At 40.9% G+C, this 288,358-nt stretch overlaps 11 protein-coding genes across 17 annotated transcripts; 6 read left to right on the plus strand and 5 right to left on the minus strand.

Annotated features, from left to right (window-relative positions):
* Window positions 1–5,076: 5,076 nt before the first annotated feature.
* On the minus strand, window positions 5,077–8,901 carry LOC117538060. The gene is made up of 4 exons (XM_034203575.1): window positions 8,812–8,901; window positions 6,823–7,297; window positions 6,161–6,273; window positions 5,077–5,887 (listed from the first exon to the last, which is right to left on the minus strand). The coding sequence occupies exons 2-4, from the start codon at window positions 7,287–7,289 to the stop codon at window positions 5,697–5,699; spliced, it is 771 nt and encodes a 256-aa protein (XP_034059466.1). The 5' UTR covers window positions 7,290–7,297; window positions 8,812–8,901; the 3' UTR covers window positions 5,077–5,696.
* Window positions 8,902–9,901: 1,000 nt separating this feature from the next.
* Window positions 9,902–70,611, minus strand: rab11fip4b (RAB11 family interacting protein 4 (class II) b). Of its 3 annotated transcripts, XM_034203458.1 has the most exons (16): window positions 70,377–70,611; window positions 66,264–66,351; window positions 62,239–62,318; window positions 26,810–27,054; window positions 24,638–24,823; window positions 23,510–23,644; window positions 21,035–21,070; window positions 19,439–19,538; window positions 18,962–19,065; window positions 18,609–18,749; window positions 17,993–18,074; window positions 17,273–17,410; window positions 16,955–17,113; window positions 13,574–13,654; window positions 12,990–13,133; window positions 9,902–12,381 (listed from the first exon to the last, which is right to left on the minus strand). In XM_034203458.1, the coding sequence occupies exons 1-16, from the start codon at window positions 70,527–70,529 to the stop codon at window positions 12,262–12,264; spliced, it is 1,992 nt and encodes a 663-aa protein (XP_034059349.1). In that variant the 5' UTR covers window positions 70,530–70,611; the 3' UTR covers window positions 9,902–12,261. The 3 variants fall into 3 exon arrangements, with proteins under 3 accessions (XP_034059349.1, XP_034059350.1, XP_034059351.1); XM_034203459.1 differs by lacking the exon at window positions 13,574–13,654 and having other exon boundaries at window positions 70,377–70,609; XM_034203460.1 differs by lacking the exons at window positions 62,239–62,318; window positions 66,264–66,351; window positions 70,377–70,611 and adding an exon at window positions 40,919–41,358.
* A 1,634-nt stretch (window positions 70,612–72,245) lies between these two features.
* Window positions 72,246–79,590, plus strand: LOC117537892. 2 transcript variants are annotated; one of them, XM_034203283.1, is made up of 11 exons: window positions 72,246–72,404; window positions 72,790–72,938; window positions 73,031–73,178; window positions 74,103–74,477; window positions 76,447–76,728; window positions 76,838–76,861; window positions 76,994–77,095; window positions 77,200–77,230; window positions 77,615–77,664; window positions 77,831–77,862; window positions 79,244–79,590. In XM_034203283.1, the coding sequence occupies exons 1-11, from the start codon at window positions 72,293–72,295 to the stop codon at window positions 79,340–79,342; spliced, it is 1,404 nt and encodes a 467-aa protein (XP_034059174.1). In that variant the 5' UTR covers window positions 72,246–72,292; the 3' UTR covers window positions 79,343–79,590. The 2 variants fall into 2 exon arrangements, with proteins under 2 accessions (XP_034059174.1, XP_034059175.1); XM_034203284.1 differs by having other exon boundaries at window positions 72,251–72,404; window positions 72,794–72,938.
* A 3,330-nt stretch (window positions 79,591–82,920) lies between these two features.
* On the minus strand, window positions 82,921–100,410 carry LOC117538062. 2 transcript variants are annotated; one of them, XM_034203580.1, is made up of 4 exons: window positions 100,378–100,410; window positions 86,736–89,203; window positions 85,319–85,392; window positions 82,921–84,038 (listed from the first exon to the last, which is right to left on the minus strand). In XM_034203580.1, the coding sequence occupies exons 2-4, from the start codon at window positions 89,137–89,139 to the stop codon at window positions 83,943–83,945; spliced, it is 2,574 nt and encodes an 857-aa protein (XP_034059471.1). In that variant the 5' UTR covers window positions 89,140–89,203; window positions 100,378–100,410; the 3' UTR covers window positions 82,921–83,942. The 2 variants fall into 2 exon arrangements, with proteins under 2 accessions (XP_034059471.1, XP_034059470.1); XM_034203579.1 differs by lacking the exon at window positions 100,378–100,410 and adding an exon at window positions 91,528–91,976.
* A 10,676-nt stretch (window positions 100,411–111,086) lies between these two features.
* On the minus strand, window positions 111,087–146,973 carry palm3 (paralemmin 3). Its single transcript, XM_034203351.1, has 8 exons — window positions 146,694–146,973; window positions 128,321–128,373; window positions 124,044–124,124; window positions 116,736–116,863; window positions 116,119–116,191; window positions 114,656–114,686; window positions 114,026–114,079; window positions 111,087–112,875 (listed from the first exon to the last, which is right to left on the minus strand). Exons 2-8 carry the CDS (start codon window positions 128,363–128,365, stop codon window positions 111,986–111,988), a joined length of 1,302 nt encoding a protein of 433 aa, XP_034059242.1. The 5' UTR covers window positions 128,366–128,373; window positions 146,694–146,973; the 3' UTR covers window positions 111,087–111,985.
* A 23-nt stretch (window positions 146,974–146,996) lies between these two features.
* Window positions 146,997–203,498, plus strand: LOC117537935 (phospholipid phosphatase-related protein type 5-like). Of its 2 annotated transcripts, XM_034203352.1 has the most exons (11): window positions 146,997–147,230; window positions 147,554–147,618; window positions 148,721–148,839; window positions 153,928–154,125; window positions 158,347–158,454; window positions 174,992–175,180; window positions 196,692–196,812; window positions 197,274–197,524; window positions 198,236–198,412; window positions 200,056–200,186; window positions 201,091–203,498. In XM_034203352.1, exons 5-11 carry the CDS (start codon window positions 158,347–158,349, stop codon window positions 201,197–201,199), a joined length of 1,086 nt encoding a protein of 361 aa, XP_034059243.1. In that variant the 5' UTR covers window positions 146,997–147,230; window positions 147,554–147,618; window positions 148,721–148,839; window positions 153,928–154,125; the 3' UTR covers window positions 201,200–203,498. The 2 variants fall into 2 exon arrangements, with proteins under 2 accessions (XP_034059243.1, XP_034059244.1); XM_034203353.1 differs by lacking the exons at window positions 146,997–147,230; window positions 147,554–147,618; window positions 148,721–148,839 and having other exon boundaries at window positions 153,659–154,125; window positions 200,056–200,202.
* Window positions 203,499–237,739: 34,241 nt separating this feature from the next.
* elof1 (ELF1 homolog, elongation factor 1) lies at window positions 237,740–240,252 on the minus strand. Its single transcript, XM_034203451.1, has 4 exons — window positions 240,051–240,252; window positions 239,594–239,727; window positions 239,413–239,483; window positions 237,740–238,816 (listed from the first exon to the last, which is right to left on the minus strand). The coding sequence occupies exons 2-4, from the start codon at window positions 239,704–239,706 to the stop codon at window positions 238,752–238,754; spliced, it is 249 nt and encodes an 82-aa protein (XP_034059342.1). The 5' UTR covers window positions 239,707–239,727; window positions 240,051–240,252; the 3' UTR covers window positions 237,740–238,751.
* pld6 (phospholipase D family, member 6) lies at window positions 239,723–247,070 on the plus strand. 2 transcript variants are annotated; one of them, XM_034203448.1, is made up of 4 exons: window positions 239,723–240,263; window positions 240,728–240,908; window positions 241,329–241,558; window positions 246,235–247,070. In XM_034203448.1, the coding sequence occupies exons 2-4, from the start codon at window positions 240,730–240,732 to the stop codon at window positions 246,510–246,512; spliced, it is 687 nt and encodes a 228-aa protein (XP_034059339.1). In that variant the 5' UTR covers window positions 239,723–240,263; window positions 240,728–240,729; the 3' UTR covers window positions 246,513–247,070. The 2 variants fall into 2 exon arrangements, with proteins under 2 accessions (XP_034059339.1, XP_034059340.1); XM_034203449.1 differs by having other exon boundaries at window positions 239,723–240,908.
* A 948-nt stretch (window positions 247,071–248,018) lies between these two features.
* Window positions 248,019–262,244, plus strand: LOC117537976 (ras-related protein Rab-3D-like). The gene is made up of 5 exons (XM_034203450.1): window positions 248,019–248,188; window positions 251,785–252,018; window positions 260,491–260,609; window positions 261,167–261,291; window positions 261,398–262,244. Exons 1-5 carry the CDS (start codon window positions 248,186–248,188, stop codon window positions 261,583–261,585), a joined length of 669 nt encoding a protein of 222 aa, XP_034059341.1. The 5' UTR covers window positions 248,019–248,185; the 3' UTR covers window positions 261,586–262,244.
* A 438-nt stretch (window positions 262,245–262,682) lies between these two features.
* On the plus strand, window positions 262,683–267,588 carry LOC117538026 (tetraspanin-1-like). Its single transcript, XM_034203522.1, has 8 exons — window positions 262,683–262,775; window positions 264,288–264,371; window positions 264,900–265,115; window positions 265,703–265,777; window positions 265,903–266,010; window positions 266,090–266,230; window positions 266,337–266,429; window positions 267,131–267,588. Exons 2-8 carry the CDS (start codon window positions 264,315–264,317, stop codon window positions 267,185–267,187), a joined length of 747 nt encoding a protein of 248 aa, XP_034059413.1. The 5' UTR covers window positions 262,683–262,775; window positions 264,288–264,314; the 3' UTR covers window positions 267,188–267,588.
* A 7,182-nt stretch (window positions 267,589–274,770) lies between these two features.
* Window positions 274,771–276,522, plus strand: dand5 (DAN domain family, member 5). Its single transcript, XM_034203507.1, has 2 exons — window positions 274,771–275,385; window positions 275,828–276,522. The coding sequence occupies exons 1-2, from the start codon at window positions 274,909–274,911 to the stop codon at window positions 276,125–276,127; spliced, it is 777 nt and encodes a 258-aa protein (XP_034059398.1). The 5' UTR covers window positions 274,771–274,908; the 3' UTR covers window positions 276,128–276,522.
* Window positions 276,523–288,358: the final 11,836 nt, after the last annotated feature.

Below are 288,358 nucleotides of genomic sequence, written 5' to 3' on the forward strand. Positions count from 1 at the left end.
GAGTGGTGAGTCTGCGGGGTCCTTGTTTTCCAGCACCTATCCAGACATCCCTCAACTGGGAAGCCAGACAGCATGACAAAAAGACGACCAGAGAGGAGGAAAGACCGACAGCTCGACAGCTATTGCAGCAAGACTGACAGGCAGAAGGAAAGAAAAATTCAACTGAGTCGTCCGGAAAGGCAGCACTGAGAAACCCAGGTGTGTAGTTTGAGAAGAAGACAGAGAGGCTGTTAGTAAGAGGATACCAAACAGGTAGACAGGCGGATGAAGGCAGGCGAGTAGGAGGCAGAGCAGCCAGACAAGCAGGTCGACACAGGCCGGCAACTAGCAGCCAGCCGAGCTACGAGCTGAGCATCCCAACAGGCCGGAGGGTCAGGAGCTGCACGGCTGATAAACAATGCCTCTGTCTGGGCCTGGCACGCTACTGCAAGCGCTAAATGATGCCTGCACAGAGACAAATAACCCTTAAAGTACAGCATATTCATGAATGTGTGATTTCATTGTAGCTCAACAACTGCGTTATAGTAGGAGTGTAATGTATAGGCAATTGATCAAGTTAGTTCATCCACAGAAATCTATTCTGCAACAATTTTGAAAATAAAGGAATCATTTAGGTTTTGCCTTCCTACTATTTAAATGTGAGTATATGTTTTGTTCTAGCAAAAGTAGTACCTTGTGTTTTTTTGTATCAGCCCTATAAAGATAAAGTGTAAGGTGAGTGAATATATATACACACTGACAATTTCTTAACTAACTGTAACCCATAAACCTGAAAAAGAAAAATCTTCCTAATTTGAGGTTAAAAAGTATTTGATAACAGGATGTTAAACCTTCAAAGATGGCACAATCTTTCCTTCTTACTTTGTATTAGTGGAGACTGTTTGGAGCATTTACAAACTTGACTTGATTGAGCATAACTGAATTGGTTGCTATGATTCAAGTCAGGTGGAATATGTTTAAAAATATATGTATTTCCTCAACTGCACCCTAATAAAAACCATCATGTTACAACAAGAATGTCCGAATAGTATTGCAGTGACACTCAGGAAGTGCTTTTACCAGAGCCAGGCTCTTAGCACTTGCTCAGTGTTTCACCATATGGTGAAGATTTAATCCCGGCAAACGCCCTTTGATTCCAATCACTCTGACTCAGCTAAATCTGTTGCCATTCCTCTGTTCAGCAGATGTGGCAATGGTTTCTTCTAGAACTTTCATAAATATCCTAAATCTTAATTACAGTGCCCCATGTTTTGAAATATAAATACCAATAATCTGGGCCAGGGTTGGACTCGCACATGATTTAGTGCAAAAAGCTAACCTACTTGGAAGAACCGTCAGGAGCATTGCAGCACCCTTATTTATTTCATTACAAAGTTAAGAAATAGTGTTCTTGGTCAACAGGCTGCTGATACAGTTACAGCTGCCAGATATTTCTTCAGTCTAAGAGCATTTCTTACTCTATGGTCTGTCACCCAGATCCCTGCACACTGGCTGTCGTCCGACTGGGTCGAGTCACAATGACAGGAAACCACGAAGCTTCTTCTTTGGGAGCAATACAAATGGAAGAACCCTGGGCAAATAAATGTGTTCACATCCTCACAGCCTAAAAACAAACATTTAAATACTATCCACCATTTCCAGAAAGTTCAGAGAAGTGCCAAGGACTCATTAAAAATATCCCGCCAAATGTCTGAAGAAAGAAATTCCAAATTAAATAACACTGGCATGTATCAAGCACGGTTGCGGCACATTTTCCAAAAGGGCATTGTTGATTTCAATGTTTTTCACCAGTGGACATAATGATTCCAATTTACCAGAATTCCTTACCCCCAAATCAGACAATTTATGTTTTTGTACAAGTGAGCTTTGGCTGTGGTTAGCTAACCACACGCTTCTTCCTGGACTTTTCAACATTCTGGTATAAGATCAATCCAAAAATAATGCACAGGAAACAAATAGACACACTAAAAGAGAGGAAAAAAGCCATGACTGGAGGTGAGTCAGAGGAGAAACAGAGCCGGTCTGAACTGGATGTACAATTTATCACGCACTGCAGGAGGTCATTTAAAGGGGGACAGTGGGGAGTCCTATTGATGAAACATCTTGTACTTGCTTTTGTATGAAGGAATGTAAAGTAACAGAGGACTTTTTTTAATGGATTTCCCCCAATCGAGACCTTATTGCATCCTTCCTCAATTAGGCTCTTTTTGTCCAAAAGACTGATGCAAATTATTATCAAATAGGCTTCCATACGTTCAGTATTTGGTTACATTCCCCCATAGACCCCATGCAGGCTAATGTTAACAAGAATACCCAGGCTCATATATGATAACTTTTGAATTCCTACTTGTAAAGTTAGAGCAATAATTGCACTAAACCCCAGCATGCACTGACACAATATATATATATATCTTTTACATAAAACATATTTATTTTACTTAAACCGATATATTCCTGCACTTTAACTCTTCCTGAATATTGAACTATGAATGCATGTTGTTTGTATGTTGTCTCCTCCTGAATGTTGTACGTCTCGTTGTTTTTTTATGGCACCTTAGAAAAAGGAGTATCTCTAGTCATCTCCTTTATAATAACAATAAAGGATTATATTCTATTTTACATTTATATATTTGTGACACTTGTGTTATGTATTTAAGATTATATTAGATGAAAAAGGGGTTAGTGATTTTCTTAAACAGCTGGGTACTTTAGCTAACATTACTCTCACAAGAGATACTATTACGTTTGTTGAGGACTTTTTCAAGCTGCGGATAAATATAGATCTAGTGTGAATAATGGCCTCGACAGATTGACTTAATAATATACGGTGGTTATGTTCATTGTTCTGAATCAATAATTACATAGTGCACAGTTGTGGCGACTTGTTGGTAAGATCCATTAATTCTCGTTTATTATCTTGCATTGTTTAACAATAACAAGATACACAGTACATTTGAACAATTTAAGTTGAATACCAACATCTAGGATGGGAATGTTGCTGCTGCTTCCACATATAATCACAGGAAGGATTAGCGATTTAAGACCGCTCTTTTAGAATATGATGATTGATGATGAAAAATGTCTATCCACTACCACAATGTATTTGCTTTGGTCAGCTGTAGGAAGTTAAACTGACCACAGTCCTCCCTCCTGTCTGCTGCGAGGTCTCGTCCTGTACCAGCCTAACAAACCATTATGTTGCCAGATCAAGCAAGATAGACGTTGAATGCTAAATGACCACAGTAGAACCAGATGAAATAACTGGAGGTGATTCACATCGGAGAAATGTGGCACTAAAAAGGCCTGGTGCTGGTTTTCCAAAGTAATCGCAGCACTGGGAAATGCCCCTACTATAAAAGACTACCTGGCTATCGATAAAACTAGATAAAATGGTTGGTCAGTGGACGACAATAACTTATAGTGTACTACATTTCAGTGAAAACATGAGCGATAAGCAATGAGCTGAACTTGACCCATACAATAACTGCAGTTGGGACGTAGGAGGGCCAGCAGTCTGCTTATTTCTCCAAACGCAGGCAAGAAGTGGAAAAAGGGTCCATTGAGACATGAAGAGGCATTTATCACTTAGCAGATTAAAACATGTATGAGACAAGGTATTCCTTAATTGAACTCTGATACCACCCCCACAAATGTATAATGAAAGATTATTACAGCTACTGCAGCAGTAAAGGGGAAATCCACCCTAAAGAAAAAACTCAGAAAAGAAAACGATGCAGTTTTAGTCAAGGTTTGACAATGTGAAGCAGCATCTCGCAACGCTTAGAGTTTTTTGAGGGCGCAAATAACAATGAAAAACAGACGGGTTGTATAAACCGATTCTGTGTATCGAGGGCGACTTTAAATGAGGAAACGGGGATTAAGTTTAGTGAAAAGCATTTACACTTGATAAACAGGACACATGGATGTGAAAACAGTAATGTTACAATTCCTGCCAAAGAAGCATCAACTTAATCTCACGATGACATGGCAGAATAGATTCCTGGGTTTATGGTTTCTGGGCTTAGGAGAGACTTCTTCTCGTTCACAAATATTCATCAAACATTCCAAGATCAAACAAATAGCTATATGTGAATTGTGCTTTGGAGGGGATTTTCACTTATCCAGCCAAGTTTGCAACGAATGATCATTGGTCGGGTAAACAATGACATCCAATGTGGGGTTGTCTTCCTGGAAACTCACGCTTTAAAACAGTCAACGACGAACAGATTAAAATTCACATTGTAAAATCATCCTTTCAAGCATTTAGGAAACTGTTAACCTCGGACACCCTTCATTTTGGGATGCGTCTAACACAATGTCTGAAACTCCTACAGTATGACGAGTATTTAAACAGGAACCATTCACTCTATCTTAAGTGTCTGCAAACACCAGAACGGAACGACATCTCCCTCTATCATCACCCTCACCACACTTCCACTCATATTTTCCCCTTTGATCAACAATGAAATGTACTCAGCTGGCTGGTGAATAACAAAAGCTACTTCATCTCCTTGATAGAGAATAATCTAATAGTGTATACACCAAGAACTCTGCTTAGAATTCAACTACAAAGTCTCATCAGATTGCATGACACTGGATTTCATCAGATATTATGACCTCAATCTATTATTACAAAGTGTTTGCAGTTATGAATGATTTAGAGTTATAAGATTACATTTACCAGCTTAGTAGCATTTAACATCTTGAGTTGCATTCTGAATTAAACGCCAGGGGTATGTGGGGTTTGAACAGTGTGCAAGTAAGTGCTTGTGCCTAGCAAGTCCTTGGGAATGAACCCACTGAACTCCCAAAGGTGTGTGGAATAACTTAAAGAAATCACAATTGTGTTACCAACTCTACCATCTAGTGGCGAAAAGCCGTCGTCACTTCTGAAAGCTCCATGAAATGATACCGGTATGATTTAAAAAAGTCAACATGACATACTGTAGACATGAGCTTTATGTGTTAAAATAGTGAGAGATCTGAGCAGAGGCCCAACTGTTCCTGGAAAGCCCAGGCTACAAAATAAACCTCATTTTGACAACAGAGCAGAGATAAACACGCAGGGATACGGTACCAGAAGGTAGAAGAACATTTTATTTATTGTTATTGTGCAAATGAAAGTCTTAAAGAACAATGTTGTGTTTCTTGTAACATAAGCTACTGTCATTTCTTGCTTAGGTTTAGTACTTAAATTAAAATTGTACCTTTATGTACTTGAACTTGCAATTCATAAAACTATAGAATTGATATCCCAGAGAGCAACTTCACATCAACTCAGTGTTCTCAGTTTGGACTAGTTTCTGTAACAACGATCACAGAAGCGGTACAAACAGGATAGTATGTTGGTTTATCTCAAATGAATCCCTAAACTCAAAGAAGCCTAACTAATTTAAAAAAAATAACTATGACCTGACTGCGTACCTTAGGTCCAAACTTCAATCTTTGAAATCAGATAGCATTAATCTGTTTGATTTTGTAGCATAACATAACATTGTATTTCTTCCACTATTGTTTAAGATTGGGAAAATAAAACTGATGCTCACTAAAATAAATATCCCACCCATGGGTACTCTCAAAGACCCTCAAATCTGTACAATGACAACAAGTGCTAACTCACGGCAGAACGCCTCAGTTACTTTTGGTACATGAACATAGAATTACAAATTAATCTAACATTACAGCAAACATCTGGCTTACTCAGCATCAGCATCTGCATTAGCATCTGCAAACTGGCCGGCCTCAGTGGGAACCTTCAAGCTCCACCATTTGACGGGCTGTCGGTGGAGCTCGGCCGGGCTGTACTTGGCTGTCACCGGCAGGTCCACTGGGTCCGTTTGCTTAATTGTCAACTTCCGTAAATCATAATGGATCACATCTTGTGGACCTGAAGGAGGCACAGAATACCAGTTAGACATTTGTACTTCACCTGACCTGGGTCATAACAGCTTTAGACTTGAGATTAGCCTCATTGGAAATAGCTTGTTGTTAGATGAACCTTGAAAATAATCGAAAATTGGTTATATTCATGTTCAGTTTCAACACTATGGTAACGATACTACTGTAATTATCCTAATAAGAATGTATTCAGATATTTCGGGAGACATCAGCATATACTATGACTACAGTGCTGTATGTGGATATTTAACCATTTCTTTACCGTAGGGCATGAAGCCAAAACACATGTTGTCCCAGCCAGTCAGTGTGACCTCTTTGATCTGACTTTCCCAGTCTTCCTCCTCTTGTGGGGGCAACGCTTGTGGATGGATGTTTCTATAAAAGTCGGCAGATTGATAGGTCTCATATTACCTTTGTATTCAACAATCAGGCACATTTATTCTTTTGAAAAAACAAGGGAAATTGGCCATTGAATTTTGGTATTATCTGACTGTTGTGGGTGAGTCTCATTAATGGAAGCAAATGCAATAGTAGTTTAGAATTATGGTAATATCATTATCATTCTTGCCATGAGTTTGATAAAAAAAGATTAGCGCCTTTTCCATTGACAAGAAAAAGTTACTATGTGGCCAACATATGTACAGTTTTTACATTCTTTTTAAAATGGTACCTACAATACATGTTGTACTATATGAAGGAGTGAGGTTCTATTGAGTTGCATTGTGTGTGAGAACTAAAAACCTTTCAAATGGAACAAATATTTACTAAATGTATTATTTGTCACTGTCAATGGAAGCTGTGTTAAGTTGTAGTTTTAACTTTTTGTCCACCAGAAATGTACCCATGACACCAAATTAATAAAATAAAGATTCACGGTTTTATCCCAGTGATTCTTTCAAAGATGTTACAAGGTAGTTGACCTACCTCTTCTTTTGTCTGAATTTCCTCCATCTTCGTTTCTTTGCTGACAGGTTGGGTTGTGGTGCCATTTGTTGAGAATTACAGAGAGGAGCAACAGAGTCTAGACTGGGGGTCCCATTCACTGACGGACCACCTGGAGGCCTTGCTCTGCGGACCCTTACAGCTGCTGAAGCATCAGGGGCAGCTGAAATTGTGCTTTCATGTTTTCCCAGGGTCCCTCGGGGCGTGCCTTTTGTGCGCTGGCCCTTGTCCCCATGGTCAATATAACCATTGACCATGCATTGTGGTTTGATATCGTCCCGTGTGCAGACTGGTGTACTCTTACTTTCTCTAGTGGAAGCAGCTGGGCAGCCATTGAGAGTGACAGCTCCATTTACCAAACCTGTGACGGGAACCTGATCTCCGACTTTACAGGGGTAGTGACGCGTCTCTCCTCTTCTTCTTTCATATTTTGTACCATTCTGAGGCATCACGTCACCTGTGAATTAGTCGGAGGGTTTGGTGTTAGTGCAAAGAATGAAAGAAAACAACTACAAGAAATATGTTTTTTTAACATCTATAGGAAAATGATGTTCTCCAGAAGATGAATCCTCCTATTGGTAAAACAAGTGGAAAGATTTAAGTTGGGCTTTTAGGAAGGACATTTTTTAAAATTATTTTCTGCATGGACATTAATAACATGAATAATTTATATCTTTCAGCTGGCAAGTTCTCCCAGGGCATTGATAGGCATAAAACACTATGAAGGGAAACTTCACTTAGTTTGTTAATTTACAAAAAGTAGGGAGGAATTAATCAAACACTTTAAATAATTTGGATTCTGAGTTGATGTTAAATATATTAGCAAGCAACCATGCTTGATTTCTTCTCCTGGCAGGAAAAAAACATCTCAGAAAATACATTTAAACTAATAACTGCAAATTGTTAACTTATCTTTAATACTTTTTTCACTTGTGGATATTGTTTATGATGCTATTAAAAAAAAACATGCATATATATAAAATGTATGATTAGTGTTTGAATAATTTACAAATAGCAAGATATCAAAGACACATACATTAAAGACAAGAAACATAAATAACACATCCAAAAAGAGCCAGGGGGATCAAACAAAAAGAAACAAACCCATTAAAGAGTTATTAAGGAGCTTAAATATCACCATGAATTTTTTTTAGCATTTTTGTTTGGTAGCCTACACACTAGTTTCCCTATATGCTAGCAGCACCTGTATACACACAGGATTCAGTGTCAGGCTACTTTCCTGGCATGTGTGGCGTGGGGAAACTATTGAGGAAGCCAATAAACTCTGTCTTTTTTTAGGAGGAGACTGTTCTCCACGCTGACTCACATAAAAAAGTGATATGCCGGGCACCGCGTTAGCCCTTCGCTCTGCATCAGCCAAACGGCTCGCTGCACCCTCGCTGCGAGGGGGACCCAAGTTCCCATCAGCAAAAACACGTGGCGTGGGTTTGCTATCCTGGCTCCAAAATGGTGGAATGAGCTCCCCATTTAAATCAGGACAGCAGATAGCTTGCACATCTTCCGGCGCAGACTGAAAACTCATCTCTTTCGACTCCACTTCGAGCGAAAGAATTACTAACAAAGAACTGTTAACAGAGCACTTATATACTAATAAAGGACTGGCTTATCTATAGCCAGTTGAGTAGCACTTGAAATGTGTGGCTCTATGAAACCTGATGTAGGCCTACTTATATGATTCTGTTTTCTTCAAGGTTGTATCTTCCTGGTCGAATGTACTTATTGTAAGTCGCTTTGGATAAAAGCGTCAGCTAAATGCAATGTAATGTAATGTTAGCTAAACTAGCCTTGTGATTAACCGGTATTGTGGTATCGACTGTTGACGGTACGTGAGCTCATTATTTGGGAAAGCAACAACAGTTAACAAAATACAGGAAACAATCCCCCCAAAACTTGCAATCGAAAATAAATCCCTTTAATTTACTTTGAATCCTAAATGAAGTTACATTTTACCTGTACTGTAGCCTGAGGCACAACTCCCCGGGTAGCACCATGGAAGGGTAGCACGCGCTGTAGGAACAACAAGATGGAGCAAACGCCTGGCCAATAGGAGGTGCCAGAAAACAATGTCATATTTGTGGGTATATTTCTATAGAGTTACGTTTTTTGTTTTTTTTTAAATCTAGTTGAATAGGTTTGGGGTATACCAACAGTTTGCTATGAGTATCACACATTAAGCCCCCTGGCCTATAGGCTTAAAATGTTAGTATGTTAATCTGGTTGTTTGTTTCTTGGAGTTTGTGAGCAGAGTACGACAGCAATAGTAGGCCTAATGTGTTTGCTTAAACAGTGACCCCTTGCGTCAAAAGAGCCACTTCTCAAAAAAATGTATGGAAACTAACCCACTTCTTCGCAGACAAAAGGCTCTCGGAGTCGTTGTTAAGACTCATATTTGCGCCAAATAATAATAATAATTAATCATCTGTTTTACTGCATTCTATTATCTGTGAGGGAGTAGGCCTAGGCCTATACAACACAACCTGCAAACGTTTTGGAGCCATAAATCAGACCAAGGAATAAACAGCTTCGCACAGTAATAATAATAGGCTACATTAACTGTAGACTTATAATTGGCTGGTATAATAAATACAAATTGCCCTGTTAATTTCCACATGGAACAAATTCATTTTCAGAAAGAATATTTGAATTGACAGTTTAAATAAATACTGAAAAATGCTGTTAATAGAATTTATTATCGTGTTTTAATTATTATTTTGACAATACAATACCCTTTTGAATATAGAAACAGAGTGTAAGAAGGTAACACTTACATATAGGCCTACAGTGTAGGCTATTTAATAGTGTAATAAGTTGAAAATGCACCCATGGTGTATTGTCAGGGTTAATATTCTGTTCTGCTGTTCACATATTTTTGGCTAAATACTGGGTCAATTTATCCCTCCCCTAACACAGCTCCAGTCTTAAGGGCGAAGTGCTTTTTCCAATATTAAAAATAAAGTCTATCGAGTTATTCCACCTGATTCAACCCGGTTTCATTAACATTGAGTGTAAATTCTGAAATCAGTCAGGCAACTTGAAAGAATTGGATATTTAGGCTCAAATGTTTTTATTTACAGAACAGAATACCACATCATGGAAACGTAGACATCAGCAGTGTACACTGTGGGCAAAGAATAAGTGTGTTATTATTTGAGAAATTATATAAATGGAAATAAACTAATTCAACATAAGACATTTAATGAGACAGCATTACTGCCAAAGCAATTGTTATTGCTGTTTATAGTTACTATAGTTGCTTATAGTTATATTGCATCATTGGATAGCACTAATGATGACAGCTTAATGTATCGTTTATTCATTTTCTTAAATCTAGAATGGCACGAGCAGCTATAGAATGAAGACATTTGTGAAGCAAAACAAGACACAAATCTGCAGGTGTCGGTAAATAAGTTAATATTGCTCATAATGTTCACCATTTAGTTTGAGTTAGGAAGACAGCTTTCAACCATAAAAAGCCAGTTCAAAGCAGGTTGAAAAGCAAAGGACTTACCGTAACAAAACAGATTTAGAAATGAAACAAAACATCCCCAACTGCATTGAAAAAGTCATTACACTGACTGTTGACAAAATGTTCCCAAAATGCTAACCTTCGTACCATACAAAGCATTGTGCTATAACGCTTTTCTAAAAGGACACCTAAGTAATCACAAGTTATTTTTTGATAAAACAGTATAAAATAGTTTTTATAGTATCAATCTGAAAAAGAGTGGTGAGTCAGAGTGGCACATGAATACAAATCACTATATAATTACAACATTTACAAGTCAAAAAAATATGTCAGACGTAGACATAGAATGCACCTTCAGAAAACTATGTAAATCTATAGCACATCGTCTTGAAAAATGTCCTCAAAGGCACAGACAGAAGAAAAGGTGAACCATGCATAAGGAAACAAACAAGTTTTTTCTTGTGCAAGGAAGCAAAACTTAGGTTTTGGAATAATTACATGATACAGCAGATTCAAATTGTCTCCCCTCCCCCAAACAATGCCCTCTTCATTACAGTACCTAATACTGTACATGTGTGTTTCAACACATCTTGGACCAATTTACAAGCGATTTCAAGTCAAGAAAGCCTTTTTAGCCTCACAGAAAGTGAAATATCCAGTTGTACATTCATATTTACAGTATTAGAGAGTTTCAGACGGCTCAAAAAACTATTTGCAACATGTAGGCTTTAATGAGATTGCTAATCCAGTTTTTGTACCAAAAAGTGAGTCTCCTGTGCATGCTCACGTACAATATCTAGGTTGATTTCACAGAGCAAAGAGAGGATTCAGTAAACCATGTTACAATGGCTTCCAGTCACTTCAACATAAATCCACCCTGTACATTCATAGCTCACAATTCTGTTCAACATCATTGGGGTCTATTGCTAGCAACAATGAACCTATTCGCCAATGTGTTGCTAGCAAATAGCAGCCTCAGAAGTTCCAGTTTAAAGACACTCCTTGGTTGCAGCTTCTGCTCCTTAAAGTGACACTCGACTACTCATCTGAACAAACTAAGGGCCACTATTGGACTGATTGACTCTGCAAGTGCTGTTGCAAGGTTACTGGAAGACATGTTCTCAAAAATAAACAAATTCACCTGCCATCACCAACTTTACTAAAACCCTCCTTTGCTTGCATATTACGTGGTCCATCATCTGTCGCGCACAACTTCTGTTTACCCTTGTAGCTAAAGGCGCTCTTATTCTTTTCTTTCTCTTTACACTTTTCTAAATCCTCTCTTTAAAAACATGCCTATCCATGATTCATCGTCGACAAACACCTACATGTCAGAGGAGAAAAGATGGGCAGTTTACAGATCAGGCAACACTCTGGTCGGCCTTCATGCCTCTGAGAGTCAGGTTTAGTCTGCTTCAATGTTTCAAAAAACATCATACCAAACTTTCTATCTGCGGATAATACAGCCCATATTACACCAGGATACAATACAACCCATATCAGGTTTTTTACATTGTTCCAGTTTTTATGTCAAGGTAACACAGTATGTCGAGTGTACTTCTTTCAGCGACTCTGTTAATCCTCAAAGCATGTTGAGCGCAGGATATTCCTGTTTTGTCGTATGAGATAAAAGTTGTGACAGTATCTACAGTTCACAGCATAGACAGTGAATAAAAAAGAGCAGGACAGATCGATTTGAAGAGTCACAGTAGTATGACCTGTGGTCAGTTCAGCGCTTAATCCCACTGTAGAATGTCCTTCCCTGCCATAAACAGCAGGGGGCGATGTGTGTCTATTTATGTTCCAGTTTCTACATGGCTCTGGTTGTCTCTGTTGTCCTGTACAGATTCCTGCCTCAGGTTAAAGTTTCTGATCAAACAACTGGACTGATCTTCATTCGCCCAAGACCGATTCTCACTCCAGTTGAGTCACTGCTAGTCGCCCTTGATCTCCAGGATGGAGGGGTTGTGGTCCAGGATGGACAGAATGATTTTGTCCATGTACTGTCGCAGTCGAATGTTGATTTCTTCCTGCTCTTTCAGGGCTTCCATTAACTGAGGAAAGAGACGTACGTCATACACCTTTTCATTTCAGTTTGCCAAAAAGGTCAACCCTAATCGGACCTATTTATAGGCCTGATGACTCAAGAGCTTTTGTTTGTTTTTTTGGAACTATTGTGAGAGCTAGAATATGCTTAACTCACTTATATGGTACATATACAATTATGTTTCTATTGCTACACAAGTTGTTATTAATGCTGCTATTTGTTATAAATGCTGCATTTTGCTTAAATAATTCCTTCAAAGGTGAATCCATTATCAATATAGTTGCTAATCCACTGTCTAGTTAACTATTCATTGATCAATCCACAATTTGTTGTAGCTCTAAAGCTGCTTTAATTACAGATTTCATTTGGCTCAGTGTCTTACAGTCTATGTGAGAAAGGACCTCCATATTATGCACATAAATGCTAATCTACCATAATGTAATATCTATATCCCTGTCATGCTGTGATATGACCTACAAATACACTCCAACTAATGTATGGACGGCACCTGTAACATATTTCAGATGAATTAAATGAATAAACTTGGTAGTTTGCACAAGAGTAATGTTCATAATAAAATATGCATAGCTGGTCTGTATCTTGTTGTGATGTTACCTGGTCTCTGGAGGCGTTTTCTATCTCAGCAGCTAGAGACTGGGCCTTGGTCTGTGTGGCGAACAGGGTCTTAGCTTCATACAGGCTGAGGCTGAGGATCTGACCGTTGAGCTCGTCGTTCTGCTCCCTCAGCTTCTGATTCTCCTAAAAACACAGTCGGGGAGGGAAGAAGAGGAGAAAGAGATATATAAGGAATTAGATAACAATCTCGACAACACAAGTGCATCGGTGGTCATAATACTTTTGAGGGATTGTCTCTACTCAAGCTTCACACCCATACGACAAAACAGTGCACTTATAGCTCATACAGCAGCAAACACAGCAATCTATTATGGCAACACCTACGGGACATAACATGGGTTACGCGTGTTACAGAACAAACTGCTCCCCTGCTTCGTCTGACGTGTTATGAAAGCTCCATGATTAAGTTGCCTGTGAATACTGACAAGAGGTCAGTTTGCTTTTCCCCTCTCTCTATCCTCCACCGTTAGTGAGGGGAATTGCAGCAACTGACCCCAATTCAGTTTGGGCAAGCTCGGTAGTGCTATTAGTGGTTAATCAGGAGGTCACAGACGCAGTTTTACCATGAGACCAGGACGGAGCCGAGCCCCAGACAACAGCAGGTGCTGGAATTCAGGGAGAAGAAAATCCTGGGACACAAATGGCTGGACACACACATACAGACATTTACAGAAGTGCACAGGCAAGCATATAGTGAGCTTCTCCCCGTGGACGTCACTGGGCTGTGACTCTCAAATTGGATAATTTATCCAACCACAGGCAATCTAATTGAATTGTTCTTAATCAAATACTTCAGGAAGTAGCTCAGGATACAAGATGATATGTTGAGAGAGAAAAAAGAAGAATCTGCTGATAGAAGCTGGAAATAAAACCATTATCATCATTCCCCTTCATGCTTGCCTGCACCTAGTGTGACCAGTGTGGACTGAGGCCACAGGGGGACATGTATTTTACCATCTTAGTCCCTGATAAGATATAAACACTGCAAATCAGCCCTTCTAACTCACTTCCAGAACTGCTTCAAGGCTTGGAGGGTTTAGTAACTTTCAGTTGGCCCTATGGAGCACCATTGCTAATGCATATCAATACATTTCATAAAAAATGAGTCAGACTCAGGCTTCTCTACAACTTCAAATAGCATTATAACTTCTTCTGTTACTAGCCTCATCGGTGAGATCTGAAAAACACTCTCGTCATCTCCCTGGTCTCTAAACTAATGTTCACTTTGCATCAGGTCTGTACACTTCGCAGGACTGGAAACAGTTACATGACATTTAAGTCTGGCAGGCAGATAATAGAGGCAAATGTCACTGTGCCTGGGAATACAGAAAAGAGCAGAAGAAAATGATACAGATCACATGCAGCGGATATCAAACTGTGCTGAGGATGGGGTAAGCTCCATGACCAAACGATCAGTATGTCAAGGGTTGCGCTGCTGTTAAAGGGGCTTTTACAGGAATACATGGAGCCAATGTTATTAACTGGTATGATAATATATTCTGCCTACACCCACTCTGTTTCAAAGTGGTCCATTAAGCGTATGCAGGTAAAAAACAAAAGTGTGGCTTGATTCGTCAGTGCACTTTACCTTTCCTCTGGCTGTCACTTAACCACATTTTCGTGCTAAATGGAAAATATTAAACGTCATGTAAGAAGAAGGGCAAGCGCACTACGTTCTGCAGGGTTAATACTAAGCTGTCTTTGGCTCTTTTTCTTGCTGTAACAAATGCATATTTCCCCTCTGTGGGACGAATAAAAGTATTCTGACCTTGATTCTGACAAATATAACTCCAGTAGCCAATCTGAATCACTGTGCAGGTATATTGGACAAAATGACAAGGCTCTAATTTAGTCATTGTGTGTGAATATGTTTTCTCTGAGATATTGCAGGGACAAGATAAACTTGTATTGATCGTGTTTAAATTCCATACTCCTGACTTTGAGTCATTTGTAGCATAGTGTCAAGTTATAATAATAGTATTAAGAAAGAGAAATAAAATGAACCTTTAGCCCATGTCAAAGTGAGACACAGAAAAGACAAGAAAACAAGTATTTGGTTGAAATATTTAAATAAAAAACAACTGTGTGGTTTCACAGTAGTATGTTGAGCATTCAATCTGTGACGGTTTCATTATGTAGCCTGCTTTTTAAATTAGCATCTCCGCGCATGTATTTAAAGGAGACATGTCATGCTTTTCCGGTTATCACCCGTCCCCTTGTGTGTTTTTATGCATGTAAACTGTGTGCAGAGTCACAAACCCTCAAAGTACAGCGAGTAAAACTCTAACACAGAAAATACCCAAAGCGCCTCGTTGGAGATACGTCATTGTCCATTCTTGATTCTTGAAATGGACCAATCCGTGGAGCCGTTACGTTACGTCCGCGGAGCCGTTACGTTAAGCCCCCGCTGATTAGTCCAAATTGACCAATCCACGGACTTCCTCACACACACACACAGTGCAGGCTAGAGATGGCAAATCCGGATCCTTTTACGGACTCAGGTTCTTCTGAGTCAGTCATTGAAGAGATCCGGATCATACGAGTCATTTGAGTCATATGAGTCAGCATCACCAAGAGCGTAGAAATCCTACCGGTGAAACCGAAAACTTGTTGCATTTCACGAGCATATTAAACTGACGTTACATTAACCTCCGCTACACAGTGTCTTTTGCTTTAATAAAAAATGTTGATCACAAAAAAAAGGGTGATTTTGCGAATCTGAGTCTGCTGTTGACTCGTGCGTGACGACGAGTCTGCTGGATCTCTGGATCTGCTGCTATACGGTTACGGCTCTGAGTCCGCACGAGTCTGCTATGTTTTGCACAGTGAGTCAGGATTTGCGAATCTCAGTCTGCTGTTGACTCCTGCATAATATAGCCGCGGGAGCCAGGAGCTGGAGGAGGGGTTGCAACATGTTACTGTTAATCTCTCCCCACTTTTGGCCACACCCCCTAAGTAAAATGTCTTCCCGGCCGCAGCTATGCTCGTGCACATAACGAGTATGGATCTCTGGGTCTGCTATGCTATTACGGTTAGGAGCCGTAACTTAACTTAACTGGAAGCTATCCTACTTGCTAAAGGGTAGGCAGATGGACTGGGGTACGTTGTAATGTTATTTTACATGTTATAAAGAGAGTAGCGAGTGACGCAATTTATAGTTTTAATGTGTACGTCACACAAGGTGTAGGACTCAAAGGACTCGGGTTAATGGAGAGGGGAGACTCGTCACGACCAGCTCATTTCTAGGATCCGGGTTAATGATCCGGATGAATCAGGACTCGCCCATCTCTAGTGCAGGCAGCTCTGCTGATTTCTCCTCCTTGGCTGCAGGCTGATAACAGACAGAAATTCTCTCAGCAGACCCATTCTCACAGCGTTTATCAACCTTTTTCTTACTCAATATCAAGCCACACTTATTGTTTTAACTTCGGCTGTGAGTTTGTGTGTGCTCAGGATGAGTTTGGCTGTGTTTCGATGTGTATCGCTAAACAAGGGAACAACACCTCCACGGAGCTCAGCGCGATTCACAACGTCCCGACCAATCAGAGCACACTGTGCTCACAGGGAGGGTGGGGACTGGAGCTATTGGAGCTACAACGAGCCGTTAAAGGCAGAGAGTGAAATTCAGTAAATACACGTAGTTTACAGAGATGCTGTATGAGAAACCAATGTGAGTTTGGAAAATTGCACAATATAAATCTATTCTAGTAGACCTCAACAATGGAATTATGATCAGTGGAAATGGCCATGACATGTCTCCTTTAAAAAAATAAAGAATACTCTTAAGTGCATCAAACCGCAGCTGTACACCAGGCGCCATTTTGCTTCCCATCTTTAAAATCAATGTGAAAGTGCTTCATAATAATCTCTGCACACTCAGCGGATACAGTCTTCCCTGAGCTCGCAATGCAAAACAAAGACGTTGGGCAGTCTTCCATCAGTACCTGCTTCAGCCTCTTGACCTCGTGCTCCAGCTCCATCTCCCTGGTCCGGCTGTTGAAGTCTGCCAGCCCGGAGGAGGAGCTGCGGCTGCGGCCGGGCCTCTCTGCCTCCAGCTTGAAGAGCTGCAGGTTCTCCAGATCCCGACGCAGGTCCTCTATGAGCTGCAGAGAGGACGGATGGAACATGTTATATAATGCCAGTGCAGTGTTTTGTAGGTGTAGGTGTAAGAGGCAGCATAATTGCATTGGGACATACTGTAGAAGAGTGAAAGCAGAACAAACAATCCACTGTGTCTGATTGGATAAAATAGTCCTTCCCACCTCCTGCATGGCTTCCTTTTCTTTCTGGAACTGCTGTCTGTTCTGTCTCAGTTTGTCCATCATTTTCCTGTAGAGGTCCATCTCGTCCTTCAGGCGCAGACTGGTGTCCTCCAGCTTGTCCGTCATCCTCTGCTTCTCCTGATGAAGGACAGATATGCACACACTTACTGTATGAAGTTTATTTTGTGTAAATGAGGTGTTATTCCAAATAAGACGAATATACTCACTTCTCAGACAGACATTCCTATTTGCAGTATGCAGTCATTCAAAATTTGAAATCACATAAAGATAATTGCATACATCCACAATGATAGACCTTTGTATATACTATTAAGAAACAAAGGGTCAAAGGGTTTTAGTGTGCATTCATTTAAAAAGAAGAATCCACAAACATTTATTTGAATATAGAGTTATTTTTTATGACAACCACAGTATCTGCTTCTGTATCAATAACACAGATATTGTCTCAATTAGAGGTATGGCTCAGCAGCATCCAGTGGCACACCTAATCCTATTCATTAAAATGGCAGTTTCTTATTATTTGTTCACCATTGACTAACTTATTGACAGTACCATGACATCTTTGGGTGCAATATGTTGTTTAAACGTTTTCAGACTCATGTTGATGCCACTTGAATACTCTCTTAATATTCAGTACACCTTGGAATGTAAAATCAAAAACAGAACAGAACAAAGAAAATAAAAGTAAATATGGCTCACCTCATCCAGTTTTTCTGAATGTGATTTAAGCCGGGACATGTTAAGGGTCATCTCACTGTTCTCCTCCTCCACCTGCTTGACTCTGAGAAAACACAATGTCCTGCACATGAGTTTCCTGTTTATATAAGCAGAGTGTGTCTCTCAGTAGCTCCGGAGGCATCAAACTCAACCCAGGAGGAATCTGTGAGTTCTCTTCAGCTTACAGTTTCACATTCAGCATTTCCTCGTCAATGTCCATAACCAGGGATTTAAGAGCCCCTGGATAATGGAAAGTTCTTTACATCTAAAAACCCTAATCCAAACGATACTTCTGCATCAGATGACACATTCTTATAATTCATACACATTGGAATATACAAATAATACATATTGGTATGTGTGGTATGGGGGGCGTGTGGTGCAGTGGGTCGTGCGTTGGTGTTTGGATCAGGGGGTCACAGGTTCAAACCCCACTGCAGTCAGCATGTCGTTGTGTCCCTGGGCAAAACACTTCACCCCAAATTGCTCCTGTGGGGATTGCCCACAGTATTGAGTATGTAAGTCGCTTTGGATAAAAGCGTCTAACAAGTGACATGTCATGTCATGGTATGGGTGTGTGAGTATCTGTGCTTCGCACCGGTTGGTCAGCAGCTCTATCTGTGTGTCCTTGTCTCTCTCCATCTTGCTGTAGGACTCTCGGTGTCGTCTCCGCTCCTCCCGCAGATTTTGTTCTCCTCGTGTTTCCTGATCTTTCAGCTGCTCCTCCAGCTCATTAACCCTGAGATGATGAGCACAACATTCAAACTACTAAATACAGCCACTACTAAAATACTTCTACATTGTTGAATTATGCAGACATGATTAGATGTTTGGGGATGAAAAGCAATTCTATAATAAGCAGTAACAGAGAATGATTTTTGTGATATGGTGCTGATCATTTATTTGTTCAAAAATGAATCAGGTGTGTTTGTGAATGACAGTTTTCTCTACCTGTGTACTAGCTGTGTGTTGTCCTGCTTCAGCTTGGACTTGATATCACCGTTCATCAGAATCTCATTTTCCAGCTCTGCCACCTTCTTTTCCAGAAAGCTGACCTAAAAGAAACAGAGGGGATTCACTTTAAAATTAGAAAACATCCCGTAACCAAAGAAGAAATATCATATTGGAACTAAACAATAACGCTGTCCAGATTTCTTAAAGGTTATTGTACAACTCCCAAGATTTAAGCTTAAAGATAATAACCTTATTCCTTTCATTTTACAGACAAAATCCTGACAGGGCTCATCTTTGTGCATTCTCTACTCGAGCTGTGCATCTACCAGGAACAACTCGTCACATAAGTCACACAGAAGAGTTCTTCTAACTTCCTACAAACATTTGTGGGTAATTAAGAGAGTTTTTACTAGAAAGACCAAGGATCAATATATATACTATGGACAAACAAAAGCACACACACACACATCGCACCTTCTCATTGATGTCGATGTCGCAGGAGTCGATGCTGTCTCTGAAAAGGTCTTCAGTGCTGCCATTACTGCTGCTCAAGTTGCTGTTGTGAAGCAGCTGCCTGCCAAACACACAGAGACACAAACATTAAGAATCTGCCCATTAGAGACCCAGGTGAGGACCAGCTGTGTGTGTGTGTGTGTGTGTGTGTGTGTGTGTGTGTGTGTGTGTGTGTGTGTGTGGTGAGAGTGTGTGTGTGTGTGTGTGTGTGTGTGTGTGTGTAATGAGCTCAGCTCTGCAGTGATTCTTCTGCAAGGTTGCATAGATGGTATAGGACTATGAGGACAGTGCCAAGCAGACAAACGTATGCACACACACACACACACACACACACACACACACACACACACACACACACACACACACACACACACACACACACACACACACACACACACACACACACACACACACACACACACACACACACACACACACACACACACACACACAACACACACACTCACACACACACACACACACACACACACACACACACACACACACACACACACACACACACACACACACACACACACACACACACACACACACACACGCCCTCTTTTGCTTCTGATGGAAATTACTTGAGAATAGCAAGCTTCTAATACATTACGGAGATTAGAAATATAGAGAGGAGACATGAATTATTGTTTACTCCAAAATATGGGGACCATTTTGTGGACTGACCAACCAACTGAGTGAGCTATAGAGCTCGTAGCTAAAAAGAGGAAACAGGTAGTAGAGAGATCAGAATAACAGATAAAGGGAGCAATAAAGTAGAAGAAGTCATCAGAACAGAGAGAGAGGACAGTAGAAGCAAGAGAGGGAGGGAGCTGAACCTCATATTGGAAACATAGATCAGGTCTGACAGGCCACTTTCACTCTGTCGCTGTAACTCAGTTACTGTGGGGGGAAACAGGACAAAACCCTGGATACAAAAAATGTCACTCAGTACAGACTAGCAGGCCATGGAGAGGGATACATCGCTAAAGTATTTTTTTTTTCAAACTACAAAAACTAAATATTTTTGCAGCACGTATGATTTCAGATCAGCATTTTCTCTAAATAACCAGTAACTAATTAACTGGCTGTGAGAGGACAATGGTCTAGCAGCTGAGTGATAACTAATCTTGCTGTGTGTGTGTGTGTGTGTGTGTGTGTGTGTGTGTGTGTGTGTGTGTGTGTGTGTGTGTGTGTGTGTGTGTGTCAATAAATAGAGCAAACACGTGCAGCAAAGGCAATATAATGCATAAACACACAAGTACAAGTGAGTGACCTTCCCAACACACACACACACACACACACACACACACACACACACACACACACACACACACACACACACACACACACACACACACACACACACACACACACACACACACACACACACACACACACACACACACACACACACACACACACACACACACACACACACACACACACACACACACACACACACACACACACACACACACACACACACACACACACACACACACACACACACACACACACACACACACACACACACACACGTGAGTGAATTACCTTCCAAAAGCAGTGCTGGAGATCTTCCTGTTGGGGCTGTGAGGGGAAAAACAAAAGAGCAATTAAGATGTGGGCTATTGTGTGTGACAGACATGCAGGAAAGAGAGAGAAAGAAACTCCGAAGGACATGTCAATGATAACACAATTGAACTGGCGGTTCAGTGAGAGAGGGTTTCTGCCTGCTCAGCAAATGTCTCAGGGCGACAAAAGCCCAAAGACTGTGTCTGTGTGAGCTGGGTTTCACATCGGATTAACACAAGTGAGCAAACATACTGTAGGGCCAGAATGTCTGCTGAAAACTGACATGATCACCAACTCCTGGGCAAGGTTTATTTAAAACAGTAGAATCTACATTAAGGTAGCAGTAGTACAGTACAATAAATAGCTAGTTCTATAAAAACAATTGTGTTCAAATTCAGAAATGATCACTGTGGCATCCATGTGAAACAGCTTGGTACAATATCAAGAGTCTTCACCAGTAAATAACTGACCAGGTGTCCAAAAGGCAGATCCTCTTGGCAAAGTTTTACAGGTTCTATAATTCTTAGTTAGGAACTATTTCTTTGCTGCTAATGTTTTACTTAACCTCTTTGAAAAGGTCTAAATGGCAGAGCAGAGTTACTGCTCCAAAAATCTATCTTTGAACTTTCATCTGCATTAAACACACTTGTGAATTATTAAACATTTGTGTTAATGTGCTCTAGCTTCAGTCTTTGATGCACTGGTGCTCTTATGTACAAAATATACACATTAAAAACATTTAACATTTGAAGTTCTTTCATTTTGTTCATAAACGATGAGCATTTTTCCGTTGATGCTAGAGTACTGTAACCATGGCCTTTTGCTTCAACCCACAGGATCATTGCACAGATGTTGTTGTTTTGATCATAGAAAGATATACCGCATTTCATAAAGAATATTTGATGAAGACGTTACCAGAATGGCCTTTAGTTTTCAATGAAAGCTAAACTTTTAATTGACTTCAGTTTCTACGATGTATACTGTATATACATCTATGTTCCTTTTTCAAATGAACCAAACCGCACCTACCAACTTCCGAAGTTTATTACCCATGCTACACTGAGGCCAATTGAGTTTAATTAATTGTATGTAAAGGAGCCAGACATGCCCAAATGATGCTTTAAATACCCTAACTGCTTACTGGCAATAGCTCCTTTCTCTATCCATTCAGAATCTATTAAGTCTAAAAATCAATCATTCTTGGAACGGATCTATACAGAGACTTTTTTATACTTTAGTCCGTTCATATTCATCTTTCTTCATTAAAATCACCACCACCCTCCTCTTTCAGCCTGTGTCTGCCTCATGTGAGCTCACTCCATTCAAAGTCATTTCTTCAATCAATGTACTCTCTCTTAGTCTTGCTCTTCCCACTCTAACTCTTTCTCTCTGCACATCTCTCCTTCATAATTCATCCTTAGGAGAGACATGTTGGATTATAGAGCCGTTTCTCTCTGGGGAGACACTTTGCACATTCAGCAGTGAGTAACAAGGAAAAAGGTGACTTCATAGTTACACTATTTCCTTAAAACATGATTTGACAACATTCACTGCTCTTAAATAATAATAGCAATATTACATTTGATTTAAAAGCACCTCTCAAGTCATTGGATAGTATACAGATAAAGCAGTTAATACACATTCAAACAGTGCGTTTGCTTTTGAGTCATCAGGGAGCCAGTAAGCTATTAATTGTCACAATGGATTATGTTTCTAATAATAGATTCCCTATTACAATGTTTGATGAGGTTAGCAGAGTACCGACCTGTCTTATATAATCACCAATTAGTGTTTATGACAGCTTGAAGCAGGAAGGGACTCTTACTCAACTACTCTTATTATATTATACCAAGTAAAAGCCCACAGAGCAAACAGTGACCCCTCAGTCAACTTCACCAGTCCACTGTGATTGGACACTATTTACTTCTAATCCCTGTACCTCTACAACATACATTATAGCACTATGTTTAGCCAAATCCCAGCCGTTGCATGAAATGCCACCATGGTGATGTCTCACAATGATGTTGCCTAAAATGTCGTTTTATTTGAAATAATTTGAAAGTCTAAAGCTCAGTTTTAGTGACCCAAAGAGTCTTTTCGGTGTGGAAAAAAAAGCCAAAATGGATAATAAAAGCCACGTTTCATAAAAAAGACTGTTTGTGTGGACTAGTCAATTTTTTTGAACAAAGGTAGAAGGAAAAAACTGCACTCAGCGTATACATGCTGGGATTTGATTTGACTTAACTGACTCGCTGTCAGAATAAAAGTGTGGTTGTCAGCAGAAAATGTTCACAACTGTGTAGAAAAAGCTCACAGAGACATATCATGGAAGCTCTACTAACAACCTTAGTGTGTAGATCTTGTGTAATACTGTGTGTGTTGTGTGTGTGTGTGTGTGTGTGTGTGTGTGTGTGTGTGTGTGTGTGTGTGTGTGTATGTGTGTGTGTCTCCTACCTGTTAGACTTGAGGTTTTTGAGGCGAACCTCCAGGTCATTCAGCAGGTTGACCTTTTTGCTGCACTGAGAACAGTAGACATCCATGATTTCACCGGTGTAATGCTGACGCACCTTACGAGGAGTCTGGCCGGCACTGAAACACGCACAGAGAGACGTTTTATTTGCTGATACAGTCTTTTTCCAAATGTAACCAGCTTTACTTGCATATGCATGTCTGAATATACAACAAGTGAAAAGTAAGGCCTATGCAAAAACATGTGGCCGACGCCAAGGCACTAAGACAATTGATCTGGCTGTCCACTATATACTGTGTATCCACTGTATAAGAGAAATAACAATTACAACTAAATCAGACCATCTATGAGATGACAAACTATTTTCTGAATATTTGAATCCAGAAATATTACTTACATTCTCTTCTTAGATGATTGTGTTACAGTATGGAGGGAAGGTGCCGATTAAATCATGACAAAAAAAACCTGAATTTACACACGCTGATTTTGTTATTGTTTCCGATATCTACCTCAAATCCAATCATTTTATCACAGCGCATTGTATGTGCTTTGAAAGTCCACAAAGTAGAGGAATCCACATTTTAACCAAAAACATTCAAAATATTTGGTATAGGGCACTTTACCAACATTTGCGAGAGAACTTTGAACTCACATTGTACTGTAGTTATCCAAAATTATTTCCAATGCTGAGTTGTCTAATACTTCTTGTAAATCCAGGCCTCATTTTTTATTTAAATCTCCATGCCATGTGAGTGCTGTATGCTTGGTATGCGTGGAAGGAGCATGGAGCAGTATTGCCAGTCTATCAGCCGAGAGACTTAATCCCATTAAACTCGAGCTGTTGATGAATATTAATGTGGCTTTAAGGGTAAGAACTCCTAAGCTACACTTCTACAGTCAAAACGCAGAATAATATGAGTCAGTTAATGGTTCTGCAGAGTCCATAATGTTTAACAGAGTTGTATCTACAGAAATGAATCAATGTCAAATAACCTATAACATTTCATTCTAAGAAGATATCATTTTTTTTATGATGTAAACAGAGGTGGTCATACCTTGGCACATCTCCACATCATGAAGAAAAATGTCTCCCTCTAAAGTACCTCTCTTACCTGGAGGGAACAGATGAGCCGAGGTCTGAGTAGCCGTTGGTTCGAGTCTCGTCGTCTGGGCAGGGGCTGCTGGGAGTGTAGTCTGGTTCGTCCCCTTCCCCGTAGTCTTCAAACTGCTCTTCGTTCAGAGAAGCAGAGGATCGTGTTGATAAGTCGGAGGTCACTGAGGCGCTGGTTTGACCACCCCTAAAAAGTACAGAATTAGTCATAGTTAGCACTTAGTCATAGAGAAAGAAAATAAAATGCTACTGTGAATATAACAATCAGGCCTTTATTGGAAAATAATCATATTACATTTGAGTCGCACACAGAATTTTAGAAAGCTGAATAACAACCGACTTTTTCCACATGAATATAGGTCTCTTTCAAGATTCAAGGCTTTATTGCAGGGGTGGGAACCTTTTTCCTCTCAAGGGCCATTTACATTTTTTCAATATCCTCTGAGGGCCGTACAAATGATTGAGATCTGCTTAAACATACTAAAATCACAGCCCATTCATTTGGCCTTTCTTTCATGCTGTGCAAAGAAAAAGCAACCTCTTAATCCAGATATCTTACCATGACTCACGCATGCATGCACGTGCACGGTTGTGGCATGACCACCAAAACAGAAAGATATGGACACAAGATGTGTGCAAATGTCAGTGTTTCCCATACATTGATTTATTTGTGGCGGGCCGCCACAATTAAATATCGTCCACCACAAATGGATCTCATAAAAAAAACAAATATTATTACCATTTTTTTTTTAAATTCTTTTTTTCAGCCCTCAATTACTCCAGCGAGAATGTCCCTGTAATTGGTCATTGTAAGTCGCTTTGGAATAAGGCGTCTGCTAAATGCCTCAATTGTAAATTATATTTTGAGTGTAAATCATATTTTTGGGAGAATAAACCCCACAGATCCTCAACTCCGGTGTGTTTCACTCATCAACAACGCTACACAGAGCAACAAGAACGTTGTCTAGCCATGAACTTGCATGTATTATCTTATTTGGGGGGGGGTGTGGATGCGTGGACCACCCGAATAGGTTAAGGGGCCTTTGGCTTTTCTTGCCGGGGGGGTGCGGTGCCCCCACAAATAGAATCAAATTCTGTGGGAAACACTGAATGTATTTAGTTTCCTATCCATGTGGACATGATTTAAGTGGGGGGGGGGGGGGACCTAACCTCCTCCCGGGAAGATTTTTTTTTTTTAAATGTTGAAGTTAAATTCATCAATCTGGTGCACTTTGAGAGCAACATGAAGAGATCTATGGATACATCTCTCAACACCCATATGAAACAGAACTGTAAGCAGATTTTAATTTTAATTTATGGATATTATAATAATATTATTTATGGATATAATAATATTAATAACAATTTTTTACAGTCATATAGTATTTTATACCTGTTTACTTTATTCTCTTGTTTTTTTATAACTATAATGATCATATAAAGATGTGCCTTTACCTCACTGGATGGAGAAAAAGCTTATTATATTCGTTAGCATAGCTAGCTAACCAGATGCTAATAACAACAAAGTTATTGACTGTATGACAGATGAACAGATCGCCACTGGGCTTACAACTAAAGACACCGCCACGCAAAAACTGCGGCATGTGTACGGCTCCTTATGGGTACTGCAATTTCTGAAGTGCTGGAGTGGTGTTCTGGTGCTCTCCGTCAGAACTGCACCGCTGTCAGACGAGACATACCACGTGATGACACCGGATGACACGTTAGACTCGTGTTGTGTTCAAGGACCCTCACCTTGACCAGCAAAAACAGGTACTCGCTTGTTTAATTTTTTTGCGGTCTAGATGTCTTACATTTTTTTCTTTTTTGCGTGTGTTTATAAATTACCTCGAGGGCCGTACCAAATGGTCTCGCGGGCCGTATACGGCCCGGGGGCCGGAGGTTCCCCACCCCTGCTTTATTGTCATGTGCACAGTAGCTACAGTGATGGCAATGAACAACTTAAGTCAAAGGCTCCTCCAACAATGCAACATGAAGATATATAGGACAATGGACATAGAACAAATACAACAGAGTATGTTGTGTAAAATGTCTCTTATGTTTGCATCACCAGTAAAAGTATCATCATCCATTGGGGTCTGACGTAAGATATAGAGACAGTGAGACAGTGAGACACTAGAGTAGTAGTAAAGAAATGTGGAACAAAGCTTACTTCACCCCAGACAAAAAGAGTTCTCCCAGAATGTCTCCCTTGTCTCCAGGTCTAATGGGCCCGTCGGAGGTGTCAGACCCCAGGGTGCTCTCCACTGCACTGTCTCTGTCTGATTCCCTCTCCCTGCCCTCCTCTGCCTCCTCAGGCTCCTCCACCTCTCCAGGGAATAACTGGCACTCTGGGACGGGGTCAGGAAAGGCCCGAGTGCACATGATGACCGGACAAAGCCGCTCCTCTGCACCTCCCTGAAGAAAAGATGGGGAAAAAGGCAAAAAGAGTAAGTTTACACACAGATTTACAAACACCCGCAGAAATAGGGAGAGTTGGAGTATTGCTGTTATTGTGGTCACGTGATGTTGACAAAATCCTTATTAGTGTAAACCTTGCGAACACAATTGACTTTTTCAACTAATAGCATGTTGTCAATACCATCATTTTCTATCAAAACAGACAAACACAAATCCTGATAATAAAAAAAAAGGTGCTTCTTTTCGTTATGGTCTGTATTTCCTTAGTTCTAAGTGTGAACATGAACTGCTAGCAGCGAATGTAGCATGACGTCTTATGGTTCAACAAAATGTCAAAGAAATACAGAGTAGAAAAACATAACGGCAAAACTATTTAATATTAGTTAACTCAGTGGCACTAACTCGCCTGTAGGAATACAAACTTATATTTAAAATGAAAAGTGTTACTTTTTTAATATCAAAACTGTCCCTGAACTTGTAATATGCTGTTCCATATTCATGGTGGTTGGGAGTATAGTGAGTAGCACTTGTGGATTCTGAGTTAAATTGGATTTCCCATTTAGTAAATTCCTTCACTGTGGGAATGGTCTTAAGTTCACACAGGAGGTCTTGAGGGCTAGAAAAGGTCAAAGGGCAACAGCTCAAAGATCACAGCTCAAGCTCCAATCAGTTTCACTCTTCAACAGCTGAAATCTGGACTAATGCAACAGAGAACAAGGACTTATCCCAGCATGACTGAACAGCTGAAGGACGAGGGCAGGCAAAGAGAGAGCACGGGGGTGAGGTGCATGCTGGGTAGTGAGTAACAGAAAGGTGTAGAGGGAGGGAAACAGGCATGGATGGAGGTGTTGAGGAAGAATAAATATAGCAGAGAAGCACACAAGTGAGGATAAGAAAAAGAGAGCATAAGGAACAAAGCTGAGAAGGAATGCAAAGGAATTAGCAACACAGTTTGAAAGTGAAATTAGACGAGAGCTGTGAAGGCCGCGAGATAACAGAGTATCTTGAGGACAGTCAGGTGGGTAATATACAACATCACAGACCAATAAAAGATTTCAGTAACAAAGATTAAGACTGCTCTCTGTCGCTCTCTCTCTCTCTCTCTCTCTCTCTCACACACACACACACACATCAACACAACCCTGACTTTGTATCCTTTAAGCTCCACTGATCATGGATGAATTCATTTCCAGTCGCACACTAGGAGAGTAATGCAAAGCTAGTATCTTTGTCTATGAAAAAAAAATATATATAGCTCGATTTGTACCAGAATGAGCAGGGCACACACCAAAATGTTACTAAAACATCCGGATTTTATGTAAGTAAGTAGGTACAGTAAGTATGTAATTACATCAAATAAGGCAGTCCAGAGAAATGCAAAGTTGATCAGAAATGTCTCCTAAAAGCTTATAAAAAAAGAAAATGTGACTTTGAGTACCCTGAAATGTGCTATATAAATTAAATGTATTGTTATTATTAAAACACATGAATATTCAAACTAATGGGACATGATATCTTGTTGGGCCTTATTGCGAATCCAGATTAAATGTGGTTATAATTGCCTCTGGAAAATGTTGCATACACCTTTGAGATGGTTTGTAAATTAAGAATATTATAGCAAAACTTTTTTTTCATTATTATTCACGTTTGTTTACATCCCTATCCCATACCCCTCCCAACACACAGGCAAACCTTTGCAGAACCAAATGAAAAAAGTAGCCATTAAAATCATAAACTGAGGGTCTGTACTGTTACAAAGAGCCAACATGGGGTCTGCAGCTGAGTCACCGAGAAATAAAACCAAGGATAAAGGTCTCTTTAGGATTCCTTAGACCACTCTCCTTATTTCCCTGCAGCAGAAAAAAGAAACAGTGAGAGGCAAGGAATCAGGCAGCAGCCCCTCTGTGCTCCACCATAACAATTCATAGAACTGAACAAGCAAACCCAGCGGGGAAGAGTGACCTGTTGAGCTGGCTCAGGGGAAGAGAGAAGAGGAGGTTTTTTATGTTTCGCTCGTCTAGATAATGTAGGAAAATAAAATACATAAATAAACCCCACTTAACAGGGGAGGAAAAAGTCAGGAAAACTGCAAATGCAATGCATACAAATAAAGAAAATAAAAGTTGAAAATGTATAATTCAGCAACATTTACTAGTTTAAGTGATAATATTCATGAAATATCTATATAGGTATTAATGCTTGATTCTCTTGAACTACATTGTGTCTTTGATAAACTAAGAATATACCAATTTGGGATGTCTTGCACGGTTTAAAGTTTTTAAAGAGCTTTATTTTTTCTCTATTCAGAGGAACACTCCAAACAACTTTAAAAACAGTAAAGTAACAATCAGCCTGGGGCAGTAACTGCCAAAACATGAGTCAGTTGGGAGTAGCTTGAGGCACACATACAGAGGCACACATACAGATGGCCTGCTAAACAGCAGAACACTTGCTGATGGCTTTGAACCAGCGACGCTAAGATCTGCTGTGCTTTTAACTTTAGCGTCCCTGCCCTGAAGCCTGACTCGCCTTCACATCACCCGTTGGTCCAAGTATGACTTTAATCAACCTTAAATGTTTGTTTTGGGCCAAATCAGCCCCGTTATCAGCAGGTTTAATCTGGTGAATGAATCGATGAGACAAGGAAGCCTTTCAGAAGTACAACGTACACATGTGTTATACAACATCCATTTTAAACTACAGTGAATTTGTTTTGCAGGATAGTATTTCACACACCAATAGCATTTTAGAAATACAATGAAATCAGGATTCATTCAGTTGTTAAAATGTTTACCAAATATCAACGTGATGATATCTAACAGGTCCAAATCATAGACTATAAAAAAATAAGTCCAAATGCATGACAGAAGATTAATCACTGAAAGATAAGTGGCACTCTATTGAGCTTTGATCGACATTAATGGCAATGGATTAGAAAGACAAAGGAGCGTTATAATATTACTCTCCTCATCGTGCATGCTGGGGTAAATCAAATACATAGGATCTGTGTGAGTCTGTTGCTGCGGGGTCTGACCTGCTTTTGTTTCCACTATCCCAGGTGAGGCTAAGTCAGGGAAGAAAAACATGTAGAGTTGCAGAAAACTAAAGAAAATGGGTGTCTCCCTTTTCCCAGAGATTCAAAATGCAGCTTATTTTGCGTGAGTTTTTGGTACATTTTAGTCTATGAGTGTTTTTAGGTAAAACTGTATGAATCTGTAAACAGTGAGTGCACGTTAACAACGACTATAGCTATAAATGTGTGTGTGAATTAGGGCTGCACGATATTGGACTGATATTGCGATATTTTTTTCCCCCTGCGATATATATTGCGATATGAAAAAAATACAGGAATTGAAGAAAAGACAGTTTTTTTTGGCCGCAAACCATCCTTTCTTGAACTTTAACGCTATACAATCGGTATTTTTTAACAATATTTAACCGAATGAAGGATTTTAGTCACCGACTTCTGGATCTTAAGTTATCAGAGCAACAAGCTGAGCTAGCTCGGTTATCCTGCTGTGATCTGATCAAGAATAAATGTGATTGGTGGTTTGCTGTGCATGCAGAGCCTGCACGTCACTCACTGAAGTACCCCTGACATGAGAGCCGCACAAGTTTTCTTTTTCTAGCAAGCAGCAAAATAATTGTAACATGACGTGTTTGAGTTCATTTGCCTACTTAATATCGCACGTCCTAAAAAATAAAAATAAAAAATCGCATATATCATCACTGAATTACTCACACATGACAGATGCATTACAGGTCATGAGGGACTTAAATAGTGTACACTTTCCTTGGAAGAATATAGGTCAGACTCCTTCAGTGTAGACATAAAGAATGTTAGCCCAGATGTCCCAGGTACAGTTGTTATGCAACAGTTGTAAAGCATGGATAGTTATGTATGAGACGGAGTAAGGAAGAGTCTGGCACACAGCCAGGCTCTCAGGGAAACATTTATTATTTACATCCACTGCTGCTGCATTAGAAATGGAGGAAACATAGATGGAGGGACAGAAAAAGAGAGAGCAAGGACACTTCTCTACAGGAAACCAAACAGGGAGAGATGTTGTCACTGGTCAAGTGGAGGGAAATAAAAGAGAGACAGATGGTAGAGCGGAGAAAATTGCAATTACTCGGTTGCTTGAGACATACAGTCATAGACGTCTGTTTGTCTGTTAGTGTAGAAAAGGTTGGGAACAAAACAGGTGAGTGGGAGGCAACAAACGTTTATCTCAAAGTCCTGCTCGCATTCACTGGTACCGGTAATCTTATTTCCTCTGACGTGAGCTGCAGGCAAATACATGATGCAAATTCCCTTGGACATACACAGAGGAACACAAAGTAAAGGTAATACTTAGGAAGTCAGGTGAAATGTGTTGTTGTACGTACGAAACTGACTTTATACGGGAGTTTCATCTTGCAATTTACTTATTACTTATTTATCTAAATAGTTATCACCGTAATGAACCGTATTTAATTTCATCTTACTGTAGAATTTGTAATTTTACATTCTGTTCTTGTATATATCATAGTCTATTAATGTGCATATAGACTTCTTGCATTATGTTTTATTTGTATTTTTGTATTTTATTATATGATAGTTGGAGGGGCTCGGGTCATAATATTTGTATTGCCATTTCTACACTGTAGCTTATGTGCATATGACATTAAAACCTTTGAATCTTGAATCTTGAATGCATGGGCAAAATGTGTCAAATGAGTCCTATTCAGTGGCTTGATATTTTTGCCACATACTTGACGTTCTCTACATGCACACAGTGCTAGTAAACTGTTGTATACAGTACACTAAAAGTTTACATGCAGACCCCTAGAGAGTGACAGGCAGAGTGACATGAACTAATTACTCACTAAAAGGCCAATTAAATGGAGGTTAGTGTTGAATGTGTAGGTCATCAAAGGCCCAAACTCTTTATCAGGCTGGACAACAACAGTGTTGTCATTAAGAAGATAGACTCTCGATCCACCTCTCCTCACACCCCTTTACTCTACGCTGAGTGCTGAGCGTCGATACTGCTTTAGTGCTGAACAAATCATGAATCTGCCCTTCTGGCACAGTGGAGAATTATGTGGATGACGATGCATTTCAGGGCTCCATCGATCTGAATGTAAGGAGAGGGAGAAGATGGCTTTGAACTTGCCAGGCCATCAGCAGAGGGGGTTTCCTACGGGTGTCTAATTTAGTTTCATTCATAAATCAAAACTTACATTTTTGTTATCTAGAAAAAACACTGCAAAGAATACAGCCATAAACCAATAAAACCATAACTATAAACGAAGTTAATATAATTCTTGATGCAAGTTATATGCTAAATATGTCCTGCATTTGACAAGTTAAAGCTCCTTCCATGTGGCAGAATTAAAGGCTTTAAGGGAACTATGAACGTTTTTCCGGACCACCCTCTTGAAATATTTAAGCAGCATATTTGTGGTTTGTCATTTGAGCAAAACTAGATTAAAGGAATTATACGGATTATAAAGTTGTTGTTGTTCCTGCCGTGTGTTTATTGTATAACTAGTTGGACAGTAACCATGTTGTTGTTTTACAATCACACAAAACAAGTGTTGTGCATAAGACAAGGGCGGACCAAACAGAGATGGAGTGCTACAGCAGCGTGGGAGGGATTCGATGACATCGACAAGATCGATCCCCACTGGTGAAGCTTTGATTCAGTGTGAGTCAGCAGTAAAGGGGCTGGAGGGTGAGCAGGAACATGGGGGGCACGCTGAAAAAGGGGGTTTGGAGAGGATGGATCAGAGAGAGAGAGAAAGAAAAAGGGAGAGCAAGGAGAGAGATACAAGCCGTCTCTCTGCTGGTGTTTGTCGGAGCGAGCTCCAGAGATAAGAGGTGTTTCTCTGCAGAGACTTTACATCTCTATCTCTCTCTTTGTTCATTTCATCCTTGCATACCCCCCAAAACCGTGAGCTGCTTGAGTGCTGCCACCACAGAAATGTTCACCTTTATAGTCATCATTTAATGCTTTTGCTTTGATATTCAGCATTGACTCTGTTACCAGTGGGTGCTTCTATCATTCTGAGCCTCAGATCCCACCATCAGAACAAGAGGCTCTGGGACAGGAGGGCCTACGAGGCTTCCAATACCTTCAAAGGAATTCAATGTCAACACAAGAGCTCAAACCAATACTCAAGCATTTCAATAATGTTTAAAGCCTAAACACAAAAATGTGCTGCTTTATTCTTTCATATTTATATTAATTTAAAGGGGACCTATCATGCAAAATGCACTTTGTGATGTCTTTTATACATAAATATGTGTCCCCGGTGCGTCTGGGAACTCATGCAGCGTCAGAAAATAAAACCCTCTCTCTTTTCCTCCGTACACAAATCTTTTAAAAACGGGTGTACAACGAGTGGATACAGATTTCCATCCGCTGTGACATCGGCGGACCCACAGAGAGTTGCTATCAGAAACAATGCCTGACGTGTTTTGGACGTAATCTCGTCTTTGTTTACATTAGCAAGCCTCGCTAACACTCAGAGCTAACTTGTACTGTAGAGCACATGTGTTTAAAAAGCAAGAAATACAAAAAGGAACTCACCTTGTGATAAATCCGCAAGAGAAAAAGCATTTGAGCTCCATACTATTTCAGAAATAATCCTTGATGTGGTTTAAACAGGATGGCGTTTTATCACAACCGAATTTAACTTTATCTCTGGTAGAATTATGATCAGGCATTAGGCCTGCTCTTTTTTTATTTCAAGCTAAGGACCCAAAATCCGCCTTTCTCTAACATGGCTTCAAAAGAGGGGTTTGAGCAGTATGAGGCATGGCTACAATGGGTGATCTGTTTGGTATTTTGAAAAAAAAACTTCACAGACATGTTTTGTATACGTATGGCCCTACAAAATATTTTTCAAATATAGCATGATAGGTCCACTTTAAATAATTTTGTTGTTGAAATGTTGTTTGAAGATTTGATTTCCACTCTGGGAAATTGTGATTGGCAATTATACTATTTTCTGACATTTGGTCAACAGTAAACAGTTAATCCAGGACAATATCGAAAAGGACAAATCTCTAATAAAAAAATAATGATTAGTTGTAAAGCCTACATATGTCAACATATTAACTTCAATTAGTTGTTCAGTGATGATAACCACACCTACTTTAATTGCTTCGATACATGACAGGCAGTGTAAACACTCTGTTAGTGTGTGTGCATGTTTCTGCCTGCGTGTCTGTATCAGCTCCCATGGTAAGCAATACTCTTCCTATGCACACACACACACACACACTCACACAATACTCAAAGGGGAAGCAATGACTCATATTTCACGACCATTTTGTTCAGTCAACACTGTGAGAAACTTTAGGCAAATGAGACGAATACTCAACCAGCTGAAATACTGTACCAAAAAGAAAACACCAGTCTGCCTATCATGAAAAAGTCTCTATTCCTCCCAGTCTTTAAATCAAAACTGTATGTCAACAACAGCCCTTTTAAAGCAGCTGGACAAAATCAACTACACATATATATAAAAACATTACACACACAGATGTGTCTCCACCTGAGTCTAAGCAGGTAGCTGCTTGAATTACCAGGAATGCTGAGTTGGACAAAGGACAATATAGGGAGGGACTGGAGCTGCACACTGGAGACATTGTGGAGGTTTTTTCTCAATGAAACCCAGTTAGAGACACGAGAGAAACCCAACAGGTGAAACAGTGGGACTGCCTGTGTTTTCTTTCCTATGTCTGAATCTCCTAAATGAAAAGAGCAGGTCCTGGAAAAGTAAAAAGATGAGTTTAACTTCCTCAAGGGGCATTTTAAGGTGACATTTGGATTTAGAGCGACTTTTAGATTAGGGTTAGGACATAGTTTAGGTAATAGCGGCAGTTAAGGTTAGTGGTTAAAAACAGAGGGCCATTAGTTAAGATCATTACAGGTGTTTCAATCCCAATGTGTGTGTGGGTATATAAAAGGCCCGTTAAAGGAAGGCTCCAGTCATTAGATAGTTAATAAAAACTTCAGTATTTAGTGAAACATTATGTTTAAACCATACCCTGAAGAAATCAGCGATATTCCCCGGTAAATAATGATTTTATAGCTCTTTTTTATCAAAATCTGTATATTCCGTCAGGCAGCTGCCATTTTTTTTGGCCATTTTCAGTAGTCACATGATCCGAAAAACTAGGTTGTGACGTCATCTATGCGTTCACTTTGTAAACACACGAACAGCTCATTCGACGAAAACATGGCGGAGTATTTGAGTTCGGACGGTTCGGACTCGTCAGCCGAGGAAGAAGTTTAGAAAAATAAAATAAAGTCCAGGCGGACTCACCTCTGGGTAATTTTGGAACCATCAGTTCCATTTGACCTTTTTCAATGTAAAAATCATTTTATTACTTTAAATTATCACTATAGGTATTCATTCCATCCAAATACAACTGTAAAAAAAACAAAAAAACATAGGCCTACTCTGTTATCCTCTTAGGCCCCACGGACCCGGTTCCGGGGCCGAAATCGCGTCATTTGCAGGAAACAACGTCTAAGGAACCTTAATATTTAATAAACTATGAATATTTTATATCCATATAACGGGAAAAAACTAATTTAACTGATCTTTTTCATTTTTTTCTTAAAAAAAAACACACAATGCTAACAGTGAGCCTCTGAATTAGCCCCGAGCGAAATGCTAACCTATTACTGCACCGAAAATCACTCCTAGCTCCCTTATTACTTATCCTAGCTGCACATCCAACACATCGTTTATGATCGTAAAGACACACAACGGTGCTCACCTCAACACTGAAAGATACAAACTCGTGACGTTATCAACAAAAACGTACATCAAAACAAGTGGCGCTAGGTACTAACATGCGCTAGGCTAACATGGCTTACCTTCGTCTTTGCCTGGTCTAAACTGGTCTTCAATGGCATTACAACGATAAAAACGATGATGTAGTTAATCCATAGGTTAATATCCAATGTGGCTGTGTCCCCTTTGAAATGTTCTGATAATCTATAAGCAATAAAACTGCAATTCCGTTATCTGCTGTCCGCTCTGTGCTCCGTGCGCTCTGGATCCTGCAATTCCTGCTTCCTTACGTAGTAAACAATAAGTAAAGTCTGCTGCGTAATGTGCTGACGCTGGCTGGCATTGGCAGTGCACTGCATCCCCATTAAGTAATGGTTGATTAATAAATCCCATTTTATGTTTAATCATACTCTCAGAGTAGTAGTCCGGAAACTTGAAATGTTCGCTGCATACATGCGCCTGTGGATCTTTCGGTTCGGGCCGAGCACATTTCGCTAGCCACTGCCTCCGAACGTACTTCCTACGCTTACCCGTTGGCAATAGATGGAACCGAGCATTCCGTCGATTGTTCCTATCCGAATTGTGGCAATGTTTCGCGATACAATGAGGCATATTTCAATAGAATTGTGAGAGTAACTAGAGTAAACAACATGAACAAAGCACATACGTCAATTTGTCCTCGACACCAAACGCATAGTTCACGTCACTTCTGGTAAAATAAGTCATGTGACTCGTCAACTTCTGTTAGACAGCTATATGCCATACATTTTTGCACACATTCACAGTAAATATGTATTCAGCAGCGACGTGCAGTCAGGGGAGGCAGGGGAGGCAGAGCCTCACCTGTCATACTCCAATGTAACGGAAAAACAACTAAAGAAAAACTAAATAATAATAAAATGTCTCCACTGATCTGTGTTGTAAATGTGATTTATGTATGATTCCAATCGCTTTTTATAGTCAAAATCAGCAAATTTGCCGAGCTCCGCTACAACTACGGGTAGCGATGAGAAGTGAGGCAGGGACGAGCTCTGCCTCACGTAAACCCACAGTAACTGGCTGGAGCGCGGGCATTAATTTAGCGCGGGCACTTATTTTGTGAGCGCGCTCAAGCCAGTTACTGTGGGGTGAGGTGAGGCACAGATGAGCTCTGCCTCACCTCAGAATGCGTCACCCCACAGAAACTGTCTGGAAAGTGGGCCCTAAGCGCATGCCTGCACCATCTCACTGTATGTCACCAATGTAATGTTTGTAGATCCCTTTATTACATTTATCCTCGCCATCCATAGTCTCTAAATAACTTATTTCACGTATATGATAATTAGGCTTGCTGGTCTCATCATACAACGGCAATGAAAAAAGCACCAGGGGAGGCAGCCATAACCTCTGCCGCACTGAAGGGGGCGCAAGTGAGCCCACAGGTTCTTGTTGCTACTGTTATTCTACCCAGAGACGGTAGACGCGAACAACAAACTAGACTTTTGAAACTACAGGAAGATAAGGAGGACTTTTACAAAAAAGTAATAGAGATTGTTGTCCAGAAGGAGAGCATGGACTTCATCTTCAAGTCAAGGTAAGACCACAATTGTAATGCAAATGGGATCTTACTAAGAAAGAACAATCCAATATTTAAATTGTGGGTAGGCTTATCCTTTTGTTGAACGGTCTGTTTAAAATGAATTGAAGCATCAGACTAAAAAAGCTTTTGAAAATAACCGAATATTTTGATTAAGGTCAAAATATAATATTTGTAAATCTGACTCTGAAAGAGTCAGTGCCTCACCAGCCATGAACCTCACTGGTCACTGGTATTCAGTATGATAGCTGTCTAACAGAAGTTAAATCCATTTCTCACTTATTCTGACAATGTACTTAACCCCAAATAAAAGAACCCAATAAAAAGAGTTGTTAAATAATAGTGAAGTCACGTTAATAACAATAACTCATCTCTCTCTCGTTTTTTTTTTTTAGGTTTGCCAAAAGCCACTGTGTTAATGTTGTCCTACTTGGGTTGCCGTCCGGAGTTGTCCAATATGGCGGACCATCTCGCACATGCGCACTGCAGATCGGGCAGAGCTGCAGATCGGGTAGTGACAATGGCGCCGCCCACAGGGTTGATGTTATTTTGGTAATTAATCAGTTTAAAATCACTGATAAATTCAAAAGACTGGCTGATCGGATGATAATTATTTAAAAATGCGTGTCATGAGGATTGCCTCCCTTTAAACAAGGATAACTTGAAATACATCTCGAGATTATCGGAGAATTAACTGTTCTTTGGCTTTGTTGTTATGTATTTTGTGTGTGAATCAATTTAATAATGCTTTAATTATTTAATAATAATGTAATGCACCTGTAATTAGAAAGAAAAATGTCCCAGAGAACATAAGACACATTAGCTGCACTATTTGTTCCAAAAGTTAAACCGAAGAGCTATGTTATCAATGACAGAGAAAAACTGTTAAGTTAAAAGGAAGTTAGATGTCAGCACCACTGACATATTGAAGTTTAGTTAAGAGAAGCTGTCACATGAAGTAGGCAGGTGTGTGTGTGTGTGAGTCCATTTGTTCTCTGCGTCATGACAACCACCTGTTCTGAACTCTTAAGTGTTTCACGACTGCCTAAGAATGTTTAAACAAAACAAACTACTGCTTCACATCAACACAAGGAAACTGAACCACAGAAGTCAAACCAAAGTCAGGGTGTGTTTTGTTTCTTAGCAAACAACAGAAAAGCAATACAGACCAATATGGCTGCTACTGTGATTAATGTGGATTAGAAAACTGTGACATGTTTCTCTTGCATATTCCCAGAGCTCAAAGTATCTTCAAAATGCTTGTCCAGTCACAAACATGTAAGAGTGTTAATCTATAGAAATATAAACTATTAAGGCAGCAAAGCGTCACATTTTAGGAGCTGTAAACTAGTTTTGATTGATAATTGACTTCAAACTTAGTTTTTTCTTCTAATCTAATTCAGTTTTGAGTGGATTGACTAATGGCTTAAGATCAACAGTCAACTGATTTAGTCATATTTCCTTCAAACGATCAATCATCCTCCAAGGAACTGCAAGAAGAGAAGTGAGACTCATCTTCAAGGAGGAGCACTAATTCTGTACGTAGCAGCACAAACACTGAAGATGCTTAGTCTTATTCATTGTTCAAGTCCATCGTCTCAGAGACAAAGTGTGTTGTGTCTTGGGTGTTTATTGTCCTCTACGTGTCATCAAACTTGTGTCCAGTGAGGAGAAAACAAAGCCTTTCTTTAACAAAGTGCTTTGTCCCTCTCCCTAGCGACTGTTTGCTATCGGCCGTTGAATGGGAGAGTACAGAGTGTTTTGCGGTGGACCCTCAGCAGGTGGTCCGGCTTCTTTCAGCTGCATGTGAATTCAAATGTTGGTATTCTGTGCCAACAATAATTTATTTAAACCTTTTCATAATAGGTCGAAAAAACGAACTTTCAGAGACAATATATATGGCTCTTTAACAACAGTGCATTAAGGTTAACTGGTGTTGTTATGTTAACGTAATGATGTTTTGTCTAGTTGTTCTTTTCAGTGTACAGTATGACAGAATTCATAGAAAGGAGAGACTGCTTTAACTCCTGGCAGATTAGCCTTCATTCATCCAGTGCAGCTCAGAACTGTTAATCTAGTTATTCTAGTCCTGTGTGCACGCTGGTACTCTAAAAGACGCTTGGCTGAGTGTCAATACTGTTTTAGGAAACTGAATACATCTACTGTAAAAAGCCACTATGGTAATCTTTATTAACCATAAGCCAAATAATTTCCGGCTGATTGTTGCCCAGGACAATTAACAGAGAATGTCCTGCTCGGCTGAAGAAGTAAATCTCATTAGGCAATGTCCAGTCACCTACCGGGAGCATTCAAAAGGGCACGCCTGACGTCATGTGTTGCTATTATCCCCACAATACAAATGAAACTCAACTTGCCTTCCTATTTTTAGCACAGAGGAAAGCAAGTAACAGGGTTATTATATACAACTCTTTGTATTCATTCATTTAGATGTCCTAATTCTGATCTACATTGCATTAAAATATATTTTTTAAATGAGGACACAGTCAGAAAGACAATCTTTTAACTGACGTTTTTTTATTTGCTTACTTTGATGATCTACTACCTCTAAATCTGTCAAGTAGTAAATCACATTTCTGTAATTACAATAAATCCTTCCTCAGTGCTTTTATCCACATTACAAGTTCAGTGTGGATGATTTAAAACATATTGTGATAGTTATGGCATATATTTCCTCTTTTTTAAATGTACTATGAACTAAATAAACACAGTGAAATAACTTGGAGTACAGTTGTAGAGAAGAAAAGTTTACATTTTCTAAATAACTGAATATTAATACTGAAAATACTGAACACACATCGCAGCCTGCACTTCCTTATGTTTCCAAATATCATTCTCCCCATCAGTCCAGACAACAAAACCTGTTGTTCCAATATTAACGCTATCTTTTCCAATTGATCTGAACCTGGACATGCTATATCTGTTCCCGAAACATTTCTTTTGATCTCTTTCACTTTCTTTCATGTCCTCTGTTTGCAGCCACCCAGTTTCCAATTAATCCTATTACCATCAGAGAGATGCTGAACCGCAACAGGGCCAGCAGCGACAGGAGCAGAGACAGGATGAGATGCAGACTGGAAAGCAGACAGCGATGAGAGGAGAGGGAACACAGGAGACAGGACAGGGTAGCGTGATGAGGATGATGACACAGACACCCACAGCTGAGCGAGACAGACAAGGAAGCTGAGGCAGGGTCAACTGCATGTAACACACACACACACACACACATTCAAACACAAACTGGGAGACAATGGACTGCCCTGCAGCTTAACTGCCCCCCTTTAACTAACCCAGTTTTTAACTCACCCCCTAACATATAAACTATCTCTGCCTTCTTAGTCTTTCACTGAACCCTCACGTCTCTCTCTCCCTCTCTATGGAGCCGTTTCTCTGTTTTGTTCTCATTCTGTCAAAGTGGTCTTTCATCAGCCCCTTGTTCCCCTGGTAGGGTGCAGTCTGGTTGCTTACCCCGTTCACAAGTGAGGGGAGTCCATGGTGAGCAGCGCCCCTCTTTCCAGCAGCAAAACCCTAATGCGCTGAAGTCATCCACTGTTCCCTGGTCTCCGGGGCTAAGTCCGTTGTCTTGGCTCACACACACACACACCAAACACACAAACACACACACAGGTGTTCCCTTCAAAGGCAAGAGGAGGAGGAAGAGTGGGGATAGTCCAAAGGGTGAGTCCTTGTTAGTGGTATATTCCAAACAGAGGCAGAGGAATGGAGCTGGATGTATCGTTCACTTTAAAAACACCGCACCGGCTGCCTGGCTCTCTCTCTCTCTCTCTCTCTCTCTGTAACACACACACAAACACACACACAAACACACACAGACTCTGCACCTCACACACTTTCCTTCTCTCGCTGACTGCTTCGCCGGCTGACTTGCATTCACACAGTGAGAGCTCAGATCAGGCAACAGTTGTTGAATTCATGGCCCCTCCTACCCCCTCCCTCCCTCTTGCAGATGGTCGCTTAGCAACTGGTTTATGTGGGTGGGGCTTGAGATAGTCCTTACATTGCTGCACACTCTGCTCTCGCCACCGCCTACTCAGGCTGTATTTGCATATGAAGCCCTGCCTGCCTCAGTGTGTCTCGGCCGGACAAGAGACCGGTGCTTGTGTGGGCTGTGAGGGGGGGGGGGGGGTGTGATGCTTGTCACTTAAACTGTCTTCAGTGATGCAGCAGATTCCACTAGATGGGCCAAAAAGAAAAGATGTCCTGGTTCGTCCCATGGAAAGGAATAAAGGGATGGAAGGTTTAGAGAGAGAGAGGGGACAGAGAAGCAGCTGAAGCATTCGTTTTTTTACTCTACTCAACTAAAAGAGGAAAAGACACCAAGATGTGTCATATAGGTTTAGAGCTTTAATAATAAGCCAAATATATTTTTTGAAGGTAATTAATCTGCAAAAATGTCAATAATGGAGCAGTGCTTGAATAAATTGTTTTTCATAAAAAATGGCCAAAATCTGGTTCCAGGTTGTGCAATAATAAAAGTTTATTTTTTTGTCTTTTATGTTATTAAAAATAATATCTTTGGGACTGTTGGTGAGACAAAATATTGCATGGTATTTATATGGCAATAAAATATGCCAACATGGACTTTAATACATGATAAAGGTGTTTTACTGTTTTTAGACATTTTATGGAAACAAATATAAGAAAGATATTTGAAAGATTTATAGATATTTGGCAAATGTACTGTTGGATAACTCTCTATTAAATGTCATTTTCCACTTTAAGAGATTTTCTAGGATCATACGATTCAGTGGATTTAATCCCTCAAATCTTCTGAAATCCTTGCAAAAATGCACCGTGGTCAATATACTGTACACATGAAGCACTTAGCATGGTTCCTGGGAAGATGAAATTAAAAGGTTGCAATTTATTTCCCATTTCATTTTCAATATAGCTCAAAGAGTCTACAGAAGTTTAAATAAATGTAGGGATATATTCATCTATTCTTTGGGCTCTCTATAATGGTTAACATTATTTATTTTTCAGTCATTCAATCATTCGTTCAGCTGCCACTCTCTTCAGCTGTATCTTTTAAATTGCTTATATTCCAGTTGGATGCTGACCATACTCTATGATCAGTCATATAACTACTTTGGAGTCAGCACTGAAGAGCTCAGGCCTCCTTTAATTAGAGCTCAGTAATGTGGTTATTAATTGTGGTACTACTGTTGGTTAATCACAGTCCCTAGTGGAGCTATTTAGCATTTGACTATGTAGCTTGTTTTTATCTTAAAACACTGTTGAATATCGCTGAGTTCTGTATGTCGCTTTCCCTCTTTGAAATAAATACAAATAAGACAATTATATGACCTGAATGTAGTTGTTTTGTAATAAGCATTATCGGGCAGGCGATAACGTTGTGTAGCAACACATTAGCAATTCTTAATAACACATACATACTTGACATAAGAGTCAGGGCAAGGTGCATGAAATAACTTAAGCACACTTACATGTGCCTTAATGCTGGGGTGGGGAAACCCTGGACTATAAATGAGTCTGAATCTTCATTTTTTGTTTGTTTGTTTCACTTTGTTCTGTGTGTGTTTATACACTAAGGACTCATCACTCACACGATTATATTTCACTGCCATATATTCCTCAGATATATTTGCTATTTGTCTGGATGATATTTTCTTACTGAACAAGCTGCTGTTATGATCCTCTCTGCCTTAATATTGTCATCTGAGAACATCCCTGCCTCCCATACTGCAGTTGTCCTATATTTGTTAGAGCTGCTCCCCGTGCTGTGGAGACATAAATCACGCTCTCTACTGCCATATTATTCCCTCTGGTCTGTCTGCTACTGGAAATACAAAGAGAAGGATGATAGTTATTGTAGGTTTTGTGGATTTTTTTCGTCTTATTATATCAACTTCTGGCTGGTTATAGATAGAACATAATTATGTATATATCTCAATATTATGTTGACCTATATTGTAATTATAATGATGAGGAAATCTCAAATTTCCAGGTATATGAATCTGTTTCCTGAGATTTTGTATGTACAGTGTTAGCTCAGGTTTCATCACCTTGTGCCTTGTTCCAGTAACTGGTTCCAGCCGCCTCTGGCACAGTCTGAAAGCAGCCCAGCCAAAACGTAATACTGCTAAAATAACAAAGAAATGTTAGTTATTACTTTCTTACTATCTATCTCTCTCTCTTCCGCCTGTTGACACATTTTCAGTGTTCATTTCATGACTCATACTCTGCATGTCAGCCAATCTCTGTGTCTCATGAAGTGGGTTTCAAAGCGCCACAGATGATGCTCAATGTAAGTAATGTTATGCTGATGGAGTGATGAGATGAAGAGGGAGAAGTGGTGAGAAAGATGAATAGGAGGAAAGAGATATGATCCAAGCAGAGATCCAAATAAAACCTAATTATGTGGAAAGGAATGCACCCTTCCTACAGTCTCCTTTCTCTCTGTGCCCTGCTCTCTTTCTCCTTCACTTTTAAAGGACGTTGGCAGGGGCTCAGCCAATGGCCGGCGGCTATTTGTTTATGTGCAATTTGTTAGAGGGCTGGCCCCTTTTCAAAGAAGCCATTTACAATTCTATTCATGTCTACCTGCCTCATTCAGACGGTGACACAGTTATGGACCAAGGGCCGGGTTTTCATTACGTGCTTTCACAAAGTGTTAACACAGTTATGTTAATGCTATTCAGAGAGGGAAAACATTATGACATTACTCTCTGTAATGTAAAGTCAAGGAGGTGGATTCATTAGAGAAGGGGGCAAAGAGAGGGATGGTGGTTTAGAAATGTGCATTATACTTTGCAAAGATGAATGAACACACTCATACACCCTTAAGTACATTCACACCTAGAGAAGTAATAACAAAACAAAAAATGTGCGAGTTGCCGCTGCCACAGCTGCTGGGGTTCGCAATGCAGCAAGGCGAATGATAGAGAGGAAGAGGGTGGGGGTAGAGATGGATAGAGTGAGAGAGGAAGAGGAGAGTAGAGGCAGGGATACTACCGACCAACTGCTGGATTCTGGAATATACCTGATTCAAATATATTTGATTTCAAACTATAAGGCCAGCAGCTCTGCCATGAGTCTTTCGCATTTCTAGCCTCAGGTTTTCAGAATGGGTTCTTTAACATTTTCAGATTTAATCTTTTTTAAATGATGAATAAGTATAAGATGTGACAACATGCCAGAACTCACTGCACAACTTTGTTAAACTCCCCGTAATGAAAATGGAGAGGGAGGGAGGAGGGGTCAGACAGAGTGTCAGAGAGAGAGGGAGGAATTGAAAAGACTGAAATCTGCATTTATCTTGCCATCTTGAGTACCCTGGGCCCGACAGAAAAAGTGAGACCATGAATAACTGAGTTTCACTATGAGTGATTGAAAAATGTAGGAGATGAATTTTACACGAGGAAAGGACGCATGGGGTGAAGGAGGAAATATATAAAAATCAAATGAAGAGAATGACTGAGCACAGAAATAGAAACACAATATGACATTTCTATTGTGTTTTATGATATTACGAGGGAATGCACAGACAGTGTACCGTGTAGAGACAACCACAGCAGTAACAACAGAGATATAAATACACACAAGCCAAAGTACGAAACAGAACTTCCTTAATCCATGCAACAATATACACCATTAGAATACAGCACAAAACAAAGAGACATTAGTACAGTATTGCATTGACCTATGAAATATTATTTCTTCCTACTACTGCTTTTAGGAAATGGTAAATGGACTGCACTTACAGTTGAGGCCTACATTATTAGCCCCCCAGGAGTTATGGAACATTTTCCTAAAATTCTTCCCAATGTTTCCAGCATTGATAAAACTTGATCAAACATTCACCAGTGCTATTTAGTAGCTTTTGGTACTTTTTGGAAAATAAAATAAGTTTTTAGGCTCGTTTATATCAAATATAGTGAAAAATGGGTTGGTCAAAAATATTAGCCCCCATGTGAATGTTTGCTTTCAAAACACACCTATTCAATCAATCAGCTTTCAAACCACACCTAATCAACCAATCAGCTTTCAAACCACACCTAATCAACCAATCAGCTTTCAAACCACACCTAATCAACCAATCAGCTTTCAAACCACACCTAATCAACCAATCAGCTTTCAAACCACACCTAATCAACCAATCGGCCTTCAAGCCACACCTGAGCATTCAATCAGCATAAAAGGACTCCAAGAAACAGGCACTTGAATACCTTATTGAGAGGGACTATACTACTAAATGAGGGCCTATAGGCCCCTTGTCATGTCTGCCGATATCTGGTTTTCTTATGTCTGTTTGTTTTTATCTGTGTCTATGTTGTTGTCAGTGATGTATTGTCTTAACTTTTTTAAATGCCTCTGTGATGTGCTGCAACCCATTTTCCCCTTGGGGACTAATAAACGAATACTACTATACTACTACTACTCACCATGCCAAAGACAAAGGAAATCAGTCTTGAGCTCAGAAAGAAGATAGTGGAGGCTCATGATAAGGGGGAAGGCTATACTGCCATTTCCAAGCACTTCACAGTGTCTAGAACTGCTGTACGTTGCATCATTGCGAAGTACAAGGAGACAAATTCTGTAAGACACAAACCTGGGCGTGGTCGAAAGCGCAAGATTTCAAGAACTCTGGAGAGGAAAATAGTCAGAGATGTCCCCGGACATCTGCCAAGATGATTGTTGCTGACCTGGCCTCTTCTGGAGTTGATGTTTCAAGGAACACAGTGGTGAGGGCTCCTCATCGTGGTGGGCTTCAGGGCCATCGTCCCAGAAGAACCCCTTTACTCAAAGAGCGGCACATCAGAGCCAGACTGAGGTTTGCCCGTGAACATTTGAAAGGTCAAGATGAGTTTTGTAAGTCTGTGCTTTGGTCTGATGAGACTAAACTGGAACTGTTCGGGCACATGGATGTTGCTTATGTTTGGCAAAGAAAGGGAGAGGCCTTCAACCCTAAGAACACATCATGCTGTGGGGCTGTTTTGCAGCCTCAGGCACAGGGAGTCTTGTTCGGGTGCAAAGCATCATGAAAAATGTAAATTATGTTGACATTTTGAGGGATAATATGAAAAAATCTAGCTAACATTCACACACAATCACACACAGTTGGCTATCGGGAGCAACTCAGGGTTAAGTATCTTGCCCAAGGATACATCGACATGTTGACTGCACGGGCTGGGATCGAACCCACAACCGTTATATATTGCTATACATATGACAAAAAGTCGTAACAACAGGGTTTGACAGAATTGTAGTCAAACTAGTCAGTTAAGTCGTAACGTAACACAAAGAGTATATTTGAACAAGTTTGCAGGTGAAATATATAAAGAATGAGCAGGCAGGACACAGATATCTGTGGGTGACTATATGGCTGTAACACGAGTGAATCCAGGCTACTGGGTTAGTGTTGCCTGCAGGGGAAACTCACACACAGTTGTGGAAGTATTGATTGCGGTTCACGTGGTGAGAATGCATCTGTTTTATGGAAGGACACAATGTACTCTGACAACGTTTTGACACACACACACACACACACACACACACACACACACACACACACACACACACACACACACACACACACACACACACACACACACACACACACACACACAGAGTATAGCGTGTGCAACAATGAAGCAAGTGACAGTGTAGTAGAGCGCTCCACTGCAGTTGCAATGCATTATTTCCCCAGTCATCACAACTATAAAACACGGTTTGTCTGTAAAAACAGACACTGTGACTAACAATAACACTTTTCAAATGTTCTCTTTTCCTTCTTATTCTCATGTGAATATCAGCTGTTATGTAACAGATGAAGGACATCTTTTGGCTGCATCTGAACAATAGTGTAATTTTAAATGCATGGTAAAGATATGAATGGTGTGATGAATGTGCCTATGTCTCCATTATGTGCAAACTAATGATTACACACGGCATCTATTGCACGTCTGTCCGTCCTGGGAGAGGGATCCCTCCTCTGTTGCTCTCCCTGAGGTTTCTCCCATGTTCCCTTTAAACTGTGGGTTTTCTCTGGAAGTGTTTCCTTGTACGATGTGAGGGTCTAAGGACAGAGGGTGTCGTATTGCCATACTGATATTCTGTACAAACTGTGAAGTCCACTGAGACAAATGTAACATTTGTGATATTGGGCTGTATAAATAAACATTGATTGATTGAATGATGAGTCAGTTATGAGTCAGTGAACATGCATCACAATCTGAGATCATCCATTTAGGTGGATATTAGCCAATGCAATACTGTGGTGAGCTGGTGTTTGTCATGTTTAAAAGAAACAAACATGGATTGCGAACAGAGGTGTAAGCAACACACTGAAGGTTTTCCGTCAGCATGCTGAGGTCAGGCCTGGTTAACATACGAGTGACAGGTCAAAGGCTGATAATCAATACACAACCTAGGCCATCAACCTATCAAATCACTAACAGACCACTGGGACAGCGAGCGACAGCGGGATCAAGGAGGAAATGAAGAAGATAAAGTCGGATTAAGGAGAGAATAGAAAGAAGAGACAGAAATAGTGTAAAGATTTGTGTTGCAACAACTGTAACTGTAGCAGCTCGGAGGTGAAGAACAGCTGTCTGAAAGCCTTTGTAGGATGTTCAGAGTTTAATGGAGGTTTTCACTTCCTGCATTAAAAGGTTAGAGTGGGCAGAAAGGGTACTTGCTGTGAGCTGAACCGTAACAGTGCAGCTAAACAATGGCTGCTAATTAGCCTGACAGACAGGAGGAACAACACTGAACCATGAGAAGGTTATTGAGCAAGGTCATGGAATATGAGTGCACTTTGCAAAGAGATGAACAAACACAGACGAAGCGTACACATCACAGTGGGAGAGGTATTTGAATACAAGGCAAGGGGACTACAAAACACAACTATTCCCAAACACATTTGAGCCTTTTCTCCTAAATTGGAATGATATCTAATAACCACCGAACCATTTTATAACCAAGGCTACTGAAAATGGCCAAAAACAGATACATTGTATAAAGCACAAACAAACTGCAGTAACTTAAAAAAAAAAGCAGAATTAGAAGCAATAACAACCTTATTAAAAAAAAACGTGAGCAGTTTCTTTTTCAATGTAACCACAGTGTTTTATTTTGAAGTATAACAATTGCACAACCAGCAGTGCAGCAGTGTTGTGGTTTAAAGACACCTGGGTGCTGACACAGGAAGTTGGCCACGGTACACATTCACACCAAGATGACGCATTTCTTTCACTCGCAGTTCTTGTTTGTGTGGAAAAAGGATTTGAGCCAGCTCATAAGTTATTGTGTTAGTTATGACACTGTGAAGGATACAGTTTCTGCTGAAACACCTGTTGAAACAGTTTGTGTCTCTGTAACGCCGAGGAGGAGGCAACAGATATGTGTGAAATTGTTAACTTGCTACATGTTCTTCAGTCACTCTCCTCACAGCTGGTGTCAGAACAATGTTTAACCGCAATGGTGCAATGCCATGACTCCCACTATGAATGGGAGCATGCATGAATATATCTGTGTTGTTTATGAAAGAGGGGAGAACGAGAGAGAGATGAAGGGAGAGAAGGAGGAGGCGCTGATCCAGAACTGAGCTCTTGTGACAGCTTCTCTATTCAGTCCACACATCACAGGACAATCAGCGACCTAATTAAACAAACAGAAAGAGAACGAGGGGGTAAACGAGAAAAAAGAGAGAGAAGCAGAGAGGAAAGATGAAAGGAAGTAATGCTGAAAACTAGTGGGGGAAATGGGGATGAAAAGCAGCAGGAAAGTGCACTGAGAGAATCGGAATGAGAGGATCTAAAGGAGCTAGAGAAAAATCAATGATTATTTCAGGCAAGGCCCGAAAAAAACACGAGCAGCTAAGTAGAAAGAAAGTAAAGTTGGAAAATGGAGAGGGGGATGGTAAGAGGGGAATGTGGTTCAAACAAGGCCTTGAACAACATAAGAAATGCTGAGAGAGAGAGAGAGAGAGAGAGAGAGAGAGGAGAGAGAGAGAGAGAGAGGAGAGAGAGAGAGAGAGAGAGAGAGAGAGAGAGAGAGAGAGAGAGACCTCTAGCACTGGTCAAGGGAGATAACAGTAGGGAGGGACAAAGGAGAGTGACAGCAAATTAGGGAGAGAGGGGGAGAGAGAGAGTTAAGTAGCGTATGTAATAAGACTCAGGGCACACTGATAGCATAGCGGTGATGTTTCTTTCCTCTACCTCAAAGGCCAAGTAGCATTCCAGTTTCCTGTCTGCAGCCCTCACAAGGCCGGCAGTGGAGGACATACTGGGTAAAAAGGTGGAACAAAAGTCAAGCAGAAAAAAAAGCAGACTCTTTACTTTCACAGACAAAGTAACAGACAGAATGCTGTGATTCAGTTTTCTGACACTTTCAAACACGGCACCATTTGGTCGCTTTGGATAAAAGCGTCAGCTAAATGCGAGACATGGTGCAACTGTTGTATTACTTTTTAATACAATAATTATGAGTGTTGGACATGACTTTGGCTTAGTAAATTAACATAGGCGAGTCCTTACATGTCATATTTTGCTACTAGAAAAACAGAAACAAAGGTTTGGATTGAAAAATAACAAGAATTGAACTATAGATGTAACGTCATGTAAATCAAAAACATAGCCTCACGTAACATCAGTTAAAAATCACAAATGTTCTCGCTCTTAAAACTATCTATGTGGCTTTAGGCTTCTATAATTGATGTGGATAAGTTTACATTGGGGTTCGATGAAAGCCTGGTGCGTCTCGTATAGTATCTCAAGGAAGCCCCGTGCGTCAGAATCATCCCATCGCCCAAACGTCGGTATTTGAAACCCGTGGACAAGAGACCAAGCTGAATACACACCAATGTCTCATTTCAGCTGTGATGATGACACAGCTGTGTTTTTGAGTGTACATCCACTGATGAGCAATGACACATTTGATTTGGTTCTTAATATAGACGAGTGTACAAAGAGAAATGTCTGCAGATGTTAACCATTGCAACAACTCTGTGCTGTTACACTTCCTTCTCTGGGCTTTGCAGAAATGACACTAAGCCGCTTTGCCAGTTTGCATTCTCTGCACTCTCTTCTGTCGCGCACGGAACGGAGAGAGACCCAGACAGAGAAGTAGTTTGGAAATAACTGGCTAAATGTGATGGCAAAGCAGAGTTAAGAGAGGTGTCATCAAACAAAGAAAGGGCCAGAAGAGATCACACATGCTGAGCTGAGATGGACACGACTGCTGCATGTACACAAACAGTATAGTGTCCTTCAGTAACAACATCACATGACTCACTTCCTTGTTCCCTTACTACGGCTTTAAATATAAACACATTTTTATCTTTTGGCTTCTGATGCCATTGTTCTTCCTGGAATGACAGTGTTGTTTATCCCTTCACAGATTGACGCTTGATGCCCTCGCAACAAGGCCAGGTATTATGCTCAACTTCTCTCTGAAACTTTAAACACTTCATTTTCTTCATCAAGATTCTGTTGCCGCATTGTTCATTTCTCACTTAAAATGTTGTTTCCGAAAAATGTTCAGTGTGTCGTTTGGCTGTGTTGCTTGGTTTCGGTTTGACTGATTAACTGTGTGTGTGCGTGTGTGTGTGCGTGCGTGTGTGTGCATCCAGATGCTCCTGGCAGGTGTGTCCACTAACAGACCTCACAAACGACACAGGGATTGAAAGAGAGACTGACGGCCAGCTCAAGGTCAGATTAAGGTCATATATACTCACTCAATATCTAGTTTGAGAGGCCCATCAGAAATAGCTACCTTGAAACCAAGCTATTCAGCTTCCTCCTTGACGCCAGCCTTGCTCGTCACCATCATCGCAGCTCTCTTTCAAACGCTAACTCTCCTCACAACATGGCCTGAAGCTCGAAAAGTAACATGATATAATATTCTCATATCAGCGGTATGAATGTTGCTATAAAAAGATTTTAAAAGCCTTGAGTTGAGTTTGTAACCAGTTAAATATTGTAACTCTGTGCTGCATAACATAGAATAAACAGCCCGGACACACACACATTTACACACACACACATTATAAGCATGGTCTTATTTGCTGAGGTAATCAAATCAAAATGAAGGGCTTCATTTATCAGAAGGTTTATTACTGTGTGTCATGGACTACAATCTGGCTTTAATAGATAATAAGGGAGACATAAGAAAGGTTGGGAAGAGGAAATATTGTGTAGTTGATGACATAGACCAATGACAGCATTAATGTAAAAAATGCAAGATTGTGTGGGAATATAATAATGCATATGTAAAGGAGAATAAAGAATAAAGAATGAACTGGGGACAGCACAACAGAAACAAGTGAGAGTCGGTGGTGTTAGACTTATAGCCATTGCTAGTGAGCGAGATCATGGGACAAAGGTAACTCATATGTGCAAGTGTAATGGAGGGAGAGAAAGAAAGAGGATGTGAACGAGTGATGTTTCTGTTCATTAGCAGTCCTCCCTTGCAGCGGACAGCTACAGGATAATCATGTCTGCTGGGTGGCCGTGTGTCCTTCACTGTCATTGGTGGGACTCTGCTGGGCCTTGTCTCTATTCCAGACTGTGTGTATGAAAGTCTTTCAAAACTTGAATTAAACAACTAAGCCACACACACTGGTGCCAAGAAACTGTGAGGCTGCAACGTTTGTGTTATTCCAAAACAAGACATGTCATTCCCTTCCTTCCCAATCAGCCTATTGTGTACACCCACAGAGAATGTAATGTATAACTGAGACAAAAGGAACGGCAACGGTTGACAAATTCTGCGTTAAATGTTTTTTTTAATGGCAACAATTGGTAACTGACAGAAGAAATAGGGAGGAAGCTTTAGAATGGATGCAGCTACACGCGCAGTGTCCCATTTTTCACCAGGATGCCTCGCTGTGTGTCCTCATTGATACCATCCATTGATCGCTCTCAGCCTGAACAGTCACAGATCGATTTTGCAACTCCACAGTATTGGGTTGACCGGCTGCTCTTTCCAAAGGGATTCTGTAGACTTCTGCAGCACTGTGATCGATGGCTGAACAACTGACTGTATTTTCCACACAGCTGCTTTACAAATACTGTTTATTTCATGTGATCACTGGATTTTACTTTCCAAATTCTGCACATGTGAATAGTTTCTCTGTGTAAGTAGACAGTTCAGCACAAAAAGACAAAATCAATTATTTAAATCAGGGTATGTTGACTGAATCGAGGAATAGCTTTTATCATTAGGAGCTAAGAGGCTGATAATGAGTTGGCACTTAGCTAGACCGGTTGCCTGTACGAGAAATACAAAAACCTTGGATGTAATTATGCAGTAAAGGAAGGTTTTACAATTAAAACAGGGGGCGTGTGGCGCAGTGGGTAGAGCCTTGGTGTTGGGATAAGGGTTCGAACCTATACAGGTTTGAACCCCACTGCAGTCAGCATGTCGTTGTGTCCCTGGGAAAGACACTTCACCCCAAATTACTACTGTGGGGATTGCCCACAGTATTGAGTATGTAAGTCGCTTTGGATAAAAGCGTCTAACAAGTAACATGTAATGTAATATTAAAACAAACTGGAATAACACTGTAATATATACCAGTCACCTCTGTGGAAACATTGCTATAACTGCCTTTTTTAAATGTATATTTGAGTGTCGTATGTCTTTTAAAAATGGACCTGATAATGATGTAAGATCAACCAAACATGAAAACAAGTTCATACATTATTTTGCATGTGGTTTATTGCTCTAACTTGTCACAGAAAACCCGAACACGGTAACGAATAAAATGCAATGTCTAGTTGCATTGTGGATCTCCAGTTGAAATCATTTCATGTATTTTCAGGATCTGCTGGCATTATGATAATCTATTTAAAACAGGCAGCCACCGAGCAGATACAATACTCTGGACCATATCGCCCTGAGTATGTCATTGGTTCCCGTTTCCATCTGAACTGATTTGGAAGTGAGGCCTGATGAGTGTCACGGGCACTAATGCGTCCTGTCACTCACAATCACAATCACAGGCCAAATGGCTCATCCATTAATACATTAGATAAAAGGTTTTTCCTGTTTTATCCGTCTCTGTTGTTCCTCGGTTTATCCGTCTCTGCTCACCTCTTATCTTTTCTTTGTTTTCTCGGTTCCGTTTTCCTTTCGTCTCAGACTATCCCTCTCTGTCTGCATTCTTTCTGCTGCTCTCATCTCTTTCCAAACTCTCGCTCCCTCACATCTATCAATCCGTTGTTTTCCTTGTATCATTCTTTCTCAGGCAATAGCTACCTCGCCATCACTTGCACAGGCAGACGAAGCACACATATTCAGTATTCTCTTTCACGCTTCCCATAAGCTTCCTTAGATGAACTCAAAGTCAATATGCTATCACTATAACAAACAAACGCAATGAATACCAATTGAGTTGTGCTTGAGGCTACGATCTACAGTTAATTAACCCACATGCTATGCTCCTCCTATAGGCTGTGGTAGAAATGCTACAGTGTTGTTATCACTTTACTCTGCCATATATAGAAGTCTATTGAACTATGTACACTGTATATGTGATTGCTATACTAAGATATTGTGATTTGTGATGTCCATCCAACACTACAAAGTGCCATACTGAACCTTGCTGGGTGGTGCTGTGAATGAAGAATATGTATTTGTTGTGCATGTTTGTGCTACATGGCTACAGAAATGGCCAAACATATCCCATCACATTTGATAGGTGGGATAGGTATAGTGTTTACAATTCAGAAATGACATATAGCAGGTCAATTAAATGTTTTACTTATGTCTACATTTGTTTAACCTGTCCTAGTCCTAGTATTGCCATAACAAAACTAAGCCAAATGTCAAGCCGACTGATACATAGTGAAACACAATTAGTTTCCTATCTGGGATGCAAACATAAAAGGCCATGTTAAAAGATGTACAGCTGCCATGATGTGTTTTGCACTTGAATACAAACATTATAATTTCAAAAATAGCTTGCCGTATGAATTGCTATCCAACACCCAACAAGAATTCCCCAAAAGCTCATAAATATTTTGAAGCTGTACTTTATTATTTCATGTGTTACTTTAGCTCTCAATATTTCGGTATGACATAAGATGACAGCTGTCTCAAAGGACATTTAGAAAAAAAAGACTTTAACCACAGCCGCTAAGAAAAGGTCTGGGTCATTACAGACATCACAGAAAAAGCCCACCCTGCCATCTCTGTCCTCTGATCTCAAGAAGAATGGAAAATCTAAAAGACAGTTTGTCCTAATGTGCCATCACATCGCATCCTACCAGATGGTTCACAATGTGCCATCACATATCTTACGTTTTCCATGGCTGTCAGCGGGCTATCAGTCAGCAGTGTTGGCTTTTAATGTGGCCACAAAGTTTACCGTGTTGGTTTGGTGGATTGTCAAAACATCATGACAGCAGGGATTCACACATGCTGCTCCACAAAAAGATAAAACAGACAAATACACAAAACTGCAATTTTTTATAAGATGATCTGCTCCTGTTCAGCCTGGGAAAGCTGAAATGTACTTGTCTCTTCAATCTTCTTTTAACCACACATATATATAGATATATATAGATAGAATAGGTGCATGGCGATTGCCTTCGAAGACAACACAGGCTGTAGCATTTGTTACATCTTGCGCCCAAATCAGCGAGACAATATCTTTTGTCCGTGCCTTACAAAAGCCATATGTGAAAGTTATAAAAGATATTCATGACTTTCTTAAGATATGGTAAAGGTTTGGTCAGGTTTATGTATGAAATATTGTTGGTTAAAGTAATGAAAAGATTGTTGTCACAAATAAAAGAAAACCAACTCTCACTGGACCAGGTTGTCAAACTCACGCATTTTCTAGGTCAAGCCTCCGGTGATGCACGGAAAGTTGTATACATAAGATTCACCTTTTAATGATACCATTTATTTCATTTTGTTTTAAATGTGGTATTTTTGCACATGCAAAGAGTATTATTAACAGTTTTAATAATACCATTTGTAGAATTGCATTCCAGTTGTGGCTGTATACCAGGGGTCGGCAACCTTTTTGATATGAAAAAAATCTGATTACTGTGCCGACATTCGTGAACTGTCAACGGGGGGGGAGGGGGAGAGAGCTTGACGCTCGTTAACTGTCAACAGGAGGGGGAGCCTCGCTGCAGGGAAGCAGTGGACCTCTGTCGCCTGTCAGCGCAACTTACATGATGCAGTTTGAACACAGTTAAATAAATAAAGGGCGGTGCTGGCCATCAGCGAACCGAGCCTGGTCGTCTGACGGCCGGACGTGCTGTGATTCTCCAGAACACACAGTTGGCCACTGGGCTTTCAACTAAAGACACAGCCATGCAACAACTGCGGCATGTACAGTCCTTATGGGTAATGCAATGTGTGAAGTGCGCTACACCCCTGGTCATTTCACCATGGAGGAAAGCAGCAGAAAGTCGACTGGAGTTAAAGAGAGCTGGGCCTAGAAGTTATCCTTCTGCACTGCGTTGAGTGCATGGCTTCCTTCTGCGGGGGGAGACGCGCTCTGCCGGCGGTCTAGTTCAGGATCCGAAAATACACACTTCTTCCTAGTGTGCCACTGGTTACGGCCCCGCGTGCCAGGGGTTGCCGACCCCTGCCTGCTGTATACTAATGATAATAATAAATAATACACTTTATTTGTATAGCACCTTTCATGCACAAAGTGCTTTACAGAAAACATAACAATATTCAAATATTCAAATAAATACAGAACAAGATAAAACATCTACAGCGATCCTAATAAATTGGAGTGGCTTGGCGGTTAAACATCGTTAAATTCAACCCTTTTCCCGCTCCTCAAACCTCGTCGATTTGATGTGAAGACAGGGGAAACTGTGAGGTCTTAACCACAAAAGGCCTCAAGAGCAGCAGAGAATGTGAATCATTTACCAGTTCTTTAGTGTCCTGTGATTGTTCTCTTTCTATATGGAGAGGCTGATTTATAAGAAAATGAGGGAGGAGAAGTTTCTAAATGTAACATCACATTGTTAATGCCCTCTTTAGTCCTCACAATGCAAAGCAAACCTTTTTCAATGTCAGCTAAAAACTCACCTCTTTGCACGGGCTTTTAATACGAGTTGAACATTTTTACAGTTGCATGTGTTTTTATATGTTTCTAGTTATTGTGCTTTTTATCATGCTTTTAATGATTGTTTTATTATTTTACTCGCATTGTGTTATTTTATATGTATTGCCTGTACAGCACTTTGGTCAACCGAGGTTGTTTCGAATGTGCTATATAAATAAATAAATAAAGATTGAGATTGAGATTGAGCAAATGAAACAAAAGAAAAAACTGAAAGAAAGGTTCTGATACGGCATCAAATGATAGATAGATGTATACTTTATTAATCCCAAATTAGGAAATCCTTACTGACAGTGTATTAACATGTAAGTACTGATACAGCTGTTCAGTGTGGTTCTCATCATGCTGAAGATTAATCAGCATGAACCCACATTGTGATATGAACCATGAGTAATTTGCGTCATTTCATTGCTTACTGCGAAGAACTATTATACTATGCGTTAAGAATAACACCAATACACCGCGTTGACAAACTTCCGCTAACTCAGAGTCACAGTGTAAAAGAGCCACAGACGGCCATCACACCGCTTTGAGGAAGGATAGCTGATAGCCATCATGAGGAAGTGTTCGTGTTGCTCAGTCACTCAGGGAGGCTGCCTCTGCTTCAGTCTGCACTGCGGCTCGGCTGATTTTCCCATCATGCTCTTGCACAACAATGGTAAACAGCAAACAGACTTTCAATTGTCTTTTTTTCTGCTTCCCCTTTTCATGGCTTTGTTTTTGTTTGTTCTGTTTCAACTTTGGCTGTGAATGCCCTCTCTCCTGTCTCAACTCTCCTCCCCCACCCGCCTCACTTTCCTCCCATCACAGTTCTTTAATCAGACCATGAAATGACTGCAGAGGCATCTCCTCTCCACTGATTATCTGAAGTGCTAAAGTGAAAGAAGCAAGTAGGAAGAGATGTACGAAGGGAAAGCAAGATGTAGACATGGGGAAAAAGAGGAAATTAGAGACGTAAATTGGTGCAGCAAAGTCCTGGGAAGTGATGGATAATAAATAAAGAGAAATGCGCCAAACAAGAGCATATTGAAGCAGAGGACGGGAGGGCAAACTATAACAGAGTATAAAACAAAAAGATGACAAATCATTTTTATGCTTTTGTCTGACTTTCAAATTCCACTATTTTGCACACAAAAATGGTTTCGACGATAACATGAGGAGGATGTGAGGTCACCAAGAGATGAAAGGACACTAGCAGGAGAAGACGAAAACACACAGAGACAGAGCAGACATGAAGATTAGAGGCAGATCTCCTCTGACCAGATAGAAGCCATTAGCAGGTTATTAACATCTCTCCACGTGACGACAAATAGTGTCAATTAATGATTCATTTTCTGCAGCAGCTCGGCAGATCTGGGCCATTATACAGTTTTAACATATTTCCAGGATCAGTTCTATGAGGTTCCCTCCGTTCTAATGACTACTCATTGCCTTTAGCTGGATGTTGGACTAACTAATGTACTTTGTTGTGCATTGATTAAAATAACACTCTTTCTTCTGCTATGCTTGTCTTTGTTGGGCTGGACACACACACACACACACAATTTGTCTTTGTTGGGCTGGACACACACACACACACACAATTTGTCTTTGTTGGGCTGGACACACACACACACACACAATTTGTCTTTGCCAGAATATATGTCAGCAGCTGCATTGGCCATGTAGTCTTTCCCCTGTGGTATGTGTGCATGTGTGTGTGTGTGTTTGCATGTGTGTGTGTGAACCCAAGCAAGCTAATAAATCCTCTCCAACAACGGCTCTTGCAATAATGAGACACTTCTCACCTTTCCTCCCTCTCTTCTTTCACTTGGTCTCTCCACACACGCATGCTCACATGCACACACAAAAGCAAGCACAGGCACACATACACCACACATGCATGAACACACGCACAAGCGCACAAGCGCGCACACACACACACACACACACACACACACACACACACACACACACCACACACACACACACACACACACACCACACACACACACACACACACACACACACACACACACACACACACACACACACACACACACACACACACACACACACACACACACACACACACACACACAACCCTGGGGAGCACTGGGATTCCCACTTCTGCTTGCTATGGCAACACAGCGTTACTCCTGAACATCTTTTCCCACAACTGGACGCCGCGGCGGGCCACTCAGATATCTGGGCCTCTATGGATCATAAATCTAATTATACAACATAAGCAATATATCTTCATCCAGCAGAGAAAGAGAGAGACGTCTTCTCTACAGAGGAAAAGAGTTGCAGTAGTCTGAAGAGATGTTCATATAGTGGTTGCTATCAGTGAGGAGGTTAAACAGCAGTTATTACTTTCACCTTATCTCTATCCCTCAGAAGAAGTTCCTTTCTAGAGGACAATGAGATCAACTCTGCAGACCAAGAGGAAAAGAGGAAGTACCTGCAGATCACACTCAGTGGGAACCAACACTTCGACTGGCTCCAGGGTTTAAATGCAGAGGCGGTTCTCTCAGCAGTGCAGAGCTTACTGAATTCAATATTCAATAAGAAACAAGGTATGAAGAGTAGGTTGTTTATGTAAAAGACGATATTTCAACAACAGAAAACGTTATGTACTCCCTGTAAACGACCACATATACTGCTCAACGCAATAGACGCCATGTTACAAAATTACAGATGATCTAGTTGCTCTCAAATCAATATCTGTAAGCAGATTCTAACACCACTAAAACAAGGTCTGGTCTAGCTGAAGCGTCTATGTGCTTCATGTACAAAAAAAAACGAATTATCTATTGCTAGCCTTTTGATAAGATCTGATAAACAATATGTTCATTTGCTTCATTGTAATCACAAGCAACAGCATCATCTCCATCTTAATGCTAATCTGTATTTACCATCCTTCTCTCCAAGTTAGACGTTATAAAATACCATCACTTATCTACAGTGTATTCCTTCAGTGCAAACTAGTATTGCTTGCCAGTCACTGCTAAGACATTTCCAATAGACATCTTAACCAGCGACGTGCAGTCAGGGGAGGCTCCCCCTGTCATACTCATAGACTGGTCATACTACAATGTAACGGAAAAACAACTAAAGAAAAACTTAATAGTAATAATAATAAAATGTCTCCACTGATCTGTGTTGTAAGTGTGATTTATGTTTGATTCCAATCGCTTTTTATAGTCAAAATCAGCAAATTTGCCGAGCTCCGCTACAACTACGGTGTAGTTCCAGTAATCCAAAATCCGGCTCACAGATAGCAAATAAGCTTGACTCGGACAAAATACGTCTCAGGATAGTTTGTTTTTTACTTACACAAAAAGGTATCAAATACAAACACATATTCTCTCAGTTCAAAACACTATGTTGCTCGGTGCTTCTTTCTCCTTCTCACACACACCAATCACCAGCAGCTGCCGTCGGCTATAACGTCTCGTAATCACGAACAGCTGCGGTCGTCTATGCCCTTAATTTCACACGGCTGGTTCCAATAAATGATATAATAGCACTAACAACAAAGGATAATAATATTCAAAAATATCAGACTATACATTTTAACATATGGCTCCTACATACGGGTAGCGATGAGAAGTGAGGCAGGGACGAGCTCTGCCTCTCGTAAGCCCACAGTAACTGGCTGGAGCGCGGGGACTTATTTTGTGAGCGCGCTCAAGCCAGTTACTGTGGGGTCAGGTGAGGCACAGATGAGCTCTGCCTCACCTCAGAATGCGTCACCCCACAGAAACTGGCTGGAAAGCGGGCCCTAAGCGCATGCCTGCACCATCTCACTGTATGTCACCAATGTAATGTTTGTAGATCCCTTTATTACATTTATCCTCGCCATCCATAGTCTCTAAATAACTTATTTCACGTATATATGATATTTAGGCTCGCTGGTCTCATCATACAACGGCAATGAAAAAAGCACCTGGAGAGGCAGCCATAACCTCTGCCGCACTGAAGGGGGCGCACGTGAGCCCACAGGTTCTTGTTGCTACTGTTATTCTACGCAGACGCAAACAACAAGCTAGACTTTTGAAACTAGAGGAAGATAAGGAGGACTTTTACAAAAATGTAATGGAGATTGTTGTCCAGAAGGATAGCATGGACTTCATCTTCCAGTCAAGGTAAGACCACAATTGGTAATGAAAATTGGATCTTACTAAGAAAGAACAATCCAATATTTAGATGTTGGGTATCCTTTTGTTGAACGGTCTGTTTAAAATGAATCGAAGCATCAGACTAAAAAAGCTTTTGAAAATAACAGAATATTTCGATTAAGGTCAGAATATAATATTTGTAAATCTGACTCTGAAAGAGTCAGTGCCTCACCAGCCATGAACCTCACCGCACGTCACTGATCTTAACCCTAAGGTGCAACACGTACCTTTCACTGTGTGCAGAAAAGTAATCTTGATCAAAAGCGTGGGACCTCTTCCTGGAATAAAATGATTCCACTGCTTCCAGATAATCTTTTATAGGGTTTCAAAGGGAAGTGTGCAAATGAGACAGCATTTTCAGAAAAGAGAAGTGCTTTGTATTGCCCGTCAAAGAGTAGGTAGCAGCCGTATTGCATTTCACCCTCTGTGAATATTTGAAGAGTACTTCTCCATGGTATAATGAAATGTTACACTGTACCATTGGCAGGGTAAAGACTCTTCTTTAAACCAGTGATGTCAAGTTAAAAGATAAACAATCTAATGCTAGAATATAAAGGCTAATTGTTGCAAAGAATACTGAAACAGTTATTTCTCAACTAAGAAGTAGAGCAGACGTTTATTTGCCTTTGTGACTTGCGAAGTACCATGTTCTCATTGCTTGAGGGAGTTGAATTGTACAGTATCACATTTCCCAAGATATAACTCGAGGAATGTATGAAATATGTGTCACGTGTTACACCTAGGGATCTAGTTAGACTCTGTTGTATTACACTAATTATCTCAGCATACAAGGACATCAGTTGGAGTTGAACTATTTAATAATTTAACAAGATGTCCTTAAAGCCGGAATAGTACAAATTGGAGAACAAATCCAAAAGTGTGTAGTAATGTACCAAGCTTATAATCATGTGTGTACCGTTAACATACAAGAACGCCAGTGTGCAAGTTACCCAGTCGAACACTGCCACCCAGTGGACAGAATAGTGAAGTACAAGCTGCACTCATTCAGAATTCAGTGCAGCATTGTGGCTGTTGTCCTTCTGACCCCTTACATTTTTGTAAAGTGGATCAAACGGCACAGAAGACAAAGCGAACTGGTCTTGTTTTGAAGGGATTTGAAGGAAGAACATTTCTTATACACACATCTTGTAAAATTAATAACCAACACACACAGTATTCTGGGACTGTAAAATATCAATTGCCATATCAAATCAAGATTATTGTCTTATTAAAGGATTGTGGGAGAACATTTGTGTCAAAGATTGGCAGGTGTGGCCCAGGGGGGTAAATGTGCATCTATCAATTGGAGGGTAGGTGGTTTGACCCCCATTTCCTGCAGCCAACATGTCAATGTGTCCATTGCTCCTGTAGGGGATGTCTACCGTATTGAAGTGTATGTAAGTTGCTTTGGATGAAAGCGTCAGTTACATGTCATGTTAGGTAAAAAGACAGACAGTCTTTGAGGTGATACGTTTCAGCTTCATTTCACACTTCAGAGGATACATGCAAACACACCCACACAGAAGCACTTTCAAACTTACCCAATAGCAACTCTTAGCTGTCTCATACGGCCCTGTGATGAACCGTGCTCTACTTTTCTTTTTAAGGAGCCCAACATAGCCTGCAAAGAAAATAAAGCATGCATGAATCATCTCAGTCGGTTTGAGATTCTGCACTGAAATCATTTCCTGTCCAAGCTGCTCGGAGCATGCTTCTAAATACACAATGTATTCATATACATTATTCACATATTGTTCAGACAAACACCTGCATGTGTTGTGTTTGAGTTGGCCCCAATGCACTGGCAGGTCTTTGTAGCGTTACGTGACTTAATATTCTATGTTTCCGTGTTATTCACCTTGAAATCCATCACTTTAGTGGAAACTGTCACATTGGTTTGATTTTCAACATACAATTCTTCTGCAAACAGACTCCTGTGTGCTTTAGAGAAATAGAGAAATAGCTTCTCTGATGCCAAAGGTCAGATGCCATCAGGACAGAAACACTCACACTTCCCGTGTTAAAACACGTGTTCCCGTGTTACAACACGTGTTAAACTCTCTTGTACGAGAGAGTGGTGGTTTAATTTAGAAACCAGATCTATTATTTATGAACACTTATCCAGTGAGAGAAACATGAAAACAGGTGAAGTGACACCAAGGGGAGGGTTAACAGAGTTGGTATGAGGCAGAAAATGCAATACTTTATCCAGCAAAAGGCACAATAAACCGATTGAAATTGGCAAAAACTAACATTTGCCGTGTGATTTTGCAGAGGGAACAGGAGAACACAACATTGGCCTTTCCATCACTGTTTGGAAAAGTTGTTTATTTACACACCCAGCAGTTAATGAGCTACATTATGAGTGTTTTGTTGGGTTCACATATCAACAGTCTTCTCCAGAATCGTTGACTACACCTTTAAATGAGTATAATATTCCAGGTCAAAACAACACAGCTCAACAATGCACAACTGGAGAGCATTTGTTCCTCTCTAGCTCAGTGGCAGTAACGCGTCTCGGCCCCTTCCTGTGCCGGGTTGGCCCGGGTCCACGGTCAGCTGACCTGGTTTCACAGACTCTCAGTCCGAATACAAAGAACTAATGACGGTTAGAGGAAATAGGATGAGTTGGCAAACTTGCTTCTTTATCCAATAAAAGGCCGTTACTGGAGATATTTACAAACGTATAATTCAACTGAAAAACCAATACAAAAATAAATGATACATTTATATTTACATTTAAATAAATAATATCAAAATAAGAAATACAAATTACGGAGCCCTCGAGGGTTCATAGAGAGAAAAATAAATAAAACGTGGCCACGTTTTACTTTCTCGTGCGCACGCTTTAGTAACTCGTGCGCACGAGTTACTAAAGCGTGCGCACGAGTTACTAAAGCGTGCGCACGAGTTACTAAAGCGTGCGCACGAGTTAATAAAGCGTGCGCACGAGTTAATAAAGCGTGGCCTCGTTTTGTGTGTGTGTGTGTGTGCGTGTGCTGTTCGTGGTAATTTGAAAACAAATGCCGGTGGTGTCGGATACACACACACACACACATACACACACACACACACATCATGCGCCCCGGTGACAGGACATCTCCTTCATAAAGCGAGGGGGAATACTCAGTTCGATGTGTGTATAGGTGTGTGTGGTTAAACGTAGCAGCCTCGATCTCTATTCAGCGGTTCTAGTGAAGTAAACAGTAAAAGGCACAGCTCTTTGCAGCTGGTGCTGCTCTTCTCAGATTCTGCTGAGTTACACGTTACTGCCTCCAGTGCCCTGTACGACGAAGCCAGTTCAACAGACCCTGGACCTGGATATGTTCGATTTACCCGGCTTAAAGGCCCTGTCACACTGTCCCGAAATTGACACCCGATGGACACACGAATATGGAATTGTGAATTTCGCACGATGATGGCCCCGAACCACACACGAAGGCAACATTTACATTACATTTAAGACATACAACTGCAATGAAAGTACCAAAAACAATTATGTTACAGTACTATGATACTGTACTGATATCTTCAGACTTTGTTCTTTACTTTATCCGTCTTTATATGTAGAAAATATTACGTTTTCTCCGTAATGTTGTTTCCATAACAACAACAACTTCCTGTCAACTGTCCTTCAAAATAATATATTATATCCTTTTTAGTTTCACAGAACACAAATTGGGTTATTTACATAATATATTTACATGATTTTGTTGTGCAATAAAACAACCCGATGGACACACGATAAAGGAAATGTTCAAATTCGGCTGTGATCGTAGGAACATCGGGCCATTCGTGAGGGCATCTTAAGCCATCGTATGACCGCCGGTGGAGTTTCTCAGGCTCCGGCAGCAACTTCGTGAGCGGTGGCAAAATCTTTGGCATGCCAAAAAATTGCCGAAGGACCTTGCGAAGGTTCATTTTCGTGTTGAATTCGTGTGTCAACTGTGCCCTTCGTAAGGCCATCGTGAGGGCATCTTGTTATCATCGGTGCCATCGGGCATTCGCCCCGATCAGAGTGAGGCGATGCCGATGCACCGATGATAACACGAAGATGACACGATTTGACAAGATGCCCTCACGAGTGCCTTACGAAGTTGCCGCTCACAAAGTTGCTGCCGGAGCCTGAGAAACTCCACCGGCGGTCATACGATGGCTTAGATGCCCTCACGAATGGCCCGATGTTGCTACGATCACAGCCGAATTTGAACATTTCCTTTATCGTGTGTCCATCGGGTGTCAATTTCGGGACAGTGTGACAGGGGCTTAACTGACCCTAACAAACGCGATGTCGATAAGCGGTCCTACGAAGCTGGTTATCAACTCAGTAAATCAACCAGGGTTTCTCTGTCCGGCTGAGAGCGCGTTCATGTGAAAGGGACGGGGTTAGCAACATTTGACCAATCACAAACATGGAGACGCGTGCTGACAGCGCAGCGTCATACTTCATGAATGAATAGTGTAAATAGCAAATCCTGCTTCGTAGTACAGGCCACTGGTGCCGCAGAGATTTCATGAAGTGAAGGAGGTTTTCCTTCGATAAAACAGCTGTGGGCAGCAGATACTGTGAGTCACGGACAGGAATCCCTCAATTTAAATAAAACGAGGCCACGCTTTATTAACTCGTGCGCACGCTTTAGTAACTCGTGCGCACGCTTTAGTAACTCGTGCGCACGAGTTACTAAAGCGTGCGCACGAGAAAGTAAAACGTGGCCACGTTTTATTTATTTTTCTCTCTATGAACCCTCCAGGGCTCCGTAACAAATAAACAATATCAACAAATATTTTGGAGCGCACTTCCACAAGCTACTAAACATATATAAATATGATAAATAAAAATAAATGAGATCAAATATGTTGCAGTGCACTGTCACAACCTAGCAAAGCTAAATAATCGTTTTTTCCGATTATGTTGTTTTCGTAATTGTGGCAGGCCAAAATCGTAATTGCGATTCAAATAGGAAGAATTGCACAGCCCTAGTATGCAGCACTCATTGGACTCTAAGCTACCAGCTTGATTTATTGCTGAAGAAAGTAACCTAGAGTTTTTTGACAGTTGTTATAAAATATATTAAAAAACGGTGAAATATTGATTTCATCAGTCAGTATGCTCCAGGGCAGTTACGCCATGTTATGCTAACGGTTTATCACATTTACAAAAGAAAAGTAACAATACTTTCTGATAGGGCTGTGCCATTTATAGACACTTAATCGAAAAATCGAAACTTAATCGAAACTTAAACCCCGTCACAGTGACGCACAAAAGTCCCTGAGCTTTAAATCGTCATTTTACAGATTTAAAACGAAAATCTTTAGGTACAGAATTTAGATCCTCGTAGAAATCTCATGACTATTTTGAATACCAAAAGCACAGTTTGATTAATTATTGTAGGACTTTGCGTCATAGAAATAGATATGTAGCCGATGCTAAATGATTTTCAAAGCTAGTGTAGAAGGGAGCAGAACACTGAGTTACAGAGTGTCAGGGTGTTCTGTAAAGCAACACAAGTGCAACCTATCAGTTCTCCCTCAAACAAAGTGTATTCCCTCGGGAGCTTTTTCTAACCTTTCATGGAAAGGACACCACGGCAGAAGCCCTTGAAGTTGATCTTCCCATGGGAGTCGGGGTCCAGACATTTGGCCAAGTTTTTCACCTTTGGAGAGACAGAGACAACATTAGAGCTATCAGAGCACAGGAGACACATTTCTGTTCACACACAGTAAACATATTAAAAAAAGGTACACATTTGCTTTTGTGCTACGTCAACTCAATATGTGGGCTGTGGAAAAAAAAAACGGTACTGAAACTAATTGTATTGTATCAGAAGGTTATTAAAAAGTATGATCTCAACTCCTACTAATATTACATTACATGTCACTTGTTAGACGCTTTTATCCAAAGCGACTTCCATACTCAATACTACACTCATCAACCGTCTGTGTGAGTGTGTCTGTGTGAGTCTGTGCAGCCCACTTCCTGATTTGTGAGATAGACAGGGGGCTGATAAGTACACACCACTTATTAGTACATGAATCATCCTTCCTCCCAGCATTGCACTAAGGCTCTCAACAAAGATGAACAGCGCTGCCTTATTATCATATTAAGTCTATCCTTTGAAGCCATCAAATGATCTCATGCTGCCTGTACCAATCCTCTCTAAATCATCTTTGTAGAATCAACAATAAATGAATAAATAAGAGTTTACTGCCTTGTCATTTCAAAACAAACCACAACTAAATGTAACAGCCATAGTCACAGCAATGTGCATTGTTTATTTCACAACACAATATGTGCGTTTGTTTTGCCAAACTAAATGTTTTAAAAGTAGTCATCACTTTTATTGATGATCTTGACACTTCGATTAGATTAGTTAAGTTAACAGCAGAGGTGACATGTTGGGCCTCATGGGTCAACCCTTATCCATACACTTTAATATGTTCAAAGTTAAAGTGGAGCTTTGTCCGAATGTGATGACTGCACCTCTGCTACACGGTTAACTTGTGTGTCACTAACCCTCGTGCACATGCACATCCTGCTCATAATTGATGTAGGATTGGCAGTTCATTTTAGTTTTCATTTCAAGAGCACACATTTAGCTGACTTTTCTACAGAGATGTATGTCTTTAGATTAGTTAGCTCAAGTCATTCTAACATTGTTTCCTTTAGTGCTGTTACTTGTTGCTGCTGCTGGAGGGACCTCTTGGGGGCTGTAACAAAAGATGCTGCACCGAAAGCAGAAAGCTTAACTACAGGAAGTGGCAAAGTGGAATGTACCAAGTGTCGGTGACATCATGGGGGGCATTGTTGATTTGTTTTAAACCAACCTGTTACTCCTCATGCAAGTCAGTTTGGTCACACAAATAATGACACTACATGAAATTGCAAGATTAACCGAAGGTCATTGAAAATATTTGTCTGGGAACAACGCAAATATACAATCCTTTACATTATCATTTGGCCAGTAGCTGTATACTTTATATAGACCAATAGAAAAAAAAGACTTGCTGAAAAAGCAACAGATGGACAAAACAAAATCCATAATATGTAAATAAATGTTCATCTGAACCGGGTCAAAGGCATTGGGATGCCTTTGACCCCCTCATGTGCAATATCACACATTTATATTAGAAACATTGGCTAAAGCACGGCCAAATACATGATCCCCCCACACCTCCTTCACTGCAGAGCGCTGCTTCCCCTCAGCGCTCTGCACCACGGCTCAATAATGCATTATTCTCTTTGCAAGCTGCCCACAGACACTTTACATTTAACAGCACTCATTTTAGCAAAGGGTGGTCACTGAGACGGAAACTGCTACGTTTCTCAGGGTTCAAAACACAAACTAAGGTTGGATTAGGTCATGCCTAAACTTTGAGAGGTAGAGACAACAGTCGTCATAAGAGAATTGTGTGAAACTACACATCGAAAAATGTGTCTCATAAATCCACATTTTGTATTTATTAAAAGATTTACATTTATTCAGCTCATCGCACACCCTCAAAACCATTGCCTGGCAACTGGGTAACAGTGCAGCTGACAAGCTATTTGTGGTGTTCAAAACTCTAACTTGCATTCAATTAATATCTCTAGATTGTAAAAAAAAGTATAGCTTTTTAAACTAGAGGTCACAGGAGGATGTTTGTCAATCTTAATGTTGGATGTGTGTACCCATAATGGTGTCTTACTTGTCTTCAGTTGTTAAGGACAAAGTGAAGGTGAGAGAAAAGAGGGCAGAGGAGGAAACTGTCGCCGTGCACATTTGCATGTGACTGCACGACTGGGAGAGCCACCTACTGTGGGATTTGCTGATATACTGTACAGTAGGACAATGACATGAGAGGGCAACACATGCAGGAGGCTGCTTTACTGTATGCCTCCGATGAAGAATTACAAACCCAACCGAGCAAGAGAAAGGAAATTAAATAAATGTCTCGTGCATAAATGAAAAAGGTTTTTCAGCGTCTCAAATCAGAATATTTCCTTCTTTTCTCTGCTTAGTATCATATTAAACTGGATATCTTTAGGAATGATAGAACGAGACATTTTGAAGACCCAAAGATGAATCAATTAATCTAGAAAATTAGTAGATTATTAATGAAAAATGTAAGTAATCAATAGCTGCAGTCCTATACAATCCTAACATAATTGTAGAACATATAGTTTGTTGATGTATGTAGTCTATTCTGTACTCTACTGACTTGTAGGTCCTTGAGTTTATAAATTGCGTTGACTTCATGTTGCAAACTCATTTCCTAGATGAAAGCGTCCCCAGGGAGCCAATCAGTGGCTCCACAGTGTTCCTGCTGATGAGCAACACACCACTGGGGAGCCAATCAAACACTGTTCTATTAGCCTGCCATGCACTGAGACACAAGGGGATGTCCACTGACACGCACTGAGGAATAACATCTCAAATATGACCAATAATAACCATTCTGCATCACAAGCTAAGGGAAAGAAGATTACACTGTTCTCCTATTTGTTATAGGCACGTCTCTCATAATGAACTAACCCTCACAAAGAACATTCAACCAGATGACAGTGCTGTGCATTCAACAAACATAGATGACTCAATGGTGACAGATACACACTGTTGTTTTTGTTTTCTAATCTTTACAATGACTCAGTTACAAGTATTATCAGGAACACATTGCTGAGGTCATTTAGCGGGAATATGATACAACAACTTGCTCAGTGGTTACTGAGAAAGAGCTCTTCTCTTTTTCAGGAACTGTTGTCCTGGTCATTCTCTATAAAAGACTTGAAGGATATTGAGGTGGCAAATAAATATATATTTGTTCAAAACCATAGATTTTGTTCCGCTGTCTCAGCACATATTGTGTGAGAGTCATGGTACATTAGCCATGAACAGTCTAGGTTTAAGCACATTGTTGGGGATATATTCCTAATAGCTTGACTGGTACTGGAGTTGGTATGTTGTATAAAACATTTGATTGTGATATCAGCAAATAGCTTTTTGGTTTTATTTTACACAACATACAAACCACTAGTATCAATATGGATCCCCTAAATGCCAGTTTTAAATCATTATTTAACCAAGAAGGATATTACACAGTTAAAGTAAACTAGTTGAATCTAGATTATTTACATCACTTCAGATATAATGTCTCTAATGTTCTGCACTTGCCATTTAAATGAGTTAAACAAATACTAAAAGTGAATAGCATTTTTCGGTCTGGCAGTAGGCCCAGTAAACATTCTAACTTTCCTGCTTCAGTAAAACTTCACAACGATCTTATTATTCCACACACAACTCTCAGTTAAAGGAGATTTAAATGCGTCATACTGTTTTACTGGACTATCATACTTTCCCCCACTGTTTCTACCGCATTGCAAGTAACAAAAACATGTTTCCAGCCTGGAAATCTGTAATGAGGAAACTTCTCTGCATTAGTGTGTACCCTGCAGGTGAAGCTAGACTCTTCCCAATTAGCTTCTCATGTGTCAAAAACTCCATGTTAGCTTCTTCATCACATAGCGATGTATTTTTAGGAGGAAAGATACAGCATAACACGTTCCAGAAAATAATGAGGACGTGTGGAAAATGCTAGCATTACTCGGTTGCCTAAAGCACTGTATGCTTCTAATGGCAAAGTGTAGCCTATAGGAAAAAAAGACGAAGCAAAAATAACAATGACTGAGGGTCCACGTGCTCACCTGTTCTGCTTGTCCAAACTGGGAACCAAGCTGCACAAAGTGTTCAGGGAGGATAAACCCGTCTGAGTCCTCGTCACAAACGTCGAACACTTCTTTGAGTTTCCTCACAAATGTCAGCAAACGCTCCGACTGAGGAATTATGTCTTCTCCCATTTCTTTGGTGCTTTTTTAATCTTCTTTTCGGGTGTTTTACCCCAACACAAAAACACCATGTTGTTAGGAAACTAGCAGGTCTTCTGTGCGCGTGACACAAAGTTATTGGATGCTGCTGCTGCGCGCGGGAGGAGGAGTGATGCTGATGTACACAATAGTGTTTCACATAACAATACAAGTACAGAAGTCCCTATCAATGCATGTATCACATTTAGTGGGATGCAGCCAATAGTTGTAAATCCATGTATTGTAAAACCACAAGTTTCAACCTCAAAATGGCACCATTGAAAAAGCCAGTCTCAATATATTACAATTTTAACATGTTATCAGAGACAACATCCACATCCCTGATGGAAAGTGCACGAATAAGTTAGTGGGAAGAAACAGCTTCTGAATCACATTCAAGGAGCAGATGTAAAATCACTGATTCATGAGGAGATGCTGTGCTACTGTCTGGGGAGAAAAAAACATTGTCCTGTATAGTAGGAATATTGATGCTGAAATATAACACACCCAAAAAGGAGGGTGGTATTTTCAGTGTTGAAGCTGAATACTGTCCTGTCTACTTCGTATTAGCTTTCATGAGTAAAAAAAAAGAATTCCAGTTAAAATGGGGAATTTTGTTTAAAGACAATTCTCAACAATTCAGTAATGAAAACCTTACTCATCTACTTCCTCAAAAAAAGAACACTTGTAGCCAAAACAAATGTTCAGTAATTCACATGGATCCTATCTAATGTGATTTAAATCTTGACCCTAATGTTTGTACCCTATCATCTTTAGATGAATTAGATTTATAATGGTAAAATCAAATCTACTTCTGCTTTCTCACAGATTCCAGTTTGCAGTTGTTGATACAGTTTATAAACAACATGTTCCATCTATCAGTGACCTAATTCTTGTTCCCTATTATCCAGTTTCCCTTTTCTTCTATCATCTAGAGATGTGGCTGCTTCAAATGTTTCCCACACTTTTAAGTGTGTTCCTTTTTGCACAACAGAAAACAGGCTTTTGTGTTGACTCTAATAAACTTGTTTTCAGGTCACTTAACAAGGCCTGAAAACAGAAGGCCAGTCTATAAAGGCCTTCATTAAGGGATGTGGATTAGTTGAGTTATACGTTGTATTAATAATGAGAATTTGTTAACTAACTACTAATTTTGTCAAACAAATTTAGTGTTGTTAAAAGTACAATATTTACTTAAACGTAGGAGTAGAAGTATAACAAAAAAAACTTAAGTATGGTACTTAAAATTGTACTTAAGTTCAGTGCTAGGGGAAAGGTACTTAGTTACATACAATAGACTATTCTGCACTGTTTCTATTATATTCTGTTTCTATTATATTCTATTTTGTGTTATACTTGTACTATTTTAAATGTTTTATTGTGTTGCGCTGTTGGAGGAGACCTAAGATTGTAATTGTCATAACTACACTGTAGCTATGCACACATGACAATAAAAGCCTTGACACCTTGAAACCACTGATAATCAAGCACACTTTTCACATCCTGATGGCATCTTGGGACATTTTGTATTTACTTCCTCCTCACAAGTGTGCTGACCTGGTGCTGACACAGAAATATTTGCACATGTGTGGTACTGAGACACAGGCCTGCTATTTATTCTCATCATGCACACCACCAGTTGACTCAGAAAAAGGAAGTGTGTTTACTGTTTCAACTTCCCCCAATCATTCTGTCTTCAAGAGGATGTGATACGTATTTAGAAAACAGAGAGGAGAGAGGGAGCAGCCCATACTTCTATGTGCTTTCTTATTCTGTTCAGTCTTCATTGTGTGTCAAAGATGCAGGCTGTTAGTGTTGGACAATCATTTTGGATATACACTCTGCTTTTCACTTTTCTACAACTTTGGGGTAAGGATCATGCTAAAGGTGTTTCTCAAAGTTATTTATTTGTTTTTTTCTAACAACTAAAAAAGTTGATTTACACTAGAAATATCTATTAACTGTTTTAATGGTGCAAGAAGAAGTAAACTATTGTAACCTGCCGTTCAATATGTAATGATTCACACAAACAATTCGGTCTGTTGTAAATGTACCACATATGGAAATTACAGCTGTCTCCTTTTATGTCTATGTTTTATGTTCTATTTTTCATCAATTGCAATAACCGGTACAGATTGAGCTTGACCACATGTAGCAATCATAGAAGCACTGTTTGTCATGCCTGCTTCACTGTTGTTCCACCTCAAAAGGAATTTGTGAAATCCAACTGATTATTGCTTTATTTTACACCTAGGAAGACTTTCAGCTTCCACTTCCTCTCCTACTCTTACGTCACCTACTCTGGACATCTATTCAAGGTCAAAGGGCTCGGTGGTTCTGGTCTGCCGGGCCCCAGATGGTCAGAGAGGGGTTAAGTTTATGTTGTACCGAAACAAAAAAGAGGTAATTTCTTTTACAGATGTTTTCTGGTGTGTCTTATGCTACCAATTGGCTCCTTTGGTTTAATTGTTCTGTGTGTCTCTTCTTATATTAAGGTGGACTCTCAGGTGCTGGAGCCTGGTGCTGAGGAGGTTCATTTCACTGTGAAGGAAAATAATACAGTGCAACTCTTCTGCTGTATCTACATAGAACAGGGTCGTTTCAGTGCCTTCAGCCCCTATTTACATCTGGAGAAGACAAGAGGTGTGTTTATGTTTGTTTTTTAATGCATATCTTAATAGTCTTGCCTTTGATCAATTAAGAATGTTCTCTTTTAAAATAGAAAAAGGTCAAGAGATCTTGAGCTTGAAAAGTTCAAACAAATGTAATGAAGGCACTATCTTAAAGGAAACATTGATTGATAAAAAGTTAAAGAGCCATTTATCAGATGGCTATGTTATCAGGTAATTCTGATATGGGCAGTGCTTTTAAAAAAGACATCTGATTAAAGGCTTTTTAGCTTTTTAGCTGATATGGAAACTCACACTGTATATTCATATACACTGGTAGTACTGCTGACAGTCTGCTTGCAGCACTGGACACTTTATTATTGTATTCTGTGTTTATACATTTATAACACTAGATATGTTCGTGCCTCATCATCAACAGGCTTGCTCTAAATTACATTTGATTGCACTTTACAGTTTCAGTTACAATACACTTATCTTATCTTATCTTACTATAAAGGACAAGGTAGGAAGTGGATGTGGTGTGATGTGGAGCAACAGCGTTTGTTGAGTCAATCTTTCACAGTTTGCACCCAGTAGTGATTGTACATGTGGTATAAAATAATAAACACTCCCATCCGCTGCTCTACAACCTCGAGAACAGAGTGCTGCATGCAGGTGCTCTCTGTGGTCTCTTATTGTCCTCAGCTCTGTGGGTGTGTGTAGTGGTAGTTACATCCTGCACTTCATATAGAAACCACACACCCACCCACACACGGACATCAAACACAATGTGTGGCTTCAACAGTTGATGGTGACAAAGGGAAGTTTGGCTAGCAACTGCGGCAAACCAAGGATGTTAGCGTTGCCATATGTTTAAATTAATTTTGTGCAACATATTTAAAAGTAATGAGGCAACAAACACATCGGACTTATTTATTCTCTTTCTGTACTTTTCCAGATACAGCCTCCCCTCGGTCCATGCTCTCTCCAGTGTTGTCTGTGAACCCCTCCACTGGTCAGGTGAAGCGTGGGGACACTCTGTCCTTCAGCTGCTCTGTCCCTGTCCCGCCTCAGTCTCAGTCCCGGTCTAATCTTGGCAACCGACCCATGACCTTCCTTCTGCTGAGGGCCGCTAAGCAACCGGGGGCCACGTCTGTAATCCTCCAGCCTCAAGCCAGTCTAGTATCAAACCATGACCCCCAGCCAGGAGTCTTCACTGTGGGGCCGGTGACGGGTGGAGAGGAGGGGGAGTACACCTGCCTTTACCAGGTCAATTCAAGAAGGGGATTGGTTAATTCTACTGTCAGCAACACAGTTCTAATCTCTATTACAGGTGAGGATATCCAACATAGGAGGTAAATCCCTGTTATTGTTACCACATTGACATCCTTCTTTCACTATTTCTCTATAAAGCAGCTGATACTATATACTTGTATATAGACTATTCTTGCACTATTTCTATTCTATTTTATTTGTATTTACTTGCACTATTGTATCTGTTTTATTGTGTTGCACTGTTGGAGGAGCCTGTGACCTAAGCTTTAAGTTGACATAACTACACTGTAGCTACACTGAACAAAAATATAAATGCAACACTTTTGTTTTTGCTCCCATTTTTCATGAGATGAACTCAAAGATCTAAAACATTTTCTATATACACAAAATAACCATTTCTCTCAAATATCGTTCACAAATCTGAAAAAATCTGTGATAGTGAGCACTTCTCCTTTGCCGAGATAATCCATCCCACCTCACAGGTGTGGCATATCAAGATGCTGATTAGACAGCATGATTATTGCACAGGTGTGCCTTAGAATGGCCACAATAAAAGGCCACTCTAAAATGTTCAGTTTTATCACACAGCACAATGCCACAGATGTCGCAAGTTTTGAGGGAGCGTGCAATTGGCATGCTGACAGCAGGAATGTCCACCAGAGCTGTTGCCCGTGAATTGAATGTTCATTTCTCTACCATAAGCCGTCTCCAAAGGCGTTTCAGAGAATTTGGCAGTACATCCAACCGGCCTCACAACCGCAGACCACGTGTAACCACACCAGCCCAGGACCTCCACATCCAGCATGTTCACCTCCAAGATCATCTGAGACCAGCCACTCGGACAGCTGCTGCAACAATCGGTTTGCATAACCAAAGAATTTCTGCACAAACTGTCAGAAACCGTCTCAGGGAAGCTCATCTGCATGCTCGTCGTCCTCATCGGGGTCTCGACCTGACTCCGGTTCGTCGTCGTATCCGACTTGAGTGGGCAAATGCTCACATTCGATGGCGTCTGGCACGTTGGAGAGGTGTTCTCTTCACGGATGAATCCCGGTTTTCACTGTTCAGGGCAGATGGCAGACAGCGTGTGTGGCGTTGTGTCGGTGAGCGGTTTTCTGATGTCAATGTTGTGAATCGAGTGGCCCATGGTGGTGGTGGGGTTATGGTATGGGCAGGCGTATGTTATGGACGACGAACACAGGTGCATTTTATTGATGGCATTGTGAATGCACAGAGATACCGTGAAGAGATCCTGAGGCCCATTGTTGTGCCATTCATCCACGACCATCACCTCATGTTGCAACATGATAATGCACGGCCCCATGTTGCAAGGAGCTGTACACAATTCCTGGAGGCTGAAAACATCCCAGTTCTTGCATGGCCAGCATACTCACCGGACATGTCACCCATTGAGCATGTTTGGGATGCTCTGGATCGGCGTATACGACAGCGTGTTCCAGTTCCTGCCAATATCCAGCAACTTCGCACAGCCATTGAAGAGGAGTGGACCAACATTCCATAGGCCACAATCAACAACCTGATCAACTCTATGCGAAGGAGATGTGTTGCACTGCGTGAGGCAAATGGTGGTCACACCAGATACTGACTGGTTTTCGGACCCCCCCAGACCCCCCCAATAAAGCAAAACTGCACGTTTCAGAGTGGCCTTTTATTGTGGCCAGCCTAAGGCACACCTGTGCAATAATCATGCTGTCTAATCAGCATCTTGATATGCCACACCTGTGAGGTGGGATGGATTATCTCGGCAAAGGAGAAGTGCTCACTATCACAGATTTTTTCAGATTTGTGAACAATATTTGAGAGAAATGGTTATTTTGTGTATATAGAAAATGTTTTAGATCTTTGAGTTCATCTCATGAAAAATGGGAGCAAAAACAAAAGTGTTGCATTTATATTTTTGTTCAGTGTATGTACAATGACAATAAAAGCCTTTAATCTTGATTGTATATACAATATACAAGGCAGGAGCTTTCACTAATGTTTCTCCTGATTTGGTCTGGTTTCAGATGCGTTGCCTGTTCCCACCCTCGTCCTCGAGCAGCAGACAGCTGTTTGGCATTTGCTCTGCACAGGCTCTGCTGCGTACCCCGGTGCTGCGTTCTCCCTCTACGTGGCTGATAATGAATTTCTTGTTGACACTCACAAAGTCACCTTGATCCACCATCAGGCCACCTTCCCAGTGCCGGTCCAGGAAACTCCGGTGGCTTTCTACCAGTGCCAGTACAATGTCCTCCTGGCGGGGAAATGGAGCAACTCTCCACGCAGCCTTCCTTTAGCTGTAACCAGAGGTACAGATGTGCTGTTATACTCTATGTGTGTCGTTTTAATTGACTAAAAGTTAATGTTGAGGTTTTAAAAGAGTTTAAGACTTCTTGTTTTCTTTATCCAATCTTTTAGGAATTCCTCCTCCATCATCAACAGGTAGACCTACCAACCCTACAACATGCTTATATTCATACATAATCCTATCTAGTGGGACATATGACAACAAAAGGGATTTAGACTTATCATTCTACTCCATGACTCACAATAATGCCGGTGTGCTGTGTCCAGATTTTTCCGCTGTGGACTGGCCTCTTGTACTGGGGTCTTTCTCCGCTGTGGTGTTGTTCCTCTGCTCAGTGATACTCGTGGTTGTGGTGGCACGCAGGAAAAGTATGTCACACATACATTTCTGCTTCCTCACATGATGCATACACACGGTCAAGATGTCTTCCTCGTGAGAATTAATATTGCCTTTTCTTCTTCTTTTTTTAAAGTCAAGGCAGCAGCTGAGGAAAAGAAGAGAAGGTATTGTAATTTACATTTGTCTTAAAGACCAGTATATGATCACTCAGTTTGTCACAACTGCAACTTAAAATATTGTCCTCAGGTTTGCAACTTAAGGTTAAACTTAAGTTTAAACAAAACTATCAATAAAACACCCACTATCAAAAGTTCCCAGAATTAGCTTGAACTTGTGTTATAGTTAATATTGTATAATGCTCAGCAAACAAAAGTAGTTTCACTTTATTAATTCCTGTTACACAATGTAAAAACCCATTTCACATTATAGGGTTGCCTCTACACAGCTCGAATCATATTTATTTTCATAAACACGGACCGGTATATAAAATGCATAATTATGTTACACGGTTTTGTGGTATGAAATGTTGCTGTGTTGAACTGTTTCAGAGAGGAAGCACACTTCTGGACTCAAGTTCATGCAAAGGACCATGTTGTGGGTGAGTTTATGATCATATTTCTAACTTGGTTAGTGTCTGGCCATTCAGTTTCTTGCATTTTAAGCCATTTTATTTAGGTTCTAACATTGATCTCATGAAAGTAAAGATACATACTGATACAAACCACTGCTTGACATTGTGCTTGTATTTTTCTTTTGCTTTACAGACCTTACACTCAGGCGTACAAGTATCACTCAGGTAATTCTTTATAATACCTTTATCTACAGTTGATAATACAAATGATTGTGTGATTTATCAACTACGATTAAGCAACAGTTTACTTTACCTTTGTACTTTCGGTAACAATGCATTGAGTTAAAGAGTACGCTTTAATCATAGGCCAGCAAAAGACATTAAAGGCCCAAAACACACTATGTTAGTCCACCTCTCAGTAGCCCCAAAGGTTCTTATTACAGAATCTCAAACATCTGGACAAGGACATTTGTGGCGAACAGTACTCAAATAGAAGTAAATAGTACATTTCTTCTTTTTTTTTTTTTTTTAACTCGCAGTGGATTAATACACATGTTGTGTATACTGAGTATGTACAGCAGCAGGACAGTGTTTGGATATACAGTACTTGACTAATTAATTGATGGTTTTGGTCTTTTCTATGATTAAAAAAGTAAAGTAACAAGAAAACAACAACTCCATGATAGAATGTGAGACCTACTGTATTTATAAAGCATTCTTAGCTTTACAATAGCAATAGTATTCATTTGGACACAAAAATTAGGCAGATCATGTGCAGTTTTCTGATGTCAGTCCCCCTCTTTCTTTAGGTATTTCTCGTATTTCTGCAGCGTCTACAGTTTGTTTCTCCTGTAGATTCACTTTCCCAAACAACTGTAAACTTCACTGATCCCTTCGCTGTAAACAAACACACAGAAACACACATATTCGCACACCCACACACTGCCAATCATCAAGCATACTGTCAACCCACACACATTCCTCATTAATGTCTCCTTCTCATTAGTTTATAATCACATGTATTAATTAGTTTGATGAAGGACTATCATTAGACTAGAGCTCTAACTAGGCTCTATCTTTCTTTCTGTGTTACTAAACAGCCATCAGGAAAAAACGCTGTCATTACCAGCTGATGGAAACACTAACCTGCTGTCATTAAGCATCCATTGCAGGATCTGAATATTAAATATCAGTTTTGTCAGTCTAAGCACTGATAAATGACCTCCTCTTACCTTTTACTTAAAAAGCAGTCATTTCATCAAGATCGCAGCTATTTTTTTATTATCTTTTTATCAGTTATATATTGTTTTCTAGACCCTCTCCCTTCACAGATTTGACTGCACTTTGAGTGTCAGAACTTTTTTAACTAATGTTCAGTTAACAAAAATGGATAAGAAGTGTATAACTGGATTTGTGGAGGTTTGCTACAGAAGAAGGTAATTCGATTCAATTGAGGGCAATAAAGTGATAATAGGTTATGAAATAAACAAAATAATGTGTAGTGTTGTTTGAACTTGTTTGAAAGTACAAACCGGGGTATAAACGGTACCGCAATAAACGACTGCTGAAATCTTTAACAGCTTGTGTGTTTGTGTTTTGTGTGCAGGAATGGGCCAGTGTGGACTCACCTACAGAGACGGCCTCCAGATCCCCTTTATGGACCTCGCTCTCCACATTCACAACCCCGATCCATCCCTACCATTAGGACATTTGGTGTTTTCTTTCGCTCCCTCTCCGTCTCTCTCTTTCTCTCTGTCTGTTTATACTTTTTCGAGTTTATCAATATAGCGTCAGCTGGAGTAACACAGCAGGACAGGAAGGGCTATTTCCCCCCTTCCTATTTCATGTTCAGCAGTTAAATGTACAATTTTACAGGATATGATGTTTGTTTGATCTTACATGTTACTGAGCCAGTGAATCTAAATAAAGATGTGATTATTATTTTTTATATGACATGTGTTCCATGTGGTGGATAACTTACCTTAAGGTTACCTTCAAAGTGTATCCTTGACCTCGAAAAAAGCAGATGTGAAAACAATCCTACCACAAGCTGCTTTAGTAACAGCTTCTAAATGGATCGTTACCATTATCATTCATCATGGAGTTTTATTTACAGTTTTGCAAATGACTATAGCTCTGATATCTAATATGTAAAAATGAAAACATTGTATGTAGTCAATTACCCGCCTCTTTAAACACATTGAATAGATAATAGTCTTGTTAAAATCTGATAACGGGACATCCCTACAATCTAGTTCCTGCATCAGGACCTTAGACTGTATGCATGTTGGTAAGAAAAATGTAATATATGCTTGCATACTCATGCGACACAGTGTGTTAAGATTGTGAAGAAAACGACAACCAACAACTCTTTCCCAAATTGTCCTGCTGTAGTTGTGCTAAGTATTCTGCAGAGGGCACCATTTAGATATAATTGAAAGTAAAACAAAAAAACACAAAAGGCACAACACAAGGAATGTTATTCATCAAGTTGTTCTCCTTATAATGAGAAAAGGTCCAAGGTTGAGTGGAACAATGTGACTTTGACATATATGGGAATATCTACACAATGTAACAAGCGGATATTTGTGCTGAGCTTTACTCTTTACTACATTGTGAGGGGACAAACTTAAGGACATTATGGCTGTCTTTATATCTACAGTGTATTGGTACATTCTAAGTGAATGTGCTGAGACTTCAATACGTAGCGAAAGTAAAACAGTAAAAGGACTCAGGAGGGAGAGACGCCTCTCACCTGTTTGTATGGTTTTATGGCGGATAATAATTCTGCAGAGAAGGGCTGTCATTGTACTTCAGAAAGCAACAACAAACAGACTCTGTGTTAGTACTGAGTTTTATTACATATCACTGGCCTTTCACAGCACAGTTGCAGTAATGCACGGGGGAATGTATGTATTCATTTCTCTTTTATAGACACAGACAAGATGAAAGTTGAGGATGTAAATCATTTCATAAATGTTAAAGTCAGCTTCATTTGCCATGTCTGAGTCACTCTTCCTGTGTGCATTCACATGTGAGCTGATGCTCACACAGTGAAGATATTCAGCTTCAGATAATGACGTTCGGCTGATTTGTTTGTATAAGAGGCAGAATAACGATAAGAGGCTTGAGCCATGTGATGAATTCAAGTGGCACCTTAATTTGTACCCACAGTTCACTGGCTTGTGACAGCCTCACCCTGTGTGCATAATGTGAGCCATGAGTCAGGTTTATATCAGATGACACTGGCAACCCTGAAAGTCATGGTAATTGCTCTTTGATGCCACCCCATGCTGTGTCTCCAATGTAATAGCCTAAAGTGTGTATGCAGAAACTGAACTGTGCCGAAATCTGAAAATTGTTGGAAGATTGTCAACAGGTTTGGGTTTATAATTGATTTTGATCTGTTGCAATACACTTTCTAATGTGGCACAACCTTCTCATGTGATTATCGTCATAGATTTGGACAAGTACTGTAAAGTCTGTTGCTTTGTCCATTTTCTTGCACTCCTCTGACACATTAGCTCAAGGCCTTGACTGCTGTCGATTTGAAAGCCTTCTTCATTGGCTTTTCAGGAACATTCGATACTATTAAGCAGACAGCCTTGTAGAAGATAATCTTATTTCAAGAGCAAAATGTATTGAGTGTTGTATGTTTAACAAAGCGTGAAACTTGATCACAACTATCTTTCCCCCTTCAACACTCTTCACTTACTCACTGCCAAGCACAATAATGCAAACAAATTAATAACTGCCAATTTTTTCTCCTAATGTGTCATTTTGTTTGTTAATGTGAGAACTGATTTGAGAGAAACACATTCTTTCGACTTGTTTAAAGGAAACATTTGTTTTTAAAAATACATACACGTAATGGAAATGTATGTCGGCAGTGAACGACTGTTACAATAAATAGGTCCTCTCCTCCTCTCCATACAGTTAAACACACATTGCATGACATTTGCTTTTTGACTCAGCTCTGCCATTTGATTTACCCTTCTCTCACAGCATCAAATAGTCACACCCACATGAAGCATTATAAAATGCAAAAGGCCCATATGTGAGGACATCAAAATAACAATCGCTGACTTTCTTTTGTTGTCTGCTGACAGTGCGCACACGCACGCACACACACACACACACACACACACACACACACACACACACACACACACACACACACACACACACACACACACACACACACACACACACACACACACACTCTTATATTTGTGTCCCCTATAGACAAAGAGGCATTACAAGAGCAGCGGCTAATCCTTAATACACCAACACAATGCTGCTTCAATGACTTCCTGCCAGCAGGACTTTGGAAGGTGGTGATTATGAAATATTGAGGAAATGAGTTTTGATATGAGCAGGCAATAGACAGGTGTGTGGGTTTCGTTTCTTGGTAACCACATCTGAAAAGCAGCCAGATCAGATTAGATGGATATCAGAGAGATAATGTGGAATGTGCAGTTTGACCCACCTGGATAGGTTGCCATATTTGATTGCCCTTGCATAAAAATGAATCTTTCATCTTAGAATCTGACATTACTCCAAGTAACTACACTGTTTGGTATGACTCTTCCCTTCAGTGACAAGCTTTTAGTCTATCATGGAGTGTAGTTTGTTTGCTATACTTCATTTCCATATGTTGTCAGGCTCCTAAATCACTTAATCTCCTTCCAAGACTTTTGGTAATGTGCCATTGGACCTGGAAGTGTGGTGATGTGAGGGAAGTTGCCTAGTGAGGAATGAAGCTTATTAATAATTTTGAGCACTTAAATTGCTGCAGCTCCACCATAATAATATGTACTGGCAATCTCACTGGGCTCCAGTCAGAATGAGGTGATGAATTATTCACAGGAGATTGGGAGGTCAGTAAAGCGTGGTCTGCTGATCTCACACATACAAAGGTCCACTGTGGCATACTGTATGCTGCTTCATTTTAGCAAAGCCTCCACCTTCTTCAAAGCTGTATCCATGGCGACACATTTTCTCTTTGACCATGGAATGTGTAAAGGGACCCAAAATCAAAAACATAGAGCAATTGGATGTTCAGAGGATCAGTGGCGGTTATGTTGTGGCCATCTCAAAGTGTCTGTGCCCTGACAGAACTGCACCGTGCTGGCTCCATTGTGCAATTCAGACTGCCTTTAATAGTTTAGTGTTTGGTTTTGGTGCATGATTTAGAAAACTATCCTTAAAAGTATTACTTTTACATCATGTATGCCTCAGTCCGATACAAAAATAGTGAAGGAAAATAACAGACACTCGTTATTGTGTGAATCAAGTTTCATTCCAAAATACTTTTTTCCTGCATCATTTGAAAAAACAACAGAGCAACTATTTCTTAAGCATTAGATGTGTATTACAATCCTTTAGCTCTCAAATCCAGATCAGCATTGCACTGTTACAGAAAGGTGCTTAATTTCACTATAATCTAGCTCTTAGTGATGCAAGAAACATAAGAACATAAGTAGTCATTCAAGGTTTACCAATGGTTAACAAATTCAGATCAGTTTTCTATGCACTGAGTAACCATATAAGGAACACCTCAACAAAGTGCTAAAAACAATAATGCTGAAATTCTTTCTCTTAGTGAAACAGTATATTTTTGTGTTAGACTTTTTGCTAAGTATAGACTCTATAATGAATGACCTCTGACACAACCTCATTATAAACTAAACACATTGATCTACAGGATTTATTGCATGACTTTTGTATGGGATTCTATTTGATAATTCAGGTGTAATATAACTCAGGATAAAACATAATTGAAGGCATACAACTGGGGATGACACATTGCTTTTCTAGCTACAAACAGCCCCACTTAATCTATTTTCATCAATACATCACAACTCCTTATTATTACAAGAAGGTTCCAATGATAAAGAACTTAATTCTTACTAAACTTACATTTTTCTTTCCCCCGGTGCAAAGTCATTATTATTTTTTGCCTTTAAAACATTCATTAGTCTTAGAGTTTTCCAGCACAGGAAACAGGCCAAGTGCTTATCCACTAATAGGTGGCCCTCCTCCTTCTTTTTCTCTCCTTCTTGATGGAGGACTCTTCAGGGTTTTTAGTCCACAAGCAATCCTTTACCTTGGTCCCAATCCTCCTGACCCCCTTTGTAGCCTCAATCCCTGACCTCTTTTGGATTCACATTCTGTCTTTCCTCCCCTTCATCACTGCTCCAATTTTCCTCCCTGCTTTCCTTCTTATCTCCTTCAGCCCTCCACTTAAAAAACTACAGGTTTCATGTAACCTAACTCTTTCAGATCACTCTAGCAACGTCTCCTCAGTCGTCCTCTGTGTTGTGTCCGTTGACTAGACCGGACTCCCAGCGCTGCACCAGAGAAGTCTTCTGTCTGGGGGTCAGGGAACCCTGGAGGACCTGGGTAAAAAGATGTGAAAGCAGGAGTTATTAGTGAATGCAAGGTTAAAAGGAGGGAGATAAAATGCTGCATAAAAGAGGGAGAAGAGAAATAATTAAAGAGTAGAAACATCAGATGTGTTGTAGCAGGAGACAGGACCAGTGAGCCAACACAGGGAAAAAGGAGCAAAAAAGATAAAAGGAAATGGGTGAGTATATTTCCTCTAGAGGACATCTCTTTGGATGAGCATCATTAGCTCTGCATGTCAGAGGGAGGTTAATGCAACTGTGATCCAAGGCCGTGTTTGCTAAGAGTCAGTCAACAACTGAGGCCATTTCCCCTGCAATCCCCTGTGTATTCCTGAACTTTAATCAGAAACCAGGTCTGTGCAGAGAGCAGATAACCAACCAGCAGAGAGAGAGGAGAAGAGAGAGGCATGAGGCGGAGAGAGGAAACAGAGCAAAACGTTGCTAATGCCACCGTCAAACCAGCATATCATTGACAAACTGAATTGAAGGAGAAGCACTCGACTCTAATCAGAGATAGCACAGTTTCAAAGAGATGCAAGACCCACAAGGCAGGTACCGAAAATCAGTGGGATTGTCAATTTACTTTCATTTTTCTTCGGTATTGACTGCACACAACACACACACACACACACACACACACACACACACACACACACACACACACACACACACACACACACACACACACACACACACACACACACACACACACACACACACACACACACACACACACACACACACACAGAGACTCCTTCTCTCGCTCCCTGTCTGTCCCAAGGCTGTTTGCCTTCTTCCCTTATCTATAAAGATAAGCTCCTTACTGTGTGTTCAGTATGTTATCAGATGTCTGTGGCCCATATTTGCTGCTGACGTCTTCCCAAACGCCTTTCTTCATTAAACCTTTTACAATCCAGTTCAGTTTTAAGCATACGTTCATATCCCCAGCAACTCCCTAAACCCCCCAAAGCAACTGCAATTCATATATGAACTCTCAGTTAAAGAAGAAGGAACGCGATATCCTTTTAACTGCATTCGAGGAAGACCTACAGTAGTAAGATGTTTTGCCTACGTTTGCATGTCCAATACCAAGAGTACCAGATAGGTAGGGTTGGCATTTCGAATGTACTGTATATAGAAAATAATACCTAATGAGGCCTGGTATTATTTCTACATGGTCCAATGCTTAGTGTCATACCAAGCAGTAGTATAAAGGCAATGTTAATGTATAAACTTTATTGCAATAGAAATGAGCGGCTAAGGTGACTCACCTCTGGCCGGTTAATCTTCTCCTCTTCAGACTGGGGCGGGGGCCACATGCCTAACCTGCCAACTGACTGGCGTGCTGCAAGAGAAAGAAAGAATATTAAGTGGGTGAGGGCAGGAAAAGCAAGGCACCAAAGAGGCAAAAGTGTTCCTGTGACTTTGTCTGTGCTAAACAATAAAGCCTCTTTGAATCAAATTAAGAGTAAATGTGGTGTGGCAGCACAGTGAAATGAAAGGAGAGGAACACAAAGGGAATTTAGGGAAAGACCTTTGTTTGAAGGTCATGAAAGAATATGAAAATAATGAATTGTCTATATAACAATATATGATTGTTCATCTCCCAACACTGAGTCATGGTCATTCAGGGCCTGTAGCACACCCTGATGGGTTTGTCACGCAGTTGTTGCACCAACGATGACGGGCGACACTTTCATTAAAATGCAGCCTAAAAGAAAACACGAATGGCAACCATCCCTGCCAACAAAACACAAACATACTGTCCAGCAGTCTGCTGTCTGAAGTTTCTCACAGCCCTGTGAAACAACCAAATGAGTTATTTGGCTTAACTTAAAACTGGGCGTTGCTTAACACTATTATATATAATCATACAAAAGCTCATATTGTTATTAAATGATTAGGACAGCTTGCTCAAGTTAGCATTCTAGTACACTTAGAGCAGAAGCTATTCATTCATTACTTTCAACCATTTACCATTTGACCTCTCTACTTGCTGGTTCTGGTGTTACACGTGACTATGTTGCCTTATTTGTTTAATCTAATAATATATACATATATATGAATACATACAGCAGAAGTATCCCCTTTCGGTACAAGTAACCCTGTTAGGGAATCACTGTAACACATACAGACAATGGCAGCAAAGTTGAAATTGCAAGAGGAAACTTGTCTTCTCAGCACGCTGAATTGGCAGCACTCTATTTCAAATGTGCTTTTGTTGTCCCTACACTGACTATAACCATAATAACTAAGAAAAAGCAAGTTCTATGCACTTTTTCTCCCAAAATTGGACTTTTTCAAAGTGCTCCTCTCTAGCTGACACAATAAAGTGTCGAGATATGACTCAGGACTTTTCTTCACCGCAGCTTTCGCAATTAATTTGACAGACTAGATGCTTTATTGTGGAGTAACAGAATCGTATTTTCTTGTCCGGCAGCTTATGGTCTCCAGTGTAAAATTATTGCTCATAACGGCTAACAATGATTTGGAAAGCTGTTTTGAGGTTTTCCACTGACCATGAGAAAAATGAAATAACGTGCTTGCGGAGCTGGTTCAGGGGGTTTTCATCACCTCAGCACAGATATAAAAGAAAATACCCTCATACCCACACAAAAAGGATACACACATATTGTTTGAGTGGGCTTATGGGCAGAATCAATCATCCCATACACACACTCCACTAACCTGCCGTGGGTCTCGTTCCCCGTCTGGATGATGAGGCGGGTAATTCAGGAACAGCCAGTCCATTCAGTGAAGAAGAAGATAACGTGGGAGTCTTTCCTTCTGCAATGACTGGCCCCCCACCTCCCCCTGCTCCCTTTGGGCCCTCTGTGCCCCCATACAGGCTGATCCTCTGCTTGTGAAGCTCCTTCTCCCTCTCCTGAGCCTCCCGGATATCCTTCTCTACTTTAACCAAATTTGTTGAGGAGCGCAGCTTGAAAAAGGGGTTCTCCTTGGGTGCCCCCTCGTCTTCTCCCTCCTCCTTTTCGTGCTCTCTCACTTTAATCCCATCATGGCCTCCTGTTCTGAACGATGTGAAGTTAGATCTTCCAGAGTCGACGACAGTGACGGGCTGTGCCTCTGGCTTGGCGTGGTAGAGCTTCAGCGCTGGGACACTCAGATTGTTCTCCAGGATAATAACCTGACAGCCTTTCCCCTCAGAATAGCCCGCTCCTCGTGGAGTGCCCCCCCCTTTTGCTAGGTTTTGACTCTGTGTGTTAATCCTCTCCACATGTGAGCCTCTTATGGTGGACGCCTGTGATGAGATGTCCTCCTGGTCCTCCAGGGTTGAAATGTCACTGACAGAGGACCAGGACATGGCCTGACTCCTGGTTGACAGACTTAGAGTTGAGTCATCCGGCTTCTGAAAGGCCTCAAAAAGTTGTTTTCTGTCTTTGAGTTGGCGTACCGTGCCTTTGTCATAGAAACCTGGAACTGTTCCAAGCTTCACCAGATCCTGCTCCCTCTGGGTCTCCTCGTGGATCTCTTGCTGCATCTTCTTGCCTGCAAACTGCCTGTCTTTGCCTTGACACCTCTCAGAGTTTAGAGTGATAGACTGGCAGAGAATAGTTTTCCTCAGAGGGATCTCTACATACTCTGGTGCTGTAGGTGGATTTGGTAGCCCTCTGGACCTTCTCAGGCTGTGTTCACGCTCTATAGCCCGTCGGATCTCCCTCTCAATGGGAGTCTCTTTGGGTGCCGCTGCTGGAGAGATGGTGGTGTTGCCCTCCAAAGTGCTGCATGGGGAGAAGTCAGCTGAAACCCCACTGTCACTCTGGCTGTCATCATACAAGTCACTCTCCATCCTGGTGTGTTTAGTATACACAAAGCTGTGATTTCCTGGCTTAATCTCTTGTGCTCGGTGTGTTTTTGTTAACAGTCCTCCACCGTGTTGCTGCTCAAGCAACCTGTTCCTTTCAAGTCCTCTTTCTCTCTGCCCTCCCTCTCCACCTGTTTGCTTGCTCTCTCCCTCTGTGCTTTCCCCCGCCCCACTGTGCCTTTCTCTCACAGCTACCAAACAACCGGGGCCTTGAGAAGCTGCCCCGCCCCATTTACACAGCTCCATGGCAACAGTTGACAAAGGTGAGGAGCTCTGGCCGTGCACCTGTTGTGCCGCTTCCTGGTTTTCTCCCCTGGGGGCAGGTTCACTTGGACTCTGGGACAACAGCTCCTCCTGATGTTCGACAGAGGGAACTGTAGAGGAGGTTGGGTCTTGTTCATAGGCAGAATATGAGGCCTCGAAAGACTTGGATCTTGATTGCTGTTGACAAGACATAATATCTATGCTCACTTCCTCTTTTTCCAAGCTTTTATCAGCAAAAGGAGCAGAGCACTCATCATCTGAGTTGTTTCTATCAGAGGGAGAATGATGAACAGTTGAATTTATTGTGGCGACGGAAACCCTTGACATATTATCTGGTTCACTGTTGAAACTATCCTGTAAGACGTTCAGCTGTGAGCTATTTTCCTCTGTTCTCATATTATCTCCTGTCATCGCCTCAGGTGATGAATCTGTTTCTCTTGTTACCGGCTCAGGGAGAAGAGGAGGCCCTTCTGGACTAATCTGTCTATCAGGAGATGGAGGCTTTTCTATTGGGTCTGATATGATCTCAGCATCACTGATCCACGTAGCCACCTCCCCCTCTAGGCTAGAAAAGCTCTCTTTCTCAAAGCAGTCCTCTGTTGATGGAGCACTAATAAAGGCTGGAGGAGGCGGGAAAGCATCCTCACATGGATCAGTAGACTTCTCCGATTCCTCTTGAGCCTGTAATGCTTCTGAAAGTTGGGCAGCTTGTTCTAATTCTGTCACCATCTCTTGTCTCTCCCTGGGGGTGCACACACAAATTCTTGTTAATTCCTGGTTTTCTGATTCAGTTGCATCAGCTGTGTCGTTAGGCGAGCATCGAGCTCCAGGCTCCTGGACGTTTATGTCCTCTTCAGGTTCTGCCCTGGGAGCCTCTTTATCTTGCAGTGGGGAGTCATGGCTTTTGGTTGCACCTGCTACACCTTGAGCCCAGAACTCATTGACCCCCTCCTCTAGTGTGTTGAGAGGACCCTCATCCTGCCAGGCCAATGGCTTTGTTGCCATGGTGACAAGTCTGCTGATGTAAAACCGTTTTGAGCAATCCGAATGTTCGGCCTCCAGCCAGTCACTGAGGGAAAGCAGAGAAACACACAGAGGAAAAGGGGGAATAACATAGTGATTATCCGAGATTACCAACCAACACAATTTTATACCGCATTATTTCATCACAGATTAAATAAATTACTGAATTTACCAAGTGAATGAATCATCGCACTGTATTTACTGTGACATTTACTGTGACATTTACTGTGGAAAAGAAATGAAATGCCAAGAGCTTTTAATCCGCCTTCACCCTGTGTTACAGCACTGCAGCTAGGACAACGAACCTCACGTTTAAAAATAAATGTTGAATATACGAAATAAACAAAGAATCATTTCAAAAATTGCTTTTCATTTTATCTAGTGCTTGTGGTAACCTAACTAGGACCCTTTATGTTGTTTTTTCTTTTAATGTTTCATCCGTTTGTGTGCAAATCATTGTTTACTGCATACCAGTTAGTGCAGGATTAGAGCAATTAGTTGATGTGTAGTACCATGGTGTCCTATATTTTAATGGCAGAGCTCGGTTGTCGACAAGCAGACTCTTAATAACTGTTCCTCTTTTTGGAAGTTACTCCACTGTGCATCGTATAACGTTTTCTGCTGAACACACCTTTCTTTAATCTCACACACACACACACACACACACACACACACACACACACACACACACACACACACACACACACACACACACACACACACACACACACACACACACACACAGTCTCTGATGAGGCACTGGGACACATGCACTGATACAATAGATGCATAGTTAGATAGAGATTTGCAGTACAGCTCAACCTTCATGTACAGAAAACAAGGACTGAACTTGACATTGTTAGACAAATGTGGAACACTATTGCAATGATGGCAGAGCATGTAGGCACCAAAGCAGAACAAGAACCAGAACAAGTGGGGCCTAATGTGGGTAAATTAGGATGAGGGCAGTGAGTCATGACAGACACTGTTTACAACCAAACAATGGTTGGATGGGGGAACCACTCACCAGATTCACACAACTTTTTCTGGGCTGTTTTCTTATATTTGCTATTGTAAATGTGTTTTTGTTTAATGTCCTATAGTCTACAGGATGAAGAAACAACTTATAATAGATTCAGAATTGGTCATTGTTTTAAATCAGTACCCATTATGAAATGTGTCTGTCACACTGGCTGTTTTTTCAAGGGATGTGAGTGGGAGGGGAGAGTTGGCATTCCCACAAAGTCATCACTGTGTCTGAGACTCAATCATTGACTGTGTTTTGTGATTGCCAGAAAATAACAGGAGAAGACTTTGTTATATTCAGTAACTTGGGTAAAATAAGATAGGCTATACCACATGTTAACACCGGTCATGCAATTCATTAAAGATGCATAATATGTTACTCATTGAATGAGAGTTGAAGGTGAAGTTTCATGAAATGGTGAGGCAAAACTAGTGTTTTGTCACAGGGAGAGGGCCATCGAACACTGAAATCTATTGCAAATCTCTGCTTAAACAGTTTTATTCACCCACCCCTGCTGATTCAGATGAAAATCCTGCTAAAAACAAGCAAGCTTAAATGTTTAATATGATCATCCTGCAATGCTACAGTAGTGAAACAATCCCCTTATTGATATTAAGGTATGGTAATCCAATTTGATACTCTTGTTGTAAACTCTGGCAAGCCCTAATGAGATATTTCCCTTGCAGTTTGTAGATTAGATTCAATAAACTCAGGGCGTTATTTATAATATGACATGCTGTTCTGTTTTGTGTTCCAAAACGCTCGGAGAAAACTGGCAGAATATAACCTAATGTTCTCCAACTCTCTTTTTGGGTAAGAGAGGTTACTGAAGTTTTTGGATTAAAACTCCATTATGCAACAGACTTATGTTTTGCTCATTATCTGCAAAGGAGCTCACTTTATGAAAAGAACAATTAAATCATGATCATCATTAAAAAATACATTTGTGATGGCCTTACAAATAAACGTGCTCTACTTTCTGTGGTCAGCAGTGTCCTAACGAAGTTTAACATGAGGGCGTTTGACAAAAATGCTAATTATTTTCATAGATGCAGCCAACTTCCTCCCTAATTAAAAATCTTCTGCTGTCTAATGGTTGCTGACATAGTGATATGCTCATTTTTCAGTCTCTGACTTAAATATGCATTAGTAACTGTGGCAAAAAGAAACAGCAGGAAAATCCAGTCTCTGCAGGCTTGGCTCTTAGAATCATTTCTGTTACGCAGTTGTTTTCAAAGGTAATTTCTCCCCTGATTGGCATATAATTGAGGCAGGTGTCCAGTAACTTCAAGATGAACCAAACAATTAAAATACAGAAAACTATAATATACACTTGCACATACCTGGTAACAAAACGCTTTGAAGATGCCCTCCAAATGACAGACACTCATTTCTGAGTAAGCACAGTTGTCTTGTTTCAGGTCACTGTTGTTGAATCACCACAGAATGAATGTTATTGCTAACAGCTCCACCGCCCTGCTGCCTGTCTCTCCTCCCCTGCCCACAGTAACACCTTCAGTACACCAATCGTGCACGCCCACATTTGCATACCATGCTCACACAGCAAACATCCACTAGCACTGAATGGGCACTAACACTAAGTGCTAGAGGCTTACCCTATTGTTGTGGATTTTAAAATGTATAGTACTAATCCAATTAGCATGTATCACAGTAATTATTGTAGCATGCAAGTGAGTGAGGAATGTCCCAGAGGGATAAGAAGTGATTATATAATTCCAGCATTTAATGTTGTCCTCTTATATCCCGGGGGGAAACTGTAATTTATTCTGTAGTTTCGTTACATTACATTTCCAAATTAATTACATAAAGAGTTTAGTTTAAGATGTATTTTACAGCACACTGATATGTTCATTTATATTTATTTATTTATTAACAGATTGTACAAGTATTCAGCATTAGTTTTTGAACATGTTTTTTATTATTTTGTAATCATGACAGAACATTTTGAGAAAAATACTGAGATGTCCACATATTTAAAGAAAGAAAACAGATTGTTCTGTCTGCTGCATTACATTTGCTAAATGAAAACAGGTATGAATAGAAAGTGAGATTCATCATGTCATGCGTTGGATTCAAGAAATTGATTTTGGGCGAAATATCTCCATGCCAAATAAATATGTACTTATTTTATTGATCTACAAGCCCTAATATCAAAATCAATATATGTGGAAATATTCAATCTTAACAAAGCACCAAGCAATTCAGTCACACTTAATTCCTATACTGCGTGATAGAATATCATGAACAAATGTGCCAAAGTCCCTCAGGCCTTTTGTTCCTCAGTTGTCTCCTCAACCTGAGCTTCTGTTGGTTCGCTCTCAGGTTGGTCTGGACAGGACTCCTTGGTTGGATCCATCACAACAGGTGTAGGCAGCCTATAACAGTTCAGCTGATGCCTGAACTCCTCCAACTCCTTCTGCTCCACCTCCCTCCTCCTGCTCAGCAGATACATGTCCATAGATCTCCTCTTACTTGACTGCACAATCCACCGCATAACGACACAGTCTGGACAGGAAGTATAGAGGAAGTCCCCGGTGAGGTTGAAGCGATTCCCCACATTGAAGGTGAAGGCGCTGCCCTCGACAGTGATGTTGTAGCGTAGGTACTGGCATTGATCACCAAAGCGGTTGATTTGTGTGTAAGAGAAATTGGGAGCTTCACCTGAGTTGGAGAAGAACATAGTGATGCTGTCTCTCAGCTTCAGGGCCTCCATGGATGGTGCATGGTTGAGACTTCCTGCTACTAGAGCCCATCCTCCCTCAAAATGATGAGGATCCAGCTGACCCAAAGGATGGACCAGTCTTTCACAGACCATAGGAGCTGATTGGCTCACGGACAGCAAGCAGAGGAGAACACTGGCCAACAAAGCATACATGTTGCAATTATACAGATTCTGCGATGATTTAGAGAACTCTGCTTTCGATCAGTGGCTCTGTTGTTACCTCTCACCAAGAGTGGAGCTGGTTTAGATGGGCTCTCCATTTTTATAGTTCAACTTGGATCAAGAATGTCCAGTATTGCAACACAGTACAAGTGAATGATCCTGACTGTGTATTCCTGTATTGTGCAATTATAGAAAGTTCGAAAACTAGTTGTACTGTTTTTTGGTTCTCTCTCACTTCAGGTGTTTACCGGAAATAACACATTGTTTGATGTAGAAAAGAGATCATCAGTCTCCAATATTGTATGTTTCTTAAAGTAATTATACAGAGTCAAGGACAAAATTAAGAATGTTCTGTTCTTGCCTTGGTAGAAAAAAATATGGGATGAGCTGAGATAAAGCCTTATTATTTATATATTATTTTATAGAGGCTTTGTCACTGGCATATTATAAATTACATTGATTAGTAGGGATGTGTAGTGAATGACACTGAAGAAAAGAGATAAGACTCCTCCAGTGTTCAACCCTGGCTCTTAAGAAGTACACACAATATGACATATGTAAATGTAGTCAATTTCTACATTAACTATACAACTATTGTTCGAAAGACTAGTTCCAGTAACTCAGAGAAAATACATAATGTTTCCTGTGTTATATGCCATTCTTGTTTCACTTAACGGAAATAATTCATTCATTCTGTAAAATGCACTGTATGTAAGGGACGCAAGAGATCTATGGGCTTACATTACATTTGTCCACTTATGTGAGAGATAAAGTGTACAAATATATCAGTGTTATTGCATTATTTATAACGTTTGGGTATCACTATATACATGTATGTTTCCAGGAAATGCTTTCAGATAAATAGTAGTTAATGCAAATGTCTAAAGTCAAAGATGAATCTTGATTGAATGAATCTGGGCCAAATTTGACCCAGTCACCCAAAAACAATTCGGCTGGGTCTCCCCAGACCCTAACACCAAATTATACACTTTTTTTTTAGAGACCTTCAGACTTGGCTCAAATTGTCAAAATCAGTTTTGTAGTGTTTATATACAGTAGCTGTTGTGGAGGATATCATGAAGCCTTGTTCTGATAAAAAAAACTAAAGCATAGTTATTATATCATTTTAACTTTAAACGGGTCACGGGAGACCCGAACACAACATAAGGGTTAAAACTGCATGACATCTAAATACATTTAATTTTCTTTTTGAGGGCAGTGCTTGGTGGCAATTTACAGAATTTGAACTTTTAGCCTCAAATAAACAAGCTTGCACAAACCTGCTTCTTCCAACAAAAAAAATGAATCATTCCTGTCAAACAGAGAGGGTTATTGATCCATACCGTTATATTTTTACGCCTAGATAATGCAATTCTATTTAATCCCGTTTAAGCAATAAACCGTCCAGCATGCAACTCGTGCAAAACTCTACAGCCAGGCTGTTAACTAAATCAAATAAATCCTCGCATCCTTTCACTGGCGGCCATGAAGCACAGAATGGACTTCATCAGACTTCATCTTCGTATCACTTTATGTACACTGTGAAGTACTTTGCAACTGTGTTTCTAAAGGTGCTTTATAAATAACATCTTACTTAATTATAACGTCTGACAGATGCTGATGTGCTGAACTTTGTTTTCAGTTGGACATAATTTGTAACTAGATTAAAGAGTAAGCGTTTTTATTTGAACTGCATGCAATACAAACTCATGAATTAATGAAGTGCAATTTCTACAGCTGGAATATGACTTTATAAATATGCAAACCATTCAACCACAAAGGCTGATAAGAGAGGCATTGTTCTAATCTTATCATTGGAGGTGTGTAAAACTTCTCAGATCAATGACTGAGGCTCATTCTTATATTTCAAAATGTGATACTGAGGTGGGAAAGATTCTTCTTAATTAAAAAACAATCAAGGGTCGAGTTGGTTTTATAGTACAACTTGCAAGAGACTACAGTTTTGCAGAAAAACATAGTTATCCATTATCTAGCTGTAATCCCCGTTATTGTGCAATGAAAGAAAGTTCGATTTTTTTCTGGGAAATATCAATGTTTGCATTGAATAACTCCATTAACCTCTGAATGTGCAATATCCTCTTGCCTATGTGTTAGAGAAATACAGTAGAGAGCATAAATAAGTATTGTGTTATTTCCCTTAAGAGCGGGATTAGGGCTACAACTAACAATTATTAACATTATAGATTCTCTTTTTAACTAAGAACACAGCCTCTTCAGGAATCAAACACAATACAATATTCAAGTTTCTAAACATTTAGCAAGTTCCAGGATACATTTTATTTGAATTGTGAATTGTGAATGCATTCAATAATTTCATGAATGAATAAAGTGCAATTCTAAAGCTGGATGTGTGTATGATTTATTTGTTATAAATATGCAAACCATTCAATCACCAAGGCTGATAATAGAGGCCTTGTCCTAATCTAATACTGGGAGGTTTGTGCAACTCAGATCAATAACTGAGCCTCATTGTCATATTTGAAAATACATTTAAAAATGTGATTATGAGGTGGGGAAAATATACTTCTCAATTAAAAAACAGAACCAAATGACATTGAAATATTTTAGTTTTATTGACACGTTATTGACCCAATATCGTCAATGATCATGAGGCAAAGTATCTCAGGCTGTTGTTTCCCATCAGTCTTCAGAAGCTGCTGAATGACGATCGCTCTGCTCTGGACAAAGCTCTTTGGTAGGATCCATCATAACAGGTGGAAGCAACTTCAGACACTCCACCTGAGCTCTGAACTCCTCCACCTTCTCCTGCTCCACCTCTCTCCTCCTGCTGAACAGGTACAAACGCAGGGTTTTCTGCGACTCGTTGTCAAAGCGCATCACCAGACAGTCTGGACAGGAAGTGTGGAGGAACCTCACAGTGTGGTTGCTCTGATCGTAGGTGAAGCTGCTTTCTCCTAGTGTGATGTTGGAGTGCATATATTGACAGCTGTCACCAAAACCAAAGATGCGAGTCAAGGACATCTTGGAGCTTTCGCTGGTATTGGCAAAGTTGAGGCTGGCACTGTCTCTGCTTTTGAAGCTCTCGACATGTGATAGGTCACACATACCGCCGATAACTAAAAGCCGTATTCCCTCCAAATGACGAGCATCCAGCTGATCCAAAGGCCGGAGCAAGTCTTCACAACCCAGAGGAGCTGCATGGCTCACAGACATCAGACACAGGAGAGTGATGACATTCACAGCAAACATGGCTTTATGTTATGAAATACTGTCTGCTGTCTTTTGTTTTGTCCGCAAGCAACACTGAATAACTGAGATTAAAATGGTGAAAAGGCCAGGCTGATTTTATAGTGAGACCTCCAGTTTCATAATACTGCCAATGCCAAAGAGCAGAGTCCTCTTTTCCTCTGGTTGTGAAATGAGGGAATGTTTTGAGTGCTGGGATTATTAAATATTTACACTGGTTGAATCACTTTTACTGAAATTGTGGTGTTTTCGTTGTATCACTGTTGGAGTCTAATTGATTGGCAATTGTGCAAGTTCTAAAAAAATGTATTCAGATTTTCCAAATGTTGTGTTGTCATGTAAAATAATTCTATAAAATGCAATTCCAGATTATTTCACAGACAGTACTTTAACGTTGTGGTCTTGGAATGAAATTATAATATATTTATTTTCTCATGGTATTTTAGTAATTAATAAAAACCCAGACACACATCCAGCACCAGACACTTTAACTACACTGCTATGGACAATCATTTTCACTAGTGTACATATTTTATTATTATATTATTATTATGATATCTTCATCCATTTATTAGTGACTGTTATTAATTTTATATTGTTGTGCCTTTATATTTTTATCTTTTATTGATGCTTCTTAATGTGGGTTTTAGTATACATATATGTGTCTTTGTTTAATTATGTATGTATATAAGTGGTGTACAGGAGTGCATGTATTTATATTCTTTAGATATTTTAATTTGTAGTCGGTCGGATCGTGAGAAACATTCCTTCAATCTCCCTGTCTGTATTTTACAAATATGGTAATTTTATCAGTGCATGACATTAAGGATTTTGGGAGATGGCCCTGTGGGCCATCTAAGCTAATTTACAGATGGCCCTGAGCCCAATAGAGATTGCCCTGAAAAATGCGTGCGGACGAAATGGCACGAAGGGTTTGGGGGGCCTCCGTCCCCCTAGAAAATTTAGATTTTTGCAGGTCTTAGATGCTGTCTGGTGCATTCTCTAGACTGAATTATAAGATGAACCACCACAATATTGTATTGTACAATTTCAATTTTATTCTTCATTTCACTTGTTTGTTTGTTCTTGTTTGTGTTTGCTCACTTGCATGCCCTGCATAGCTATAAGAAACACTTAAGTTGTTGGTCAAGACACTTTCCATCTGATGAAGGCAAATGCCTTCCCAGATGTAAAAAAGTAGAAAACATTACATTCAGTTATTAATGCCAAAACAAACATTATTTACACTAGTATGGCCCCTGTTAAAAATGTTTGTAATGTTATCTACTGTAAGTTGGTCGAACGAATGCCTCCTCATCCGGAAGCTGACCGAGCAGACCCGAGCAGCAGTCGAGAGGAGCCGAGCGCATCCGCGAAGCACACAAAATGGCGACGTCATAGTTCCCATTAGCCGGCAAATCTAAATGTCCGGTCAAAATAATTTCCCTTTAGCGCAATACCGCTTCAGTTGCGCCACTTATGTGACAGATAAAAGAGTATGTGACAGACGAGAATAGTCAATTCTAATGTCTAACACGTAATGTGGAGAAAAAGATGTCCTGTGTGGGTTGATTGTGCGTTGATCTGTTGGTAATGCCTCGGGGTTCCGGTGGGCATGTAAACAAATACATAATGCTGCGCTATACTTTGTGGCCTCACCCAGTTGCATAGCGACACTTATTGTGTAGGTGTCTTTTAATAAACAGGTAGTCATATCATTAGCTAGAACTAGCTGAATCTGATCGATATGGACATAAACGCGAGTGAAGTCTAATCTGACGGGAGAGAGAGATCAGCTGAGCAGGCTGACGAGTCGACACGCAGCTCTGCATGATCACATGCAGCGGTGAGCGGACAAAACACACACTTCAGGTTAGAATATCACACGTAGCTATTTTAATTACCTCTCAAACTACCTAAACTAGTTATAGATATGTTTAGTTTTACTGTCGGGTCACTCATTACTGGATCCGCGAGCTGCATGATACTGGCACAATAGATTGCCCGATCGGGCAACCAGCAGGTGAGGCTTCATTGCCCGAGCTAAATACTAGATGGCCCCGGGCCATCGGGCAGTCCTTAATGTCGAGCCCTGATAAATTACAATAAAGTTGACTTTAAGTCACCAATTGATTGTAAACTTTGCATATCTGGGGGTCAAGATGTATTATCAAGGTTGCGAAAGTATTGAGCTAACTTTGCATGTAAGGGAGGTGTGTGGCGCAGTGGATAGAGCCTTGTTGTTGGGATCAGGGGGTCACAGGTTCAAACCCCACTGCAGTTAGCATGTCGTTGTGTCCCTGGGCAAGACACTTCACCCCAAATTGCTCCTGTGGGGATTGTCCACAGTATTGAGTATGTAAGTCGCTTTGGATAAAAGCGTCTAACAAGTGACATGTAATGTAATGTAATGTAATGTAAGAATATAATCATAAACTGTGCCTAAATATTTCAAATATATATATTTAATTTACTATTTTGTCTTTACCAATTTGAGTTATTGTTTTTGGTTATCTAATAGTATACGACATTTTCTTGGAATTAAACAGTGTTTGCATTAGAAATCAGATCAAGATTCCACAACCTTGTCCTTTGCCGCACTGTCATTAAAAGAGACAAGGACAACATGAAGTGTGGAAGAAAAATGTGTGATGAGCTGAGAAGAGAAGCCTTTTGGAATGAGCTTTATTAAAGATATCTGCAAGAAATGGTTAAGAAAACATATTTTATAAAGTAGACTAGAATGAATGTGTAGATACTTGAATGGTATGTGGTGAATATGACAGAGACAAATAAATAAGAGACCTCCAATCTGCAACACTGATCCTAATAATTAGATTTTACATCTTAATATGTAAATGTACTGACCTGTTTCTATATTTATTTTCAAACCTTAGTCAAGAGACTGATTCCAGTTACTTAGAGGAAATGTTTGGTTTTATTTGTGAGACATGACAACATAAAGATAGTTATTTAAAGATGAAATGCAAAGGTTTTTTTTTATAATTGCCAGTCAAATCGAAATCATATAGCTACAACACTATATAAGATATTGCAGTATTAAAATCGGAGATAATATGCGTCTGGCAATGCGCAATATTTATTTTGTTCAACCCCCAACACCAAGTCCGACGATTTATTTTCTCAGCCGCTCCTCCGCAAGATGGCGTCGCGTGACGTCACAGTGGCCAAACAAACAAACCTTGGCTTATCGCTCACAGCTGCTTCCGCCGATAGTACAACTTAGTTTCGTTATCATGTCTGATTCTGAGTAGACTATAGACTAAAAGCTTTAGGAATCCAAACTATAACATATAATAAGTACCCTGTATCAAGATTGATGCAAAACAAGTGGAATTTGACCTTTTTAGAGAGGTTTAGAAAAATAAAGTCCAGGCGCTCTGAGTGAGCCTCTGAATTAGCCCCGAGCGAAAAATGCTCGCAGCGGCTTCCGCCGATAGTACAACTTAGTTTCGTCTATCATGTCTGATTCTGAGTCGGAAGCCACCCAATATCTGGAGTATGTTGTCGACATCCAACCATATCTATACGAGCCTCTGATGTCGAAGAGGAAATACAAGGAAACGTCACCTGATATCACCGATGAAAGTGCTGATGGCGATGATTCAAGTTCGCCATCTGAGGAAGAGGCCGAGGGTGCTGAGAATTAGTGTATATGTGGAAACTGCCAGACCATGCCTACAAGCCGAGAAAACAAGTGCTGCCACAACTATGGGAAAGTGAAGGAAGAGATGGGAGAAGAAGTCTGCATCACCGACTGTAGGACGTTCGACATTTTCCGTTATGAGTGGAGGAGCGATGAATGAGCTGCAGATAAACTACAATGCTAACAGTGAATTAGCCCCGAGCGAAAAATGCTAACCTATCACTCCTAGCGCCCTTATTACTTATCCTAGCTCCACATCCAACACATTGTTTATGATCGTAAAGACACAGAATCTAACGGTGCCCACCTCTATAAGCAATACAACTGCAATTCCGTTATCTGCGTTATCTGCTGTGCTCCGTGCGCTTTGAAATCTAATCAAAAGTTGTTTACCTCAATTATTTGGCGTTTCTGCATCGCCCGGCTCTTTCGTTCTTTCAGTGGTTTCTTGTGCTGAAATATGGAGGGGACGGCTCCGGGTTTCAGCCTCCGACGTGCTATTAATGCTTCTCCACCAACAGACTTCGTGATAGCAGGATCAACGTCGTATGCATCACACGCGAAGTGGTCAGAACACAACTTGCTCCATTTTGTCGGTTGCCATCTGTTAACTGTGATGGTTATTCTCGCGTCCAGGAAAGAGAAGCTTAAAAAGGAGACTAAATGGAGTCTCTGAGATGTTTTCAAATTGGTACTTTAATTAATAAAAAAGGCGCGGTAAAGTCACAAACAGGATATTTGTCCGTTGGGGAGAAAGTCTGCAGCTTCCTCTCCAGTTGCCGGTGTTGCAGTATAACTTGAGTCATGACAACTGGTGACATTCTATTATTTCGTCATAGGAATCCGGGGCGTGTACATTGAGGACCCATTGTTGACTTACCATGTGGATCGCCTCGTTTGTCGTTTACGTTAATCTTTTGCTATATCTGCCTTCCTAAGATCACTTTGATGCACATTCAGTACTCGTATGTGAGGTTGTGGGTGAGAGGTGGATATCGTGACGCTTACAGGGAGGTATCGAACATTACAAAGTAGGTGGCTGTGTGGATGCCTGTTCAAAATATTACAAACTTGAATAAATCATTTAAATTATATATTTGTGACCGACTTTCATTTGTACATCGTTCTTAATGTGATGTATAGTAGCTTTGATAGCTGTCCATACCTTCAGACAGCCTAAAAGTAAAACACAAGTTGTTTATTCACAGCCCGAACGCTCATCGACATGACTGGATCACTCATGACAAGTTGTGATCAGCTCCGATTAAATTATGATATCAATTCTGTAGCTATTCTCCAGGGAGCACGTTTTTTTAATGAAATACCTGTATCCCTCTCATCACAACAAGACTCTACACTGTGCAGGAAAAACAATTACATACATGAAAATAACCTTGATGCATGGGAATGAAACACACAAACTATCTTCCGTGGCTATACTGATATGTCACAGTAACGGTCAAGTTTTAACCCGAAATTAAATGGTGTTTTGTTTTTGAACCATTTACCAACATCGCAAGACATTCTGACACCAGAGAAAAATTGTGCGGGTAGATTAGTAAACCTGGTGTTTACCCTTCATGCTCATCAAGATCCAGGCTGTCGGGTGTTCTTTTTCCCATGACCGCCTCGCTGCACAAATATCCCGCTTATTACACGGCCATACTAAACAAACAGAGCCCATTCCGTGTTCCTGTTCTTGTTTACTTCCTCTCTGCCTTCTTCTGGTGATTTATCTGACGTTCAGGCGTTCAGCGCTCCGTCTTTTAACCTCTTTTGCTTTCTCTTTCTTGATCCTCCTTAGCAACCTTCATTGTAGTCATCGACAGTGGTCTGTACTACTGTATTAACAACGTGTCACATGTTCAATGAATCAGAATCGAATATTCAACTAAGCCGTGTAATAAACGTTGTTAGTAGCCTTAATGGCCTACACAGTTGTTATGCTATACCACATTGTCCTTCACTGGATGTATAATGAGCTGCACTAAACTACATTTTAGCATTTAAAATACTTAGCCATTATTTTAAGGTTATTTTGGTAAAGTAACTCAAAAGTAGGCTAATATAAAAGTAGTGTAAGTCATTACATTTCAGAGACAGTAATATTGTAATGTAACGTAGCCTATTACTTAAAAAAGACAGTGTACTGTAATGTACTGTATTACATTTTGGAAGTAACTTGCCCAACACTGCAGATGATCCAGTCATCTCGATACTGCTTTCGGGCTGTGAATAAACAACTTGTGTTTTACTTTTAGGCTGTCTGAAGGTATGGACAGCTATCAAAGCTACTATACATCACATTAAGAACGATGTACAAATGTTCTATATGTATTCGACTTACGTTTCTGTGGTTGACCGTTACTGTGACATATCAGTATAGCCACGGAAGATAGTTTGTGTGTTTCATTCCCATGCATCAAGGTTATTTTCATGTAGCCTATGTAATTGTTTTTCCTGCACAGTATAGAGTCTTGTTGTGATGAGAGGGATACAGGTATTTCATTAAAAAAACGTGCTCCCTGGAGAATAGCTACAGCATTTATATCACAATTTAATCGGAGCTGATCACAACTTGTCATGAGTGATCGAGTCATCTCGATGAGCGTTCGGGCTGTGAATAAACAACTTGTGTTTTACTTTTAGGCTGTCTGAAGGTATGGACAGCTATCAAAGCTACTATACATCACATTAAGAACGATGTACAAATGAAAGTCGGACACACATATATAATTTAAATGATTTATTCAAGTTTGCAATATTTTGAACAGGCATCCACACAGTCACCTACTTTGTAATGTTCGATACCTCCCTGTAAGCGTCACGATATCCACCTCTCACCCACAACCTCACATACGAGTACTGAATGTGCATCAAAGTGATCTTAGGAAGGCAGATATTCCAAAAGATGAACGTAAACGACAAACGAGGCGATCGACATGGTAAGTCAACAATGGGTCCTCAATGTACACGCCCCGGATTCCTATGACGAAAATAATAGAATGTCGCCAGTTGTCATGACTCAAGTTATACTGCAACACCGGCCGTGCAGAAGAGAGCGTACAAGCATTCGTCCTTCCCGCTTCCTCGCTGTTCGCTCCTCCTCTCTGTGAGCTGTAGTGACGTAAGGGACTTCCCCCTCTCGTTCGTCTGTGTCCGATATCGCGTTAAACAGAGGATTTCGACATTTTACATTCATTGCTTACTTCCACATGCCTTTTCTCCTCCTTATCTCTTTCATAACTTTATATGTAATACATGTTAACGGCGTCAATAGCCACTTTAATGATACTAATGGGCGGTAGTCCCGGATGTCGTCATGAAGGATTTTCAGAATAAAAGCTTAACTGGACGCACAAGAACTTCTGGTTTTTCAGTATAAAACAGCATTTAAACTGACGGTATGTTTAGGGTACATTATGCTATCAAAACATTGATTTTAATTTCTAACACATCCAACACGATTCACAAAAAAAAATCCATTTTTTGCGGTCTTTGGGAAATGCATGTAAAACTTTCCCAGATCCCGCACCGTTCGTACAACAAAAAGCTCAACAATAACCCATGTTAATTCAGTTTTCTTTTCGAAAAACATGTGACCGAGACTGCCGAGTCGGGATATTTGGTCCAGAGACTGTTTGGCCACTATTACGTCACGCGCGCGGAGGCTGCTGGGAATTACATGTCAGAAATTCAGACGGCTTTGGGTCGAGTTTTGGATCAATAAAAAGCTTTTTTTTGGGTGTATTATCTCGATTTAAATAAAAAAAAAAATACAGGCAGTCTTAAAAACAACATTTCTATAAAAATGTAGCATATTTGGAAGCTTTGCATTTGATCTTTAAGGATTGATGCACCATGCGAATATTGAGCTAACTTTGCATGTAGGAATATAATAATAAACTGTGCATAAATATTCAAAAATATATTTGTCTTTCTTATTTACTTGACTATTTTGGCTCTCAGCCAATTTGAGATGTTGTTTTCGGTTATCTATCTGCAGTATACGACATTTTCTTGGAATAAAACAGTGTTTGCATTATAAATCAGATCAACATTCCACAGCCTTGTCCTTTGCCCACAGTAATTGAAAGAGACAAGAGCAACATGAAGTATTTCCTGCTCTTCCCTGTGTGGAAGAAAAATGTGTGATGAGCTGAGAAGCCTTTGGAGTGAGCTTTATTAAATATATCTGCATATTATACAAAGGTTATACAAATATACAAAGGTTAAGAACATGCATTTTAAAAAGTAGACTAGTATGAATGTCTATACTTACATGGTATTAGGTGAATATGACAGAGAAATAAAAAACAAGACCTCCAATCTGCAACACTGGCTCCTAAAGATTACATAATATTTCACATCTAAATATGTAATTGTGCTGACTTGTTTCTATATTTATTTTCAAACTTTTAGTCAAGAGACTGATTCCAGTTACTTAGAGGAAATGCTTGGTTTTATTTTTGAGATATGACAACAACACAAAGATTGTTATTGCAGGATTGATGCACCATGCGAAAAGGAAGGGATGTATCAAAGGGGAAATGCATCATTTTTTTAAACGATTTGCAAAACGATATAAAACAGGTTGACAGACTCTTTTGAAGTGTAGGAGCTTAAAAAGCAATTTAATACAGATGAAAAAATAGGTGTGATTTATTCCAACAAATAAGCTCTCACTGTAATTTTTACATATAATTGATCCAAATATTAATTATCTTGTTAATGTTTTCAGTCCTTCTGTCCCTCATGGTTCTCTTCAGTTTGAGCTCCTGGACAAAGCTCTTTGTGAGCATCCATCACAACAGGTGGAGGCATGTTCAGACACTCCACCTGAGCTCTGAACTCCTCCATCTCCTCCTGCTCCACCTCCCTCCTCCTGCTGAACAAGTACAAATGCTGCCTCTTGCCAGACTCCACATCCATGCGCATCAGCAGGCAGTCTTGACAGGACGAATGGACGAAGTTTGCGGTGAGGTTATCAGTCCCATCGTACGTGAAGCTGCTGCCTTCCAGGGAGATGTTGTAGGAATGATACAGACACTTATTATCTAACCGGATGCTGCGAGAGTAGGAAATGTTAGTGTCACTTGTGTTGCTGGAGAAGTTCACAGCGGCACTGTCTCTTTGTTTGAATCGATCCAAGTACGGGAGATGACTCAGACTGCCTGCAACTAAAGCCCATCTTCCCTCCAACGGACGAGGATCCAGCTGGTGCAAAGGCCGGAGCAAGTGTTCACAACCCAGAGGAGCTGAATGGCTCACAGACATCAGGCAGAGAAGAGCCATGGCTCCCACAGCAAGAAACATATTGTGTCCTTTGAAGTCCCTGAGATACCTCAGCCAGTCACAATGTTGTTTGGTGCAAAGAATGTGGTTAATGAAAAGGTCTTGCTGGTTTTAAAGTTATTTCAGACACATCAGTTTTCACAATACAGAAAATACCAGAGAGCAGAGTCTCCTTTCCCATGTGGATTCTGTGATTGTGAAATGAGGGTAACTACACGACCAAAGCTTTAGAATTGTAGTGGCAAATCAAAGAAATCCAGTTGCACAATGATGAGAGTACTCCTCCTGTTTTCTTAGTTAAAAACTATTATTTTAACACTGTGATAATTTACATACGGTATTTCTTACTCATCTTACATGTTAGATTTTAGAGATTTCAATGAAACTCAAATTTTTTTTAAATCAGTCAATAGAACTGTTTGAGTCATATTGGCTCACATAATGAGCTCCATAATATGCATTGTTTTTTTGGTGGAATCTAAATTTAATTTACTGAGGATATTTGGACCTCCCTTACCTACCTACCTACTGTATGGTTGTAAACTACATATTGAAAATGCATCAGATCCCCGGTCCGCAATACTGGAAATTGTTTCTGTAATGTTTGCTAATTCACGTTAGTTGTCCTTTGCTGTTGAAAGAACAAAGGGCAATGTCTGCTTCTGCTAACTCAACAGCATAAATGCAACAAACACAATTGATTACTTTTGATTCATAATGTGAAATATTCTTCATGGTGTAAAGCTGTAAATAAAAATGTTGTAGGGTGTTTTTGACAATTGAGCTTGATCAAAAAATTGTTAAGTCTTAAACAATGAAATGTAAACATTTAATCAATTCATTTAGTAAAACAAGACCCAAACACATGAAGAGAGATATACAAAAAATGTGTTCCTATTTCCTCTCTACCAAAAATATTCTGGACAAGTGTGAAAATGTATCTTTGGTGTGACAAAAGATCCCAAATACACGGTTCATAATGGATCAAAAGTCAAAAGGGTTGGGAACTACTGTTTTGTTTATAGCCGCATTAGCCGCATTCACACCGCAGGACTTTCCCTGGTACTTTGGTTCTTTAGTTCCGTTAGTACCAATAATGTCGCGTTCACACCGCCGGGACTACTCTTTTGGCCATTTTTAGTCCCTGCTAGAGAGGTGGTACGAACCTGGTGATAAAAGAGTGCCAATTTCTATTATATTTCTATTGGCTGGGCGAATTGCAAACCACGCCCCGTTAGACTCTGAATTTTTTTTGTTAGGCAGCCATTTTTTTCCTCGCTACAAAACCACATCCACACCTGAGCGAGTAGTTTTTTTGTACTTTAAAGCAGTTATGACCACACGTACTACAACACCGGAGCGGTGGAATGATGAGGAAGTGTCGGCGCTTCTGGCAATTTACTCTTACCTCATTCACACCAACGCAACTCCGGTTCAAGCTCCGTGCTAGAGCTTTTCAGATTCAGAACCGGTTCTTCGGTTTAGCGGAGGCTCTTTTCACACCGCCCAGAGTCAGACTGGTGCTGCGTCATTGCGTCATCGTTTGCGTCATGACGTAACCGTTTGCGTGCCTGCTTCATTAAGCCAAACCGCAAGGAAACCCCTCACAGCTGACACCGACAACAACAACAATGGCCGATTGTGCTCCAGCTTCCTCTGTACCTCTTCGGAAGACCAGATTCCCAGTAGGTAGCTGGTCTCTTCAGTGGACCACTGCTGCTTGTTAAGTTTCTCCATCGTTGTGTACAAGCTGGATAAAACGCGGGCTTCTTGTTGTTGTTCAGGAGTTGATCTCGCCCCTGCCCCTGCCCCCGCCTCGACGTAAGCGTGACGTATGTGGTGCTTTTGCTCTGGCCGGACAATTTTTTGGTGCTTGAAACGAACCAGATTCAGGAGCTAAGAGGCTGCTCCGCTGCGGTGTGAAGAGGAAAACCAAGTGCTTTTCAAGCTCCAGCTCCGAACCGGCCCCGAAACACCGTTGGTGTGAATGAGGTATAAGACGACGGGATGCAGCAGCTTCTACAGAAAGCAGTTCCCAACTCCAAATGTTTTGAGCGATGTTAGCAAAAGCTACTTGAGCTGGGAATCGTGCACAGTGCACACATAAGAGTGGTAACGATTTTCTATTGTTATTATATATATATATTTATATATATTGCCACTGTTTTTTTATACTGACACCTAACTTGCACTAAGGTGTGTCTGCTGCTATATATATTACCACTGTTACATTGTTTTGAAACTACTTACACTTTATTTTACATTTCACACTTTTATTTAACTTCAATTTACATGCATACGACACACCTGGAACAGCGTGATGCCGTTATTATTATGTCTTGACTGTGCAATAAAACAAACAAACTGGTGAAGCTTTATTTATTGTGTCCCACCCCAAATTTGCAGAATAGAAAAATGTGAGAGCAGACAGGTGTCGGTGGTTGAATTTATCTACAATGTTGTAACCTTGTGCAGCAATGGCAGGGGCAGAAACACAAGTCTTAGACACATAAACACAAGTAATTTATCATGTCATTTGTTTTAGATAAATAAGGGAAAAACACCAAACAAGGGTTAATGTCCTTTTCCAAAATCAGCCTGAGGGGGTAATATATAATAAATACATAAAGATAAAGTCCATTGTTATAATGGGGTATTTTATTTGTAAATTACCCTTATTACCCTTATGAACTCCATCATGTCTGAGGTCGGAAAGTAAACAAACGCCTCATACAGCGGGTGGTCTTTATACCCCCTCCCCCGTGTAGTTCTTCTTCTCTCGTTTTTTTTTGTACTCGCCGTGAAGTGGTTTTGCGGCCTGCCAGTAAACCCAGAGAAGAAGAAGACGAAGTGACGTCAGCGTAATCTTGCCTCAGGGAAAGTAATGCGGTGTGAATGCGATTGGCACTAGCCCCCTGGCGGATTCAGTGCCGTGGTACTTTAGTGCCGCCGGCACTAAAGTACCGCAAGTCCTGCGGTGTGAAAGCGGCTAATGTGTTGTGTTTATATATGCACCTCACAAAGACTGTATATGATGATGATACAAGGTGATGATGATACATGATTTCAATAGGGTTTGAAAAAGTACACTCAACTCAAAACAACTCACACTTTTAAAATCCTTTATTTTTCTCTGATGGACTGAGACTGAAATGTATCAACATGTATTCACACTTTGTGAAAAGACAACATTAACCAAAGTCTCTAGTCTTTAGTCCCTCTGCTGTTTCTTCAGCATTGGCAGCTGGTTTGCTGGCAGTCTTCTCTGGACAAACTTCCTTGGTTGGAGCTATTATGAAAGGTGGAGGCAAGTGCAGACACTCCACCTGAGCTCTGAAGTCATCCATCTCTTTCTGGTCCACCTCCCTTCTCTTGCTCAACAGGTACATGTCTACTGACTTACTCGGTGCGGATTTCACCCTCAACAGCACACAGTCTGGACAGGTCGATTGGTAGAAGTTCCAAGTAAAGTTATAGGGCGCTGCCTTAATTGTAAACAAATGTTCTTCGATTGGGATGTGGGAATCCACCTGGCATAGGTCACCAACACGGTTGCCTTCCGTATTTGTGGAATTGTGGAGGTCAGTCGTTACACTCTTTCTTCTTTTTAGGTCGTCTGCGGCTGCACTGTCATTCAGACTTCCTGCAACTAAAGTCCATTTTCCATCCACATCTTCGTTATACAGCCCAACCAAAGGCCGGAGCCGTCTTCACAGACCAGAGGAGCCGATTGGCTCACAGCCACCAAAACAGAGAACGGATGCAAAAATTGCAAACATGTCTGTCTGATGTCTTGCTGTACGGTTCTTTATTTAAGGTTTCAGTTGCACCGTGGTGTGTAACTGAAACTGAGTCTGTTAAAGACGCGTTTCTAGTTTTATGGTCACTCACTACCTGTTGACTTAGTGATTGTGAAATGAATAAAAAAGTTACTGTTTGTTCTCTCTTATCTGTAGTTGTGGGTTGATGGTCAGTCATATAATCTAAACTCAATTTAGTGCAGGTAAGGTAAGGGATTTTCAAAACCTTCTTTAAAGTTTGTTTGGCATTCTGCAAGTTCTTGGTTGGTAAATTCTGGAAATGAGTTGCAGAATACAACATATAACTATTTCAAAGTGAATGAGATCTATCAGGTACAATTTGCCCTGAGATATTGAAGGACTTTACTAGAGCTGTGGCTGGAACAACACTACAATGTGTGCTTGAATCATATCACATCTTTAAATGTATTATTTATACTTTTTTACTGTGGCTTGTCAAAATGTCAGCCTGTTTTGAAATAAAATCATTTTAAGAGAATGTATTACTGGTCAGCTAAACAAGAAGCCTGGTACAGAATGCTGCTTGCTATATTATCTGCTTTGTTGTGAATCCTCACAAGTGTGTGAGCGTTGACAATATTTGTAACTGCACTGATTCAATTGCAAATACATAAGGAAATTACATTTTTGGTTAGAGAGATTAACCTAATCCGCTCAGGGACACTGTAACAGAATTGATTTTTAATTACTTTTTTCATTTGTTTACATCTGAGGTGGTTGCATCAAATATATTTATTGTTATTATATCAAACAATATTAAAGGAAACTCATAGGATGGAGTATAGGAAAACAAGTTTCCCTTTGTGAGTAATCTATCAGATTTAGCTGAGGATAAGACAATAGACATATTTTTCATTTAAAAAAATGATTTAAAAACAATAGCCAGTTTATTGATGCAGGCTTCACAGGCATCTCAAGTTCTCTGTTGTACTTAAAGTAACGTCTGAGTGCAGTAGAATCTCAGCACACATTTGACTAAAAGCAATCACACACACTGAATATTTTCATTTTATATACACTTTTGAACATATATCACGTCCCAAAGCCTTTTGAAGAGGCTGCGGCGCGGAGTTCCTTGATCAACACTACACAAGCTAATACGCTCCCTATAACTCAACTCACTGGCACAGCGGTTTAAACTAAAACCATCCAGTTTCATGGGGAAAATGCACCAGAAAGTTCCAGTTGTGCAATACCTGACATTGTTTTCCCAATGCTTGTTTATCCCCAGTTATCCTTTGCTGTTAAAAGAGCAAAGGACAATGTCCGCTTCCGCTAACTCAACAGCCAAAACACATCGGACACTTAAGATTCATTGTTTTTATACTTAAAATTAGACTCTGATTGCGTGTAATCTGAAAATACCACCAACCCAATGTTAGAAATTGTATTATGATGATTTTATATTTATATATTTTCTTTATGAAGAAAAGTGATTTCTAAGGCATGAATAAAACATTTAACACACTGAACTGCAGATTTTCTTCCTTCTCTTTCCTCCAAAACCCAGGCTTTGGCTCTTGAGATGGCTGTGTGTTAGCCATGGACCGACCACAAGGGCCCCCAGGCAGCTTGGAGCTTCATGTACTCGCATGAGTGGAGGACCTTTTAAAAAAAAAAAAACTTAGTGCAGTGAACACCAGGTCATCACCTCATGAGTTCAGTCCATGTGATCCTGCTCTTTCTGCAGACCCTGTCAGTTCTAGTTTACCTTCTGACATTTACCACAATTAAAGCTGCATGTGTAGAGAAATGTCTGAGGCAGGCTGCTGACTCCCATTCTGTTAAATTGGCAAGAGTTTTGTATTATATTATTGTATTGTATAAACCAGTTGTTCCTGGTTTAGGAATCAGAAAAATAAAACATTAATGGTTAAACATAATCCAGTGTTTTGGTCTTTGCACGAGCTACAGTATGTTATTTATTCAGAAAAAATGCCACTGTCCGGAGTCCAGAAAGGCTGTAAAAACATCAAGTACACCAAGCAATGTATCACAAATGTCAGTTTAATCATTAAACCATTCAGCAAATCATTTCAAAGCTGACAGCTCAGACACTCAAATCCACGTGTTTCTGTCTACAGTTTATACATCCATGCACAGAGCTTTCTCAGGAGCCCTTTGAAAAGCACATCTGGTGAAAATACAAAATTCATACTTCCAGGCAACTCTACACAATATTCAGTGGTGCAAGCCGTTTAGGAATTAGACCATTTCATACTATTAGTCTGTATATTGTCAAAACCTGTATAAATAAAATGTTCAGGCCCTATACTTGGATTAAAATGATCTTTACTAAAAGACCAAAATCAATAATAATTCAGCTGTATGTATGTCCTCTCTGAACTCTCTGGTACTTTGGACAAATCTCATATTTAACAACCGTTTAAAATAATCCATATGTATTCAGTTTTTGCTGACCTGCTTCCAACACTTTTTCTTTTTCATATGTAGAGGTTTTATGATCCTATGTAGATTGGCTGGCTCATCTGGAAACTAGGGAAAAAATCAATCAAACTCAGTGTAAAAGAAAAAGGAAAGAAAGCTCACATGTTGGTCCACAGTGTCTGAGAAGATAATTCAAAAGTTCTGGGTAGAGAGCTGCTAAAGGCACTTTAAATACTGACTAGTCCAGCTCATACCTCTCCCCCGTGTTCACATCAGAGAGGGCTCACTTCCTCTCAGAGCATCAAATTCAAGAGTGGGATTCAAGATGAATACAAGGAATGAGGGCAGAAAACAGAGGAAGGTAAGGGGCAATGGCTTGTGGACTAATTTGAAAATAAATCAATTAAACAAAGAGACAAGGGAAGGAGTGTGTTATGAATTAAAGGAGCAGAAAGACAGACTGATTATGGAGGGAGGGGATGCACAGAAAGAGCTCTTCACATGACTGAGCAGCACTTGCAGCTTTTGTGTTTGGGTGCTCTGGTCTCCTCGCCCTGGCCAGCCCTGGGGGGGTTCTGTGTCTCTGTGCTGACAGCTGCTGCTGGCTCTATGCGGGTGTCAGGGGCTTTGGCCTGCGATAGAAGAGGTTCCTGCTCCCCCGGCGGTGCCTTTGTTCTCAGGTTCTCCCGAGAACCAGCCAGGGGAACCTCCTGGAACTGGCCGAGGAGCGTGGCAGGGACTTGAGCTTTGATTTCGGCCTCAACTTCCTCCGCTGACATTGCAGCTTCACCCTCAGTGGTGAAGGTGAGGGTGGGGGGTTGACCCTCAAAGTAGACGGGCACTGAAGCCACTGCGGAGCCCTCTAGAGCGCTGGCTGGGGACTGCAGCTGCACTGAGATCAGGTCTTCTTGGTCCTGTCCTTCTGCTTTTGTCTCTCCATCTTGGTTTCCCTGCACTTCTCCTTCACCAGTTGCCAGGTTTGCCTCTGCAGTTGCCTCACTCTTCTCTGGTTGTGTGACAGTTTCTGTTTTCCTGCATTCTTCTTCATTTGGCAGAGGAGTCTGAATGCTCTCCTGCTGAGCGTCCTGGGATGTTAGATCCTCAGGTACATCTTCCCCTTCATCTGTGATGATCACACGTTCTGCTCTCATCACCAGAATCCCTTCTTCCTCCTCTTCCTCGTCATTGTTGTTGACATTTATCCCCTGTCCGGGCTCTCCCTCAGAAACACCCAGGCTCGACCCAGGCTCAAATGTCACGCTGATCTCACCCTCAGAGGCTCCATTAGTGGTGGACTGAGTGATGTGTTCCAAGTTTCCTCCCCCATTGGTTATGATAGCTACCGGTTCATCGGGCAGTGTGCTTAGGTTTTCCTTTACTTCTTCATCTAAAAAAAAAAAAAACATCAAATAAATATCACGGTGAGTACAAGGGGTGAAAACAGTGCCTTTTGTTTATTAGAAAAGTGAATGCTGTTCATGAATGTAGATGATGTGAATTGGCAATCAATAAGCCACAAAGTTATTAACACTGATTATCAGCCTTAATTGTTCTTTGTGTTGACTCACTCTGACTTGATTGAAATGTATGTTGAAACTGTGTATCAGTGCCTAATACAGCTAATTCATGTCGTGTAATGTGTTTAACAGCAGGTGCTGCTTTCTGAGTCTTAATGCATTACAAAGAAAAGGCATTTACCTCCTATGGTAAACCCTAATCATAACAATTGGAGAAAGTAATAAAAGGGTACTTCTAACACTGTTCGAAGCAAGTGTATACTAATGAAAGAAGCCTTCCATTTGTTAAAGAGCAGAATGTAACAGCCCCTTTAAATGGCTATTTATTAGGATAAAAGACAAGCTACAAAACAAGAAATTGAAAAAAGAGGCATGTAGATTAGCATCAAGAATACATACAAGACATATTATACAAAAGTTGAAAATAAGCAACAGATCAACTAAGAGCAAAGTAAAGAGAACGCTTAAGGAAATATAGATTCAGCAGTGTCAAGCGAGAGCACAGATGATTTAAATACAATTGGACAATTTCCTTTTCAGAACTCTCTAGTTGAACAGCCCGTCAGCGTACCCGCTGCCCTCTAAAAGTGCAAGTTATGCACTTGACGTCTTATTAGCATAAATATATATGGAAAATCTTATACAACATGCGTAAATATTCATCACAGCATGTATGAACTTTTGTGAAGAATAGGTATGAGGGTGCAACTCTTTCCTTTATAATGCTAATTTCTTAATATCAGCTTATGTATACATTATAAAGTTACTTCATGATCTTTAAGGGGTAGGGGAAGGAAGAAGATTAAATAAGAATTAACAAGAGAAAGGCCGGAAAGAAAATGAAATGTCAGGTTCAAAGTGATGAGAGACATGTTGACATCAATAAGAATTTAAAGGAAACATGTGAAGGATTCCTTTCCTTTGTTTCTGGATCATTCTGCTTTGTACGTGAGCTTTATGAGAATATCGTGATGCATGTCTGTGTGTATTTTATGACACACAAGTCAAAGCCACGCTCACCCAATCCTGTTGCATTGTTTTCTCCATTCTGCACCACAGCACCTCGGACCATTTCTTAGATAGGAAAATAATTGCGTTTATTGCAGGTAGCAGTGATTTTCAGTTAGACATGCAGTAGAGAAAGCAGTATTGAACTATTAACGATGTATCAGTCAATTATCCCATTAAGCATTGTTCCCCAAATTAATATATGCAAACTAAGATACCTTTACTGTATTTGTATTTTGAGAGAATGACAGAATGACAATGCGACTTCTTTGGATAACTTGTCTTGTCATGCAGAACAATAGAAGATGGGATAGGAGTTAAAGCACAAAACTAATTAAATATAATCAATATGTACTGATGAAATTAAGTAAGAGCAGTAATAGAGTGTGTAATCTGACATGTATTGGACAGATTGTTGATCGCCAGCCAGATGGATGCTTCATTCTGCTCTCTGTTATTTACTGAGCTTGTCATATTCAATTGCTTGAAAATGCTAATGTGAACTCTAATATTATACAGAATAAAATTAGCATTGATTTATCACTTTCTCTGGTAAAAACCTAATGGAAATGCAACTTCAATGAATGTCCACTGTTATTTGAACATGTCTTGGTACCGACAGGTGAATCTGAACCCACTTACCTACTGCGGCCTCTGCCACCTTCACTGCCTCCTGTTGGGTAAAACAATGGAGGGATTAAATACATTGTTTCTTAAAAGTTGAAACTGTTTCTGTAGTGTTGCCTAATCCTCTGTATTTCTAAGGGATAATATAAAGACAACAATAAAAGCAAATAGAGGAACAGGAAATATTTGGGAATTAGTCATCTGAAGCACAGACAGGCTCAGAACAGTTCATGTTTTGACTCCCTGATGGATGTGAGGGAGGGATTTTCAGCTCAATCACTCCCCCTCCTGACCAGGCAGAATGTCATGGCTAAAACAACACACAGTTGATCCCTTTCCACAGTTTCATATACTTAAACTTCATCTGCATAGATAAACAGTTATGATATGTGTGTAGCTTTGACAGTTTCAAGACAGCTTTTCTTAGGTCCTGAACACATGCTGTTTATTGTGTGAATGTGGAGCGTGTACAGGTGTGAAGTTGCTGTTGAACTGAAATGGAGAGCACATTGTTATATTACCCCAATAAAGCAACTGTTATTTAATCAAGAGGGAGAGCAAGAGAAGGATGCAGGCGTCAAACAGCTGTTTCTCCTGTGAAATACAACGTTCATAAACGAGTGCTCCGTTTATTAAATGTATCGTTTGATTGTTAAAAAGTAGTCTTATGTTGTCGTTATTTAGTCTTTCTAAAGATTTCACCAAGATGCTGCTATAAAAAGGTCCTGCATATTTTTGATGCAACCTAGTCTAGGTGGTTTTTATTATTATTATTATTTAATTATTACATCAATTTAAAATGTTTATTCAACACTATTATTAAGAGGCTGATATTTACACCAAAATACATCATGATTTATTTAGAAATATCACATAGTTCAATGTAAAATTAGATACTCAGGACCAACATGCTGATGATGAATGATCCTTTGTTTCATAACCACATTTTCCTGCTACTGACTGTTCAGGGTCAGCCTTACTCTGTTTATGTCTTCCGTGGATTATATCAGAACTGGAAATGCCAAGATTAAGATAAATGAAAAGATATTGGACTAGAAAAACAACATTTATTTTTGAGTTGTACTATAAAGACCTTCAGAGAGATGACGTTAACACACTTTTGCTTGACTTGGGTTCAAACAATAATTCCGGAGTGGATAAAGTGCTAAATTGTTTATGTAACAGGTCTGCTAACATTCAAGCTCTGGCTTTTAGAACAAGAGGTACTACATCAAAGTTACATTAAGAGAGGAAATGAGTTATTTATGGCTAAAGCCAGAGACAGAAGTTGTGGGACATTTTCTGCGTAATGGAAGATGATGGAGCAAGCTTGTTCAACCCATATTCCAAGACCCTTTCTGTCTGCAGAGTGAGTGGGCAAGTGTGTGTGTGTGTGTGTGTGTGTGTGTGTGTGTGTGTGTGTGTGTGTGTGTGTGTGTGTGTGTGTGTGTGTGTGTGTGTGTGTGTGTGTTCCTCACCGTTTGGCCATCCTCCATCTGTTCATTCAGCTTCTCTTCCTCCTCTGCCAACCGCTGACTCTCTGGCTGTAACCTGAGAGGGACACACAGTTGTGCAGACACACACAAAACAAACATTAAATCTATAGAAATATGCACTCTTAGTTCATGCTTTGATTTGATTCTTAAAAACGATTATAACCGTATTTTATGATCCCAATCTAAAGAACACGACAGTAGACAAAAAGGGATTCCTGAAGCAGTATGTTTTAATTCCCCCAGAGGCCACATGCAGTGCGTGTGAGGAGTCTTTCTGGAAAGCGAGGCAGTACTGTGGACCTTTGCAATAATAAGATCGGGTGTAGTCTTCAGGAACAGCAATGCAATAAAATAAGTGTAGTCCGGTCTTGCTGGATTCCTCTCGCTCTCTGCTTGTGTTCATTTCAAAACTGGCAGAATTAAAACTCAACTTTGCCAAATCATACATTATGTACGACAACAGCAGAAATTACACAAAAAAATGGAAATAGAACATGAGTACTCAGGGATCAATTAAACATGAGGTTTCAACTACACAAATACAATGAAAATGTGTCAGATCTCCCGAGCTATGTGAACTCACAAATGTCTGTTTGTACCTGTCTATGTGCTTTTCAATCTCCTGGGCCTGGGAGCCCCAAAGGGGGGAGCGGGGGCTCTGGGGGTCCGCGGAGGAAGGGGACAAGGGAGGTGCCTCCATCAACCACTGGTCCCTCAGAGACTTCCTCTGGAGGGAGAAGGATACATCTGGTTACTGAAGAATTGTGATACAAGTCAGCTGGATATTTTACAGTGGTTGGATAACTTGTGTAGTGATAAACGTACCTTTAAGAAGTGCTTTGTATTAAAAAATAGTGGAATTTAATCAATATTTATATACTTAACGTGTGTAAACTATTTATCTTGATTAACAAAAGTAACTGTGACTGACGGTCAAATTAAGTTTATACATATGTAACGAATACACACCTGACGCATTACCTTTCTATTAATCATCCATAAGGGAAATAAAATATAAATCATCAACATTAACTTATCATTAACCAAACCAGAATGCTGACTAAGCAACGAGAGTTAGTTTAGCTTAGTCCAGTGTCATTGAGATTGTTACGGCCCGTCCACACGGCAGCATGCGTTGCTTCAACAGAGACGCTTCCCATTCACTTTGAATGGGGTGACGTCACGCTTTGCCAAACTGCATTGTGGTTCCGTCGCGTTGCTTTGCCTCCAGACTCGCTTCAAAAGTTGAGAAAAGTTCAACTTTTCAAGCGTCGACAGAAGCGCCAGCCAATCAAATCATATGCCAGTACAAGCTCAAGCCAATCAAACCGCGTGCTTGTGTGTCCAGGGCGGGAGATTCATGTGATTGGTTGTTGGTCGCACGCCAGACACGCCCACCGGCAAGCTTCAACGCACGCTGCCGTGTGGACGTAAACACAAGACAGTCTGCTGGCATAACGGCATACTGATGCAGTAAATAACTATGAGAATTAGAACATATCCCCTCATTTCTTTTGTACATTGCATTGTCACACACTAATATATGAAAACACTAAATAAATAGTCTGAAATTACAAAAAAATCCTAAAATGCAATCTGTTCTATAGATATGAAAATTACAGTCGTGTCACATTACACTTGTCAGTTACAAAGCAAAAAGATGATGAACATGTAAATCCCAATCTGCTAATCCCTATAGCGTGAAATACAAGCTGTTTATAAGTGAGTGTTTCAGGCAGTGATCTGATCTCAGACGCGCCTAACAGAAAGGAGAGAAAGAAGTAAGATGTATAGCACAGTGAGAATTGAGCTGGGGAGGGCAAAGGGAAATGTAGTTATTTGAGGGTGCAAAGGTGAGAAGAAAAAGGTGACAAACTGTGAGCCCACGTCACCAGACAATGTGTGCTTCTTTCCTACTCTCCACTCCAGCAAATAAACATGACCCAGAGAAGGAAAGATGCCCGAGGCTTCGTTCCCTGAGAACAAAATACCAAAACGAGCACTTTCAAGTTTGTAGAGCTGACTTCTCTCTGAATGTCATCAGAACAGACTGTTTCAGGTGTCTAACATTCCTCCAAGTCTTAAAACAAATGAAAATAAAACCCACTTTCTCCTGCTTTTCACCATTTGTTTTAGACCCCACTGTACATCTAACACAAAGTCTTTAAAAGTATGTGTGTGTTTTAGGGGTTTAACGGTATCCGTGTTCGGACGTCACGGTTCGGCACATGCAGTCACACGACGAATATGCCTTTTTTTTTATGAGTGGGAAAAAAGTCTGTCATTCAGGGCAATATCCAACATATATATATAATCCAGGGGGCGGTATTGCGCCTAAAAGCTGTTTGCCAGCCGCCCTTAAACAACAAATGAAGAACAAGAAGAAAACACAACGAAACGAACAAAATACAATAAGAAGAAAAGTTAGTATGGCGATTTCAGATAACACACAGGAGCTAGAAGAACCAGTTCTTTTAAATCAGCTGTGTGGGAACATTTCAGGTTCCCTGTGGACTACAATAACGATGGAGTGCGTGTGGTGGATCGGACGAGGACGGTGTGTCGGCGTTGTTCGACAGCGGTGCGGTATGCTAATGGTAACACCCAAGCCCGCCTTAACCTGCCATCAGGCCCTGGGGCTGATGGGTTTTGTAGGCCCCCTATTTAAACAACAAATCAAAGTCATTTATAGCCTCGGCAGGCTCTGTGATCGCACTTCTCCACTCTGCTCTATGGCGTCTGGTCCTCTCCTCCAGATGAGTGACGTATCGGGCCTCCCTCAATGTCCTCCAGATAATGTCCTCCTTCCTGTCTGTTTTTCCTCTCCCGCCAATCCATCGCTATCAGAACCAGACGGCCTACTTGGCTCCGAGGCCGGCACCGCTGCCGCTCGGTACAGAACTCATCTGTCCTTCCTCCTCATCCTGGCCTACAGGCTAAAAATAACCTGTAAGCTTCGGCATTTTTTGTAGCTGCTATTCTCGAAACTCCTTTTCCCTCAACAATTTCCTTTTCCGAGCGCCACTCTCAAACTTTTTCTTCTCCGACATGTTCTCCTTAACAACCTTCTTCTGTCACTCAATCAGTCGCAATTTGAATAAGTCACATGTGAAACATATTCTCATTCTGATTGGCTGTTAAGTGGTGCCCACTGACTGTTACGGAGTCATCTCTGGAATCCATCGATCTGATTGATTAGCGGAGCAAATGATCAAAATAGTATGGAGGGAAGATATTTTCGTTTGGATTACTGGTCTGGGGGGAGCTCGCGAGTGTGTGTGTATACGTGTGTGTTTGTGTATTTTTGCGTTTGTGTGTATTGTGTTTGTTTCCCGGGGAAAACACTCACGAGAGACACTGGCTGTTGTTATGCCTGCTGTGACGTCAAGTTACTCCGTTCTCCGCTTGTAATTATGCCGTTACAAGCTTCAAAGTTGTATTTATCATCTGAATTTGCCGAAACAAGTTTAATATTCTGAAAGCCAAGACTTTGTTTATTTGAAACCAGATGAAAACAAACTGTAACGGACCCTGCAGTGTTATCTATGATTACTATACGCCTTACATTCATAATTTCAGCGGAGGGAGGGGAACAGCAGAGTGGCGAGGGAGAGCTGTCTTTTTCCCTTTACAAGCTTCAAAAATGTATTTATCGTGTGATTTTGGAAATAAAAGTTTCATATTCTGAAAGCCAAGACTATATTTATATAAAAATGTTTTAAAACATCCGAAATAAAAGAAAAAATTGATTTTTTTGTTGTTGTATTGGTTCATGATCGGCCCCCAATTTCCGTAGGCCCTTGGGCTTCAGCCCAGGTCAGCCCGTGCATTAAGGCGGCCCTGGTAACACCAGGGTAACACACGTCAAACATGCAAAATCATATCAGAAGGCATCAGCCAGATTTGCCATTCACCGGAGCCCGGCAAAAAACAACAGCAGTTGAACAGCTTATCCCCGCTGTTTTTAAGAAGCCAATAGACATGAGAGCCGAGAGACCAAAATAAATAACGGAAGCTATTGGCATATTGCAACGGCTATGCACCTTTGAAACACTTTCTTATTATTTATTTTTTTATATTTTCAAGACATTCTTTTTAGTTTTACAGCTTGATGAAACCTTTTTCTTTGACATCAGCCATTAGGCCTATAGATAATACGGCCATCTGAGTGTGTGTGGTAGCCGACTGTTTGTGGTTTGTTTTTAACTGTGCAATACAGTTAATTATTCAAAATGTTAAGTTCCTTATTTTTGTACTGAAACTTGCACTACTGTTCAAAATAAATAACAACAAACCTGGAATTATGCATTTGGGACTTTTGTTGTGCTTTTTCTTGTTGTACCGAACCCGTACCGAACCGTGACCCCCAAACCGAGGTACGTACCGAACCCTGAATTCTGTGAACCGTTACACCCCTAGTGTGTTTGAATATGTGACAATGAGTAACATGTCACAAATGGCATACTTTGCAAAGGTTTCTAGTGCAACCCACCTAAACTACAAAAGCTATAAGCCGTTTCCTTTTTATAATATAACACCTTTTGTATTATCTGAAGCAATTAGTGCTGGCAGTGTAGATGTGACTTTTTAATTGACAAAAGGTGAAAAAATAACCTTTTAAAGATTGTTAGGTATGCTTTACTACCTTTAATTGGTGAAGTTTTGAGACGCACAAAACAAGTATAGCGTGAACAATATAATATTATTAACCTGTCAGTATGACAGCCGTGTTGCAACCAGTTGACCTTGGTTCAAAGGCTTGTTTCAGCAAGCATCTGTGGCGCTAAAGTGCCCTTGAGCTAGACAGAGAACTCTTGCCAGCTCGACGAACGCTGGTCTGTTTCTGACCCTGACAAGCAAAAACACAGTCTGTCTGCATGGACATTTTAATGCAGGGCTCAACGCTAACTTTTAAAAGTGGTTGCCAGGCTGGCAACCAGGCATCAGCTTTTGGTTTCCAAAACTGAAAATACGGTTGCCATTTTTAGTCACTTTATATTTTAAATAATTAAGATACTATACAGTTATACATCAACTTAATAATGAAAATGTGTCACAAAAGAATGTTCAAATGCTTTACAATAAGTAATTAACACAATTATTTGAAACTTAAGTGGTAGGAAACTTGTCCACCCTCAATTGCTGGTATACAAAACACCAGCTGTTGTTCTTCACAGATCACTAGTTTCTTGGTCATCCGTTGTCTCCCTTTCAAATATGGGTTTTCTTGACCTTTGTGCTGACCCCCACCATAGATCCACTGGCCCTTCAGCATTGAAGTCTTGGATTGTGGTTCTGTCATTATCTAATACATTTCTAATGTTAAATAAATGAAAACCATTCACAGCTAAGAATTAGATATTAATTATTAATGCTGTAAATTACCTTTAATATGTCTAACTATATTTAAAATGTGTTACCTTTTTATAGAAGTGATTATATTTGTATGCCAATATTTTCCTATGGTAAAGTTTCGTTTTGCACTTTTATTTTGGTAGTAATAAGATCGGGACTCTTATTTTTGAAGGAACTTTTACTGGAAGTTTTTTTTTTTTTTTTTTTTAAACCTATAGTTTTATTACATTCTTCATAAAACACACCGCTCCAGCATGGACTGGTTACAAAAAGGTACTTTAAAGTACATTAAAAAACAAAACTAAAAACAACAGGCTTCAGAACAAATAAACACCATCAAAGCTGAATACAGAATCTGAGCATGCCGATTGGAAAATGTGTAATGTGTTTCTAAAAGGGAATGACATCTACTGCAGTCACGTCCGTCGCCAAGTCCTCTGATTAGTGCTTCATCTCGCAAATCGTCTTCCGTGTAAACCCGAGAAGGAAATCCCTGACCTCCTCTCTTCATGCAGCCCCCACGGTGCTCGGGCCAGCGCTGCAGCTGTCTGCTGGATCCAGGTCTGGAGGGTCGAGGTGGAGCACTGCTTCTATCTGCGGAGCTGGAGGGGGGCTCCTGACTGGTGGAGGGGAGGCTGGCCTTGTCAGACTGCTGACCTGACTCCTCCACATCCCCCTGAGAGACCACTGAATCTCCTGACATATCTCCACTGGGACGATCAGAGTCTGGCTCCAGGAGGGCGTTGTCCCTGTCCTCCACTGACCCGGCGCCTCCTGGCGTGGACATGCTCACTATGGGAACCGACTGAGAGGCATGCTCAGTGGAGTCGGACTGAGCCTCTGAGAAGATATTTACTGGTGCTGTAACTTGTAATGGTGTGGTGGGAACGCTGCGTCCACCCGACTCCTCTTCATGAGGTGCTAGGAACAAGGGACTTTCAAACATCCCAAGACCTCCTTGTGATGCGAGATGTCCCAGGTCAGAGTGTGAGGACGAGCTGGTCTGAGGGCTGTCGTCACAACGAAGCAGAATGTACATATATATTTCGCCTCCCAAGACTTTACACATTTCCTCTTTGCTTTTCGTTCGGGTTCACCTTGCGCTTTATCAGTTGAATCACTTTGAACATTCATTTGAGATGTTGACGGGTTGGCAGAACTTTTTACCCCACAGTCAAACAACTTAATTTGCTTCGCCATTTTTTTGTAAAACAAACACACAACGCACCGCGCACGCGAGTAAGCGTGCATCACCTTCTGGCTCCGTAATCACACCAATGCACATGCAACTTAAGTATCAGGTTCCGACTGGTCACAACAATAATTAAATATCACTCTTAATACAACAAATAATTAACATTTATCTATTTTGGGGTGCACATTTAGCTGTTTGCTGTCCTTATTTCTTTATGTTAAAAACATGATGGCAACCAAAGGCCAAGAAGTGGTTGATATTTTTTCTGAATGGTTGCCAATGGCAACCTGGCAACCGTTACTGTCTAGCCCTGTAATGTAGTAAATCTTATCTATAAAAACAGCCAGGATTACAGTTTTTATCACAATGTGGCTATCGCTATGCAATACATTCCAGTAAAAAAATACCCAGCAGCTACTCCAGGTGTTGATTCTGACTACTAAAGCATATGAAAACTCAAACTCCCCTCCAGCTGTCGGCTCCCATGTTCCCAAAATCTGGCAACCATTAGCCGGTAGCTACCTGCCTAACTATAAGCATCACAAAACCATCTCTGTGTTTTCTCCTGCACAGCAGAACAAGTCTCGCTCTGTTCCCCCCCCCCTGTGCTTTTGGCTGACTGGACGCAGCCCCTCTGTAAACTTTCCTGCTGGCCAGGAGCTTTACTGTATAATGTATGCTGCTGCTTCATATCACATCTTTACATCTACTCTGGGGTGAAAGTCAATGTCAAAGCTAATGAATGTACTAAAAGCAATTATGATATCACCTCCTGTGAGAGAGCAACATCATTATTTTAAAATGAATCTCTGAAGCCTCCTGCAGATGATGGTTTACTGTAAATACAGTTTGTGTTTGGTGCAAAAACATAAATGCACACACAAATATGATGAGCATATGCAAAATGTTCTTTTGCATGAACACACCGGCACACACATTAATAGCCGCTTGCACACAAACACATGCTGTGCAAATTTCACACAATTTGAGGAATGTGCCCCAGGCCAGCGTAGCACAGTGGAGTAGGAAGTGAGAACGCCAGTCTGGAAATGATGCGAAAACAATAGAGCAGGTCTGCGACTTGCACAGTGTGTAAACATACACTCACATAAAAAAAAAAAGATATCAGCAAAGGAAGGCTTGACTCTAACCTTGTGAGAAACTGGAAGAACCAGGAAGTGTGTGAGGTTATACAGTTCATCTATGTGTGAGAAAGTGTGTGTGTGTGAAAACAAAATTCATTTGGAGCTTGCTAACAAGCTGGAATGGGTCTGCGCGGGTTTCAGCTGAGTGAAATTAAGGCTGCGTGTGTGTGAACCAATGAGGCGGGGTATCATCGTGTGCATGTGTGTCAGACCTTGAGCTGCTGTAGTCTGAGCTTCTCGTCCTCCATCTCTCTCCTCGCTCGGTCCTGCTCCTCCTGCAGCCGCCGCTTGTCCTGATGGAGGAAGAGAGGGAGGTTAAGGGGGATATTGCAAAGAAAGAGAGTGGATGTAGACATATAAATGGTCCGGCAGTGGCTCAGTCAGTAGGGGTTTCCCCTCGGTTTCAAAAGCTCTGTTTCAAAAGTGCTGATTCTCTGGCCGTTTCTCAATGTCGAGTAGGCTTGCTTGGTAGCACATATATGCTGGGCATTTAAACAGTGATTCGGCGCCACTCGATGACGTAGTATGCTTGAAATAGTGGCTCTGGAGCAGCTTTACTCGACATTGAGAAACGGCCTCTGTCTGTTACTTTAGATGAAAATAAGGAGCCCCTCCCCACGCCCCTCTGAGAGATATTTGGTTAAAAAGAACACAATGGTGCTCTAGGAGGAGATTCAGGTGATAAGGTGGGGGGTTGCCTTGGTTGGTTATTGGCTAATTGTTACACAAGCCAAAAAATCGTTATGACATCATAAAGTGGCCAAAATCTAATCAGCTCATTTTCAAACAGGTTTTATATAAATGGATCAGGACAGAGCAAATCTTTTTTCCTGAAACTTTCAGAAAAGAGAGAGAGAGAGAGATGAGAGAGAGAGAGAGAGCGAGAGAGAGAGGAGAGAGAGAGAGAGAGAGGAGAGAGAGAGAAGAGAGAGAGAGAGAGAGAGAGAGAGAGAGAGAGGAGAGAGAAGAGAGAGAGAGGAGAGCAAGGGGAAAAATTTGGAAACAATTGAGTTCAGCTAGTCAGATCTATAAACAAGCCGATGTAAATTAATGAGAATGGAAACCAAAGAGGGAGTAGAGGTGGCAGTGAAATAAAACATCACTGGGAAAAAACATAGAACAGGGACACCTGTCAACCAGCTGTCACAAGGACACTGGCCACCGAGAATCAGGATGCCGTTATATATCCCATAATGCTCAGAGCAGCTGTCCCCATAGCAACCTGGTGTTGTTTTCGTGGGACTAGGGACACCCCGGCTTACCACATTGCACACTCAATAAATTATTTAGGAGTTAGGGACAGCTCAGAGAGCTTAGTCACTCTATCCTCTCTTTCTCTATGTCACACATACAGTGGGGCAAAACAGTATTTAGTCAGCCATCAATTGTGCAAGTTCTCCCACTTAAAAAAGGAGAGAGGCCTGTAATTTTCATCCTAGGTACACTTCAGCTATGAGAGACAGAATGGGGGGAAAGAATCCAGGAAATCACATTGTAGGATTTTTAATGAATTAATTGGTAAATTCCTCGGTAAAATAAGTATTTGGTCACCTACAAACAAACAAGATTTCTGGCTCTCACAGACCTGGAACTTCTTCTTTAAGAGCCTCCTCTGTCCTCCACTCGTTAACTGTATTAATGGCACTTGTTTGAACTCGTTATCAGTATAAAAGACACCTGTCCACAACCTCAAACAGTCACACTCCAAACTCCACTATGGCCAAGACCAAAGAGCTGTCAAAGGACACCAGAAACAAAATTGTAGACCTGCACCAGGCTGGGAAGACTGAATCTGCAATAGGTAAGCAGCTTGGTGTGAAGAAATCAACTGTGGGAGCAATTATTAGAAAATGGAAGACATACAAGACCACTGATAATCTCCCTCGATCTGGGGCTCCACGCAAGATCTCACCCCGTGGGGTCAAAATGATCACTAGAACAGTGAGCCAAAATCCTAGAACCACACGGGGGGACCTAGTCAATGACCTGCAGAGAGCTGGGACCAAAGTAACAAAGGCTACCATCAGTAACACACTACGCCGCCAGGGACTCAAATCCTGCAGTGCCAGACGTGTCCCCCTGCTTAAGCCGGTACATGTCCAGGCCCGTCTGAAGTTTGCTCGAGAGCATTTAGATGATCCAGAAGAGGATTGGGAGAATGTCATATGGTCAGATGAAACCAAAATAGAACTTTTTGGTAAAAACTCAACTAGACGTGTTTGGAGGAGAAAGAATGCTGAGTTGCAATCCAAAGAACACCCATACCTACTGTGAAACATGGGGGTGGAAACATCATGCTTTGGGGCTGTTTTTCTGCCAAAGGGACCAGGACGACTGATCCGTGTAAAGGAAAGAATGAATGGGGCCATGTATCGTGAGATTTTGAGTGACAACCTCCTTCCATCAGCAAGGGCATTGAAGATGAAATGTGGCTGGGTTCTTTCAGCATGACAATGATCCCAAACACACTGCCCCGGGCAACGACAGGAGTGGCTCGTAAGAAGCATTTCAAGGTCCTGGAGTGGCCTAGCCAGTCTCCAGATCTCAACCCATAGAAAATCTTTGGAGGGAGTTGAAAGTCTGTGTTGCCCAAGCGACAGCCCCAAAACATCACTGCTCTAGAGGAGATCTGCATGGGAGGAATGGGCCAAAATACCAGCAACAGTGTGTGAAAACCTTGTGAAGACTTACAGAAAACGTTTGACCTCTGTCATTGCCAACAAAGGGTATATAACAAAGTATTGAGATGAACTTTTGTTATTGACCAAATACTTATTTTCCACCATAATTTGCAAATAAATTCTTTAAAAATCAGACAATGTGATTTTCTGGATTCTTTCCCCCCCATTCTGTCTCTCATAGTTGAAGTGTACCTAGGATGACAATTACAGGCCTCTCTCATCTTTCTAAGTGGGAGAACTTTCATAATTGGTGGCTGACTAAATACTTTTTTGCCCCACTGTATCAAACTCAAGGCCCGCGGGCCAAATCCGGCCCGTGGTGATTTAATTTCGGCCCGCAGGATAATTTCTAATTACTATTAGATCTGGCCCGCCGGTATATTGCACGCACACCGTCACTCAATCCTGAGGATTTCCTCTGCTCAGAGCCTGACCCCAAACATTGATGAACTTGCACCCGAGACGAGATGCCAAGAATCTGGCTTCAACTAGCATCACAGCAGCAAACTGAGTTTGAATGGATGTTTCCTTTTGCACTTTTCTTCTTGCGACAACAGGGCATGTTAGGTTTTTTTCTTTGAGGGAAATTGTTTTTTGATGCTGTTGTTGGCCTGTGGAAAAATGTAATCATAAGAAATGACATAAGAAAGGTGCAGATAGAGCCATAAGAAATGAATGCAAATGATTTTTCATTTATTTAATGTTTAATGTTGTTTTTATAGGCAATAATTTAAGCTTTGTTAGTTCCAGGTTTAATATGTGCAATAAGTTCATTTCAATACGTTTTGCAATAAACATTGAACCAGTCCGGCCCTCGACTAGTACCGATTTTTTTATTTTTGCCCACTGTGTATTTGAGTTTGACACCTCTGCTCCATGTAGACAAATCTGAAGCAGACAAGAAGAGAGCTTTATATAAACCGGTCTTGTAACTACATGAAATGTGATTTCACTTTTTGAGCGATGTTGCCAAGAGACTGTCAGAGACTGTCAAGGAGATCCTGTAGAAATTATTATATGTGGAAAATGTCGCTTTGAAAGTTCATTAACATAAAAACCACAACACTTTTCAAATAAAGTGTCCCCTTAAACTGTGGGTTTTCTCTGGACGTTTTTCCTTGTACGATGTGAGGGTCTAAGGATAGAGGGTGTCGTTTTTCTCATACTGATATTCTGAACAATCTGTGCCGTTGTATTTGCTGTAAAGTGTCTCTACTGTAGGCTATTTTTATTATATGTACAGCACTTTGGCTCGACCAAAAATCGTTTATAAATGTGCTATATAAATAAAACTTGATTTTGATTTTTTGATTTTGAAACAACTAAACTTCAAGCCTTTACTCTGTGAGATACATTTTACTTTCACAAATTCTCCATTTAACTTTGGTTTCTTTACAGTCCGAGCAGGGCTTGGATCTTTAAAAAACACATTTACTGCTTACACAGGGTTTATGGTAAATCACCTCCCACTAGGTTGGTACAATGTTTCCTGCTGAAATATGACAGTATCTAATGTGTCTGAAATCTGAAGAAATTAATAATTTATTTAAAAACCAATGAAAGAAATTATGGAATTTGATGATTATAATCAAGCATTTCACATTCAGATTCATGTTGTTTTCCCCAAAGCCTGCGTCATAACAACTTCAATCTAGTTCTTTGAGACTCCACTTCCATCTGCCAGCTGTGATTAACCTAAACATGTCTATTCATGATGCCGGCTGCGCATTAGAGCACTGCATATACATCAGTCGCTGGATTTGTTCAAACAGAGAAAGCTGCATGTGTGTGTTTACGTGTCGACTCACAGCAATGGCCTCCAGTCGCTGTTTGTACTTCTCCGTCTCATCCATCCTGGCACCTGTAACACAACAAGACAGGGGTGAAGGTTAGAGAGCAGAGGTTAAACAAATGTGTGTCAACTGAATCCAGTTATTCCCAAGAATGACTGTGTTTACAACCAAGGGAATGAACCCAGGCCATTTCTTCAAAGTATCCCTTGCAATGATCCTAAACCCCTATTCAGCATTTACTTCTGTTGAGATATCCATCCGAAAAAGGGATTCAAATACAGAATTCCCACCAGTGCTACATCAGAGGAAGGGGAGCAGCACTACAACAACAACAGAGACAGGACTTTGCTATTCGTGAAGCATGTTATTAGTCAAGTATCATAGTAGTATGTGCCTTTGTGAATAATGACCCACAATCTTCCCACTCTTCCGAAAACATCTCCCCCTACCCTTATTAAACCTTATGTTACTGTCATGACACAGCCTCCGGCATCCGGAAGAAAATGAGCATAAGCAATATTTGTTTTCTCCTGCAGCTGAAACTAAATAGGAACATATTTGAGCTTCTTTAAACTCAGAGGCACATGAGAGAGAATAGACTGAAGTCATACATATCAACCAGCTCTCAGCAACTCAGTCGTTAGTGAATCCTGCAGTCACACGCCACAACTCTGCTTTTAGTCAACCCCTCGGGAGAGCAACACTTATTTTTGGCCCACATGGAATTCTGCACTAGGTGGGTTTCAGACAAAATGATGAGAATCATTTAAGGGGAAACACAAGTACTTGGCACTGTATACTCAATGGCAGCAACAACCTTTCAGTCACTGGCAATCCTGTGTGTTGAAAAAAATCTGTCCTACACAAAAAACACAATCAGCCATCACAGCAACTGAGATCTCATATTGGGGGAGATCTGAGCAATACAGCGACCCATTTCTGTAGCAAATAACACACTGTCACAGCCGTTGTCACTAATCACCATAACGGAGCTCTAAAGCGTAAAATGCGTTTTTTGCAATACACAAACAACACATTTTCCAGATGCATAACATGCAAACCCTCAGACAAGCTACTGTCTATGGACACTAATAGGAATATACAACTTCAATGGTGACCTTACCTTACCTACAACTTCACATTGACACTTCCAGTTCTTGGAAAAAGAGCACATTCACATAACTTATTTCTCCCAGAAGGCAACTCAGTAGAGCTGATGCTATTGTTGCTCTTCCAATACGGTAGATCTTTCAAGCCCTAAAGGGGTGTAGTTAACATACTGAGAAACTTTTCCTAACAAACACCAAAAAGTTCCTGCAGCGTCCTCAAGGTGTGGGATGGGTGGCGGGGTCAAAGGAGAAAAAGGGCCCACATAAAACAATATAAGAATGTAGGTGCACTGTGTACGGAGGGGGAAAACAGAAGGATGAAAGAAGAAAAGGGATGGGGATTCTTTTTGATGGTAAAACAACCTCTAGCATACTTTTAAATACACTGGAGTTCTCTCAAAATCAAAGTGGTGAGAGAGGAAGAATCAGCAGAGAGACAAACGAGAGTATTCATATGTAATACATTTAGAAAGATTGAGGGACACGAGATACCCTTCAAGGACATCAGAGGTAAAAAGAGACCAAAAAAAGTGTTTTGAATGACTGGAGGTGCAGTGACAGCTTACAGTATAATCCTCCACAGAGAGGAGTCTCATCAGGGCTCCAGGAGAGCGCCTAGAATAGCAGACAGAGATAAACAAGCAGACACAAACAGAGGCTTTGATGAGGAGGTATTGAGGAGCTCCCCGTAGACACACACTGACTCCGATAATTAGACATGATAGAGGAGGGTAGAGAAGGGAAGGCTGACAAAGTCAAAGAAGCAAAGAAAGTCAAGAGGGTCGGAAGAAAAGTGGGAGACAAAGTGAAGACACATGAGGGAAATGGGGGAAATGAGGTGACGGGAAATGTGGTTTGAGTTCAGATCCCCTAATGTCCACGACATGGGACGACCTGTGACCCAAACCTCAGAACAAAACTTGTTTGGGACAGACAGAAACAAGACAATGTTCAAAAATGTGTTATATTTTGTTATGAATTCTTATGTTTTCCACAGTAAACTAATTATTGTCAAGCAAACTCATTGTCAATCTGTCTCTGCTTAAACCAAATGTTCAATGTTTCAGCTTTGTGAGATACTGGACAAGATGGAGATTAAGAGAAAAACAAAGCAAGGGCAAAGGTAATGGATATGAGAGGCCAGGGCCCCAGGATAGGAGTAGCATTATGTCCATGTGCTGTTTATCACAAATACAGACTGACCTTATCCGTTTCATACGATGTCATTACTTCAGAGACTTATCCTGCATTGTTTATGGTAATTACAGTGGAACCTAAGCTCAATTCAGCAATGTCACAAAAACACCTAGCATAATTATAGCGTAATAATGTAGTATTATTATAATATATATTCTCATAACACACATTTTGCTCTGTTTATTTACTGTTTAAGACATATTTCTATAATTAAAATGCAAGGAAATTGATATCATATAATAAAATAATTGTAATACTCTTTTGCAGGAGATAAAAAGAGAAGTCAGAGAGAAAAGGCAGCGAATGTAGAAGGTGAGGAGTAGAGGAATAAGAGTGATCAGGCAAACCAAAAAGGGAACGAACATCCGAGCTCAGTTTTGTACCTCAGTATTTTATTTTCCAAACAGGTGAAAGTATTCAGTATTTGAAAAGAAAGCCAGAATCAGAAAAGAAAGTAAAATGATCCTGTGATCCCCTCAGACTTATATTGGAAAGAACAGGGAAAACAAAAGAGAGGGGGTCCATTTCCAGGACGAAATACATGTAATGTACATTAACAACAATTGTAAAATAACAATATGGAGAGATAATACCGTCAGAGATATTTACGACCATTCAGGATTAGATATACATCCTGCCTCTTCTTGATTGTGTCTACACTATAAAACCAATCAGAAGTGTTATTAATGTGAAATCTTTACTTTGACCATGAATCTTTGCACCTTAACTGTGAATTTTCACACAACTCCCACAACCCTCTTGTGGTATTCAGAAAGTACAGCAACCCAGAGATGTGTGGGACTTGTTCCCTACACCCTCGTCTCTGCTTGTGTATATTATATCTAATACGTCTCAGAACCAAACAGCAGCAGTAACACTAATATGGCACATGGCCACGAACACAGCTCGGCTGTTCAATTATTGACACCTGTAACACCTTTTACAGGCCAAACCTGATGAATAAATGAGCCTCAGTTTGATTAAAACTGACAGGTTTTTTGATTTTGAAGGAAATTATTTGTTTCCTACACAGGCACTTGCCATTTGAGCAAGTTGTAGGCTGTTTGACCACCATGGTATGACCTCCCACACTTTAAGGGTCTCTCCAAGTCTCTGATGCTCCCTCCCCTTATCCCACTCACACTGAGTCACACAATGGACTGAAGGTGTTTTGGCCAAAGACAAAAAACTGAGAACAGGCACAAGGAATGGTAGTCTATTGGAAACAGAAAAGTACATTGTGTACAGTGTTGCAAAGACAAGATAATCTGTTTCACTGTTGACATTTTCTACTCGCCATACTGTAGTAGAAATAGTGTGTTACTAATGACATTAACGAGGTCTCTGTTTTATCCAGAGTCCCAGTAATCATTACAACCAACCCATGAGTATCGTGTGTTTCAATTCAATCCAATCTTCTTGCATGTCAAAAATAAGCCACCTACATTATCCACAATGCAAAACTGTCGATAGTGTGCTCAATGATTCGGTTATGTTAGTAGCTAATACTGGCTAATGTAGCATCGATGCTCTATTCTCAACTAGAGAAGTGGACCGGGTTACAGTCTGCTAAGCTCATTTTATAACTCCACACCCCAAGAATTCTCTTCATTTCCATCCTTTGGGTTTCAACACCAAAGGACAATGACTCACTTGAGGAAATGTATCAGATTTTTTGTAAACTTTGATGGATATTACTGGTGGAGTTTCCCTTTAAGAAGGAAATATTTGACATTTTTGCATTAAAATATGAATATCAATATAGAAGTTGACACTCCACTTTGGTCATCAACCGATAACTGTTAAAGCTCCATTGATTAATAAAGAATGAATGAACTGTAAACATTTAGAGCTGTATCGCAGCCCTATTCTGAATAACGAGAGCTAAGAGTGTGCATGTAGGAAGGTCTAGCTGCATCTCAGTCATAAAGTCTTCCTGCAAAATATCAGCATGAAACATTCCTCCTGCCCTACTGCAGAAGAATGTATATTTGCCTTCAGCATATGTGTGCATGTTTATATAACAAAGTATATTTGCCTAGTGAGGTGCCATGAAGTCTATATGCCGAGAGCCAGTGTGGTGACATTAGCTATGTGGGAACAGATGGAATAGCAGTGGGGTGTCTGGTATGAAAAACTATTATAATCATTTAGTACCACAGCTCACTGCCCTTGTATTACTCTCATAGGCAGTGGACTAATGGCGCATTTCCACTACAGAGCGGAGCGCGGTTTAGGCGTGTCGTGCCCGGCCCGTATTTTGGTTGCGTTACTACTAGGCGTAGTTCCGGCTAGCGGGTACCTTTTCACAGTTTTTCTGTCCCTCCAAAATCGAGGTTTGTTCCGGGCCAACAACCGGGCTGAGTATGCTAAACTATTGAGAGAATCAATCAATCAATGTTTATTTATATAGCCCAATATCACAAATGTTACATTTGTCTCAGTGGACTTCACAGTTTGTACAGACAAAAATAAACCAGCGACTGCATTCGCCATGACACAGACAGTCTGTGGTTTGTACTTGTTTAACTTGTGTCTACTTTCTGAACAGATATGAGGAGCTGTGAACTCTGAGGGCTAACAGCTAACGGCTGATGTTGGTTTTGTGTTTCGCATTGAAGATAACGTCACGGCTCCGCCTACACTGCGTTACTATAGTTACTACCCCAGTTCCTAAACTGTAATGGAAACGCAGCATAAAGTGAGCCTGGCCTACCAAGACCTAACTATACCGTACTAAGCCGTGCGAGGCCCCTGCAGTGGAAATGCGCCATTAGTGTGTATAAGAATGACATCTTTAACAATACTACTCCTACAAGGGAAGAGGCTGCTGAGTTGTTATTGTTTTCTCAAACAAATGAGATATTTTTCTAACTTTCTTTGGTGTTGAAATAAACTCAAATAGTGTGTGTCAAGAAAACTCGTCATCATTTTAGTAACATAACACTAAGACTGTAAGAGAGGCATCATCAGTGGTGGCATACAGGAGCCAAACCAGATGAAATGTAGATATGTTACAGGGTGAAAGCTGTGAACAGTCGAACAAGAGACTCAAATAAGTATTTTTTGTCAATAAAATGTCAGAAAATTGTGAAATGTTATATATTTCTTAGCCAAAGAAGGTGTATGCAAGTTGAGCGTTTGTTATAGTCCTGGATATTTACTTTACTATCATTCATGATGCAGGTCATCTCAGGAAGGTATGTAGAAAGCAACAGTCTTCTGAATTGGCTGATTTTGTAAATACTGATGATTACTGAACAGCGTACACTAAGTTGCTTAAATAGCTTCAGGTCTATAGGGGGCAGGGTGTGGGGGAGTCATTAAAAGGCCACCTAGTGACATTTTGTTTTTGTGTGGTGATGCAATTACGCTACTGTTAGACCGCTGGCCACCCTGCTTCTCTGCACTTTGAAGTTTCTGCTCCATTTCTTGGAGAGATGATGGGATGGAGGTGGGGGATGATTATAGTGAAGACAGAGAGAGAAAGAGTGGGAGGCAGAAAGACATAGGGTTGGAGTTTTAGTCTGTATGCTCTCAATCACATACAGTGCTGTAAGCGCATTTGAGAATGAACATTAATAGTTTTATTAATTTCTAATACCAGTATTAGTGATGCCACGCTGGATTTACTTTGCTTTGAAGTGAAGTTCATCTGCTCGAAGCTCAATTAGAGCGCTGCTTCTACATGTCATATTATCACGCTGCTTTTCAACATTACCCTCTTTTCAAATATTTTTACTCTCTGGGATTACAAGAGTATAAGATGTAAACTACAGGACTGGAAAGAGCAGAAGTGGACACGATAGTAGCAGAGAAAGTGGCTAAAGGACAGTTCCAGGCCTGTGAGACAGAGACAGACAGAGAGTACAACAGGAAGAGCACAAACATCGCTGTCCTCCAGACGATTAGAGAGCGAACATGCAATCGCAACGACCCTGAGCTCGGAACCAGGACATCCTCTCCTGTCGTCACCAGCTATTGCTCAGGAAGAGCCGGCCTTAAACAGACAGCCAACTAACTGTAAAATAAATACCTAGATATATCTCCAATCAGAGACGGAGAATTCCAAGAGGCAGTAGCTCTCTAGCTTGAGGGGATGGACCGAGAGGATTGTTTTAAAGTGCTTTTTCATCAGCTATTGATTTTCAGTTGCTTTACAGACTGCAGCAGAAATTGCATTATTGGAGATGGATGTCCTGCTTATCTAGATAGAAATACATTTGACAGAGTGGGAAGGTGTGCGTTTGTGAGTGTGTGTTTGGGTGTGGAGGGAGAATTTGTGCAGCTTGGATGGTGCTGCTGCAACAGCACATAGCCAAGTTTCTGATTGACAGTCCGGGTCAGGGGAATTAAAACACTGCATTCCAGTGTGTGTGTGTGTGTGTGTGTGTGTGTGTGTGTGTGTGTGTGTGTGTGTGTGTGTGTGTGTGTGTGTGTGTGTGTGTGTGTGTGTGTGTGTGTGTGTGTGTGTGTGTGTGTGTGTGTGTGTGTGTGATGGAAGGTTAATGTGTGATATGTGAGTCATCACATCACATAGCTAACTATGTAGTCGACTGTGAAGCGTGTTGGCGATTATCAAAGTACACAACATACATCACAGATTTACTCCAAGTACACTGAACAAAAATATAAATGCAACACTTTTGTTTTTGCTCCCATTTTTCATGAGATGAACTCAAAGATCTAAAACATTTTCTATATACACAAAATAACCATTTCTCTCAAATATTGTTCACAAATCTGAAAAAGATCTGTGATAGTGAGCACTTCTCCTTGCCGAGATAATCCATCCCACCTCACAGGTGTGGCATATCAAGATGCTGATTAGACAGCATGATTATTGCACAGGTGTGCCTTAGGCTGGCCACAATAAAAGGCCACTCTAAGTTTTGTCGCTAGATGTCGCAAGTTTTGAGGGAGCGTGCAATTGGCATGCTGACAGCAAGAATGTCCTGAATTTCTGCACAAACTGTCAGAAACCGTCTCAGGGAAGCTCATCTGCATGCTCGTCGTCCTCATCGGGGTCTCGACCTGACTCCGGTTCGTCGTCGTATCCGACTTGAGTGGGCAAATGCTCACATTCGATGGCGTCTGGCACGTTGGAGAGGTGTTCTCTTCACGGATTAATCCCGGTTTTCACTGTTCAGGGCAGATGGCAGACAGCGTGTGTGGCGTTGTGTGGGTTATGTCAATGTTGTGAATCGAGTGGCCCATGGTGGTGGTGGGGTTATGGTATGGGCAGGCGTATGTTATGGACGACGAACACAGGTGCATTTTATTGATGGCATTGTGAATGCACAGAGATACCGTGACGAGATCCTGAGGCCCATTGTTGTGCCATTCATCCACGACCATCACCTCATGTTGCAACATGATAATGCACGGCCCCATGTTGCAAGGATCTGTACACAATTCCTGGAGGCTGAAAACATCCCAGTTCTTGCATGGCCAGCATACTCACCGCACATGTCACCCATTGAGCATGTTTGGGATGCTCTGGATCGGCGTATACGACAGCGTGTTCCAGTTCCTGCCAATATCCAGCAACTTCGCACAGCCATTGAAGAGGAGTGGACCAACATTCCACAGGCCACAATCAACAACCTGATCAACTCTATGCGAAGGAGATGTGTTGCACTGCGTGAGGCAAATGGTGGTCACACCAGATACTGACTGGTTTTCGGACCCCCCGAGTAAAGCAAAACTGCACGTTTCAGAGTGGCCTTTTATTGTGGCCAGCCTAAGGCACACCTGTGCAATAATCATGCTGTCTAATCAGCATCTTGATATGCCACACCTGTGAGGTGGGATGGATTATCTCGGCAAAGGAGAAGTGCTCACTATCACAGATTTTTTCAGATTTGTGAACAATATTTGAGATAAATTGTTATTTTGTTTATATGGAAAATGTTTTAGATCTTTGAGTTCATCTCATGAAAAATGGGAGCAAAAACAAAAGTGTTGCATTTATATTTTTGTTCAGTGTAATTGATCACAGGCATGACACTTGAACTTCAGTACAGCCTCTGAATTTACACAGAAGTTCAAGTAATGTAAAGTAACAATACACATCATTAACCGAAAATCCCATATTTCTTTGGTTGGTAACTGTGCAGTTTTGTACAATAACGTGGCACAAATTATCACAACGGGACACATGCGCCTCAAAGGCGTTGCTGCGATGGGAATAGCAAAGGAAATGTTCCAACAGGTCGCAGTGTTCAGCGTTTAGACTGAAGCAAGTTTAGTGCGATGACAATCTGATTAAATCGTGTTGAGAGGAGAGTGATGAACCAATAGCATCTCAAAAGAACAAATTCCTTTGCTCTCTATAGCCATATAAAGGAATCAAGGGGGATAAGTGGATTTTTTTAACACACACACACACCACACACACACACACACACACACACACACACACACACACACACACACACACACACACACACACACACACACACACACACACACACACACACACACACACACACACACACACACACACACACACACACACAACACACACACACACACACACACACACACACACACACACACACTACACACACACACACACACACACACACACACACACACACACACACACACACACACACACACACACACACACACACACACACACACACACACACACACACACCACACACACACACACACACACACACACACACACACACACACACACACACACACACACAGTATTATTAACATGCAGGATTAGCTTTTTAATTCAACTGTGAAGAAGCCACATTGTGCATTGGCCGAAGTGTAACCAATGCATTTCACAGAAGGGCTCTGTTTCAAAAAATGACTATAATTTAAATTACAACATATTCCTGAACTTGCTCAACTTATGTATGGATGCTCGTATGTACTCATATTTTAAAAGTAAAGCTGAAAAGTGATTATAAGACTGAAATTGCATAGCTAGGATTGTGCTTATGATTTGTTTAAACATGTTGGGTTAAAACAACAAAACAGTAAATCTATATAAAGTTGATTTCCTCAGAATATCAAGCAGGACTTCCTTGTGCATATAAAGAGAATTCAAAACAATATTCAAATGTTCTAATAATTCAGGCTGCAGGATCACACATAAAAGTATCTCTGCACGTCCCATATTGAAAGGGTAATTGTATCATCTATTTGGTTTTCACAAAGAACGTGTTGGGTTGGGAGAAAAAAATCGCATTAACAACATATGCCAAATAAAATCCATGTGATTATGTGTTCAGATCAAAAACATAAAATATAATGTGGAGTTATGCTTTGTTGCATTTGGGTTTGACTTTGTCTTATGCTTATGAGCAAGTGTGTTGTATACATATCCAAATTAAGAGCCTAATGAGAGGGTAATATATATGTTGTACAGATTTTAAAGACATATATTAGAAAAGATTACAGTCTAGCTCAGGCTTCACTGGAAACGTAGACAGAGTGGCTGAGGGCAAAGTTCGGAGCCGCTCAGGGCTAACTGAAGTCATAATAGCCTTTTAACCATATATTTGAGTTTGGTAAACAGTGCCATGGTCATGAATCACTGCTGTATATATAATGTTACATGTACCTGTAATTTAAGGGAAACACAGACAGTTTAAGATAAGTTAAGTCTTGGTGTGAAGGTGTCAAATGTCATGAAATAGGAGGGAGAGAGAAAAAGATGAATAGAAAAGGAAGTAAAAGATCAACACTGCATATTTCATAAACTCTCAGTTCAAACAAAACTAAGAGCAAGATCCTGGACTGACAAGATGAGTCCCCATGACCTGCTTCACATGTCTCTCAGCTGACAAGCCATGAAGAGCAGCGAGAAAATGTAAGAGAATGAAAGTGAAGGATAAGAAACAGAGACATTACATGACATCATACAAATGGAAAATCCAAAAGAGAACCGAATGAGAGCATAAACAAGAGAAGGCAGTGTGAGAGGGTGATCAGAGATTTGTCACACCTGCTCTGACAAGTCCTGACAAGACACTCGAGGCTGTGACACAACATGAGCATTCATCCAGCAGCACCCACCGAAACCCAGCTCCAAGAAACACATCAAGACGCTGCTTTCAATATATGCCAGTTTGCATTTTGACAGTTTCTCACATGCAGACACTTGCACAGAGGTTTCACAAGACTTGTGGTTTGACAGTAACCTTGTCAGTGCCATTACTCCAAAAATAACTGGATAAATAACTGGATGCCTTTAAGATTTGGACCGTTGTCTTCAAACAACATAAAGATGTCACCATGGGTACTGAGAACATTGGAGTTTTCACTTTTGTCTTGCATTTTATTACTTCATTAATGTATTAATTTGACTTAAAAATAATCCACAAATGAAAAGAAAGTGAAAGTAACTGCTGTCACCGAATGTATTCCACAACATTTGACAGAGATGAAAACAAAAAGGTAATTGAAAGTTCAAATGTGCTTCAAATGTCACTGAAATAAAAAGGCAAAGCAACTTTTTAAACCCAAACGTGCTCTGCCTCCTCCTCTGCTCAGTGAAGCACTGTCAGTGCGAGTCTTCATTGAAATTGCTGGCTGCAGGTTATTCACTCGTGGTGCTCTGAGATTGAATCACTCACCACGCTGTTAGGTTCATCTACTAATGGGAAGCAGGTTTAAATGGGTGGTGTTCCCACAGTGCCATGGAATACAATAAACCAAAGGGCGTGAATTGGATCCGACTTGAAGTCCAGCCAATAAAAAATGAATTGTTGGACGAACAATGCACATTGGCTCAGGAGGTTTGTTAGTTAGCACACAACAGAGCTGTAGCAGCACATAAACCAAAGGGTAACTCCCCATTGTGGCCGTTTTTGATTGAATTACTTTAGGTTTTTGTAGTGATACATTTTCCTTTTTCCTATGATCACACATTAGGTAATATTTTTCTTTGCACTTTTAGAGTGTGTGTGTGTAAAACATGTATTGGCTTGCTTCAGGGATTTGCCTGTGTGTGCAGGATTAGTGTAGCTGTGTGTGTGTGTCCATGCACGTGTGTGTGTGTGTGTGCGCTTTTGTGTGTGTGTGTGAAACAGGTTTGGAGAGGAATGCAGGACCGGTGTAATCCAGTCTCGGTTCATTTTGGCTTTTGTCATCGAGTCAAAAGCCTGAAGGCCTGTGTGCCTCGGGGGCCTCGTAGCTCTGTCAAAATTACACACATATTATCTCTCAAATAAAGTGCAGACACAATCAAAATGAAACCACATCAGAGCAACACAGTACAACATTACAAATAAATCAGTAGGCCACTCACTACCAGCTGATAACACTTGCTATCTCTAAACATACAGTTTGTGTCAATCTCCAATGCAAGGGTGCCCGGTCACCTTGTAAATGTTCAGTCGGGCAACGTAATGTTTAACTTTCCTTCTACCTCCTCATCACTGTGGGCAAACAAACTGAATTCCAGCCTAACATTAACGAAATTATAGGAACAAAACACTTATCTTTCAACCCCCAGCTGCTCACCATCTCTGAGAGTAGTGTTCTTGTGAAAACCATGAAGGATGCATTTTCATGAAAATGACTTGTGTTGCATACAACACTACTCTCAGAGATGGTGAGCAGCTTTGGTAGTGCTGGTTGAAGTTGTAGGCGCCTCCTCCTCCTTGATGCCCCCCCCCCCTGTTGACGGGCCGTGGCTAAACTGGTCGTACTCTCTCCTCCTCTTGTAGGACATGTTTATTTTAGCTCAGATTGATGAGTATTGATTTCAGAGGCATGATCAAAATCTCATTCACAGGAGCATAGTGTAAACAGGACCTTACTTAATCTCAAGTGGGCATCGATTTGATTTCGCTTCAACCTCTCCGATTAGCTCAATGTCAGATATCTATATTAGACCTTTGTTTATAGATACATATGAATGTTAAATATCTTGGTTGTTTTATTTTTCATCAATCAAACAAAGTTTCTTCTCAACTTAGCTCTAAGATTTAATTGAAAAGCTCATGAGTGATTTCCTCTCCGTTTAATATTTTGCTGAAACTCCGCTAACTGGTATCTCTGTAGCATTTAGAGTTATAATCCATTTCAACAGACCTGAGGAATTTTCATTAAGGATTAACAATGTAGCTCATTATTCTTCCTCTGCTCTTGGCCGTCTTTCATTTCTCTCTTGCTTACATCTACCCTCATCCAGATCTTGGTCTCCTAGTTTCTCTTGAATTGAATTTCTTAAAGCTTGTGTCTTTGTTGTTTTGTAACAGATCTTTCTGTAACTTTGAGACTTCCTGTTGATTTAAACCTCAATGGGATGACTTTTTCAATCTGACATTAACAAACAGCACTTGCCACATTAAGAAACGTTTTTAAAGACAGTGTTCAAATAATGCCAGCCATTCAGAAAGGATGTACAAAGTACACAGCAAAGCCTGTTCAGTGTATTTTTGTAATGGGTGAAAAGAAAGCTTGTACACTCAAATAAACATTAACAAAAATGTCTGTCTGTCAGCATTAATATTTGTCCCTGAGGTATGTTAATATTAACTTCCGCTAACAGCTGACAATCTTTAACCAATATTAATTGTCCATCCATGTCTGGTCCCAAAGACAGATTTGTAGCAGTGTTAAGTTCTTGACTAGTTCCCAGGACCCAACTCTGTCAACAGCTCTTCTCACCATCACCATGGCTGAACCAGGGTCAACATGCTTGGACAGAAGAATGCCTTCTCTTTTACATATTGTGTTCCTCAGTGCATAAACACTAGGACACTTAAGATACTTGCTTGACCTGGGCAGGTAAATAATGTGAGTTGTCAACCAAGGACAGAAGGCAATTTGGTGATCACCGATACAGAATGAACTGACTGCATGGCTAATATTCTTATATATGGATGGCTAAAAGTATCCATCACATGCTGCATGCATGGTTTACAGCTACAAAATTAACACTGGATTTGGTGCGTAACTCCACTTGATGAAATTCAAACCAAGGAAGATTGATAGACCTTTTTTTAAACACCATACAAAAATAAATCTATATGTCAAGGTGTCGGACTCCATTATGCTCAGAAAAATGGGTTATATCAGCTCTCATGCTGTCCTTTAACTAGTGCATGATGGTGATCCAAAACAGTCTGACACGGCAACATCTTAATATGGATCTCTGTTCCTCCCCGAGTATTGCCTTTAATGTTTGATTCAGTATTTAGAGTCAATCTTGAGATAATTGACACTATGCAGCATTAAGCAGTGAACTAAGAGTTAGAATATGTTGTTCATCCCAACATCTGACAAACAACATGCCTGTAAGCACGAAAGGAGATAATTAAATTCAAAGACCTCTCTGATGATGAAAAAGCATGTTCTGTTTATGGAGCATGCAATTCAACCAAGGCTCAAACCAAAATCAAACAAATCAAATCAGCTTGGCAAATCCGTTCACTTCAGTGTGGGATGTGGATCTGTCGCTGGCATTTTGAGCTACCAGACAGGGGAGCTTCTTGCCTTTAATTGTGAGTTGGAAATGATGACACTTTTACAATTGAATGACCTGACAACAACAACAACAACAACAACAAACAATAGCTACAGATTTGGAAGGCAGTATAACATTAGACAGCTTTCTGGCATTGCTTATTTGCATCGGCACTTCTGTCTAGTACTTTCTCTCACTAAAGAAATAAACACACATATTGACAATAAAAATGTGGTCCTACTGCTATCCATTAATTTGATGTGTTTTATCAATATGGTGCATAAGCTAATGCATAATACCAAGTCTAATTTGCTCTCATGTTTTGCCAGCATTTAAAATATATACCCACATTTCAGTAAACAAGCATCATTCAGGTGAGTGTTGACTGCATTGGCTAACCAGACAATGTAACCTAGTAACCACAGCTGTGTGTATTTGTTACTGGCGTCTTGAGGTAGCATTTCTACCCCTGTTAAGGAGGTTATATTTCTGGTTTGGTTTGCTTGTTTGTTTGAAACATAAGGGGGGGTTTAGCATGGGCCAATACACTCATTATTTTCCACTTACGGAAACATCCTTGGCAGAGGTCTGCGCCCTGTTGTTAGTTCTTCATGTGAACCTATAGAAAAACTAATAAGGTCTAATAAAAACCATCCTGTAATAAACCATAGAGGTTGTAATGTTCATTTTTTGTTGACAATGTTTTAACCTCTGATCTAGAGTGTTGATTTAACTGTATGATCATTTTGGTGCTTTAGAATTGTATTGCTTTTTAATGACCTGTATTTCTATTTGAATACGTTTCAACAACCTACAGTACTAATGTGGAAAGCAAAGAGGCTTAAATGTCCTATTGGACAATGCTCAGGTCTTTCTCGAAACTATCTCTCCAGATCAGTTTCAAACATAACATATGAACTAACTGTCTAACCCTTGTTTGCTTGTTTAATACATTGATGCCAGTTCAAAAAAAGGGCATGTGTACCACAGACAGAGTAAACCAAAGATTAGTAAATGTTTTCTGTCGTCCCCCTTCCCTCACTGTCAGCCAGCATGTCTGAAGCTTGGAGTCAACACATTATTGCAAATGAAAGGAATCCCACACACAGACACACAAGCAGAATGATTTAAAGAGCGCCATTTAAAAAAACGCCTCCCGAGCCTAAACAAGACACAAAAACACAAAAGAAAGAAGACTGACAAAAGGACGACTGTAGTTCACACTCTAATGTGAGGGCGTGGCTGGTATTTCTGGTATGTTAGCACTGACACTGTTGGTCAGATGAGCTCACTGGAGAGCCATTTCTAAATACTGTAAAAAAATTAACACACGTTTTTTTAACCAACTTTCACCAAATGTACCCATGAATATCAGTTCACTAATCCTTCTGAGTATGCATTAGATACATAAGCTGTCTAAAGTCTGTTAAAGTAACACTGGTGATATCTTAGTGATCAAAAATATATCTGCAAAGATATCCTAACCTCTGGCACATTTGAAACACTAAATTGATGGAGTAGTCCTTTAAAATGTAAACATAACTTAGTAACATAAACCAGAGCAAAGTCATAGTTGAATTAAGCAAAACAGATTACTCCACATTTAGCTGCTTTCACAAAAGGAATACTACATAATGTACGTTTAACCATCAACCATGAACATTGGGGTTTTCTCAGCATTATGTGCCAATGTAGCTCCCCTGAGAACTAACAATTATGTATCACTTCCATTGCTCAACCAGCAGAAGAAAATTGCATACTGTGGGGCTATCTTGTTTCCAGGTGAACCATCTCTGCTTCACCTGTCTAAGTCTAATCCTCTGTAAAGCCATAATAATAACAGCCTAAAGCACAGTCACAGACATTATGAGCAGTGGCAACAAGGTCTGTGATCTCTCTGTAGTTCATGGGGCGACATTAATCGGGCTAGGGTTCTCTACACTTGTAAATAGCCTATTTGGAACATGGATATTTAGCAACAGTCACAGTGAAGTTTGTTTCATATGCCAATGCTACACTAAGAGGGAAAGAGATGTGAAGATCTGATATGACTGCAGCAGAGGATGAACAGACAGACAGAGAGATACATGCTGGAGGCAATGTGGCAGTGAGGAATTTCCCTCCTCCTGAAAATCCATCTATCATCCAGTTTTCCAAGCAAAGAAGTGGTGGATTTCATCTCTCCCGGCTACTCCTTTGTCTCCCCTCTCCTTTATCTTGCCGATTTTTAATCTCCCTCCCTCTCTCCAACACGATTTGAAAAGATAAAACTCTGCTGATTGGTGATGCTTACGACCACAGTTTATTTTGCCCCTTTATCTGTCTTTAACAGCGACCTCGCCCACTCTAGCCGTCTCACTTCCACTTTGTACATTTGAGTAGATTTCTGCAGATTCAAAATAAAACTGCTTCACAAGTAAATGGCTTATCGACCCTGGTTCTATGCCATTTATTGCATGCATCAGAGAAGAAAAACATTTCAGCTGCAGAGCAATAAACAGAACAGCAGATTAGAAGGAGATAAAGTGAGGGTGGAAAATCTTATTTGATGTTTTGTACAAGAGAGGTATGACCTAAACAAGACCTGGGTCACACTGCATTCATGACAGCATATTGATTATAACCCTACCAATATTTGATGATTTTGGATGATAATGATTAAAAACTATTTGATGACACTACCGATATTTGAGAATTTCAACAAAAAAATCGTATAATAACATATCCGGAGTTTTAGTTTTGCTTACACAAACCCTAACATAAACAAACAACAATAACAAAATTCCCTCAAAAAAGTGTTTACAGTTTCCAAAAAAGATATTTACTGTTGTGTGATGTAAAATGTTATTTACCAATGCAAGTATTTAACATAAATGCTATTAATCCTCGTTGTACAAAACATATCTCTGCCAATTCCTTATTTACATTTATTGTCATCTACTGTATATGCTGGTATAAAAATGTAAGCTGATGCAATATACCTGCAATAAGCTAACATTGCTTGTGCTCTAAAGGCTATAATAGCCCAAATGTCATAAATACTTCAATAGCACATCCAAAAACTAAATTCAAAAATGTGATACATGTTACAAATAATGTTGAAAACATCAACGTTGAAAGACTGTAGTAGAAAGATCTGTTTGACCGATCACAAAAGACAGCAGTGAGCTTTATGAGTCAGACTAAAAACTGTCAGCGTAAAAGAATGCCAGACATGAACAGTCAGCACAACCCTCAATAGAGTCAAACAGCTGAAAATGTGACAGCAGCATGACAGAGTTAAATATCATGCCACTACAACAGAATGACAAAACCAGCAACATGTGGACGTCAAGCTGAGTGCAAAGTCACTGACCAGACCACTTATCATTTACAGCAACTATACAGAATGGCTTTTAATAAATGTTATACACACAGCTAAAGATCAGGAGGCTGTGTCTGAGGTGGACACCAGCTGAAGTCTATTTCAAAAGTGATCTACCTATTAACTGCCTCATAAAACAGCATTGCTGATCTGTTATTTGCTTGCTTCTGTGACATTTATATCCTCATGTATCCTGTGCAGGGATCCTTTATGTGCAACTTCTCTTTGAAACCTCCGACATATGTAGCCTATGCTTGTTAACAAACCCTGGAGAACATTTTCCTGAGAGTCAAATTAAGCCAGAGGTGAGCAACACCCCCCGGATATGGCCTCAAGTCCCTCAGTTCTCCAGCCTGACAGAAGGAAGGCAGTGTCAGGAGCTCCTGCTGGGATCTCTGCTTGTTAATCATTGTGCTCAGCTGCATGCTAAGCAGGGTTTGTTTGATGGCTTATGAGGCAGAAATTGGCTTTTTACTTTAAATAAAGCTAGAGTTTAGCACAGATCAAGGATATATGTGGTTAAAAGTGATGAAACAGCAGGACTCAGTTGGCGTAAAATAGGCGAGTCAAACATATGAAAGTCCTAACATAATTGTGTGGTTTATCTGATATACACAAATTGAGATTTTAACTGTAGTGTGCTTATTGTTGTATGTGTGGTTAGTGTGTATTTTCATGTGTGTGTACAACAGCAGCTAAGAAAGTGTCAAAAGATAACACCACTATCTCAACAACTGCATCATAAAACTGTTGTAAATGCCTTGCAAACGTGAAGCTTTTGTACTTAATTACTCGTAAAACTGACAAATAAAGTGCAGTAAAGAGATACAGCTATAATTCAACACTGAAAGAAAACAAGATAGGCCTACACATGATACTGCACACACGCCATAGGATACCTTTTTAGATGAAAGCTCCATTTAAGACTTTCACTGTAAAGTCACAACTGTGCAAAAATGAAAGTCTTATCTGTTTACAAGTGCTTTTTAATAGGTTGGATCAGGATTCAAGAAGCCAAAGAGGGACAGAAAACATCACGTTTAACTTTTGAACAGCTACATTATATTTCAAAGGGTTTTAATCATAGTAGACTATGACTCTTTGGTTTGAAATGTTTTGGTCAGACATGTCAACAGCTGCCTTGTCTGTCCACTGTAGCTGGACTCACTTACACCTCTTGGCTCAGTTTCACAAAGTGTCAACCCCGACCAACCACGTACACTAAACGTGTTAAAATGCATGCGGGAAAATGTTGTCCAAAAATAAACTTACCTGTTCAAACTTGGCCACTTGCTTTATAGATCCAATCGACTGAAGGAGGAACACGAGAGAAGTGGACACAGGACCAAAAGCGAAAACAGGAAAGAGAGTAGTCTTTCTTCCAGCGTAATTAGTTTTTAGTTAGCCCCAAAGCTAAAATACGACACAAACTCTCCGGAACAGTTGAACACCTGAGTAGCCCCCGCTCAGCGCTGCCTTCCTATGGTTCGCTCGTCAACATGAACATCGGACGACGCGTGGTTACGTTTGTCAAACTTTAACAGGTCTAAAAAAGTTTGTTTTAGGTAGTAGGTCCAGGCATTGATACAACACGAACTGAAACCGTGTCGTGAAGCTGCTCTCACACCGCCTCTCTTCGTGTCTGAACCCGTCTGTGAGGAGGGATAGAGTCGGTCTGTCCGGGGGTTACCTGACTCCAGTCATTACCGAGAGGCCAGCCCTCCACACAGCAGCAGCAGCCTCATGTTTCCTGTTGTTCTGAATAACTGCAGAGCAGATACACAGCTTTCACAGCTTCGAAAGTAACAGGTTAAGATGCTTATTTAGCGACCAATATAACACGCCATGTGGTGTTTGAACAAATGGTGTAGGGAGAAAGTTAGAAGTCAATGCGATGTTTACTCCTTCAAGCGTAAATCTGTAAAACAAATATCAAACTCAGTTGACGTTAGCATGCCTTTTGAGTGTCTAGCCTACTATCATTGTCTCATGTGTGTATTTTCACATTTGAATAAAGTTTTACAAGGTGATTGTATTGATAGACATCACAGTCAGAATAATTTTGATTGCAAAGCTAAACCATTAAAATCATTTAACGTCATCAGCCTCACCATGTGGTCTGATTCTTGCAGGTGCTCAAGGCCCTTCCATGGTATCAGAAGTGATTGTGATGAAGTGAGGCATCTGAGCAAAATAGGTAATATTTGCATGGGAACCTATCTAATTGTATCTCATGAATGAACAAAACTATTGCATTTAATGTAAAACGTCTCTGTGAATGAAAGCTGTGCCTTAAAGTGTAAAATCCCTCTCAGTTCAACTGAATGTTTCCATATCCTGCACTTTCACATCAAAATAATGGCCTTACTTTTCTAACAGCTCTCTTTGGTTTAGATGTTAATCCTGGACATAATTCAAACACATACAAAATAAGTACAAATGAAGCCCTTCTAGTTTACAGTACATTTGTTTCATTTAATAGCCTTATCTTAAGATGCCACTAAAGCTTTATACTGGATACCATGTTATTAGTTGCTGTAAGCCTATAGCAGCAAAACTAACGTGTCTACGTACATGCACTCCCTTAGGATAGGGTGAGAGAAAAGAGTAGGCATTACGATATATGCGCCACATCTATACCAAAACGTTTTTTTGGCACTGACACCAATCAACAGTTGTGCGTCGACTCGGCAGGGATCAAGGCACGTATATGCCTCTCCCTGCTTCCACCGTACACACAACCCAATTACATCTATTCCATGAGCGCATTGCTCCTAAAAAGTGTTTCTGGCACTGACACCAATCAACAGTAGAATCGGTGTATATTGCGCTGTGGTTTCAGCAAAATATAACGCTTGATGATCTTTATCCTTTTCAATATTGCAGCCTTGAGTATCTAGTCTACCAATAGGAATACCAATCTGATCCTTTCCTTTTTCTTTAATAACCAAGCTGTTTGTACATTTGAGTGGATGCACTTTGCTTAACCTAACCATCTAAAACAACTCAAACTGTCAAACAAGTATTCTACTCCCCTAAAGGAAGGAAGCCATAGCCCACAAGATGACTCAGTTATTCAATATTGATGCTGCTTTTTATTCAAACAGCATTTTTGATTGCTAAGCACTATTGACATATTCAAATAGCTTTTAAAGTGCAGCTTCATGCAAAAGTTTAAGTCTGAGAATGTAGAATAACAATTGTTATTTATTTAGTCAAAACCTCATTTGAAAGTTGTTGACATAGGGTATAAAGAGCGACTGTTTTTCATAATCTTTTTGTTCTCTTTTGTGATACAGGTTGACTGTGGGAATCCATTCCTAATTCAGGTTGGCTGCTGACGTAAATCAGGAGCGAGGTCCAAACATTTTGCTGACACTTTTCCAGACGCTGGGTAGAATCGGGCCATATTAATAAGGTAGGTTTTTCTGGTGTTTTTCAGGCAGACTTATATACACTACCCATCTCTCTGGGTATGCAGGATTTCAATAGCTGTTTGGTTCAGTTTGCGTTGCTTTGTTCCTTGTGTATTATGTATTTGACAAGGACAGATCGGTTGGATATTTATTGAAAAGTAATGAATTGAGAGAACAATTAAGTATGTAACTTAACCATACTGGGCCAAGTTTGCCTTCATACTATTCACACCAAAAAAAAGTGTCCTCATGTATTACATCATGACATCAAATACATGTGTTAACCCTGGTGTGGGAAAGATAAACGTTTTTTATTAGGGACTCAAAGGACAGACCAAAGGCACTATTACAATACTTGAGAGCTTCATGAAATACAACTAGGCCAAGCTATTTTTATGTATATTTCATTATGACTTACTCGTGTGTATAATTTATACTACAATATAATTCAGGCTCATTTTATCACGATTAATTGCTTTTTTAATTCGCCCAAATCTGGTGTATGAACCCCTGAAGTACTATAGTTACAACGTCTTTAGAGATGGTCAGGGTTTCAGACACATGAATTACAGCACTGCTGACCTGTACTGTATCTTCTTTTATAATCCCATTTTGCTAAATATCTGATTAATTCTTTATGGCTGAAATTCCCCAGCATGGCAATTTGAAACGATAATGTCCTTGGCTGTGATCCACACTGATAGTGTATGAAATGAGCACATCCACTGACTCGGCCTACTTCTGATTTCCCAAGACAAGAGAGTCCTTACATTTAAACACACACTGGCTCTTATCACACAGCTCCTCCATAACACTATGGATTGGCCACTCAGTCTCTCTGTATTTTGTGTGTGCTTGTGTTTTGTTGAGGTATTTTTCAGTATAGCAACCTTTGCTTACAATACTGCATGCATGTGCTTTTGTGGTCTGTGTGTTGTGTACCAGCAAAGTGTACCAGCACCTTCTATACAGTGCTCTTTGTTCCCTTGTGTGTGTGCTTGCATGTTCTTTTGTAGCATACTGTAGAAAGAGCACCGTTTGTTTGTGTTTGTGTTTTTTGTTCATACAAATCAAGTGTAAAAAAGGGCGCGACATCATTAGTTTATAATGTGAGGTTTCATGTGTTACCTACATTTTGTGAGTCAAAATGTCATAGAACCTCTGACAGCTGGATGCCAGTTTGTTTTAACATAGCCTACTTATTGTGGCTTATTTGTATGTGGTTGTGTAAATAGGGACTCTAGGTTAAGTAGGTCTGCCACCCTATGACCAGTGAAATATGTCAGTATTTGACATTGATTTCACATACCCGTGTATGGCAACTATGGTATCTTTTAGATTAGAGATCATATTATCATTTACTTAAAAGACATGGTTGTGGGTTGGGTTAGTTAACTAAGACAAACATTGACTAATTTTCAGGCCTTTTGGTGTCAATGGAAAATGTCACATCAGATTTTAAGTGAAGGGTGAATCTGTTTATATGCAGGGATCTACTGTTCACCTGCTATATATTGTATCTCTGCTGTAAGGAGGACGTGCAGGTAGCCTACAGTAGTATTTTTCAATGTTTTTGTTAAAAACAGCTGCAGTTAGTGGTGTGAGACACATCTGTAAAGTTTTAGCCATGAGAATAAAAACGAAGAGCTGAAAGACACACCAACTCGTAACAATTCTCTCTCAGTCTTTCATCCCTGCACAAACTTCCAGTTACCTGATCCTATTTTATATGAAAATATTAGTTATAGGCAGGTTAGGTGAGGGTTTGGCAACAAAAACGCTTTATATATCCTTTATTTAACCAGGTATAAGTCTCATTGTGATTAAAATCTCTTTTTCAAGAGCGACCTGGCCAAGAAGGGCAGCATGAACAAAGTTACAATAGATCAAACACAGACAATACAGGCAGACAAATACAGCGGCCGTAAAACACAAATGAAATGGCACATTAACCAGTCAATATGCAAATAAAGAAACTATTATAAATCATTAAAAACTGGCACAATTGAAAACGACTTCAATTATGCAATCACATCGACCAATGGATTCTTGTTCTCTGTCCTTTAAGATGGACTTGAATTCCCCCATAGTGATTACATTTGACAGTGTCAGCTCCTTCTGTATATTATTCCGAGCAGAAGGGGCAGCATATTTAATAATTTGTTGTTAGGGGAAGATGGTGAAAGTCAAGGATGCTATATGCCAATCCACAAGCCCAACCTCCACCCCTTTGAATTCCTTACATCACAATAGGGCACAATGCATTGGGTATAGGGAAACTAGGTTGAAAGGAAGGTTAAAGAAAAGAAAGTCAAGACAAGACACAGATACTGCATGTGTTTGTGTGTGCAATGCATGGATGCACTGATGTGTGTCTAGTCTACTTATTTGCAGGCTATTCATGGCCACCTCTGTACTTGCTCTATTTAGTGTTACCTTCCCCATTTTGCCCTTGACTTTGACAACTCTCTCTTTACACTCTCAAACGTCTGATGATAAATGATCACATACATCAATCAATAAGACCAGACAGCCGCATCTGAAGGTATTAACCGTCATGAAAGAGATGCCACACACCTACAGAGTGTGAGTTAAAGTGATGGAGCAGAAAATAAAGATGTCCCTTGGGAGGCTGTGAAAGGCCGATAATATGATAGTTACTGAAATGCAATGCAGTTGTTTCTATGTCTTTGCAGCAACCATGTGATATTGTGACAGAAAAACTGTATCAGTGCAAAGTGTCAACTCTTGGTATACCTTACAGTGTTTCCCACAGAATTTGATTCCATTTGTGAGGGACGATATTTATTTGTGGCGGCCCGCCACAAATAAATCAATGTATGGGAAACACTGCCTTACTAGTTACAATTGGAGATGGCTTTAGTGAACTTCTATATTTATTCGAGTGGCAGTAAAAATAATGACTAACTTGGTTGACATGATTAATTAATTAATAACCTTTGTGTTTTTTTTTAGATAGAATTATTTACTTCTTCTTCATTGTATGTGCACTCAAATGGGTTAGTATGTGTGTGTTTCTGCAAATCCACATTTCCTCACTTGTTATTATACTGTATGAATGCAGTGGGTTGTCATGGGAACTATCCGTGATTATAACCATCAATGAATCAGGGGAAAAAAATACCCTTTTCTGTGAGTGTTGTGCCCTCTCCTGTGAATGATTTGTTTGAGTGCAGCAGGGGGAAGGGCGGGGGTGTAACACTGTGTCCTTGCTCTTACAGTTTAACAGTATTTTGTAAGAAATGGAGATATACCGGGAAATGTATATTGGCAGAAGGGATGCCAGAGCTTGTCCTTGGCCACCTGTTTACAACCCTAATTGATATACAGTTTTTAGATTAAATATGAGAGCAGACCATTTTTACTTTCCTTAAGTGTTAAAGAAAAAGTTTACCATTTCATAAGTGAATAAGTGTTTTTCCCAAAATTTAAAAACTATTTCTTAACCTTAAGCCATATTAAAGGCTAACCAACTCAATATTCCAACCTTGAAAGACTATAGCCAGGTTTCCATCCACATTTGGCCCACATTTTAATCACATTTCTAGAAAATTATACAAAGAAAATGTTAATTCATGCGCCATTACATCTAATACTCCTAATATTGGGAGTTAGTTTATTGAATCTGGCGCTAACTCTACTGTCAGCGGCACACATACAGTATAACTTCAGATAAAGAGAGCGCAAGAAGACTTAAAGATGGGGAACAAAGAAACTGAAAAACTATGAATAACAGCTTGATGGAAAATCACCTTATTATATATAAAAAGTCAAATCAAATCAAAATGTATTCTTGCCCCAAATGCCTCAAAGGGCTGTACAAAGCAATCAAAAGCAAAGACAAAAACAAAATACAAATATCATAGCATAGCAATTGTAAAAACATTATACAACATCATACAACAACATAAGTATTGCCATGTGATAAAAGCATGTGACTGAAGTGATGCTAATGTAGATGGAAACTAGGTGATGGAAATCAGTTGACAAGGGAGACGGATGCGAAGAGATGGGTTTTGAGTTTGCTTTTAAAGGAGTCAACTCAATTAGCTTCGCGGATCTGAAATGGAAGACGAGAGGTGCTCGGAATGAAAAGGTCCACTCTCAGTACACACCTATGTGGCAATGCCTGAAATACATTTCCAGTGCCTTTGCATATGCAAAACGCACACTGTTTTTTTTGTTTAAAACTGCCAAAAGCAGCTGGTGAGCATTGCACCTGAGAGCCTCTGACCCCACTTAGGGCCGTGTGCAGGATGCGTCCCACTTTTTCCACTCGACGATGCATCAGTAACCCGCTGTCTACTGTCCGTAGGGCTGAGCTGGATAATGCTCAGAGCTCACCTGAGCTCACATTGTCATATTCTTGATTATTCACACAGAAACACAAACGATGACACTTTTCAGATTACTCATGCCTTTTTTCATACCCTTTTCTGAATGTCCATATGTGCACTCAAACAGTGTCGAATTGCTTTGCTGGGGTTTTAAGGTTCACAGTGTTTCGCCTCTGTGTCTCAGACTCACACTTAACTACCCCCCCTTATTTTTCTCCATTACTACCTCCCCCTCTCTCTACACCCTCTCTCCCTCAGCATCTCTCTCTCTCTCACACACACACACACACACACACACTCACACACACACAACACACACACACACACACACACACACACACACACACACACACACACACACACACACACACACACACACACACACACACACATGCTGCCTCTTTTCTGCTTCTGTCTCCTCTCCAGCTGTCTCATTTTATTATTCCCTCTTCCCACTCTCCTCCTCTCATTTGCCTCTCTTTCTCTTTCTCACACACACGCTCTCTCTCTCTCTCACTTCTCTCCTAACATCCACCGGCAACTGCGCTGAAATGCTCGCTCACCATGCCTGTGGGTCCCTTCACTTGACTTATTAGCCTTGAAGTGCTGTTGAAGATCATCATATTTAGCTTAGCGGCATAGTGCAGACAGATATAGTGTAGGCTGGCTAGAGGCTAGGTGCCTGGCAGTGGACAAGCTCTCTATCTCCTCTCTCTCTCTATTCTCACTCAGTGGCGAGCGACGGAAGCGAGGGGCTGGTTTTGCTTTCAAAGAGACGAAAAGGGGAAAAGAGAAAGAAGCGGAACCGAGACCACAACGCAACTACAGAATGGGAGTCCGCTGCAGGAGCAAATCCTCCTAGAGACACAGACTTGGAGGAGCATTGGTCATACAAGCAGAAGCACCGCTTACAATACACAAAGATTTAAGGTGAGAGTTTTTCAAACCTGTAAATGCTTGTTTCATGTCCTCATTCATTTTGGATATGGGTTTTTCTTGAAGATTAATGACTGTGTATGTAAAAAGAGACAATGTGTGAGTGGGATTGTGCATCTTATACCACAGACATTGTAAAACCTCAGGTGCAGTTACAGGAGGAATTATCTGCGGGGATATTTCTCTCTCACACACACACACACATACACACACACACACACACACACACACACACACACACACACACACACACACACACACACACACAGGGATCAGCTGTGCATTACCACTTGTTGGACTGACATCCATATTCTCATGTAATGAATACTTAAACAACAGTCAGTTGTGCACGGACTTGTTTGTATGAATGAACCTGTGCAAAAGGTTTGTGGATTTCAGTCTCTGTAAGTGTGTGTCTGTATGCACCTGTGTGTGTGTGTGTGTGTGTGAGTGTGTGTGTGTGTGTGTGTGTGTGTGTGGTGTGTGTGTGTGGTGTGTGTGGTGTGTGTGTGTGTGTGTGTGTGTGTTGTGTGTGTGTGTGTGTGTGTGTGTGTGTGTGTGGTGTGTGTGGTGTGTGTGTGTGTGTGTGTGTGTGTGTGTGTGTGTGTGTGTGTGTGTGTGTGTGTGTGAGATAGTGAGTGGGTCTTTTGTTGCCGTGGTGCCAGTGTGGAGCTTAAGGATGCAAAACCTAGTGAATAACATGGACAGCAACACAAGAGACGATCAGTCATGCCAACCTCATGCCTGATTGCTTTTTGCTGGTTTAGAAGCTGGGTACATAAAGGGATACAACCCCCTTTGTGTGTGTGTGTGTGTGTGTGGGTGTGTGTGTGTGGTGTGTGTGTGTGTGTGTGTGTGGTGTGTGTGTGTGTGTGTGTGTGTGTGTGTGTGTGTGGTGTGTGTGTGTGTGGTGTGTGTGTTGTGTGTGTGTTTGTGTGTGTGTGTGTGGTGTGTGTGGTGTTGGTGTGTGTGTGTGTGTGTGTGTGTGTGTCAACATGCAATCCCTTTATCCTCTGCCACAACTTGTACAACCTGTTCTCTTTTATCTCCTCCTGCACTTTATATATTACTGATATTCTGTACACACTGTGAAGACCACTGAGACAAATGTAACATTTGTGATATTGGGCTATATAAATAAACATTGATTGATTGATTGATATATCATAGCTGCTACATTTGTACTGCCTTGTGGCTGTATGCTGCTCATGCTCTTTCTGCATATCATGTATTTCTGTTTGCCATGTATATAAATGTTATGTTCATAAATGTTGTATGTGACGGGACTACGGATGGAAATTAGCTCAAAGCTAAAATCCGGCTCATTTACATTTAAAAGCATCATTTAAAATGTTCATTAATGTGCACTGTCCCGGTTCAAATAAACGATTAAATGAAAAATGAAAACAAATAGAAGGTCTTTGTGTAGCTGAGCTCTTCTACATCAGAAGCATTCACTTATTGGAATAGTGGAATATTGTTTCCCATGAGGCAGACAGGCGATAGTAGAGGGAAAAAATGTATATGAATAATTAACACACAACCACAGTCAGTGTAATCTGTACTGCTTTATATGTGTGTATGTCACTAAGCCAAACATTGCACAAATATTTTCTTTTGGAAAAAATACAAATATAATTTGAAGCAAGATTTACGATGTTCAGAAACGTTGAACATTTTCTGCAATAAACACGTCTCATGTGAAGCTATAAATAAATGATGATTAATCTATGATGCGGAACGAAAATGCCAACAGGGAAATCTTTGACACATTAGAGTAAGGGAGATTAAAGTATACGTTTTGAGTGTAACAGCACCTGAGGTGATTTAAACGAAATGATGATCATATAATCCTCCAAAATACTACATGTTGAAATTAAAGGGACTACTAATCAGTTCCTGCAGATAGGTGCATTTGTGGTGTGTGACTTACTTCACAATGTGTATAGACTCCTTTAAAGGATGTCTCATTTTGAAAAATCTTTGATTCTCAGCGTGATGCTTGAAGTTTAGTAATCTTCGAAGGAATGTTCAATTTCTCTGTCAGATTATACCGTTTCAAATGAGAAAAGATCGAAGTGAATTGGGTTAGGAAGTATTACATCTTTAATGCTTGAGTTAATAATGTATACACTGTAATGCTCCTTAAAACGTGTTGCAGCAATATTTAATTGCATTCTAATGAGCGTACCCCTCTTTCAATACCACTACTGAGGTGCCATTGAGCAAAACCTTTTACCCAGACTGCTCCAGTGCAGCTGCTCAGTGGCAGATCACACTAACGCACAGCTTTCAGGTGTGAATGTGTACATTTGTGAATGTAACAAGGCGTTATTGAAAAAGAGAGAAATTCCCCCATGAATAAATATAGATGAAAGAAGATAAATACATGTTGTATATATATGGCAAATAACGCTGATATATATTTTGTAATTGTGTGGACAGGAAAGATTTATTCAGCTTTGCCCTAGTCTTTTATGTTTGACTTTTGAAAAAGGCTTTGAAGAATAAGATTCATTGCCGGATGTTGGTTCCTTTCCTTGTTACACTTATACAAATGTTACTATATCAATGATCAAGACATGGACGCATTCCAACCTGGAGCAGTGGCTTCCTCCCCTCTCACGACCATTGATTGAGGAAAGGGCGGACATACTGCTTTCGAGATTTGCTCTCAGCTATAAAGTCAGAAAGATAATTGTTGTCAAGGAGATGAGGGAATAAGCTCGATATCTGAAGAAGAGAACTAATTGGTGTTTGAATGAATACAATGATGTTGAAGACTGCTGAGGGGCAGTTGCTTTACGATTGATAAAATGATGATTTCAAAGTTCTTAGAAATACTGCATTAGCTGTTTGATTCCAAGAGGATGTACTTGGAATCCTTTTGAGACTCCCGTGAACTTATCAAAGTAGAAGCTGACATTATTCATCAACAGTCCAGTCATTTGCATGTCAGAAACCCTGAGCATCTTTTATGCTTTTTTGCTCTAACTATCCTCACCTCAACTCTTCCCCTGTCTCCTTCTATTCCCACTTTGGGGACTGAAGCTGTTTCTTCTACCTGTTATCCCCCAGTGCTGAGTCTGCTGTCTTTCCCCCATCCTCGTCTGTTCACTTCTAAAGAGTCTTGAACGTCGGCAACATGACTTTGTCTCTCTCTTATCTCTTTCTGTCAGGCTTTTGTTTTTGATCATCGCTCCTCTGTTTCCACTCTACTTCTCCTCCTTTCATCCTCATCCAACCCCCAATTATCTTGATTGGCTACCCACACTGGTGTGTGTGCACCTGTATGTGTGCATTTTTGATGCACCTTGCAGAATGTATGTAAGTTTGTGTGGGAAAATTGTCCATTGGGATTGAAGATCTTAGGCTATTGAACCCACGGTATTTAATGTTTAGAATCACATATAATTGCATGTACTTTACTGGTGTCCTGTATCACTGAGAGGCGCACCACTAATGTATTTTATAATTCCACTTGAAATTCTGCCAAGCAACATCTTTTGCATAAGATTTTACCTGTGGTTTTCTTTTTAAGCTGTTGGCATTTTTGAGACAATGCTTAACATTTCTAACCGAGAGAAACTCAACTTTGCAGTGAAAAAGGAATTGTTCAACAAATTGAAATGTTTTCTCTTGCCACTCAACCAACTATGAAACCCTCCAAGCGTCTTAGATTTACTCTTAAGCCCAGCACTGAATACAGAGAGACTATTATTTACACTTCTGGAGCTTGTAAAAAATGTTTAATGACTCAAGTCATGATTAAATCCAGCTGACAGTCAGGTATTTTTACCTTTTAATAATTCAAAGCTATTATTACCCCCAGCCAAACTTTCAGTACAGGTTGACTTGGGATGACTGGATGAGTTGTCTTAAAACTGTATTTTCTAAAAAGGCTTGAATATATGGCTCTCCTGTATTACTTACTACTATACGCCTCCATGTTACCCAGGCTTCTCTAACAGTATAAACACTGAATTTGTATTATAAACCTTACAAAACACAAAAAACACAACTTCACAAACTGTTATCCACATCATTAGGACTATCCGTATGTCTGTGTTGTGTGTGATCATACTGTACATTTGCATTTTTAAATGTTGCCAATAATGAAGTAGTTTGTGTTTTTACTGCGCTGTATCTCTGCATCCAGCTTTTTCAAACAGAGCAATTCAAACTCAAGCTTTGTGATGACCTTTGACCCCACAGATGATTGACAGTCAGTTGTCAGCTCAAAGGAGGGCGATGAGGAGCCTTCCTGATGACAGCATGCTGAAGACCAGCACCTACATCGTGCCCTGCTTCCTCTTAGTGGAGGTGAGTGATGGACACATTTTTATCTAAAGGGATCAGCATGCCATGCAGTACTGTGATCAATTGTTGTGATCATCAGACTTCACCCACGTCTGACTGTTTGAACCTGATCCGACCTGAACATTGAAAGTCAATTGAAAATAGTTTGTTCTTGCTGTAGTCATTCACAGGCAAAATGTATCACAGTTGACCTAACTTTCATAGGCTGATTCTGTACAGAAGGCAAGGTTTTCAAAATGCTGAAAGTTGTACATGAAAAGTGGGCAGAAATGAAGAACTTGGAGTTGCATCGAGAAAATCGTGAAAGTCTTCTGGCTGTGAATCTTCCTCTTGTTCTTCTCCTCTTCTAGTTCTTCTCACATCTTACTTCACATGTTTCTCATGGCAGATTAACAACAATGAGTCTCAGTTGGGAAATTGCATGAATGAGCAGGCTCTGTTTCCAAATCTCTGACTCTCAAATGCAGTGGTTGATTTGGTTTAGTTGAATGGGTAATTACTCTCAGTCAATGAATCATTTACAGATAACATTCAGCAGAATGGTGCAGCCATCTATCGCTAAGGTATCCTCGCAAAAAAAAGTCTCTTGTGACCTTTTTGCTCGATTTCTTTGCTCTACTCTTCCCACGACTCGACTTCTTTCCCTGTAATCCCTAAATGACCCGATGAAACACTCATGGCCTTGGCTTCATATCCTAATTAATTGGCCTAATTAAGAACGGAAACCCAATTAGCCCGTGCCACTGCGCAAACACGCTTGAGGCCTGCAGGTCCTCTGAGCTATAGCGCAACAACAGCTGAATTAGCAGTTTTCTTTTTTTGTTTCTAGCTTTAAAATACAGTCTTTAAAATTCCACCCTAAATACATGATCTTGCTTTCTTATACGGTTTTAAATATTAAGATTTAAGGTTGGTGAGAAGTCAAATTGGGTTATAGAAAGTTGACTAGCTGAGTCAGAAGTTCAGGTTTAGAAGATATAATTACCCACAGGAATGAGGAGAGTTGTCATCAGTCAATACAACCTTAAAGGTGGTGTCATTTATTTCAGAAACACTTTTTGTTATATTCCATGGAATGCTCTTAACATCCCGATAGCAATGAATATTTTAAATGCTTTGACAATAAATACATACAAAAATGTGTGGAAGCCGCAGTACTGTAAAAAGCACGACCAATCATCTGAGCCGGCCTGGCTAAAATAACTGGATGGCCTTACCTGCCTGTCAGCCTTCCATCAGTGCACAAAGTTATCTCGTGCCCTCATTGGTCATGTTTGTTTATTTGTAGCCTTTATTTAACCAGGTGAAAGCCCCTTGAGATCAAAAGATATCTTTTTCAAGGGTGACCTGCAGGACATTAGTTACACATGTTCGTGTGTGTTGGAGGAGGGGCTCTGTAAGGAAGTGGCAGATTTTTTCCGGTTGTGTATTTTCAGATTTTAGCGCACTCGAGCTGGTATCCCACAATCCCTGCAGGTTTACGGCTTGCTTTTATTTTTCTTTCATTGTGCTTTGGTATTGGCTCCTTCTCAGCATCCTCTTGAGGACTTGTTATAATGATTTTTCAGCTTCCTAATTTTTTCATAGTGCGTAATATCTCTAGGCTTCTATCTGTCAGCTCCTCCCATCCTCCTGTATTCTCTTTGACGGTCTCTTGAGTACTGCCCAGTCGCTCCTTTTATACCGATCCTCCACATCACTCCGCTCCTGCATTAATTCCCTTGAGTAATTACATCTTTTGCACCATGGATCTCTCCATTATTTCCCTTTTACTTGTAAAGCTTCATCTCCTCCTCCCACTCAAAAGCATGTCTGATATCGCAAAGACCTCCTTTTTCTCTATTTCTCCTCTCCAGCTTCATGTTCCTCCATGAGTCTCTGTCATTTATTCTTTCAGTTTCTCCTCTCTCTTTTGCTCACCCTTTCCCTCTCAGGGCAAATAGACCTTGTCCTCGTGCTCACCTCATATATCACACAGTAGAGGGTGACCCTCCTGTGGAGGAGGTGTTATGCACAAATCATACTTTCTCTGCTTTTTGCCGTTTCTGTCCCATTTTGTCACCGTAATCGATCTCTCCAGGGGAGCATCTATTGTTTTTATTTTGTTCAAACAGTGCCAGGGGTGGGAGATGTAAATCTTATTTGACTTTATTGGCTATATGTATCTGTGTACATTGCAGTAGTTTAATAAAGGGCATTTTAAAATTAAATTCCCTCCTCTAATGTGTTCATACTGAAGCAGCTTGCTGTTGCACAGCTCCCCCCGGAGGGCACACGCTCCTTTGTTGTTACATTAGCATCTCATTACCCGTTCCTATTCAATTCAAACGCCCGTCTTATTCTTCTCTTGTGATCTTTTTTTTGTGATTCCCTTTCTCTTTCACTCCTTTTCCTCACAATCTCATCTGCCACTCTCTTCCTTTATCATTCTATCCTTATGACATGTCCCTATTTTCTCGGTCATGCCCCGCTGTCATTTCATCGCTCCTTTAATTTCAAGGCTTGTCTACTATCGCTAACTATGAGCACTGTAATTCTCTCTGCCTCTGTTTCCACTTTTCACGTTTCTTCATTTTACTGTCTTCCCCTTGTCTCTCATAGCCATTGTTTTCTCCTGCTACTAGATTCAAATGTGAGAACTTTTGCCTGTACAAACAATGGAGAGTTCGCACAAAAGATGCAAGGATAAAGACAACACAATGAGAGGAGTATAAGTCTCTCTCTTGTTTTTACTCCATCTGTCGCTGCCATCACTGTGAAGCTACGCATGGTCTGTAGCCTAACACACTGCTTCAAAGGGACCCTCTTGAAAAAGTAATTTTGATACAACTGATTCTTGACTTGCTTTAGACGCTGGTATATGAGGGGGGGGGGGGGGGGTGTTGTAAGTCGGTGTGATCTGGGTCAAAGAGGCCTACTGAGAAAACTTGTACTGAAGCCGACTTACAAAGTACTGGGAGTGACTACAAGTGGACTCTTTGAGTGGATATCACTGAGCGCACAACTAGCAGCTAGTGAGTAGAAGTGTGCTATCAGTTGTAACAATAGTAAGACGTGATAATCATCACTGTGGATGTACCGTAGCTGCTAATTCCTGGCACCCAGCCTTTGCAGTGTGTATCTTGGCTTTCCGGCTTTGTTTTTCAGCCCCGACTGCCAGCTCAGAGTAGTTGAGCCTCCTCCTCTTCACTCCTTCCCCATGCCCTGTTGGCTTCGTCTCACTGTGGCACAGCGAGGTCTGCAAAGTCAACACGCTGCTGAGTATCCGACCACATAATGTTTCAGGTCCATGGCCCCTGCTGTCTCTGTTGATACTAAGGTCTCGGTTCACGTTTGCTTGCATTTCTCATTTCTCGGAAATTATCCCCTAATTTAATTTCTGCATAATCTGGTGCGATTCTGTCTTGGTGTACCAACTTCTAACTTTCAACAACATGTAAGTAAAATCCTGCTCAAACCACGTTTTTCTAAATTGAAGTGCAAGACACATACTTACTTTTTTAACAATCTTTGTCCGATTACACAAAGTGTTTTAGTTTTCCAGACCTAATCAAACGTGGAACTCGGATTTGAACCCCAGCCTCTGGCATCAAAGTCCTGCTGTTTGAACTATGTTTACTTCTTTATTCTGCTGTAGAGTGCATCAACTTCAGCAAACACGTCACCTTGCACCTTATGACAGTATATTTGTTGCTGTGTCTGAGCATAGACAGCCTCTGGCTTTTTTCTCCTTTTTTTTTGTTTTGGGTGTGAAGCCAGCACATCATCGTTTGCTCCAATAATGAACAGCATCCTAAAAGAATCAGACCTGCAGTTCCCTACAACAAAGCTCTTCCTCGCTGCATACGCTCACATCATCCATAATCCCTGCTAGGTTTGTTACTGCCTCAGCTCATCCTCTTCCTCCGTGCAACGTATTTGTAGCATGTGTTTACTCTTTTCTAAAGATGTTTTCTTCCCGACAGCTGTACTTGTGCCAAGTCCAAGACACCCCCCACACCGGCCAAACTGTGCTTACAATTTCTCAGTGTTTAAGCACCAAATCTCATTAATAAACTACCTTTTCTACACTAGCTCCAGATTTTCTTGCCCTTTAAAACATTTCCTAATATACTGTACAACTAGTGATGTATCTTTAACCCATGTATTTGGAATATAAACATACAGTATCTCACCAGTGTTTCCCACAGAATTTGATTCTATTTGTGGGGGCACCGCACCGCAGCCCCCCCCTCCCCCGGCAAGAAAAGCCAAAGGCTCTTAACCTATTCGGGTGGCCCATGCATCCAACCCCCCCTCAAATAAGAAAATACATGCAAGTTCATGGCTACTAGACAACGTTCTTGTTGCTCTGTGTTGTGTTGTTAATGAGTGAGACACTCCGGAGTTGAGGATCTGTGGAGTTTATTCTCCCAAAAATATAATTTACAATTTAGGTATTTAGGTATTTAGCAGACACCTTATTCCAAAGCGACTTACAATGACCAATTACAGGGACGTTCTCCCTGGAGTAACTGAGGGCTAAGTCCCTTACTCAAGGGCACACTAGCAGTGGTGTTCCAGGCGGGATTTGAAATCGCAACCTTCCGATCATCAGCTATCCAGATAAAACCACCAAAAAAAAAAAGAACAAAAAAAAAAATATATATATTTTTTTTTTATGAGATCCATTTGTGGCGGACGATATTTAATTGTGGCGACCCGCCACAAATAAATCAATGTATGGCAAACACTATCTCACTTCCCCAAACACATTATCTTAAACTAGAATATAGAATATATATATTATATAATGTTATTTTCTACGCTCTAAAAAAAATAAAAATTCAATATCATGTTTCCCTTCCCTTTTCATCACATGCATACACACACATATCCACACACACATATCCACACACACACACACACACACACACACACACACACACACACACACACACACACACACACACACACACACACACACACACACACACACACACACACACACACACACACACACACACACACACACTCACAGATACAGTAGCAGCTCTTATTCACTTGTTTCTCTCCCTATAGCTTCCTCCTCATTATCGCTCAGCTCCATGAATAGCACCTGCCCTCCTGTCTGCTGCACTGGGATTTCTCTGTGTGGATGTTTGAAACACTTGTTAGCTGGCTGCCTCCCACCTGTTATCACTTTAGGGAGGAAGGGAGAGATGAGAGACCCTGTCCTATATATCACAATATAGATTCCCATTATCTGCAGACATTAAATAAGGAAGCTTTCTATTGAGGCTACAGCAGCACAACCAAATTATCTTATCAGAAAAAGAAATATTAAAGATCTTTGCTGGAGTCTCCAAAATGAAATTGCTTATGTAAGATAGTATCTTCCCCACAGCTTTGCAGTTTCTTACATGTCTCTCCGAATCAGCTAAATAAATTGTGACAGAGGAACTTCAAAATCAAGATATTCCCCAATTATAAAATAACCATATTTTCCAGCTCAAGGACAGATAACATCAAAGTCAAACCTCTCAGTAAAATGAGTTTCTTGCATTAAAAATATAAAAAAGAATATTTCTGCGACAAAAATAGGAATGCAAATATTATTTTCATTTAAAAAATATTACCTGTTGTTTACATAAGCATAAAGCGCCAGAATTAAACGTTGTATATCACATTGTAGGGCTTTATTCAGGGAACATGTTTGAATTGTTGTGTGAACCTGTGTCTGCTTGTATTCTTCCATTTGTGAGATGCGGGGGCATGTTCGCTTCAGGACTGGGGATTTTGCAGAATTACGTGATTGTTGCTGCACGAAAGAGAGGGAGATGTGAAAGGGAGGAAGAAAGGGTGAGGGGAGCGAAGCAGATACTGTATAAACAGAGAGACTGAGTGTGAGAGAGAGTTCTGGCAGCGAGGATGATTGAGAGACATGCAGCAAGAAGGGGGGAGGGGGACAGAGCGTAGGTTGGAAAATGATTGAGGTAAATATGCGTTTTTACTGATAACGGAGTGGGGGGGAACTGATGAGTTTGAGATAAAGCAGGCATGGCGATTAAAATACACTCAGACAAACAAAAGAGGTGAAAGAAAAGACAGTTGGAAAGAGGGAGGGCATGTGGGTATTAAGAAGATGAACGCCTGCTTTGATCCTCTCCCTTTCCATTGGTCCCTCTTTGTATTTTACATTTTTTTCCACTTCACGCTGTCATACATCCTCATTTGCTCTCTTTCACCTCCTCTGCCCTTCTGTTTATTTTACTCTCTGCCTTCTTTGGCTTTATTTCCCAAAGGCAATCTCTGCTTTACCCCGGCGTATTTTGTGCAACATGATCTCACCAGAATGCGTGACTCCACCACGACTCCTTAACACCACATTGCGTGGAGTCACTAACTTTGTTACATTTACGTGTCGGCACCACGCAAACAACCCCAATGTAAAGTGAATGAGGCTCCTTTGTCCAACCTGATCCCACCAGAATGCATGACACACAATGCACTGTTTTTTTAGAACAACAATTGGTAACTAATGCACCATAATAGGCCTACATTCTGACGAAAAATGCAAATGATTATGAATACAAATAAAATAAAAGAAGCCTCCCGTGAGTTACTACAAGCTATAAAGTAGATTTTAACGTTTTATAGAATACAAAGCTCACTGCAGGACGTTGTAGAAATGCGTGTGTGCACCACGACCAAGGTAATTCACTTTACATTGGGGTTGTTTGCGTGGTGCCGACACGTAGGCCTAGATGTAACAAAGTTAGTGACTCCACCACGCAATGTGGTGTTAAGGAGTCGTGGTGGAGTCACGCAATCTGGTGAGATCAGGTTGATTTTGTGATATACTTATGTCTCATTAAGTGTGTCGTCCGTCTGTTTATCTTCTTCCTTTCTCCCTCTGCTGCCTCTCCCATTCCTCTCTTTAAGGCTCTGCCCCTCTGGCTCTTCCCCTCTCCTCTATCAGGCGGATCATCTTTCTTGCTCTCGTCTCGCTCAGTGTGTTGTAATCATAGACTGTGGTTGTAATACAATCTGCTGACACCAGGCGGCAGTCCAGCCTGTTCTTTAGCTTGTCATCAATGTCGACTCTGTTTTTTGGGCTTTTTGTTCCATCAGTTATGCTATGCAAATGATCGAGTGTGAGGGAAGAGTGGTTCGGTTTGTTCCTTCAGCTACAGTTGGTTGTGTCTTTCTGATTGATCAGTGTGTGGTCTAAAATCAGACTCTGAGTTTTTTTTGGGTTTTTTAATCACCTGCTGAAAATCAGTGTGGTGGAAACCTCAACTGTGAAATTCAACGGCTCTAATCATAGGACTGAGTGTTTATGTGAGCTCATCAGGAAATCAAATTACACTAAAAAGGAGGAGAGGTGTTGCAGCCTCATCTCATGCTAATTTGAAGACCTTGTGTGTGTGGAAAACTGTGAGGATTGTAACTCCGAAACCAACCTTACACTAGTAAATGAAGCGTTGCTATTTGGGATGCCAGGTTTTTGGTTCAGGGTTCTTGTTTAACCGAGTTGCATATGTTATTCATTTGTCAATTAAAAAAAAAAAAAACGATTCAAGGAGAAGAAATCTTGGTGTGCCCAGTTTGGTGTTGTACCACTTAATGTTTGGCAACACATTACTTTAAGTACTCCATTCATAGGTGGTATACAGCGTAAACATGTATTAATGGTATATAACACATACATGTTTATGAATGTATTTGTAAACTATAACTCCTCTCGTGGACAGTCTTGATAGTTTAACATTTCAGTTACAATTATACATTAACAAACACATACATATGTTATTCAGAGCTCCCTATCAGGATACAGTTCTGCCTTTTTTAGCATGCTATGCTTTTGTGTACAATATAGTTGAAAGTATTTAAAAAAATAAATAAAACCTTTTTTCATTTGGTTTATATTTGTTTCTTATGTTTGATGAAAAGCAGTGGCTTGTAATCCCATATGGGGGTAGCCAAATGTTGACATAACACAACATTATATGATCAATATATGATTACTGTTGCTATTGAAGAAATCCATATTAAGTAGGCTTTTTTTTAGTGCTGCTGTGTGCTCCCTGCTGTGTGCAGAAACACAACTCTCACCAACATGTGAAATGGACACATCCTGCGTTGACCAGCTTCCTGCATGCTAGGACTCCCTCATTCTTTAGTTAGGCCTCATTCAAAAACACATCAGACATTTTGACGAAAATTAATTTTGAGCAAAACGAAGCAGCTTGCCTCCTGTTCACCCAGAGCAGTGTGACATTCGCTGTGTCCAAGCGGGGTGCTGTCATCTCATCACCGGCCTCCGTCCACACGTTCCCACCTTCTGTAAACATGTTTGACTTTATCAGTTGACTTTTCTGCCATCTGGCCGCTCCACACAGGCCAAGGTTAGACATGAAACACTGTTTGCATTAAAGTGCATCTCACAGCTTGGCCCCAAGAGACATTAGCAATACCCACATCTATTTCCACCGCCCTCTCCCCTTCCATAACACATTATTAATGTCACATTTTATTTCCCCCTTTCCTGGTTAAAGGGCTTGTGACTTGTGAGGGCAGGAGATGTTTTCTGTTTCTGTCACATCAGTGCCGTTTCAGTCTCTTTTGATTTTCTGGCTTTTGCTCCCTTTGACGTGAGAGGTATAAGCATTAAGGCTTAATTACACTGCATGATAAGTCCTTAAAGGTTACTTAGTAGGTCAGCTAAAAGCGGTTCTCATCCTTAATCTGCCTTATGTTGTTAACTCTATTTTCATCCTGTGGCTTAGTGTATGCTGACATATATTATGAAGTATACCAAATTGGCTTTCACTGCATACATGTAATCCCTCATACTGTATGTCATGCCTTTTGGTAGAAACACCCCAGATTATAAATTGTGAGTTTGCCAATTCTGTGTGAGTCATACACAATCACCAATTTCTACTTTTGTCTTGATTGAAAGACTAAAGTGAAGAAAGCATTAAGCATATGACAGTATGTGTATACTCAGTGGCCAACATTTTGTACTCCTGGTGAGGCTGTAGTTTTTTATTCACACTTGAATTGAATGTTTGGCTGTTTCTGTTTGAGCGGGAGCTCTTCGAGTCTATGAAACCTCATTGTATGTTGTGCCTTAAAACCTGTAAGGCAGCTTTCTTTCCTTCAATTTTGACAAAGGATACTTATTTTGTACGTATTCTTATATTTGTGTGGGAAGAGGCCTTTGTCTTTATTTTACTGGCTGGTGTACCGCTGATTTCTAAAGGAAAGATACGGATGTGTTATTTGCTAGACCAGCGGTTCCCAACCTTTTTCAACTCAGGGCCCACTTAAGGAACTAAACATTTTTGGCGGCCCACATTCAACCATAAACAATATAGAGGCTAAATAAAGTTCTGATTGGTCAATTTAGAACATGTGACATGTTGTTAATCCAGTAGAACAGACCGCTGTCAAGGAGTGTAATGACCGTTGCTAAGGAGGATCAAGAAAGAGAAAGGAAAGGAGGTTCAAATGAAAAAAAATATTTATAATGAAAATGTTTCCACACAAATCATAATGTTTTGTGAATTATTTGGGGGCCCACTTGCAATGCCTTCGTGGCCCACTAGGGGTCCACGGCCCACAGGTTGAGAACCGCTGTGCTAGACGAAGAGGAGACAGACAGGGTTAGTGTCTGGGAGGTCTTAATCTCAAACTGTCAACTCTTAGGAGATGAAACAGAGCTGAGGGGCAAAGTCTGATTAAATTATATGATATGCCCTTTCTCTCATTTTATAAGTACTGATTAACCAGTATACTCACAATACTGAACTATTCCAACTGCACATTTTCATGAACAAAAATTCCCCTTATTTAATGTGACAAGAGCATCCCATTTCAATCATTTCAGTTTTTTGGCTTGCTATATCATTTATATACTGTGATACATCAGTTAAACATTTGTTCACCTCACGCATTTTGTGTTGGGAAATACATTTAATAGGCTTGGGAAATGTCTTATACAGTGGGGCAAAAAAGTTTAATCAGCCACCAATTGTGCAAGTTCTCCCACTTAAAAAGATGAGAGGCCTGTAATTTTTATAGGTATACCTCAACTATGAGAGACAAAATGAGAAAAGAAAAAAAATCCAGAAAATTACATTGTCTGATTTTTAAAGAATTTCTTTGCAAATTATGGTGGAAAATAAGTATTTGGTCAATAACAAAAGTTAATCTCAATACTTTGTTATATACCCTTTGTTGGCAATGACAGACGTCAAACGTTTGCTGTAAGTCTTCACAAGGTTTTCACACACTGTTGCTGGTATTTTGGCCCATTCCTCCATGCAGATCTCCTCTAGAGCAGTGATGTTTTGGGGCTGTCGCTGGGCAACACGGACTTTCAACTCCCTCCAAAGATTTTCTATGGGGTTGAGATCTGGAGACTGGCTAGGCCACTCCAGGACCTTGAAATGCTTCTTACGAAGCCACTCCTTCCTTGCCCGGGCGGTGTGTTTGGGATCATTGTCATGCTGAAAGATCCAGCCACATTTCATCTTCAATGCCCTTGCTGATGGAAGGAGGTTGTCACTCAAAATCTCACGATACATGGCCCCATTCATTCTTTCCTTTACACGGATCAGTCGTCCTGGTCCCTTTGCAGAAAAACAGCCCCAAACCATGATGTTTCCACCCCCATGTTTCACAGTAGGTATGGTGTTCTTTGGATGCAACTCAGCATTCTTTCTCCTCCAAACACGTCTAGTTGAGTTTTTACCAAAAAGTTCTATTTTGGTTTCATCTAACCATATGACATTCTCCCAATCCTCTTCTGGATCATCTAAATGCTCTCTAGCAAACTTCAGACGGGCCTGGACATGTACTGGCTTAAGCAGGGGGACACGTCTGGCACTGCAGGATTTGAGTCCCTGGCGGCATAGTGTGTTACTGATGGTAGCCTTTGTTACTTTGGTCCCAGCTCTCTGCAGGTCATTGACTAGGTCCCCCCGTGTGGTTCTGGGATTTTGGCTCACTGTTCTAGTGATCATTTGACCCCACGGGGTGAGATCTTGCGTGGAGCCCCAGATCGAGGGAGATTATCAGTGGTCTTGTATGTCTTCCATTTTCTAATAATTGCTCCCACAGTTGATTTCTTCACACCAAGCTGCTTACCTATTGCAGATTCAGTCTTCCCAGCCTGGTGCAGGTCTACAATTTTGTTTCTGGTGTCCTTTGACAGCTCTTTGGTCTTGGCCATAGTGGAGTTTGGAGTGTGACTGTTTGAGGTTGTGGACAGGTGTCTTTTATACTGATAGTTCAAACAGGTGCCATTAATATAGTTAACAAGTGGAGTACAGAGGAGGCTCTTAAAGAAGAAGTTACAGGTCTGTGAGAGCCAGAAATCTTGTTTGTTTGTAGGTGACCAAATACTTATTTTACCGAGGAATTTAGCAATTAATTCATTACAAATCCTACAATGTGATTTCCTGGATTCTTTCCCCCCATTCTGTCTCTCATAGTTGAAGTGTACCTAGGATGAACATTACAGGCCTCTCATCTTTTTAAGTGGGAGAACTTGCACAATTGGTGGCTGACTAAATACTTTTTTGCCCCACTGTATGTGCATACTGTTCTGCCAATTAAGTCTTTGATCCTCCTTGAATAACAAGACAGCAGAAAGGGGATCACCTGTGGTCTCACCACACTGCTACCTCTCAGCGGGTTACAAAGACATGAATGAACTAGACACAGAAGGAGCAATAGAGGCTCATCACAACAACATGATAATCAATCATCTCCTGTACTTATGTTCTGGCGACGCTAAACGTGTTGTTACATCATTAAACTCTCTTCAATAGTAATTTCAAATAGTTTTGATAGGCACAAACACATGATGTTGTCCTGCTGATAGGAGCATCACAAAATAATAATTTTGGTTGATTTTGGCTGTGAAGGACTTGTCTAAATGTAGTTGTTTTATCAATTTTCAATTCTATTCAATGTTGCGCTTTGTTACCATAGGGCTTTTGTCTTAATCTCCGTCTACAAGCCAGATTTCCCAAATGATCACCTAAGATTTGTACTGACCTGAGAAATCAATGAGACAATCTGTAATAGACAAGTGCTCTACATTTAAATAAATGTTAACTACCTAAAGGCAAAGGAATCCCACGCATTACACGTTTAGGCGCTGCTAGTACAGGGTTTAAACGAAAATAGGGGAAAGACATTTTAAGGTTCAGTCAGGGACAAACTAGGTGAAAGACCCTCTAAGTGTAGGCAACAGGTCTGAGTATGATGGCATATCAGACAAGAACATGGAAATCTGGCTCTCTAGTGTCACTGAAAAACAGCTGTAGTTGGACTTTATAAACATGTTTGAGTCAAGATTGGAGGCTTTAAGGAAGAATGAAGCAGAAAATAATTGGCATTGGCTGTGATACTGTAGCTGCGTTGTGATAGTCAAAGTGTTTACTTTCTCTCTTGCCTCAAAATAGCTGCCTTGTGAAGACCCCGGGTTAAGACTATGCGTGGAGATGAGTCATGTGACAGAATCATGTCTGCAAGTGTGACCCTCCATGACCTCCCTTTCATACTGCACATGCACACGGAGCTTTAGAAACAATACATTATGCAAATTAATATTCCAAGGTGACCTGCGCAGAATGTGCTAATTAGACATTTGAAGTTGCGTTGACCCTGTATTGTTATTTAGAGAAACTGTCCGAGGATGCAGAGTGTACCGGAAGTTGTTTATTCCTTCATGTGGGAGGGGAGGGAGATGTAAAGTCATATAAGAACCTGTATTCAGGAGGGAACTCTCCCAACGACTCCTTGCTGTAATGTTTCACTGTCTTGTCCCAGTATTAATACAACTTGTGTCTGCTCATGTTTTATTCTACACAAACTGTTGTTAGACCTCTCAGGCTAACAGTATTGTCCTAAGAGCATCCAATGTTAATGCTTATGTAGCGTAAAAGTAGATGAACAACATGCATAATCTCCCAGGGATGTTTTCCGCTGTTGTCTGAATGTTTGTTCAAACTTTGATGGGTGTTCGTAGACCTCCCTTCCTCCCTCGCCTGCTTGCTTCCTCCCACCTTGCTACACCTCCCTCCTATGCTTCCTCCCTCAAGCCTTCTGTAGCTCAGCGAGAAGAGAGGACTGGATGATAGAAAGAAATGTTGAACACACAGCGTGTCAGAGTTCCTGTTCAGACATGGGAATGCACCCACATACCTACAGACATGAAAACACAGTCACACACCCACTCATTCAAACACACAAATAGCATGTGCTGTAGATGGCAGATAACACAGAAAGAAACCTGAAACTGCTTTGTATTCTAGGAGTATATATAAACTACGAGGTGTGTGTGTGTGTGTGTGTGTGTGTGTGTGTGTGTGTGTGTGTGTGTGTGTGTGTGTGTGTGTGTGTGTGTGTGTGTGTGTGTGTGTGTGTGTGTGTGTGTGTGTGTGTGTGTGTGTGTGTGTGTGTGTGTGTGTGTGTGTGTGTGTGTGTGTGTGTGTGTGTGTGTGTGTGTGTGTGTGTGTGTGTGTGTGTGTGTGTGTGTGTGTGTGTGTGTGTGTGTGTGTGTGTGTGTGTGTGTGTGTGTGTGTGTGTGTGTGTGTGTGTGTCCCTCATAGATTGGCTTTTTAAGGCCTCGGGCATGTGTGTTGTCACCGAATTCAATGCCAATCAGTGCAAAAACGATAGGATGTCTGCCACAAACAAATTGAAGTAGATCAGATTTGCACATTGCCATGGGAACGTTCAAATTCATCATTTGATTTTGTTATTCATGAAAGGCAGGCATCCAAAGGTGTCTAGTGTCTGTAGAGAAACGAAAAGTTGAAGCAGGTCTGACAGTAGAGCAGACATGTAATTTAAGAATTTTAAATTAGGCCTTCCTCTTCACTGCGCAGTAAAGCTGAAATGTGTTACGTGTAACAAGTCCCCTCTTCTCCTCCCTATAGCATTAGTCCAAGTGGGTACGCTGTCACTTTGCTGAAGAGGTTAAACATGTTGGAGGAGGTTCTCTCAGTGCTGTCTCACTTGTTCAGCCATCTGCCGCTGTGAGACTTAATGCTGTAAAACATAAAGAAGATTCTTCATCAACAGTACAGGCTATTTTGGGAAATATGTTTGTGTCAGATGAGAAGGTCACCCAGCATGATGACTTCCTGAAGTGTTGCCAGCCAACCAGTGTAAATCCCAATGAAACCACTAGACTCCTCTTTTTTATATTTAGTTTTGTGTACTGATTGAACATACATTTTAGATTTTTTTGACATCCCCTGCCATCCCCACTGCTGTAGCTGAGACGCTCTACAGACATTCAAATAAATGGGAGTTAATGGGAAATGGCAATAGGTTTATTCAAACAGGTGGATTAGTTAAAAAGGTAAGAAAAGATTATTGTAACAAATCAGTTTGGCAAAATATGACATTCCTGACAGGAAATAAGGTAATACAGCATATCAAAATTCTAACATAGGTAGGGCCAGAGCCCACAGGGGCGGGTCTTATAGACTTTGAGACGGTGGCCAGGTGTTTCCAATTCCTTGATGGCCTCCAGCTCCAACAACAACATGCATAAACCTCTGTAATCTCTACATATTAACAAGAATCCCACATTGTTTCTTATATCTTATACAGTTTTCAGAGTCACTGATTTAGACCCAATTGCAAACGGACGAAGGAATCACAATCACAGAGGCGGGAAGAAGACAAAGACATATATTAATTAACAATAGTGACTTTAGGAAGAAAAACTAAATTAAACTACAAACATAAGCGGTAGGAGCATGACAACTGTATGCTAAGCTAAGCTAACCACTACTGACTCTAGCTCAGTTTTTGAAGTAGAAATTATATTTGTATCAACATTTCTGTAAATAAGGGAATTGTGTAAATAGTATTTACTAACATTTTAATATTTTGGTGTGCTTTGGGAATTTAAAACAATCCCACATTATAATACAACTAAATCTGAGTCTTGATAGCTATGTCACCACGAAAGTACCCTTGTCCATTTCCCCTTCCCAAATGAATTAGATTCACAGATGTTTTGACCTGTCATGGAAGAGCACAGATGGAACTAAATGATGTCTCCTTTCCATCAATTACTGCAATGCACCGATTAAGTCTCATTAGTCACAGCTTTGACAGACTAGTCAACCTGTCTGCTTCATAAAAAAAGTTTATTCAGATGACCCCCTTGCTTAAACTATGTGTAACTTCTCTACATATTCATTATAACCCCTTTACGGTAACAGAAGTATGTGTAAACAACAACTTCCATGCTGTTTATTTCCTGCTTCATGCTGAAAACAGCTTAGCCCGCCAGCAGAGGCTCCTTGTGCTTTGGTGCTGATAAATGTGTCCTTCACATACAATAGGAGTTCATCTGGCAAACATTAAGGCTGCAGATTATGATAAAACTAATCAGCAGTTTTGCAATATTTAGACTCACATTCCTTTTTTAGCTTGTACTTTTTGTTCAGGCCTATTCCCGCATGGCAAACTAACATTGCCCAAACCTTTACTGTTCAGTTAGAGAAGCTCACTGTGCAGTTGTTTTGTCGTCTGCGGGGAACAGGCCAAAAGGAGTTAGAGTGCTGTTTACTGAAGTATAAATGAATAATTTGTACATCTGTCTCAGCTGTGCAGAAAAGCATGTTTATTCATCTTTTCACTGTATATCATCCCCTCTTTTACTCTGTCTCTCTCTCTCACATTCAATCTTATCTGAATTGCTAATACATTTTTATTATGAAACACTTTTTAAATCGCTATGAAGGTCATATGTTATGCTTCATAGGTTGTGCTTTGCATACAGCTGGTATTTTAAATGAAATGTGCGGTACAATAACAACTTAGGTTATGCAGATACACACATACACACACATACACACTTATATGTAATTCTTCTCATCCTACCCTCTGCTTTTCCCAGGGTAGTTTCTCTCTCTCTCTCTCTCTCTCTCTCTCTCTTCTCTCTCTCTCTCTCTCTCTCTCTCTCTCGCTCTCTCTCTCTCTCTCTCTTCTTTGCCTCCTCTTGTCGTCTCCACCGCTCAGCTCTTTTTCACCCCATCTGTGTCCCACCCTACCTCTCCCACCTCCCTGCCATCCTTATTCACTTATTCTTCTCTTCCTTCATTCGCGTTATTTTCTTTGATCGCCCTCCATTTGTTTCTCTACCCTCCCACTCTGCATTCTAACAGCGCTGAAGGGATCGCTCTCTCGCTCTCTATCTCTGTCAGTGCTCTCTCTTTCCCCCTCTCTATCTGTCTTTCTCCTTATTTGTCTCCCTTTGTCTCTATCTCTCTCTCCCTCCCTCCCTCTCATCCTCATCCCTCACTATCTCTCCATGCACACTTGATTCATTTTACACATTACCGGAGCATCCATCATTTTGCTGTGGGAAGGAAGAATCTCTCTTTTCTTTTCTTCTTGTTAAATCCGTGACCGTATTTTCCACTCTTTTTCCCGCTGTCTTTTCTTTTCCCAACTCCTACACTCTTTCTGCGGATCCAATTCTAAAGCTGGAACCAATATGTTTTATTTCCAGCTGGTCATCATGGCAGGGACTGTGCTGTTGGCGTACTACTTTGAGTACACGGACACGTTCCCCGTGCACATCCAGGGCTTCTTCTGTTTCGACAAAGCCTACTCCAAGCCGTTCCCGGGACCAGAGGACAACAGCAAGGCACCGCCTGTCCTCGTCTACTCCCTAGTAACCGCCATCCCCACTGTGACGGTGAGTCTGTGTTCAACTTGTAAAAAAAAATGTTCCTCCACAGGTGCTCATCGTGCAAACACCGCTCAAGCTAAGCCCCTACATACATACACACACAATATCGACCCCAAACATGTACCACACATAGTTCCTCCTTATCTACACGTGGTGTTTGTGGATTGAAAGAGGAGAGAGCTGTGTAGGTGTATTCTCGTGGTCTCGCTGCTCCGTTTGTGTGGATGAGTTCTCATCATAACCATGGCAACGGGCACTATATTTGTCCTCCATAGAGCAGTCGGAGATACCTACAGTGTATAAAGAGTCTGTCCTTATTTCCAGACTGCACGGCACTAAAACAGAATTAAACATCAGCTAAATGGCTTCCCCTATTTGTGCAATAGAGACGGCACAGTTTTCGATAGCTTGCACCAGACCGTCTTCATCCAACGCTTTAAAATCCATATTTAAGCGTGTTTTAATAATTAAACATCAATACAGAATTGCAATTTGTGGGTCATGAGTTCTTGGCAACAAGCAGCGAATACAAAATAAATATTTAACTGCTCTATTTTTACCATTCACAAATGTCATTACTATCAACTAAATCAGTTTGGAGTAAATATTGAAAAGCACAGTAAAACTATTAAACATAAGATTATACTGAATCACATTACATTTGCTATACTCTCTTGTCAGTACGGTTGGATGTTATTAATAATAAAACATAGCTTCACATTCTCATCAAAGCTCGGTCTCCAGGACTGTCTGTCTTGTCCCCCAGGGCTTGTCTCTTTGATGTCCCACAGTTAAGTGGCATTATGACATGGTTGCCTCTGAGCCACATATATTTGCAACACACACACACACACACACACACACACACACACACACACACACACACACACACACACACACACACACACACATACACATACACATACACATACACACACACACACACACACACACACACACACACACACACACACACACACACACACACACACACACACACACACACACTGGCATAAACACAAGAAGATGCACATAATCACACATATACAGAGATTCCTGGGTCATTCGTTTCATTGTACTTGGGACTAGCCCAACCCCCTCCTCTGCCATCCAAGTTTCATATATTCTTAGCTTATTGTTATTTAACAAATACGCCTGTTTCACAACTGTATTCATAAAAACATGTTGGGGTAATTCTGGAACTTATTATGTCTGTAAATGTTACATTTATAGGATTGGAACCAGTCTTTTATTTTGATTTAAGTTTATGTTTTGGATCAGAGATTGTGCTTGTGAGAGCGTTCTGATGATTGTTTCTAACACTATTGCACACACAGGCACTATTAACTCATATGACAGAACAACAGGTGCATTTTGTGTGTGTTTCTTTGAATCCTAGCATGCCCTGGAATGAATGGGGGCTGCAGGCACCAGGGGATGTGAGCTGTGCAGAGTGGGAGAGCAGTGGCATGATTTTGCCTGAAGTGTGAAGCGGGTTTTTTGAAAGTCAGAGCATCTGTGTTCTCTCTCGCTCCCAGATACCGCTCCTTCCCACCAGCCTCTGTTCAGATACAATGACAAAAAGATTATCCATCTCTCTTTTCTCTCAAATTTGATGCCGACTTTTAGCTTCAAACTAAAATGGATGAACTGAACGCCTGACACATACACTTGGTGTCTGTGTGTGACAGCTCATGATGATATTTGGATTTACCAGAAACTGCAGAAGTTTCTCTTATTTTTGTTCCAGACCCCTCTCTCTTGTTGCTAGTGTCTCTTTATATAAAGATGGGGAGGCATAACATTCAGAATGACTGCATTTTCTTTCCTGCACTCCAGACATTTAGTGTGGTGGGAGCTGAGTGTCGAAAAATACTCAAGATTATAAACCAGGTTACAGCCAGGCTGGACCTGACCTGACCTTTGTGTTGTCAAGTCAAACAAAATGCCAGATCATAAAGGTCCCCTATTATACTCTTATTCATCAATATATGAATGGTCTCAGATATATTCAGAACATGCCTCTGAAGTGTTTGGCTCAAAATACCAAACAGATCATGCATTGTAGCATCCCATAAACCCCTCTGTTTCAGCCCTGTTTTAAAAGTGCTGATTCTGTAGCTTTAAATCAGGGGTGTCCAAACTACGGCCCGGGGGCCAAATGCGGCCCTCAGGCCATTTTGAATCGGCCCTCAGCAAATTCTAAAAGTATAATGAAATATGGCCCATATATACAGTATATATATGTACAAATATATTACACAGTAGTATTCATGTGTTAATAAGCCCACTTTTCAAATAAATTCAGTCAATTCATGTTGAAAACATTTGACAACAAATCTTAGTTGATAAAAAAAGCCCAATCACTTATTTACATAACAAGCTTGAAATATAGCCTTCATATTTCCCCTTATTATAATCACTCAAGATAAATGAAACCCTATAGAGAGCTGTGATGTAGGCTGTTTTTTTCTTAAAGCATATTCATACATCAAGCCTAATTTACCTTCATGTTGCTAACTTATAACTTAACTTAAGAGGCAATATACCTCACCTCTATAAATGCAAATGAACTGCCCCTCCCCATGCCCCTCTGCAAGATGTTTGGTTTGAAAAAACACAATGATGCTCCAGGAGGATATTCAAGTGATAGGGTGGGCAGGTTTTACCTTGGCTGGTTTCTGGCTAATGGTTACACAACCCAAAAAACATTGTGACATCATAAAGTGGCCACAATCTGATCAGCTCATTTTCAGACAGATTTTTATATAAATGGAACAGGACTTAAAGAGTGAGAATCTTTTTTCCTGAAACTTTCTGAATCTCTTAACACAGAGGGGAGACATCTTTATGTATTAAAGTGTGAAGCTGACCATTGAGCGGCCCGACCAAGCAAGGAGGCAGAGGCAGAACGTCCAAATACAACCCGGTGTGGGCATTACTCATTGTGGTACATGAGACAGCCTCAATATTACTGTCTCACGTGAACACAGTCACCAGCAACAAGGATCTCCCACACACCCAGACTAACAGGAAAACAGAACCTAAATACACACAGGACTAATCAAACCAACAAGACACAGGTGAGGAGGGAGGAGAAAACACAGGGCACCAGGTGAACACAATCACCAGCAACAGACAAGACGGGAGGGGGAACACTTTTCAAACTAAAACAGGACACAGACAAACTAAAACATAGACAGATCGTGACAAATAGATGCATAAATTACATATATTTACATGCTTCCTGTGCAATGTTTTAGCGTGGAACAAATGAATATGCTTCGCCAATAATGAAGCTATATCCTACGTAACGGAGACCGAGATCTACGGCCCCAGAGATCACCTCCGTTACATAAAGACATGAAAACGAGGATTTTGCATAATAGGTGACCTTTAAACTTCCCACAATGCAAATCAAAGAGTCTCTCAACTCACCTTCCTTAGAAATCTGCAGTTCTCCTAGCCTTATCAGAGATGGCCCAGATGACATAACCAGGTTTTTTTTATCACTTGACAAAACTCCCTTTAGGGCCTAAGATATATTATACTGTGAAAATGTTCACAGGCTCAGTACTCCCTGAGTTGGTGCAGTGCCCCTAGAAGAATCTCCACCTTAATTTGCTCGCTTTTAAGTGAATCTGTTAAATCTTTGTTGAGAATGCTTTAAGCGTAATCCTCTCTCCACTAAGAGACTGTGGCAGCCTCTGCCCTACCACCACCAGGCCCTCAAGGCAAGCTGGGGATTATGTTGCTATCACTGCTTTAACGTTTATCCACATTAACACAAAATACATATCATATTACACTGTGGAGCTTTGATACCAGGCCAGACAAGTCTGTTCAAATGAGAGTTTCAGTGTTAGCCCCAAAGTAACATGAACATAATAGATTTTTTAAATTACTCTATATAACACAATCTACATGACACTACTTTAATACCTTCATACTTTTATAATAATAATAACCTACTGAAGACTGTACTTGACACAAAGTGATGGGATACGATAGTTCAGGCACGACTCTGGATGCCCTGCCATCTTTGTTGCAAAATCAAACATCGTTAAAATACTTGTTAACAACAATTTGCTGAACATTGTTGAATTCATTACTAATGTGCCAAGAAGTGAAACAATGCAACATTTGTTAGTGCTCAAGTATACACTGAACTTTAGTTTGTTTACTAGAACACTCCGCAAGGCACTTTCAAGGATAATTTCTGATCTGTTCATGACGTCTTTTATGCCATCATATTATTTCCTTTTGTGTATTTATTTAAACATGTTTGTGTGTGTGGACTGGTGTTCGCTCAAGAACAAGTATTATTTCACTTTTTGCACAATAAGTCCTTGATACAGTTCATTTTATGTGGAATAACTACGATGAGATCAGGATTTTGTTCCTACTAAAGCTAATGACTAAACTAAATTGTTTTTTTTACTTTAAACCACAGCAGGTTTTCAAAAATATCCTCCATGTTTCTTGAACCTGATCAAATGCCTTGAAACTAATAATGTTAAATTCAGTGGCGATTCTTCAGGGCTTTGATGTCAAATTAAACTTGGATTATCTGAGCGGCACATACCAGGGTCAGCTAGATTTGAGTGTTGATGTGGTTACTGGATTCATATTACAGCAGAATACTGTGAGAGTGAGGCAGAGAGAGACGAAGAGAGAGGAAGTGAGAGGGTGAGGGAAATATAAGCACTTGTGTTGTACTTGGCAAAGATGCCGTGAGTTTCAATGGATCAGTGAAGGTAAGTCTGTGGGTGGATGACGGTGTGGTGTGTGTGTGTGTGTGTGTGTGTGTGTGTGTGTGTGGTGTGTGTGTGTGTGTGTGTGTGTGTGTGTGTGTGTGTGTGTGTGTGTGTGTGTGGTGTGTGTGTGTGTTGGTGTGTGTGTGTGTGTGTGTGTGTTTTGTGTGTGTGTGTGTGTGTGTGTGTGTGTATTTTATGTAACGGAGACTGTAGGTGTGTGCTGATTGCACATTACAAAACCACCCATCAGTCCGCACAGTTAAGATCAGATGTGACCAATCGCAGAATCAAATGGTAATTGCAGGCTTAAGATGCATGTGGCACATTGTGAGCGCTAATAGAAAATCAAGACTCACACTGTGCAACAAACAGACACACAACCACTTATAAGCTCAAGTAAGAGGAAGTGAAGGAGTTACGTTTTGAATGCAGCGGTTTGTTTTTTTCACCTGTTTTATGTGGGTCAGGAGCATAATGTAATGCTAAATACTTTTGCCCTGGAGAGCCCCGTTCTCATGCTGCTAAATATAAGCTTCGCAAACAGTACGGGAAAGCAAAGTGAGAGCACTCTTTGAGAGTGGAGACAGAGTGGTTTCAAAATGCATCGCACAATGTGAGGAAGGGGGAGAATGAGCAACCCAAGAAACAGAGGTACGAAAAAGGAACAAAAGAGAAAACTTTACAAAAAAGAAGATTGCTTTCAGCTGGGAAAACACTGTATTCTATGAGACTGTTTTCAACCACATCAATCATTTTAGACTTGGGGCGAATTTCAGATTCGTCATTCGTTGTTTGGCACCCAGCACAAATTATTATTATTGAATCAGACAGTGAAAAAACATATATTGTGAGCTCTAGCTTTACATCGCAAATGATTACAGAATGAGTTGGAAATAAACAACAACATTTCTAAAATCCCACAGTGTATGCCCAGCTTATGGACGAGGAGTGAAGGAGACAAAATAGGGAACAAGAGAGTCCGTTTGCTGCCAGTCCGTGTCTTCTGCTGTCTGTTAAACCTTGGAAAGAGCCTTCACGCATAATGCAGCTCCATGTGACAGAAAGATGGGGATTGGGGAAAATATAGAGGCAGACCATATCATCTGGTCATGCCAGAGTTAATTGAGTCAGAGTTCTTGATACACTGAAACTGTATTGTGATGTGGTTGTCGTCATATCTTTGAACATAGATGCTGGGTGTCATTAAAGCCACATTGTGTGTAAGGGTGTTTGAAGCGCATGAAGAATGATCAAGTGGGACAATAGTCAGAGTTGAAGAGGCTTATGTCAGGAGAATAGCTAATTCTGGTTAAAATAAATCTAAGGTGCTAAGGAAAGTGATCCCATTAACCTTCGAGAGGTCAAAGGTCACAGTGAGCAAGAGGTAAAGGAAGAAATGCTCTGTTTTTAGAAATGTTGATTTGTTGTTTGGTGGTTAAACATTTCCCTCACAAATGGACAAACATAGATGACATGACACCATTTGGAGATATTGCTAGCTAATGGAGTTAGCTAGCATAAGATAGTTTGAATATCTATGACATTAACAGCCACCTCAGTTTTTGTTCAGTTTGCTACTCTTGACCACATTTTTACAATCATTCTGGTAAATCCACTGAAAGAAAGAAGCAGAGGTGCCTGCTCCTCCAGTAATATTCAATTCAAGAGACTGAATCTCGATTTGTAGCTGTTTTAGTACCATCACTGTAACTTACATGTCAATGTTACTCATTTTTGGGGTTGGCCATAAAGCAAATATGGCAAATAAGAAGTAAATTCTTCACTAAATAACCTAAACTATTGCCCCATGACACGCCCATGTACACACCAGTTGCCACTCTGCTCTGACGGCCTTTCCCGCCCACCTCCTGTTCTTCTTCCCCCAATCACACAGCTGCTTCCCATTTACTCTAATTAGATCCACATCTAATAATACCAGCCCATCCTCTCTTTCTTCTTCCCAGCGTTTTTCTGATGCCTGTCCCTTACCTAGATGCTGAAGGAAAATATAGATACAGTCTGTTTATAAAGAATCCTACCAGCAGGATTACACTGAATGTATTTCCTCGTATTGCACCAAAAATAGTGCTATGATGTTGGATATGACAGAGATTGAATTACAAATGCAGATTCTGCTGTTTTTTTATCTAGATTTTTGCATCTTTTTAATACAATGATAGTTTCCCTAAAATGTGATTTAAAAAAAAAAAACACAAATATTTACTTTTAACAGTTTTGAAATATATTGAACTGTAACACCTCTTCGTATAGTTTTGCCAGATTCTTGCCAATTCACAGCTCCACTCCTCTCTTCTACCTGCCTGTCGCGCCTGTTACCTGTTGCAATCTTCAAACTATTTGTTTGAAAGATATTTTCAAATATTCACTACATCACCATGCTGCATCCTTCTGTGTTCAGGGGCCTCATTTATAAAGCCTTGCGTAGTTTTGACGTGGGAAGGTTGCTTACGTAGGACAAAGCAAATAAATACGCACAGACATTTTCCGATTCATAAAAGACTGCGTACCGGCGCAGGACTTGCGTACAGCACATCCTACGCCGGTTTCCCTTTATAAATCACAATCAACTCTAAATGCGGCGCAGCTTTTGCGGGCTTCACGTAACGCCCATATTTGCCTATAAATAGTCAAAGAAACGCCCATTCATTCATTTTGACTGACTGCATGAAGAAGATCGCAGGAAATGATGACAGAACAGCTAAAAAAGACATCTCACACCGTGTCAGATTTTGGTTATTTTGGGGAGGTGGAGATAAATCATATTGTTTTGTGGATGCAGTTTGAACCAGAGTAGCAGCATGGAGGTCGGATCGTCACCAAAATAAATAAATAAGTGGTCCTAAAAAGGTTAATGACAAAAACAATACACTTACATGTAGCCTAACCTCAGGCAGTGTGTTTGCACCGGGGACAGGAGACACCCCCTTGATGAGAAACTGTAAGAAATTATCGGGGAATCCCTCCGGAGTGGAGTCATGACGACTGGATCTGAATTATGTTTTTGTATTTGGTGGTTTGTGTCCCAGCTGTCGATCAGCAACTATATATCCATAATCCACCAGTTAAAGGAAATACAACTAATGTGTTGTGTTATATTAGCTGTACAATTTACCACATATGGTGATCTTAGTTTCCATACCTCCTGTGTTTTACAAGCGACTTATCAAGTAGGCTATTGGTGAACGGCATAAAACATGATTAAACACGATAGTATATAAAACCATGCTCGTATCTATACAACCTATAGAAATGCAAAACGGCGTCAGTTTAAAGTAATTTGTGTCCTTCTGTTTACCGCATCATTTATGAGAAAACATTTCTTAACAAGAGAACATAATCGAGGGGTGATCTATAACATTTCCGTATTTATTTATTTCTCCAAGTTATGTTTTTGTGTGTACTGAGGAGTCTCAAACAGGCGTTTGTTAAATCATTTTAAGATTGGCTTTAATCAATTTGTGAAAATGAATTCTTCATATATGATAAATGAGAGCTGTAACATTCTATTTATGGTATTATTTCCACATATTTCTCTCCATTCTTCCTTCTGCCAGCGGTGTCGCAGTTTCTCGTCTCTCCCGTTTTTGTGCTTAGTTGGGTCAGAGTTTGCGTGGAGGGCCGCACATTTTCCCGTCAAGTTTGTTTTTTATAAATCGCAAACATTGCGTAGAAACTGGCGTACGCCATCTTTTGAGCGTACGCACCTGCCCATTTATAAATGAGGCCCCAGGTCATTTTATTGTTGTAAAAACCAGCCTTGAGACTACTATACCGTCATGATGAACTTGAATTCTCCGTTTCCTCAAAGACACTGTTGCTGTCGGTCAAAGTTGAGAATTCACATGTCAAGTTGTCCTCCTTTTTCTAAGCTGCTGATCGTGTTAATTTCACGGAAATATATGTATTTAAATCTAAATGTAGCTGTTATAAATACAATATCACTGAACCTTAACAGTGAGCAACTCCTCTCTAACTACACAGCTAATCTTCCAGCTGAGGCAACATGCAGCAAAATTACAAAATCCAATCTTCCTGATGAGATCTCAGAAATGGGTTGAAAATATCAAATCTAAATGTAGCAACACTTTTTTCCTTCTCTCACCTGGATGTGAACATTGGTTTGAGTTTGAGGTAGACACATATGATTGGTGATGGGATAACTGTAGGTGAGCCCGGCTACAGCACAGTTCCCTTGTATTAAGACTCCCATCATGCTCCCTGACTGCTCTATTGTTATGCTAATGTTTAGAAAATTAGGTTTCTCAGAAAATCCAGGCTTTTCCTGTTCTCATTTTTCTCCTTTCTCTCTTCTATATTTACCTTCTATTGTTATTGTAATCAGAGTTGTCATTTTTGACAAGCACCCAAAAGAAATCTGCTCACACACACACACACCAAAGCTCACAGATGTACAATCACACACGCCTACGTAAGCGCTGTGAACTAAGACTAAAGTAAGCGTTTAGAAAGATCTTGAAAGAGGAGAATCAGGAAGTAGATACCTGCAATCATCCTTTTCTTCTGGCATTTTCGAGTTGATTGCAATTGTCTCCGGCCTTCTATTTTAAAGCACAAGCTGGGGAATCACACAAGCACAGACTCCTTACTCACACACATCCGTCCAACGCCATATGCAACTTTGCCAGAAGTTTGCATTCTGTTGAGCCTCGGGAAAATCCTTCATGAATAATGGAGTCACATATGACAGACAGAGGAGGATTGTGAAGAGTCACAGATCAGCAGAAAATATTAGGGTGTCTCACTGAAACACTTTTATAGGGTGAAGAGGAGATCAGCTTCCTTGATGATTCACTGTTCTGAGGTTATATGAAAGAGGAAAAGGAAAAAAGTGGTTTTGGTTCTGACCAGTGGCCATTTTTGTGTGTAATATTGCCATTGTGAAAATTGTGACCATCATAACGGTACTTTTGTTTAAGGTTTTGCAGACTACTAAACATGTAGTGGAGAAGTATGATGCCAGACATTTAAGGAACATTTTGACACAGCAGGACATACAAATGGTAATAATTATGAATGTCATTATAGACCCAGGCTACATGTTAATCATCAACAAGTGACAATGAAGAAAAAGCTGGCTGTATGTGGACAGTAAAGGCCAAAACTAAATTCCAAAAAATAGTGAGTGGAACACATTTAACTGTCTGACTAATGTGTGTTGTCCTCATATGCTAACAACAACCGCTATTTGGTTTTGAACCTGTCAAATTACTTTCAAAACAGCTCAAAGTCTCTCATTGTATTTCTATGAGCTAAAATTACCAGTAGATGGGAATGTCCTTCATTCCCCGTATAGATACAATATGTAAAACTCAATGTGATTTTAATTTCAAAGTCATACCACGTAAGGATAATAGTGTTTGCGTATGAAAAGGAGGATTTAGAGTTGAAAAATCACAAGGAAAAGTTTAAGAGTCGATTGGCGCAAGGGCATGACACAGACAGGTTGAATTATAAACTAAAGAACAGTAAACATGTTTGTGAAGTCACTCAAAGAAGACAAAAGATACCAGCAGACAAATTATTACAGAAAGACAGAGACGAGGATAGCTGGCCACAAAGGGGAATAACTTGCATTTTTGAACTGGTGATTTGGGAACAGCATAAACAATTTTCTCAGATAGATTTTCCAAGCGCTCCATTTGCACGATGCAGGGATTGTTTACCGTAACGTAATGACGTTTGCAATTGCCAATTTACATGCAGAACAAGATTTACCTATGATAGAATGTTTTTATTTTTATTATCAAATACCCACAAATATTCCTTTGGTTGTCTTTTGGTTTAGCATTTACCATGTACAGTATTCATCGGTAAGATGTCAGAACACGTTCTTTATGAAGTTGATGGATTTACATTGAATTTACAAGAAGGACCTCTGGCTTTGAGTGGCTTTGAGTGGCAGCCAACAGCTGGCTGAGTGAGAGGAAATCAGCAAATAATAATGAAAGTAATGAACTATATATAGTTGTAAGTTGTTGAAGAAAGTCTTGAAAGTGTGAGTCATGGTTGCTAATAAGCTAATTTAATACCCGTCTTAACTAAAATGCCATATTTTATATAATCTGTTTTGTCATAGCCCTTCACCATCTGCTGTCTGTCTTTCTGTCTGTTAACCCATATATGTCTCTCCCTCCATGTGTTTGGATGTGGAAGAGAGAGAGAGAGCGACAGAAATAAAGGCACACAGTCGGCTCAGTACATCTGCAGTTGTGTTTATGAAACTGCGCAGTGAAAAAAGGGCAGGGTTAATAGGGGATAATCACGGCTTTATCCTGTCGCTGCCAATCACACTGGATAGAGAATTGAGAGATGAAGACAGCAGGCCATGTATCCCCATGTCGATACGCCTGACCAGCCATCCGCTCGCAGTGTGATGGTCTGTGAGACACGCTGTGACCCATAGATGAGCACCCTAATCCAGCAATACTCTCACACTCTGAGAGATTAGCCCAGAGGTCTCTTCACACACCGATCAGGGGTCCCTCTGTTTCTTCTTGAGGGAAAGCAGACAGAAAGAAACACAACTACACAGAGAATAAAGGAGAATAAAGGTTATTACAAACTGCAGGCAAAGTGGCACATTTATTTATTTATGTGCGCATATGAATCAGAAGCTTTATTTTCATGATGTAGTGAATAGCACAAAAAACATGAAATCTGTCTCATCACGGCCACTTTCAAAAGCGGTCCTTACTCAAATACAGCTCTGGATTATTGCTATGCGAAAATCAGAAAAGTAATAATTCATTTGTCACCATTCTGCATTCTGGTGTGAGTCTTTTGGAGAGGTGTTGACCACTATCATGCCTACAAGTTTCTGGCTTTCACTCTCCATCGACTCTAACCACAAACACTTCATTTCAGTGTCCTCTGTGTTCACTTCTGTAAGACAAAGATCTGGGTGTGATGTCTTCTTTATTGTTATTTTGCGGGTCAGTTCACAACTGTGTTTACACTGGAATCTGATATTGGCCACATTTAAAAAAACAATATGAACAGCCAAAAATAATAAATTGATCAATAAATCTGAAATGTAGCACTGAGGCTTGCATTGTGAACGAGGCCTATGAGGAGGTGGAGATAGAGAAAAGAGAGTAAGCAGGATATAGATAGCGAGGAAGAGACTCAGGAGAATAGAGGAAAATGTAAAGAGACAAGAAAAGAAAAGGGGAAAGCGGGGGATAGAACACTAACGGGGTCATATCACAAACCGCACCGAGTACAAAGAGAGGAAGAAGAAGACGAGAAAGGACAATTTATTTTTGAATCAGGAAAGAATAAAAGAGGGAAATAAAGGGAAATATTTATGGTAGCCTAGTTTCTCCTCCAAAAAGACCTGGTTCATGAACAGAACAGAATAAAAGCAGGTTGAGACAGAGAAAAGGCGATGGAGAGAGTGTGGGTGATGATGAAGCTGAAGCAGATAAATTGTCATGGTTACCATCGCCAGTGTGTGAGAACTGTGTGTGTGTGTGCTACGCTTGCACTATCAACAAATGTCATGTGAAATACGACATGTAGACATGGTGTAATCCTAATGAAGTAGTCTGTGTTTCTGATCATAATAACTATAAGGGCTGCTATCAGTTAGTGTTACAGCATTTTTTAAATGTGTATGAGTGTAAATGACACACAAAGAAACACACAGGATAGGAGTTTAACACTGCACCAGTTATGATTCACTATGCAGCAGTGCTCAGTGTAAATGTGTACAGCTAAATTTAGTGTTTTCTCACAACATCCTCAAGCTGTAATGAATAATAATTCCATCACATCTGTAAAAAAGAAACAGACGCATACATTTCCACCCTCCCCCTCAAGCTTAAATCGCTTTTTATGTACTGTGACGTCAAACAAACATTTAATGCTGCATCACTTGTTCCCATTCTGATTGCTTTTGTTATTAAACACAGTACGCAGTTTGTTTATTATCAGGATTTTTTAAAGGTATATTTACCTTTATGTGTGGTGATTTAAATATGTCTACCTTTTGATTTTATGTATTTCTTTGTGGAGTAGCTTTAAGTTGAAATGTAAGGTCGAATGAGAATCCATGATCTGTTGTTTAATATAATCCACCTGTGTACACTTCCTGTCAGTGCAGCCCACTAGGCATTCTTGGAAAATCAGCTTTCAAATAAAGAAAAACATTAGGTTTTTTTTCCTGAAATGACCTTACAATCTCCTTCTATTCTTTTTGGCAGCATTGGTCAAGCAAGACTGCACAGTGCGTCATGCGCTTGTTTGTAGTCATGCTCACAAAAGCAACAAAAAGCCCTTTACCTTCGACTGTCACAGTGTCACAAGAGGTGGAAAATCAAAGAAAGACATTTAAGTCACGCTCAGCCTCCGGAGATTCTCCCATCACTCTCCAACAAACACTCCCATGTGCTATTCTTTTTCCGTGCCACCCTTCATACTTTCTACTTATCTATATATTTGTCAGAGTTGAAAGACCTCCAGAGTTGCCAGACTCTTGACGACAAATCGAAATAATAAAAACCTTTATGCACAAACAGGTGCTCCTACTTCTCTCCAAAGGAGGCTGTGTGTTCCCTTCTCTCTGAGGCAGTTCTATCAGATATTCTTCCTCTCTTTCTTCTTCTGCCCTTTTTCTCTCTAATTGTGTGTCACTTTTATCAACTCCTCATTTTCTATAACTTTCTCCTGCCCTATTTTCTGTTCTCCAGCATTGCATCATCTTATGTCTTTCTCTTCCTCCAGATTTTTGCACACAAACGTCTGCCTAAATCTTAATTACACCATCTCTTCTGACTTGTTGAGATCTTTCCTTATCCCTCCGCTGAAATAAATTAGATTAGATTAGAATCTTTAATGACCACACAGCCAGGCTGGTGGAATTCGTGCAGCTTAAAAAACATATCTATTGCCTCCAGAAAAACAGTTAACATCTGCTCAAAGGTTTCAAGTTATTTTCAACTTGTTCCAGTTTATCTTTAGGAGAGAGACAACTTTAGACTAAAAATACAGATTGAATGTTTTTATTGAACCCACTGGCATGCCTATAATACCACCATTTAGAATTTAGATTTAAGGAAAACATATATCTAACTTGATATAACTGAAGCCTTTCAATTGTTCAACCAAAACAACATCTGCTTTAAATTGTCTTACTTGGAGTAAAGTATTTTTTGTGATCATCCAGGATCAGCCAGGCTGTGGAGGCACAGAAGGATCAGGAGCCCTGCCCTTTTGTTTTAAACAGGGCAGATGTGTGCAAATCCTTAACCCACACAAGGCTCCTGGACCTGATGGCATCCCTGGCCGTGTTCTCAGGGTGTGTGCAGTTCAGCTGGCAGAGATGTTCACGGACATCTTCAACAGGTCCCTGCTGCAGTCTGTAGTCCCCACATGTTTAAAACACTCCACCATCGTTCCTGTCCCCAAAAAGACAAAAATCACCCACTACCGCCCAGTAGCACTCACTTCCATCATAATGAAGTGCTTTGAGCGGTTAGTCAAAACATTCATCACCTCCTCCCTCCCTGGCTCTCTGGACCCCCTGCAGTTTGCCTACAGAGCAAACAGGTCCACAGACGACGCTATAGCCCTCACCATCCACACTGCCCTCTCACACCTGGACCAGAGGAACACATATGTGAGAATGCTGTTCATTGATTACAGTTCAGCATTCAACACCATTGTGCCCTCCAAGCTGGATCCTGAACTTCCTGACGGGCAGACCCCAGGCAGTGCGGGTGGGAAACATCACATCCTCCACCCTGATCCTCAACACCGGAGCCCCTCAAGGCTGCGTGCTCAGCCCTCTCCTCTACTCCCTGTTCACACAAGACTGCGTGGCCACACAAAGCTCCAACACCATCGTGAAGTTTGCTGACGACACAACCGTCATCGACCAGATCACCAACGGCGACGAGCCGGCGTACAGAGAGGAGGTCGAAAACCTGACATCTTGGTGCCAGGATAACAACCTCCATCTTAACGTCAGCAAAACCAAAGAGCTGATTGTGGATTACAGGAAGCAGCAGATAGAGGGACACGCCCCCATCGCCATCAATGGGACTACGGTGGAGAGAGTCAGCAGCTTCAGGTTCCTCTGGGGCCACATCACTGAGGACCTGACATGGACTCTTCACACCATCACCAAAAAAGCTCGACAGCGGCTCTTCTTCCTCCGCAGGCTGAGGAGGTTCAAAATGGATTCCAGGATACTCTGCAACTTCTACAGGTCATCACGGCCTGGTACGGCAGCAGCAGCTGCACCGCCCTCAATCGTAAGGCTTTACAGAGGGTGGTGAAAACTGCACAGAACATCACCAGGACGGAGCTGCCATCCATGGAGGACTTTTACCCCCAGCGGCTCAGGAAGAAATCCCCCTCCATCACCCACAACAAACTGTTCTGTCTGCTGCCGTCTGGCAGGCATTACCGCAGCATCCGGACTAAAACCACCAGACTCAGGGAAAGTTTCATCCCACAGGCAATAAGACTGCTAAACACCTGAACTGTTGAAACAACATCCACAATATTAATCTGGCTGCTACTTCAAAATTATTTATCTATTTAGTATTTACCTAATATATCATATTTCAATGACTTGCATAAACAGTAGACTCTTATTGCACTATTTCACTTTTTTTACTATTTACAATTTACGATTTATTTGCACTATATTTTTGTTTCTCTGTGTTTTGTGTTGCACTGTTGGAAAAGCCTGTGACACAAGATTTTCATCGACATAACTACACTGTAGCTATTTCATTTGACAAATAAAGAACCTTGAACCTTGATCTGTCAACATTGACTTTTCAGTGTTATAGTTCACAAACTGGTGATTCATCTTTAATGTTTTCTTTTTTTTAAGGCAATTGAAACAGAAATTGGATCATGACGCATTGACTTAACCAGCATTTTAAAGATTGGTTTGGAGTGAGAGACTTGAGGGCTGCTGCAGTATTTTTAGTTTGTTGATTAAGTTCCAGTCTCTAGCTCAGGGGTGTTAAACTCAATTTCATCGCGGGCCACATCAGCATTAAGGTTGCACTCAAAGGGCCGGTTGTAACTTTAAGACTATATAAATATATATAAAAAAATATTTTATATTACCTCTGCATTGGATTATTATCGGATAGGGTAATAACTTCATAATTTACTTCGTCTGAGAGCAGAAGTCTAGGGCAAATCATTTCAAATAATTGCAAGTCTCTTCAGTGTGTGTGTCACAAAATGAGATGCATTGTGGGACATGTAGTTTATGGACATCGTGCTTCTGTAAAGTGGCATGAAACCGTATAATAAACATATTATATTTTTTGCAAGCTCTTGCCGGCCAAATAAAATAAAGTCGGGGGCCGGATTTGGTCCACGGGCCTTGAGTTTGACACCCCTGCTCTAGCTTTAATACTGACACAACAGCTATTTAAATGACTTAAGATAGGACAGAATAGCACTGGAGGGATGAGATTCAGCAAACACTGCCAGCTGATTCATTTATTTAGACAGTAATTGGCCAGAGTTTTTTAAGGTTACATATTTTGTTGTTGGACCTTGCGCAGTTTAAAAGTCACAGCTTGAATAATGTGGTGACATACACTGGTGAGTGTATTTCAGCTGTGCAGGACAACATGCTGCTCACTGACAGTCTCCATCTGCCCTCCTCTGAACCTCAAAAACACTCTCAGGTTTCCATCCTCTTCTTTATTAGAGGCGGGCTATTACTTTCGGAGCAGAGGCAATATGTCGTGTTTTGTTTTTCAGGATCGCTGAATGTTGGCCCATCTGTGCTTTCTTCTTAAAATGGTGCCGTGTTTTCCAATCTCTTCCCAGCTTTATCTCCAATTTCTCTTAATTGTTAGCATTTTCTAATACATACTCACAAAGTCATACCTTTTTTCATGAACTTTCTATTTGTGAAAATTACCCTTTGTTTGCATGCCTGTACCTTTCACTTCCTTTTTGTCTGCTCTCATCTCTGTACTTGTGGACTTGCGCTTGTGTGTGTTTTTGGTGTGCAAAAATAATGGCAATAGATAATGACATCTATTGTATGTATGTATCAAACAAGTTCAGCCTTCATTTTTCTGTTACCTTCAAATTAAATCAAATCAAATAGCTACAAGACTGTCGTTAAAAAACCTCTGTTAAAAAAGATGTGCACTGTTTTATCTAGGTAAATACAAAAAGATTGTAGCTTTTATATATTATTTGTATGGATATTGATTACTGCACACTCCTGAATTACAAGTCGCAGAAGAGAATGAAAGTTACTTTAAAGGTCCCATGTCATGTATGAGAAACCAATGTGAGTTTGGAAAATTGCACAATATAAATCTATTCTAGTATACCTCAACAATGGAATTATGATCCGTAGAAATGGCCATGACATGGGAACTGTAAACCCAGTGCTGTCAATACATTGTATATTACCTTCTATTAAATAGCTTTTATTGTGATTAAAGCAGAGCAGCAGGAAGTAGCATTTTAGTGAGATCAGCATGAAAATGATTAGTATTGACTCAGGATACTTTTGCAAACATGGCTGTTAGAGAAATGGATCAGAAATGTCTCAGTAGGAGCTCATCACCATTGAATGTCGATTTGAGCACGTTGCCTGAGAGTAGTTGAAAAGGGAAATTGAGTAGAGATAAAGGATCGGACATCAGCTTCCCTAATGGGTACGTCTCTGGTGAGAGAAACATGTCAGACCACTCAGTGTCAGATCATGTAATTATTTGTAGCTTTATACGATACAGCACAAACTCTAAAGGGAAATTATAAATAATTCAAATATAAACCCTCAAATGAATGTTTCAACGACTCGGCGCCAACCCCAGCATATTGTATATTCAAGAAAACTGTGCAGATCTGTAGTACATTACAAACTTCTTTCCCTCCGATTGGCTGCCTTTCAGTCTCTCTGAATTCAGTTTGTTTTGATGATGCCTTTAAGGACTCATTAGGAAACGGCCAAGCTGTCAAATCTAAATCTGGGATGAAAATTATGAGTCTGCTTGTTCTCGCAAATATTTAATCGTCACTTTGCAACCAAATAATCAAGTCAAAAGCAAGTGCAAGAGATGGAGTCCTTACTCTACACATTTCCCAAATCAAAGGCACAACTAGTATGATTTTCCTTAAAAATAAACAATCAATATATACAGCAGAAGTTGGCTTTCTCCACTCTGGCGAGCAACGTAGGAGGGAGGAGGTGCCATCTTTGAATGTTGTGTTTACCCACCCAACAAATCCCACTCATTGTTTCAAGGAGTCTCACAGAAGTGGGATGAAGCTGCTTAAAAATCATATACCATAGAGACAAATTAAATCAGATTCAGATATTACAATTCATCATTAGCTTTTCATATTTGTTCAACATGACCACAGTGTATTCATCTTTTGGCCATTGTACATGTGTGCACATGTGCTGCAGATAATGAGTACATGAGGGTGTTCATTAGGTCTGTGGCTACAGCAGCTGTGTCCATCACACATCCTGCCCATCTGCAGAGAGATCGTCCTTTTTAAGGTTACCTCTTTTATAGTATGTTTCTAAGGTTGTTTCACACCAATATAACAGTTTATTTTCTGTATAGAGAGCTGTAAAATGTTGAAGGTCTATTATGATTTATTAATATTGAAAGCCTTTTGATAGTTTGGTTATGTTGCGATCAGCTTCTTTTCTTTAATCACTAAATCTTAGTATTCCCCCTTGGCTGCTGGCTGACTATCATCAGTGGCTACTGTCTCCTCCAATATTCTTACTCTTCTTCTCCCCTACACTCAAATACACAAGAGCACCTCCCAGGAATACATTAGGAATACATTAGGACTGTAACAGTAAATGTGTTAAAACCACATGATGTAAGACCTACTTTTGTAGTGCTGCTCTTAATGGAACTCATTGAGACCTTGCTTTTATTATCGCTGGCAGAGTATTTAAAGGGCTCAACAGGTTTGAGCAGCCCACTGAACATTACATATAGACTACTAAGTGGGACAATTAGGAGCATTTGCTCACAGTACCTGCTGTACAGTATATTCTGTTTAAGGCCATCATGTACTAAGTCTTTCTCTGTTGCATAATAGAAAGGTTGCATTATGGAAACATAGATTGTGAAAAGGCAGTTGAATATCCAATGCTTGTCATTTGTGGGTGGAGCTTAGTACAACCAAATGCTAATTAAGATTTTTTTAGGAAACCAAAACGTTACAATGAACTTTTCATGAACTGAAAGCGTTAAAAATGTAACACCCAGACCTGAGAACATCTTGGTATTGATCTGTGAATCACAGGGAAGCCCCGCCCTAAAGCATACCCTGCTTAATTATACATTTAAAAATAAATGGGACACTAATTTACAAAATGAACATCATGTTGTATTGAAGGAGACTTGGACCTAGTTCTCGAGACTATGAACTCATAGGGAAAATGTTTACTGAGGAAATAAAATCTAGTTAGTATTAGGGGCATTTTCTGTTTACCATTTGACTGGTTGAGTCACTTCCTTATCAGAGAAAATTCAGGTTAAAAGCCAGTAGGCATAGGCTTTACTTTTCAGTACCGGAGGTTGCAACTTCTGTAGGATTGACATTGGCCGTCTCACACTCTGGTGATGTTGCAAGAAGGATGAATGAACACAAATGTGTCAAACATGGCAGGATTAAAACTGTGATTATTAGTGTAAACTATAATGGTGGACTAGTAAAAACACTTGTATTTAAATGTTTCCATTACCAACAATCAACATCCAATCAACCAATTGCATGTAATGAAGACTGCTTTTACAACTCTACATTAGTATACATTCATACTTGATACCAATTAATTTAGCTATTTTTCCTTCTTTCAGTGGTGTGATTTCAGTGCACCCTGGGGGAAAAAATGTGCTGCAAATAATCCAGCTGCCTAATCCTTGGCCTCCACCAGCTCTGCCAAAGTGCCTCTAGTAAGGATCCGAACCTTCACTAACTCCCGGGATAATAATGATTCATTTCACTACACATGAATCTCCTTGAAGAAATAAATAAAAGCAAATTCCAACTTGTGTTTGCTTTGTGAGCAGAACTTTGAAGCAGATTCTTACATGATATTATATGATGTATTTTAAAGAACATTTTAATTATTTATTTTTGATTGAGTTTACTGCTAATATGATTTAAAAAAATTAGCTTAATGTCCGGCTGCTCTTGTGAGGGGCTGCTTCTTTCACATTTGTCCCTGCAATTTGCTACTCCTCCATCTAGAAAGTATGTCATGTATAGCAACATTACTCATTTTCTGAATCCTTTTTGCTAACCCAACAACTCTTTAGTTTGGAGTGTGCGCAGAATATGACTAGTGGGCAATAACTTAGTAGGTGAAGTCTTCACTGTGTACAAAAGAACAACATTTCAATGTGCTTTCATTGCAGAGCTAAAGCTCCAATGCACCGACCTATTAGACTTTCTAGAGCGCAAGAACTTGTACAAGGCGAAACTGTGGATATATGCAAACACTTACATTTGAGCAGCGCAAGGCAAAATAAATCACACATCCAATATAAAGCGAAAACTGGATCTCATCCTTACTAGTCACATATTCCCCCTGGCTTCACAATAATGATGCTGTGTGCAACCTTTATGTGGTGTCTTCACATATATTTCCGTCGGTTTGAGAACGCCCACTCCACAAGCGTTGATTTCTGACGCCCTGGGGGTGTCGGACTCCTTGAAAAGACGTCTCGTTCAGCAACACACATCACTTCAGTAAAGCTTTTCAGCACTCAGGTCGTGTCATACTCCAAAGATATAATTGATGTTGACACACGAGCCACACAACTCCCCCTGAACCCTCCATTGGTGGTTCCCCCATATTGGTGCTAGTGTAAACCTCAGCCTTCAGCTGTCACATAGAGTACAGTGAGCTTTTCTGCATTAGCGTCGTCCCACACTCCTAGCTCGGAGCCATCCATATTGTATGAGCATGTAACCTACATCTATCCATGCTTCTGTCAGCAGGGGTCCTATGATCAGACAGGTTCAGTATGCAGGGTGTCCAAAAATGTGTTTAGTAGAATCATTCCCCTGTCAGACGAGATCAATGTCCTGCTGATTTTACATGCTTTTTAAACTCTTAAAAGTGCTTTTGAAAGGTCTGCCAGAGGCTTTCGGGGTTGTCCTCTTTAAATGGGTCTTCAAAATGTGTTAAGGCTATAATAATAAAAGGTAATGGAGTTTTTATTGACGTGTCATCAGGGTGAGGGTGGAACATTAATCATACATTTTTTATCTTTCATGAAGGTAGTATAAGATGTGTTTAATTTATGTTTTATGGCGAACCAAATGTTCGCTTTTTGAGGTTATTAAACTGCATGACATTTTTAATCAACGTGTTGTCATGGTTTTATGGATCTGCAGTAAATGTGTAAGAACAAAAAAAAAAGAGAAATGGAGAGATAGAAGAGCTATGAGACATTAGGTCGACAAACTCCCACTGATGAGTGAATGGGAGGCGTTAATGATGGGATTTACTAAAGCAGCATAAAATCAGCCAAATAGTGAGGGAAATATGAGGCTGGCCAAGGAGAAATGTAATTGTTGCAAGGATGAGGGACGAACACTCATGAATAATTTTGCTGCGCACCATATTTAACTGACAGAATATTCAGTGAGGCTGATTAATCCTTAACCACACAGTTTTAGCTTTCTGTTTGACACAACATAACTGTGGTTTCTCTTTATCTCTCTTTGTGTCCCAGATTCTGATCGGGGAAGTGACCAGTTTCTTTGTGAAGGCAGAGGGAGCTCAGGAGAAGACCATAGTGACCGCTGACTGCTGTTACTTCAACCCCCTCCTCCGAAGGATCGTACGTTTTCTGGGTCAGTCAGAGTCCTAAAGATCAGAGCCTCTTTAGTTCTGACTAAATAGAGCCTCTTTACCCTGGGTCCAAGTCTGATTTAGACTAGCATCAGTCCTCCTCTGTCCTACGGCCAAAAACAGCTCCTTAGTTAGGTCTCCTTTGGATTCATTTACCCTTCTTCGTGTTCTCTTCTGTTGATGTTCTGTCATATTTTCCTCATCTCTGTAGCCTGTATTTATCTAAGTCATGAATCTTTTAAAGTGATGGCTCTAGATATGGAGCGTAAAAGCAAAGGCTATGTCTGTCTGGCCTTTCACTCCCACACAGTTTGCAGTCAGCCTAACTTTTAATTCTCATTTTAGTTCTTGTTTCTGACTGTCATCAGTCTCGTTGTTTCTTTTATTTTGAGCTTTAACACACAGACACACACACACCCTACCACTTTCTAACTTTGTCCCTCTTCCTTTTCTTTTTACACAGGTGTCTACTCCTTCGGCCTCTTCACCACCACCATCTTTGCCAACGCAGGTCAAGTGGTGACAGGAAACCAGACGCCTCACTTCCTGTCTGCCTGCAAGCCAAACTACACAGCTCTGGGCTGCCAGTCTCCGCTGCATTACATCGCAGAACGCAGAGCCTGCACAGGAAACCCTTACCTGGTGGCGTCCGCCCGCAAATCCTTCCCCTCCAAAGACGCAGCGCTCAGCTTTTATTCAGCCATCTACACAGTGGTAGGGGTCTTTGAGGGGGCTATGGGTGACAGGGGAGGAAGGATGATGTATGTTGATGACAAACAAATACTATAAAGTCTGCCACTTTAAGGATATTTTTCATGCTAAGATTTCACTATTGCAGACGTAAAATAGCTCAAAAAACATGTTTTGGTAATGCTTCATTATATTGAAACGTTTATAAATTACAAGCTGTAATGAAGGGATTCTTAATGGTTCATAAATAATTACCTAATGCCTTTTTATATCAATATTTAAAAAATAACTTAACTAAAATCATGTTGGCTGAAATTAAGCACAACAACACAGTCCAAAGGTTTTTCTTATAACTGATTTAACAACTGATGAAGACATGTAATTTCCTTCTGGTAAAACGTGCATGTGAGTCTCTATTATTACATCATGTATTAATGATTAAAGTACTGCTACATGGAGCCTTTGTTCTTCAGTTAATTGCAGTGTCATGTTTCTGTCATTTTATCAAAGCATTTAACCAAACATGGCAGTGGTTTTGATGTTGCTTTCTTTTGTACCTCTCCTCAAACCCTTCAGCTGCTGTGATTCACTGCAGACTGTGGCCTCTTGTGGCTTCTTCAAGCTGTTCCCCTTTTGAATTATCTCAGCTAGCTGACTGAAGACATGTAGCCAAGACGGTTCAGCCCACAGTGGAAAGATAATATGATATTCATTATTTGATTGTATCTCTTCCAGATGTATGTGACCCTGGTGTTCCGGACCAAAGGGACACGCCTGACTAAGCCCACCCTGTGCCTGGTGCTGCTGTCCCTGGCCGTGCTGGTGGGGGTGGTGAGGGTGACTGAACACAGGAACCACTGGAACGATGTCCTGGCTGGGTTTGTCACCGGAGGGGCCATCGCTGCCTTCCTGGTAAGGAGAGAGAGGGGATATGAAGAGGGAAAGAAGAAATGGATGCCATCTTATCATGCTGTTCTCATTAAGATATACCTTTCTGTGACATAATGTGTTTATGATGGAAAAGCAGACGGTAATAGGTCAAACCCTCATCTCTACTTTTGCTAAATTTGATATAGTGAATGTGTTTTGTCCTTGTATGGCAGAGCAGGGACGTGCACAGACATTTGGAGGGGCTATTGCTCTAAACTAGAGAAAGGGCCTCCCCCCACCCCCCCGAAAACGTAAGAAGTTTTTATAAAAAAAGAAAACCAGGGAAATTGTTTGTTTTGCGGTCCATATCTCATTAACATATCTAATGTTAGGAACTATTAAAGACAAAATGCGGACAATTCTGTTTTAATGTAGTTCGACCATTGTAACGGCTGTGCCTTAAATAAACTCACTAATTGATTAAACCAGTTCAATACGCATTATTCTTAGTCTTATCATTCTTTATGAGCGCAGTAACGGTAAGGTATCTAATTACTTATTTATTTAGTATTCCATAACTTCATAACAGAGATGGTCAAACTAAAGTAGAGACATGGCAGAAATCCTACAATGAAGCGGGACAGTGAAGAGTTCTCCCGTGAGAGGGCGATCAAGAAAAGAGAGCGAGCGGTGAGGGAGTTTACGGAGCAGATGAAAAGACACAGAAAGACAGAAGCACAATAACAAGTATATTTAGGTGTAAATAACCGACGGTGTCAAGAGGAAGTAAAGTCCCCGATACTCTAACTGCCATGAGAAAACTCAAAATCAATTCAAGCATATTTAAAAACGGGGACATTTCCGGGGACAGATTGACCCGAGGATTGGCCACCTAAGCCAGGCAGGCACATGATCACCATAGCCACATGAGACCGGACCGGACTCGGAGGGCTTTCCTTTGCTTTTCAGCTGTCAGATTGTAAACAAAGTCACGTGACGCTCAGATGACAGTGCTGACAAGGTGTGTTTTATCGCAGCGAGACTCTACAATACTAATTGTGGGCTTATCATGTTTATTCGGCCACAACAGAAAAAAAAGACTTTCGCTCTCTCCAGAGGGGCAGGTCAGCCAAAAAGTTAAAAAGGGCCGTTGCCCGGGCAACATTAGCCCGTACCTGTGCACGTCCCTGTGGCAGAGGCTTTATGACGATGGAGAGAGGAGGGAAGAATGCAGAGAGAGAGCAGTGTGTTGGTGTGATGGGTGCAGGAGAGATGGTGGGAGGATGAACAAGCTTGAAAGAGCACTACTGCCTGTGTTATAGAGGAATCACACACACTATCACATCTATGAATGTGAATGGACTGATCTGGACCTTTATGGCTGATTTAAACAGTGTCATTTGGTCTTTAGACCTCTCAGCCTCAATCAATTTTTCTGGCAAAACTTATCAGGTCGATGTTAATTTTAAAGATCAAAGATCTCACTTTGGTTCATCCCTTTCTTTCCATGCCTCCTCCCATATTTCATTCTTTGTCTTATTTTGAATATGACTTTTCTGTAAGTGTCCTCTTCAGTATCTGTTACCAGGCACACTCTAGGCATTTCAGGCACCAGATCATCCATCTTCAAAGTGCAGTGGAGTGGATCTCTCAATATATTTTTTCTTTTCTATGCTCTCCATCAGGTGTCATGTGTGATCAACAATTTCGAGCAAACTCAAATATCCATGCCGAGTCCCCCACCACATCAGCGTCCAGAGCCCCCGATCGGCATCCCTCTTCTCAGCCTACCCCGCGTGGAGAGTCCACTCGAAAAGTTAAGTAGCCTCCAGGTAAGGGATGGGGAAAACTTGATGGAGAAACATTGATTAAGTAGATATCTATTAATATATGTAATGTAGGCCACACAGCTGCCGCACATCTGATGGTGATTAGATAATCATGTTTAACCATAGGGGTGAGGAAGGAGAAATCAAAAAGCTCTCAGCAAATTAAGAACAAACATTGATAGGAGCGACAGCCAATCAAATTACTGATTTTACATACCTTTTTGGCTGTATATAATGAAACATACACAAATATGATGTGTGTTCATGGTAAAAGTTAAAAGAACATCATAAACACCTTTTAAGTATGAATTTCACCTAGCGCTACCATGTAGTTAATAATTCAAGCGTTTGAGTGAAATATTTTGACAGAAATTCATGTCCCCCATCGGATGAATTGCAATTACTATGTTCATCCTTTCTAGTGCCATCCTCAAGACAGAATTTATACTTTTTTTTATGGAAATACCTAGAAAACTAGTACCAATCCCATCAGAAATAGCTATACTCTGTGTTTAGTGACGCATATATTAGATGTTTATCATGTTAGCATGATAAAATTAACTTTAACTGGATAAGTTGACCCTTTTAGAACATGGATGTGGGACTACAGATTAGCTTTTGATTGTGTATCAGCCTCCTTTTTTTGTCCTTATGATAACATTGGTTGTTTCATTGTAACCAAATGTATGCATCTTTCTGTCTGATATCTTTGTTGTGTACTATCTCTTGTCTAGACATCATCATGTTGTATTCTTGTCTCTCACTGTCTCAGTCAAGTAAAGTTGATCTGCTCTATTCCCTCAGGCTTAACTTCCCACATGTTTTGAACTATATTATACTCTTTGCTTCTTTCTCTCCTCATCCTCTCTCTGTCCTTTTCCCTCCTGTTAGGCTCCAGGGCTACCGTATTCTGAGATCACATGACCATCAGCCAATCCCGTCCCCAACCCCTCCCGATGTGCTCCTCCCGTCACGACGTTGCCTCACCAGCGCAGTCTAGACCTTCCCACTGAATGCCCCCCGCCCTGCCGTGCCCACCCCGAAGGACGACATCCTCTCAGACGAGTCAAATCTACGCAGGTCTGAAGGTCCACCAATCACAGGAGACAGAACAGCGACACGTGCACATGGCTGAAACCTGTCATCCGCTAAGGACCAATCATTGACGGATCCATGTCCTTCTGTCCAGTTTTGTCCTGTTTGTCCTCCACAATGGCCTCCTATTTCTTTCAGGTATTGAAGACCCAATGAAAGAATCGCCAAAGCCAGAGCTGTTGAAGCAATACTGTGTCCTAACTCCTTCTCCTGGTTTCCACAAAGACCCAACAGTGACTCTGAAGACAGTTGGCTGGTGATGACTTGGTAAATTAAATAAAAACTAACAGTTTGGGGATCGAAGGAAAGTCCAATCCCCGGTGGATCGCCCTCATCAGACTATTTTGCAACGCTCAGGACAATACAGTGGAAAACAGGACAGAATTTAAAAAAAACATACCTTTATGGAATCGAAATGCAGGTACTGTGGAGTATTATGGTACAGATTTGTATTTCTGTCCTCAAAAATAACAAGAGTTGAAGAAGAAAGCACCTTTGTAAATGATGGCACAGATGAACCAATTTAGTGTTCAATTAACTGTGTTGTATCTTATTTGTTATTGGGGGATTTAGGATTGATCTCTTGCTGTATATTGTGTGAAGTGACAGAAGAGAGATTTATACACGCTACAGCTGTGCTTGTGATACCACGTTTGTTTGAGGCATCAGTTAATTCATCCTTGAAGTGAACTGGACTAGATTTCCATCAACTCTCCAAATATCTTTTATCTACTTACTATTCAGGTGTGTGTTTCTAAATGTCTGTAGGTTGTACATTCATGCTGTGGAACATTTGGAAGGTTTTATCATTTGACTTACTGCCTTTTCTTTGTTGAGTCTTTGTTTGTGTAATGCTGCATTTCTATTGCATATTTCAGAAGTGCTTTACTCGACAAGACTCACATTTTTTCCCGCCGAAACTGAGGATCAAAGCAAACAATGCAGACCACAGATTGGTCAGAGCATGCTCATCATCAGAACATGGTACATGTTTTTAAATAGCCAAATCTGCCCTCAATAGAAACCTAATTTAAAAAATGCACAAAACTGCGCCCTACAATTGCAGACATTTTGTTGAGTTGCTTCTGAAAGGACTTAAAAAAGAACCTAATACCAGGTTTAAGTCGAGTCGAGCAGAACAGTACCGTGCAGTGGAAACACAGCATTAGTTTGCATATATTTGACACTTTATTTCTCCCATACCACTTTCATATGTGTAATTTTTATACCTTTAAAATACCAGTATCTTAATGTTATTGTATTTGCTTCTTTTACTTTTCATATTTAATGTTTTTTAAGAATATTTCAAAATCACTTGTTGATGCTCCCATTTATCCGTCCTGTCCAGTTATTTCCTGCTTCAGCCCGGCATCCTTTCATCACAATTACTTTAGGATACCAAGGGCACAGACCAGTGTGTAAGACTTCTGAATTTTGCAAAGTTTTGTACAGTATATAGGTTTCTTTACACAGTATATACAACTTTTTCATTACGTTTGAATTATGTGAACAATGTGAAACTATCTTAAGCTGTCTTGTGTAGTTGCCTGGCCATGAGCAGGAATGTAGCGCGGTGTAGGAGTGTGTAAGATCTCACAACATACAGCTGGTGTGTGTGGCTCAGGAGAACACTGCTAGCATGTTATTCTAGAGTGTGCGAAGAGCTATATACTGTAAAGAAGAAATTGCTATATGGTCTTATTAAGTGTGTGTGTGTGTGCGTGTGTGTGTACGTGTGTGTGTGTGTGTGTGTGTGTGTGTGTGTGTGTGTGTGTGTGTGTGTGTGTGTGTGTGTGTGTGTGTGTGTGTGTGTGTGTGTGTGTGTGTGTGTGTGTGTGTGTGGTACGATTCAGATTTCTGTGAATGTTTATAATGAGCACATTGTATGGCAGGATAACTGTTAATTTGGCAATCTGTTTTCTTAAGTTAAACTGTCAAAAGTAGCTGCTATAATTACACACTTGTGGTTGTGTGTAACTGCGGGCCTTCAAAGGACTCCTGCCAAGGCATCCTAACAATGCCCGTTATAGCAGAAGGTGCTCATTATAGCACCGAGATTACCTTCATTGAAACTTTTCAGTCAGAATTTTTTGTAAACAACTGAAGAGATAAAGAGAACACCATAACTGTCGAAATAATTTTATTTTCATGTTAACATGTCCCTGTTTTGTATTTATTTACCAAAATAAATTGCGATTACCACACATTGCTGCCTGAATTAAATGTTTCACTTAAGTCTGTTAAAGCAGTCTCATTTGTTTTTGCTATTACATCAAATCAGACTAAGAGCCGTACACCGTTTTCACAGCAGTCATTTTCACTTGTCACAGAAGGAAAAGCACATATGTATCCAATATAATTTAAGATTTGCTCTGTGAACAACCTCACAGGTGTTTTAAGTTAATCTGTTTATTAGACCTCTTCTCAGGACTGGGTGGATGTATAAACTGAAATTGAGTGACATCTCCCTGATCCTCTTGTTAGCTTTGGTGGGCCTAGGGTGGGACAAATTCCCCTTTATCATTGTTATTGGTAGATAGAGATGTGTGACCTCATATTATCCCATCCAAACTCCGGCATACCTCAACCTGAGCAGATTTCTAATCAACCACAATAAATGAAATCACAAGTGTGTGTCCCAATAAGTCTTGACAGTGTGAAGCGTGGAGATTCCGCCAGCATTAATTGTCTTATTCACAATTTGGCTTTGCTTTCTATGACATGTTACTATCTAAGCTGGAAGAATTATACTGACTGAAGCTCTGATTTTGAGGCTTTGAAAGAATACAACATAGAAGCAGTATCCTCACTTTTGTACTTACAATACAAAGTACATTCAGAAAACTAGAGCAAATGTATTACACTGAACAAAAATATAAATGCAACACTTTTGTTTTTGCTCCCATTTTTCATGAGATGAACTCAAAGATCTAAAACATTTTCTATATACACAAAATAACCATTTCTCTCAAATATTGTTCACAAATCTGAAAAAATCTGTGATAGTGAGCACTTCTCCTTTGCCGAGATAATCCATCCCACCTCACAGGTGTGGCATATCAAGATGCTGATTAGACAGCATGATTATTGCACAGGTGTGCCTTAGGCTGGCCACAATAAAAGGCCACTCTGAAACGTGCAGTTTTGCTTTATTGGGGGGGTCCAAAAACCAGTCAGTATCTGGTGTGACCACCATTTGCCTCACGCAGTGCAACACATCTCCTTCGCATAGAGTTGATCAGGTTGTTGATTGTGGCCTGTGGAATGTTGGTTCACTCCTCTTCAATGGCTGTGCGAAGTTGCTGGATATTGGCAGGAACTGGAACACGCTGTCGTATACGCCGATCCAGAGCATCCCAAATATGCTCAATGGGTGACATGTCCGGTGAGTATGCTGGCCATGCAAGAACTGGGATGTTTTCAGCCTCCAGGAATTGTGTACAGATCCTTGCAACATGGGGCCGTGCATTATCATGCTGCAACATGAGGTGATGGTCATGGATGAATGGCACAACAATGGGCCTCAGGATCTCGTCACGGTATCTCTGTGCATTCACAATGCCATCAATAAAATGCACCTGTGTTCATCGTCCATAACATACGCCTGCCCATACCATAACCCCACCACCACCATGGGCCACTCGATTCACAACATTGACATCAGAAAACCGCTCACCGACACAACGCCACACACGCTGTCTGCCATCTGCCCTGAACAGTGAAAACCGGGATTCATCCGTGAAGAGAACACCTCTCCAACGTGCCAGACGCCATCGAATGTGAGCATTTGCCCACTCAAGTCGGTTACGACGACGAACCAGAGTCAGGTCGAGACCCCGATGAGGACGACGAGCAGATGAGCTTCCCTGAGACGGTTTCTGACAGTTTGTGCAGAAATTCTTTGGTTATGCAAACCGATTGTTGCAGCAGCTGTCCGAGTGGCTGGTCTCAGACGATCTTGGAGGTGAACATGCTGGATGTGGAGGTCCTGGGCTGGTGTGGTTACACGTGGTCTGCGGTTGTGAGGCCGGTTGGATGTACTGCCAAATTCTCTGAAACGCCTTTGGAGACGGCTTATGGTAGAGAAATGAACATTCAATTCACGGGCAACAGCTCTGGTGGACATTTCTGCTGTCAGCATGCCAATTGTACGCTCCCTCAAAACTTGCGACATCTTAGACATTTTAGAGTGGCCTTTTATTGTGGCCAGCCTAAGGCACACCTGTGCAATAATCATGCTGTCTAATCAGCATCTTGATATGCCACACCTGTGAGGTGGGATGGATTATCTCGGCAAGGAGAAGTGCTCACTATCACAGATTTTTTTCAGATTTGTGAACAATATTTGAGAGAAATGGTTATTTTGTGTATATAGAAAATGTTTTAGATCTTTGAGTTCATCTCATGAAAAATGGGAGCAAAAACAAAAGTGTTACATTTATATTTTTGTTCAGTGTATGTATAGTTAATGTGTAACTTCTCCAATGTAAACAAACTAGAATCAGGCACTGAGACACACTAATGGGAAAGTACTGCCCCTTAGTGGTCATTATTTTTTCTTAGAGATAATGTCTAGATGTAAAACATAGTAATTGTAGATAGATAGATATATGTATTCTTTATTAATCCCAAATTTGGAAATTATCTTTGTTCCAGCAGCAGTGTCAAGCATTACACAAGTTAAACAAAATGTAAATATACAATAAGATACAAATGTAATACAAATTGAACCTACTGTAGCAGCAAGTACTTACAAATCCTCAATAGAAAATACATATTACAATAGAACATAGTAATCTGTTTTTTCTGTCTTATAATTATGTATTTTCAGTACATTTGGTAATGGAGAGCTCTGAACAATTTAGGCTACCATGGGTGCATTTCACTTCGGTTCAATGGATTCCTTGCGTCCCTCACTTGCGTCGTTTCCCTGCGACTAGTCCCTCCCACCAGGGAAGCATGGAGAGACGCAAGTGTCACTACCAGGGCTGCAGTCGAATAGTCCAAAAATCAGCTCCTATGTTCTAACCCTATCGTCTATTCCTTGACCTCTGAGTGAAACGTCACGGGGTTAAGGGATAGTGGATAGGAGAATTCCAAAGGATTTAGGAGAAGAGACTGCGGTACTTTAGAGAATCCGACTGCACTTTCACTATCCGACGTGTTTATGATGCGCCAGCGGACGTCATAAATGTGCGTCTGCTGCTGTGGGGAAACTATGGAAACTACAGTTTTCTATACAGCGGACTACAACATGGATGTATAATAAGAAGGAGGGACTACTGTAAACTCATCTGAGACTCTGCACCGTGCTCTGATGCTGTTGTTTTATGCTTTATGAACGTGGACAACAGAGAAACATATTCTTCATGACCAAAGTTGGAATTGAAATAAAAAAGGAAAGTGAAACTTATGCTCGTCACCCTCTCCCTCCGGTCCACATTAATACAAATGATCCCAATACGTATGATTGTATGAAAAGATCTTAAAATAAATACAAATGTATTTATTATAAACGTTAGTCCTTAACATCTATCACTGTGTATATCACCATTCAAACATATTTTAAAAGTTGAACAAACCCCACACAGCTCAGTGAAATGTTGACTTTATTTGATAATTTCAGTAAAAACTAACGTTCATATTTCTCTTTTTGATTATAATACTGATGAACGTTCAAAACAAAGCACTTTGGCAACTTACCACATAGGTTTTAAAATGCTTAATAAGCACCGTAACTTTCATGATATAATTTCTCCGTCATGATCGTTTGTTTCCGTAAACGGCCGACTGTTGTGTGACGTCAAATGCTGCGGCTGCAAAGCATTGTGGGGCAGCATTTTCTCCTCTCCTTTCGGTAAGGAAGGTCCAGTGGTTTCTAAGCTAAAGGAGGTTATAAAGGAAGTTTGAAACCTCCTTTCCTATCATGTAGAGAATTCGAACGGCACTTATCATGGCTGCCACTGAGGGACTTCCGGGTCATTTCACTCGGTTAGGAAGGTTCCTAAGCTAAATGGACTATTCGACTGCAGCCCATTTAGCTTAGGAACCTTCCTAACCGAGTGAAATGACCGCCGAATTGTCGAGCCATAGTTCGGAGGGTGTAGTCACAGGCTCGGGGTTGGTTTCAGGCTATGCAGGAGAAGCATCGAAGCTCATATCCTCCTGTCCCCACTTAGATGTGAACATGGGTGGAGTCAACATTCCTTGCTTGGTAGACACCGGGTCCATGGTGTCTACAGTCACTGAAAGTTTCTTTACACAGCATTTTGAGCCTTGGGGTCAAAAGAAACTCCAATCTTGCCATTGGTTGCAGCTCAGAGCAGCCAATGGGTTGGCCATTCCCTATGTCGGTTACTTGGAGCTAGACATTGAGCTCTGTGGAAAGAGGATGGCAAGCTGCAGGGTCCTGGTGGTCAAGGACCCTCCTGATGGTGCCTCCGCTGCTGTCCCTGGTATCTTGGGGATGAATGTAATCCGCAGATGTTATCAGGAGCTCTTTGGCCAGCATGGTTTAGCCCTGTTCTCCTTGCCTCCTGTATCAGGTGCTCCAGAATCTATCATTCACGCACTTCAAAAGTGCCATCAGGCCAGTGTGCAGGCCCCTCCTGATGTTGCTGGTAAGGTCAAAGTGCGTGGCCGGAAGGCTTGCCAAATTCCTGGTGGCATGATGAAAATTGTGGCAGCCACATGCTCACAACAGTACTCTAATGGCACTGTATTGTTCGAGCCCTTGGACTCAGGCCTTCCAGCTGGACTCAGGGGCGGACTGGGGGGAAAAAGTGGCCCGGGGATTAATTGACAGACACTTAATGCGCGGCATGTATCGGCCGGCCGGCGCCGAAAGTATGTTACTTAACAAAAAACCCTATGCATGTTATTTTGGACAATTATTCATATAGTAATCACATTACCTGAGCCCTTGAGTTGCCTAGAGCAAAATAGTTACGGCATATATTTAGTGATTTTAATGTTAACAGATCATTGATGCAATAACATTTTGACCCAATGTGCCTGACTTGACACATGGAATAAAATATGAGCGTAGGAAGCATCCTCAATGTGGGTGAGACAATTTAACAGAGGGTGTGGGCAGGTGGTGGACCTCACCTCCTCTAGGGGTTTCTGGGGGCAAGCTCGCCCGGGAAGATTTTTTTTTAAATGTTGAAGTTAAATGCATCAATCTGGTCCATTTTGAGAGCAAAATTAGGAACTAAATCTATGGCAGTCAGTAGGGGCTTGGACTGTGAGCCGTAGGGTCGCCGGTTCAAGTCCCCGACCAGACCTATTTGGAGTGTGGACTTCTACTTGGAGAGGTCCCAGTTCACCTCCTGCCGTGGTGCCCTTGAGCAAGGCACCAGACATCCCCCTTCCCCCCTCACTCCAATTACTCCGCGGGCGCTGTACAATAGCTGCCCACTGCTCCTAGTACTAGACTCCTGCTACTAGGATGGGTTAAAAACATTTCACTGTGTGTGCTGTGTGCTCTGCATGTGTGACCATTAAAGAGGGTTTCATCCCTCCCAATTCTTCTTCTTCTTCTTCTTCTTCAACACCCATATAAAACAGAACTGTAAACAGATTAACTTTTGCTTTCAACATTTATTTGAACAGCAAGTGGAGGCAAAAGTGACCAAAACAATAAACCTGCTAGCTAACTAGCCTAAACTCAGTAACAGAATGTGGGCAACACGTTCTTCTCCACAGTCGCGCGACCTCTGAGTCAGACATCACTTCCCCCTTTTCTATCCTACGGGTACAGCCGTACAGCCACTCCCCCTGAATCCTGTTGTAACAACATAATGAACTTTGGGGATGCAGCTTGGGATGTGAGGACATGGCTTAGAAAGGGCGTTTCGCCTTCTGTATTGCCAGTGTTGGCAGGACATTAATTAAAATGTCGAACTCGGACTTCATTTTAAGGACATTTCGGCCAGGGGTGTAGAGCTATTTTTGTTTAAGCACCGGATTGGCAAAACAGGAGAGTGTGTGCACCAGTCTGCCTTGATCTATGTATTCATGTCTGTGACTCTCACATCTGCTGCCCGCAGCTGTTTTATAGAAGGAAAACCTCCTTCACTTCATGAAATCTCTGCAGCACCAGAAGGCAGCGGGAGGGTTAACTCAGCCTCTGAGAAGAGGAGCGCGCAGTGCCTTTCATGCACCGCCTTTCACGCACCGCCTTTCACGCACCGCCTTTCACGCACCGCCTTTCACGCACCGCCTTCACTGTGTTTACCTTCAGAATCATTAGAAAGGCTAAAGCGCGGTGTGGCTGATGTGTTTTAAGCACACACACACGATTTAAACGCAGACTTTTGTTCCTCCATGTTACGTTGTTATTGTTTCACTGAGCGGACCCGCACATCTTTTTCAAACGCTCCCCTTTTTGGTCCATCTGCGCGGTTTTGTGCGCTGTGATGATTCGACTGTACCTTTAATAATGAATATTAAATGTTGTGAGGAAATCTTTCCACCAATAATTCCAATAAGTAATTCAAAATGTATTCACTGTAATCAGATTACTCGTTTTTCAAATGTAACGCGAGCTGAATACAGTTACTTGATTTTTGTATTCTGATTACGTAACACAGTTACATGTATTGCGTTACAACCCAACCCTGGCCACACCCCACTGGGCCGGAACAACAAATGTGGGCCGGTAGGATTTAGGCAAAAAAAAAAGATGAACAAGAAGACCAGGAAGGACTTACCCTAACCCACTGACCGGTGCCCGCTGGTTTTCCACTATGGACCTAGCCAGTGGGTATAACCAGGTTCCAGTTTCCGAGGCAGACCGGCCCAAAACTGCATTCTGCACTCCATTTGGCCTCTTTGAATGGAATCGAATGCCCTTTGGACTCTGCAATGCCCCCAGCACCTTCCAGAGGTTGATGCAGCGGATTTTTGGCGACCAACAATGCCAATCCCTGCTTCTGTATCTTGATGACATTGTGGTCCTTTCCTACTGTCAAACAACATCTAGAGAGGTTGGAGGTGGTGCTGGGGAGGCTGAAGCAGGAAGGTCTTAAGGCAAAGCTTTCAAAGTGCTTTCTTCCAACGAGAAGTGCTTTATTTGGGTCATGTGATTTCTGACCAGGGAGTCTCCACCGATCCCAGTAAGATAGAGGTGGTAGCCAATTGGCTGCCCCCCACTACCGTTTCCAAGCTGCGGTTGTTTCTTGGCTTCGCCAGTTACTACGGGCGGTTTGTGGAGGGTTTTGCCAAATTGGCGGCCCCTACACAAGCTGGTGGCTGAATTGGGAGGCACCAAGACAAGAAAGAGGTCAGAGCGCCTCATTGCTGAGAACTGGACTGAGGAGTGTCATGGGAGTTTTGAGGCACTCAAAACAAGCTCACCACAGCACCTGTGCTTGCATACGCCGACTTCTCCAGGGACGTGCACAGGTATGGGCTAATGTTGCCATTTTTGTCTGACCTGCCCCTCTGGAGAGAGTGAGTTTTTTTTTATTTTCTGTTGTGGCCGAATAAACATGATAAGCCCACAATTAGTATTGTAGCGTCTCGCTGCGGGAAACACACCGGAAGTCAGCGCTGTCATCTGCCCCCAGTAACGTGACTTTGTTTACAATCTGACATCTGGAAGCAAAGGAAATCCCTCCGAGTCCGGCCTCATATGGCTATGGTGATCATACCAAATGCCAGCCTGGCTTTGGTGGCCAATCCCCGGGTCAATCTGTCCCCGTTTTTAAATAGGCCTATGCTTTTAAAACCACCTCTAGTGTCGGATTTTTGAAAATTGATTTTGAGTTTTCTCATGGCAGTTAGACTAGGGGACAAACCAGGGGACTTTACTTCCTCTTGACACCGTCGGTTATTTACAAAAAATCTAGGGCTGTCAAGTTAATAACGCGTTAACGCAAAAAAAATTAACGCCACTAATGATTTTAACGCGATTAACGCATGTGTATTGTTTTCCTCGGCCGCCCCGTATTCAGAGCGCATCAAGTTTAAAATACCATCCACAAGCTGATGCTGACAGCCCCGCTCCTGCTGCCTGCTTGCGGCAGACCACACTTCCACGCTCACCGGCAGGCACCGACTGGCCATCGGGAGGACCGGGAGGGTGTGTGTATGTGTGGCTCGAGCGAGAGAGACCTTACGTGTATTGTTGTTGTTAGCATCTGGTGCTAGCTAGCTGCGCTAACGGATATAAGGAGCTGTTTAAATGAAAACAGAGGAGCGACATTTCGCTGACAACTGCGCCGAGCACTTGACTTTATGCAGGTAGCCAGACAGTGGGACATTGTACGAAAAGTCAGCACACTCAGCACGGATAGTGCGCGTAACATGATTGCAGCGTCCAGGCAGCTCCCGTTCGAGCATATGCCTTGAGTCACACACACACACACACACACACACACACACACACACACACACACACACACACACACACACACACACACACACACACACACACACACACACACACACACACACACACACACACACACACACACACACACACACACACACACACACACACACACACACACACACACACACAGTCAGGGCCATTCCCCATCGCTATATTACGTACAGGGTACACTGACCCCTCTGTATAAAAGTTGCCCCGTGTGGTGATAGGGCTGAACAGTAGGGGTGTAACGGTATCCGTATTCGTCCCGTACCGTCACGGTTCGGACGTCACGGTTTGGACGTCACGGTTTGGACGTCACGGTTTGGCACATGCCGTCACACGGCGAATACGCCTTTTTTTTACGAGTGGGAAAAAGTCTGTCACTCAGGGCAGTATTACACTATATATAATCCAGGGGGCGGTATTGCGCCTAAAAGCCAGCCGCCCGTAAATAACAAATGAAGAACAAGAACAAAACACAACAAAACGAACACAATACATGAAGAAGAACAGTTAGTAGCTATGGCGAGTTCACACAACACACAGGAGCTAGAAGACCCACCTGCTTCTTTCAGGTGTGTGGGAAAATGTTGGGTTCCCTGTGGACTACAACAATGATGGGGTGCGAGTTGTGGATCGGACGAGGACTGTGTGTCGGCGTTGTTCGACAGCGATGCGGTATGCTAGTGGTAACACGTCAAACATGCTCAATCACATCCGAGTCAGTCTCAGTCCCCAGCGAGAGTGTTTTCTCGACGGCAGGTGACATACAGTAGTTAGCGCCAACAGATCTGCCCTCACTACTGACAACGTAGACAAACTCATCTTTTTGAAGAAAAACTTGAAAATAGAGTATAGCTTGAGTACCTTTATTTAGGCATAATGGCCTCACACACTCACAAGTTAATTACACATGTTAGACATTGCTCCTAAAAGGTACAGATTTGATTTTGTTTTATATTTATCATTGTATTTATTTTATATGTTGACATCAGGAGATGTTATACAGTTCTGTATTGCCTTTTATTGATTGTGATTCAAACACTTTCTTGTTATTCATTTGAATATTTTCAAGACATTTTTTTTAGTTGTACAGCTTACCTTTTAGTTTGACATCAGCCAATATAAATAATATGGCCATCTCAGTGTGTGTGTGTTACTGTTTGTTTTTAACTGTGTAATACAGTTAATGATTCCAAATGTTAGAGTTCCTTATTTTCATACCAAAACTTGCACTATTGTTAAAAATAAATAACAGCAAAAACCGAATGAACCGAACCGTGACTTCTGTGAAAGCTGCAAGCAGCGTTGAGCGGGTCTTCGACGCTCCGCAGGCTGTTGTCCGCACGTCGACGTGTCTAGGTGTCTCGAGGACTCGGCCGTTGGCAAACGTGGGAAGTTTCAGGCCGATCGGACAATGTCTTTGAGTTACAGCAGTAACACAAACGTTGTGTTTGATGGCGGGTGATCTGTCGCCATGGCAACGGCATATGATGACATCCCATAATATGCTTAGATGTGTTGAGGGCTGCATCGTTATCAAACCTGTGAAGTTTTGGGCCGTTTGGAGCATGTTAACTGGAGTTATGAGAAAACCGTGTTTCACGGCGACCATTTTGTTACCATAGCAACAACATTTGACGAAATCTCAAAACTGACACATATATGTCTCGAGGGCTTGACGGTTAGCACACATGTAAAGCTTGAACAGATTTTTACCATTCACACAGGACTTATAGCAATATGGTGCTTAACGGCGAGGGAAGCGTTGCCATGGCAACAGCTTTTGAGGAAAACTCACTATTGTCATATTGAGGTGTTGAGGGCCGGACCATTAGCCATCATCTGAAGTCTGGTGCCGTTTGGACGATTTCCATTGAATTAGGACAACACCATGTTTCATGGCGAGGGATCTGTCGCCATGGCAACGGCATATGATGACATCCCCTAATTGACATAGAGCTGTTGAGGGCCGGACCATTAATAATAGTCTGAAGTCTGGTGGTGTTTGGACGATTTTCCATTGAATTCCCTACTGAACAGTCTATCCTGCTACAATCTACCCCCCTTGTTTGCATCGACGCCCCGACAATGGACAGTGCTAAATGTACCAAACCTAATTCCAAGGTCTAAAAATAACAGAAACCACATTAGATGTTGGACCAGGAGGGTTTCGAGCCGCAGGTACCAAACCTCCTAGAGGCATTGGAAGATGATATACATTGGGATGCTGACCAGCGGTTGACCGTGTTGTACGTCGTATTGTCACTTCGGTAGCGTCAGGGTAAGAGGCTGCTGGAAAAGACAAGCGGGTAGATGGTAACTCTGGAACTGCAGCAGGAACCCCTGAAGGGCCGGCCTCAGCAACTTCCGGATAAGATGGTGGGACAGGCAACCGAGGGGTGTTTCGGGTGAGCACCGCTGTACTGGTGGGTGAAGGCATCAATACCAACAGGTCACAATTGCATGACAGCTCGTCCTCTGACAGTGGTTGGTCATGAGGAGTTGGGACGGGGACCGAATAACTACTTGAGGGGGCTGCTCCAACCAGTGCCTTTAACAGCATTCGGTGGACCTGTTTGACTTTGCTCAAGTCATCTGCAGGTGCAATTGTGTACACACAGCCTCCCTCTTTTGGTGGTTTTAGGACTCTGTACACGACAGAGCTCCAAATATCCCTTATCTTATGGCGACCTCTCGCACTGTAGTCTCACAACAACACCAGCTGGCCCTCCTTCAATGGGGTGTCTCGGACATGTTGGTCATGGCTCCTTTTTCTGCGCTCTGCTGCGACTCTTAGCCTCTCTCTGGCCCCTTCGAAGGCAATCTGCAAGTGGGTCTGGGGCTCCTGAATCCATTCATGGACGGTACCATCAACTGGATCCTGGACTCTGCCCAACAGGAAGTCAACAGGGAGCCTCGGTTCCTGCCCGAACATCAAGAAGAATGGAGATTCCCCAGTCGACTGATGGGGGGTGGTGTTATAAGAGTACAGTACATGTGGCAAGCAGGAGTTCCATTCCCGCTTCCGGGATACAGGCAGAGTGCGCAGCAGGTTATGAAGGGTCCGGTTAAACCGCTCACATTGACCGTTGCCCGCTGGGTGGTATGAAGTTGTGCAGGACTTTTCAATGCCATAGAGGCCACACAACTGCTGAATCAGTGTGCTCTCAAAGTTTCGGCCCTGGTCGGAATGTATCCGGGCTGGGACACCGAACTTGGAGAACCATTCTGTGACCAAAATTTGAGCCACAGTAGCAGCTCATTGATCACGGGTGGCGAAAGCTAACGTGTATTTACTAAACACATCAGTCATCACAAGAACATTTTCTAATCCATGACTAGTGGGTTCCAAAACCGTGTAATCAATGGCTAGAATCTCATTGGGTCGAGAAGCAAGCAAGTGTCCCATGAGAGCACGAGACCCTGATTGGTTGTCCTTGGCAACCTGGCACCTCTCACAGGACTGGCACCATTGCACAACATCTGAGGACTTGCCGGGCCAGTAACACCGCTGCCTGAGTAGCTCCAAGGTTCTTTCAACACCTTGGTGGCCATGCCTCTGATGTACTTCAGTGAGCACCTGCTCCCTCAGAGAAGCAGGTACAAGCAACTGCAACACTGTCTCAGCACCATCAGGGCGGAAGACCTGGCGATAGAGGACCCCATTAGTCTCAGTTAGTCGGTCCCATTGACGAAGAAGTGCCAAGGCTGGTCGAGACATCTGCTTGCGTTCATCGCGGTTCGGGCCCTGCCTACGCCTCCAGAACACCAAGAGCTCCTCGAGGACAGGGTCCGCTTGCTGGAGTGCTCCGATGTCTGATGGCGTATGATGAGGCAAGGCTGTGACCGTCATTTGTGTGGCTCTGCCCAGCGGCACTAGCAGTGCTTGCTGTAGAAGTCTGGGGATGGAGGTACTAGGGAGCATAGCTTCCAGGTATTGCACCCCAGGCGGGAGCTGACGGGACAAGGCATCAGCATTAACATTGCTTTTCCCAGAGCGATACTTTATTTCAAAGTCAAATGAGGCAAGTTGGGATGCCCAACGTTGTTCTGTGGCCCCAAGCTTTGCAGATGACAAGTGGCTGAGTGGATTGTTGTCTGTAAAGACTACGCACTTCTGGCCAAGGAGATACTCCCTGAATTGTTCTGTCATGGCCCACTTAAGTGCCAAGAATTCCAACTTCATGGAGCTGTAGTTAGTCATGTTGCGCTCCGTGGGCCTCAGACCTCGGCTGGCATAAGCGATGGGCCTCACTTTACCACCCTGCTCCTGTGACAAGACTGCCCCCAAGCCGCAATGGCTCGCGTCCACCTCCAAGATAAAAGGAAGGGAGAAGTCGGCGTATGCAAGCACAGGTGCTGTGGTGAGCTTGTTTTTGAGTGCCTCAAAGCTCCCATGACACTCCTCAGTCCAGTTCTCAGCAATGAGGCGCTCTGACTTCTTTCTTGTCTTGGTGCCTCCCAATTCAGCCACCAGCTTGTGTAGAGGGGCCGCCAATTTGGCAAAACCCTCCACAAACCGCCGGTAGTAACTGGCGAAGCCAAGAAACGACCGCAGCTTGGAAACGGTAGTGGGGGGCAGCCAATTGGCTACCACCTCTATCTTACTGGGATCGGTGGAGACTCCCTGGTCAGAAATCACATGACCCAAATAAAGCACTTCTCGTTGGAAGAAAGCACATGTTGGAGCTATATATCTATATATATATATATATATATATTAGTGCTGTCAAAATTATCGCGTTAACGGCGGTAATTAATTTTTTGAATTAATTGCGTTAAAATATTTAACGCATTTAGCGCATGTGCAGAATGGCCCGCCCCATACGTGCCACCAGTGGCAGCGCCAGGGTATGGCTGGGGTAGGCTACACCCATACCAAGAAATGGCTTAGCCCCACCATGAAAAATGATGTTAAAGTAAGCAAAATAAAGTCTGCCAACTCGCGGAGTAAATTGCACAGACAGCAGTTAGTAAGATTGATTTCAGTAGCCACGGTTTTGAAAACTTTTGTCACGTAGTGATCGTCTTCTCAATAGAACATCTTTGATAACGGCGTGGTGTTGTTGCAGGAAGTCCCGACGGAGAATACTTTTGCTGTAGTACAGGGGTGCACACAACTGGTACGCAGGTTATGTGTGTAATCTGAAATGCGTACCGTCACTTGTGTCACAAAGCGCATTTGCGTACCGACGTACTTGTGAAGCTTTTCCAGAAGGCGGTTAGATCACCGGACGACAGAGTCGGTCTCCGTGTGCACAGACAGGGCTGCTGTTAACGTCGGTCTGTACAACGGAATTGTGTCAAAACTACGCCAACCGGCTGCGGAGGGAGACTCCCCCCCCCTTCACTGGAGAACTGCGCTAAAACAGCTGATCACAACGTTCACACTCTGTGGTCAAGAAGTACTCCACGAGCCGCCGCCCCCCCCCTCTGTCGACTTTCCTGAAGTACTCCCCCGTTGATAGAAATCAACACGTAATGAAATAAGACCCCACGGTTTGATGATTGATAGGTGTGTGGGTTGTCTTTCATTTTGACACGCAGACAATGTTATAATAAACATAGATACTGTATGTTAAATGGATATATCCACCTTCTTTCCATTCCCACAACAATATACATAAATAAATGGCATATTTTGGAAAATAGTTCGAATGGTGATTAATCATGATTAATACATTTTTAAGCTGTGATTAATCTGATTAAAAATGTTAATCGTTTGACAGCCCTAATATATATATATATATATATATATATATATATATATATTATTTAATAGTTTAACATTTATTTTCTTGCTGTTTATAGTGTTTATTATTATCATTTATTTATATGTATTCTTAGTTAGCGTCATAAGTTAAAGTAGTTTCTATGCTTTTATTTTGAAGGCATGTTTTGGGCACTGGGTGATTAGAGCACCTGGTGTAATTGTATATATTGGAGACAGGTGGGTGGTGGGAGCGAGAGCACTAGGCAAACGGTTTTTTACCAGGGTGTTTCAAGCTACACAAGGGAAAGCCATAGGAAAGGCTTAAGGAAAGAGATCTAGGACACCTGTTCATTGTTCTTTATTATTGGAATAAAATGCACAAATGGAGGTTCTTGTCTGGACTTGGATGATCATTGCCCTGCGTAAGATCCGCTAACTAGTGCCTCGGCGGCTGTTTTAGTTCTATAGGATTTTGGCCGCTACAGCACACTTTGAAAGCTTTGCCTTAAGACCTTCCTGCTTCAGCCTCCCCAGCACCACCTCCAACCTCTCTAGATGTTAGGGCTGCACGGTATTGAAAAAAACTGACATCGCGGTTTTCCCCCCCCCTGCGGTATATATCGCGTTTTTTTTAACCTGTTAAACCCCAAAGTCCCGGCGGGTACTTTACTTTTTTTTTTTACGACAGTGTCTAAGGGGATCGTAATATTTAAAAACCTATTAATGTGTTATACCAGATTAACGGAAATAATCTCAGCTAACTGACGATACAAACCATTTTATACCAAAACAAAACACAAGTCTCATAAGAAGCATCTAAATGACCCCTGAGCGAAATATGCTAACGCACTTTGGCACAGAACTCAAGATAAAAGTACCCTTATTACTTATCGTAGCTGCACTTACAAGATATCCGATTAAAGCTGAGGTTCCACAGATTATTTAGGTATATAGTATCATCACTGAGTGATCTGAACTCGGACAGGGGAAGCAAACACAGACATCACAACACGTACCTGTACGTAGCTTCGAGGGGAGATGTCTCACCGTAGCTGTCAATCTGATCAAAAGATGTGTTCAATGGCATTAAAACGAGAAAGAAAAAACGCGGCTGAATCGGTTAATCCATAGGTTTTTAACGTCTCTGTATACAAAAATGATTTAATTTATAATCCATAATTCCATTTTTATGTAAATATCGCAGAGCAAAATTTAGCTGCTAATGGTAGCCACCATAGTGGCTGCTGCTTCCGGTCTTGGCTATACGGAAGTCTCTCACACACACATTACCAAATAAGGACTGTGTGATTTCCCCTCGATTCCATTGGCTCTGACGGTCAGAAAGAGATGTCACATGTCAAAATCCAGCAAGGTGGGCCAGATATATGGAAAATCCACCCAAATGGCCCCAAAAGAGTGTTTTTTTGGTGCTAAATCTGTCTAAAAAGGTCAAATATCAGGGGAAGTTCTACACACACCAACACATGAACAAATAAGGAGTGAGAGTGACGACGCGTAGCCAAAACCGGAAGCTGCATACCACCAAGGTGGCTACCATTAGCAGCTAACTTTTGTGATCCGATTTTTACATAAAAATGGAATTATGGATTATAAGCAATTGCTTCAAAGCCACAGATACATTATCAACCTATGGATCAGCCGCGTTTTTTCTTTCTCGTTGTATGCCATTGAACACGTCTTTTGATCAGATTGACAGCTACGGTGAGACGATCTCCCGTAAAAGCTCCGTAAAAGGTACGTGTTGTGATGTCTGTGTTTGGTTCCCCTGTTGCGAGATCGGATCGCTTAGATACTATACTTAAATAATCTGTGGAGTCTCAGCTTTAATCGGATATATTGTATGTGCAGTTTCGATAAGTAATAAGGGTATCTTTATTTTGTGCTAAAGTGCGTTAGCATTTTTTTTTTTTAAATGAATAAAACCGCACGTCCCTGCGGTGTGAATACCGCACATGCGCATACCGCGGTTATCGCCATGACACGGTATATCGTTCAGCCCTACTAGATGTTGTTTGACAGTAGAGGAGAAGACCACAATGTCATCAAGATACAGAAGCAGGGATTGGCATTGTTGGTCGCCAAAAATCCGCTGCATCAACCTCTGGAAGGTGCTGGGAGCATTGCAGAGTCTAAAGGGCATTCGATTCCATTCAAAGAGGCCAAATGGAGTGCAGAATGCAGTTTTGGGCCGGTCTGCCTCGGAAACTGGAACCTGGTTATACCCACTGGATAGATCCATAGTGGAAAACCAGCAGGCACCGGTCAGTGCATCAAGAGACTCCTCAATGCGAGGAAGAGGAAAAGCGTCCTTCCTGGTCTTGTTGTTCAGCTGTCTGTAATCCACACACATGCGCAGACTACCATCCTTCTTTTTAACAAGCACGATGGGAGACGCATAGGGGCTGCTACTCTCCCTTATGACCTGTGCTTCAAGGAGTTGGTTGATGTGATCTTTGACCACCTCATACTCAGACAGAGGAATGCGCCTATAGCGTTGCCTCACTGGGATGTCGTCAAGGAGAGGAATGTCATGAGCCATCAGGTTGGTGCAACCCAAGTCCCCATCGTGGGCAGAAAAGATGGAGGTGTGCCTGGTCAGGAGAGACCGCACCTCTAACTGCTCCTCAGCAGGCAAGGTAGATAGGTCCATGGCATCTATATGGTCCTGTGCAGACATAGACAGAGCCTGTGATGCCACTGTAGCCACCACTGAAGGAACTTCTGTGACACCAGCAGGTAAGTTGACCACCTTAACCTCATCCAAGGTGCCTACCACGGTGCGGGAGTAGAGCAACACATCTGTGGAGCCTACATTCACAATGGGGATGTATGCGGTGCCTCCTTCCACCCGAACCAGAGCAGGAGAGGCGAGCAATCCAGCCGGAAGGCCTGAGTCCAAGGGCTCGAACAATACAGTGCCATTAGAGTACTGTTGTGAGCATGTGGCTGCCACCATTTTCATCATGCCACCAGGAATTCGGCAAGCCTTCCGGCCACGCACTTTGACCTTACCAGCAACATCAGGAGGGGCCTGCACACTGGCCTGGTGGCACTTTTGAAGCGCGTGAATGATAGATTCTGGAGCACCTGATACAGGAGGCAAGAAGAAAAGGGCTAAACCATGCTGGCCAAAGAGCTCCTGATAACATCTGCGGATTACATTCATCCCCAAGATACCAGGGACAGCAGCGGAGGCACCATCAGGACGGTCCTTGACCACCAGGACCCCGCAGCTTGCCATCCTCTTTCCACAGAGCTCAATGTCTAGCTCCAAGTAACCGACGTAGGGAATGGCCAACCCATTGGCTGCTCTGAGCTGCAACCAATGGCAAGATTGGAGTTTCTTTTGACCCCAAGGCTCAAAATGCTGAGTAAAGAAACTTTCAGTGACTGTAGACACCATTCCTTGCTTGTCTACCAAGCAAGGAATGTTGACTCCACCCATGTTCACATCTAAGTGGGGACAGGAGCATATGAGCTTCGATGCTTCTCCTGCATAGCCTGAAACCAACCCTGAGCCTGTGACTACACCCTCCGAACTATGGCTCTGCAATTCGGCGGGCGCTAGTTTTCCGATGGTAGATCAGAGAAATTCTGCCTGCTAAAGTGTTGAGCAGGGGAAGAGGGCCGATCACATGGAGCAGTAAGTACCCCATTGCACTCTTTGGCAAAATGACCGGGTTGCTGGCAACGTCTACAGATTACGGGGCCACTACGAGGGCGCCAACTGCGCTGATGAGACTGAGAGCTCTGTAAATGGGAAATGCTTTGGGTCAGTTGGTTTAGCTGCTCTTGCTGGAGCTTTAACATCTCTCTCATCTCGCTCCACTCAGATACTGGAGGTGAACTAGTCACCACCGGAGGAACACTTTTGACTCCATACTGAAGACCAAGAATCGAAGGGACAGAGTGACTCCCCGCCCTCCCACCCACTGGCAGACCCTCCCGTTCCCACCGGACTGCCTCCGCCCTGACCTCAAGTATCGTAGCAGTAGGCTGCCACCGTACAACCTGCTTAAGCTCACGACGTAGTGCACCATCAATAACATGCTCGACAAATTGGTCGCGCAGCAAAACTTCAGCGTTCTGCATATCACTAGGTGCACGTTGCTTTACTGACATCATGAGACTCATCAACGCCAGGGAGAACTCCTGCAAGGTCTCGCCCTCCTGCTGCCGTCTAGAGAAGAAAGCTTCCTGTAAGGCTACATAGGACTCAGAACAGCCATAGAGCTCTTGTAACACAGATATGATCTTATCTGGGGCTTCCCTCTCTGAACTAGAACGATATTTTATCTCGACCCGCGCCTCTCCCTCAAGATGGTCAAATAAGAAAAAGGCCTGATCGGTGGCAGACAAACGGCGTGCTCTCATGCAAACCTGAATTTCATCAATTTAATCATTCAAACCTATGTCTGACCTCCCCCGAAACATGGGACATTTTCGGTCTCGGGGCACAAAAACCAGTCTCTCCGCTAAAGGAGCACTAGCACTGGAAGGATCACAAGGTGGCAGAGCAGCAGGGAGAGGAGCAGCACTAGGGCCAGGCACGGCCGCAGCCTGTTCATGCCGCATCCTCTTATTGTCTGCTCTCAATTGAGCGACTAAATCCCTCAATTCTTGCATTTCTCCCTCCATAGCTACACCTTTACCAATAAAAGTGGAGAAAAGGCTATGAATGTGGACAGGAAAACAATGTAACTCATTACAGATTCACAAGAAACCAACTGCTGTTTTGCCTCTGAACACAATATAAAACAATTACTGCCTGCCTAACAAAAGTTTTTAGCAATGGCCATAATAGGAGAAAACAAAGAAGATTGGAACACACGTCTCGGCCCTCAAACAGTAAATCCTGCCGACAACACCAGTTTGTGGCGGCACGTGGGGGGTGTTTGTTGGAAATCCTATTCAACTAAAAGCCAGACAACGCCAAGTATTCCAATTCCAAGTACCAACAAGGCACTCAGGTTCGTGATACTGAGGGGCAGGAGACGTGGTTCCAATTTATCAAATGTTTTATTTCTGGCATTAAAAACACCATAAGATCATTATACACACTGAAAATAAAGGGGGGGAACTCTTAATTCAGGGATAATGAGGCTTACCAGTGGATGGAGGTGACGAGGGGTGAGAGGGATCCCAACAAAGTAAATTAAGGCACCTGTGATCACTACACACTCACACGAAGGAACAAAAATCAGGGGGGAGCACGACACACAAAGGGGGAAGCCACCACCGGGCACACCAGCACCACACCTTTGGCACTCAGCAACTAATGGCGCGTTTCCACTGCAGCGGGGTAGCCCCGTTTAAGCGTCCCTAAGCGTCCTCGCTCTGGCCTCGGGCTGCCTCGCTGGCCGGCCCAGGCCGTGGCGCATTTCCATTACAGTTTAGGACCTGGGGTAGCAACGCAGTGTAGGCGGGGCGATCGGCTTTGTTTTTGTTCACATTTCGAGTTGTTCCGTCGAGCTCCCGCTGGATTTGATCATCCCCAATGAGATGTAGGAACGTCGTCACCTCCTCGGTCGACCACGGTGTGCTTTTCTTATTAGACGTAGCCATTTTTGTAGCTCATCCGTTTACAAAATGCTGTTTATAAAAATGCTGCAAGCTTGCTTCTAAATATATATGCGACGCTAGGGATGAACTCGCGCGCGATCTTGTGACGATTCTCTCTGACCAATCAGCAGTCGAGAGTGTTGACGTCACTAGTTCAGCCCTGGCCCTTGTCTGAGGGAACCACGATTTTATGAGGCCGGAAAAAGAGGGAAAAAGTACCCGCTGGCCGGTACTAGGCTATATGGAAACGCCACCAAAAACCGGCCTGGCCGCTTGAGGACGGTTAAGGACGCTTAAACGGGGCTACCCGCTGCAGTGGAAACGCGCCATAAGAGGGGCAAACAAGAAACAATTACTGGGATAAACAGTAAACACAAATTAATACACAGACCAACACATAAGATAAGTAAGTATAAGACAATAAAAAGTCAAGAATACTACAAAATACTGATTTCAAGTAACTGATATTAACTGAAATAAACAAAACAAATTTAAAGCAACAGGGTTGAAAACTAAACCAAAGAAACGAAAATCAACCTAACAGTCTATTTAATCTTTAATTAAATAAACAAAACAAACTTAACTCAATTAAATAACTAATCATGAACAGAGATTAATCGGACAGTCCGCGATAACAATGTTTCAAATATGGCCCTGTAATGAAGAGCAAAGGCACAGTGATACCAAGAGGCTGGTACAGACAATGTAGGCCAAGAGCAACACCCGCCAGACAGTAGTGTAGCGGTGAAGCACAGTAGGGCAGGCAAGCCGGCTGTGCACTGCAGACAGACACAGCCATGAGGGTAGACCATACAGTCTATGGGGTAGACCAGCCGTCCAGGCAACAGTCAGGCAGGCAAGACACTCGTAAACTTAGAGCAGTCGTGGATGCAACACAGACGTGGAGGCAAAACAGCAGTCCTTTATCACGCTTCCAGCGCAGAGCCTAGCAGACATTAAGTTTAAGGTGATGTTACGATAACAATACTAGGTTAAGAACATTCAGGAAGAATGATACTAGCAGAAGGTCTGCCTACCGATCAGGCCAAGTTCAGACAAACACACAGCAGGGGAGCTTCATTTACAGCGGCAGCAGACATGGGCTGCAGGATCCCTGCAAGGGTCTACAACCAGCGATACATTTAGTATTTAGGCTAATTGTCATGCTAGGTGTAGAACAGAGGTGCCCAGTACGTCGGGCAATGCTGGTAGATCACGAGTCATTCTTAAAAAAAAATCCAGCTCCGTTAAAATAGACAAAACAGGTTTTGATCCCTCCTCCCTTGGCCTCCCTGCCACTTAATTCAGGAGTTTACTTGATTGACAGAAAAAGCGACCTATCGCTTTCCAGTCTGTTAACCCAGAATGCAAAGCGATACAAAATCAGTCAAGTGCCGGGAAAACTCAAATTAAGTTAAAGAGACTAACAAGAGACAAACAACCAAATGAGTGCAGGACCGAGCAAGAAGCTAAAGACAAACCACTTCCACACAGAATGGGAGGAAGAATATTGTTTTGTGATGTCACATTCAAAGGTTATTTGCCTTATTTGTAAAGCAAGCGTCGCTCTGCCAAAGAAAGGTAACGTGGATAGGCATTATCGGAGTGTTCACAAGGCATATGACAGCGACTTCCCTCCGAGTAGCGAGTTGAGAAAGGTCATGTATTATTGCTACACAAACATTATCTCGCAGTCTTAGTGTCGCCAACTCGTTTCTAACATGCAAAAAGACAAACAAATGCGTCTATGGTCGGTGTATTTTCGACCTTTCCGATCCAGACGAGATCTCTCTCTCCCCCGTCTGTGCGCGAGGGGGCGGGGCAGTTTACACACACTCGGCTGCTAGATGCAGAAACACACGGAGGGGATGGCGGAGAGAAGCGCTCCAAGGTGTGGTTAAATGTTACCCGTCTTGAAGTGGACAATGCTCGTTGCCAAGAGTGTTTAGCATGTGAGGGCGGGAACACGAGCAATGTGTCTAAACATTTAGCAAAAGTGCACCACATTCAGACGGAGGAATGCACCGGGTTCGACTGTCTTTCTAGCAGCTCTGTAGCCCCCCCATCCACGAGTAACGTTTCCACGTCAGGTGTTATGCTAGCAGCACCACACGGAGTTAACACCATGATACAAACACGGGTTAATGATTAGAGGAAACTGAGTTACTCTTTATTTTGTTAAAGTTTCAGCTATTCTGTTCACAGTTCTGTCATCAGATTATTTAATAGGATTTGTTAAAACATTGTTGTTTCTTTTGATGCGAAATATTATTTATTTTATTTAAATAAAAAGCAATGTTAATTTTGTAAACAATTTGTTAATTTAATAATATATGTATTTTTGAATCAAGTATTCATCTTTATTGTTTTCATTGTTAGTTTCCACATGCCTAAAACAACCTCAAGCTAAATCTAAAAGTTGATGGCTAAATAAGAGCGTTTGAGAAATTGTGCAAGGCATACAGTAATAGTCTGAATAGTCGATTAGTCGTTTCATTAATCGATAGATTAATCGATTATCAAATTAGTCGTTTGTTGCAGCCCTATTATCCCATGTATAAATAAAACGTGTTATTCAGCAACCCTTGCAATTTGGGATTTTATTTTTGGTTGGTAGACCTCGGTGAGCTGGTCATTTCAAAAGTAGCTCACCAGCCCAAAAAGTGTGGGCACCCCTGGTGTAGAACAAACGGCAGCCACTGCAAACTCACCGGTGCCAGCGGAACCCGGAAGTGGCCTTCGTGCCAAAGAGCAAGAGGGAGCAAGAGCGACACTGACCCCTCTTTATAAAGGTTGCCCCGTGTGGTGATAGGGCTGAACAGTCTATCCTGCTACATTTATTTTCTTGAAAGCCTGACTTTGTTAGTCGTTGAGACATTGTACACACGTAAGTACTAGCATCCCTCCTCACATGCTCTCACTCTCTGCTGCTAGAAAGTGCGGTGCACAGCGTTTGGAGGCAGGACCAAACCATTACATGTAAATAGAGGGGGTGTTCAGAGGCTTTGGATAATTAACTTTTGGAAGAAAATAAGTTAAATGAATCGTACATTTAGTGAGTACATTATCAATATGCTGTTATATTAATGTTAATTATTAGGGATGCTCCGATCGCCAATTTCGGGGCCGATCGCCGATCGCCGGAATCAGTATCGGCCGATACCGATCGCCGATCCGATCGAGTGGGCGGGGCCTAAATGGAAGATTTAAACATCACTTTAAATCTTCCATTTAAAGTGATGTTTAAAACTCAGTTAATGGGGCTCATTCCCTGGAGCTTCCACAAACAACAATCAACTTAATTATTACATTCAAATGATGTACATTATTCAAGTTTACATTCACTTTGGATAATAACACGGGAGAAATTAGCGGAAGCGCTCTCTTTTCCTCTCTCCCTCTCTCTCTCCCCCCTCTCTCTCTCCTGACAGCCTGTCAGTATCTCATGCGGCTCACTGATCCAGTAATGAGTGACCCGACAATGAAGAATACATATATTTATAATAACTAGTTTAGCTTGTTCCAGAGGTAGATAAAATAGCTAAGTGTGTTAGGTCTAACTCTTACGGTACGTCCACACAGCAGCTTTTCAAAAATCTTGAAAATCTTGGAGCTGGACGTGTCTGAAAGCTTGGGGATTTTTTGCGAGCAACGCGACCAACAACCAATCACATGAATCTCCCGCCCCCGACATACAAAGCAAAAAACCCCGGGGTTTTTATGCGAGCAATATATATAGGCTATATATATAAACTCCCCAAACAGGCGAAAACGTACCAGTTTCACCCACTGTCTCTGCCACCTCCCTCCATGCCTGGTTCCTCCGGTTTGTATCCCGTTAATAGTTCTGGTCGTAAAGAACCGGGTGATTTGCTACCGTAATTTCTCGTTTGGAATATGAGGAAATGAACTGCGGTCTGGTTCTCCCTGTGTGTGTGTTTCGCTGCGCTTACCTGTCCGGCGGGCGGAGCTGCAGGATTTCTGCCTCACACACGTTGCATACCGCTATTTTACTGTCTTTTTCGGACACCTTAAAATAATGCCAGACCGGTGAAGCCATTTTGGCGAGCTTGTTTTGCCGCACACAGAGAGAAGTGTCATGTATTTTACGTCATGCGATCGGCTCTCGCGATCGGCATGTTTAGAGAGCACCGATGGATCGGTAGAGAGTGAGTATCGGCCGATATCGATCGGTGACCGATCGATCGGAGCATCCCTATTAATTATTGATGATTGATGAAAGGTTACTTACATTTTTTTTCGTAATGTTCTAAAAATGTTTGGGGCCCCTGTCAGTCACGGGCCCTTAGAATCGTCCTAACTTTTCACCCCCTTACGGCGCCCCTGGAGACCGGTCTCAAGTCAGCACCGATGCAGACTCGCTGTTTGAGGGCTTGCCCACTCCCCCTCCACACCGCTCCACACCATGGATGTATAATAAGAACTCCACACTCGTTGCTTTGGAACAGCCCTCAATATGGCGGACCCTCCGCGTGAACGCGCAAACGGAGGTGTAGGGGGCGGTTTGGGAATGGGCCTAAAGCACCGCAGTCTCTTCTCCTAAACCCTTTTGAATTCTCCTATCCACTATCCCTTAACCCCGTGACATTTCACTCAGAGGTCAAGGAATAGACGATAGGGTTAGAATTTAGGAGCTGATTTTTGGACTATTCGACTGCAGCCGGATTCTCTAAAGTACCGCAGTCTCTTCTCCTAAATCCTTTTGAATTCTCCTATCCACTATCCCTTAACCCCATGACGTTTCACTCAGAGGTCAAGGAATAGACGATAGGGTTAGAATTTAGGAGCTGATTTTTGGACTATTCGACTGCAGCCCGAGGAGCGAGGAAATGAAAAATAAGAGAAGTGAAACGCACCCTATAACAACTAAGGCCCTGACACACCAACAAATGACAGGTGGCTGTGGATGTACTGCAGACATGTTTGTGTTGAGTTGTAGTAAGGTGCAGTGGACACCAGGGGGCACTGCTGACCGTGCTAACCTGACCCGGGAAACCTGAGAGAGGCTTTTTAGCATTACCCAGTTTTAATATTTATGAAAGCAAATGGTCCATTAGGAATGTAAAAATATGCTAAAAGAGGATTTTAAAATGTTTTTTCACACAACACCTCTGCTGGCCCACATTATACATTAGTCATCAAGCTAATAAATGTGATGTAATAATGGCACAATTACTTTGAAATGTAGACAGAGGCAATTTCTGTCTCCCTCTCTCTTTTAATTGCCCTCAGTGTGTCTACGCCCCCTCTTTGTGTTCCTTTGAGTTTGTGTTTGTCAGTCTCGTTAATGACACACACACCACACACACACACACACACACACACACACACACACACACACACACACACACACACACACACACACACACACACACACACCACACACACACACACACAAGCAGACAACTCTCTGCACTCTCTCGACAACATTATCTTTTCCGGAAATTGCTTCTCAAGCACAGCCGGAGCCCCATTAGAAAATAAGAGCTCTACGCTGTAACCTTTTTAAAAAGCCATTAGTGATGCACCTGCTTCTCTCTCTCTCTCTCTCTCTCTCTCTCTCTCTCTCTCTCTCTCTCTCTCTCTCCTCTCTCTCTCTCTCTCTCTCTCTCTCTCTCTCTCTCTCTCTCTTTTTTCCTCTCTCCCTCTCTCTCTCTCTCTCTGTTCCTATTTGTGTGTCCTATTTGTCTCTCTTGTTAACACTGACAAACACACACAGTTTCTCAGTTCTGATTGCCAGCTATTTCCAATCCTCCCAAACTGACTACAAGCAGCACACAGCATCCACTTCATTTAAAGTATGAATCACTGACATTTGAAAGTTCTGTGTCAGAGTAATTAAATTAATTAAAAAATTACGTGAGATATTCTAATGGCTGGTGACAGTTAAATCACTGTTTTGGACATGAGTAACTCTCTGTCGAAGCTTCACACTGGGAAAACAAGATATTTATCAAATGTCATGTCAGTGCATTGAACAGGCCGGTTTTGAATGAGAAACTATTTTTGGTGATTCATACATAGCCTAAATTTGAGCTTACTGTACAAGTGATCTTTTTAATTATAAATGCTGGCCCCACTTAAAGTAATGTAATGTTTTAGTCATAGTTATTTGATACTTAAACATTCAAAGCAATCACTCAGAGACTGAAGTGATTTGTATTTGCTTAGGTCACCTTCACATCATGCTTAAATTGCTGCCAAATCTAAATTAATAGCAGTGACATGATATACTGTAATGTACATGTATGCCAGCATCTGGTATTAGGAAAACCCACCTATTAAAAAGATAAATAATCTGTTGAGAGGTAATGGAACATCCCCTAGCTATATGAAAAGGTTTTATAAAGCGTAGTGACTACAAAGGAAGCTGCATAAAATGATATAGATCAGATAAATTATTAAAAATAATGTCACTAAAAGTAGGACAATTAAAATCCTTGGGTTTGGAGTTGGAAAAGACTGCACATGTTATTGATTAAGCTAGCAGCTTAAGTAATAGTAATGTTGCCTACATTTGAAAAGCAACAAGAACGTTTTAGTTTTAAACTGTTCATCATGAGTCCAAAAATATTAGAACAAATGTTAAATTGTTGTATTTAAAGCAATACAATTTAGGGGGAAAAAACACAGCGACAGACATTTGGCACAAAACCTATTTACAATCTCACCTCTACACCATCTTAACTCTTCTGAGATATGTAATTGATAAGTGATGGGTGGTGTCAACATATGCAGGCTAAGTGATGTGTATGTGTCTGAGTGTGAACCTGTGATTTTCTGAGATGAGCTGAATTTCCCCCCCCCCCCTGACTCGGTGTCTGTTTGGCATATTGTTACTAACCCTGAGGTTGCACACCGTCTTGGTTCAACCATTGTATGTGTAAGGAAGAGAGAGTAGAGAGATGGAGGAAGACGGAGAGACAGTGAAAGCGAGAAAGAAAAGGAGTGTTAATATGAGAACAGAGAGAGATATAAAGTGCGTGGATGAGTGTGGTTTATCGCATACCAAAACAAACCAGCAGCCCCTGGGTAATAAAAATGTGCTATCTGTCATAGTAAATTATAAAAATTGGTCTTCGCCTTGCTGCAGACTCCTGATTATGCTCAATGGTCTGCCTCTGACAATTATGAAGCCTTTAACACTGTGTGTAAGTGTGTGTTCGTGTGTCTATGTGTTTGTGAGGGAGAGAAAACGACTCTACGGCTGCTTATTTGAGGAAATATGCTGTCGGTTTTTTATGGCCTTGAAAGCTCTAGTGCCTAACAGCCTCAGCCTTGTGTGCTCTCGAAACATCACATTTACATGTTTGCTGTCTGTCTACTATTCTGTTCCTGACATCTTTGACCAAAATGAAGAGAGCAAAGAGAGAGAGAGGAGAGGAAATTGATGGGAATCATCGATAAAACATAAAATAAGGCCAATAGACAATTTAGCTGTTGTTTGGATCATTACTGAACACACACAAAGACACATACAAAGACTCACACACATACATTTTAGGTTTCGAGGGGCAGCTCCTTTACAAGCTACCAGATGAGGAGAGGATTATAAAGGACCCTAGCGCCAATCCCATCCAGCATGTCTGCTAAGGAAGACCAACCGGATACACAGAGGTCCCAGGAGACTGGATTAGGGGTTGGAACACACACACACGCACACACTCACACACTCACCACAGGCTATACAGAAAGCTCTGTTAAGACCCTGCAGGGAACACCATTCAGGACATGCAAACGGAGTCCCATTTCACTCTATTATGATTTCAGCACTAATGACTGACAGAGCGGTGGCTTTGTCTCACATTATGTTCCTCTGTTTCTCCATCTAATATACAAAAATATAGAAATCAAAGACAGATTTAAAACAAATGAAATTAATAGTTAATAAATGCAATGCAAAATGGATTGTATAATGCAACAGTCCAGCAATAAATCAATAAGTTGTGTAAGACAGCTGTTGGTTTTTTGTGTGTGTTTTTCGCATAATATTACAACCTTACTGTGAGTCTTTTATATTGTATTCTTATCTTTGTGTCCACCTCCTTGAACATATTGACACCATATACCATACTGTATTGTTTTACATTGTACAAATGTATGCTGTTCTGTCCAAAAGCATCCAACTCTGATGGTGTAAAGAAAACAATCCAAAACCTCAACACTATACGCTTCAAAAAGGTAGCACCCGTTATTATTTATACCATGGCTGTTGCAAAGGATTGCATTGGATTTTACAGGTAATGTCCACCCCTATTAATAGGAATATTATAGAGAGACTGTGTGAGTCACAAAACACAACGAAGGAACAATAGATATATTAATATTTTAATATTTTATGTTACGATGTCAACCTGGAAACATAAAAAAACAAACATTTAATAGGTCCAACTCTCCAGTGAGAACACAAACACCCTATAAGTCACAAAACCTTAAACAGACAGCATCAACAAGACACAGATCCTAAGGATTTTGTCTAAATGCCCCCATCTGACAATATTTTCCCTGTAAGCTTCAATAGCTTACAAAAAGCTATTTGTACCGCGGCATGGTATCAATGAGCCAAATTAACTCTAACATCCTTTATGCCAAACTCTTTTTTCTTTCATTTTACTACAGCCTAATTGTGGACCCATTGAGGTCCCCGGACCCCAGCTTGGAAACAGCTGCACTATAGGGCATGCTCTTCGGCGCCAGGGCTGCATGGAGGCATGGACACGAGAGAAGGGAGGAGGAGCAGGAGGAGAAGAAGAGGAGAGGAAGAGGAGCAGAGGAGGAGAGGAAGAGAGGAGAAGAGAGGAGAGGTGAGAGGTTGCTGCTGAGTTGCATGGGATGCTGCTGCAAAGGCTCCATCCCTCCCTCGGAGAGAATGGAAAAAACAAGGAGTGGTTATGTGATTCCCTACTAGCAGGAGGAGAAGCGCACAGGAGAGAAAGGACTATAGCATGGGAGGGGAGGGGAGGGGGGGGGGGGGGCGTTTCCCTGCACAGTGAAGCCTTTTCTCACACTTCAGCATGGATACAATGTATGGTCTTCTTCAGGGGGAAGCTGACATAAAGATGAACACAGCGTACCGGTAAGTTCTTTCTTTTTTTCCGCTGTTATTTAAGCATGAAAAAACGATATGGACACAGTTCACAGCACAGCGTTGCATGGGGTCCCATCACTTTACACCGTGCTGATATTTACAGATATCTGTTTAAAAATCCTTGAAGTGAATAAAAAAAAACAAGACTTGTAAATTGAAGCTTTAATTAGTCGATTTGTAGCACTGCATGGCATGGGATTAACGCCTGCTCATTGGCACGGTTTATGATTTGTACTAAAACAGGTTGGTCCCATCAGCATCACTCCCAAGTTCCTATCAAATCACTTGATGGGAATTGCACCTGCACGCAGCTAAATGTTTAACCAACAGCGTGTCAGCTCCTCCTTTGTAGCACGTTAGGTAAAAGACAAAGATGGTTCAAATCCCTTTCACAAGCCCTGCAAAGGGTTAAAGATTCAATCCACGCTGGCTACCGTGAACTGGGTTCTCCTTGTCAGTGGGAGCGGATGTATTTACAAACAAAGAAAGCTTAATATCCAAGCCTGTCACGTAGGAGACAGGTGCTGGCCATCTGCAATTGTACAGTGGTGTGTGCCTGTGTGGTTATTTGGGCTAGTAGGCCAACTGGAGTCTTTGCATTAAGGCCCAAAAGATTAAGAAAACCAAAGTGCCTCTTTTAAGTTTGTCTATAAAAGTTTGGCCAAAGGCAAGACAGAGGGTTATTTTGCAACCCAGGCTCAAATTGTTGCAATAGCAATCAGTTAGTCATTTATTTTGTGTCTGGGTTGTGACTATTAGACTCTACAGTGTAGCCAAAATGACTGGATATATTTGCTGTTGCAGGCATAAGCATAAACATCCTCATAACAGCGCCTTTAGTTCCAAGCAATTAAGCAGTAATGTGCAAGCAGCAGCCCAGCGTCCGCTCAGTCTCTGTCTCCATCTCCTGCCTGTCTTGTCTTTGCCTCGGGCGCAGCCACTTGTGATTCTGCATCCCATCTGAAACGCCAGGTACATTAGGAGATTGAAAAGTCTCTTACATCAGACATTAATATCAAACAGAGAGATTGTCTTTCATTAGGCCCTCGAGCTGGAGCCAGATCACTTTCTATCAAATCAATGCAGGAAATGGATTTTCTTATAAATGTTAACCAGATGTCTTTCGTCATGAAATAAAGTTTTTTTTATCCAGTCTAGCTTTTACGGGAATAATACAGTGTCAGTGTACATCAATGGAGAAAAACTGAGGTGACAAAAGAAAGCCTGGGCCACACATTGAAAACTGCTACAGCAGGCACACCCATTGTATGAGCGAGAGTCATTCCCTTGCAGCTAAAAAGTACACGGAAGCATGTCTTCAAATTACACCGAGACATTCCAGTGACAGAGAGCGGACACACACCGGTCCTGTGTAGTGAAGAGGGCAGCAGCAGGGTGTATTTTTACACCAGATCTCTGACACCTACGTGCATCTCGTCACAGCTCTTGGTGAGAACAGAAGACATGTCCACTTGAGTTGTCATCATCAGCAGCCGAGACATGGACAGTTGGGATGGAGGTTGGAGGCAAGAGGCGAGGAAGAAATAGATGAGGAGGATAGGTAATGAGGGAGACGAGTGTGTCAAGATCTTCTTCTAGACTTGATGGCCGAGGATACTTTTGGCACTCCCTCCCGCAGTGACAGAACTGACTGAAGCAGGTGTGAGTGAGGTGAGAATATTGGCAAATGGGAACTTTCCTGGGTGTGTCAGGTCTCATGATGTAGAGCTATGATGGGTAAAGGGGAACAGGGAAGGATGTATGATTCATATGTGCTGGACGAAGATCTGAGAAGAGGAACGTAGGGGAAAGAGGGGTTAAAGGGTAAACACAGGGCGAGAGCAGGAGAGACGCCAGGGATCTCACAATGATTAGAGAGGAAAGGTTACACTGAACAGTCAAAGAAAGTGAGATTGAAAGAGATTGAGAGACAGTGAAGTCATGTTTGTATACTTGTCTTTCCAGGGGGAGCTGTCTCTGGTGTTTATGCAAACCCCCCCCCCCCTCCAATCTCCCCCTATTTCCCAATGACTCTCCTTCTCTCTTGTTCTCCTCTCCTAAGCTGTTGATTGACAACTACTGTGTCTCTAATTGGCAAGTGTGGACAGGGAAGAGTCAGGCTTATTCTCCATGGGACAGACTGAGGAAAGGAGTGTGAGAGGGAAGGGAGATGGGGGGGGGGGGGGGGGGGGGGGGACATACAAGAGAGCCTTCCAACAATAAGAGGAGATAGATGCCGAAAAAAAGGAAAATGAAATGATGGAAGACATGAGGTGAGGAGGAGGTGATGGAGGTGAGAGCTGAACATCTGTTTGGTAATCAGTCTCCCCCTCACTGCAGTGTAACACACACTGACACCTATTTGATAATTGGTGAGCCTGCCCCCTCCCTCAGCTCTTGGTTAAATGGTTGCTTGATACAAGGAAGAGCAAAGGGACTAGCTGTTGGCAGTGCAATCTGTTTACTTGGTGCAGCTCAGGTAAAGATCCATAGCAGGTTGCGTGTGTGTGAATATGCGTGTGTGTGTGTGTGTGTGTGTGTGTGTGTGTGTGTGTGTGTGTGTGTGTGTGTGTGTGGCTAAAGCTTTCAAATCTGGTTAATAGTTACAATGAGCTCAATATGTGACTTAAAGCGTGCGTGAAATGTGTAATATAACCTCTGAGCGATGCTACTGCAAGGATAAATATGATCTCTTTTGTCTCTCTTATTTCTAGGTGGTGTCCTTAAAGAAATTGCCTCCACACACACAGACCTCCTCCTTCTTCCACGCTGCAATCTTATTCTGAGTGCAGGAGCTGAAGGGAAGCACACAGAAAAAAGGAGAATGAGCTCCAGAGCTCAGAGGAGAGAAAAAAGGAATGGAGGGGGAGGAGGTGGGCCTCTTTTGCTCCGGTCTCGACCACGGGTATTCTTGGGTTGATAATACAGATGTGGATGTTATTGCTTGAGAATACGCGTAGTCGAGTGGAAGCTTTATCATCTACAGCGGACCAAAAGCAAGACTCTATTCAGGAGAGCACAAAGGCAGACACATATAAAATGTATAGCCAAACTGAGTAGGTGACACAGACATTGGGGCGGTTTTTAATTAAGAACCCAGAGGTGACTTTTTACGAGGGGAAAGGCTTATTTTGTTCAATCAGAAAGGTTTTTAAATAGAACCGCAATCAGGGCTAGCCAAATCAAATCCAGCCACTGAAAAGGTTTTATCATCGTAGATTTATCAACCATGTCACTCTTTACACCTGTGGAGGAAATGAGTTTGTTTCGCTGGCCAGGTTGAGCTTCTCCTGCAGAGGTGCTGCTGGGGGGGGGGGGGACTTGCACCATGCCACTAAACTAAACCCCCTGGGCATTAGTTCAGGGAGCTTAACACAAAAGTCTTCAGACTCAGACGTTAATTCCAAACCTTCTTGATTACATACCCTTGTCAGTCAGCCGTGCTTACAAGTGAGCCCATAAGCTTATCAGTTGATGAGTGTCTTTCACAGCCCTTCACACTCTACTCTAAACGTTTTACAAAAACAGATTTAAAGTTTTTGCGAAATCGGTTTCATGAATGTAAACGGCTGCGCTGACCATGGGATTGTACATTGTAACCGTGCACATCCATCATTTCCCATCCCACTACTCTTTCACTCATATTTTGTATTCCCTGGCTCATACTTAAAATGTGTGAGAGTTGGATGCCTTTAGCCGCAGCAACAGGAGACAGTAACACATGAGGACATGTCAAGACTTGCACCCGTGGCTGACATTTCAGCATGCGGCTCCGCTGACTGGCTGTCATGATGGGGATTCAGAAACACACACACACACACACACACACACACACACACACACACACACACACACACACACACACACACACACACACACACACACACACACACACGTATATAAACTGCATGAGGGTACACATGATCTACATGCCAGTGGGGAAATATGGGATTGATGGATCTTATAAAAACAAGTACACAGACAGATCCCCATATGTATGAAAGCACACACACTGCAGCAAGGTTCACTGGGTCCATGTGCCAGTGGGGAAATAAGGGATTGATAGATTTTATGGGTAACTATCTTTAGTCAGAATGATGGATGTTTATGTCTTTTATTGATCAACTTGAGGTGTGGGTCTGAGGAGTTCTTCGTCATCAGGGCATGCTGATTAATCAGGAGGCAAAGGTGTTGGAATAAAACATCCTGAATTACATATTTGGTGCATTAGCATTATTGCTAAGTATTATAAATTAGAAAATCAACATTGCATTGCTAATTCAGCAGTAAATTAGCATCCGTTTGCAAATGTGCCCATGATGAATTACACTCTTAGCCTGTACTACTCCATGATTCCGCACTACTACGTAAGCAAATGTGTTATTTATAATTCATACAAATGTCGACATTACGTTGTGTAAACTTGTTGATTCGACAAAGCCCTTTCTGTGGTTTTGTGTGTATGCATGTGTGTGTGCTTCTAAGCAACAAAATGACTATTGTGAGCACAGCTCCAGGTGCCTAGCAACCGAATCGCTCTGTTTCCTTGGCAACAGTTGCCTCGCACTCACTGTGTGGGTGATTGGCAGCCTTGACAACGGAGACGGAGTGACACTTGACCTCGCGTGCTGAAAGGGAGAGGAGAAAGAAGGAGCGAGGAATAGAAGAGAGGGGGAGGGAGTGGGAGGGGACGTGCAGAGACAGACGAGAGACTATGTGATAATCATTCTCCATTGTAATCATCCTCCAGCATGTTTCATAAGGCGTCGTCAATACCTCTCCAGCTGGGGTCCATCATCAAACACAATACACAGTGCAGTGCGCGCATGCAAGGAGACACTCCACCTGGGTGGAGAGCCCGGGCAGGCACTCCACATCTCATCTATTATCACTCAGCCCTGCCCGGTGCACAGCCTCGCTACACTGTGTCTTCTTTCATTTGTGGTCTGCTTCATCCTGTGCTCTGTGGGAATGAATGGGCACTGTACTCCTCAAATTGTGTCACGGTCACAGATGCCACAGGAGAGTAGATCAGAAGTCATGAACACGAGAAACGGGCACAGTCTTTGGCACCTTTGAATTAAAGAACTGGAAATGTGGGAGGGGGGTTTTGTGGTTCATCCATCCATCCATTCACTAGTTGTATAGGTTTTTGTGCTAGGTTTTCTTTTAACCAAAATGATGACTACAACTGTGTATAATTGACTTTGTAACTGAGGAGCGGTTCAAACTCAAATAAAAACCTAATTTGGAAGTCTTTGAGTTCTTTCACCTCATTCAACTTTAACTATAAACCCTTTATTATTTTAAAACACGATTTCATTTAAGCCACTTATTATCTCTGACACTTGCTGAGTTCTTGAAACCATTTTCTTTATTGACTTTTATTTTATTGTTCATCTAAATCCCAACCATAATTGTGAGGTTGTCCATCCTATTATCACCAGCTGGTGGTGCTCAGTGGTGTTAATGTTTGCGTTGTGTAATATTAGTGACTACCTTTTGTTTCATATTCCCCCATTGAATAAAGACTTAAGTTACATCCAACCAAGTTTAAACAACCACGTCTTGATCACATATAGAGTGTGTTCGTTCTCGAAGGAAATGTAGTAGATTAAGTTCATTACACAATAAAATGAAGACTAAACACACATGCTGGCATCAAGTCTTATTGCTCCTTTATTTCCATGATCACAATTATCAAATTCAAAACATTAAAAGAAAAAAAACACATTTCTCTATGCTATTCAACACTGGTGGCTAATGCATAGTAAAATAAACACTGAATACTAACACTTGATTTGAGGATTTCATTTGTACTCATTTAAAAAAAACAAAAACATTTAAGCCAAAAACATACAATTAACTGAAAACAGAATTTCCTAAGAAAAATTCAGAACCTGTGAATTTAGCAGCTAAGCATAAATCTTACACATTTCCATTCCTCTCTCCAGTGGAATGACATGTTGTGACAACGGTCTTTATGAGGATGAGGATAGCTGTGGAAACAACGCGTGGTATCATTCATGAACTGTGTTTACATTCATCAAAAGAAGGTCACTCACACCTTAACTTTGAAAATCTGGAGGGTTCCTTTCCTCATTTAGGCCTTGCAACTCATCTCAGTGTATAATATAGAAGGTCCATACTGTATATTCACATCTTTTTCTCATAATGCTAACCACAAATATTTAACTTTTTATTGATGTTTACATAAAAATGCCAATAGCTAGTTTTCTGACAACACAGGCTTCTTGTAAAAATAATATTTATTGAACCTAACAACATCTAGCCATTAAAAACAGAAAGACTAGACCAATACATTTAAAAATAACTAATATTGAAAATAGAAAATCTCTCAATGTTTGAAGATTATTCAGGTTAGATCACTATTTTTTTATAAATCTCAATAGTCAACACTGGAGTTGCAGGCTGAAACGTTACAAAGAAAGAGAAGTCATGAGACAAAGGAGAGCTTCAGAGCCTCTTTGTGCTGAATACCACATAAGTGAAACTTTGGTTCACAGAACTTTAATCTTAAGTAACCATATAAAAGCTTTTAAATAAAAAGTTGTATAAATGTCCTCTGACCAGCCTGATCCTAATGGGCCCAGGATCATCAGCCGCATCCTCATCCCCTCCCTGAATCACATCCTGCTCCACAAAGGCTACTGATTGGCTGATTCACAGGCATCTATCCAATCACTGTACACATCAACTGCTTCCGATAGATCTGAGGAGCAATGAGTTAAGGATGAAGAGAACTTGTTGCTGAAGAGTTTAAAAATGTGTTATGATGGTGCAGGATGATATGAACTTTGTAAATCAAGACTCTTCTGAAAAAGGTATTACTTATCATATTCAGACCCCCTACTCATGTGATATCAAAATGACTACCACATTAAGCTGGCTATATTGGAATACACACATTTGTAAAAAATTAAGCTTTTTCAAAGCAGTCCCCAGAATGGTTATGTATTAAAAAATATAGACTTGGTATTGTGCCGTTATGTATTCGGAAACTGAAAAGGGGAAGAAGAGATTTAACCAATTTGTTTAAGTGTGGGCAGAGATCTTTATGATGCTGGAAAAGATAGTATAGACAGTAAAGCATTTAATATAAATTATACTGGGTTGAAATGCCTGTAAACTAGTAAGAAAACGTTTAAAATATTTTGTTGAACTACTATTATCAAAAACAAAAGTTAACATTGCACGCTTCAAAAACCACTGAAAGTTCATTGTAAGAAAAACGTGGTTTGAACGGTTCCGTCATTAATAATGTTATACATGTATGTACAAGATGATGATTCATTTGCTTAAGGATACAGGTAATGGGCGTCTGGAACTCCTCCAAGCAGACTGTGCATGATATTATTCCAGTATTTCTGGTTCTCTCCCTGTGTGCAGAACAAGTACAACAAAAGTTAGCAACATCAACCTGAAATACCAACACATGTAACTTTAATGAGTTGCTGATGAGTGGATAGTTTGGTGCAATTGTAAGTACATTTTGACATCACATGACTTCTCGTGGTTGCAGAACGGACAGGTGAACTGAGAGTCCAAATCGCTCAGCTTCTTCTTAGTAGGGGGCTTTCTTTTAGACTTGCGACGACCCATTTCAAACAAACTAAATCAAGTCTGTATGAGGAGTAGACAAAAACAGGCAGCTTCAACAAGGAGAACATGTGCTTGGAGGAGAATCAACAGGGATCAAATAAAACTCTTGACTGGAAAACCACTCCAGTCGGCAGCTGCTGCCGCTCCATATTGTTAGCAACTTTAGTTAGCAGGCTAACGTTAGCATGTTTGTTGTTGATCTCCAGTACAACATAAATCGCCTCACGACGAATAGTTAAATGGACTCTAGTAAGTAAACAGATTTGATAACACCTCGATTAACCGTACTTGGTAAACATGTTGGGATTGTTAAACGTGATGTAGTAAAAGTTTAATTTGTTTACCTTTGCTCGTAGGAAATACACGTTGCTGTAGAGCAGAAAAAGCTTGCACGAGACCCGGCACAGTCAACTGTTCGCATTATGTGATTGGAGGATAGCTAATGCTTCCTGGATAGTGATTGGCTCTCTGACACGTCAGTCAAGTCGATTGACTGTGACGAATCAACGCCTGAGACAGCTTACTCCCGCGTGGTGGCGACAGAAGCTAGCTCTCAGGTTTGTTGTGTGGTCTAAAAATACTCGTATTTTATGGTTTAACATGCCCTGAAAAAACTCATACTTTAAGGTGTTACATATTTTTACATATTGACAGTTAGTGTGGTTTCCATGACATTTGTGCCGTAGTCTGGCTTCCTTCGTCAGTGTTTTGTGCTGATATGTAATGATGTAACCAACACCTTGTAATCAATGTCCTTGCTAAACTAGAAAAATATCGGCTTCTGTGGACTAGAAGGATATTGCATAATATTACAATTATCGACTAACGTTAGAGAGCGCTATAGCTAGACATTACTTCTTCAACCACTGATTAAATACCATTAAAGAAAATGAACAACCATGTAGTTTTACTTTTCCAGTTAGGTCAGGTTAGATTGCTCAGAAAGTGTGTGTTACACTCTTTATATATACAGTCTATGGTTACACTACATGTTTGGATCTTAACCATGATGGTGTTGTAGAGATGTCAGCTATGTGGACGGTGAAGGTGGTGTGTCTGGGTGTGGTGGCCCTCTCTCTCAGCGTGGAGCTGCTGGGTTGGCTTCTCCATCGCCTCAGGCCTAAAAGAACCCGCACTGAGGTCCTCTTCTTCCCCTCGGAGATGGTCTGCTTGGAGCACATCTTCGCTCCCTCATCGCCTCAGTAGGTGGAACTAAATTGCTACATTGAGTAAAGAGAGCTATATATTATTTTCTCTGTATCACTGTCATGCGTGTTGTGATAATGGTTTCTAATGGAAAAATTCATAGCCCCTAGATGCTCTCAGCAAGTGGATTTAGGCAGTGCAATAACCATTCCTCATCCCAATTGTTTTTCACTTTACAGAATTGTCTTTTACTTGCTTAAGTACTTCAAATAAAATAATACAGAGAAACCAAAAAGTGGGGCTATAAGCATTTTTGCCAGCTTAAAATATACAACAGCATTCCTTGCTAAATAGAGCTATTGTAACTTTGCAACCTGGAAGAGAGGGTAGGAAACTACATACACAGAAACAAGCTTGTTTAGTATACGCTTTGGAGTATCAGCACATTTATTTTCTCCTGTTTTCTGCTCTTCCAGGTCATGTTGCTGCTCGTTGCCTCACGGCGTAGAGACCTCTTTCACTCGTCTTGTCCGCTGCATCTTGTCTGCTTCCTCCTCTCTGGACGTGTGTGTATTTGCCTTCTCCAACATGGACCTATGCAAGGCTGTACTAACACTGCGATGTAGGGGCGTCACCATCCGAGTCCTCTGCGACAAGGACTACGCCGCCATCCATGGCTCCCAGATAGGGGTTCTTCGCAGAGCCGGTAAGAGAAACAGATCTATTTGTTTTTTAAATCATCATAAAGTAAACGTCCTCATGCTTGGGGATTTTAATTGTCACCTTAACGAAGCATCACTATGCCGAACAATACACCAAACAGGTCCAGGGGGTCATATTTAGCCCTACTAGAGATATTATTTGGTACAAAAGGCACACGTACCTCACTCATTATCTCGTCATATTATACTTGAAATACGGCAACTATGACTCAGGTCTACCTCAGTAAAAGGTACTCCCGCTGTGTTCTCGGACTATTAGTGTTAGCTATGAGCTAGATGGTTCCCAACAGGTGAATGAAAAGATGATAGGAAATATCTGGGTGAATGGGGGTTTCTACTACGAGGCTTTCTATGAGTCAGAGTTATAATCTTGGTCTGAAAGCTCTGAAAGATGTTGTGTCATGTGTCAGACTCCCTTTCTCTCTCAGCCCTCTGCATTTAATAAATTACTACCTCTGCATATTGTTAAGTAAGAATTAAGTAAGTAAGAAATTGGCAAGCAAGCAGCACTTTTCATTAGGAAGAGTGTTTCTAAGTGTGTGTATGCTGACTGCAGACCTTGTGAGAATCACATTGGCACAATAAGCTCCTTTTTCATAATCCATCCATTTGTGTGCAGCAACCTTTTTATCCTCGAATAACGTAATGTGACTAGCACCTAAGCATAGTGCTTTGGATTAGTTTGCTGTCATTGGTTTTTAAGTCCAACTATTTCCCTCAGAAGGGAAATTAATTCATAGACTCTATAATAATAATTAGGGATGCACGATAATTATCGGTCCGATATTAGGAATTATGACGTCATCCCGATAAACCCGATACTAGGGCTGTGCGATTATGGCAAAAATCATAATCACGATTATTTGGGTCAATAATTGATATCACGATTATTTTGACGATTATTCATTGACCATTTATTGAACTTTAAAACAAATAATATTTTACCAATAAACAAGATCAACAAATATGTTGGAGCACACTTTCAAAACCATACTAAACATATATTATTAATATGATAAATAAAAATAAATTAGACCAAAATAAATGAAATCAAATATGATGCACTGCACTGTCACAACCTACTGAACACTCCTTAACATATAGCCAACATTTTGGTAAAACATATTCAACATATTCCACTCAGTTAAACGTTGAAGGCTGGCCAACCGTCATGGTCCAGAAGTAACAGGAAATAAATGTTGAACTACAATTTAAGACCAAATAAAAATGTTTAGGCCACCATGGCAAATGCTGGTAGGGCAGCTCATGTCATCTCTTAAAGATGTTTTGCTAGAAACACCAGGCTGTTTACATGGTCTGGTTTCAGAGATGAGCGCAGACAGGTGACGATATTGCCACCTGTACTGAAGACCCTCAGCCACGCCCCGACACAGGGGTGACGCCGGCCAATCACAAAGCTTTGATGCGTTCAAGTGCATTATTCTGGCACAGGAAGATTATGTTACAGGACATTAACGATAAAACAGAATATTGTTGTTCTATTTTTAGACACATCTCGCGATCGACTGGTTGGGCACCCCTGGGCTAGATCATAGGTCTGTTGTGGTCGCAAAGTAGTCAGCTGAAGCCACATCTCTCTCAACTTCCCCACGGCATTTGTCATATAGTGCAGGCAGCGCAGACCTGCTGAAATAATACCGAGACGGCATCGCGTAACGCTTGTCCAACGTGTTGACAAGTTGCTTAAAGCCCTGGTTGCTAACAGTGCTAACTGGGCACATATCTTTAGCGATGTGGAATGTAATGGCAAAGTACTTGCAAATAGTGGAAATAGTTGTACCCTTCTTTTTAACGAGTTGCTGCTCTTGTTCTGACATCTTCGCTCGCGCTGAACACTCACAACACGTCACTCCCACGTGGCCGAGTGGGCTTTTAGGGAGGGGCGAAGCGCACCCAGCAAAATAATCGTATTTTGTCAATTATGCTGTTTTCATAATCGTCGCAAGCCATAATCGTAATCGCGATTAAAATACGATTAGTTGCACAGCCCTACCCGATACCAGTATTAATAGCCCCGATAATATACAATATATGTTTTGGGTAAAAAAAAAGAAAAAATACTGCGGTGTGGGTGGATTGGGATCAGGGGCGCTTGTTTTTCACTCGGCTCCTCCCGTTTTGCCAGTACTGTGGTATTAGTGGTTTAGGAAGAGGGAAGTTCTTCACAAATCCAGCGCTCCCTAACTCATGCCTGGCTGTGACGTAAATGGTGTGCGGCCGTGAAGCCAGGACAGTAAACAAACATGTCGTCGGTGGTATGGGCGTTGGAGCTATGTGCAACTCAAGGCATATGCTCGAACCGGAGCTGCCTGGACGCTGCAATCATGTTGCGCACTATCCGTGCTGAGTGTGCTGACTTCAGTTGTCCCACTGTCTGGCTTCCTGCATAAAGTCAAGTGCTCGGCGCAGTTGTGGCGAAATGTCGCTCCTCTGTTTTCATTTAAACAGCTCCTTATATCCGTTAGTGCAGCTAGCTAGCACCAGATGCTAACAACAACAACAATGCACCTAAGGTCTCTCTCTCGCTCGCTCGGGCCACACATACACACACCTTCCCGGTCCTCCAGATGGCCAGTCGGTGCCTGCCGGTGAGCGTGGAAGTGTGGTCTGCCATTACATTATTACATTACATTGCATTTAGCTGACGCTTTTATCCAAAGCGACTTACAATAAGTGCGTTCGTCCAACAAAATACAACTTGAAGAAAATAGAATCATATAAGTACATCAGGTTTCATAGAGCAAAAACATTTCAAGTGCTACTCAACTGGCTTTAGAAAAGCCAGCCCTTTATTAGTATAAAAGTGCTTCGTTAATAGTTCTATCGCTCGAAGTGGAGTCGAAAGAGATGAGTTTTCAGTTTGCGCCGGAAGATGTGCAAGCTATCTGCCGTCCTGATGTCAATGGGGAGCTCATTCCACCATCCTGGAGCCACAAGCGGGCGGCAGATACACATGCGTTAAAATAATTAGTGGCGTAAACATTTTTTTATTATCGGTATCGGTCTTGAGAAGCAGGAAGTTATCGGTATCGGTTTCAAAAAACCAATATCATGCATCCCTAATAATAATAATAATGTATTTTATTTATGGGCGCCTTTCAAAGCTCTCAAGGACACCTTACAGAGCATAATTAAAAACAAACAACAAAGAAGATCACACAGTAATACAAGACTTGTGTGTGTGTGTGTGTGTGTGTGTGTGTGTGTGTGTGTGTGTGTGTGTGTGTGTGTGTGTGTGTGTGTGTGTGTGTGTGTGTGTGTGTGTGTGTGTGTGTGTGTGTGTGTGTGTGTGTGTGTGTGTGTGTGTGTGTGTGTGTGTGTGTGTGTGTGTGTGTGTGTGTGTGTGTGTGTGTGTGTGTGTGTGTGTGTGTGTGTGTGTGTGTGTGTGTGTGGTGTGTGTGTGTGTGTGTGTGTGGTGTGTGTGTGTGTGTGTGTGTGTGTGTGTGTGTGTGTGTGTGTGTGTGTGTGTGTGTGTGTGTGTGTGTGTGTGTGTGTGTGTGTGTGTGTGTGTGTGTGTGTGTGTGTGTGTGTGTGTGTGTGTGTGTCCTGGGGTTGAAACTGGAAAGACATCAGACTTTAAGCCTGTTGCATTTACTCTTTTAAGATCGCTTTTTGACTCTCTTCACTTTGAGCTGAAAGCATTTACACACTGCAATTAGGGGGTCAAGGGGACATGTTTCCTGCAAGAGAAATGGTTTATCAAAAACACATTTGTGGTAATTGTTTTTCATTTTTTTTAAAGGGGCATGCACTTAACCTTTCAAGAGAGAATTTGCATGTCTCCCTTGAAAGTTTTTCCTGCAGTCCAATCTGCAAACCCAATATTTTATCATACAAAAATAATGCTTCTGTCTTAGATAGTTTCTCTTGAACACAATAGAAAATAAAACAATTTATTTAGAAACTGTTAAAGTATTTTGTATTTGTTCTATATTCTGTATTAGAACTTGTATTTATGTTTTTTTTACTTTGCAGACCTTTTAGTAAGCAGACTTGTATTTGCAATACTCAACAATATCAGAATATGAACATATTTGGGGTTTTTAAAAGGTGAGAGTAATCATAGAAAAACATACATATTTTATATTTGAGAAATCAAGACGAGTGAAATAAATATAAAGGTTTAAAATGTATGTCAGATGTCATAGCTCCTTCTTGGGTTTCTCTATGAAAATGATTCTTCCTCTCAGTCTGTACAAGAAAAAGGAAGTGGAAAATGTAAACATTCATGTGACTTTAAATGATAAATGTACTGCTATACCATAATGTCTCCCTAGGTTTGTAAGGGGACAAGAACTATTTACAATTTGCCTCATTCACCCATTTACACACATTGTTGCAATGGGGATAACTAGTCTGTAGAGAAGTGCTGAGGTTTAAAGGCACTTGTTTTCTACAAATATAAACCATCTATTTTTTTCCTCTGGTCAGGTCAGAACATTATGTCGCATTCAACATCCCTGCTTTCTTTTGAGGTTTTTTTAGCGCAACCTAGAATAACATTGCACATACTGAAGAACAATCTCTTAGCCTAAAACACTATTCTCCAACCTCCTCTCTTTACTTGCTGTAACAAATGTAAATGTCTCCTCTGTGGGACGATTGAAGGTGTTCTGATTCTCCCCTCTAAATTCCCCAGGGATCTGTGCGCGTTGCGACGTGGGCTCTGTGTACATGCATCACAAGTTTGCGGTGGTGGACAACCGGCTGCTCATCACCGGCTCCCTCAACTGGACGATGACAGCGGTGCAGAGCAACAAGGAGAACGTCATCGTCACCGAGGATCCGCACCTGGTGGGTCCATTCCTCAAAGAGTTCCAACGTTTATGGCTGCACAGCGATGCAGCCCAATACTTCCACTTAAGTTACCCAAAGCCTGCTGACAAACCTACCACACCCAGCACTGACAAGCCATGATGAGAAATAAGTCAGAGCTCTTCAACGTTTGAAGTAGAAGGTATGCATGTAAAAACTGTTTGGTAAGCTGGGCCATAAAACATTTAGAGACTTTTATATTTTCTTATTTTACGAAACAGACTGTTGCTTTTGGCCAAAGTGACAATGTAACTGTTCAAGCTGATACAGGTTTTATTTTAAATATGTATCGGAAAAGGTTCTGCATGTAAGAGTTCCTGTACATTTTGTACTGTTTGGCACAGGACTAAGATGAGCCTAATATCCATTGCTGTGGTCCAGTTCTATAGAGAATGCTTCTGTTTGTGTTTAGAACATTTCTTAATTTCAAAAAACATTTAACTGTTGTATTTTCTGTATATTATGTGACAGGTCGACATTGCATGTTTAGAGTTTTTGTCAATCTTCTTCTTTGTGTTCATAAAGCTAGGTAAGAAAAACGTTTCACAGTGAGTGTATTCTTCCAGTCTGAAGTACACTGGCTGTAAATAGTGTGTTGTTTAGTGTGTGCTACTGCAGTCTCAGGGACGATGTGTTGCCAAGCACAAATAATAAACTCTTTCCCACTGCAGTTTTGGCAGCTTGTTTGCATCACTACCCTGCAGCTGTAGCTTTTCTCTTGCTCCAACATGATTTACTCTGTCTCATTTGCAATCAGGCCTTACAGTACAGAAGCATGCTGGTTCTCTCGCTGCTAAACAAAACCGTTCTTTGTGGTTTGCAAACCCAAGTAGAGCTTATCCCGTTTGGACATGAAAGATGTGCCTGGGTGCATGACTCCCCTGCATTGCTCACAGTCAGGATGATGCTTGTTGAAAATACCAGAACTTGGGTTTGTCTGATTCAAGACCTGTTCAAGACTCTTAAAGTTCAGCGTTTAAAATGGGAATGTTAGACCTTACGAATCAGCTGCTATATTTTAGCCACGGTATTAATGTGACCTATTAAACGGAGAGGTCATGAGTTTGGATGAGTTACTTGTGCCGCGTAATGCCTGTCCCATTCAACACTGTTTACAGCAGGGACGCATACAAGTAACTAATGAGTCTGCGTCAATTACGACAGAATCATTCCGGAAATAAAGTGAGTCAACCTTCAAATTAAAAGTCTGGCAGCACAACTGCTCATGCAAACTGTGTCAATGTAGTACCATGAGACATGTATGACAATTAATCAGTTTGCTGCAAATCTTTAATTTGTATCATGATATTGAATATCTAAAGTTTCCCAGACTCTTGGTTAGTCAACACAATGCATTTGATAATGTTTACATTTAGCATGTTTGACTAGTTTCTGACCAATTTCAAATCGTTACAATATTGGATTAAGAAAATAATTATCAGTTACAGCTCTTAAAAAATATATAAATACTAGAGCAGCTCTGGAACTATCATCACAGGATCACACAAAGTCTGGTTGAATCTCACATAAGATTGAAAGACAACGAATGGTTTTATTTTTGAAAGTTCTACCGGAAGTTCCGTTTCTATATCCTTGCTGACTTGACTCGTTGCACGGTGGTGTCCCAGTAACAGGCGCATGCACAGCCTGAGCCTGGAGATCCAGGAGCGGAGCGCGTGAAGTTCAGCGCCCGACAGCAGCGCACACCCATCGGCTTCAGGTAGAGGAAGAAGACCGCTGGAAGGACGGAGGAGACGGACTTATAAACCACATCCATGGTAATTTACTCTCCACACAGTTGTCAAAAACAGTGGAGTGTTTGTTTTAATGCTATCAGTTCGGTAGAGCTACCGTATGGTGGGACAGTGTAGGCAAATTCGGCTGTGAAACAAATTCGACTGAAACATTGTCCACCTTTATCTCAGAAAACTTTGCGTGTGTCGTACTCTTACTTGAGGCTGGTTTGTATATATTTATTTAGATTATTTCTAACTTTCAACAAGTGTCACGAGCCCATGTGTCCCCACAGCCTGGTATTGCTAACTGGGTCATTCTACAGAAAAGGTGGAATCTGGGTGATACAAATCTGCTGAAATATATTCCTTCTAAAAACATCTAAAACCTGTTAAATAGCAATAACTAACTCTTAACTTGATGAATCCACAACAAGTAGAGCTTACAATATTTGTATTCTTTTTATACTTTATACAAAGCTTATTTGTATAGGAATGTCACTGGTGTTACCAGGAAGAAGAGTAACACCAGTGACGGTAACACCAGTGACAATTTGGAGAAAAAACTACCATTTTAACAAAATGGCTGCAATGTGTCAGACTAAATATGGCTTCAGTCAATATTAAAATCGTTTAACTCTTCAATACAATACATTTTCCCATTCAAATGTTCACCCCTAGGGCTATGCAATGAGTAACACTAATGACAGACTTGAAAGACGCATGTAAAATTTGAAGATAAAATGGCACCTTTAACAAACAAAGTAAGAAGTATCTGACTTTCCTTATGTCTTTGTCCACTGCACTGCCTCAAATGATCTCTTGTTACAGGAGGCACTTCAGAGACAGTACATTATTTCAAAAATAAAAGCGTTTTGTGTTTTTTTTTTTACCATTTCAGTGTTATATTTAATGCTTGTAATGTTATGTAAATATAAATTAGATTTATTTATTGAATACATTTAAATTAAAACTATAGGCTCCACTTCCATGTATGATCAAAGTGACAAGGCAGTTCCTTGAACTTGACATTTTAAATAAATTGCAATTTACTTATAAAACCATTTTTTATTTAGTACCATTGCAAAGACAATCTCTATTTATTCAACATATATAATGAATGTGAGTATTAGGTCAACGTCATGTATTTTGGTGTCTGCAAAAGTAAGTGACAGCACTTCCACCTTTTCTGTAGAATGACCCAACTGCAAATACTAATTTCCATGTATTTTATGCCAGGTGTCAACATCTGTTCATGATTCATATTTTGTATTATGCTGCTTTTAGGCGAAATGACCTTTTTTATGTTGCTTTAGTTTTAGCATCCCGAGTAATACACCTCAAAACAGCTATTTGTTTGTATTGTCCTACTGACGTGTTGGCGCATGCGCAGATATTAGTTGTTTTGCTGAGAGTGCACAGCAACCGGTCCCTCTTTAAGGTCTTGGAAGTGGTGTTCCTGAGCATGTCTCCTGAGAGATCTCAGCTATTAGGGAGTACAACAGGAGTGGGCTCAGCCTCTCTGAGGGGAGAGGGTGGGAGGGGGGTAGAGGATGTGAGGATGAATGCATTGGTCAGCTTCCTTATGATGCAGAAAGATGGAGGAAGGAGAGAGTGTGGCGTGGGAGGGGGGAGATATGGATGGATGATTACAGGAGAGATGCATAGATGGATGAGAATGAGAGAGAAAGTAAAGGAAGATAAATGGGTGTTGGTGTGTTTAAATGGGAGTGTCAGTAGGTCAGGTGGATGATGGATGAAATGTACAGGAAGGGGTGGAGAATATATTGCCCCCTCGCCCACCGCTCAGCGTCCACTTATCCCATACGTTTTGCTACACGCGTCCATGTGACAAATAGACAGAGCGAGCAGGGGATGACGGATAGAGGGTGGAAGGAGCGGCCCTGTTTGTGATTCATAACACAGGGATGAGAGCTAAAGAATATTGGGGGGTGGGGAGGTAGACCATTGTTAAAACAACTCGGCCATTTACCAACATCTGCTCAGCTTTTACTATGGATGAATTTCAGTCCTGTGTGTGTGAATTCTCAAATAGCTGGGATTCCTCACTCTGTCATTTGAACACATGAGTACTGTCTTTCCACATTTCTGTCCCAGACATCCCCCAACCCCACCAGTCTTTAAATAAGCCAGCGTCAGCCAGGGAGGAAGATATGGAGCCTACTTATTACTCATGTTGAATGCTTACTACATGATAGGGGCTTTATCAGCTGAGCACCCTGTGCCTGGCACATAGCTGGCATACTTGTTGCATGTCGCAATGCTTCTGTAATACACTGGTATAGAGGTAACTGGAATTAGCAGGGGCTAGAATGAATCCCATTTGTTTTTTTCATCAGTTAAAGGTGGGGTAGGTAAGTTTGAGAAACCGGCTCGAGATACACTTGTTGTTATATTCCATGGAATGCTCTTAACATCCCGATAGCAATGAATATCTTAAGTGCTTTGACAAAAAATCCATTAAAAAATGTCATCTGTGGAAGCCGTAGCGCTGTAAAAAGCACGACCAATCATTTTAGCCGGCCCGGCTAAAGTAACTGGATGGCCTACCTGCCTGTCAGCCTTCCATCTGTGCACAAACTTATCTCGTGCCCTCATTGGTCATGAGCGCGTTCGTGTGTGTTGGAGGAGGGGCTCTGTAAGGAAGTGGCAGATTTTTTCCGGCTGTGTATTTTCAAATTCTAGCGCACTCGAGCCGGTTTCTCAAACTTACCTACCCCACCTTTAAAATATTCAGTTAAGATATTTACCCCTGGCCCGCAGAGAACTCCAGGCTTCATAGTTTCTTAAATGTATATATTTATTAATATATTTCTTCCACTCAGTTTTGCCCTTTCAATTATCTTATACATTTAAGAAGCTTGTGTTATGTGTATAGTTTTATGTTTTTATTAGTTGTTGGTAGGGCTGCTCATTATGAAAAATTATTAAAAATATAAATATATACATTTTTTTATTGGTTTTTCAATTGAATTATACTTAAAGTTCAAGGTAATCAACTGTTAAAAACATACTACACATTCTTTTTTCAATAAATTGATGTTTTCAAAGTAAATGGATAACAATCCATTTAGTTTGTAATCATCGTGATATCAATTATTGACCCAAATAATCGAGGTTATGATTTTTGCCATAATCGAGCAGCCCTAGTTGTTGGTTGGTCTTTTATAGTATTCTTTATATGTTGTATTGTTTATTCAAAAGGTGATTTATTGATTATCTTTCTCTTCTGTCTATATGTACACATTTAATATTTATTGTTTTCTGCTGTATTGTTTGCAAGGCTGTTGGTTATTTTGTCTTTTTTGAATGGATTAAGCTTATATAAAACCAAAATGTGATGTCTTCAAATGACTTTACCAGCAGTCAGAAACCAAAAGGTATTTATTTACACTGATATAAAACTGACAAGAGCAGCAAATCCTCACATTGAAAAGGAAATACTTTTTGCTGCTATATTTATTTGAGAATGAATCACATTTCCCCCCCTTTATCCTAGATTTCATTAGAAACATTTCAAATGACTGTGGATACTTTATCAAGTTGAGTTTCACAATCTATTCATAAAGTTTAGAGTCTGAAGTATCATTCTTCTCCTCTTGTCCTTCTTCTTTTGATAGATGGCACTAACCAGAGATCCAGGGGCGGGCCAGGAGCATAAAGATGCAGCCGACCAGAACTTCGACTACATGTTTAAGCTGCTGATCATCGGCAACAGCAGCGTGGGAAAGACTTCCTTCCTGTTCCGCTTTGCAGACGACTCCTTCACGTCGGCCTTTGTCAGCACAGTGGGCATCGACTTCAAAGTCAAGACCATCTACAGGAACGACAAGAGGGTCAAACTTCAGATCTGGGTCAGTTGGAGAATACACATTGATCTTTGAAATATGCTGATAGAGGAAGATTAATGTCCTCATGCTGGTGGGAGTTGACATTCGGGGACATAACATTTAACATTTATTTAGTTGATGCTTTGGCCAAAACAACTTAAAATAAGTGAATTCAACTATGTGGATACAACCTAAAAAATCTCAGGAATAATGCAAGTATACACTTTCATTGAATATGCTGATATACTAAAGAAATATTGTATTTTTCATCTATTTAATTGACAGTTTGACTGTATTCATCTTGCCACTTGATAAACCTACCAAAAAGAGATGTAGAGCTTTTCAGGTGCACCATTTTTACAGAGATTGTATTTCATAGATAAACTAAGAATGGGAAATAGTTAACTAATATAAATCTAGAGCAAAGGATTTTGGGGTAGAAAGACTGAAAGATGGCCAGAAACAAATCATTCTGAAACTATTTAAAGTTATTTACAGCATAACATCCCACCAGTTAGAAATTACAATATTGTTAGTTGTTAAGGTTTTAAAGAAGGTGTTAATAAAGCAAACCTTTAAATAGCTCATTCTTGATTTTTCTTTTGTGAATTGTAGTCCAGTTACACCCGAGCCTGTTTTTCAGGCCTCAGGCTCGAAAATGACATTCCCAGAACAATTGACTATAACTTCACTTCTAAAAGGGGTAAATTAATAATCTTTTTTCTCAAAGCAATGATAAACCTGTGAGTTGGACGTAGACAAGTCAGAATCAATATAGATTTTTTTTATTTTAAAGTAAATTCCGATTGAACATAGTAAAAAATGGAAATTATAGTGTCCGTCCAAAAAAACCACATTACTTATAGTGAAAACCACCCTTGAATGATTGGATAGTAGACTCAAAGCTTTAGGAATCCAAACTATAACATATGATAGTGTCATATTGACACCTCTTTTTAAGCCGGAAGCTGTCATACACTCTCGTAGCAGCTAATATGAAATCTCCGTTATTAAAATACATACATAAATATGAAGATGGATTATCAGTAATCATTTCAAAGTGACACAGACACATTGGATTAACCTATGGATTAACCTTCAGCAGCGTTTTTATCGTTTTAATGCCATTGAACACAACTGTTGATCAGAACAACAGCAAAGGTAAGAATCTCTCCTGTGTTTGCTCCGTAATGCTACGTTGTGTGATGTCTGTGTTTGCTTCCCATGTCGCGAGTTCTGATCGCTCAGTGATGATACTTATACGTCTGGAATCTGTGGAATCTCAGTTTGCTAATCAAGGGAATTTAACTTGAGTTCTGTGCTAATTGCGTTAGCATTGTTTCACTCCGGGCTAATTCAGAGTCTTTGTTATTACCCTTTTGTTTCATTTAGCTAAACATGGTTAATATTGTCTAAAAGCTGAGTTTCTTCCCGTTAAGTGAGTATGACACATTCATAGTTTATTAAATGTTAAGAAGCCCTCAGATGCTGTTTCTTGCAAGATGTTGCGTTTTGCTATTTAAATAAATAACCAATCAAAAAGCAAAGCTAGTAAAAACATATTTACATTCCTTCACCTTCAAAACGTTTACCATCACATCCACATAATCTAGTTTCTGATCTGCAGCAGGGTGAAAGGAGTGGAAGTCTGCCAGAACAAACTGATGGATGTTTGCTCAGTGCAGGACCAAGGAAGGAAAAGCTGGCACTGTGTTACAGTTCGACAAGATTTCACTCTAATTCATCTGGCACATAAAAAGTTTAAAGTGCCGAGTATAAAAACCTAATAGGAGTAGTTTTTTTTAACCACTCTGACTCATAAATAGCAGACCGTCTGAAAAAAATAGAAGAAGTAATCTTTTCTGGATTTGTACTTATATACTTTTTATACTTTTGCATATTTAGCATGTAGCTGGGACTGGTTCAAAGCCGTTGATCTGAAAGCACTTTCAGGGGTCTCTGATGTGACAATCCCACCACCTGTCTCCAATATATATATACATAATCACCTGGTGCCCAAAACCACCTTTAAAATAAAAGCATAAAGAATTACTTTATTAAAATAATTACACTTAATAAATAATACATTTTCTTCTGCAGCAGTTATATTTTTTGAGTACATTTTCAGTTTTATTTCTTAGATGTTCGCCGCTACAATACTATTTGCACTTTCGAAAACATAGATACCATAGCATGTCAAATGAATCCTTTTAAATCCAGATTCCTTTTCTTGTTTTAGGTTGGTTATGGAAGAATTTGTCATCTCTCCCATTCATTTCAATATACTTTAGTTATGTAAGTTGTCTTTTAACTAAACTCATTTTGGCTTAACATTATTATTGGACCATCAAATGAATGAAAAAGGGCAAAAAAAGTCTAATGGCCATTACTAACCAACTATACAAAACATAGATTTATCACACTCTCCATGAGTGAAGCATAGCAGGTTTTCAATGGTGCTTAAGTATTGTAGAAAACAGACAGTAGAGCAGGGGTGCCCAACCTTTTTTGAACCGAGAGCTACTTTTAAAGTTGCCAGTCTGCCGAGATCTACCAGTCCAAATAGAGAGGCGTAGCCATTACTGACAGCCTACTACCAGGTAAATACACACTTCTACTTGTATAAAACTGACCTTTGTACGATGAATACTTCATAAAATACTGCAGATCCTTTATCTTACCTCTTTCTAATCTACACACATACAAGTATTTAACTGAAGTTACACAACAGTGTTGTTGAAACAGAGTTGGAGTTTATTCACACGTCACATACTACAGTGGGTAATGTTTTCAAGAAACATTGAACAGTGCTGCCACATATGACACAGGGAAAAAATAAAAGACTCTGAACCCTTTCTTTGCCATTAAAATTAGGCTTACTAATAAGACAACTCAGATCTGAAGCTACACAGGAATATGCAGCCAAAGTGCAATAAAAAAGACAATTAATAGAATCAAACCCTTTTTTTTTGCATTTTAGTAGAGTATACAAATAAATGCCTTTTTTAAAATAGGATGCAAGCAACACTAGTTTCTTAACCTGAATTGATAATAGACTATAATCAATTTAAACAGAACATATCTTAATGTTTGCATTCTTATACCATTTTGTACAATAATTATAATGAATAAGTTCAAACAAACTAAAACTTACAGCTGATTAATAACGGTATCCAACTTGAGTTTTTATTATATCAAAAACCTGTTGAAATGCTACTGTTATTTTTACTGTCCCCCAAAAGCGCGTCGGCAGCCTCCAGGAATGCTTCTTTCACAACTTCGCCGTCTTTGAAAGACTTCATGTGTTTCGCAAGAACGTGACTGACACGATAAGATGCTATGGTAGCAGCCTTGCTCTTGTTGTTGGGCCTGGTAAAAATGGACTGCTGTGCATTTAGCTGTCCTTTCAGGCCCCTCCCCTTTTGGGAGCGTAGGGCAGAATTAGGAGGGAATTCCGTCTCGTAGCGTTTGTGCACTGTTTTGAAATGCCGCTCCTAAATTACCCTTCTTCGATAAAGCCACGCTCGCATTGCAGATGAGACAGATGGACTTTGAATTGGAATAGATACAAAAATAATCATCCTCCCACTCGGAGTGAAAATTATATATTTTGGGCTTTTTTGCTTCTGCCATAATTGCGGTCTTGTGTGTGTGCGGACTGTCACTCCTGTTGCCACGGACAACATCAGCAAAATAGTGCCCACCAGCCACGCCCCGACACATGGGGTCACGCCGGCCAATCACAAAGCTTTGATGCGTTCAAGTGCATTATTCTGGCACAGGAAGATTATGTTATCGGACATTAACGATAAAACTGAATATTGTTGTTATTCTTTTAGACACATCTCGCGATCGACTGGGAATCTCCCCGCGATCGACCGGGATCGACTGGTTGGGCACCCCTGCAGTAGGGTATCCAACTCCAAAACCCATTTCAGTGATGCTCATATCATCATTCAGTTAAAGAGGACCTATCATGCTATATTTGAATAATATATTGTATTGTAGGGCCATACCTATATAAAACATGTCAAAACATTTTTTTACCAAACAGATCATGCATTTTAGCCATGCCTCATTTAGCTCTATTTGCTCTATTCCAGCCCTGTCTTCACAAGGGCTGATTCTGTGGCAAATGAGCTGCAGCTGACCACGCCCCCCTGCAAAGGAGGGGGGCAAGGCACGAGCGTCATGTTACCATGCTGTTACCATGCCACGCAACCTCTCATTCCCCTGATAGGTGGAGAGTTGTCCATATAGGCGGAGCACCCCTTTTCTGACGTCAGAAAAATTCAAATCTGTATCAGCTCCGTTGCAGCCCCGTTTTTAGAGATTTGGGTATGGAGGAAAAGAGAGAGGGTTGTGTTTTCTGACACTTGGTGAGTTCCCTGACACACCGGGGACACATATGCATGTATAAAAGACGTACAAAAGTGCATTTTGCATGATAGGTCCCCTTTAAATGAGAAAATATATGTGACCCTCACATCATTAGGGTCTGAAGAGCTCCTAATAATTTCCTGGAGAATGCTAAGGAAGCATTTCACTCCCCACAGCAGATAAAATATTATACCTTACAGAACGAGCCGGCTTGACAGACCATACATCATCCGAATTGAGTATGAAACGCTGCAGTCTATTTAATATCAGAGCTGTAATTTACTGGAGGTAATTAACAGCATTTACCTTGGGGTTAGGAGGTTCTATAACACAGCTCCAGCCAAGGGATTCTTTTGAAAGTGCTGTTGCACAACATAAGGCGCATTCACACCGCAGTACTTTTCCCACAAAGGTTCATGAGAACTCTTTAGTCTGCTTTGGGTTTACTGGCAGGCCACAAACCACTTCACGGTGTATACTGCCGCCCAAAGTCCCCGGCCGGAAGTCCCCGGAGTTGGGGAAGGCTTCAGTAGAAGCTGCTGGGACTCCCAGCAGCTTCTACTGAAGCCTTCTGAGTAAATCGCCAGAACGCCGACACCTCCTCATCTCCACCGCTCCCATGTTTTATTTTGTGTTAATAAGTTAGTCTCTCTGCGTTTCTGCGCTGGGCTAATGCTAATAATGCTAATGCGAGGATAATAAAATGGCGGCTTCACAAAACTTTTTGGGAGTTTTACGGGGCGTGGTTTGCAATCCGCCCAGCCAATCAGACATAAGCCGCATTCACACCGCAGGACTTTCCCTGGTACTTTGGTTCTTTAGTTCCGTTAGTACCAATAATGTCGCGTTCACACCGCCGGGACTACTCAGTGCCGGGAACTCTTTTGGCCATTTTCAGTCCCTGCTAGAGAGGTGGTACGAACCTGGTGATAAAAGAGTGCCAATTTCTATTCTATTTCTATTGGCTGGGCGAATTGCAAACCACGCCCCGTTAGACTCAGAATTTTGTTGTTAGGCAGCCATTTTTTTCCTCGCTACAAAACATCCACCAGTACTTTTTTTGTACTTTAAAGCAGTTATGACCACACGTACTACAACACCGGAGCGGTGGAATGATGAGGAAGTGTCGGCGCTTCTGGCAATTTACTCTGAGGACGGGATGCAGCAGCTTCTACAGAAAGCAGTTCCCAACTCCAAATGTTTTGAACGATGTTCGCAAAAGCTACTTGAACTGGGAATCGTGCACAGTGCACACGGATGCCGGGTAAAAATAAAGAAACTCAGGCAGGACTATAAAAAAATGAAAGACCACAATAATAAGAGTGGTAACGATTTTCTATTGTTATTATATATATTGCCACTGTTTTTTAATACTGACACGACACCTAACTTGCACTAAGGTGTGTCTGCTGCTATATATATTGCCACTGTTACATTGTTTTAAACTACATACACTTTATTTTACATTTCACACTTTTATTTAACTTCAATTTACATGCATACGACACACCTGGAACAGCGTGATGCCGTTATTGTTATGTCTTGACTGTGCAATAAAACAAACAAACTGGCGAAGCTTTATTTATTGTGTCCCACCCCAAATTTGCAGAATAGAAGAATGTGAGAGCAGACAGGTGTCGGTGGTTGAATTTATCTACAATGTTGCAACCTTGTGCAGCAATGGCAGGGGCAGAAACACAAGTCTTACACACATAAACACAAGTAATTTATCATGTCATTTGTTTTAGATAAATAAGGGAAAAACACCAAACAAGGGTTAATGTCCTTTTCCAAAATCAGCCTGAGGGGGTAATATATAATAAATACATAAAGATAAAGTCCATTGTTATAATGGGATATTTTATTTGTAAATTACCCTTATTACCCTTATGAACTCCATCATGTCTGAGGTCGGAAAGTAAACAAACGCCTCATACAGCGGGTGGGCTTTATACCCCCTCCCCCGTGTAGTTCTTCTTCTCTCGTTTTTTTTTGTACTCGCCGTGAAGTGGTTTTGCGGCCTGCCAGTAAACCCAGAGAAGAAGAAGACGAAGTGACGTCAGCGTAATCTTGCCTCAGGGAAAGTAATGCGGTGTGAATGCGATTGGCACTAGCCCCCTGGCGGATTCAGTGCCGTGGTACTTTAGTGCCGGTACTAAAGTACGGCAAGTCCTGCGGTGTGAAAGCGGCTATAGGAACCTTTTTCTCCCACGAATGTCTCTGCTCTCTATCAGGGACGGAAAAGGGGGTGAAAAGGTTCTCAGTAACTAATTTGAGTTCCGGCTCTTTTTGGTGTGAACGCAACATTTCGGAACTATATCGGAACTAAAGTGGGAAAAGTACTGCGGTGTGAACGCGCCTATAGACTGTTTATTCTCACCTCATTCCCCAGTTTGCCCTCTTACACGCTGCTGCCTGTCATGGCTGTGGCATAAACTCATTTCTCACACTCCGGAGTTAATGACAGTTGATGTCTAACATGGTCCCCAGAGAGCAGGGTTCATGAAAGATGCATGGGTTCGAGCTGCTGGAGCTGAATGTGCTTACTGCGCACACTGACACCCAGGACAGATCGCTGAACGTTAGTAGAAGGCGAGGGCTCACCCACAGTACTCCTGTTAGATTAAAGTAATACATATTTTTTTAGCTTAATGTATTCAGCATAGCCTTCTCTGCTCTGCTTACAATAGTACAGTTACATACTAATACACGAGGAAGGTGCCAAGTAAAATGGAATTGGCTGCAACTTGAATGGGTTTCCTGGGGCTATTAAAACAAGCTAAACTCATTTTGTAAAACCCTGCATAAAGTTTGGCATAAGGGTGTTGGAGACAGCGGTAACTAATCTACTATCTAATGCACGGTCAAGCCCTGAATCTCCATCTTTAGGAGGTATGTTTTTATTAGGGCTGTCAGTCGATTAAAATATTTAATCGCGATTAATCGCAAATTAATCGCACATTTTTTATCTGTTCTAAATGTACCTTCGAGTAATATTTTTCTAGTTTTTAATACTCTTATCAACATATGAGTGGACAAATATGCTTTATGCAAATGTTTATTATCATTTGAACAATGACAAATATTCTCATGAATATTAAACACAACAACCTCTGAACATTACAAATATTATGCGTGCGTGCGTGCGTGCGTGCGTGCGTGCGTGCGTGCGTGCGTGCGTGCGTGCGCGCGCGTGCATGCAACTCAAGGCATATGCTCGAACGGGAGCTGCCGGACGCTGCAATCATGTTACGCGCACTATCCGTGCTGAGTGTGCTGACTTTTCGTACAATGTCCCACTGTCTGGCTTCCTGCATAAAGTCAATTGGTGCTCGGCGCAGTTGTCGGCGAAATGTCGCTCCTCTGTTTTCATTTAAACAGCTCCTTATATCCGTTAGCGCAGCTAGCTAGCACCAGATGCTAACAACAACAATACACGTAAGGTCTCTCTCTCGCTCGAGCCACACATACACACACCCTCCCGGTCCTCTCGATGGCCAGTCGGTGCCTGCCGGTGAGTGTGGAAGTGTGGTCTGCCGCAAGCAGGCAGCAGGAGCGGGTCTGTTAGCATCAGCTTGTAGGTATTTTAAACTCGTGGCGCTCTGAATACGGGGCGGCCGAGGAAAAAAACACACATGCGTTAATCGCGTTAAAATAATTAGTGGCGTTAATTTTTTTTTGCGTTATTAACGCGTTAACTTGACAGCCCTAGTTTTTATACATGACAGCAGCTGGCTCTTAATTTGATCAGGGCAGAAGATTTAAACCTATTAGTTTAACAGCTTTTTCTGGGTGCAGTTCTAACATATCCACATCAGCTATCGTTAAATGCTCAAACACCTTTCCCGCAATCAGACCACAGCATAAACTAGAAAAGATAAATCTCTATTTCTTATCCTTAAGGCAGAGCCAAGAAGCAGAGAGCATATCCTGGTGTATAACAGGGTGGGGCCACACCAACACATGATGGGAGGTATTAGCTTCTGTTCCCAGGGTTGATACCCAATGGTTCACAGAGTTAACCCTGTCATGTTCCTTTGAGTAGTTTAAACAATAAGGCCATTGCACCAAATCAGAAAAAGAAATGCATTTCTCAGGTGTGTCATGTGTTTACAGGACACTGCAGGGCAGGAGCGCTACCGGACCATCACCACAGCGTACTACAGAGGAGCCATGGGGTTCCTGCTCATGTACGATATCACCAGTCAGGAGTCTTTCTGCGCTGTGCAGGACTGGTGGGTAGACCTGCAGATCTTACCATAAAACCATTAAGTATATTATAATGTGTAGAGGAAGGAATTTCTCAAACTATGCAGCGTAAAAAGACAAGATAAGATGGACATTTATTAATCCCTGTGGGGAAATTCAGTAGTTTAACAGCAACAGGGTAAGGATGAAAAGCAGGACAGCACAGATTCACACAGATTAATAAAATGAAGGATAACATCAAAGATAACAATTAAAAATGATAAAATAATGAACATTTAATGAATTTAAATGAACATACATATTTGACCATGTATACATATTAGATATATTTACATGTGTGTGTGAAAACTGTGTATTTTATGTCCAGTAATTGTGTATAAAAAAGACATTACTTTCCTCTGAAATGTAGTGTCATAAAGGTATAAAGTACAGTAGCTTTACGTCAAATTGCTTAAATTAAATCCAAGCACTTAACTGCATATGAGCACAGCACACACATATTACATGTGCTTTGTTTCTTTCCACCACTGGCTGTAGGAAATGCAGCAAAGCTTTTGTGAAAATGTTGTGTTGGTGTTTCCAGGGCAACCCAGATTAAGACGTACTCGTGGGGCAACGCTCAGGTAGTGCTGGTGGGCAATAAGCTGGACCTGGAGGAGGACAGGCAGGTCCCTACTAAGGACGCCCATAGACTGGCCTCAGAGCTCGGTTAGTGACACACCCTCACTCCCATAACATGCTCTGCAAGCACCCACCAGACAAACTCAATTACATAAACAAATGATTGAATTGTCACTCGTCTATCTGTTTGCAGGCTTCCAGTTCTTTGAGGCCAGTGCCAAAGACAACATCAATGTAAAGCAGGTTTTTGACAAGCTGGTGGACGTCATCTGCGAGAAGATGAGCGAGAGCGTCAACGGTGATTCGAGTCCGTCAGCCAATCAGAATGAGGCTGGCCTGAAGGAGACGCCCAGCAGCAGCCCAGGCGGCTGTGCATGCTGATGGCTGGCAATTTAAATTGTCTAAATCTATCATTGTGAATGTAGTTATTCATGTTGATGCAATAATATCATGGATGCTCGGCTTTCTTTTTTTAATTTGATCTTTTCACAACTTGGTGACGACTGCAGCTTCATCGTAATGTGACTGTTACACTGAGATGCCAAAGAGCTGCACAGAGCAGCCGTGCCTTTTGCCTGACAACACTGCTTTGTTATTTCTTGTCTAGTGAGTGAACAGCACCTGTTGCAGGCCAGGATGTGAATGAAAGGCATTAGCAAAATCAGCATGGTGTGTGGATCACTGTGATTTACTTGTGTCATGCTACCCCCTTGTGGTTGCTGCATGAAAATGCATCACTGCGAGTCTTCGCTGCACTAAACTGTATCATGTGAACTGCTGAGGCTCACTGACGGTCCAGTACAAAGTGAAACATACCTGAAGGCTGAAGTGAAACATACCTGAAAGGTGCTGTGTCATTCCAGGTCTATATGTGCACAGTCCAGACTTGTAATTACTAAGGGATATTCTCATCAGCTTTAATTTATATTTTTTGTTTTATTCTTTTTGTACCTTTCAATGGTTAATGCTAATTAATGACTTTCTTTTGCCAGGTTTATTTTGTATCTCTAAAAGTGGGTATTAAAAGATGTGGATCAATACAGTGTGTCTGATGGTTTTCATTTGCACAATGTAATGAAATGTTATTTTCTAAATTAAACACTTCTAACTAACAGGAAACATTTGACAGCTCTTCAAATGTTTATACGCAGTGTTGACATTGGTTAATTTTCAATCACGTCATACATTTTATTGCCTTTAAGTGTTTTTCCATGTATTACAGTCAAGTTATCAACACCGTATTGCTTATTTCCAACGTTCTTTTGTTTGATTCTTTAAATTGGCAATTCTTTTTTTAAATGAAATTACATTTGAGTTTTGTGTTGAATTTCAGAAACTATTTCTGGATATGAATATAATTTGTTTATAGGTTCCTGGTTTTTGAAGGGACTTTGATCACCAGGAAATGTGGCTTACCCCATAAGCAAAGTCTGTGACGTGTGGGGCATGAACTTTTTTTTTTTTTACTGTGTTTGTGTCTGAAACCTGTGGAGATAAAAGGGGCTGTGAAAGGCTTGTTGAGCAGACACTCCTGGTTGATCAGACCTCAACGGACAGACAGAACTGCACAGGTACAGGCTTAATTATTTTTCATACTATCAATTCAAATATGCAACTACATGATTGACAACTTATTATCTTAATTTCAACCCACCTAAAAATACAGCGAGATAACTTATGATGTGAACCAGTATGATTTTAACAATGAGAACTTCTTATCTAATTCATAAAATAAAGGGATGATGAATGACACACACTTTTTTCTATTGATAGAGGTTCTTGTAATCAAAGGTTTACTTTACAGAGTGAGGTAGTTGGTGATCTGCTGTCTGAGTATCGCTATTTTATTCAAGTATCATTTAAATGGGGTCGATTGTAATAATTACACTACTGTAGTGTTATAATTGCAATACAGTCTGTTCATATTTATAATGTACCACTACATTATAAATACGAACAGACTTAAATTAACAAGTATGGTCAACTATCTTCAACAGTCAATATAAAAAACTGAACCCTGACACTTGACAGCAGAGGAAACCAGAACATTTAACAGCTACATTTATAGTAACAGAACCGATGTAGGAAATGTTCTCTGACTTTTCAAGTTGTGTTATCTGTCCTGTTTTCTTCTGCCTCAAACAAACATGTGATTATGCTGGCGTTATGAAAGCATTTTATGGCCACTTGAAATCAATGTTGGCAAGTGTTTTCCTACTGAATTGTATTGTCATAGCTGCAATAAGGAAACAATTATCAAAGGCTATAAAACAGCTAATTTCTCATATACAGGAAACAAACTGTTGCAATGTTGGGGGCATAGGTGTGTCTTTTATGGTTTGTCTGATACTTGTAGTTAGAAGCAATACACTTATACCATTCACCAATTATGAGGACATTTGATTAATTGAAGCCCTAATATGATAACCTCTTCATAACTTAATTGGCACCTTTTAAACGTGTTCATTTAACTAATGACATACTCTATACTCATACTACTAAGTGAACACATTTAACATGGAAGAAAAGACAGTTTTAGTCTCCGCTGATATAGATATTGAGTGATTGTATAATGGACAGAGAGTGACACAGTGTAAAACTGGTTTACAATGAGAGTATAAAACTTCAGAGCTGGAAGAACTGAACAAAATGTGCTTCCTCTGTACCAGATGGAGACTCATGTGTAAAAAGGGAAACCCACAACCTGATCATGTGACTTAAATGTGTGATCTTTTTAATAGCAGTCAAGGCTTAATACAAACAATTAAGTGTGGATATGAATGCGGAACGTATCTATCAACCGAAACCTATTACGTCAGTATGACAAACTTGCAACATTTAAAGAAGAAACCCCTTCATGTTGTCCTGCCAGTTACTTTGGTTAATGTATAACCAAAGCAAATGTCGCTTGACCCATGTTGGTGCTTGCTTGTGTTGTAAGCCATCCCCCCACATCATTGATTTTTCTACGAGAGGCAAAATGCAGAGTTGTGCACAATTCCCCTGCAAGAGAAATAAGGAAGTGTGACCAATTAGTTATTAGTTAAACTAACAAACTTTTTGTATTCTCTCTTTTTTTACAGTGTGAAAAATAAAAATAAAACGCCAAGATGTGTTGCTCCGGCTTTCTCAAAATGATGATGTTCATCTTCAATGGTGGCATCTTTGTAAGTTTTAAAAAATAAAAAATCGTTTTGGTCTTCTGCTGTTTCGCTCTATTTTATGTTGGCCTGGTCTCAGAAGAAAATAGACTAGAGAGCTGACATGATAGAATAATAATATTCCTAATAATAATGTTTCATGAATATTAACTTTTTATAAAAAGTGATGTGACTTTGTACTGCAAAACCTGAAAAACATTTGCTGTGTAGCCTACTTCAAAAAGTCAGTGATAGCTGAAAGGAATAGTTTTACATTTTGGGAAATACAATAAATAGTCGAGCTTTTAACCCACCCAGCAAGTTGTGTTTTTACATTACTTTTCTGTATCGACTAAACTAAAAATGTAATGTTGGATGTTGTTGCTGTTGAACAGCTGCTGTTGCTGTTTTACCATGCTTCCACCCAGCTAGCAGCTATAGCTAAAACTATACTTTATATATTTTCTACATTTTACAAATGTATCTTCATACTAAAATGCTATGTTCTTAAATTCTGATTATTACATCTCTCCTCTTTCCTCACACATCATAAAGTTGGCAGGTGCAGTCATCCTGGGTGTGGGAGTGTGGGTGAAGGTGGACAGTGGTTCTCTGCTGGGGTTAGTGGAGGACATGGATGGCGCTCCGTCTGGTTTATCCCAGCTGGCAAATGTCGCCTACCTGCTCATCGCCGTGGGTGCTGTGCTGCTGCTGATCGGCTTCCTGGGCTGCTGTGGAGCTGTCAAGGAGAGCAGGTGTATGCTGCTGACGGTGAGCAATGTGTCATAGGTCAACTGGTAGGACGGAAGACATTTGTTAAAGAGGCACACCTTTGTGTCATTTCATTTGTAGAAAGATTATTTCCGCCTGGTTTTCTCCTTGCTTGAAATATTGTCACAGTTTTCATTGTTGCAGGTGTAAAATATTGTTGTCAAACCTTTTTACAACCCACATAGATTTGTGGCCCTTTGTAAATTCAAACAGTCAAAGTTTGCCTTTCCACCTGAGTTCAAGTAGGGTTACAGCGTTTGCAAGTGGGAGAAAAGACAACATCAGATTTAAACTATGGGTGGGCAGAGAGAACTAACTATCTGAGCATTCCAAATATATCAACACAAATTTGAATTCTGGTAACAGTAAATGAAATGTTTGATGTTTATTTCACCAGATAGTCAATAAAATGTCCTTCTCATTTAGCGCTGTTATGGCTTTCAAGATGTTAATATTTGAGCAATAGTTTTTTGTTTGTTGTCTTTCCATTACCTTCTTTGTCCAGACTTGATAGAAGTACAACACTGCAATTAAATGCTTTACATGGAGAGTTTTACAGTATTATTTATCGTTTTCTCCCCATCCAGTTCTTCAGTATTGTGCTGATTATCTTCCTCGTCGAGGTCGCAGGAGCTGTGGTGCTGCTCGTCTTCGATGGTTTGGTAAGTGGCTCTTAACAGGAGCTACTTAACAATAATTTCCAATAGCAAGACTTGGTTTTAAAACCATTAAAAAACTTAAATGTACTAAAAATCAGGTTCAAAGATTGTCAACCTGTCCTTTTCAGGCCGAGGATCTCCTTGGTCAGCTAGAAGGTGAAGTCAAACAAAGCATCAGAAAGCAGTATGGAAGAACTGAAAGCTTCACTTCTCTTTGGAATGCCACCATGGAGGAGGTACTGTATATTTTATTGATAGGACAATTGCATTGACTTTGTAAAGATTTTGAATTAACACTTTGTGTTTTTGTTCTAGTTTACGTGCTGCGGATACAAGAACTACACAGACTTTGAAGGATCCCTTTTCTTCAATGAGGGAATGGATGTTTATCCACAAACATGTTGTAACCAAACCATCACCGTTGGCGTGTGCAACACACTCGAAGCAGAACGTTCGGTACAAGACTAAGTTTAACTTAATGCATGTTAGCAAAAAAACATTTATTGTGATGATGAAGTGCAACAGTCAGTCATTACCTCCTCTGAACTTGTTTCTCTTTCAGAATATTGATGGCTGCTTACAGAAGCTTCTGCAGCTGATAGAGGAAAATGCTGTGATCATTGCTGCTGTGATTCTTGGAATTGCTGCTCTTGAGGTATCAATATCAAATAGCCTGTGGTGTAGAGTGTATAGAGTGATGTATACTTTAACCCCAGTTGGTAGTTGAAACAGTTATAGATTGCTATTTGAATGAAATATTGTTTTACTTTCTCTATACGAGTCATGTCATCATGAATATGTCTATCTAAGCATGATGATAATATGTTACAATAATTGTCTGTAGGTGCATTATGACCTTTAAAGATTCTATAGTCAGCCACTTTATTGTAACAATTTATAAAATGACATTTTTACAACTCTGCTCTACTTTAAAGAGAGTTTCAGCTCATTGTTAGGCAGTTGCGACTTTACTACTTTGGTTTACTCTCGCATAGTGATGTTTCCTGATGCAGGAACTCTGCTAAACAAAGTTGAGCATTAAGCAGCTAAAGACCAAGATATTCCCCACAGTAATGAGCCCACACACCAAAAAAAGGTGACTTTATGTAATCAGGTGATCTAAAACCTAACTCTAAATAAATGATAATGCTTTTCTGTAACTGTTCGGTGTATAAATAAGCAACTGCTTAAGGATGTTTACAATATGAACTTAGAAGGTGATGCTATGTGAATGTTATGTTCCCATTTTGAGGCCAAACAATCACTCTTTCAGAAACAGTGTACAGTCAATAACCGGTATCACAGATCCATTACACTGTATCTCAATAATGTATTGTTAAACATTTGTCTTCACAGATTGCTGCCATGGTGGTTTCCATGGTTCTCTACAAGCAGATTGGCAACAAGGCATGATTTTTCCTGTTTGGGATGAGATGGCAACAGTGTAATTGTTTGAGAAATGTAACTTGCAAGCAGTTATTTATGTATAACATTTCTATTTCATTTAAAATAGACAGATTCTCAGGCAGACATACTTTTAATGCTCTGCATGCACTATTCTGAGGTCAAAAGACCAAGTCAATGGATCTCTTACTACATTTATACTGTGATTTATTTATGTTTTAAGAAGGGCTGCTTTCAGCAAATGTTGTATGTGCTGATATATATGGGTAGTAATATGACGCACAGGGCAGAAAGAATGCAAATCACGTCAGTTGTTTATGTCCCTCACATTCAAGCTGTATTATAATGAATTCATTTTTGTATCTTTATAATTGAAATAATAAATATCACAATCTCACATTTTTATTACACATTGATTTGGGTCTTCTTTGGCATTTTGTAGTTATTTTTGTAACCATGTAGGACTATATAAAACAATGTCAGAGGATATGGTTTACTTTGGCCTACATCACCAACATAAAATGGATTCTAGTGTCAATAACCAAAATACCACATATGAGATTTCTTATACTTTATTCCAGTGGTTACCAAACGTTTTGTGCCCAAGGCACACCAAAGGACAAGTAAAAATCTCAAGGCACACCTATTGTGCAAAATAGCCCTTATAACACGTGTTATCACTCATATCATGTAAAATATCTGTAAATGTGCATAATTATTTACTAATGCCAAATAAAATGTGACAAAGACAACTATATTACTCATGAAATATTTATTAACGAAATATTTCAGAAATTAATTTGAAACTGTATCAAATTAGGCTTCATCAAAGCAGCGACACACTCATTTAAACCAGACAGGTCACAACATTAAAAATGAGGCAAAGGAAACTCAGCAGAAATTCAGCACAGATAACTGTCAATGCAAGGAAGCTGCATTGTCCATGGTCCTGAACTACACATTATAAATGTAACATTTCAGCAATCAGCATTGAAACATGTGCTATTGTAAATATTTTTGCCGACTTACAAATTAGTGAGATACATGTGCCTGTCGGGGCGCTGAGGAGAGGGCCACTCGCAAGTCATGTTCAACAGAGAGCCGTGACCTCCTGTTGTTCTTCATGTAAATCAGAGTAGAGAACGCCAACTCCAGAGATGGGGTCGTTACTAAAAAAAATATATATATTACACTACTTCGTTACTATCTACATAAAGTAACTCGTTATTTTACTCGCCGAGCACGTACGAACTGCACATGCGTGAGTGGCAATAACTTTCCTTACCAGCAGGCGGCGGTAGTGTGTATTTGTCATTCAAAACAGGCAACAACCGGAAGACAGAGAAGAAGAACAGACTGCGTGATATAAACAAACAACAAATAGCGTGTGCGGTAGCTTCACCTTAGCATGTGTTCTTTGCAGGTGTTTGTTGAGGTTTGACGCGGTGTTTCCAGCAGTGGATAACAGCTTCTGGCCTGGACACAGTTTGCACCTCACCGTCACATTCCTGTCTATTCTTCGGACGAACTCAAAATAATGGGCATACCTTCACCCCTCGAGAGTTATCGCTGACTCAGCCATGTTTATGCAGCACTGCACGTGGAGATGTGGACGCGCAAGTCGCGCAGATTGCGTACATATAAAGCTACAAAGTACTGATATAGTAAATTAAAAAATAATTATTTTTATGTAGTTGTATATTGCAATAATAACGTATGGTTGTCACAAAATCCCACGGCACACCCGGACTTGCCGCACGGCACACCAGTGTGCCGCGGCACACCGTTTGGGAACCACTGCTTTATTCAATAAGTATGATAATCAATTATTGATATGCATGATTGATTGCTTTGTCTTGAGAAACGTTAGAATTCAATATATGTATTACAAATTATTATTATTCAGAACTTCCTTTCTTAGCCTCCTTGACTGACCATTTTGTAACGATTGTAATTAGTTGATTTAGTGTCGCTATGTCCTGAAAAAATACTGTTCGCCAAACGTAACTTCTGTCTAGAAGTTTACGCATCTCTTCTCACATGACCTCCTTTCAGGACCATCACGCTTGATGTAGGCTATGCATTGGTGAACGTGCATCGCTCTCACGGCTCTCTCCCGCGGGTCGTTTCAATAAAGGTTGCTCGAGAGAAAACCACCCTGTTGCATGTGAAATAATACTAGAGAAACAATGTTTGTAGCATTGCTAAAAAGTGGTTTAAGTATAATGTTTTGGAAAATGACACATTTCGACACAATATTCCTCAATATACATAATGTTAATCTTCTAGAAGAGTTTCCACCTGGCAACACTGACTGAAGCTAACATCATGGCGACACAGTAACCAGTTAGCAGCTTCTACTAAATGCAACTATGGCCTGTTGCTAATGCTAAGTAGATATAATTGAACCCGGTAGAAACGCATAAAAGAAGGATTACAGAATGAAGTTTGCCTGGGGGTGTTTCTCAAGAAAAGTTAAAGCAAGACCGCCAAACAGACGTTTGATGGTAATCAAAGAGAGGCGGCTAACTTACATGCTAGTGTTTTAGCTAACGCTGGCATGCATAATAATAGCGTTAATGTCCCTTGAACTTCCTATATCAATAAAATTGATCAAATATAGTAAAGAAAGACACTTCCCCGAAATGCACGCAGAGTTCACTGTTATAAAAGATGGCTGCAAAAATTGGAAACATCTGGGAGAAGTGGATCAATCCACCTGTTCAACTCAAAGCCTACTGCCACTGCCTTGTGTAGCTGCAGGTAAGAACACCCGAATTTGTTTGGCCCGCCGTGGGATGTTGTGATTGTGTCTTTTTGTGGAAGTTCTGAATTGTGTTATTATCTTAACAAGGCTTTTTCTGTAATTATATTTGTGTTGTATGACTGGCTCATCGAAAGACATTACAGGGTTGGCTTCGCGATGTAATTAGATGTAACGTTACATAAATAAACAAACTATTACAGTACACTGAACACAGTGGTGTAAAGTAACTAAGTATATTTACTCTAGTAGGCTAATGGAGTATTTCCATTTTGTGCTATTTTGTACTTCTACCCCACTACAGTTCAGAGGTAACTCGTGTACTTTGACTTTGCTACATTAATTTAGGACCTTTAGTTACTTTGCAGATGTTGATTCATGTTGTGAAATATAGTCTTAAATACAGTGGCGAGCCGTGACTTTTATACCTAGGCCCTCTGACCCCCCCTTCCCTCGAAAAAAAGAAGAGATATTACGTCACAGCGTATACTTCAGCGGAATATCAAAACAGTGGCCCGCGGTACAAAACGCATCAATGACAGCGACCCTCTACCACACAAAACAACACCATTTATATAAACACCTATCATGACAGGCTCCCTTACTTACAGCCAAGTAACAATTGAAAATGAATTAAGTCGGCACGGCGGCCCACCTTTGATGATCAAATCACTTAAACACAAAGTCCATCCTCCTGTCCTTTTGGATGAAGCACTTGATGGCGGGTCATGCAGCTGATCCTTTGCCACTCCAGTTTATCATTGTAACTCAATCTTGAAAATGACTCGGTTAATAATTTCGCAACGATGTCATCACTATCACTGAAGTGAGCCATCATGAACGAATTTATGCTAATTATAAATCTATCGATCATAAATCTATCGTTTAGATTTATGATTCAAAAATAATAAAAGTAGGATAGACATGTGGATATTATCCGGCTGAACAAAACGTGCCTTTATCTAACAGGTTCGTTTTCCACAGACCTTATTTCGAGCTATTTTCCAAAACTATGGAGAAATCCCATTGCTTTCTGTCGAGGGAATCCGAGCGAAGCTTACTTCCGGGTTATAGGACGCGTCACTGCACCACTTGCATAGACCTCACAGCGGGCGGGACTTGTCATAAAGTCCGCGAAAATAAAGCCCGCCCATTTAGAGGGAAGATATGATTGGTCAATTGTACTGTCATTTGACATTACTCTCTCATTGAGTTACTATAGCTGGCCCTCTGTGAATGTAGAGAGGGACCAACAAGCTCTCCCGTCTTCACATAACTCGCAGAGACGGCATTTAACCCTTCACATTCCAACAGACACTGAACAGGCAGATTCGAAGGATTTATTTATTTGGAAATATTATTTTAAATACAATTAAATCAAGTTATTTTGGTAAAACTAATGAAAAATAACAACAACAACATATAAAAAAAAAAGTTTTTTTTTTAATGTTTTCAAATATAATTTTTTAGAATATCTTAGGCCCTCACAGAGGGCCTATAGGGCCCGACGGCTCGCCACTGCTTAAATAAGACTTTAGTAACATTCACAACCCTTTTGTTACTGAGTGTGTGAGCTGGTGGTGGTCCTAACAACCAACTTTATAGGCTGTACGTGTTTCGTTTACAGCTTGTTTCTGTTGCCATGTAACTATGTGAATATGTTAATGCCTGTTTAAAGACAGAAATGCAGAAAATAAAAACAATGACTTAGTCAATTAAAGGTCACACTATTGCCAAGAATGATAGCCTGTTTCACAGATTAATGAACTACAGACATGTTATCTGTACATGTTTAGTATTAGAAGGAGGAATGTTATTGTATGGCACTAATAGACTCTGTGAGGCACAAGGCTCTGTATTTCACATCATTCCAATTGGAAACATATTCATTTTTCAGCTATTAACATTAAATCTCTCAACAGCCTGTGTGTTGATATAAACAGTATACATGAGCTGCTATTGAATTACACGGGGGAATGAATAGGTGAGTGTGTTCCATATGGTCTACCCTTCTGGTTAGCACTGCTTTAATTTGCTTTATGCAGTGTAAGTAAATGACATTTCAACAGGTTAATTGCTCCTGATATATCACAGGACAGTTTGCACCGGACAGGGTCAATTACGTGTGTGTGTGTGTGTGTGTGTGTGTGTGTGTGTGTGTGTGTGTGTGTGTGTGTGTGTGTGTGTGTGTGTGTGTGTGTGTGTGTGTGTGTGTGTGTGTGTGTGTGTGTGTGTGTGTGTGTGTGTGTGTGTGTGTGTGTGTGTGTGTGTGTGTGTGTGTGTGTGTGTGTGTGTGTGTGTGTGTGTGTGTGTGTGTGTGTGTGTGTGTGTGTGTGTGTGTGTGTGTGTGTGTGTGTGTGTGTGTGTGTGTGTGTGTGTGTGTGTGTGTGTGTGTGTGTGTGTGTGTGTGTGTGTGTGTGTGTGTGTGTGTGTGTGTGTGTGTGTGGTGTCTAGTTAGTGAGGTTTAATGTGTGCTGACTGCTGAAGCAGGTTTCCCGTCACATGCTGGTGCTGATGACCTACCTCATGATCTGGAAACATTGTCTCTTTTACTGTCTTCATAAAACAGTTGGAACAGTAGTTAAATGACACAGGTGAGTCTGTTTCTCAGGGCTTGGCGGTGTTAAGGTCTGGTTGTCTGCGGACACTCTTGTAAAGGTGAACTTGAATCATTAAATGCAGTCAAGTTAAGATGTGAATCAACTTCACATCCAAAGGATTATATTCTGAATAATTTACAGAAATGTCTTTCCCCTCTCAGGTTTAGACCTTGTATAAAAAGGGTCGTATAGAGGCGTCATTTGACAGGGTGTTTACTAAAAATATTTAAGGTAACATATACTGGCTCAGCTCTAACCCTGTCACTTGTTTTGTAGGTTCTCTATAATACTCTGTTGCTTACCAATCTAATCGAAAACATTATAATGAAACTATCCCCAACATAACATTTTCTTATGTATTCACCATAGTTTTCATTGTATTTAATTCTTCTTTTATCTGTTAACGATACTTTGTTTTCATTGCTGTACCGGTCGCAATTGCTATGTACATTATAATCTTTTCACTTTGAACCCTTTTTAATAATACACTTTAATATTTACTGCAACAGATAAAACATCATGAGGGATGTTTATAGATTCTAGTGGGCGAACAAAACAAAGCTAATTTAAAGAAATCTAACTTGCTCAACAGTGTTTTAACATTTAAAATATCTGCAGCCTCTAGGCCCGAGTAAACAAAAATACAACGTCTTTCTAGTTCAATCTTGATAGTTCCCTGAGGAGTTTTTCCCCCGTATTGTTTATACAGTATAAGACCATGCATGCTTGTATTAGAATAATTTTTTGGCTATTGCAGTAGTAAAATCAGGTCTATATATAGTTCTCAGAGTCAGAGGTTTATTTGATCTGTTTATAAAAAAATACACAACTCAACCCCTCACCTTTAAACTCAGTTTCCCCACTCACACAATGTTCATCAGCATTTTGAAGGCCTCAGCAGCTGTGTCATAAAACTGTTGTTGTGAAGCAGCGGCAGATTAAGCAAAGTCATTGGTTTTTCCATTTATATCACTAAGAATTTGCAGTTTGAAATAAACGAGTCAACATTATAATTCTGTTTAAAACCTGTAACGGTCAGTGTGTGTGAGGAACAAAACCATAACATGTTCCTCTTTAAGTGTCATCCATAGTCCATTGAGAACAGTGTGGTGTCTGTGAAAGTGAGATAATTATTTGTAAACTCTGCCCTCTTGTGGATAGTATTTATTCTGCAGCTAGAGGAAGTGATTCCTCTACACAAATACTGAAACCAGCCTCACATATTGGGAGTGTAGGTGAGAAAGTCTTCAGATTAAAGGCAGTTAGTGACATTTACCTTTCCCATTCTTACATCTTAACTGACCATAATGTTAAGTGGATGGGAAACAGACGGGGGGAAGAGGCAATTAAGAAAAAGTGCCTCTTAAGGCCAAGGTCTGTATGAGAAAGTCAAACAGCCTTTCTGTCATAACATTGTCAGCCAGCCGGCCCTCAGCAGCCAGTGTGTGATCAGGCCACGGGTGACCGAGCACACTGAAGTCTAATGGTGTAATGATGGGATGTCAACGGAGAGGCTGAGGAGAAGCTTGTGGGAATAAATGGACAGGAGACGGCTTGTTTACACAGAGAACATAAACTCATTATTGCTTTACAGCCAAAGGTAACGGGAACACCTGCTGAATAAGAGGAGCTTTTATTGTTAACTAGACAGCATTTTAACTGCTGCAGTCTTCCTGGAGCTATGGGGCCTGGACTAAAACAGTTTAGTAAAAGGTTTATCTCCCATATCAATTATGCTCAAATGTATGGTCGGTTGTTGAAAAGAAAAGCACTCCTTGGCTGTAAGTTTGGTATTTAAATTTCCCTCTGCGCATGTTTTGTGCACGTTATACGTTTCACATTTATAAAATGAAATAATCTTTTGATTCAGTTTTGTTCATGCCTCCTGTAGCGCAGCCCCAATGCAGAAATTTGAAAACGAAATAAAAGTGGTCTAATGAACTACATTTAAAAAAAATACCCAGAAAGTAAGTATATCCACCTTATCTGGTTATTTTGAACTTCAAGGATCAAACTTATTTTTATCACCATGTTTTTTTTAACGCTCACCTTGAAACTGAAATCCCCTCAGTCTGGCAACCATCCACGACCTGGAGTTTTAAGCTTGGTGTGATGTCTGACCTGGTGTGGGAATTGCGACACCTTCTTTGCATTAAAACCCAGGTGAGAACTGGCAGCTAGCTATATAAAGACCCCCTCCGTCCCACTGACCAAAGCACTGACTGCAAGGTTACCATTTGGAACCTTGAACCAAACCACAGACAAATCATTTTAAGCTTCATTTTTCGTAACTTTTCTGTAACTCGTTTTTTTTAAACAAATTGCAACATTTTTATTTTGCAATCCATCTATTTTTCCGTAAAAAAATGGCTTTTTCTATTAGCCTTGTCTTTTTGTCAAGCTGGACAGCTGTAGCTCTTACATTCCCTCACAATGCTTTTGACAACATTATTAAAGGGTCAAGAGTCGAATTTGAATCATCTGGCAGCGGACCGATTGAACCTGTCCGGGGAATAGTGAGGGTTGTGCAGCTGGACCCTCGTACCCTGGCCCAGTCAGGGTTCCTGAGACCGGGGCTCACATCCAGAAGAGTCCCTTCCCTCAACTCCAGGCTCTCCTTCCCTGCTTTCCTGTCTCACGGGCGTCCAGGGCTGGCCCCAGCTTCCAAGACCTCAATGAGTCCGTTACACCTCCTGCAACCTAAAGGCCACACTCAGATGGATCTGAAGAAGAGACAAGGCCTGCAGATGTGGCAGAGAGCCGTCCATAAAGGAGACAAGATAACTCTGCCTGTCAACCTGAAGGACACCAAACAGACATGCACTGCAGTGCCTTTTACTCAGGTAAAATTTCAAGGCTTTTATTGTCATTCGTACTGCTACAGTGTTGTTATGTCGATGACATTCTTAGGTCACAGGCTCCTCCAACAGTGCAACACAATAAAACAGATACAATAGTGCAAGTAAATACAATACAAGAGGTTTTTATATAATGTCTTACACCAGGATTTTATTTCCTTTATCTATCTAATAGATGTCAGTGCCAGTGTCAGTTCCAGATAAAGAACATTATCACACAGTTGAATAGAATATAGCTTTGTTATGAAGTGTTTATTTTTCAGTGGCAATGAGTCTGTTTACTCATAAAGCTAATTATTGCTCTGGTGGAGGATTAGCTGTAATGGTGTGGAGCTACATAAACAAATATTGTTGATTTTTACAACCTCAGAGGTAAATTAACTCTGACAATATTGCCTAATCTTACCGTTCTCTGTCATCCTCCCAGCGTGTGACGGCAGACGGATGCGACACGGTGACGGTGCACAACAGGCTGTGTTTCGGCCAGTGCAGCTCGCTGTTCGTCCCATCCGTTGGGGAGTTTTCCGGGCTGGGAACTGCGACAGGGGCCCTCCACCACCGGGCCCCCTGCTCCCGCTGCTCCCCGTCCAAAGTTCATAATGTGGCTGTGCCCCTGCGCTGTGGAGCCCAGGTCCGGCTGAAGCAGGTGATGGTGGTGGAGGAGTGCAAGTGTGAGACGGGTCGAGAGGAAAAAAGTGCTGAAGCTTCAGCTCTCGCACATCTGTAACTGCAATGCTGCTGTTAAAATCAGGGGATAGAGGGGAAAGTAAAGATTCTCATTTGGATTGACACCTTTTTCTCCATCCAATCACTGCTAAGACATGGACACTATTCTTTCTAATATATGGGATAAATGTTGACAGTTGTAATGATTATTTACATATGTGTATGTGTTTGTTAATGAGTCTGAATGTGTTATTCAGATACAAATATTCTGGTGTTTATTCCACCACTGATAGATGACAAAGTGACCTATATTTTGGTCATGCAATTTTCTGTTGCAACAGATGGAGCTGTCCACACTGGACTTGTGTTACTGTTCAAACCGTGTTTAGATTAATCTAAACTGAAATATTGTGATCTGTATAATATTGTCATTAAAATGTCCTATTTGTCCACATTCCCTTTGCCTGGCAATGCTAATTAGCTTTTCACCAACACTAGTTACATTTCCAAGTGCTATTTAGTTTGCATGCAAAGCTCGAGTAAAAACATGAAGAGCTTTTGTTGTTTTTTTTCCACTCACTCTTGTATTCAAGTGCTCAAGTATCAGCTCCTATATTTTATTAAAAAGCCTTGTTCCACCGACTTTTAGCACATAGCACTTACATCTGAAACTAGAGAGCAAACGAGCTATTGAGCACGGGTACTTAGCAGTAAGCAAACATAATTGTTTCAGCATGGCCCCCCTGAATTATGTATAGGAACCACCTATTCTCATGCCCAATCTCTTTTCAGCGTAGTTGTGGGAATTTGAACATCATTCACCACAGATGCACTTCAGCGAGTAGGCATGTGTGATTATGTGTGTATGTGCTTTTTTTCAGTTAGGGCCCATAAAACCTATTATTCATTTATATCCTGGCACCTGGGCCTGGTAAAGTGAACTCATCCCACACATCCCTACATACATTCCCAGAGGAGCATAAAGAAGGGGGCTCTTTACCATGCCTTGGCATGTTGTCAAAATGACTGTTTAGATGGCCATTTGCATTCACGTGGGCTTTCTGAAAAAGTGAAAGCGTTCATTGCACTACGGGGGTGCATTGAGTCCCTTGGATTCCATTAGCATGTGATTAACATCTTGGGTTGATGGCTATATTTTCCAAGATTGATGGGACAAATATTTGCCCAGGTCTTAACTATGAAGAATTAGGGGCCACTTTTAATCAGGCACTTGTCTTTATCGAAATATGCATGGTGGAGGTTGTGAGGCTCATACATCCATCTTGACGATGATGAAATTCAGCTTCATCAACTCTCATTCCTCATAGTATTTAAGGTTGTGAAGTCTGAGTTGTGAATTTGTATACATTTCGGCCATTATACAATACCGCACTTAATATTTATAATAGGCTAATATACACTTGTGTGTCGGTGCTCTGTCCTGAATCATGATCTCGCTATCTATTCTTTCCGAACTCTGTTCCACTCATGTTTAAATCTTTTGTCAATTTGTATTAAAGAAAAAACACAACAAAAAACAAAGGAGATAAATAAGAAAATGGGCATAGTGATGGGAGGGGAAGCAGAAGGGGGGGGGGGTTGTTGATTGAACAAACAAGGTGCACAAGAGAGTGCACCACTTAGCAAGACAGATGTCAGCCCCTTTGCATTGTGGGATCCGGCGGAGCACTCCTGCGTCATTAAGGATGGCCTGGTTCCCATGGCGAGAGGAAAGGAAGGAGCGAAAGGAGGAGGGCCCGCTGCCAAGTTCAGCACCTCGGGGATCAGATCAGCGTCACGGGGTGCTAAGTGGCCTAGTTAGCGCTTTAAAACGCACAATGAGCTGCCTGCTCTTTCTCTCTGTGTGTAGGCCTTTTAACTGTCAGACATGGAAATGGTTGGGAGGTGTGTGTGATGTGGGGGGGCTCAAACTATATCAGTTCAATCAAGGTGTATCAAGGTGAAAGTGAATAGATTATAGAATTTGAGACCTGCACGTTTACATCAAAGTTTTACTTTGAAATGTTTTTCTCTAGACTGCGGATACAGTTAATTAACCGTGAAGTGTGGTTATTTTGGGATTTGGTAATTGGCTTGAAAACAAATATTCCCAGGTTACACTTTGATGCCATACATCTTGTGTTTTTCTGGTTGTCCTTCTGTATGTAAAAGCTGTGCGTATACCAAATGGTGCTAAGCTAACTTGCTGAATAGATCAGGGAGAGAAAGGTCCATCAGGTTTCCCCGGCTGTGTGGGGCTGTTCTATTTTGTGCTTCTCCACCATGTTAGATCGAACCAGACTGGACTACGGATCAGACTCATAGATCTGGCATCAGCAAATGAGAGCGAACAGGGGTCCATCATGCACTCTCAGGAGCGAAACTGGGATGGTGATAGGCCTGTTAAGTCATAAACCAGACAGAGTTCCCTCACCTAAATCCCCCTCGTGCAGGTTTAGTGCTGTAGGTGTGGGCCCTAGGTGTGATGGTGTCTTGACCACAGCTAACATCTCCCGCCCCACTGATACGCTGTTACGCTGTTACATGATCACTCGCTGTGGTGTTAGTCTGGACCAGCTGGACAGAGTTGGCTCTGCAGGAGATGGGGCCCCGGGCTCAGCCTGCCAGCCTTCTGCCTGGCTGCCAGCCCGCCTGCCAGGCTGTGTGCTGGGTGTGAGCAGGACAGAGGAAGGTGTAGCCTGCGGATGTGGACAACATCAAAGTTTGTCATTGGATACACATCCTACAGTGGTTTATGTGGTATACTACTAACCCTGCTCAAAGTTACGCAACTAATGTTTAGGATAAAAATGTTGTATGTCTTAAGGCTTTCTTAACACAATAGTCAGGTCCTTATATTGAGCTTTCGGCATTCATTCTTTCTGTTCAGACTGGCGATTATGAATTCTTTTTTTATTGAAAAAATACCATGCAAATCTTTTTAAAAGGAAGTTTATATTTTAAGCTTTCGAAGTTGCCCACTTGATATCATTTTCAATAATATCATATTGGACTGATTAACTGATTAAAGAAAGCTAAAAAGTTTTAGAGTATCTTTAAAAACTGCTTAAAAATAAATGAAAAACTCAAATATATATATATATATTATTTTTAATTTTTTACTATAAGTATTATACCTTTTTACCTTTTTGAATATGCTTTGAGAAATAATACATGATGTTTGATTAAATGTTCTGGTTCAGTTATTTCTAATATATGGTAATTAACTCTATTGTTCTATATCCAGCAAAGACTAAAAGAGTGGTATTTCGCTAAATATATAAGAATGTAATCAATAAACCTAATTTAAAAAAAATCTATTTAACTGTAATGTATAAAGTATATATTATTTTGGTTGATATATAATTTGCTTCTGTAAGTCAAGTAGATGAGAAAGACAGACCTTTTATCGAGAACACCTACTTGCAGATAACAAATTTGAATATTTAGTTGTGTGTTTGTTTGCGTTGTTTGTCTGACTGTACTCGTTCTGATTGAAGCCTCAGTGTGGCAGCATTATGGTTGAGTGTTGAGCTGTCAGTCAACCCTCTGCTGCAGTGTGATGATGATCGCAATGTCGCTGTGGCAGGTGCGGTCCTGCATGCCATGCAGGTGATGTCTCTCATGCTCACTTAGCTAATGACTCCAATTAAAGTAATTAAGAGCTGGCACGCTGAAACCTGCTAGACCGCCCGCTGCCAAACCATCCATTCCCCTTCACCGCCGCCCACCTCGGCTAGTACCACTACAAGTACAACCATCCATTGCACTGCTTTACTCTCCTGTCTTTTTCTTAATGTTTCTCTCATGGGCACCTCACTCTCTCCCAGCCACAGCCGTTCTGTGCGCCTCTGCTCCTGCTTTGGCCTTTAAAGAAACATGAAGCCTAAAATCAGCTAAACGCTCCACTCCAGAAGCACTTAAGAGACCCTCAGCTCAACTTATTGTCACAGAGACAGCTATACGGAAGGGAAAGAGTGGAGGCCGGGTCCAGCAGGAGAAAGAGGGGAATAAAAGAGGGAGAGGGGATGCAAGCCAGGTCTTAACGAGGGTAGAGATAATTGTTTTGTTTTGTTAGGGGCCCTTCTTCAGCGTGGAGGGAGTTGAAATGACACGCCACACATGGTTTTTGGATGAAGTGGGCAAAGGGAGGGGTGGAGGGCTTGATGCAAGAGTGGTGAAAGTGAAGAGGAGGGGGCTGCACCACAGAAAAAGTGGTCATACGTAGCACATAAAAAAAGGGTCTAACATTACAATGTTCTACATGTCCTTTACCCTCACAAATTCCAATGAAACTTTGCTTATGGTCACGCACATTTTTGTCTCCCACTCACGGAACCTCTAGAAGATTTCAATGTCAAAATACATATTAATCACAGAGAACTTCAATATCACAGTCCACAAATTCCAACAGTGGGAAAGATCGCAGCGGGCCGAGCTGGAGACAAAACTTTGGCAAACATATGAATCTCTGGTGTCTTGATGTTCTTTCAACACTTGGATTTGCAGACTGATAGTTGATGTGCCTGGATTTGTAGCTGGCATGGCAGTGCAAACACATTTCCAGAATCTGATGTGAGAAATAGACTTTGATGTGAACCCTGGATTTACCTCCCTCTGTCTTCCTCATGTGTCCGTCTACTCCGGCCCAAAACCCTTTATATTTTTCTTTAACGTTTGATCAGAAGTGAGAAGTGCTATAGTGGCTTGCTATAAATAATTAAATACACATAACATTTCTTAAAGATAGGCTGGATAAATGTTCTGTTCTTCACATAGTGACACATTGAGAAAGCGTCACTGGTGACATTCAAGGAAGCAGACGCCTCGTGAATACCACCATCATCAAAATTACAGCTGAGCACACTTTGGTAATCTGGCGTCTAACAGCATCATCAAATTATTCTGGTGGACAGTCTCTTTGAGCCAGGCCTGCGAATCACCTCCAGAAGCCTGTCACCACTTCGATGAAGATAAATGATATCATTACACAGTCACCATCATGCATTAGCTGATCTGGAATCCACTTTCTGCTCAAAAGTGAAAATGGCTATGGAATACTCTCTGTCATTGGATAACACTGACAGAATTCATGACAAACATTTCTCACTCGTTTAGATACGAAGCTCATTAGGATGCTGCGGTGGACATCTAAAAAAAAACTGTTTTGGTAATTTCCTTTTCTTGAATTATAGACATGAAGTCCGTTCTGTTTGGTAAAAGGATCAATACCAATACAGGCGCAATTTATCCAACACATTGTGCCAGTGTCATAGATATCTGTCCACAAACAGTCATCCTCGCAGTGGGCACAGGAGGAAGAGGAGCATGCCAGTGTGTGTGAGAGTAAAAGAGGAAGAGTGATTGAGAGAGAGACAGACAGACACATAGGGGGTGGGGGTAGAAAGGGGGGAAGAAGGGGGGAGCAGTGCGCCAGTGTTCAAGAGAGATAGGCCAAGTGAGAAAGCGAGGCAGTGTGTGCATGTTTGAGTTTGTGTGGATGGGTACAGAGGAGGGGTGCAGGTGGCATGGAGCTGGCGCAGGCCTGGCCCACTGTCCCCTGGCAGTGCCAGGCTCCATCTGTCATCAGCAGGAACATCTGCAGCCCAAGGTGCCCTTGTCACCCAGCGTTAGAGTAACGAGTTTGGCGTTTCCATTAGTCCAAGGCCCTCGCCCGCCTGGCCGGTTCTAGCCAAAACCATGACATTTTGGATGTGAGCTTGTGTGCGCTTGCCTGTGAGTGAGTGTCTAGATATGAGACAGGGAGAGGAAGAGGGAGCGAGCTTTGGGTAACTGGATTTGTTGGTGCGCCTGTGCATGTGTGTGTGTCTGTGCGTGTGTCTGTGCATGTGTGTGTGTTTGTAGGGGGGAGAGAGCACCAAGCCAAAACAACATGGCAGTGCAGAGCGTTGACCCAGCTGGGCTGAGCCGGCATGTCGAGTCATGTCCCTTCCCGGTGTGAGCGTGCCCAGTGCGCTGCCACCGCTGCCAGGCCCAATCTCTGGTCCCCTCTCCTCTGTCGCACTCTCTCACTCCCTCTCTCATCTTCCTGTCTTCCATCTGTCTGCCTCCCTCTTATCTGCCCTTTCTCCCTTACCTCTCCTTGCCCCTTGTAGTTTCCTCCCCCTGTACGCAGAGTCCTCTCGCACCCTGAGTCTCTAACACTCTGCCTCAGAGCACTGCTCACATTTTTATCTTCCTTGTCCCTAAAAAACAGATGGTACTTCTTTCCTGGCTCCCTCTTTTCATCCCTCTATCTGAGCTCCCCCCCCCTCCCTCTTGTCCTGTGTTTCTTTCTATCCAGCCGGCGTATCACTGATCCTAACTGGCAGTCCACCTGTTTATTCTGTCTCCCCCTTCTCTAATTAAAAAAAAAAGACTAAGTCAATTTTTTTTCTCAAGGGCAATAACAAGGTTTTATTATTACTTATTGTAGTTATTCATTTTTACATTACATTTTGTTAAGACTAAACACAGCTTACACAGTCATCAACTTCACTTTTCACAAAGATGGCTGCTGTTTGTGTTTGCACCACATGGTGGCTCTAACGAGCAGCAATCTGTTTTACCATTAATGAACCGAGCTTTGGCTGCAATTGTGTCAATTAACCACAGAATGCTAATCGGACAAACATGAGCACATCAGAATAAGAAAAGATTGATTATTCAGATTCATTTCCTGTATTATATGTAGGCGTGCGTCATAAATCAGTTTTGACGGCATCTTTGAAGCCAGTGTTTAGCCCAAAGGTCTGAGGGAAATTAGATTCAGCTTTATAAAAGCCAAACATTCAGGCCGCGGGCAAGTTGGACTTTCTGAGAATCTCTGACACGTGAACTCCATGCGCGCTTAAAAATACAGTCTTATGATTAAACACTCTTTAGACAAGATTTAAAAAGTGTCACTTTAGGCTGCAGCTTTGTTCTGTAGCACTTCAAGTCCTGTCACCTCCTGTGAGAGAGCAGAAGGTTTTAAGTTATAGTTAAGATTTACTTTGCTCTCTTTTTTCTGGGCTGTCCTACAAAGGTTTCTCATCCCCCTATCAACACTTGAAAAGTGTGTGGAGATAGAGTGAGTGAGGCAGAAAAGGAGAGCCATAGCGAGATAAAGAAAAGGGAAGCGACAACTGCTAATCAATAAGATTTCTCCAACCTCGGTTTTTTTTTTCCTCTCCCCCCGAGGCCTGCGGCATTCAAGACGAGCCAAGACGAGCTTGGCATTGTCGAGCACGCCTTAAAAAGAAACACCTGCGAGGTGGAAGACTTAAAAAAAAACAGCAGAAAAAAAATCCTGCTTTTCGCAGCTCTTAAAAATGTTGGCAAATGTTCCATGGATTTTCTGGGAACAAAACAGTAAAAAGAAAGAGCTCCCATGCAAGTGAAGACAAAAGGGGATGGTTTTCCATAGAGATGGAGGTGTCATTACACTTGAGACGGTTGCCAGATTTTGACTTATCTTACCCCCCTCTCCCCACGCCCACAACCGTCCCTGTATCTATACTATCTTGGTTTATTATCAGAGCTGGAGCAGTGTGGAAAACAAATAATGAATGGTAATATTTAGCTGTTGACGAAATATGGATGTGGCTTTAGTGGGAGATTTGAACGGGGGAATGTGCAGAGAAACAAAGATGGAGAAAGCCGGGGAGGGATGGGAAAGGAGAGAGAGGAAACTGGAAAGGGGGGTAACTCAAGCAGATGGCACTCTTGGCATCCACCTCTCTCTTAAATCTGTTTCTGCTGTTTTTCTCATGTGCACGAGGCTTTAACCCTGTGGTAACCTGTGTCCCGGCCTGACCTCGGCCCTAACTGCTGTATATAACAAGCCTGCGGTGTGTGTTTGTGTACATGCGCATGTCCATCTCCAGTATGTTATGTCTGCACAGAGATCTGTCTCTTTGAGTCGGCACCCCATGGTTTGTTTACCACTTGTGCTGCATTGTTGTCAGACTTTACCTGAGAAACATGGTGTCGTATGTATATCGAGGGTGTCCTCTACTCTATTTATTTTTACAGCTGTAGTAACTAGATCATGGTTTTTACGAGTTATAAAAAACAATGCATTTCTATAATTTACCCAATATTATATAAATGTAGCTCGACCTTACCATATTAAGGCAGCACTAATTCAAATCCAATAGCATAATGTATAGATACATACCAATGATAGTGATTAGCAGACTTGTGTGTATAAGGAATACTTATACTTCCAATACTAATTCCATATTACTGCTAATACTTGTATTCTTTTTTTAAAATGTTGGGCTTTTACTTATATACAATGTTTCCTTTGTACAAAGTAAAGGAACAGCTTACTTTCTTGCACCAGTAGTGGAAAGTAGCCAACTACAACTACTGTCTGCAAGTGCAATTTAAGTACTTCTATTTTACTTAAATGTTTTTTATTTCATGCCACTCTTTCCAGAGAAAAATATTTCCATAATACATTTATTTAACAGTTATAGTTTCAATAATTATTTTTGTATTACTATTTTACAGGTAAAACATAGTTTGATCACATTATAAATGAATGATTACACGTTTATCTATTATGCTAAGTCACTAGTTAGATTTCAACCAGTCATATTTCGACTTTAAAAATCAATAATAGTACTAATACAATTATGGTATTTATGTTCAACAATCCTAACATAATATAACGCGTATAGGGTCTGTTTTTCTGCATAACGAGTATTTATTTTACTTTGAATGATAATACTTTTTTCTTGTTAGTTTGGATACTTCTACCACTGGGATTCCTTTTTATATGGCACACATTTTTGAGTTTTGTTCAATCCGATTTTTCCGAGCACCATATTGTAAGCGCTATTCCATCAGTCCATTCACAGCTGCTACAGATCAGAGAAATGTCTTTTATTATCTTAGCCGTGAGTCCAGAGATCTGCCTGCAAGCCGCAAAAATATTTTTAGTGGTGTAAGAATACATTTGCAACACATATTTGAGGTAACAAGAAAAAAAAAAAGATGATGATGAAAACCAACATACCAAGCACTGCAGCTTGTGATTAATGGCAGAAATATACTTGTATGTTTCAAACACCTGGGACGTGTATTTAGGCCACATCCGTCCCTCACTGAGGAGAATCATTCATGTGCTGACTCCCATACATGCTCCCATAGACAGACTATAGTTTTCATTGAATGCACATCACTTATATGTGGGGTGCGGCGGTGGTGTGAGCTCATTTGCATAATCTCCCATTTAAAGAGGGATGTGCTGGAAGCCAGTGGGGGGTTGATGGTATAGGCTGGGGTGGGGAGTTTGGAGGGTGTACAAAGTGCCCATTGTGCAGTCCCAGGATAGGGAAAATGCCCTGTAGGGCCTTGTGTGTATGTGTGTGTGAGTGTGAGTGTGAGCGTGAGTGTGTTTTTGTGAATGTTTATCTCTGTGTGTGGGAGCCACACCTGTCAGGAGAGCCTGAGGGAAGCAATGAGACCACTATAATGACTGTGTGTATGTGTGTGTGTGAGAAGCACATATAGTGGAATGGATTTCATTAAGACAGACGAGAGTATTAAAATCTGTGGGCCATGTCAATCTTTTATGTCCTAATTGTTTCCCTTTATTAACTTGGCTTGTTATTATCAAACACACGCAGACACACACATGCATGTACATTCACACATACTCCCACGCACTTCCTCCCACACTCAGCAGTAACCACACTCTCGCTCATGCCAAATCATAATCTACCCAAGACGCAGCAGGCCGATAGGATCAGACTGGAGAAATAATGGTAAAATCTGATTTTTGAGGAGGGGGCTTTGGAGGAAAAAAGCCCAGAAGTGCTGAAATAGCTGGTAGCGGTGTCTCTAATGGTAAAACGTAATGCTCAGCAATCTGCTTAATATCCCCACCGCACTCATTAGATTAGCGAACATTTAGGAGATTGGAAGATTCACACTAGACTATTGTTTTACTATGGCAACTCGGGAGCAAAGGGGCTCTGCTGCTAATGGCGGGAAACAACAGGAGGTTACTTAGAAACGCTAACCCAAGTGATATTTTCTAGATTGGAAGCTTTTGAGAGGGTGAGACAGGTGAACACTGACACTAATGAAGGAAAACGGTGGAGAGATTTGGTTGAGAACTGTTCACACAGACTCAAAAACACAGAGAGAAACATTTCTGAGCCCCTACACAACATCAAAAAAGATCATTGTATAATTATATTCAGTATGGGAAACAGTAGCCGTCTGAAGTTGTCCCCCTATTAATGACTAATTCCTCGGCTGGTTTGGCTCAGGGCAAGACCGAAAGCTGTGTGTGACCACCACCAGTAAAAGCAGCACCGTGCTGGGATTCAGGAACGTTATCGGAGCTCAAAGTCCTAATTCCACACTGGGAATTCAGCCATCAGTAACATAATAAGTCCACTTTGGCTGTGAGGGAGAGAGAACGAGTTTTTTTTGTCTGTGTTCTTTTTTTTTTGTTGCTCTGGAGTCTTGGCTCCTTCGATTGGAAAGTTCCTCAGGCGAGCGTAAACAGATCAACAGACAAACAGCTATTTTATTTTTGCAGGCGTTGTACGGGCTAATGGGAATAACTATTAAACTCATGCTCTGGGACCCAGGGAGGGACTTTTTGGGGGGGAGGCAATTTATATGACCTGAGCTCTGTAGGGTGTTTTATATTGCTAGGGTGAAACAAAGCCAAACAGAGATTAGGACTGCACATGTCCACTGCAACTTATTTCCCAAAGCCTTTCCAATCCTAATTTTCCTCCTATAGGTCTCATCTAAGATAACCATTCAACCAGAAAAGTTAAACTGTTTAATTTTAGGAAAGTTGAAAATGTAAACCAACAATTGTTTTTCAAATCATTCTAATTGATAAGATCATTTTATCCTGTCTTTATAAATGCAGTGTTTCTGGAGCAGGCTTTGGCAAAGTCCAAGCTGATCGTGGTTGAGAAAGGTCACACTAAGCTTTGAAAGAGTAATAAAAGAATAACAATCAACTCAACGGGCAAAGAACAAATTGAACAAACACAGAGGAAAACATTTTATATTCATTATTAATATTTAAAAGCTGATTTGTCATATCCCCGGTGTGCCGTTTACACTGCACATGATTGATCTTCTGGTATGTGATAAAGTCTTTCTCTGATGCAACATTTTAAACTTTGTTTTGAATAACGGAATTTTCGATCTCCCTAAATAGAAAAGCTCTCTTTGTTTTGTTATGAGCTCAGTCCATTACCTTATGTGTTGCTCCTTATATAACAATTTAAGTATAAAAAAAATGTGCACGGCATAAAAAGGAAGCAACGTTTTTTTCAGCAGATTTCATATTTTGATATATTATTTTTCCTGTTTAACAAATATTTCATTAATACAATTGTATATATTTGTTCTATATTGGGATGTGCATTCGTATGTGATACACAGTTAATGTCATAACATAAATAATTGTATTGTTGTAGTTCAGTTTGTATAGCTGACAAAGGTGATAAAACAGCTCCAGAACAATTTCAACAAAAAAAGAAAAAACTCATCTCAAATTACATTTGGATGTAGATTTTGGGTATAAGCATCAAAATGATTACAAAGTAAAACCCGGTGAAAAATATATTGTAAAGTTTCCTATTAATATATTATGGTTGTTGTTGATACTTGTTAATACTGACAGCTAGAGCTGTGCTGATGATTCATATGTAGTGTATGATGCGTATAATAAGTACTAGTATGGCTTTAGTACATGTGCAGGGTCCCGTGGATCTGTACCATCATAGTAACATCATACACAAACCACTAGAGGCCACTAGAGGCCCTGTCCATACGACTGCACTGATGAATGTATGAGAGCATGTAGAGCCCAAATGACATTTATTTTTACAATTCACCCATGAAAATAACAAGATTGTACAAAATGTAAACCATGATTTTTTGTTTTATTTTTAATTATTTCCCTAAAATTGAAGCAACCCTATTTTTCCTAATCACAAAATGAACCAACAAACTGATAAGATTGAATATCGTCAATTAGTGTTTAATTTTCCTTTCTTTTTTTACCATAATTATTATTTTTAACATCATGATTATATTTTTAGTTTTTGGATTGAATAGAAAGTAAGAATTAACAAAAGCACGTGTCTCGCCCTTACTGGAAAAAGTAAGTAGAAATGTAAAAATGAAAAAAGGAAGAAAGGGCTTTGGTCATTCGGCCCTTATTCAAACTCTGTGTGCGAAGAGTTGGCCAACTTTAGGAACATGCTGCAGTTGTTCACGGCTCAAACTCATTTCACATTAGTGGAGGCTCAATTGCAGA

The sequence above is a fragment of the Gymnodraco acuticeps genome, unplaced genomic scaffold, assembly GCF_902827175.1.
Source record: "Gymnodraco acuticeps unplaced genomic scaffold, fGymAcu1.1, whole genome shotgun sequence".
Lineage (NCBI taxonomy): Eukaryota > Metazoa > Chordata > Actinopteri > Perciformes > Bathydraconidae > Gymnodraco > Gymnodraco acuticeps.

Bases quoted from the DNA above. Each gene is read 5' to 3' on its own strand.
- LOC117538060 (XM_034203575.1), bottom strand. From the start codon at position 7,289: ATGCCTCAGAATGGTACAAAATATGAAAGAAGAAGAGGAGAGACGCGT. The intron at 6,274-6,822 runs GTAGGTCAACTA...CGACTTTTATAG, and splicing joins AAATTCAGACAAAAGAAGAG to AAACATCCATCCACAAGCGT. The intron at 5,888-6,160 runs GTAAAGAAATGG...TGCCTCCTTCAG, and splicing joins TTTTGGCTTCATGCCCTACG to GTCCACAAGATGTGATCCAT.
- rab11fip4b (XM_034203458.1), bottom strand. From the start codon at position 70,529: ATGGGAGAAGACATAATTCCTCAGTCGGAGCGTTTGCTGACATTTGTG. The intron at 17,114-17,272 runs GTGGGAAGGACT...TCCTCTCTGCAG, and splicing joins AAAAGGAAGCCATGCAGGAG to CTCATAGAGGACCTGCGTCG. The intron at 12,382-12,989 runs GTAACATCACAA...CTCTTTCCTCAG, and splicing joins AAAACGCCTCCAGAGACCAG to TTAATGGAAGCCCTGAAAGA.
- LOC117537892 (XM_034203283.1), top strand. From the start codon at position 72,293: ATGTGCTTTCTTATTCTGTTCAGTCTTCATTGTGTGTCAAAGATGCAG. The intron at 73,179-74,102 runs GTGTGTTTATGT...GTACTTTTCCAG, and splicing joins ACATCTGGAGAAGACAAGAG to ATACAGCCTCCCCTCGGTCC. The intron at 76,862-76,993 runs GTAGACCTACCA...TGCTGTGTCCAG, and splicing joins TCCTCCTCCATCATCAACAG to ATTTTTCCGCTGTGGACTGG.
- LOC117538062 (XM_034203580.1), bottom strand. From the start codon at position 89,139: ATGGCAACAAAGCCATTGGCCTGGCAGGATGAGGGTCCTCTCAACACA. The intron at 85,393-86,735 runs GTTAGTGGAGTG...TTTCTCTTGCAG, and splicing joins GGGAACGAGACCCACGGCAG to CACGCCAGTCAGTTGGCAGG. The intron at 84,039-85,318 runs GTGAGTCACCTT...CTTTTTACCCAG, and splicing joins AGAAGATTAACCGGCCAGAG to GTCCTCCAGGGTTCCCTGAC.
- palm3 (XM_034203351.1), bottom strand. From the start codon at position 128,365: ATGGATGAGACGGAGAAGTACAAACAGCGACTGGAGGCCATTGCT. The intron at 116,192-116,735 runs GTACAAACAGAC...TGTCCCTCTCAG, and splicing joins ATTGAAAAGCACATAGACAG to GTTACAGCCAGAGAGTCAGC. The intron at 114,080-114,655 runs GTAAGTGGGTTC...TTCCTATCTAAG, and splicing joins GGTGGCAGAGGCCGCAGTAG to AAATGGTCCGAGGTGCTGTG.
- LOC117537935 (XM_034203352.1), top strand. From the start codon at position 158,347: ATGATTGACAGTCAGTTGTCAGCTCAAAGGAGGGCGATGAGGAGCCTT. The intron at 158,455-174,991 runs GTGAGTGATGGA...TTTTATTTCCAG, and splicing joins CCTGCTTCCTCTTAGTGGAG to CTGGTCATCATGGCAGGGAC. The intron at 175,181-196,691 runs GTGAGTCTGTGT...TTTGTGTCCCAG, and splicing joins CCGCCATCCCCACTGTGACG to ATTCTGATCGGGGAAGTGAC.
- elof1 (XM_034203451.1), bottom strand. From the start codon at position 239,706: ATGGGTCGTCGCAAGTCTAAAAGAAAGCCCCCTACTAAGAAGAAGCTG. The intron at 239,484-239,593 runs GTACTTACAATT...TTCTGCACACAG, and splicing joins AAGTCATGTGATGTCAAAAT to GGAGAGAACCAGAAATACTG. The intron at 238,817-239,412 runs GTATCCTTAAGC...ATTGCTCCTCAG, and splicing joins GTTCCAGACGCCCATTACCT to ATCTATCGGAAGCAGTTGAT.
- pld6 (XM_034203449.1), top strand. From the start codon at position 240,730: ATGTCAGCTATGTGGACGGTGAAGGTGGTGTGTCTGGGTGTGGTGGCC. The intron at 240,909-241,328 runs GTAGGTGGAACT...CTGCTCTTCCAG, and splicing joins TTCGCTCCCTCATCGCCTCA to GTCATGTTGCTGCTCGTTGC. The intron at 241,559-246,234 runs GTAAGAGAAACA...TAAATTCCCCAG, and splicing joins AGGGGTTCTTCGCAGAGCCG to GGATCTGTGCGCGTTGCGAC.
- LOC117537976 (XM_034203450.1), top strand. The intron at 252,019-260,490 runs GTCAGTTGGAGA...ATGTGTTTACAG, and splicing joins GGGTCAAACTTCAGATCTGG to GACACTGCAGGGCAGGAGCG. The intron at 260,610-261,166 runs GTGGGTAGACCT...TGGTGTTTCCAG, and splicing joins TTCTGCGCTGTGCAGGACTG to GGCAACCCAGATTAAGACGT.
- LOC117538026 (XM_034203522.1), top strand. From the start codon at position 264,315: ATGTGTTGCTCCGGCTTTCTCAAAATGATGATGTTCATCTTCAATGGT. The intron at 264,372-264,899 runs GTAAGTTTTAAA...CACATCATAAAG, and splicing joins TCTTCAATGGTGGCATCTTT to TTGGCAGGTGCAGTCATCCT. The intron at 266,430-267,130 runs GTATCAATATCA...TTGTCTTCACAG, and splicing joins TTGGAATTGCTGCTCTTGAG to ATTGCTGCCATGGTGGTTTC.
- dand5 (XM_034203507.1), top strand. From the start codon at position 274,909: ATGGCTTTTTCTATTAGCCTTGTCTTTTTGTCAAGCTGGACAGCTGTA. The intron at 275,386-275,827 runs GTAAAATTTCAA...TCATCCTCCCAG, and splicing joins CTGCAGTGCCTTTTACTCAG to CGTGTGACGGCAGACGGATG.